This window comes from Typopeltis vanoorti, chromosome 12 (genome assembly GCF_054136105.1).
Source record: "Typopeltis vanoorti isolate ZY-2024b chromosome 12, IOZ_Tvanoo_1.0, whole genome shotgun sequence".
In the NCBI taxonomy this organism is placed as follows: Eukaryota; Metazoa; Arthropoda; class Arachnida; order Uropygi; family Thelyphonidae; genus Typopeltis; species Typopeltis vanoorti.
The window spans coordinates 108,794,207-109,082,564 of record NC_143560.1 but is presented as its reverse complement, the minus strand read 5'-3'; the positions used below and the strand labels follow the sequence as shown (position 1 = coordinate 109,082,564).

Genomic DNA, 288,358 nt, shown 5'->3' with positions numbered 1-288,358 from the left:
CCTTCTTGATATATATTTTCTATATTCTTGCCAAAGTCCTCCCATGACTTTTGTTTAGCTAGTTTTACACACTGTTTAGCTTTCTTACATTTGTCTCTGTATTCTGTAAGAGTAAAAGCTGACTTATTTGCCAGGGACTTTTGATATGCTTTCTTCTTTTCCTTCACTGCCTCTTTAACCTCCTGTGTCCAACAGGGAGTTCTGATTTTTTTATCCTTGCACACAACCTCACCACATGCCTCTCTGGCAGAATTAATCAATGTTTTCTTCAGAGTTTCCCACTGAATTTCCAAGGTTTGATTCCTGTTCTCAAACTCTTTCATTTTCTTTTCAATAATCTTTCTGTATTTTAGTCTACAGTTCACATCTGAGAGCTGCTCAACTTTTATTCGCTTTAAAACTTTCTTATATGTTATTCTTTTCAATATGAAATTCAATTTTATCCTGCTCAAGACTAAATAGTGATCACTTCCAATTTCAAATCCTCTGTACACTCTGGTGTCCTGCACCAGGGAGAAAACATCACTATCAACAATAACATAGTCAATGAGACTTTTCTTATTCCTTGCCTCTTCTCTCCATGTGAATTTGTGCACATTTTTATGTTGGAACATGGTGTTAGTAATAACCAGTCCATGTCCTGAGCAGAAATCCAACAGATATTTGCCATTATTATTAGCTTTGCTCTTTTCTCCAAATTTTCCCAAAATATTTTTATGTCTCACAATCATTTCCTACTCTGCGATTTAGATCCCCAACAAGGACCAACTTTTCCTTTTTCATTGTGTCAGTTGCTTTTTCTAAAGCATCAAAAAATTCCTACACTTCCACCTTAATAGAACCTACTGTGAGACCATAGGCACAAATAAGTCTCATTGTCCAGTTCCCCATTCTCATATTTGCGTACATTACTCTACTTGAGACTGATTGCCATTCAAGAAGATTAGCCTCATATTTTGTGTTGAATAGTATGGCTACTCCTTCTTTTCCTTGATTGTCATTGCCTGAATATAACATTTTGTATTTACTGCTCAGAAAGATCTCACCAGTTTTGGTCTTTTTTGTTTCAGTCATCCCTATTATGTCGATCTGGTACTTATCTAATTCCTCAGCTAGCTCCATTTCTTTGCCATTCAGGCTTCTTACGTTGATAGTACCGATCTTTAACTCTGGTGATGTTGAGTTGGGGTTTGTTTTCAGATTTGTTTCAGTAGCTGACTTTTCACTGTTCGGCCTGGTTCCCTGGCGAAAACAACGGGGGCCTTGTTTAACCGGGCGACGCCCCAGCCGGCATGAAAATTTGTCATGTTATGCCATCATTTTTTATTTTGGTTTAACCAATAAGAATACAATTTGGTCGGCTAAATCCCAAATTGCCAGCCCATCCTCGTTCGTTCAGTATCAAAGTAGATACCCAACAGGGTGTGCCATGAGAAGGTGAGGATTGGACATTTCGTCAGTAGCCCTGGTCGGTTCTCCGCATTCCTTTAAAGGCTATGTGGAGGTCTCCTCTTAGTTAAGCAGTTTTATCAGTGGCCAGTGGAAAGTCCGCGGTTAGCCTAGTGGCTTTGCGCTTCGCAACCATATGCCTGGGGAAGGAGTGTCCCAGGTTCGATTCCCGTCGAAGACGTGAGGAACTTGAGGATCATCCTCAGGCATAGCCAAGTTAGCCGGTCTTGGGCAGGGGCAGTAGGACTTTTTCCGCCAGTTTATCTGGCGTTTTTTATCCCGCAAACCGGCCCAGTGAACATACGCTTCTACAGCTAGAAAAAATATCCACCCCCCCCAGCGGCAGACTAGGCGACAGATTGGCTGGGAGTGGTACTAACAAGTAGTCGTCTAAGTAACACGCGGACCCTTCATAGGAAGCGAGAATAACGCGTAGTGAAAGAAGAAGAATCAGTGACCAGTGAAAAATGCAATGTGTCTTTCATATTCCACTGCCCTTCGAGTTTTGCGGTGGAATCACTTGTAGTGCTTGTTCATAACTTCTTAAGGAGAGAAGTGGTGATATCAAGCCTTAAAGGGTTCCAAGAACCATACATTTCTGGAGAAAACAATAAAAATTTTGGAAAGAAGTATGTGTATTCCAAAATCCCCAAGAAGAAAATCTCCAAAAAAGAAAGATCCCCATCACTGATGCAGGATTAAGGGGCAGGCTCACTGGGGATCTGCTCAGTCGCCAAAACTAACGCCGACACTAGGGCCTTAGAGCCTACGATCCTTCCAAAAATAATTACCTGGCAATGGAAGCATTGCTATACTTTCTTCCGCTCCGAGCGGATGCAAATACTGAAAGAACATAAAATAATTCATTATCTTCTATTGATAGAAATATCTACTTAGCAAGTGCGAAACAGGATTTGAAAATCCTTTGATTCAAGCTGAAGAATAAGCAAAACTTTTAGGAATGGAACCAATATATGCAGAAAAAAAAATAGTTCTATTTAAAAAAAAATCAACTAACGCCTTTTATTCCCTAATAGTAGGCGAGGCCTTTATACCCTATCTAGCTTTTGGAGACTGAGTGGGCAGTTCAATCTCCACCGGTAGGCCAATCAGAGATAGTTGACCCATGTCTATCACTAATTATAGCTGCCGCTGATGAAGAGGCTGGCAAACAAGTGCTGCCATCTCTTAGTACCTAACCCTAACAAGATATGTCACTGTCTGAAATAATGTGGGTACTATGGTCGATTTTCTTGAGTTTACGGGACGAACAACCCGAGTTTTCGGGAGGAAAAACCCGCTTGCCTGTGCCAGAGATCGACTAACTCGGGAACCGGTCGAAGATAGGCTTAGAAAAAGTTCCTCCAGTCGCCGACTAGACTAGAACCTAGGTCTAACTTCAAGCGGCCAAGCGCAGAGGACGCAAGCGCCACTTCCACTGAGCTACACAGGCCAAGTTCTTTTTAAATTATTAATAATTAAGAAATTGTTAATAATTAAAAAAGACCGCCCAATCATCGCTCGTTTTACCTGCAGAAGTCTGAGAGACCGCATTCTTGCAGAAAGCAAGAAAATAAGGCCGACAACATCGACCCTAACTGACAAAAAACTCCCAACACCAATCTATATATCTAAACACTGGACTTCATGCTTTAAAAATATTTTAGACCAAGCGAGGAAAACACAGAGAAAAAAAAAAAAAAAGTTCCTGTGGACTAAGGATTTATAGATATTTATGAGATAGAATGAAAACACCCGAGTTTATATAATTGCAAAAGAATCCGACCTACACAGCCTACCCAGTGAAAAACATTAACACTCCACATTCTTAAGAGTAGGATTTAAAATCACCTTAAAAACTATATCATGGAGATCTCAAATCTAGGTGAACATATCCCGTCAGACAATATAGACTTCAAGGTCTCTGACTCTTTGAAGAAATGGACAGACAACATTTCCACCAATACCGACTTCACTATCATTCACACAAACATAAGAAGTATAAAGAAACGCTGATTTATTTTGATAACACTGCTCACTACTGCACCTTGACAAACACGGGTGCACTAATACTGACCGAAGTTGCAATAAAAGACACAGAAATTTACGCATACAAAATTCATAATTACCAAACCTACAACTCTTGTCGATCAAACAAAAGAGGAAGTGGCATTTATCAAAGAAAAATATAGTGTGGCCGAAAAACAAGCTAATTTCGAACATGCGGACACACTAATTTTTGAAATCACAAATAGCGGCAAACATAGCATCGAATACACAATAAACATAATATACAAACCCCCCAGATAATAATCCACTCAGCTTTCTGAATGAATTAGAATCATCGCTAAATGGCATTGAACCCCGTATATAGGCTCATCCTAATAGGAGACATTAACATAAATACTCTTGACCTCACTACTTCAACCACTATCACATACTTTGATATATTAAGTCAGCACAACATAAACTCTACCATAAACTCCCTAACAAGAGCAGAAATAATAAACAATTCACTAACACAATCATGCATTGACCAAATCAACGTACCGGCTCCCATCCATACATATACATCATCAGTAATTAACGTCAAAATTGCCGATCACTACTTTGTCTCAACTTCGTTTCATTACGTTACCTTCCCCCCCCCCCTCCACCACCACCACAAAAGTCGACAAAACTCGATCATATTAAAGGGTACAGTCTACAACCTTGTAAAAAATACAGACTGGAATTGTCTACTTAAAATAAATGACCCTGTAACTTTATATGAGAACTTCCAACTAATGTTCACAGAAATATGCAAAAAAAGCAACAAAGTGTACACAAACGAGGCGACAAACAGACAATAATCCATGGATAAATGGTAACATTCTAAATAGTACTACTGTAAAGGAAAATCTATGAAAAAGGCTAAAAACGTCACCCACTAACACTCAACTACAAAGATTATATAAAAACACGAGAAATCAACTAACAACAAAAATTCGTAGGGCAAATCGACACTACACTTCCAAAAATTTATGAAATATAATGACAATATGAAGCACACAATGGGCTATAACGAATTACTAACTCGAAAAAAGAAAACTTCAGCACAAGATTTTATTGCAAAAAGCTTCGGTCAGGATATAAACCAAGAGGAATTAGCAGACTCATTCAACCATGCCTTCACAAACAATATCACAGAACTCATAAAATATAATCTACCAACGATCAACAAAAAATTACCACATACAAAGTCAACAGCAAACTATGTATTTTCCACCTGTAACAAAACAGGAACTGAAGGAAGCACTCTCACAGCTAAAACCAAAGATGACTCCGGGAATAAACAAAATAAGACTCACAGACCTTTTAACACGCTTTGAACAAATAAATCCAATACTTTTTGAGACTCATGAAAACATAATATTCGACACTGGCATTATTCCAGCAACTAAAAACAGCGATAATTACGCAATTTATAAACATGGTAAAAGAAATAATAAATTTAGTTTAATCCTTTATCCAATTGTGTGCAAACAAAGTTTGTGTCTGAAAATATCTTCAGGACTGGGGTAAGGTAGTACAACACCGGGAAACTCGTAGCAAAGGTGGACCAAGCTAACATCACTCCTATCTCAGTATCTCCCATAATGCAAACCACATCTCCTTGCAGATATGTATAATGTTATGCAATAAGGGAAGGGTCACTATCCAGACCGGTTTCGACCTTCATCGAGGTCTCGTCAGTGGGAGCCAGGCCCAGAAGTGAAGATACCAAGAAATAACCAGCGAATAACATTTCTGGCTAGATGGATGAAGCAAAATTGCTTTTCGTATTCCCCTTTATCTGAAATTAAAAACTCTGAATGGAGTGTTTATGAGCCACATGCTCACCCAGTGAGGGCAGTGAAATTAACTGTTCAGCTGTACTTGATATATTTTGGCCTTTTATATTTGTAACTTTCTGCTTCATTATATTCCGAAGCTTCCTTGATCAACGGGTTTGGGTGGTTGCTAGTCTTGGTAAAGAACTTCACTGCTAGATCTAGAAGAAGGGAAGAGATGTGAGGAATGTTGACTTCTCTATGGATCTGGGTGTTTCTGATATTGTGTATCCACAGATTTTAGGGTTATTGGCTGATCTTAGGTGTGTTTCACTCTATGGATCTAGGTGTTTCTGATAAACCAAGGGGCACCCAGAATCATTCTCAGGCACTTATTCTGCAATCTGCGGTGTGGCTCCATGCGGGGGACGCATAACTGATGACCGGCTGGATCACCATCTTGTAAATGTTAATTTTGTTTGTGTATCAAATTTGCTTTGTCTGTTGATTACACGGTAGAGTTGGGCTATGACCTTGGATGTCTTTGAAGTAATGTGTCTTATATGATTGCTGAATAGAAGTTTTCCATACAGGATCACTCCGAGATATTTGACTTCGCTCTGTCACGGAATCTTAACTCCCAAAAGGCGAATGTCCTCCATATTGTGAATTTTCTTCCTTGTAAACAGTATGGCTGAACTCTTCTGAGGATTAATGGGATCCTCCAGTCCACCAGCCATCTCTCTAATATATGTATACTGGTTTGCAATCTTCTAGTTGCCAGTTTTAGGCTCAGAGATCTTGCCATTAATGCAGTATCATCTGCATATAATGCAGTAAATGTTGTTCTCGGGTTCATAGGGATATCTGCTACGGAGATTGAGAACAGGAGAGGGGGAAGACGAGAGAGCCCTGGGGTACTCCTGCGAAGACCCTGCGTCTGGATGAAATCGATTCTGCGACCCTGACCTGCATATATCTGTCTTTCAGGTATGAGTGGAGTATTCTTATCAACTTGATTGGAAAGCCGAACTTTATGAGTTTGTAGAGAAGGCCTTGACGCCACACTTTCAAACGCCTTCTCTGCACCGATGAAGATGGCAGCAGTACTGATTTTTCAACTGAAACCTTTCGTAATGATTTCTACTAGCCTGTGGATTTGTTAAGCTGTACTATGGGCCTTGCGAAAGCCAAACTGCTTGTCAGGCAAAACTCCTAACCTATCCGTTTCTGCTTGGAGTCTTGTGAGAATCACTTTCTCTGTTACCTTTCAGAGGCTGGACAACAGGCTGATTGGTCTATAGCTCTCGGGAAGGTGAGGGTTTTTTTCCTGGCTTCTTCAGTGGCACGATGGTGTCTGTTTTCCACGCAGTGGGAAAATGCTGGAATCTGAAAATTGCATTGGTATTATTGACGAGATGAACTATGACCTTTCTTGGGAGTAGTTTTACTATTCGGTTAGTTATGCCATCAGGTCTAGGAGCCTTTTTATTATTTAGGTGTGTGACGATATTTATTACTTCAACGGGAGTAGTCGGGGTGATGTATTCAGAATTAACAGTGTGCTGCCATAAGGTTGATCTAACATGCCGGTGAATTTTGTACATGAGGTTAATATTAAGGTTTGCATAAGATGGATTGCATTAAGATTCAAGGTTATCTATCAGTGCTTCAGCTTTCTCTTCATCTTTGTGAACTGTCCCTTTCTTTGTTTGTATAGAGGGTATGAGTTGCTTTTTGGTGGGGATGGCTCTTAGGAATTTCCAGACAGAGTGATCTTCAGTGTTGATGTTAGCCAATTTGGATTCCCATTGGTGGTTTCTGTGTTTTTGGAGAGCTTCCCGGACCAGTCCGTTTAGGTTGTTCAATACTGTTTTGTCTTGTGGGGGCTCTGGTATTGTGGCATCTCTTTCTGGCTCTATTTTTTGCTTTGATTAGCTCCATGATATCTTCTGGGATAAGGTTGGTTGGGTGGAAGACAGTGGATTGTCTGACTGATTCTATTGCTTTTTGAATTTGTATGGTTAAGTTATTTATTGCTGTGTCAATCTCTTCCTTTTTACTGATATTGGGCACTGGACCAATATAATCTGGAAGAATCTTGGCTAACCTATCCCAAGGTATGAATGTGTGTGTGGAGGAGAGAATTAATCTGATCAACGTAGATTAAGCACTATGGGACTGTAGTCAGAAGATAATTCGTTAACTGTTTCCAATTTATATGGGTATCTTATATTTTTGAAAATGACGATGTGTAGCACATCTGAGCTACCTGATGGGCTCAAGTGAGTGGGCTCGGTGGGACCTGTCACCATTGCAGAGTTCAGCATTGCATAGTTGAATAGTGTGTAGCCTTTGGAGTTAATTGAAGAGCTGTGCTAAGCTGTGTTTTGAATTGAGGTCTCCTGCTATTATTATGGAATCATTTTGTCCAAGTATGGAGTCCAGATCAGTTGTTAACAGAGGAATGCTCGGGGGGGGGGCATATAAGCAGCATAAATCTTGAGACTGCCAGCATTGCTGGTATGTACCTCCACCCCAGTCACCTCGAGGTTTACGATTTGAGGGTTGGTTATTGTATTATGATTCAGGTAACTCTTAATATATATGGCAGTGCATCCCCCTCTCGCATCAGTTCTGTCATTTCTGTACATTGTGTATCCACGGATTTTAGGGTTATTGGCTGATCTCAGGTGTGTTTCACCAATCAGGATGAATATCAGCACTGAGACGAATCGCAAATTCTTGACGTTCCAAGAACTTGTTCATTAATCCATTCGCATTCCATGCCACTATCATGAGAGACTTGGGTTTAAATTTTTTACTCATGACAGATGGCTGTTATAATGGTTTGAGTGCCTTGGAGGAATCTCTTTCTGGAAGATGGTGAAGGGCTTGTCTTGCTGAATTCCTGCAGTATGGTGGCAAGCGAGGCAGTTAGAACTGATGTTAGGTTGGAACCCTCTAGTTCTAGCGATGTGAGTAACTTAGTACTTGCAGCCTCAGCATATGTTTTGATCGTAGTTGTGGGTAGTGTTCCTTTCTGTGTGGTTGAAGGTAAGGCGTTTCGAACTGGGGGATGGCCTACTAGGTTGCTTATAGTGTCATTACTAGAAGGAGCAAGATTGGCTTTTGCTGACCCTCGATTTTTTGGATTGAAAAGGCATCGCTTGTAGTTGGCGGAGTAAGGTCCTCTGCAGTTTGCGCAGCAGGCAGGAGTAGTGCGTGGCTTGGAACAGGTGCTGGTCTGGTGTCCCTCGCTGCACTTAAAGCACCTGTAGGCTGTCTTACATAGTTTTGGGGTGTGTCCAAACCTTTGGCACCTATGGCACTGTCCAGCTGATGCCCTCTTTCTAAGTGGCTCAGTTATTTTGAGTCTGCATACTCAGTTCGATCATAGATTTGTTTCTGTGTGTTGCTTATTTCCACCAGCACCAAAGCCATTGGTCTTTTATCTTCTCTGGGCATCCTGCTCACTTTTACTGTGGACAGGCCCTGTCTAGAGAGAGATCGGTGCACACATTTTCCGGAGTGATACTTTCAGCTATCCCACGTAGAACCACCTTCAGGTTCTTTTCGCTAAGTAAAGTGAAGGTGTGGTATGGGACATTAGTATTGTCCATAAATCTGGTCTTGGATTACTTTCTGTAATCTATGACAGTAGTGGGTTGTATTTTAACTCCCTCATCTGAGTTTCTGGCCCATGAGAATGAGATGTTTTGTTCTCTGAGGGCTGACGAGAAAGGGATCCATTTTTCCTTATCCCTTAATATGACTGGTGGTATATTTTCTTTAGGAACATTGAGTGCTTCTATCCCTGTTGTTTTGGATTCTTCAACATTGGTGGAGATTTTCCAATTCGTTTTGACCGTTTGGAATTCTGTATGTGTTTCCAAGGTCTGATAACTGCTGTCTTGGGATGTAGCATCTTCCATACTTGGGGAGTGTGCAAAATCTGATTGCGTCAGTTATGGGATCTTCACTTATGTCATCCATATTGCCCACTGTGACTGCTGAGAAGAGGGGGTAATGTGTCAAAGACCTTGACTTTTCCCGGCCAATAATCACTCAGCAGCTTTCCTAGTCTGAGGAATTCCTTGTATACTTCCTCGAATTTGGCCTCATTCATGTTTTGCCATGACAGCAATAATTTAGAAATGTGTAAAGACACAGATGGAGAAAGAGTAGAGATTCCTCAGATGTCCCGAACAGGTTATAGGTAATCCTGTGGACTTTGAGGATCCACTAGCAAATCCCGTAGACACTCTGAGGTGTCTACCAGAAATAAAATACAACTAGCTGTCCTATAGTGGGGAAAAGGAGTGTCACAAATTCACTTGGCCACAGACTGAAATCTACCTCCCTAAATGAAACCATAAATCCACTACTGGTCCTTATTGCGGGTGGGGTCTGCCGGCCATTAGACCTCTTGCATATATCATGCAGAGGGGGAGACAGTGCAATGCGCGTTTCGTGAAAAACCTTGAAAACAAACTAATCAGGCTCAGTCTAAAATAATACGTCCGTTCACATCAAAAGACAAAAGCAGTCAATCAGATACCAAGGCAGAAGCAATGGAGAGGTTATCATTAACTATAGGAGTTGCCAAAAGGTGTGCCACCTTATTATTAAATTACTTGGATTTAGAGAAAGATGTTGAAAGATTATTTTTCACTTGGTTAGACTATAATAAATTTACTTTAATCTTTATCCAAGTGTGAGCCAACAAAGTTTGCGCCTGAAATTATCTTCAGGACTGATGTAAGGTAGTACAACACCGGGAAACTCGTAGCAAAGGTGGACCAAGCTAACATCGCTCCTATCCCAGTATCTCCCATAATGCAAAACACATCTCCTTGCAGATATGTATAATGTTATGCATTAAGGGAAGGGCCACTACCCAGACCAGTTTCGACCTTTAATGAGATCTCGTCAGTGGGAGTCAACGGTAAAAGTAATGATACACAGAACTACAGACCAATAGCTAACCTACCTGTCATATGAAAAATTCTAGAAAAAAATAACACACACCAGATTACAGAACTATTTACAGAAGTACAACATTATCTCACAAAACCAATACGGTTTTCAGAAAACAAAAATCACCAGCACTTTATTAGAAGATATCGCCGACGCCATAAATAAAGCCCTCGATAAAAACAAGTACGTTGTCCTTATACTGCTTGACTTAACCAAAGCTTTTAATATACACTTGAACATGACACTTTAGTGACTAAACTGTACTCAATCGGGATAAGAGGAACACTGCATACCTGGTTCGGGGACTATCTCTCAAACAGAACACAAGTAACAAAAATAGGCTCATGTTACAGCCGAAGTATACAATTAAAACACGGTGTCCACAGGGCGCTATATTATCACCTATTCTATTCAACATATATATTCCCGACATTCATAACCTGGCCATACGAAGTCAAATATTTCAATGTAGATGAAATATTTCTACTAATTATTTCTATATACTAATATTTCTATAACTGCTAGTAGATGACACCGCACTACTAGCAGTTCACACAGACAACAACACAGCTCTCCACAAAGCACAACAAGATCTAACGAAATCACAACATATTTTGACCACGCTTCTTCAACCACTTTCAACTACCAAAACTCAATTGTAATCAATGGTATACCAAGACATAGATGTTAATAATACATAATCCGAGAATCAAGCGCCCTGCATCACTATCACTATACTGTCACACATAGCACTGCATTATCAACAAAAATACCTGCCAATGTCCAGAAATCAAATCCGTAACACACGTAAAATACCTTGGCCTTTACATAGATTGCCACCTTAAATGGACAAAACAAATAGATTACCTACATGCTAAACTCAGCATCATCGCAGCAAAACTCTTCCAAGTAAAAGACACGATTCCATCTAACATAAAAAAAACTCCTATATCACGCTACTTTTGAATCTCAGGTAAGGTATAACAGTCTACACAAACACATCAAACAGCCACCTAATAAAATTAGAAATATTACATAGGAAAATGGTGTCAAAAGTGATTTGGAGACCTTATACACAACAGGCAATATCCGAACCGTTATGGTGATACACAGAATCCTGAACATTAAAAATCTGAAACACTACATAATGTTACTAAAGAATTACTTCAACATCACCTGTCGTAACAACGGAGATACATATCGCATAACGGCCCACAATAACTCTTTACATCCCTAGATCCTTCAACTCATAAGGTTCTTTTGTGAGATCACATCTGATACCCATACACAACATTAAAACAACTCCGGAAACTATACCAACACAGTTAATATAGCATTAACACTTATATATACACACACATATGACAAATCACCAGCATCCCAGTACCAAACAACATAAATAGTGAAGGCTAATCCTACTCTCTTAACAAAAGCTAACCCTAGCTTCGAAGTAGGTGGGATTATCCCGCCTCATTCAACTAATCCTCATAATCATAGACTGCAAACTACTGTAATGTATATGTCAATACCGTGTATAATTATAAATAATGATACTCATATGCGAAAAAAAATTATGTATATTTATATTTAAAGAAAAATATCTTAAAAAGAAATAAGGTACTTTAAACTGTGTACAGAATTTTGTAAAGAACAGAAAATGTAATGTCTTAATTGTACAGATGTAAATACTCTGTATGATGATAACAGAAAAAAAATTATTATTATTATTAAAAAATTATTATATAGAGAAATTGTATCTATTGTTATTGTACATATAGAGCGTAAAAAAAAAAAAAAAAAAAAAAAAAAAAAATATATATATATATATATATATTATCGACTTAGGAAATTTTTCTAAGCCTTTTTTCGACCGGATTCGAAAAAAGTTAGTCAATCTCTGGCATAGGCAAGCGGGGTTTTTCCCCGGGAAACTCGTGTTCTTCGTCCCGTAAGCTCAAGAAAATCGGTCGTAAAACCCACACTATTTCAGACATTAAATATATTGTGTGATAGTTGGGGACCACCAGATGGCGGCACTTGTTGAGCTGCCTCTTCACTGCGTGCCGCTTAATTAGTGATAGCTTTGGAATAGCTATCTCTGATTGGCTACCAGTGAAGATTGAACTGCTCATTCAAAGTTAGATAGAGCTAAAGCAGCCTGCCCTACTCCATATACGGGAATAAAAGGCGTTAGCTGATTTTATTGTTATTATTATTATCATCATCACCAGGAAGAAACTGGATTTTAATCATGCAACTCAGAAATACTGATCATGAAACACACGCATCTTGACACAATAAAATAATTAATGAGGATAATACACTATTAAAAATTAGGAGCACAAGATGGCGGAAGTTGTGTGCCACATTATGGTGTCCATAGGTGCATTCTGTTACTCTGCATGTGACATCCATAGGTGCATTTTATATTTTTGTCTATCTAAGATGGCTAGCATTCGCAGCAATCCTGTAGCGCTACTAACAATAGCCTCTATATAAAAGTAGCGGTTAGAGACATTTGGCTTAAAAAAGAATATGATTTCTTGTCAAGTGCAAGTGGCTATAGTGCTGGATAGGGATTACTGCTGTTTAATTTGTTTGTTATAGTGAGAGGTTTGCAAATGGATATTCAGCAGAGCAGGACAAAATTAGGAATGATAAAGATGTACTGGTGCTTCGGGGAGATTTAAATACATTGGCTATGTGGACAGATAAGTAGGGTGTTATTAATTCAGCACCAGTAAATATAAAATGTTGAACTTTGGCAAATAAAGTAATGTCGGTATCAATGTAGAAGCGTTGTCTTACAATAGACATAAGAAGGAAGATTGGGGAATAGAAAATTCACGTTCAAAGGACATATTGCAAAAGTGATAAAAGCAGCACAAAGAATAGCCAGTATACTAAGAACGACATTTACAAGTAGAGATGAGGATGTAGAGCCTTTGTAGCTCAGTGAAAGTGCCGTTATCCATTCACAGCGCTATGCCGCCTGAAGAAAGTTCTAAGTTCAATTCTAGTTGCCGACACTAGAGAAACTTTTTAAAGCCTTTCTTCGATCGGTTTTCGAGTTAGTAGATCACAGGAATGGGCAAGTGAAATTCTTCTCTGGGTAAGTAGAATTTTTGGTCCGGTAAACTCAACAAAAATGACCGATAAATTTCAGAGAAAAATATATTGAGTTATTGAGTTAGGGTTAGACCAGGAGATGGCGGGACTTGTCTACCTTCCTTCACCAGATGCCATTTATAATCACTGATAGTGTTTGGCCAAGTTTCTCTGACTGGGGACCAGCGGAGATTGAACTTCCCCTTAGTTTTTAAAGTTAGATAGTACTAAAATGGTCTCGTCTACTTCCTATAGGGGAATAGAGATGCTAGTGGTTTTTTCAGTTATTTTTAGGATGTTGTCATTCCACTACACAATGCCTTGATGAAGCCATTTTTCTGCTACTGCGCACCGATTTGGTCATCTACGTTTCGGTGTGCGAACTAAGCTCTGGAAAACTTCATAGTCGGATAACAAAAACAATACTGGGTTTGTAGAATATTGACCATGAAGACAATTTGAGCAAATGTAAATTGCAGTCGAGTAAATAAGCGGGAGAGGAGTGATATGATTGAAATATATAAATTGTTAAGAGGAGCTTATCAGATAGATACACAGGATATTTTTCAGAGTTCAAGGAAGGAAGGAAGGGGATAGAGATCATTTTTGGAAACTGTACAAGTATAAAGGCATGACATATAAGAGAGTGAGACATGAATTTTTTTGCATAGAGATTGGAATGTTTTTCCGAATGAGGTAGTGAGTCTACAAATATTGAACCAACTTAAGATGAGTTTTAATAGACATTATCTCTGTTGGAATCCATCTTGATGAGTCTTGATGTGAGAACAGAGCTAGATGAATTGGAAGTTCTTAGCATATTGCAGAACTTCAATACAAATAGATGTGGGATCAGATGGGATATCAGCTCGAGTTTTACGAGAATGTGCAAGGAAACTGACTATGCCTTTGACTAGGCTGTTTCATTTAAGTCAGCTCTTGCAAAGTCCCAAAAGAGTGGAAAGAGGACAAACTACTTCCTTTGCATCAAGAAGGACCAAGTTTCTGGTAGCAAATTATAGACCAATCAGTATCTCAGATGGAGGGAGTTAAAATATTAAAAAAGTTGGTGAAAAAGAGAAGTCAGGAATGGGTGGATATGAATATGATATATGAGAGGCAGCGTAGCTTTCGGGAGGGTTGAGCACTTATTAACAATATATTAACTGAGTTCGATACTGCTTCAGTACACCATGATACCATGCTTAATTTTCGATTTTATAAAGGCATTTGACAGGAACTCTGTTATGCAAACTACAACAAATGCGGATGGATATGAAATTGGTGATATGGATAAAAGGGTGACTGATGGAAAAATACCAAACAGGAGTATATGAAGGAGCAGATTCCAGAAGCTCTCTGCTGTCAAATCTATGTGTCCAATCCATTTCCATCTTTATTTGCATATTCCTATAATTATAATAAATTAGAATTATTAGCGCCTCCCTGACCCATGATGATAACTGATACTTAATGGTATCTGGTAACGACAATGAAGCATACAATTACGGCCATCTCGTTGTCCACAACGAAGTATATCATTATCTGAAATACTCGGAATTTTATGGTCGAATTTAGGGATTAAAATCTTCAGTGTTTTGTTCCGAATTAGCTGAATAATAATCGTATCGTCTTTCAAGCCAAAAGGTTGCTGTTTCGAGAATCCCTGCTTTGGCGTATATGTTTCAGCGCCCTTAGAAAATGAATTTCATCGTCGAAACCACACCCTGCTTACTAGAGATTTCTAGTGGCTTGAAAAGGTTCCACATTCTGTCTCTACACCAAAGATTCTGGATTATTTAAAAATGCACACATATATATAATAAATCAGCTAATGCCTTTTATTCCCTTATAGGGAGTAAGCGAGGACTTTAAATCCTATATAGCTTTTGAGTTCAATATCCACCAGTAGCCAGTCAGAGATAGGTGACCGATTTGCATCTATCAATACTTATAGGCGGCACCGATTAAGAGACGGGCAGACAAGTGCTGCCATTTCTTGGTATCTAATCCTAACAGGTTCTATGGTCGATTTATTTCAGTTTACGGGACGATAAAGCCAACTTTCCAGGAGAAACCACTAACTTGCCAGTGCCAGATAGTTGGCTGATGTCTATTAATAATTATAGGCAGCACCGTTTAAGAGATGGGCGGGCAAACACTGCCATCTCTTGGTACCTAATCCTAACAGGATATGTAACTATTCAACATATATATATATATATATATATATATTAATATGTCTATTAATAATTATAGGCAGCACCGTTTAAGAGATGGGCGGGCAAACACTGCCATCTCTTGGTACCTAATCCTAACAGGATATGTAACTATTCAACATATATATATATATATATATAATTTTTTTTTCTTACAAAATATGGTCGGAATAGTGATTTAACTTCATCAACTGTGAAAAGATTAATTAAAAAATTCAAGGAAATTGAATCAATTAGTGATCTTATACACTCTGGCCGTCCTTCAACAAGTCGTTCAACAGAAAGCATCGAAGCAGTTCATGAGAGTGTTGCTGAGAGTCCAGGAACATCAATTCGGCACCGTGGTCTTGAATTGGGCATTTTGAGAAGTTCTCTACAGCGTATTCTCACGAAAGATTTGCATCTTTATGCTTACAAAGTTCAATCGACTCAAGAATTGAAGCCTACTGACCACACACAGCGAAGAGAGTTCGTTGAATGGATTATGGAACAACAAGTGGATGCTTATTTTTCGAACAAAATCATCTTCAGCCATGAGGCTCATTTTCATCTTGATGGCTTCGTAAATCGACAAAATTGTTGCATTTGGGGTTCAGAAAATCCACGAGTGATTGTTGAGAAACAAATGCATCCATAACGTGTCACTATTTGGTGCGGGTTTTGGGCTGGAGGCATCATCGGTCCATTCTTCTTTGAAAATGCGGCTGGTAAGGCAATAACAGTTAATGGTGTTCGCTATCGCGACATGATAATCCAGTTTTTTGTGCCTAAATTGCAAGATATGGATGTGGACGACATTTGGTTTCAACAAGACGGTGCCACATGCCATACAGCCCGAGAAACAATTCAATTACTGCATGAATCATTTCCTGGTCGTGTAATTTCCCGTTTTGGTGATCAGAATTGGCCGCCCAGACCATGTGACTTAACGCCGTTGGACTTTTTTCTTTTGGGTTTTTTGAAGTCTACGGTTTAGGCCAACAAGCCCACGACCACCCACGCTTTGAAGGAGGAAATTGAGCGCTGTATCAACGAAATTCAGCCACATTTATGCAAAACGGTCATGGAAAATTTCAACAAAAGAGTGCGGATATACCAGCAAAACCGTGGAGGCCATTTACGCGATATGCTGTTCCATGCATAACCCTATACTGTATACTTTATGAATCAATAAGAAATTACAATTTTTAATTAAAAAGCTGTGTTTTCTATCAAAATTACTTCTGGCGTGAATTTTGGAACACCCTGTAGAAACCCTTCAGTAATTGAATCTCTTAATCATATCACCCCTTTTCCGCCTATCAACCAATTTCTGCAACCCACAAATCTTCAACCTATTCTCAAAAGTTTCATTCCATAGACCTGCTATCATCTTGGTCACTCGCCTCTGGATCCTCTCCACCTCCTCTCCATAAAGAAGAAACCCTGGTGCCCATATCAGGGCATAGTAGTCAAGATGGGGTATATTTAAGCCTCGATACAGAGGAACAATAACTTGCTTGTCTCTGCTTGTCAAAGTATTCTTCAGTAACCAAGTGATTTGATGAGCTGATTTAGCCACTTTTGCAATGTGCCCCTAAACGTCCACTCCCTATCCATCAACACTCCTAAATCCCTGGCCTCGTTAATCTCCTGGAGTACAGTTCCACCAATGTGGTATACTGCTGTTAATCTTTTCAGCGCAAAATGCATAACCTTCCACTTTGCCACATTAAACTGACATCCATTCTCCTTAGCCCAGTCTTCCAATCTATCCAAATCATCGTGCAAAATTTTGACATCATGTGCATTCACTACTGATCTACCCAACTTTGCATCATCAGCAAACAAATGAACAGTTCCCCTCAGATCCTTTCCTATATCGTTAATGAACAAATTAAATATTAGTGATCAAAGAACAGAACCCTGTGGCACACCACTAGTCACAGGTCATCTTTTGGACTCTACCCCTGAATAAACTATTCTCTGATATCTCTCCATCAACCACCCTCCTATCCATCTCACCAACCCTATGTCCATCCCCATATGCTGCAGTTTACTGATTAGAATTCCATGTGGTATCCTGTCAAAGGCCTTAGCAAGGTCCAGCAGTATCACTGTATACCCATTACCTTTATCCAGTTCAGCCGTCACTGTGTTATAAAACGTAAGCAAGTTAGTGAGGCATGATCTACCCTTCACAAAACCATGCTGTCCCCAATATAGTATCCCATTTTCATCTATCAATTCGTGTATTTTTCCCTTGACTACTTTCTCCAAGACCTTGACAACGACTCCTGATATGCTGATCGGGCAGTAATTTGCAACAGCAGTCTTGGAAACCTCCTTTATGCAGTGGAACTATTTTCCCCTCTTTCCACCTCCTCGGGACTAATCCAGACCCGAGACTCAAATTAAACAAAATGGTCAAGGGCATTGACAATTCTTTAGCCGCTTCACGTAAGACCCGCGCTGGTATACCATCCAATCCCACAGATGTATTCACATCAAGGTTTTGTAATATACTATTCACCTCCATTTCGTTTACCTCAATTCCCGTATAAGCTATTGGTTCCTTCATTCCTGCAATATCACCACCTGGATGATATACATTTGCAAAGTGCTCGCTCAGTAATTCCACTATATCAACTGATTCAGTTACCTCCCTACCATCAGCATTCCTTAAAATCATTCTGCTGTATACATTTTTTCTTTTACTTGCAACATATCGAAAAAACTGTTTGGGATTCTCTTTAGCTTGCATGGCTAATTTCCTCTGATTATCCGCTTTTGCTTTTTTTTACCACACTCGTTACCTTTCTGGCCTGTGCTTTATACTGTTCATGGGCCTGCAGGTCACCTTTCTGCTTAAATTCCCTCCACAGTTGTTTCTTTCTTTTTTTTTTGCAGATCAAGCTTATTGGTGTTATTCATCCATTTAACCCCTACTTGTTTTACTATTCGGACTCTAGGTATACAATCAGCCATAACCTCCTGTAAATGCTCCTTGCACTTCCAATGCTCTATCGACATCCACCCCTTGCAGTTGTGCATGCCATGGCACTGATCCAAGCAATCTCCTAAGCTTGTCATACTTGCCAGCACGGTAATTCCACATATACCCTGTCTTAATCTAAATTCCACACCTTTAGCCACCTCCCAGGTCATGACATTATGATCACTCTCACCAATTGGTGGCAACATGGTCATATTCATTACAACCAAATTCTCAGATGCAATTGCCAGGTCAAGCACTCTTGAACCCCTAGTGTATTCCATCAAATGCTTTCTCAGGTAGTTATCATTTAATAACCGCATAAAATCCAATTTCTTCCTCCCATGTGTCCTCTCCTCCTTCCAATCAATGTTACCATAGTTAAAATCCCCCATAATAATTACCCTCCTTCCACTCATTGCGTCTATTTGTCTATGCATACTATCTCCACCATATATTCCATCACCTGGTCTATAGCAGCACCCAACTGTATATTTTATTCCACTAGTCTCAATCGCACAACAAATAGTCTCAAATGAGCTCTTTTCACTATCCTGCAGTTCAACTTCAATTCTCCTTGGCTGTAGTTCATCAGCTATCATCAATAACACTCCTCCCCCCCATTCTTTTTGCTCTGTCCTTCCTAAACACACTATACCTTTCACATTATATCCCTCTAGCTATATCATCCTCTGTTAGCCATATCTCACTAATGCCAATAACCTGTGGCCAGGAAGAGCCAACCAAAGCCAAAAATTCTTCCTTCTTGTTCCTAATACTCCTGGCATTAGTATACATGAAGTGCAGAAGCCTGTTAATCCCACCCCTATCTTGATGTCTTATACTAACTATCCCATTCTGATTTGTTGTCCTTCGTACCAGCTCAGGCATATTATTCTTTTAAAATTTTTCATATATTCCCCATACATCCCTACACTTTTTACAGGTTCTTTCCCCAGGTCTGTATATTTGGTGCTTCACTTTATTAAAATTTAAAAATTTATTACAATTTACTAACTTTTATTTCCATATAGGAAGTAGGCAAGGCTGTTTTAGCCATATCTAACTTTTGAAATTGAGAGGGACAGTTCGATCACCCCCAGTAGCCAATTAGAGATAGCTTGTCTCAGAGAGGCATTTGAGAAGTGCCGCCATCTCGTGGTCCCTAATCCTAACACTATGTTTTACTGTCTGAAAATAGGGTGGATTCTATGGTCGATTTTTTTTTTTTTGAGTTTCCGGGTCGAAAAACCCGAGTTTCTGGGAGTAAAAAAAAGACGCTTGCCTGTGCCAGAAATTGACTAACTCGGAACCGATCGAAAAAAGACAGTTCCTCTAGCTGGCGATTAGAGAAACTTTTATATACGAACTCGTATGTATAATTTCAGAAATAAGAGAACGATTAGACAAAAAACATCATACAAGAAATAAAAGAATGCCAACAAAATTGGCTACAATACATAGAAAGAATGAATAACAATAGGATTCCTAAATTAGCACTAAAATATAAACCTATAGGAAGAAGAGACCGTGGACGCCAAGATTAAGATGGAAAATCAACCTGGTCATCTAAGATGGTCATCTTCAGAGCAGGAACAGAACATAAAAGCCTATTCCTAAATTGTTCAGACGACGACGATGTACATATATATAATAAGCTAACACTTTTTATTCCCTTAAGGGGAGTAGCCGAAGTCTTTTAACCCTCTCTAACTTTTGGAGACTGAATGGCAGTTCAATCTCCATCGGTAGCCAATCAGAAATAGCTGGTCCATGAATATAACTAATTATAGGCATCAAACCGATGAAAAGACGGACAAACAAGTGCTGCCATCTCTCGTTATCTAACCCTAACAGGATGTGTTACTGTTTGAAATAATGTGGATTTTGCGATCGATTTTCGTGAGTTTACGTGACGTAAGACCCAAGTTTCAGGGAGAAAAAAACCCTCTTGTCCGAATATATATGCAGGCCTAAAGTTGCAAATATGCTACGAAACATCGGAACACAAATTTCTCGCTAATCCTTAATTTCATTAAGAAAATGGTAGCAATAAACACAGGATGGAGAGCCCATCAATGAGAGGTTGGTCAACCTGTAGACGTCAGTACCGTGGATGGGTGAAAAGGAACTTATTTACATTTGAGAATTCAAAAGCTCTGGGTTGCATTTCTTGGGAAACATGTAGTGCAAGACAGTTCCAGAGGGAAGCAGTGGAAGGCTAAACAAAGAAGAGAAATTTATTCTGTGAGTTCAGAGTTGAACTGTTAGCGCTGCACACGTTTGGACGGCTTTGCAAGAGGGTGAGGATTTATGATACCAATGACGATAAGGAGGAGTATAATGTGCTGTCATCAGAAAAATTGTGTGCTGGATTGGCAGTCAGCTGGAGTAGATCGTTTATGTATAAAAGGAAGAGGGCCAGAGAGCAGCTATGGAAGAATTGGAGGAGAAGTAGAAAGCCAGGAGATAGTCTTTTTATACTGGTGATGATGATGCAATGTACCATCTGGGTGTAATAGTGGTGGGAGTACTGTTGGGCAGAAGATACGGCCGATAGAATTGGTTAGAGCGCAGAAGGAATGGCTGCACTTGGAGAGGATGCAAGTTTTCTGCTTTTAGCTCTCTCAAAATCAGTTTTCTATGTGGTGATAATTTTTTTGCAACTATTCTGGGCTTTGGTAGAGACTGTCTAGGAAGATTGAGTTTTGGATGCAAGCCAGTGGTATGCATGACTTGTTTTTGTACAGCCTTGGCACACCTTGGAAGAACCAAGGCTCAGATACTCATAATATGGAGGGAAAAAAATTGTACAAAAGAGATAAGGAAGATTGCCTTGATAAACTAAAGTTCGTCGATAAGAGATAAACCACCAATTATCAGAATGGCCTTCTGGATAGAATGAAGGATTTTTAGAGTGATTTCTAGTACTCCAACTCAAATGTTGGAACAGTGCTTTCAGGTAGCGCTGATCTAATATTTTTACAATAGCAGCAGTTGATGGTGAAAGAAGTAGTCAAGATGAAAGATAATGCTCAGGTTATTAAAAGCTCGAGAAGCTAGAGATATCAGGTATTCAAGTCAGAAAAGATATGGATGTAAAAGCGATTCCAAGAAGAGATGTCTGTTTATCTGAGAGTTTCGTTATTATCAGACAAAAAAAGGGAGGAGAGCCTGTGTAGCTCAGTGTATGTGGCGTTTGCACACCACGACGGTTAGCCACACGAAGGAAGACTTGATTTCGAGTCTAGTCCGCGACTAAAGGAAAATTTTCTAAGTCTTTATTCGACCGGTTCCCAGTTAGTCGATCTCTGGCACGGGCAAGAGGGTTTTTCCTCCGGAAACTCGGGTTTTTCGTCCCGTAAACTCAAGAAAATCGACTGTGGAACCCACACTATTTCAGACATTAAATATTTTGTGTTAGGGACCACGAGATGGCGCCACTTGTTAAGCCATTCTCTTCACTGCATGTCGCTTAATTAGTGATAGCCTTGGGCCAGTTATCTCTGATTGGGTACCAGTGGAGATTGAACTGCCCACTTATTATTATTATTATATAGAGGAGGCAGGATACATGGGAGGACTATTTTATTTGCACAGAAATCGAATGAGTTATCCTCTCCAAAATGATCACACGTGGTGACTGCATTTAAGGCACCAATTTAAATTATCTTCAAGATTTGGTTGTTTGAACAGTGCATTTTTGGAAAATGAAAAGGAGTGGAGTATTTTGTTCTCAAACCTAACGAACAGGACTTGACGTCAGTAATAGAAGGTTAATAATTTATATATATAAATATGGTGACAGGACAGAAAATAGTCCTGGGAACCAGTCGCGCATTAATAGGGAGATCAAAAAATTCATCCACCATGACACGTAATGAGCTGGCACAACGGAAGCAAACTTGCCACATAATTAGCAAAAGGCAGAAAGGAGACATAAGCTCCTTTTTTGCCGAAACAGGTTGAATATCCTACAAATGTCGAGAATTATTATTATTATACAGGTATCTCCATGGAATCAGAAGATTTATCGTGGGAGATCCATTTATTCACACACTAGCCATCATTCACACAATATCTACCACACTTCTCCTTAAACTCATTCACTGATGAAGTACCCACAACCACCCTTGGCAAACCCATTCCACCCATTCATACCCACCAAACAAAACAAAAAAAAAACCTAGTCCTAACACCCTTTGCTAACCACACTCTTACACAACTTCTCCTAGTGACTCCTTGTTCTCTTCCTTCTTGCAAATGTTACTTCATATTACCTTTAAGTTTTCCTAATACTTCCCAACCTCTCTCCTTTTCCCTTAGCATGTCTAGAGATGGGTGACACTGGCGAATAGAATAAATGTCCGTATTTAGATATTGATACCGATGGTTTCTCATTATTTCTGAAAAGTGAGGTCATTGCTTACTAGCAGTCAATCAAGTTTTTCTTTTTTGGAGGGGGATGACATATGTTAGGGGGAAGCGATTGAGAAACTGGGGTAAATCAATTGAGAAATAGTTTAACATGTTTTTGATTTATTAATATAAATTGCTTCGATTTTTCATTAGATAATATCTCAGATTTTTAGTTTATATTAAAGAAGGCATGCAGAGTGATTCATTTTTGTTATTTAAGTGAAAAATCACCATGTTATTTTGCTCTAATTTCAGGCGGAAAGGGCCAGTCGATCACGTACAGTCTTCACGACCATACTTAATAGCAAAGATGAGACAGTTATTATGCTATCGGAACTGCATTCAAAAATGAGGCCAGCGTCAGTGCATAAATTTGTTTGCCTGTAAACATGGATTCTTTGCCGATCTTGACTAAAATATAAAATTATGAGGACTCAATCAGGAATGTAAAGTTCCGAAACAGCTCGTATTCGGACAAAAAAAGAACAATTTATATTAAAAAAAAAAAAAAGTTTTAGCGAATATGCATTACGAAGACCAATTGGAAAAAAAAAGTTTCTTACATATATTCTTGAATGAAAAATTCAAAAGAATTTGAAATCAACTTTTGAATTGACAGTAACGTCTCAGTAAAAGTACTATATCTGAAAACATTACGTGCAGCTTAGATTAATTTTCAAGTAAAGAATTGCTAAATCCGAAAAAAAAAAAAAAAAAAAAAAAAAAAAAAAAAAAAAAACATATTTAACTTCCAGGACTTTCTTCTTCTTCTTCTTTTTTTTTTAAGCACGCGCACCAAGAAAAGAGAAACTTACTCGTATTTCCTTTTGAGGAAATACAACAGAAAGCAAATGCAAAAGGCTTCTAAAAACGGAAATGGAAATACAAAGGGCATTTGGAAATAAGGATCTGAATCCGTCTTTCAGTCGTTTCCTAAAACATATTTCGAAGATGCTTCATTCCTTTTAAATTCTGATTCGATAATGATTAAATACAGATTGTAACCAAAAATCGAAAATGCCTATATTAGAGCATACTAACTCCAATTGCGAGGTACGTCAAATACAGTACTGTATATATATCATATCACTATATACATTGCAAGTAACAATGCTAAGGAAGAAACAAGAACGCTATTGTGATAACGCACGACAAAGACACTGTTTTCCAACCTGTGAATTGTAAACAAATATTTCGCAGATACTTCAGATGATCTATTGCTGGCATGGAGGGTAGTAAAATTTTCTCCAAGTACTATTAACAAGAATAAAAATATATGATTGTTGGAGACTGTTGTATGGCAGTTTCCATCTTGTAATTACCACAAGAAGCTGTGATACTGTTAAATGTAATTACTGAGATTAAAAGAATAGTCAAGTAATAGACGTTGTGCTCTACTGATCAACCTCTCTTTCGGGTGATTAGTTTCAATTAAAGAAAGCGAAACCTGAACTGGCCATTCAACACTTTGAACCGTGTCAGATGTAAACAACTAACAGGTTAAATTTTATTTTATTTTTTACCCCCTTTTCTAACTTTTAACGTTTTACTGCTGACTTTTAAATTTACATGATCATATCTGGCAGTTACCAGATAGCTTAAATCTTGGATATCACAGTAGATTTAAGGACCTTTCGGAAGCATGGCTTTTCCCTGGAATAGCAACTGCTGCTTAGTACGACCAAATAGAAGACTGCGCCCCGGTCGAAGTTGCTACGTGCAACATCCGTTGTAAGGTTAGCAGAGGTGATTGACCTACAATACTGCCTTGCAGTGAGACTAAATGCATGGCATTACGTCATTGGAGACACTGACCTTGAATTGAACACCAAAGCAACGCGGTCGACGCATCAAGTCTAGTGCCACTTCCTGTCTCGGCGCTCAACAAACTTCCTGCACTGCAGGTAATCGCAGAATAAGTTTGATAGCTTTCCGACGGACAAAAAACATTCCGTTGAAATGAATATAATGATAAACTATTTTCAAACTATTAAGAATAAATTAAATATAGTATAATGCAGTTACTGCAATGTAGCTATAAGCTCAATAATGATTCACGATCAGAATTTACTCAGTGAAATGTGTCTTACGGTAAGGTATTAATCCCCCCCACCCTCCTTCACCACACCATCCATATTAGAAAATAAATGAACTCGGCGTTCGTAAATTCCAGTGACAGAAAAATAATAAATCAGCAAATCAACGCTATATTCAAAAACACATTTTCATATTCTTTCTTAATCATTACTGAATAATTATAGCGAATGTTAATTATATTAACTAAAGCATAAATTAGAAAAAAAATGGCACTTTACGCAGTCTGTGATTTACTAGATAAACTTGAAGGCAAATTTTAGTTGATATTTCTGCGTTCGACAATTAACGTGTGTGTGCGCGCGCGCGCGCGCATGTGTGTGTGTGTGCGTGTGATTTTTTTTATAATAAATTTTAAAAGTAATTATTTCAGCCAATTAATAATACTAGGTCGAATCATCCCCGGTTGTGAAAAATTTAGTTCATTGGCAATTTCATTGGTAAGTTTTTTTGGAATCTTCGGACTAGTTCTTTCGAAATATTTAGTCAGTTAATCCTTTCTCACATCCTTAAAAAATATATGAGAAATGTAAACAAAACAGAATTAAAGCATGAAATATTTGATTGTAACTTAAATTTAATTTAAGTTACAATCAAATTAAATTTAATTGTAATTTAAAATAAAATTTTAAAGTCAGTCAGTACAGGCAAAGTAGAGAAATTAATAAGATTTGTATTTTATTAATACAAAAAAAAACTGAAAAAGGCTTCAGAACCAAAAATGCTGATAAGCTCTGTCCCTCGCTAAACAGCATATTTCTCTATCCAGTTCATATGCTCCTAAAATGCACGGCAAAAGTTTAGACACTTTCATCGACCTTTCCCGGATCCAGTTCAGTCGGTATCGACAACGCCCTCTGATTGCAAAGACCTGGGTTCGAAATTGTCTGGAACGCGAAGAACTTCTACAAGAGTTTTTCAAGTGATGATATGAGTTAGTCTCGTGAACAGAAGGGGCGGGGTTTTTTACTCCCGGAAACTCGACACACAACTCGACCAGAAAAAACACATGCAATTAACAGGCATAATACACGTGATCATTGTTCTTCATTCCCTTTGGCCGTAATTCACAACAAATAATCCCCCCCCCCTTTAAAAAAAAGATAAGAAATTAATATTTTAAAATCACTTTCTGTCTTATTGCCATTACTCCTCCTCCCCCTCGTCCACTTCCTTTCCTAAACAATTTGTTGACCTAAATGGTCGAAAGAATAGCATCTCTGCTTTCCAACCAATAGGCAGTGGGTTAGAAATCGACTATGGATACAGATGTTTGTGAATATCCTTAACGAGATGAATTTCATCACACGATGTGAGACCGGTCTGCTTATGGAAGACCTAAAGTGACCGAGAAAGTTCCATGTATGTCTTCAAGAACAAGATTTCCGGATTATGTAAAAATGAATAAAAACATGCAAAAAAATAAATTTAACAATATAAAAATTATTATTATTATTATTCCTGAAACCTCCAAAGAGTCCGAAGACTCATCGCGGGGGGACACCTACAACTGTCTCAACCACTACACCGAACCTCTACTACGATCTTCTCCATCAACGCCATCTACCGCCCACCTCCACAACTAGTATTTTTTGTCTGTAAATTGCGTGTGTTCTGAAGGGCCGATTTGTCTGGATGCGGGATGAAAAACCCGAGTTTCCGGGAGGAAAAAACCGTGCTACCTCCGTATGAGATCGGCTAACTCACCTTCGATTGAAAATCGTCCAGATAAAGATTCCTCCCGTCGCGACGAGAATCGAACTTAGGCCTATTCCAATCGAAGGGCTCAATGTACCGTCGTTCTTCCAATTATGCTGCGGAGGCGCTATTAATAAAAAACAAAATACCTTAGCTCACCTACAGCATTAATGTATACTATAAGTTTACAACCTTTCGTGGATGGGAGTCACATTAAAATAAAAATTAAATTAAAATATTACTAAAACGCTGTGTAGCCTCCATATCTAAATATGGCGATTTCGTTGTTGAAGGAATAGGGTGAAGACAGCATACAAATATATGTCCATATGAGGAACGAGAGGAATTGTTCAGCTGTTTGCAGATGATGCAAAATCGGGAAGAGCAATAGTTAATACAGATTATGTTACATTTTTGCAGGATGATTTGGATAGACTGGCAGTCTGGGCAAAGGAGAATGGATGTAAGTTCAATATGGCAAAATATAAGATTATGCATTTGGGGTGATCAGATTACCAGCTGTGTACCACATTGATGGAACTATATTCCAGGAATTGATTACACAGAGAAATCTGTGGAGAATTCATGACTAAAATTAGCACACGTGAACCACAGTAGTAGATTTTTTTATTACGTAGTAATAAAAAAATACGTAATAAAAAACCTAATATTGTGGTTCACGTGTGTTAATTTTAGTTATATTCCAGGAAATTGACGAAGCCAGAGATTTGGGAGTGTTAGTGAATAGGGAATTAAAGTTTAAGATGGCACATAGCAAAAGTGGGTAAAGCAGCTCATCGGATTACTTGGTTACTGAAAAATAATTTGATGATCAGAGACAAACAGGTTATTATTCCTCTTTATCAAGCTTTGATAAGACCCCATCTTGATGCGCGCGGATCTGGTAATCTGAGGTTTCTTGGCGATGAAGAAGAGATGGAGAGGATTCGGAGACAAGTGACCAACATAGCAGCAGGTCTATGGAATGAACCTTATGAGAACAGGTCGAAGATTTGTGAGTTACAGAAATTGGTTTACAGGCAAAAAAAAGATGATATGATTCAGACATACAAATTACTGAAGGGCTTTTACAAGATTAATTCAGAGGAAAATTTTCATTATAGGTCTGGTAGTTGGAAAATTATGGCCATCCTTGAAAACTGAGCAAGAGCAATTAGCAACGTAGTTAGAACTAGATTTTTCACTTGGAGAGTGGTGAATGAGAGGAATAGATTGCCAAAGTGTGTTGTGGGTGTCATGACCGTGAATGAGTTCAAAGCAAAGTATGATAGATACTGCGCAAGTATTGGATAGTACTTGGCATGATGTTTATGGCTTCCCTCGATGAGTCTAAGGTCTCCATGAAGTAGCCCGTAATAATAATAATAATTTTTTTTATTTTTTTGATAACAAACCGTGATAACATTTTATTTATCATCTTACAGAGTATTTTCCTATATACAATAAAGTATACCATTACATTTCCTGTTCAATACAAATGTAGATTACAGTGATTTTTTTTTAATTTAAATGTACATAATTTTTTCCTCCAACAATGTCATACTTCACTTATTATTATACAGCCTATTTATATATATACAATTTTTTTTTAAATACCAGTATCTTCATTACTGCTATATACTTTACTGACTGTTTTATTACATAATCTGCATTTTTTGATTATAAGGATTACATCTACATGTAATCCTTATAATTGGCGAGTTCATCCCACCTACTTCGAAGCTTGGGTTAGCTTTTATGAAGAGAGTGGGATTTAGCCTTCACTATTTATGTTGTTGTTACTGTTTATGTATGGGATGTAGGCATTGGATGCTGGTGATTTGCGATGTGTATATTAGTGTTAATGGTATATTAACTTTGTTGGTATATTTTCCATAGTTTTCGTGTGTTAACGTTCTGTAGTTATCTACGTGTTTTAAATTTCTTGGTAGGTTGTTGAGTTGCGTCGGTATCTGATGTGATCTCACAAAAGAACCGTATGAGTTGTTGAAGGGTGTAGGGATGTAGAGAGTTGTTGTAGATAGTGTTATACGATATGTGTCTCTGTTGATTCGATAGGTGATGTTGAAATAGTTCTTTGTTAATGTTATGTAGCGTTTCAGGTTTTTAATGCTCAGGATTCTGTGCTGGTCGGATATTGGTTGTTGCCTGTCAGGTGTCTAAATCACTGTTGACACAATTTTCCTATGTAATGTTTCTAATTTTGTTATGTGGCTATTTGATGTTTTTGCATAGACTGTTATACCGTATCTGAGTAGGGATTCGCAGAAACCTTGATATAGGAGTTTTTTTATGTTGCTAGTCTTGCTACGATGATCCGGAGTTTGGTATGTAGGTATTCTATATGTTTTGTCCATTTAAGGTGGCAATCTATATAGAGACCAAGCTATTTTGCATGTGATACAGGTTTGATTTCAGGACATTGGCAGGTATTTTTGTTGTTAATGCAGCGGTATGTGTGACAGAGTATCGATAGTGGTGCGGGGCGCATGCTTCTTGGGTTGTGTATTATCAACATCTGTGTTTTGTTGCCGTTGATTAGAATTGCGTTTTGGTGGAAGTATGTTGTGAATTCATTTAGGTCTTGTTCTGCTTTGCAGAGAGCCGTGTTGAAGTCTGTGTGGATTGCTAGTAGTGCAGTATCATCTGCGTACTGAAATATTTGACTTCTTATGGCCATGTTATGAACATCGTTAATGTATATGTTGAATAGAGTGGGTGATAATATGGCATCTTGAGGAACACTGTGTTTTTTTTTTTTTTATACCCCGGCTGTGACCTATTTTTGTTACTTGTGTTCTGTTTGAGAGGTAGTTCCTGAACCATGTTTGCAGTGTTCCTCTTATACCTATTGAGTATAGTTTGGTGAGTAGTATGTCATGTTCAAGAGTATGAAATGCTTTGGTTAAGTCAAGTAGTATAAGGACGGCGTACTTGTTTTTGTCGAGAGCTTTGTTTATTGTGTCGGCGATGTCTTCTAATAAAGTGATGGTGCTTTTTGTTTTCTGAGAGCCGTGTTGGTTTTGTGAGATGATGTTGTACTTCTGTAAATAGTTCTGTAGTCTGGTGTGTGTTATTTTTTCTAGAATTTTTGAAATGACTCGTAGGGTAACTATTGGTCTGTAGTTCTGAGTATCGTTTCTTTTACCTTGTTTGTAAATTGGCGTAATTATTGCTGTTTTTAGTTGTTGTGGAATAATGCCAGTGTCGAATATTATGTTCACGAGTCTCAAAAGCATTGGATTTATTTATTCAAAGTGTGTTATAAGGTCTGTGAGTCTTATTTTGTCTATTCCTGAAGTGGTCTTTGGTTTTAGTTGTAAGAGTGCTTCTTTCAGTTCCTGTTTTATTACGGGTGAAAAATACATAGTTTGTTGTTGACTTTGTGTCGATAGTTTTTTTGTTGATTGTTGGTAGTTTGTCTTTTTTGAGTTGTGTGATATTGTTCGTGAAGGCATGGTTGAATGAGTTTGCAAGTTCCTCTTGGTTTGTGTCCTGACCGAAACTTTTTGCAATAAAATCTTGTGCCGAAGTTTTCTTTTTTCGAGTTACTAGTTCGGTGAGTGTAGCCCATGTTTGCTTCATGTTGTCGTTATATTCCATGAATTTTTAGAAGTAGTAGTAGTGTCTTTGTGCCCTACGAATTTTTGTTGTTAGTTGATTTCTTGTGTTTTTGTATAAGGTTTGTAAATGGTGCTACTGGGTGACTTTTTGAGTTTTTTCCATGGATTTCTTTCACAGTAATACTATTTAGTACGTCATTTATCCATAGATTGTTGTCTGTTTGTCGCCTCGTTCGTGTACGCTTTGTTGCTTTTTTGTATATATCTGTGAAGTAGGCAATTCCAGTCTGTATTTTTTACATGGTTATCGACAATGCTCTTCAATATGATCGAGTTTTGTCGACTTTTGTGGTGGTGCGAGGGGGGGGGGGGGTAGGTAACGTAATAAAACGAAGTTGAGACAAAGTAGTGATCGGCAATTTTGACTTTAATTACTGATGATGTATATGTATGCATGGGAGCCCGTATGTTGATATGATTGATTCAATGCATGATTGTGTTAGTGAGTTATTGAGTATTTCTTCTCTTGTTGGGGAGATAATGGTAGGGTTTATGTTGTACTAACTTAGTATGCCAAGGTATGTGTTAGTGGTTGAAGAAGCGTAGTCAAGAGTATTTATGTTAATGTCTCCTATTAGGATGAGCCTGTGTGTTGTACGGGATTCGATGCTGCTTAGCCATGCTTCTAACTCATGAAGAAAGCTGAGTGGATTATTATCTGGGGGCTTGTATATTATGTTTATTGTGTATTTGATACTATGTTTGTGGCTATTTGTGATTTCCAAAATTAGTGTTTCCGCATGTTCGAAATGAGTTTGTTTTTCAGTCACATTGTATTTTTGTTTGATAAATGCCACGATGCCACCTCCTCTTTTGTTTGGTCTACATAAGTTGTAGGTTTGGTAATTATTAATGTTGTATGCGTAAATTTCTGTGTTTTATTGCAACTTCGGTCAGTATTAGCGCATCTATGTTTGTCATGGCGTACTTGAGCAGTATTATCAATGTAAACCGGTGTTTTTTTTATACTTCTTATGTTTGTGTGTACGATAGTGAAGTTGGCATTGGGGGAAATGTTGCCTGACCATTTCTTCAAAGAGTCCAAGACCCTGGAGTTTATATTGTCTGATGCGATATGTGCGCCTATGTTTGAGATCTCCATTATATAGTTTTTAAGTGATTTCTAGTCTTGTTTTTAAGGATGTGAAGAGTTAGTGTTTTATATTGATAGGTTGTGTAGGTCGGATTCACTTGTAATTATATAAATAAACTCGAGTGTTTTCATTTTTTCTCATAAATATCTGTGAATCCTTAGTCCACAGGAACTTTTAGTTTTTCTCTGTTTTTGTCTTCCTTGCTTGGTATAAAAGATTTTTGAAGTATGGAGTCCAGTGTTCAATTATATAGATTGATGTTGGGAGTTTCTTGTCAGTTAGGATCGTTGTTGTCGGCCTTGTTTTCTTGCTTGCTGCAAGAATGGAGTCTCTCAGACTTCTGCTGGTAAAACGAGCGATTAAAAACAAAGAGAGACCGGTGGCGGTCTCTCTTTGTTTTTTTGTGGCCTCGGCTAATAGAGAAGATGTCTGTGGTTGCGACTTGAATTGCTACTTGTAATTGTTGCCGATCAGGTGCATTATGTTACTTAAGTCTTCTGTAATTTCTTTTGTTATTCCCTCGATTTGAAGTTCTTTTTTCCTTTCTTTTTGAAGCATGTGTTCCATTTGACATTTGAGTGTGTTTACCTCTTTCCGCAGTTCTTCATTTTCGCGCTTGAGTGTTTCTTTTGTTTCTATTGCTACCGTTAATTTTGTCTTTATTTCTCGCACGGTTCCTAACATTACTTCAGAGGTCATGTTATTGAACTGTGTAACGTTCATACTCCTCAAATTTTTTGTTGATTTGTTCCATGTGTGTATTTAGCAAGTCTTTCACCATGAATGAGTTTAAATGAATCAAAGTTATCTGTAATTTTAGGAAGCGGCTTGCCTTGATGTGCGTCGTTACTTTTCTTTGGTGTCTGCTCGTTGTTCTTCATTTTCTCACGGCATTGTAGACAGAGCCATTCGGTCCGCTTCGCGGCTCCTTTTGCTTTCCACGTGCTTTCTGTGATCCCTGAACAGTGGAAGTATTGTCTTTTGTCACATCTAGAACAATGCGGCCGTCCCCTTCGTCGCTTAATGGCTTATTGCACTTGTTACAGCTCGTTGTGCTTGACTTCGCTGTTTCGGTGACCTTTAGACTTTCTTCCCGTTAGCGACTGTAGTGCGACTTTTAAAATGGCGACGTCCTTTGTTCTTCGTTGGTTGATGACAGCAGTTCGCTCTATGACTTTCAAAACTGAAAATTTGAATATTAGCTGATTTTGGTAATTTAAACGTCCCTGTCCTCAGCGTGACTGGTAGAATTAAATAGCAGCACTTTCAAATTAAAAACATGAGTTAAAAACCAACGGGAAATTAAATTGAAATTGAAAAAGCAGCGATAACAGCATGCGTGCATCCGTCTTCCTACAATTAAATAATGAATTTAGATGAATTTAACTTTTGACTGCTAAATTGATTGAAATCATTGAATACACGAAAGTTTTCGTTTGTTTTTTCTTCTTTATTCATAATAGATGGTAGCTAATATTTAACATTGCAAAGAAATTCTTTCAGCAGATACCAACTATGATACTGGTAATGTACGATGTTAGTTTATTTATTTATTTATTATATTATTATTTATTTAAGTGAATCCAACACACTGATTTTCATCTTCAGATTGCAAATTGGCCTAAAAAATCGTTCGTGAAACGCGTCTCTTGACTAATTTGCATAGACATGTACACATGCACGCATTGGAATTATCTGAAGATAAATATGTGACATGACTGTACATTCTTACGCCTCATAAACGATTGGAAACAATCGATGCGACGTTTATTCCCAAATTAATCTACATGACAGTGACCCAAGAAAAATTTCATATAGATATAGATATAATAATAGGTATTGCTATGCACGTCTGACATAAATGAAAAGTAGGCTGTTCACAATCCCATCTTAACCTACTTAAGTGGGCTACAATCGGATTGTGTAGGAAGGAGGGGTACACGTGCTCAAAATATATGGATGAAAGATTAATTCTCTTGTTACTTTAGTATTCTTATTGTGTATGTATGACGGATCTTACCGCTCAGTGAACTTCGGCATTGATGGATTAGTAATACTTTCTTGTGCATGATTTATAAATAACTTTTAGTTATAAAAATAACAACGTAAGAACAATAACAAACATATCACTTTTTTTTTTTTTTTTAATCTATAGTCGGAGTCTTGCAAAAGGATGGGAAGTGAACTAGAAATCAAGAGTATTTAGGACAAAGAATGACACAAAGAAGAGCGCTTACTTACGTAGCAGCTATCTATTTATTGACAATTCATTTACAAAAGAGTACACATATAGCGTATTTACTCGCAGTATCTAGTAGACTGAGAACTAGATAATCCTAGAATCAGTTCTTGAAACCAAGCAATCCTAGAATCAGTTCTTGAAACCTAAAAAAGGCATTTCAGGCCTGGAGATCTGTATCACACTCGGTGATAAGAATAGCTTCCCACTAAACAGTCAAAACAACAACGCTAAACAGGCTAACAGAGTATAGAATTCCTGAAGGCCCCCAAGGTGGTAGAGCTACAATTGTTTCTCACACTCTCCTTATCATAAGCTTTCTCTGAGTATATAAGCGCTTTCACTGGAAAGTAACATCAAATTTCATCTCGGATCTCCTTTTTGGGGTTGCAGCGGAACAGTTTTATTTGTTTCTAGTAATATGAAAAAGGAATAGACTCCCAACGAGATTTCTCTCTTTTTATTATATATAATAAATGTAAAAAAAATGATATAGATATACCTTTATATCATTATAATGGCAAAAAATAGGGTCGAATTTTTTAAGACTCGTTTAGACACTAAATTCGAGCGCTTCTATCGATATTAAGAATCTCGGATAAGTTAATTTTATGTATTTGAACAGGACTAAAGAATTTTTTTAATTCTCGAAAAAAAAATGCTCTAGGAGTTATATTATTTTTAAATATTTCTCATGTAACTCCTCTAATTACAAATCAATATAACATAGTATGCAGATTTCGCTAGAAGTGCCTCGTGTTTTGAATGTGCTGGCTTTCTTCTGTGATTTAATGAGCAAAATTATTATGGCATAGATAAAACATTTGGAACATACTTTGTCTCAAGGCTTTGTCTTAAAATGTTTTATCTATGTCATAATATTATTACTCATTATATCACAGGTGAAGGCCAGCGTGTTCAAAACCAAAAGGGTGCTCCTTAGCGAAATAAGCATACTTATGTGATTTTGAAAGTCATGCCCATTTTTATTCCCCTGAAATTCATATTTAAACATATTCATATGAAATTCATATTTAGCAATACAAAAAAGTTTGATTCAATGCTAAATTAATTTAAACCTGCTAAAATATTCTTTCCTTTGTAATTTACTTTAATACGAGCATGGATTTGTTTTCGCTTTGAACTTTGATACCTTTAGCTTATAGTTCAACTGGATTTTTTTTTTCATTCCACCTCTGATTTTTTTTATTCTATAAGAACCTTTTTTTATTCTTGTGTTCAGGGAGAAAAAAAAACTGCATTAAGGTAATTTACACGACAAACCGTGAATACTTTTTCTTTACATAACTTTTCATTTTTTAACAACATAATTCGTTTGAACTTATGTGTGTTCTTTCGTAACATTTGTAAGTCCGCCATTTCTGATATCTCTGAGAAAAACAGTAGCCATGAAATATTTTTTTTTAAATTTGATAATCCAATAAGAATAGTAGATGATTAAAGTAATGATCCATAATTTACTTAAGTCTATTGTTTTGCCTATAGCAAAAAGAATTACTGCCCAAGAAAGGATTTACTCTTATAAGGTATATTCAAGCGAAAACATTGCACAGATAATTATATTTCGACATGCTTGAAAGAAGATGCATTCTTAGAAAGTTGTGTGAACATTAATGCATGGCATCTTCACACTGTTCTTTTTTATATCTGAAATTCCATTTAGTGCATCCTACAAAAATAGCAAGTAATTATTGAAGATCATAAAATGATGTATTTCGTAAATCGTAGTCACGAACAGGAATATCTTTCATTCTCAACCATTGAACAGAGTCGCATACGTACTGTAGACAAATTTGTTTTGCATAATTTGTCTACTGTTTTTGTTCCTATTTTGATGAAAAATACTGCATTGCAGAGCAAGCGCTTGACCAAATAAACACTAGGATTCAGTTTCAATCTCAATTATTTACATACAATACAGTTTGAAGTTGTCTAGAACTGAATTTTCGATTATTGATATTTTGTTCTTTTCGGGAAAATTATCACGGTATCTGTGACAAATTAAGTTATTCAAATAACTTTGACCAGCGGTGGTGCTTTCGTAAAATCGAAATTTCCTAAGCTTAGGGTTTTTAAGAGAGGTCGAGCCGTTTTAGTCATAATTTTGTCAATATAAATGGTTCGATTAAAATTATAATTGAAATTACAACCAGTACTAAAATATAGCGCAGGAAGTCTTCAGTTTAGCATAAATAAGATATCAGAAAAGGAGGCTATTATAAATCTATCTTTATTTTATAGCCAAATTAGAAACTTTTAAGTTTCATTTTATATTTAGCAATAAAATATGGATGAATCCATAATATCCTTCATTTTAAATATTTTATGATTCAGCCAATATAATAAATATCAGATTTTATTAAATACCATCGATCCAGTAAAAAATATTATTGAATCATTTTGCCAATAAAATTAAAGTAAACCGACACGAGATGTGGTGATTAATACCCTTGGAGGGTAATGGATGGCAATGCTGTAGCCAATGAAGTTTAACTGAGGCGGCTGTTGCTGTTACCCCCCCCCCCATGGGGCGCAGAGATTTGAGTGTTTGAGTTCGCTCTCTTAAGGTTTTTGCCTTAAGGGAGCAATTTGAGTCTCCGGGGAAAGTGTTCTCCGGCACGGCCCGCTGAGGGGCTTTGTCGGTGAATGCTTTTCTTCGGAATATGAGCGGTTCTGCTCGGTAGTGGTGTGTGGATGGAAGGCCATCACTGAGTGGAGCCAACGCTGAGATGGACGGTATTTCGCCCACGATTGAATGGCCTAGGGATCGTCCGAATTTTTAGAGACGGCTTTACCTTAACATATGGCAATGCTGTAGCCAATGAAGTTCTAACTGAGGCTTGGATATTGCTGTTACCCTCTTGCCATGATCAGAGCTTTAATAGCTCAATAACACCTTATCCCTACACTGTCCTCTACAGATAACGGGGAAGATGAAAAGCATTCTTGCTTCGCCCCTTTAAGCCAGTCCTTATAAGGACTAGGGATAAGGCAAACCGATATTCTTGTGTGCATTCTAAATATAACATATTTATTAAATTCCGTCTAACTAGAGCGAAGTTATTGCAACGCATAATTTTCAACGTTTTGCTTCTTTGTAAAAGGTACGCTTGACTGACAGAAAAAAAAAAAATGCAGTGGTCAACAAATTTCGTTAATTGTAGAGCCACTCTGAGTTAGGTGCTTGTGTTAAAATAGATAAGCACCTAAGCAAGTTAGGTGCTTATCTATTTTGTAAAAAAGAAGAAAAAATAAAATAGAAGCACTTAAAAACTTTTCGAAGTTCCATAAATGCATTTAACATTTTTCATTAGAAACACGCCAATTGATAGCGTCTTGAAATATCGCAAATTTCTCGGATAATAGTATTGGTATTACAAAAACGATGGAAATCGCTAATTAAAATCACTAGAATCGCTAATTAAAAACTGAACAAAATCGAATTGTATTCTATACAAATAAATAAAATAAAATAAATAAAGTAAAATGAAATGAAATAAGAGCCTGTCGGCGCGTTGTGTATTCATATACGCTCACTTCTGTAATATTTAGATCCAACAGTTGGAGAACGCACACAATGAACAGACTAATATAGCTTCACAGGCTCAGTTGTTCGGCCATAATACCAAGCAAGTTCTACCCTTCCTTATTCAGTCTTAGATTCCAATTTTGTTGAACATTTTTTCTTCCCAGTCTCAGCTTTAAGAATGGTTGGTTAATGAACGGTATTCTCTCGCTCGGCTATAATCATATCCTTTTAATGCAATAATTAGGCAGTACAAAATTATATCCTGAGTATAACTGTTGCAGTAATAAATTATGTCATTATACAAGATTTTATTTATTTATTTATTTATTTATTTATTTTATTATTTTTTTTTTTTGAGACATAGCTGAAGTGATCTTGAGGTAATTCAGGATCTTGATAAAAATGGAGTCCTTCTAGAGAAGTAACCCATGTATGTGTATATAAAGGGCACTTATATATACACATGGAGGTCGTAGCTAGTTTCCTAGTGGTAGTAACACATTTTGATAAATTTATCTTTTGAAGCAAAGGTCAAAAAAGTTCAAGGTTTGCAGAGACTGAGATTAATAGTTGTAATCTGATATTGCAACGATCCAGTCTTAAATGTCAGAGTTCTAAGTAGTTTATATGTGACATTTAAGAAAAAATGTGTTAGGTTATGCAGAAATTAAGAAAAATAACAAGAATGTTTTCAGAGAATCAACGATTCAAGAAATATTAAAAATGTCCAACATATAATCAACGTAAAATTACATGAATCAATTTCCTTTATTTTAACAGTTCGCGTCATTTATTGTCAATCTGTCCGCGCGGTTAGCCTAGTGGCTATGCGCTTTGCAATCATATGCCTGGGGAAGGAGTGTCCTGGGTTCGATTCCCGTAGCCGACGTGAGGAGTTTAAGGATCTTCCTCAGCCATAGCCAAGTTAGCCGGGCGTGGACAGCAAGGTTTTTTCCTCCAGTTCATCTGGGTTTTTCATCGCACAAGCACGCAAACTGGCCCCGTGAACACACACACGGATCTACAGTCATAAATATTTAACCCTCCATGAGGGGGGGGGCTCAACTCGCCCCAGTAGGGACGGGGGGGAAATAGAGGGGGAAACTCCATACGAATAAATAAATAAAATTGTCAATCTTAATCGCCAGTCGATCTGAAGATAGCGACGGAACTAGGAGTAGAGGCGATTATCTCTTGGATCCATCTAATCGTCCTAATCATGTTAAATCTCTTGGATCCATCTAATCGTCCTAATCATGTTAAAAAAAAAAGAAAAAAAAAAGCATATTATATTAAATGAATGGCCTCGTGACCTAAATATACTCGTATACTAAGAAAGGCTTCGTATCATGAAAACATACTTGTAAAACCTCTTTTGTGATTTTTTTTTTTTTTTCATATCCCACAAACAACATACTTAATTGAGAACAAACAAACAAGCGTTGTCTGCCTATTAACACAATTAAACGATCTGATTCAGAAATGCAACTAAGCGAGTGATTTGCACACGGTAATGTAATTAGTGATCCACAACAAAAGCGAAACAAACTAAGGTATAATTAAAATCAACTACCTTCTGTTTTGGAACATATATTAACCCATTAATGCTGCCATGCGTTCGTTCTTCGGACAGAAAGTCCGAAGAACGAACTAAATCCTGAAATATTAGACCTAAAATTTAGATCCTGAAATACTAGACTAAATGTCTAGTATTTCAGGATCTAAATCGTGCAATATTACACTGTGCGACAACCCACGCTGTGAGTTGAAAAGCCAGGAAGTTCTGTTATGCGCCATGGTAGACAAGTGGGAGACGATATATATAGATGATAGGGAAATGTTTGCAGGGAGCTCACATTAAGAACCTTATCATTCGCAAAAGACGAAACTGCAAGATCTGGCAGAACGTAATTTTCCTTGTGACTCTACACTACTTCGCAGTGCAGTCGCAAGGACGTTCGTGATATTTTCTCCTTGGGTGGAAAAACATGAGTTCAAATCCCACCAAGGATGTCAGGAATACTGGAAAAGTGTACTCGACATGGTTTGAGGAAATAGGAGTGAAGATAGCTGACTGGGTAGCACATGGTCCCAATCTGAAACCTACACGACATTTGGGAAGAGTTAAAAAGTCAGCTTGGGGTCAGATCAAATATGTTCAACTTCACTACGAAACTAGCTGCTATTCTGGTGGAGGAATGAAACGCAATACTTCACTTTTTATCAAAGTAATTTAATGGAAAAAGAGTATCTTGGAAATTAGCATCTGAAATCGCGAACAAAAAGTGGGGTGGGCTGACGGCATATTTAGGTTTATAAGATAATCAAAGGCCTATTTATTTATTTTAATATGAATCATGCAGACAAAATGTTTCGTATGAGAAACCAAATATGCTCATTTTTTAACCCACTTCGGGCTTCCGGTAAGGAGGGCAGGGTCTCACCACGAGCGTTCGCAGGCATCCACGACCATACTGAGATTCAAACTTCACAACCTCTTGGTTAGAAAACGTATATGCTAACCATTCGGGGAACCAGGACGGTGTAATAACCAATCCGTTATTCTATGCAATTAGAAAAAAAGGTGCATTGAAAAATAAAAACACTTTCACTATTCACTGTTCTTTTCACTATTCCTGTCATGACAGAAATGCTTGGTGAATGAGTTTTAATTTGGTGTACAGTTTTGTTACAATGTTTGGTGACTTCTTATATTCCTATGTTAAAAGGTCTTGGGTATGCTACGAATCTTTAATAAAAAAATAAAACTTAAGTGGGAAGAAATTTCTTCCCATTTAAGTTTCATGATGGTACCGATGAATATTAATCAACAGGATATACACCGCTTTGATGGAAAGATTACAAAAACAAATGGAATTCAAATACCGCATGTTACTTTGTATCCATCAGCCACTGCTGGATACAAAGATTGCCGCCATCTCAGTAGACTCAAAAAACAAGACAAAAAAAAAAAAAGATGAGAAGAGATGTTTGGTCTATTTAAACAATATGTTAATAATTTTTATTCATTTTCATGAGTAAAAAGCAAGGCACTATCAATTACATTTAAAATACTATTGGAACGAGAGGGGGAAGTAGAACTCGTCCTCCTTTTGGCTGGCATCTAGTAACTTTAGGTAAAGATAATTTTGATACAACATATGAATAAATTATTGACTGTTTGCACTTTAAACCTTCATTTCATCCTTTGAAATAATAAAATCTAAAAATTGCCTATTGCCTGCACACGAGCATTCATAGTAATGTCAGACTATTGTCTATCTGCTTACAGCAGTTAAAAACACGCTCATTTTGACCTTTCGCCTATAACGGAACACACACACACAGGTCATAATCATCTGGTCTGCAAGGTTCAGAAAATGAGGCCAAAAGTTCTTCAGTTAATGGTTTCACCATAATAGCCGATGTTGCAACTCGTGAATGGGAACTAAATAGAGACCAGTTTCTTTGAAACTAGTCATAATTACTAATACGACTGAAAATTAATAATTACAGCCAGTAGTGCACCCAGAATTTAATGTTGGAGGGGGCCGAGCACTCAAGATTTAATATTGGGGGGGGGGGGGAGTTGAATAGCGCGATTTGAGAATGCACACTACATTGCATACGACCTAACTGAGCACTGCAGTGATTACCAATACATGATACCCGTGATCTCCCCTGGCCCAGCTCGGGCAAACGAAGTAGCGCTCGGTCCGCAAGAGCACTACTTCGTCCGCCTTGCATTCGCAGCGGACGGGATTCCCGAGAGCTATAGGGTATTCCCACCTTATGTGGACGCTAATTCATAAGTAGTATAGAAACAGAAGACACAACATAAATTTAAAAAATTAATTTTAATTAGGAAAAGATTTTTGGAAAATTTTCTAGTGTTTTGTTCGTTTTTTGGGGGCCAGGTCCCCTTGTCCTCCTCCCTGGGTGCGCCACTGATTACAGGGATCGCAGAGCTCTCTCTCTGCGATCCCTGTAATCAGTGGCGCACTGGAGCCAAAATAGTTAGCCTTATTTCTTTGGTGGAAGTTAGAACTTCAATTCGCGATTGAGGTGCAAAAAAAATAAAAATAAATAAAATAAAAAGAATTCTTTGTCTTAAATAAAAGTTCACGTTATAACACGTGTATATATATACACTGAGTGGCCAGTTTATTAAATATTCACGTCTTGGACTACTGCCGTGAGGCTTCAGAACAGGCTCCATATAGCGAAAAAAAAAAAAAAACTTTACGAGGTTCTAGAATGACTATAGGTATCATATCCTATCCATGTCGAGAGGATGAATTCCTGTAGTTCCAGATTTAGTGGGTCGCTCTCAGGAACTCAGGAACATCTCTTGACACCACATTCCAAAGAAGCTCGATGGAACTGAAATCAGGTGATTGAGGGGGGGGGGGATTACTTAAGTTAGTTACTACTTCTGTATAAGTATCCTGTAACATGGCATTATCCTGTGGAATAAATGCCGCCAACCTGAACGCATCCTTTATGTTCAGGTAGCCCTCACTGCTCAGCTTCTACTCAAGACACCTTAGGAGTGCTAGAAAATCACTCCTAAATCTCTTAGGAGTGGTTTTCTAGCACACAGTGTTTTTCTGTGTTCCAGATTATCTACAGTGCCACTGCCTTGCATCGCCATGGCCAAGCATGATGGGTACATAGCGTCGTGTTATCGTAAAATCCTTATTCATCCATTCATATAAAATAATAGGAACCTGAATTCCATCACGAGACCTTTCTTCCTCTGATATCTGATGCTTATGTTATTTAGCCCATCTTAGCAACTAGCACTTGTTTTTTACTGGACAGGTGTGACACCCTTCGGTCGTTTAGTGTTGTATCCCATTTGGGAAACGCACAGTGCATTCAAATATATTTCCTCACAGTACTTAGGATGCGAATCGCAGTCATTTTAATAACTGTGGCATACTATATACTTTAATAACTAACACGTCCACTGAACAGGCTACATGCCTGATACTGACTTCGCTTTTTCTGCTCTACACCATTCTCATTACAGCTAAATCAATGTTGCAAGTAGCCATATCCTAGCAGTGCAACAACTTTCAAGATAATCGTACCAGCCCTCTGCTCACACCAATCTCTTCCCCTTTCCCCCCACACACTTGAACGCGAATATATGAGAGGAGCAACCATCGCCTATTTATAGCTATGCTTGCCTTGTGTATGTTAATAAATGACCTGAGTGATGGTCGATTTAGAGTGAATGCATGATAAGTAGTGATTTTTTCATGATTATTTTAACGGTAGCTATTGCAGAAAGCAACTTGTGAATTCAAAAAAACTTTAGCAGGTGTTCGTTCAGCGAAAGGTAAGGTTTCGCTATTAATTTTCAGTCTTAGTAATTGACCCCCCCCCCCCTATCAAAACCTACTAGACGTAATTATGACCGAAATAGACACCGAAGCCCTGATAGAAACACTAGACAAAGGACTGGCGCTAAGCCTACTCAAAAAATTACTAAAAAAATTTGAAGTGGAATGGCCAGGCTACTTGAACTGTACTCCACAACGAGGGATGATGAGAAAAGCGAAGATACTGCTAATACAGAGGAAAAAATGGATTTGGTGGTCTCCAATATCCCCCGCCCCAGGAACAAGGAGAGACCCACCCGCGGAAAAAACGCAAAACACAGATGACAGAACCACCCACAGATGAAGGCATGGAGGAAGACGGACACAACTATGACCCCCCTGCCTCCACTAAAAAGAAATTGCCCCAATTATCTTAAGAGAAAAGAACAGGTGGACGGAACTAAGGGCCACTATGACTTATCTACAGATAGCATATACAACAGCAAAGAATTTAGACGATGGCATCAAAATTCAACCTGCCACTATAATGGACTACCGCAGACTCACAAAAGAGCTAGACAATAAAGGTGTACAATACCACACCTTCACCCTCGACTCCGAGAGGAACCTGAAGGTGGTTCTCCGTGGAGTATCAGAGCACATACACACAGAAGACATAGCCGCTAATCTCTGCTACCAAGACCTACCACCCATAGATCAGCAGAATGACCAGAGCAGACAAAAGTCTGATGCCACTCGTCTTAGTAGAGATCCACCAGGCATACAAAAACATATATGACCTAACATCAATTTGCGAGCTATAAATCAGCCTAGAACCACTAAAAAAAGGACCTCATCAGGACAGTGCCACAGGTGCCAAAAGTATGGTCATGCCCAGAGATTATGTAAAGCTGAATACAAGTGCTTAAAATGCGGTGAGAGCCACCCAACAAACACCTGTACCAAGCCAAAATCCACCCCGACTAAATGTGCAAACTGCGGGGCCCCGCATCCAGCAAACTACAAAGGATGTATACAACACCCAAAAAACAGACGATCTGCTCCCTCTACTAATCTACAAAAACCAGTAGCAGTAGCCCCAGCTTCTCAACCCACCAGAGGTCGACAAAACACGATACAGAACCAACTGCCGCAACCAGAAGCCCCGATCGAAGCAAACCACAAACGGAAGACGAAGACCTACGCAGATGTTGTCCGCTCAACAAAGGCCACTCAGGAACAATACCACCCAAATTTAGCAGCTGTCATCATAAACTCCCTCGCAAATATGTTGCAAGACTTCAGTAAATCTAACCCCACATCGGACTCCAGAAAAAGATTTCTACAAAAAACCCAATCCATCCTAGCAGCTCTCATAAATGCATAAAAACAAAAGCACTCCAGTTTCCTACAGATCATCGCGTGGAACGCGAACGGACTTAGAAACAAGATTCTGGAACTCCGAGAATTCGCAGTGAGATACAACCCAGACATCATCCTAATAAATGAATCTCACTTAAGATCAGCAGACAATCCCAAAGTTAGAGGATACCTTCTCCACAGAAACGATAGAATAAACTACGGAGGAGGTGGCACCGCCATTTTCATAAAAAGCCACATCGATCACCACTCTGTAACCAGCCCCTCAACCAGAAATCTAGAGTCCACAGGAAAAGTAGTAGTACCCACTATCTCAGCTGGGAAACTAACACTTTATGCAGCTTACAATACTCCATTAAAGAAATTACTACATTCAGATCTGGATGCCGTCCTGGGCAATAAAGAGCAAGTAATCATTGCCGGTGATCTGAATACGAAACACCCTGCATGGAACAGCAAAACCGCCAACGGGAACGGCTACACCCTCTTCAGCTACTCCAGTTCAAACTATGCAGTGGTTGCAGGCCCAGCAGAACCAACACATCACAGTACGTATGGTACAGCCGACATACTTGACATTGCTATCCTACAAAATATTAAGCTACAGTAGCCTAGACTCTTTAAAGGAGCTGACATCCGATCACAATCAAATCTTGCTCCAGCTGGGAAAGCAAATACAACTGCTGCCTCCCCCCCCCCCCCCCACTCCTTCATCTCATGAAAAAAACTACCAGAAGTACTATCGGAACACATTGGACCTGTCCCTCACATCAGATCCATAAAAGAAATTGAAAATACTGTCAAAAGCCTCAGCAAATCAACACAGCCATAAAGGTTGTCACCTCTACCAAAACCACTCTTAAGTCAAACAGACTACCCGAAGACATCATGGATTTAATTAGGGACAAAAAAACAAAGCAAGGAAAAGGTACCACAACACCCGTGCACCTCATGACAAAAAGATCCTCAACAAACTGAACAATGAAGTTAGAAAAGCACTTAAAGCTCACAAGAATGAAACATGGGAAGCCAAACTAGCCTCTATATCATCACGAACACTCCATCTGGAACATATTAAGAAGCCTCAGAAACAAAAACAAATATTTTCCCCACTCAAGTCAGACAGGGGCCTAGTACACACGGACGCAGAAAAAGCTGAAGAGATAGCAAAGAACCTAGAAAAACAGTGCAGCCCTACATAAGACAACTTGGACATCAAGCATGGCTATAAAATCCACCTCCATGTCAGACATGCACTAAAACTCACCGACACCTGCAACAACAAACCTGCAAACACCTCACCAGCGGAAATCTATGAAGTTCTAAAGAAGCTAAAGAATAAAAAAGCCCCTGGCCCAGATGGCATAACAAATAGAATAATTAAATTGCTGCCTCGAAGAGCTGTAGTGCATCTCACTACCATAATCAACGCCATGTTCCGATTTAACTATTTCCCCAGCTATTGGAAAGTCGCAGATGTGGTCCCAGTGCATAAAACAGGTAAAGAACCCCATCTGCCTGAAAGCTATCGACCCATCAGCCTAATCTGAAACTTAGGCCAAATTGCCGAAAAAATCATCATATCCACACTCCAAGCCTCAGTAAACGAGTTAAATATCCTTCCAAAGGAACAATTTGGCTTTTGACAACATCACAGTACTACTCAACAGATTCATAGGATAATTGAGCACATCACCACCGGCTACAATTGGCACCAGCACACTGGGGCAGTTTTCCTCGACATAGCAAAAGTTTTTGATAAGATATGGCCCTTCGGATTACTACACAAACTCATCTCAACAGGCATACCATCAAGAATCGTCCACCTAATTAAATCTTACCTCCAGGACAGACACATACAAGTCAAAATAAACGGAACAGATTCAAGTCTCTGCGGGAGTTCCCCAAGGTTCCCTGCTGGCACCGATCTTATTCTTGATATATATATGGCAGACATCCCACACAACCCAATGTCATCCATCTTAGCACTCTATGCGGATGACACAGCAGTACTTGCCAGTTCTCTACAACTACATCTCGTCACTAAAAACCTGCAAGAAAACCTACTAATGGTTCTCCAAATGGAGATTACAAGCGAATCCCCAAAAGAGTATAGCGATACTCTTCACCAGAAGATTGGCAACTCCCAAGGAGGACCTTTATCTATTCAACACCAAAATCCCCTGGCAAACAGAAACAAAGTATCTTGGGGTAATCCTAGACAAATGATTAACGTTCAACCCACACATCAAAGCCTTATGCACGAAAGCATCTAAAACCATCGCACAACTTTACCCTCTAATAAATAGAAAAATCAAGCTAAATACTAGAATCAAAGTACTCCTCTACCTGCTGACGATTCGCCCCATAGTGACATATGCATCTCCAGCCTGGAGCCACACATTCAACAGCAACATCCTCAGGCTGCAGAGAGTGCAGAATAAGTGTTTGCGCATGATCATGGATGCACCGTGGTTTGTGAAAAACGTCCAACTGCATAGAGATACAAACATCCCTACAAAGATCTCTACACACCCCCAATGATCTAGTTAAACAGGCAGCAAACTATGATGAAACTGACCTCTTCAAATACAAGAGGCCAAAAGCCACCCTAAATACTAGCAAAAACGATTAATCTCCGTGCCCACCCCCCAAGGGCGAGCTTACAGCTCATAAATCTTTCCTTCAATTCGTCCTCCCAATCAGACAACGGGGAATAAAAAGCATTTTGCTTCACCCTTCTGGCCAGTGATGTTATGTTATGTATGTTAATGGTGGAATCCATGTAGCATTGGAGATGTCGGATGTTTAATATTTAGCTCATTGTTTACATAAAACGATGGCATTACCAAGTGAAAAGCAAAGCCCAAATGCTATGCATCAATATTTAACGTATCTGAATCGCACAGACACAAAAATAGAAATGTTTTCGTCTATCAAGTGCTGACTAGTTAACATACGAATTTGTTCATGTAAATTTGTACAAACGCAATGGATGATGTCACTGCAGTTTCGCCTCAAATGTTAAGCCATGATTTTATGTAAGTCTCAGTTTTTGTGTCCCGTTTTCGACATTTAGAAATATTGCAACTCTTTCGTTAGTCCAAATCAGTTTCTGAATAATTGGTGCTGTTTTGTAATCTCTTCTCGGCAATCTGTTTTGAATCTTCATTATCAAGTCTGGCGCTTTTGTAAAAGTAGTATGCCCAGTTTTATTTGTTATGTTTTATTGTAACTGAAGACACAGAGACCAGATATGTTTCAAGAATTAAATATGTTTATAACTTTTTTAACCGTAAAAAATTTCTAAGTCATTTATATTAACAATATTTTCAAAAAATATCCGAATTCTATAAATTATTAAAAACATTCACATTATATCTGTTGCTATGATTTTAGCCTAATTCATTCCCAAACCTGAACATCATTTCTAGTCAAAAACGATTTAAGAATTATTTATTGCATTGAAAAATGAAAAAAGTGGTCCTTGTTGGTGATCTAAACAACAGAGTTGGAAATGAATCTACCAGGAATAAGAACGTTTGGGAAAAATTGGAGAAAAGGGAAAAGTTAATAATAACATTAAGTATTTGGAGAGAGTTTCTGCTCAGGACATGGAGTGGTCATTACGAACACATGTTCCAACATAAAGATGTGAACAAGAATTTGAAATTGGAAGTAACCATTACTTAGTGCCAAGTAGGATCAAAATAGATATTACTTTGAAAAGAACAGTAAGAAAGTTTTAAAAAGAATTAAAGTTGAGAAGTTTTTACAGGTAAACCGTAGACTTGACTATACGAACATTATCGAAGAAAATGTGAATTTGTTTGAAAACAAGAACCAAACCTTGAAGTCTCGGTGGCAAACTCTGAAGAAGACAGTGACTGATTCAGCTGGAGATATATGTGGTGAAGTTGTCTGTAAGGATTAAAAAATAATAACACCATGGTGGACACAAAAAATTAAAGAAGCAATTCCGAAAAAGAAGACAGTATACCAACAGTTCCTAGCAATAAGTCGGGATGCCTTAAAAGAATATAGAATAAAATGTAAGAGAGCTAAGCTATGTGTAAAAATAGCTAAATAAAAGTCATTGGAAGACATTGGTAAAATAAATATCAGGAGGGTAGCAAAATGTTCTAGAGGCTATTGAAAAATCTTAGAAATGGAGGAAAGAGCGGCTACACTGCATAATTCAGAAGGCCTGGTCAGGAGGTCGAATTCCAGATCTTTGGAATACAGCATACATACTTCCTATCTATAAAAAAGGGAATAAAGTTGAACGTGAAAATTACAGAGTAACTTCTCTACTAAGTGTTCCAGGTAAGATTTATGTAAGCATTGAGAAAGACTGTGGAAGAAAAACTTGGAGAAGAACAAGCAAGATTCAGGCCAAATAGAGTTATTAAGATCAGATTTTCACTTTAGTACAAACAGTTGAGAAATCACGAGAATATGACAAGGGTCTTACTTAAGTTTTGTAGATCTGGAAAAGAGATATGACGAAATGCCCAGAAAAAAGCTTTTCAAAACACTGCAATTATATGGGGTAAATGAAACATTATACAGAGAAATACGTAGTCTATATTTAAGTTGTAAATCAATTCATTGTAAGTCCTCCAATGAATTGACGGAAATACAGGAAGATGGTCTGATGTAAAATCAGGGATAATGTGCATCCTTGTTTTTACAAGGATGCACATTATCTCCACTCTTATTCATCATCTATATGGATCACATTATGAAAGAAAGGCATTACGTTTGTTATTAGAATTGGAAATGTCAAACTTAGTTCTTTGCTTTATGCAGAGGATGTTGTACTCCTAAACACATCTAGTGCAAGTCTCCAGGATTCTCTAACTAAATTAAATAACAGATGTAAGTAATTTGGCATTAAAATCAGCAATAAAAAAGACCGAAACTATGAAAATAGGCAGAAGCATAGAAAACTTCACTGCTTCCCGAATGGCGATCCTATAGAACAAGTAAAATAGTTCAGCTATTTAGGCACAGTTTTAGTAAAAATGACAAGTTGAATCTGGAAACAGACAACAGAATAAGCAAAGCTGGCATAGTGTGTACTCAGTTGAATCAATTTATATACAATAAGAGAGAAATTAGCCAAAACACCAAATTAGCAGTATACAAGACAGTGTTCAAACCAGTTTTATGTTATGGATCTGAGAATTGGGTTAGAAATAAAGCACTTGAGCAGAGACCACAGATATGAGGGTTCTGAAACAATTAAGGAAATGAAAAGATGCCATCAATGATGCCATCAATGGTAGAATCATACTTAAAATGACGATATTAGAAAGGAACTTGACATTGTTAGCATTCAAGAATGTGTAAGCAGGGCTAATCTAAGGCGGCATAGCCACTTAAATAGAAGTGGTGAGGGTGAGGAAGGATTAGTAAAATTGGTGTTTGGTACTAAGATGGTAGGAAAAGACGCAGAGGAAGATCAAGGTCTAGGCGGTTGATTCAGTGAGAAGTGTCTTTGATGCACAAAATGTTGACAATATTGGAGTGCTAACAAGTAGTAGACTAATTGGGAGGAAAATTGCGGATTGGAGATTAATAATAATATAAACTTAATATAAAATAAAATAAAAACTGCTCCGCAGGTTGGATTAAGTTGGACTATGATCGAAACAACTAAGGCTACGAAGTCAGTGGATTATGTCTGTTAACTGCAAGTGCTCTTTTACCGGGTTTGCCTATTCTGCAGGATGATAAGAACTTGAGGGTTTTGGGAGGAGCAAAACTGTTGCCTTCAAATGAGATGGGGTAACTCATTCAGATGCATTAATTATCTAGCTCACTTTACAGATCTGCTAGACAGTGAGAATGAGTGAGCCTTGAAGAAGCGCCCAGTAATGTTTATCTTAGACAGCTATTAGAATACTCACTTTTAGAGAATCCGTCAGTAAAAGAAGTCTGAAAGCGTAAATACACGGTTTTGCTGCCCTTGTCAGAAATCCTAATCAATATTTGAGAAGTACTATGTGTACTCTTGACTAGACACCATCTAGGCAGCGCTTATTAATAAGTGACAAAGAGTTGCTTTGAAATAAATTCAAAATTTGCGTGTGTGGGAAATATTTGTAAGATGAGTATAGTGGAAATTGGTGTTGACTGATCCACTTTTCAAGATGCATACATGCCAATACCTCTCTTCAACAATGTAAATACGCTATTACATAAAACATTGCTTCCCTTAGAATAACATCTATATAAAATAATAAATAAATAAATCTGCTAATGCTTTTTTATTCTCTAAAAGAGTAGACGTCATTCTTTTAGTCTTAACGTTTTAGAAAGAGTTTGCAATAATTGTGCAGACTTGGTTGGCCGATAGGTTAGCGTATCCGCTCTCCAACCAACAGGTTTCGAGTTCGAATCCTGCGGTGGGCATAGACGTTCGCGATCGTTTTTAGATGGGAGATGAATTCATTGCTAGAAGTCAGACGACCGTCCTGCTTATTAAAGGCCTGAAGTGACTTGAAAAAGTTCCATGTTTGGTATCTAGAGTAGGGTTTCCGGATTATGTAAAAAGTAATAAAAATACAAAAAAATTCTAAAAATAGGAAAACTCCGTAGGCCACACCACGGTATAAATGTATTATAGGTTTACAAATAAATATTTAGCGGGTGGAGAAACACAGAAAAATATGTATATATATATATATATATATATATAGATAGATAGATATTTGTGTTTTGATTACAAAGTTTAGATTTTTCTAAGCCTCGAACTGCTCTTAAATTAGTGAGTATTTTTTACAGCAAAATAGCATGAATTCTGAAAGAATATTGATGACGAGAATTGTTATTCTCTGGATTCACCACTCGATTTAAGTAAAGAAAAAGTGGATAATTTTTACCAAAAAATATAAAAAAGCCACCGCGTAGTGATGTGAACCTATTGAGTGAAAGGACTTTAATTTTAAAGAAATGTGTAAGAGTTTTTCCTAGATTTTTACTGTTAGAGGGGAAAAAATATTTCCAAGGATCAGTCAATCATTGGAAGCATTGTGTTTTTTAATCGAAAATCTCTTCAAAAACTTGATACGGATTTCAAACTTTTTGTTAATTTGTGTCAAAAACTTGACACAAATTATGATCTAAATTCCACTTAGGGCTAATCTAACAATGAATAACAAACAATGAAAAACAAAAACAATAATCACTAAAGCTAAGGAAAATGCGAAAATTAAAAATAATAATAATAATAATCTCCCCGAAATGGGGAACTAATTTCGCAATGACACTTATTTTCTCAAATTAATTCAGAGCTATCACGGATATATTTTCTTCAGCAATGACTATGTAAAAATTCAAAGCATCTAGTAAAACATTTTTTCGTATAAAAGGTGAGAGCATAAACTACCCAAGTATAACAGTATCCTTACAATATGTTTCTGATGTGTTCAAATTATAGAAAGAGGAGTTACAGAAAGAGGAAAAGAATTTCTAGGTTTCACTAGTGCAGTTATTTTTACAACCTGCTAAAGACATAAAACTGTCCGCAAAAGGAAACTCCCAAGTTAAAACAAATACAAAATAAGAAATATCTGACAACTTACAGTTAAAAAAAAAAATTCTCTCGGGCAATGAATTACAAGAATGAGTTACAATGAAACTCAGATATTTACTCTTTTATTGCTGATATAAATCACCCCGGTTCTTGAACTGTGCTATGTATGACTATCAGCACATCCTTTTTGCATAACCATATGGATTCATGATTGATATAGGGGAATGTGCAGTTGAACCCAAACTTCACAAGAGTTATTTAAGTTTAAAGAATAATGTGTATTCAATATAAATTTATATGTAATATCTTTATACGGAAAATGAATCATGCATAGCAGGCTAATAATAAATGAGTACGTAATGATTGTTAATAGTATATATTAGTTTGTATATAAAAATATGGTGTTGTATTATAAATGACAAGAAATTATATTCTTGCTTTAATCCTTTACCCAAGCGTATGCAAATCAAAGTTTATGTGTGATGTATCTTCACGAATAGTCTATGTAGAGGGTGTAGCCTTCACATCAATCGCTATACCCCACAATGCAAAGAACTTCTTTTCGGAAGTGTATATTGCTATGCGACAAATACGCTCGCCCACTCGCGAGGAGATTTTTCCAGCTGGCGAGTAGCTGCAGGCTGGACAAAATAAAATATTTTTTTGTTTAAAAAAAATAACTTCCTAAATCTTTTTTTTTTTACTTTAATGAAAACACAGAAGCATATGATTAACATAAAGGACCATTCTAATAATAAAATAATGAATTATATTTTCAAAAAAATTCGATTTTTTTGAATTTTTTGGAAATTCAAAACACTGAACAGCCAAACTGAAAAAAATTCAGTTTGGCTGTTCAGTGGGATGAAAAGCTTACCACCGCCGTTATAAGACCAGTAATCATATCCTTTTGGAGGTCACTGAGGTCAGACATTTTGCACACTAGCTGCACAACAGCTAATTCAACATCGACTATGGCACTGCTGTATGATAGTTGATATCATACTGCACAAAATTATATACCTCACATCGCGGATGACGTCTCTGTGATTGTTGTTGATGTTATATTATTATATTATATATTAAATCAAATCAAAAAGAGAAAAATCAAATATCCGCGATATTTAACAAATCGTGTAACCCATTTCGTGACACAAAATCAAATCGGGTAAAGGACTGTGAAAACAACTGTCCTTGCTTCAAGATAAGTTGAGCATTAAAGAAATATATTTCCTAATACATCGAAAAATAGAACACTAAAAATGACCATGCAATATTAAATAAGTATGGAAATGATCGGAAACCATCGCAAAAAAAGCGCATTTTGTAGTCTGTTGCATTATATATCATCAATTAAACCTAGAACCATATTTTGGCTTATTTACAGACTAACTGTAGCCTTTGTAACCAAATTTCGTATCCTCTTCGAACAGTTTCACGGCTACAAATCTCGATTTCCACCACAACTGAGATGAAAAGGCAACATTTTTGTAAAAATCCTTCACAAGAAATTTTATCTGGATCTATCAATCCAGAACGAAATCACCATATGCGTACGGACAGACAGAACGAATAAAATAAATGCATAGACTGGAAGGCTTCCTTTGCTTTGAAAGTTAACATTCTATAATACAAGAAATTAACAGAATTCCACAACAAACTGCGGTGGAATTCTGTTTTCATTCAAAATGCAAGAATTTCAGTATTTATTTTGGTTTATTCATATTTCGCTAGAATGGACTATTATGCTCTCCTCGCTTTTCTTTTAACTGTTGTGTGTCACATGCTAGCGATCTGTTTCTTATTATTGTGACGGACAGTATTGCAAAAGAGCAAAATAATAATAAGCACGCTGATTTATTATACAGCATCTCACACACATCACTTCTGAATCTATTCACTGAGGGTAAGCAACGGAATCAACTAAGCAGTCTTGTCCAAGTAAGCTACTTGTTTAAATAAAATCAACCAACTCTTTTACTACTGTTTCACAATCATCCATTTAAGCAGTGTACTACACCAATCATTTCGTCAGATAAGTCATTCATTCATTCATCAATGATACGATATTTGCTGATTGTATGAAATAAAATAAAGAGTTTCAGGCTATGGGTAAAGTATTTCGCTTAAAGTTCAATTAATTTGCGCAGGAAAAAAAAAAGTGTTATCTCATTTCAGAGACGCATAGTCCTATATAGTTTTCATCATTAGCGGTCACGCGGAACTTGGGATGAATATCTCCTTGGTCAATAGAAAAAGATTTACAGCTTTGGAAGAGAATATGTTAAAGTGCGGCACAACTTTGCTTTGATAAATTTGTTTCTATATTTGGGGGGGGGGGGGGTGTTCTTATCTTCATTTCACGAAAGAAAAAAACAGAGGACTAATAAGACATGTATCGGCTGCCTCGTGCTTTCTCCGTGAAAAAAAAAAAAAAACCTTCAGTTCTCCAAATCTGGAATCTAAACTAACCCATTGTCCTCCCTACTGAGCTTAAAGTTCAGAAATAAAATAATCCATTTTAAATATGGCTGGTTTATTAAAAGCAAATATTTTTACTTAAATACAATTCGAAAACCATAATAACATGTATTATTCATGCATACCCTCATTATGTGTATTAAGCATAACACAGTAGTTACCAAATTGTAGAGCACGCTTCCCTAGACGTAATATCCAAGTAACGGCTTATCAAAAAAGTCCTGAATGTACAATATATATAATTACTGTTAGTTAATATAAATATATTAAGTAAGGATAACTTATTTAGATAAACAATACTTATTACAATAGTTATCCATGAAAGCCATTTAGTAAAAGAAAGCAATGAAGACGTTCCTAATACAGGAAAAGAGGCAATAAAAAGAAAAAGAAAGTTTCTAATATAGGAAAGCGTTGCCAATAAACTTTGGAAATTACTGGTACAGTATAATATTTAATGCCTTTTCAAACGTAAATAAAAAATCTCAATTGAATTAATTAATAATATAAAAACGCATTTATATTCTCCAACCATATGTCTATATCTAGAAAGGATCCGACATATTACTTCACGATTCAGCTATGCTGGAGTTTCGATTTAACGCTGTTCAATATTATGTGCCTGGTATGCTTGAATATGTTCTATTTATTCCGTGTAGTTTATTCTCATTTTTGCACCTTGGAATATCACAAGATGAATTTACATGCACTGGCGTCATAAATTGCCATTTTTGCATCCTCTTCTCAACAAGATTTCACCAGACTCCTTGAGTTTTCATTGGAATTTCATCTCCTCACACTGAGAGTTTTGCAGTATGGTGTGTATTTCTTTCTCTGAGAAAGAAATACAGAAATTAGATCACTATTCTTGGAGAAACTAAGTATACATAAAAGTCGGAATTGCTGGCGAGCTAAGAAATGCAATGCTGATTACTGTTGATCTAGATACTGTATGCTCACAAAAATCCGTTGCTCCAAATATTTTTTTACTTAAATCTAGACGTTATGCTTTAATAAAAATATAATGGTTAACTTCAACAACTCAAAACATAATCCGCTTATAGTGAATTGAGACATAAACTGCGAAATCCTCTGAGAACTTTTCATTCCCTCAAAGAGAGGATAGCATACATTTTCCCCTAACTGTTTAGCAATAATATAATCAGTTGGTCTGCACCTCTCACAATCGCCGAGGTTGAGTAAATTTCCATTGCCTGTTAGATGATAGATGATGTTTCCTAACCAGTATTGGATATACTTGTGTATGTTCTGTAGTCAATTTTGCTGCAATGCGGAGGGAAACCAATTGCTTGTGCTAAAGGTCGACTAACTCTGGAATCGACTTGGGGGGGGGGAAGAAACTTATAATTGACAAGAAAGATCATTAATCTTATAATGATTTTTTCTGCAGATACAGCGCTACGGAATTACCAGAAAGTTGTGTAGGTCTCGTGGACAAAATTTATTTTATATTATAATAAACAAAAATATTTTTTTATTTTCAATAAAAAATAAATGTTTCTTCACAGTCTCTTGAATTTATTATCAATATTTTTACATTGAAACAAATTCCTGTTGAAATGCAATTAAAAATTTTATTTAACAATACGTTAATCATGTTTTTCGGCTATAAATGAGCACCGATTCGTAATTATTACAATTATTACAAGATTATTAGTTATTTGCATTGCAAGTTTGTACACGTAAAGACAGGTCATATAATTCAAGATCATTTTACATGTTTCACCATTCAAGTTCGAACGCACTGCTGTGTGGATGGGTCTTTTGACCCTGGAGATTTATAAAACTGTGACCAAGTAGAATGACAACTTCCCTCCCGTGGAAAATGGCACTGACTGCGTGAATGGAAATGTCAAGTACATGACTGTTTTCCTGCTCTTGAAGAACATGAAATTCTCAGTCTCCTGCAGTGTCGGGATTGAAATGTATTTCAGAACTACTGGGAAAACAAATTTAGATATGCAAGATTATTCTCTAGCATTGTTCACTATGCGACTTGCAGTTTACTGTAAGTATTATACAATAGTTCGAAACTTTTCAGCAACAACAGAACAATAAATAATAATACTAATAAAAAAATTAAAAAAAAAACTTTGTAGGTCAGAATAATGGTGGAACTTGAATGCGACCTGTAACCCATTTCTGTGGTCAATTTGAACGAGGCTAAGAGAACAGGAGAATGTGCGCTCATGAAGTACCTTAAATTCACGCGAACAGTGACGAACGAAGCGTAACCGCTTCCCTTAAAGCATTCTTAAAATGATTATCGCCAGCTGGTTCTCTCAGGAGATAAATATAGATGCGACATCTGGAATCTAAAGGATTTTAATTATTGCAATGGTTATATAAAAACATACGTATTCGATCAACTACTCCGAAATTTTCTTTGTTGCTGCTAGAAAAATACATTCTGTAGAATATTTTCTATCTTTGCTTTGCTAAATATAGCCAGATATATCGGTAGAGAGAGCAAATATGATTTTCTGTGTTATCTCCAACATGCATCCACTGTTTGCAAGGACATGAACTATGATGTGGACACTAAGCCGCTCCCCCTACCCAAGAAATCAACCACTAAATACTTGTCAGTCATCACTAAGGGGTAATGCGCGCCCTCTGTCAAATTACAAACTGCATCTTGGCAAACATATCTATCATCGTAAACAGCATTCTTCAGTCCACTGCTGGACGAATGCGTCTTCACAATTCTTCCATTTTTACCGATCTTGTTCTTCTCCCTATCATAAACATCTATAATATCTTTTTATCTTATCATTCCATCTTAACATTGGTCTACCTGGTTTCCGATAACCAGTTCTTGATGTCCCTTCTGCTGTTCTTTTTGTCCATCTGTTGTCAGGCAACACAATCACATGTCCTGCCCAGCGCCACTTATTGTCGTTTATTACTAATGCAATGTCCATTACTTTTGCTTGCTTCCTTATCCAAGTATTATTGTTTTTTTATCTAACCGTGTTATTCCCAAAATGACTCTTTTGTTTCGTTGTGTCCTTTTTAGTTTCTTTAGCTTTTTTTTAGTCAGGCTAGGTTTCGCTACCATTGTTGGGAGCACACACTGGTTGTAGATCTTCCTTTTTAAGCATTTAGTCAACTGCTTTTAAATATACTATATCTCTATAATAGTTAAAAACTTTCCATGATGTTGTCATTCTAGCTGAAATTTCATTTTGAAGTTTGCAGCCGTTTGTAACAATTTGCCCTAGATATTTGTATAAACTCCCTATTTTAATCTGCCTTTGATTTATTTTTATTTGTTTTCGTTCTGGAGTATTTTCAATATACATTATTTTTGATTTGTACATATTTATTTGCAGGTCTATCTCCGAACTTACTCCATTCGATCCAATAATCGTGTTCTAATTCTTCTGGTGATGTTACTACTATCTTGAACAGATTATAGTTACAAAAATTATGTGATTTAGGAACAGGCGTGAAATGAAGAGAAAGCCGGTGAATAAATTACGAGAATTTCATAAGATATTAATGTATTAATGGTATTAATAATACCATTTAAAGCTTGCCCATTAATACCTTATTTCATAAGGTATTAATGGGCAAGCTTTAAAAGATGTGAAGAACACTTTACAGGTCATTTCAAAATAGGCTAACAGGTATATTCTTTCCCCCCCCTCTCCGGTAAACTACTTCTGTTTTTCCACAAAACAAACAAACTGGTTAGAGAATAAAGCAAATGATAGACTCGTTTCCTAACGTTAATTTTAACTGCACCAAGTTTGAGATAAGCAGTGGACAATGTTTTCTGGTAAGCAAAGGAAGAAGAAGTATCAGCTTTCAGATTTATCTTTCGGTTCATGTAGAGAAAGTATACATAAATTTTATCTATTCTTGAAAGTTTCAAGAATAGATAAAGAAAATTACAGCCCACCTTATGCTTTGCAAGTACATTACACGTAGAGCAGTGAATGGTTCATTAGTATTGTTGGTAATTCATTTTTATTGTCAAGATTTTATTAAACGCACCACTGTTAAATTAGAGTTTTTTAATTATTTCAGTTTTATATAATTTTATTCATTCCACACTTTTTTTTAAAAAAAAATTAATGTGTGCTGTTTATGGAGCACGCACTTTCCTATTTACTCAGTGATGCATTTAGCTGAAAACTAAAGAGAAGACAAGAACTGGTTTGTCTTCCCGTCGTTCTTCTTTCACTGTCATATGAATAATTAAGAAATTTCGTTTCTGATTTGCAGTTATTATAATTGTTTGTATATTATCTCACCAAAGTATCATACGGCCAATTGCTTTATTGTATCTTCTTTTACAGCTGAAGAGGCTAATTTAAAGACGAAATCAGGACACTGGAAATCATCGTGCTTCCTTGTCGATCGTACCGCATTAGCATTTCACTGATCGTTAAATTTGGTATATGAGAAAGCACGGAGAAAAATGACCATTAATTATCCTGAACGTCTAACACTTTAAAAGAATTAGCATATGAAAAAACAGTGATGGGGCTGATTCAACAGTGCTAAGATAATCTAACGAAAGTCTGGTCATATTGCTAGTCTTATTACGGTTATATCATATAATGATTAACATAACAAAAGAGAAGTGGAAAATTGCATAGACATAAATAATAGGCTTACCTGTTGCCCTGGTTTCATAAGCATGAAATCCATAGTTTCAGGAACAAACAAACATGTTGGAGGTTAGGAGAGCAACATTTACACACGTGCACACAATCAGATGGTTGAAAGAACATGTGAAGGAGGAGATAAAAAAACCTTTGGAAGAGAGAGAGAGAGGCGGGGGGGGAGACCGAGTAAAATACTCACTCTAATAAAATTATAAAGTGGAATGACACCTCAAATAAAATAAAGACATGGTGATTCTGGCATAGCAAAATAAAAGCAAAATCACTCAGATATGGAATTCTTATGGAAATTGATTTCTTTGTTCACACCTCTATTTCTTCGTACTACAAAACAGGAAAAAAAAATGTGAAGAATGACGAATTTTGTGTTTTGCATATGGTCAAGTGCCATGCTTGTTAGGAAGGTAACATGCAATTGTAATAAGAAAGGAAAACATCATCAGCTGGATACAGTGCAACCGAGGAACGAACGCATTTTTGTATGCTTGGGATAATTACGGTAACGTTGAGTGTTAATATTATTTATATATAGTTTTTTTTCCATTCACAAATTAGGTTAAGTAATTTGACTAACATAAATCAGGTTTGTTGCTAGAAGTCGCTGTTCGTATCCTCATAGCACTCCATATTGTGTCAAAAAAAAAAAAAAGGTATTGCAGAAATAGTTCTGTAATAAATTTATTTCAATTACTATATCTTCCTATTTCATATCTTCGCATTCGGAAAACAGATCCAAGTTACATTGTAATATAATTATTTCATCATAGTTACCACCATGCCCACGGCTAGCTAATTACTATCCTTATATTTCCTAACATTAATTTCTTAGGATGAGGTTTTATGCATATTGAATATATCTGTCTGCAAATTGCATGTATTCTCATGGCTGGTTTGTCTGTTTGTGAGATGGAAAACCCTACCACCGCCTATTAGATTGCTAATTTGCCTTCATTTGAAACATTCTTCGCATCAGGTTTCCAACTTAAGTTTTTTCCAACCAAAGGGTAGCATCGATTATTTGGTATTCTTAAATTGCAAACCCAACCACTACAGCAAAAGAATAGCCAATTAATTACTTCAGGAAATCGTTAATGACAGCAGGCTACGAACAAATTCAAAAAACCCTAGCTCATTATTTGGAGACCATTAATTTAGCGCAACCGACTGCATTAGTTTGAAATTTTGGCCGAAACAACAACTAAGACATCCACCTTCTTCACATTCTGAAACTATCTGATACATAGCAATGTTATAATAGATATTCTTCCACAGCAAACATTTCACCAAAATTACTTCTTAATCTTCCTTTCCATCTGATCGATCTCTTCTGCCAATTTGAGCATTTTCAGATCTGAATTCATGAATAAGTTCACTTTCACTTAATGCTTTTATCTGGAAATAAATGTTAAGAACCTCGTTGGACAATAGTGATATTCTACTATTGTGCAAGCGCACACATTTTCTTCGGCATTATTGAGAATTACTTCACAAATATTCGAAAACAAACACTCGTTCCTCGTTCCAGAGTATCCAAACAAAAAGAGGTAATTAAATCGCTTACCGTGTAATTAAAAGAGAAATACATTTCCAACACTGAGTGTGCCGAAATAATAGGACAATAAGGATTCTCACTCCATTGCGTTTGACAGTAGAGTGAGAACTCGATGTGTGGACTAAGGATTTTTTTTGTCTTTTTTTTTTTTTTTTTTTCTTTTTGTAATTTTCGAAAATCCTGCTCTAGAGACCAAACATGGAACTTTTTCAAGCCACTTCAGACCTCCAATACCAGCGATGAAGTTTATCTCCCACCTAAAGACAATTACAAATATCCATGCCTGCAGCAGGATTCGAACCCGCGAGCTAGCTCGATATAATAAAAATACTAATGTCTTGGGAGAAGATGATTCTGAGTTATATCTTACTTCAACAACTTGCACAAGGAGTCCATATTAAATACTGTAGAGCCCATCATTCACTTAGCATGCAAAACTATAACTTTAATCAAGGTCTATTGGGTAAGTCACATGACATCAGCTATCATACCTTGGATATATACATAAGAGCAGTTGGCAGTGGGACTGAGATACTTATTTTATTAAAAAAAATTGCATTTCCTTACTTTCCCACATGCAGTTTCTAATATGCGTTTCCGACTTCTTTTTTTTTAAATATTTTTAAGCAACACATCATTGCATAAAGTACTTAAAGAAAATTGTGGAAAATCACCGTAGGGACGAGCAGTAAGATATACAATGGCAGAATATTAAGAGTAGAAAAGAAAATATTATTTATAAGAATGCTAACGCTGTTAAGGTTAATCAAAGCTGTCCTTTATTTCAATTTCATTAGATGATTGGTATATTCATCCTTGACTGCATTTCACAGTAGCGTTACCTTATATGCTAAATCATCTGGAGTACATGTAAGAATATTTAATTCCATTGTCCTTTATTACATGAATTCGAGTTTGTTTTGAAATACTTGTTACCCTTGACAACTTTGCTTACAACTACCTTGGCTTTGTTAATTGAACACCGTTTTTCCTTGTTATATACCGTATTGATAATTTTTTTTTCAAATTTTCGTGATGGGCAAATAACAAATGAGTAGGAACTTTCCTTGTTCCTTGCAAGTGAGTTTTTTTTTTTTTTTTGGGGGGGGGGGGATAGAGCATACCAAGTCAAGGCAACTATCATATGCTTTTAACCAAATAAGAACCGTAAATGACGATTACAAATTTGTCTTACCCAAATTACCACTTAATATATAGTCAAATATCCACCATGATATATTATGGTGGATATTTGACAAAATAGTTTAAACGTGATTTATAGCATTCATAAAACTCATAGTTTTCCTTTTCTAGGAACGAAACAGATCCATGGTTCACAACTCTATCAATCTGGTACCTTCCAGCATCCCAAGGATTATACTTTCATTGTTTTTTTCAGGGCTTCCTATATCTCTTTTTCCTCAGTTTTATTTAATTGCTGGCCTGATAGACAGAGTGGTTAGCGTATTCGTTCTCCACCCAGCAGGCGGTTCGAATCCTACCATGGATATGGATGTTTTGTAATTGTCATCAGTTGGGAGATGAATTGCGTTGCCCGGTGCGAGACTACCACCGGCTCATTAAGTGCCTTGAAAAAAGTTCCATGTTTGATCGCTAGAGCAGGTTTCCAGATTATGAAAAAAGAAATAAAAAATACAATAAATAAATGAACTTACAATAGAAAAAAAAATCCCTTATCTCATCCACGGTACTAATGTACTATAGATTTACCATTCATGGAGGTCACATAATTTTTTTCCCCTCTTTTAGTAGTCTTCATTTATTTTATTTTATCATTTATTAGTCGTCCTCCATTCCTTGTAAGTGCAATAAATGATAAAATAGAATTTCTTATTTTGTAATTTCCTATTGTATACATTCTCGTACATCTTTCAACTGCTCCAAGAAATTTAACTTCAGCCATTTGTAGTCTACTTGCATCCTTCTTTTCTCTCTCTGTACAATTTTCAGAACCATACAATAGCATTGGCATTGAACCGTATAAAATTTTAATTATGTTTAATTTCTGGTTTTGTATTTTATTATTCGTCTTATAGCATCAGAGCTGGCTTGGAAATGGTTTAATTTATTGTCTACCTCATTCTCAATATCCAAGGATAAGCATTGAAAGTTTCTTTTTCTAGAATTTGTTTTCAATTATTATTTTAGTTCCTGTGGAATACTTATTCCAGAAGTTGCAAAAAGTACTGTGTTTGCTGTTGTATGCTGATTGACATTTATTCCTGGATTTACTACAGATTTCCATTTCCTCATCAGATTGGTTGATTGATTTGAGGTTTTATAGCGCAAAGAGAGCAAAGGTCATACTGCGCCATGACGCGGGTTACAGCAGTACACAGGGTGTCGATAGGTAAATAAATAGTTACAAGGAGATAAAATAGTGAATAGTATAAAATATATGTACAAAGTTATTGTAACATAAATGAGTAAGTAACGGGCGTACAAAGTTTAGTATTTACAATGCGGTATCTACGTATATATAAATCCATAATCAAACGTCTTTGAATAAATTAACGTTTTTTAAAAATCTAAAACGTCGTGCAATCTGTCTGAGCCTGATAACATCTGGCTGAGTGTATAGGACTCGGCCAGATAAGTAAAAATGTAATTTCTCTCTTGTGCGAAGCGCTCGCACTCCACCAGAATACAACTAATGGTAAGACGAGTGTTGCATTTCCCACACACGAGTGGATCATCAGCCCTCAGTAAATAAGAATGTGTGAGATGACTGTGACCTATGTGGATCCTAGCAAGAACAACTTCCTCTCTTCTGTTCCTACGTTGACTAGACTGCCAGTGCTTAATGTCAAGCTTAATCTCATGTAATTTGTTCGTCAGTGCTTCCTGCCATGAGTATTGTCATTAACTTTGGTTTTATAACCTGTGTGTAGTCAGTATAAGGGACCGTCAAACAGTAGGTCGAGAAAGTATGAGCTGATCTAGCAGCTGCATCTGTGATGTCATATCCCTTAATTTCAATGTGGCTGGGAATCCAACACAACCGAGCATAGAAATATTTATTTTGTGCAAGAGTTGAAACACTTCATCAAGCTGGATGTGGATAGACTTTGGATAGAGTGGAAATCGGAATGATGTTTTTAGAATTATTGCATGGACAATATAGTCTGTTACATGCTTCACTGCTTCATTAATAAGTGCTTGGCTGACTGCTTCAGTATTAAATTTCGCAAGATGGGAAATTGTATTCCAGTCAGCCTGGTCCATTTTCGACATGCATCCGGGTAGGAGATGGTTCCTCTGACCGCATAGTACTGATAAGAGAGACATTATCGCTTCCATATATGTTTTCATCAACATCCCATGTGAGCAGTGGAAAAACGGCATAGGAGCATATTGTAAGATCGGTTGCAGAATAAGAACGGGTAGGCATGTGGAAGAAGGCATTGCTCTGGTATTAATAAGGGAGAGGTTATGGTTATCGAGCATTCGCTCAATGATACGACCTCGTCTATTCGTGTTGGCGATGGCCCACAGATGGCGCCAACACGTACTCCACCCATTGGGAGTACGGGCCGAGGCAGTTGCATTACGAGATTATCGAGTTCCGTCTCATTTAGTTCAGAACTTGGTGGTAAATATACTGAGTATACTGTAATTAGATACCCCATAGATAGGTGAATCGTTACCGCTTCCAGAGCACTATTAAGCTGAACATGATGGAATGAGGGGTATGACTGCCCACAAGAATGGCTACTCCACCATATCAAACCACCTCCATGGTTGGGGTGACGCATGTCATATAACGTACGTTTCATATGACATGCTTGGGCCAAACCGTGTCATATGAAAAGTCAGAGTCAAAAACAATCTTGGATCCAATTTGCACAATAGTGATATTCCTGATGGTAGGATCCTCACTGGTTTTAAATGTTTTCTGCAGCAGGTGCTTGATATCGATATTCTGGTGAAACCCACGACAGTTCCATTGTAAAAATTTTTCTATTGTTCAAGCTTTGGAGATTTGTCTAGTTTCCAGAAGGTAAGAACTTGCCCTTATTAGGTTTATATTTCCATTAAATTTTGGGAAATGTGGACGACCAGTGTCTCTCTCTCTTCCTCTGGAAAATATGCAATACATCATCGGATGTGTCAGGATCTTCGAATAAGTTCTAGTAGCTTTCAGTGGATACTGAAGTAGCCATTTTTTTCTGTGGAAGAGTCGGATGGTTTATCTTTGATAACCTTGCCATAATTTTTGTCATAAGGTTCTCATCGAATGGAATCATTTTCGGAGGAAGGCCGTACATCGTGCGATTAATGCACTCAACAGTACACATTGTCACGATCGTTTGTCATCTTTCCACTTCTGGCATGCATGTCAGAGGTGGAAAATGACAAACGGGCGGTATGCTGGGTGATCTCGCTGACAGTTTACACATTTAGCTTTCTTGCCAGAGCAATATTGGGCACATTGGGCAGAGGTGGCAGAGCCACAACATGCAATGTGGGCATGTCCGTATTTCTGACATTTGAAGCATCTTAGTGGATTAGGGGTGTACAGTCGAACAGGACAATTGAGGCATCATGCTTTAACAGATGTCGGAGGCTTGGGAGTATCAAATTTAAGGATGATGCTTCTGGTTGGAACCAGTGACCATCACTACGGATCATGTTGAGCATCATACCTATCACCTCTGATCTCTCAGCTCTGAACATATCTCCTCATGAGGGACATCTAGGAGATCCCACTCTGAGATCACCATACAGGAACTAAGTGTTTTATGGAGTGTAACTGTCATTGGTAAAGCCCATTAATGATGCTCTGAGTAGTTTTTCAGAATGTTGTTTACACGATGTTTCTACGAGGACATCGCCAGAACGTAGTTTCTTTACTGTTTTAAGAGAACCTGCCAGCCTTTCTATACCCTTTTAAATGAAGAAGGGTGACATTTTCCCTATTGGCTTTTCATCTGTAGCATTGATGATTATAAAAACTGGTGCATTTATACTGGAATCACATGTATTTTGTTTCTCGTTTCTGTTGTCGAAAGGTGTATCAATAGTATCAATACTTGGTTACGGCTTTGTTAAGGCTCCTGAAACGATTGAGAATGAAGGATTTAGTTGACTTAGTTTTGGTTCAGCGCCAGAACACCCCAACCACCATGGAGTCACACATGAATGCCTAATCTCCAGCAAGCAATGACATTTCGGAAGTGGAACGCCAGGGTTTCCACGGACACTATATGAGCACCATAGCAAGCATTGGGTTCTATCCTTGGACATGAGGAAGGAGACTTACTGCAACACCACTGACTCTTGCAGGCAAGCCCATTAGCCGATTGATCATGGCCGGGCCATCCAGGACCGCCCATCTTGCCGAAGCAGAAGCCAGAGTAGTGCAAGACTACTAGGATCTACCTTTCCGAATGTCCGCGGATCGCACCACACAGCAAATACGGCAACAAGGCGTTCGATCCCAGTGTCTGGAAGGTAGGACAGTAAAAAAGACTCAAGAGAAGTACAGCGAAGAATACGTAAAGCAAAGAGAAAGAGGCCGAGAGGTCCCCTTCACCATGAACAGGCGCCTCACATTGAGATGTGTGTGTGTGCATGTGAGTATGTACATATATAATTTAATAGAGCCTCCGTAGCTCAGCCAATATAGACGAAGTCCTTTGGTCGGAAAGACTTGGTTCGATTCCCGTCAGGAACCTTTATCTGGTCTCTTTCGACCAAGGGTGAGTTAGCTGGTTTCATACGGAGGTTGAGTTTTTATTTTCTCCAGGAAGCATGGGTTTTTCGTCTCCCAGAACAGGCAAACCAGCCCCGTGAATACACGCATCTCCAGACATAGGACACTCCTGGAATAGGATTGACCGACCTATTCAGTGGGATTTCTAGTTTCGAATCGTAATAGGCCACGAATATATATATAAAATAACGGTGGAGAAGGCTACATCCTAATCGAACGCTTTGATTCGTTCCTATTTCTTCTATTGCATTCATTAATATGATTATTGTTGTACTGTTATTTAAGCTCTCGATATTGCATTTAATAACTGTTTTGGATAGTCTCAGCTTTCTGTCTGCAATAGTTTCAAACCTTTTATGTAAAATTTTAATGCATAAATTATACCTGTATTTAAGAAACTGATATATAATTTTTAAGTAATAAGCTTTCGTTTCCGTACTTGAAAACTAATATTATTTTAACTTTTTTTTTTTTTTTTTCAGATACAACAGCTAATCTAACGCATATTTAACAGACTCGGGAATCTAACTTTAAAAGGGATATCAATCGTCATTCAATCATCACTGGTGCCTTACCGATCCGTTCATTTCATTTCCTCCGTGACCATAATTTTACTAGAATGAGGTGTTTAGTCATATTTCTAACTTCTTCTTCTTTTTTTTTTTTTTAATGTAAAACTGGATGTGTGTGTGTGTTTTCTGCTAGCAGCTTTGTCTGACTTCTGGATGAAAAATCCGATTTCCAGGAGGGAAAACAAACTTTCCATCACCGTATGAGACTGTCTAACTCACCTGCGGTTCAAAAGTCCATATAAAGATTTTTCGCGTGTTTTTTGCAGGATGTGAGCCCAGTCTTTCCAACCAAAGAGCATTTGTCGATACTATATATTGGATTTCAAGTGTATATTCTAAATGATCACCGTCCATAATGTATTAATCCGTCTACTCTTCTGTCACAGCCAGCTCTGTCCCATGCAACCGAACCCGAACATTGTTAATCTGCCTGCACAATAGCTCTGTTATAGAAACCGAGGGAAAAAATCTTCTGGCTCAACTTTTACAACTTTAGACGCCTTAAACTTCTAGAAGAGAGCCCATTTAATTCTCTCAACCAGGAATGCATAATCTTTTGCACTCTTTAATCAATCCTTTTGTCAGTACCATAGTCTGATTTAATGTTTCCTGAATTTCTTTTCACTATCAAGTTTCCATCTCTTAAGGTCACCTGCACAACTGATCTCAAAGTCTCTCAATGTGCTGCAATTGCATGAAACGTCCGATGACTAATAAGGCGGCTTATGATAGCACTTCACTTCAATGAAAGTCGGTTCACACTAAAACGTTTTCCATTTCCTGCCTTGTCAACTAAAATTATTTAGTGCGTACCTCTTATTTTTTAGCCTTGGTGTGCTACATTGGAAAAATGTCTGCATTATTTTGCAATACAGTGTATAATACATTTCAGTTTTCAGGGTACTGTTCGACTGGTCTGGCCAGTTTGTAGTCTACTGTTGAATGCTTGTAAAGAAGCTAGTTTTATCATTTTCAAATTGTCAATATCTGAGAATTATTGTACATATTTAAAAATAATCTCGGGAGGAGAACATTTTTTTTCATTTCCTTAAGTGCCAACTTCGATTTTTGTGAGTGATGTCTGAGCGCAAGGAATAGGAATCAGTGCTTTCGATGCCATTTGTCAATTTAAATACTGAAATGCTAAATCCTTATTAATTTTTTTTGTTTGTTTTAAAATTCCAGTGGTATTCACATACATACCATATGCAGTGGAAAGAAGAAAAAAAAAAAAACGTTTTACTCAAACTATTTCTATTTAAAATTAACATATATTCAAATATTAAAGTTTTATTTTTTTTAACTTTCATATTATAGCTAATATAAGCTACTACTAAATTCCCTTTTTGATATCATTCGCGATTATTTCTAATCACTTGAGCAATTGGGCACACTTGAACATACCTTCATGCTTCAAAAGCTTGAAAAGTTGTGCAATGGCGCATTAACCATTACACAACTTCTATTTAGTTGCCTCAGGGATGCGCATCCGATATGCTCATTTGACTGTAGGTGAAACAAACCTTTGTTGCCTCTTAGCCGTCCTCCTTGAGGGAATACAAGGTGAACGGAATTCAGCGTCGGCCAAGGCCAATGTAACTGGTGGTGTCGGGAGTACATACACGTCTGAACCGACACAGGTGCTACAAGTTTCAAAGAACCGGTTGCTCACTTGTATATCGTACTCTGTGAATACACGTGTGTGCATCACTCATTGTGGAAAGTTTCATACGGATGCATCAAAAAACACGGTAAGTGAATATTAAATGCGTTACAATCATTTGTGAAAATGCTACTTTTAAGTCATGTGTGTGAAATGTTACGAAACATTTATATAGTAGATACCTGGCAGCAGTAAATACCTTAAATCTCATAAAGCTATCAAGATCGAGATAGTAACCATGACATTGACTTAAGAAAGAATTTCCGACTTCTAATGAAACAAAATTAGGATAATATAACATTTATTTTATTTTGAAGGGCGTTTTACAATATTCCTGTGGATTTTAAAAGTTAGTATGCATCATGCTAGATTGAATTTTGTCTATTAAAAAAAAAGGGAAAAAAAGACTTTAGGTAAGAAGAATTTATAATTCTATTTATATATATATTTTTTCATTTATTTTGGCGTATGGAGATTGTAGCCTATAATTCTGAGCTGTAAGATGTGGCATATATTGTTGGCAATCATTATATGCTTCGACTGAAAAATGCTAAACCTTTTTCGTGACCATCTTCGAGAAACGTCAAGAGAGAAAAATAGCACGAAATTGGTTCAGGGTAAAAGTTTACGTCGGCAAGTAAAACAACGAAGTACATTTCATTGAAAATGGAGTCTTCGTATGAAGAGTAGACGTGCTCTGGTTCAAATATGATATGCTATTTAAAGCGCAGATAGAGTGTTTGAGTAATTATAAGTATTTATTAGCAATAGACTGAAACATCTGCGGAAGTGAGCACAGAACTAAAAAATGGTTATCAGCTACCAGAAATACAAGTTCTCCAGAAAGAAATGTTAAATGTGCTCTGTTATTCGTAAAATATTTACTACTGAAAATTTTGCAATATCAACAAATATTTCAAGACACTAACCTTCTGTAATTCGCTTCCCTTTTGTTCATCGTTGGTTCTTTCTATTTTCACTATTTGGAACTTTTATGTACTGCAAATTACAACTATCTAAGGTAAGCACTAATAAATTTGTTCTTCTTAGCAATTTAATCACTTCATTATACACTACTTAATGTAATCAATATCGGTTATACATTAAGTTGACAACTTCTAAATACCGGTAATTGACTAGCGATCGTTGCGCCTTCGCACAGGAAAATGACTATTTTATATATATATATATATATATATATATATTAAAAACATAGATTTAATGACTAAAAACCGTGATAACTTATAAAAATTTTAATAAGAATAATACGACTAGTTTCGGCTTATAACAGCCTTCCTCAGGTATTCTTAAAGGAAAAGAATAGTAATAAACATTGAAGTATCTAAACAAACTGGAAATTACAGGTAAAAATTGCCACACACATAATTGATACATAAAAAACGTTGTATTTTTTCAAGTTGTTCTAACAGGCGTGCCATTGTTTATTGCAACTGTGCGTGCTGGGTCACGTGAACGCCAATATTGAATAACTGCAGCATGGCTATCCGGGATGTTATAACTCAAAATTTGTTTAAGTGGACAGGGTTCAGCAGGATTTCCCTTGATTCTACAATTTTCCTCTCAAACTCATCATCACAGCGAAAGACATTTTCTGATCTATCCCAGCAAACGGAGTGGCTTTGTTGATCATCATTAGGATTATTTGAAAAAAGAACATGACTGGATAACGCAGTTGCATGAGATCGTTTGTAAGAGATGTCTTTCTTATGCTCTTCTATACGTTGTTCAATAGATTTGTTAGTTTGTCCAAAATAAGGGATATTGCAATCGCATCATAATTTATATACACCTGGATATTTTAGGTTGTGACGAGTAGGCTTTGAATGGCTGATTAGAGAACGGATTTTAGGAAGTGTAGTGAAGAACGTCCTGATATTATATTTTTTAAGGACTTTAGCTAATGTTTTAGCTAAAGGCCTTAAAATTCCAGGTGTATATAAATTATGGTGCGATTGCAATATCAATATGTGTAATGAACTACGAGATTTTTTTATTGTTGTTTCAATCCTTTAGTAAAAAAAAAAAGTTAAGGGTTGAAGGAACTCCGCCTACTCTCTTTGAGTAATTAGAGAGACGTTAGAGGATTATTTTTTATTAATTTTCTACATACCTCAAAAATTTATTTATAGGAGACTGAAACGCAGCACCTGCTTTTTCTTCAACTAACAATCTACTGCTGGCGTTAAATGTGTATTTCCTACCAAAAAGCACCAATCTTTGTGGTTGAATTCAAATAAATGTGAGATACTAATCTCTCTCACAGGCTCCAATTCCAACAGGAATGAAAGGCCCATCTGCAACCTATATAACATCTAGGAATAGGACAACAGAAGAATGGGGCCTAAAAAAAAAAAAAAAAAAAAAAAAAAGAAATAACAGACCCTAGAGAATTAAACCCTAACCAGAACCAATTTCGCTTATTTACGTATTCAAGTATTATTGTGATTATTTAATTTTTTCTTCGTGAGAAGTCAGGCTAGAGTTCACTGTTTACTACAGGAGTAATGCTGTAGGCCAGCGTTCTTCAACCTTTTTACACCTGCGGACCGGGGAGAATAGGAGTAAAATTTCGAGGACCGGCTGACGTCTAAGACAGAAACATAAACCAATGTAGATAGTATTTTATTTATTAAATCCAATGCTATAAAATTACAATTTTTAGTTAGTGCGACATCTGCTGCTGCTTAGAGTTTAGAAATTTTGATATACGTGGCTGAAGCGTTGCTTATGAGAGACGAAGAAATTTTTGGCGGACCGCCAGGAAATTACCACAGGTTGAAGAACAAGGATGTAGGCCACTATAGTGTATCTTGATGTACGGTAGCTTATATCCCAATATGTGTGTGTTATATGTTTTCTGCTTGTTACAGGTGATCAGCATTCGACGTGTAAAGTAAGTGCATTAGCACGGTAGCTTGTCTGTATGTATAATTTTACACATTGAATTCTGATCACCTGTAACAATGAAAGATTTGTGGTTGGCATGAATCAATATAGATTCAGTTGATTTAATGAGACAGTATTAAAAATTAAATAATATTTTATATACTTTTATTTTAAAAAAAAGGAGGAGAGAAACTAATTATAGTTTGCTTTTCATTCAACAAATTCTTCCAAAGTTTTATTTCAATTTTCTTGCTTCAGGGGTTCGATTAGAACAATCGGCTTAAGGTCATTCCTGTTGATATGCTGGAGGAAGTGCGGAAGAAAGAGAGAGAGAGAGAGAGACAGAGAGAGAGAGAGAGAGAGAGAGAGAGAGAGTAACCACATTGATATCATGAATAATTAGCTGTTATCATAAAAAAAGGCTGATTTCGTCAGTCTTTAACCTTACAGACAGGAGCCTCCGTAACTTAGTCGATTTCGACGATGCTCTTTGGAAAGATTTGTGGTTGGCATGAATCAGTATAGATTCAGTTGATTTAATGAGACAGTATTAAAAATTAAATAATATTTTATATACTTTTATAAAAATCTGGATAAGAATTCCGTCTAGGATGCGAATAACCTTTATTATTATTATTATTATTACGGGAGACTCCAGGGAGTCCTTAGACTCATCGAGGGAGGCCCTAAATATCATGTCCACACAACTATATGACATTCTCACAGTATCTATCATACCTTGCCTTAAACTCACTCACCGTCATAGCACCCACAACAGACTCTGGCAGCTTATTCTACTCATTTACCACTCTAAAAGTAAAGAACCCAGCTCTAACATCCCTGCTAACCACACTCTTTCCCAGCTTCCATAGGTGTCCCCTAGTTCTCCCACCACCAGTCCTGATCTCAAAAATATCCTCTTAATTAATCCTATAGAAACCCTTTAGCAATTTGAATGTCTCAATCATATCTCCCCTTTTCCGCATATCAACTAATTTCTGCAACCCACAAATCTTCAACCTGTTCTCATATGGTTCATTCTATAGACCCGCTATCAATTTAGTCACTCGCCTCTGGATCCTCTCCACCTCCCCATCAAGAAGGAACCTAGGTGACCAAATCTGGGCACAGTAGTCGAGATGAGGTCTTATCAAGGCTCGGTACAGAGGTACAATAACCTGCTTGTCTCTGCTCATCAAGGTATTTTTCAACAACCAAGTGACTTGATGAGCTGATTTAGCTACTTTTGCAATGTGCCCCCTAAACTTCATCTCCCTATCCACCAACAGTCCCAAGGGCCTGGCCTCATCAATCTCCTGGAGTACAGTTCCACCAATGTGGTATACTGCTGCTAATCTTTTCACCCCAAATGCATAACCTTACATTTTGACACATTAAATTGACATCCATTCTCCTTAGCCCAGAACTCCAATCTATCTATCTAAGTCATCCTGCAAGATTTTGACATCTTCTGCATTCACTATCGCCCTACCCAACTTTGCATCATCAGCGAACAAATGAACTGTTCCTCTTAGATCCTTCCCTATATCGTTAATGAACAAATTAAACAGCAGTGGTCCAAGAACAGATCCCTGCAGCACACCACCTAGTCACAGGCCATCTTTTGGACTCTACTCCTGAATAAACTACTCTTTGATATCTCTCCATCAACCACCCTCCTATCCATCTCACCAACCCTATATCCATTCCCATATGTTGTAGTTTACATATTAGAATTCCATGTGGTATCCTGTCAAATGCCTTAGCAAGGTCCAGCAGTATCATTGTAAACCGATTACCCTTATCCAGTTCAGCTGTCACTGTGTTATAAAACCTGAGCAAGTTACTGAGGCATGACCTACCCTTCACAAAGCCATGCTGTCCCCTGTACAGTATCTCATTTTCATCAATCCATTCCTGTATTTTTCCCTTGACTACTTTCTCCAAGACCTTGACAACGACTCCTGATATGCTGATTGGTCGGTAATTTGCAACCGTAGTCTTGGATCCTCCTTTATGCAGTGAAACTATTTTCCCCTCTTTCCACACCTTTGGGACTAAATCAAACTCGAGACTCAGATTAAACAACGTGGTCATGGGCACTGATAATTCCTTAGCCACTTCACGCAAGACCCGTGCCGGTATATCATCCAATCCCACAGATGTATTCATATTAAGGTTCTGTAATAGACTAGTCACCTCCACTTTATTCATCACAATTCCGGTATAAACTAATGGTTCGTTCATTTTTTCAATGTCACCACCTGGATGATATATTTTGCAAAGTGCTCGCTCAGTAACTCCACTATATCGACTGATTCGGTGACCCCCTTACCATCGCATTCCTTAAAATCATTTTGCCGTGTACAGTTTTTGTCTTGCTTGCAGCATATTGCAAGAACTGTTTGGGATTCTCTTTAGCTTGCATAGCTAGTTTCCTTTCATACTCCGCTTTTGCTTTTTTTTTACCACACTTTTTTTTTACACTTCTGGCCTGCACTTTATAACGTTCATGTGCCTGCAGGTCACCCCTTTCTTTAAATTCCCTCCAGAGTTGTTTCTTTTTTTGCAGCTCAAGCTTAATGGTGTTATTCATCCATTTAACCCCTACTTGTTTTACTATTCGGACCCTAGGTATACAATCAGCCATAACCTCCTGTAAATGCTCCTTGACCACTTCCCATGCTCTATCGACATCCAGCCCTTGCAGTTGTACATGCCATGGCACTGATCCAAGCAATCTCCTAAGCTTGTCATACTTGCCAGCACGGTAAATCCACATATACCCTGTCTTAATCGAAAATTCCATACCTTTAGCCACTCCTAGGTCAAGACTTTATGATCACACTCACCAATAGGTGGCAACATGGTCATATTCATTACAGTCAAATTCTGAGATGATATTACCTGGTCAAGCACTCTCACACCCCTAGTATTTTCAATTACATGCTGTCTCAGATAGTTATTCCTTAATAATTGAATAAAATCCATTTCCTTCCTCACATGTGTCCTCTCCTTCCAATCAATGTTACCATAGTTGAAAATCCCCCATAATAATTACTCTCCTTCCACTCATTTCATCAATTTGTTTATGCATACTATCTCCACCATCTATTCCATCATCTGGTCTATAGCAGCACCCAACTGTATATTTTATTCTGCCAGTCTCAATCTCACACCAAATAGCCTCAAATGAGCTCTTTTCACTATCCTGCGATAACTTCAATTCTCCTTGGCTGCAGTTCATCAGCTATCATCAATAACACCCCTCCCCCCATTTTATTCCCTTTGTCCCTACTAAACACACTATAACCTACAAATTCTATCCCACTAACTATAGCATCTTCCATCAGCCATGTTTCACTAATGTCAATAACCTAAGGCCAGGAAGAGCCAATCAAGGCCAAAAATTCTTCCTTCTTGTTCCTAATACTCCTGCCATTAGTATACATGAAATGTGCAGTGATCACTTTGTCCCACCCCTATCTTGATGTGTTATTCTAAATATCCCATTCCCATTTTTTGTCCTTAGTACTGGCTCGGGTACATTTTATACATTCTTACACTCAACTGTCTCAGTGATGTCCGCATATCCACTCCCCCCCCTCCTTGGTAGTTCTAGTTTCCCTGGTTCTGCACATCCATTTTCACTTCATTAAGCAACACTTTTTCCAGTCTCCGCGCACCAAATCCATTCAAATGCAGGCCACCCATCTTGCATAAATCTTTTGTCCATCAAACTCATTCCACATGTCCACGAATTCGACACCACACCGTCTGCATAACCTCCACATAATGTAATTTGAGATTATGGCCCTCCTTCTATACTCCTCTCTGTCATACCGCGGAAACAGACTCACCATTCTAACTCTATCACTCTTTTCTTTCGCTACCTTTAACAATACTTTCAAGACCTCTCTCATAAAAAATGTATCTCCTTTCAATTCATTCGTACCCGCCACAACTATCAATTCTTTCACCCACTGTTTTTGCGCTCTAATACTCTCACTTACATCCTTAAATTTCGCACCCGGTAAGTACGATTTAGTTAAACTCCCATCTATCACTCCTCTTAATAACGGGTCACCATACAACACTTTTTCCTTCATTTCAGAAACTCTCCCACTCTTACACTTATTTTTCCTTTCAAACACTTGTTTATTTACGTTAGCCGAATCACTCTGGAAAGAGTTTTGCAGGTACTCTAATTGCCGCTGTGCATTTTGTATCACTGCGCGCAACCTAGCGATCTCACTTCCTACAAATAATTCCTCATTTTTTTATCATTAAAACCATTTTCTCTCTCCGTATAGTTGCTTTCACTCTTTCTTTGATCACCACTCTCATTGCTATCTTGCACATCGCAATTCCCTATCAAGCCACTATTTTCACTCACATTCTGGCTTTCTTCAACCATAACTGTCTCACAACCTGACACATACTTCAACTCTTCACTTTGCTTACACTTTCTGCACATTCTCCCACCACTATCACTTTCAATCCAAACTCCAGCCTCATTCAGGAATGCATACTTCCCACACACATCACATTGGACAAACTCTCTCACATTACAGTTTTTTTTATCCGAACTTTTGAACAGAAGATGAGTTACCTGGTGGCTTATGGGTGGCATCAGGCAAACCAGCGGGCAGAAGAGTTTACACACAGTAAAAAGAGAGAGAGAGAGAGAGATCTGACCACCTTAATCTAAAATTAAGATTTCAAAAGCCAAGAATACTTGGCAGGTTCATACTGCGGATTATTATTATTATTAAATTAAAGACCAAATCAGTGCTTTTCTACGGGGGGAGGGTACTTGACGGTACGGCGTACCAGCCACTTTAATAACATGGTCATGTCACATACGGATGCGGTCCAATTAGAAACTTGTAATATTCAGTAATTTTTTACGCGCTTGCCTAGTATTCAAATAAGCTGTTTTTTTTTTTTTTTTATGAAATTTGCATTTTTCACTACGTCTGTTGTTAAGATATTGCTATATCAAACTTTATTTTCCATTTGCTATATACATTTTTTTATTAAAATTCTTATCTTCCGTAAAGACGTTTTGAGTTCGACGTGGATAAGAGCTTTCTATCGTTTCCTGTCCAAAGTATGCTCTTTTATAAAACTTTGAAATAACATTTCACTTTCAAATAACTTTGAAAGTGAAATTCTAAGAACTTTATGCAATGTTAATCTTGGATTTTGTACAAAACCCATGGAGGGTAAAAAACCATGGGTTTTGTACCCTCCATGGTGTCCTCAAATACCAGGCGAGGAAGTCTGCACGGTTCCATTCACACAATGCGACTAAACCAAGGGAGTTTATGCTTTATAACTGTGTTAGGAATTGTTAAGTTAGGGATATTTAAATCTTACCGCATTTCTGCATTAGTCTTATGTTCTGTTCAACGAGTTCTGTTGATTTTCCTGAAGCATTTAATTTCAAATGCCAACAGTTTCCTCTGTGCTTGCTTTTTCAGGTCCAAGTTTCTACTCCGTAGAGAGCTGTTGGTAGTATCATATTTTCTTATAATTTTATTTTTAGAGGTTTAGGAATTTTGTTGTTTTTCCAAATTTTGTTAAGTTTATTCATCAATGACCACGCTAGGAGAGTCTGTGTTTTATTGTTGCTATTCATTTTAATTTGAAGTGAAATATGCTCCTAAGTAATTAAAACTATTAATGTTCAATGGTTTTCCTGATTGTCATCTATATATCTTTTGGGTGTCTTCCAATTTTCATTCTTTGTTTTAATTGAATTTATAATCATATTATAATTTTTGCACGTTTCTTGTAATTTTGCAAGCTAGTATTGGAGATTTCATTTGTTATAATTACTGCATCATCCGTCTAGATGATACGTGTGATTAGTCTTCCATTGAATTTCACTCCTTTGGTTGAGAACAATGCTTCTTTAATGAGTTCTTGGATGAATATGTTCAAAAACCATGGGAAAAGTGGTCCTTGCATAACTCCTCGTCAGACTTCAAGTTTTTACTTATATTGACTTACTGTACTTGTATTCTGATAGTAGTTTGAAACAAATCTTAGTATTTCAAAGTATCTGCTTTTCTTTGTTCATATTTGACTAAGTTTTCCTCTGTTTTTATATATATATATATATAATATATATATATATATATTATATATATATATATTATATATATATATATATATTATATATATATATATATATATATATATATATATATATATATATATATATATATATATATATATATAGAGAGAGAGAGAGAGAGAGAGAGAGAGAGTCATCCTTCGACTTAGGCAGAGGTTCTGTTTCATAAGGCAGGACGTAAGTAGACACATTAAGTCAACAGTTATAGGGGTTAGGTTAAGGACTTAACAGTAATAAGTATACTGTCATTTTAATTTTTAAACCTTATTATAAAACCGTACTGTGGGTTACTGCCTCTATAAAATAGGAGAATAATCACCCAAATCTTCCTCCTCAATCACATCTTCATCACCTTCCCTATGTGAAGGACTAGGTGGCCGTGGCTTTTCTTGTGTAACCTTTTTTTTTATGAAACGCCCAATGTGTTTTGCTTGTTCCTCTTCTTTTTCATCATAAATTTGTTTATAGCAAGCCATTTTGAGAACATCGTTAACTGTAGAGAACATTTCTGCAAGATCCTTCACTCTGAATTGTTTAACTACCTCTCCTTGTTTCTTCCTTTTCTCGTTCTTCCTCTTCTGCAACACGTTGTTCCTCCAGTTCGACCAATTCTTCGTTGGTCAACTCTTCAGGGGCACTTCCTATGAGTTGAACTATGTCGTCATCGTTCACTTCGAGATTCAGGTTGTTTGCTAGGCCCACTATTTCTTCACTCAATTTATAAAGGCCTTTATTTTTTTTTTTTTATCAAAACTTCTAAAATCGTGCGCAAACCTTTTTAATGTCTTTTTCCATATGCCACGCATACATTGAGAGATCACTTCATCTCAAACTACAGCAATATTTTTAACAGCATGATAAATATTAAATGCTTTCTAGAATTGTAGAAATTGTCGTTTCATTAGCAGAAATGGCTTGTGAAAAAGTTCTCCGTAGATAATAAACCTTAGACACTACTCGAACTCCCTCATCCATCGGTTGGATCAATGTAGTGTTTGGAGGGAGAAACATGACCTTGAATTTGGTGAATTTAACCGATATAAGACGGATGACCTGGAACATTATCTAGAATTAATAAAATTTTAAATTCTACATTTTCTTTCACACAATAGCTTTCCATTTCACTCGCATAACAGGGATTAATACATCCTCTCATCCACGACTCATATCAGAGACATATCTCTGCTAATGAACTGGAAGAATATGCTTTCTAATGTTTTTAGAAGGTTCATGGATTCTCACTGCCATATCATAAATGGTTTCAGTTTATATCCAGCCACATTACCTCCTAACAGAATCGTAACACGGTCTTTAAAGAGCTTTGAAACCGGGCATAGATTTTTAGCTTTTTGTGGATGAATTGTCCGCTCAGGCATTTTTTTCCGAAACAAGTCTCATCCATATTAAATATTTGCTGTGGCAAATAATTTTCCTCCTTAATAATTTCATCCAATTTCTCCACAAACTCCTTAGCAGCCTTCTCATCAGAACTTGCAATTCTGCATATCTTTTCACATTACGCAGTGCAAAACGCTGCTTGAATCTCATGAACCAACCGAAAGAAGCGTAGAATTTAGTCGTAATCAGGTCCTGCTTTCTCCTTCAACATGTTGAAGAGACTTGGTGCCTTAGCAGTTATGGTCATAGTGCTAAGAGATATGAGCTTTTGGTTTAGGTCCTCTATGCATGATGGAAGTAGCTTTTCAAAGCACTGATAGGAACTTATCGTAGCTTCGTCACTATCGTTGAACTGTTCGCAACTTCGTTTCAAGATCAATTACTCGCCTCTTTTTCTGTGATTCTTCACTAGGTTTTTTAATTGGGTGTGTAGGGGCCCTGTTGCACAAAGTATCCCGAAATATATAACGATAAATACACAAATAACATATTTTTCAAACACGAAATCAACAGAGGAACTGTTGAAGCCCAGTGCTGACTGCCGAGGGAGGTTGCCACTGAATGAGTTGTTGCCACTGCATTGTTGCTAAATAAAAACCTTTTAGTTTACTTAAATATAAAGAGCTAATAAGCTTCATTTCGGCGATAAATATAGAGATCTTAAATATAAAGAGCTTATTAGCTCTTTATATTTAAGTAACTTAATGGTTGCACCTGTTTGGAAACTCGTATAGCAGAGTATATAAGTTCTTTTCGCTATACACTTTGGTATTAATTTGGTCTAGCTGCTCACTGATGAAGCCTCAAAAAAAGGCTGAAACCGGTCTGGGTAGTGACATCCCACCATAATGTAATAACAGCATACATTTCCTAGGAAATGTGTTTTTACATTATGGAAAATACCTAAGAATAGCGATCAGAACCACCTTTGCTGCGAGTTGTCCGGTATTGTACTACGTACTAGGGTCACTTGCATTAGCTCACGCTAGTGATTGCCGATACTCTATAGTTTACTATATTCGGCATGAAACTCTCTGATTCCAATCTTTGAGTTTCTTATTCGGTTTTAAAACAATGTGGGATTTAATATTCCCTTAATTTTAATAACTTTTAGTTTACGCTCGCTTGCATCTTGTTCGAAAGTATATTTATATTCGAAAATGTTATTTATTCCATTAGGATCACGGACGTATCTTCGAAAGGATGTAAGGCGGGGTATGACTGCATGTATATATAAGCAATTAAGTAATTAGATTTAATCTGCAATTTTTCCTGCTAGCAACGAATGAGTATAGGCCCCTATTGGCTTACAAAATAATAAAAATAATAAAGCACTTAGCAAGAATAAGAGAGGATTTGGCTTAAGTTCATAATTGGTTCTTTTATTTACTGAGGTATAATACTTTTATTGAGAATACCTTTCTGAGACTTCAAGGAGATTTTGCTTTAGAGGATTCTATTTGTATGCTGTAGTTAAAGCTGTATAAGTTTTGATTTCTCTAAATCGGATTTAATGCTATCTTTCGAGGAAGTTACGTGATATAACATGTCCTCTGCAAAGTACATCAGAGTTTACTTTCCATTAGTTTTAATCAACTGATGTAACTGTATAATTAACGTTTTTTTTTTTTTTTTCGGTTGAAATCTTTCCTACCAGTGAAGGTTTCCTTTAATTTTTTGTGCATCCTTGAGAATCTGTTGTACGCTCCTCCCAACCCAAGCTAGCAAGAATCTATTGACCTTAATCAATAAAGATTTCCACGTAGTTACTGATGATGGCTCAAGAAGACTCATTACCATTCTACTTAGCGAGGTCTATATGATTAAAAAAGTACGGGTTCTCTTCGGGATCGCGTCTTTACTTTACAGTGTATCACAGATATGCACCTCTCTTTCTCTCTCTCAGAGACATTTCTGCCGTATGTTAATTTTTATAAGTATTTACTTGCACGTTGCTCAACCGACCAGGCTAGCGTTATTCTTTCCCTCTCCTTTAAGCATGTAAAAATACTCACTTTCAAAATTTTTATATTTGTATATATAAACATTCACTTTCAAAATTATCGAACCAACTTTTTATCTTCCTTTTTTTCATTCATGTCTCTCTCTCTCTCTCTCTCTCTGCTTTGGAATAGCCATCATGTGTGTATTTGCAGATCATAATAAATTAATGTGTTCGTTACTATAACAATAAAAAAAAAAAAGATAGAAAACGTGAAAAAGCCCCCCGAGACATATAACGATCAACAAGAGCAAACGTAAAGGAAAGTGAGGTTAATCTAATCTTTCTCATTGGCCATGCAGTAATTAAAGTTCTTTCAAGCGAAATATGAACCCAAGTAAATATTGTAATTCTCGCATTTGGAATGAAAGTACAGGCCTACCACAGTTTGCTTAATTTCTTATAGGGCAGAACATTCATTTCCTAAGGAAACGAAGAAAACAAACTCTTCCAGTCTGTGCATTGGGTAAATTTTCTAACCAATTCTCTATATCGGCACTCATGTGTTATACATTTTGTGGCCAATAAAATATATCAAAACACATGATCGGTAAGAAGATCCCTAAGACACGGTAGCTAGCTAATCCAGGAAAACTTGGGTTTCGAAAAATCATTTGTTGGTCGGTATCATTTAGTATAAAGCAATAAGCACTTAATATTAAACATTAATCCTGTAATTATCAAAGATTGGAAGACAGGCATTTAAAACCGATATAGACAACTATGGAAGCTCAAAACTTAGAATCACACGTGTACCACAGTAAATATTATGTGATTCTATAGTTATGGATCTCATTATGAAAAAAAAAAAAAAAAAAAAACGGAAGCTCAAAATATTTGTGAATACGATAAAGCCGTAATTTTTTACATTGAAAATATAATTTTTTTTTTTTTTTTTTGAGTAGTGGGGAAGGGAACACGGTTTTGAACAGTATTAAAACTTAACTCATACCACTGAAATCTGTACTATGCAGTATGAATTCACAAAATATTATTCATTTATTTACTTTTTTTTGTTTATATTTGAAAACACGTCTCGTCTCAGAATCAGGTCATGTCCGTGATTACTGTCAACAAGGCCGCGAACGCTGAATTAGTTGATAAAACTAGATTTTGTACGAGTACGTAGCTACATTAAGCATTTAAAGTTTTCCGCATACTGCTGGTTTCGTCTACTTTATGTCCTCATATGGAAAATAACATGGCATCCTTTTTTTTTTTTTAGGCGGTCTTCAAAGACCTTTTTGTGGATAGAGGTCATATCTGACTGTCCGTCTGTGACCTAGTCTTAGGACATTACTGCTGAAAGGAATCTTCAATAATCTGTCCTGACATATAGCATGTTTACCAAAATTTATTATGAAAACTAGTTTTTAATTGCACAGTTTGCTGTATCTATATCTGTAAGCCATGTGTCTTTTTTGTGACTTAGAAAAAAGTCACCACAATGCATTTTTTAGGTATGAATTTCCTTCCTTCTTCCCAAAAGACTGTGAAGATATAGTTCTCAGTACCATGAGAACTATATGTTTGCAGATTATCTAATGGATAAGCATTAGATAATCCGCAAATTCGAATTCTAGAGACCAGACATTGATTTTTTCCAAGACACTTTAGGATTCCAATGTTTGTCTCACAATGGGCAATGAAATTCATTTGCGACCTAAAGATACTAACATCCGTGTCTTTAGCATCTTGGTTAAGGAACGGATACGTTATCCAACAGGTACCTTCGCCCACATGGATATCCATATGATAACGAACAGGTCTACATAAGTTATATCCATTTGTTTGTCCACTAGTCGATAATTTAGTATCAGAGTATAAGCCATATTGCCAGATTTTGGTTTTAGATAAATTTAGTGTGAACGATATTTACTAAATTTCAACAAGTTTTCACTGGCCCTTAAGAGCCGAAGATGAACTCTTTAAGCTGATAAGCTCTCTCTCTCTCTCATTCTGTGGAAAATAATCTTAAGAAACACATATTGACTTATTTAGTCAGTCGATGAGAACGGATCCTGATATCCTGAACCAAAAATCAGAATATATATCATAATCGCAGGGATGTGAAATGAATAAATAAAGCATAAGCTAAAATGATACTTCTATCGCGTGAAACGTGAAGAGCATTACGAAGAAGGTAGAATCAGACTATGAAAAGAAGTTAACAGGTTAAAGAAAATCCGAGAGTTCATTCGTTGAATGACAAGTAAAAGGAAGAGCACTCATGGTATGATAATCAATAAATACTGACGGCAGGAAAGTATTTATTGATTATCATACCATACCATACCGGCAGGAATAGAAGGAAGAAGTATCATGATATGATGACCTTAGTAATAAAGACGAGGGGAACATGGCGAACGCGCTGGAAATAGCTCAGTTATTAAGTAATCACTGTGGTGAGGTATACATTCTTGACAGAAATATCCTGAAGCTTCAAATTCAGCTCTAAATGAAAAGATACTGATGGAAGAGATGTTAAAAACATTGCAAGAGCTCAATGCAAACGCAGCATTGAATTTGGAAAAGTCTAGTTGTTAATGAATCTGACGTTAGCTGAAAGGCGAACTGGGTAGACGCTACGTTTCAAATTCACATCTAAGATATCAGCATTTTATCTTTGAAATAACTTCAGAACATAACTTCATTTATAAATGTATTAAGATTAAACCATCAATTAATTATCATAGTTCACCGTATACTTGATTTGAATCCACCGAAAACGGCATTTTAATTAGGAATATATTAATAAGCATTAATTTCCTATAAGAAATTTTTAGTGGCACAGTCAACAATTCATTCAGTAGATGATGATAATGAAAAAAATAATGTGATATTGATTAACAACTATTTGTCCAGTTATGATTTGCCGACATAGTGAAACTTGACGGATATTTTGATTTTTTTCGGCTTCTCCAGCAGCTGGAAAAAATCGTTCAAATTAGGATTGTATGGTCAGCGGAAGTGAGCCAAGTATGGAAGCGGGAGAGGGGGGGAAAAAAACCCTACTGTATTGACATTATTTTAAATACTTAGTGGTAATAGCTGCTGCTACTGTTATGATATTTCTCTGATTTCAGAGGGGAATTAACATTTTCATTAATTTAAAAAATAATATTAATAAAAGTGGAAATTTAATAAATTATAATAAAATATTAAAGTCAGCTTCATGCTTTCTCAGTATTTGGCTTACTATTTTACATATCAGATGATTTTGTATGATGTCCACTTATTTTTATTTATTTATTTATATTTTTTTAAGAAGAAGCAGATAAAACAGTCAAGGAACAATTTGTCGCAATCGGTCAACTAAGTTTCACCTTATCCAACTGCGATTCTGACATAAATTGACAGAAGATCTTAACCAACATAAAAAACAAGCACATTCCAAATTTGATTGAGGATGAACAATGCGATCGTATACAAAAGTTTGAAGAGGAAGCTACTCTTTTGAAAAGTTTCGTTCGAGTAAGCTGAATTTCTCCAGAGACCTTTGGCATCGTAAGCTATATACAGTGCAAATCTTGATCAAAATCGGTTCAGAGATGGAACCAGTCGAGATGTCTGCAAAGGAAGAAGCATCTCCTCCCTTACAATCTCCTTTCAGTTCGATCCGGTTAGGTTAATATTTTCCAGGAAGCATAAACGATGCAGGAAATATCAGTAACACAAATTTGGAAGAAATCAGTTGAACAAGCTAGGGATCTTGAGAGTCTTCAGGGAAAATAGTAAAATTAAGCTTTACTTCTGTTCTCAGTTACCTAAGAGTGAAAGATTCATAAAAGATAAACCTAAGTGTGAAAAGATTCATTTGTTCATAGCTCGCTAATTACTTTGATGACAAAACTGAATATACAGGATTGTAATATACTTCTGTAATATTGTTACAAAGCATTGTTTATGTATAATTTCTGCTTTAACCTAATGATTCTGCATTTTTAGAAAGGCAGAAACTATACTTTTCGGTATATGATTTCATCGGTTATTTTTCATTCATTAATGAAGAATAAAGTAAAACGTGAAACACGAAGGGAAGAAAATAGTTATGGAAAGTCATTTCCATAAATATATATTTCCATTTGGATAAATATAAATCTTATCAGATTTATATTTATCCAAAGATAAAAAAGGCAACACCAATAACATCGTAGTCATGGGTGTTGCCTATATTCTTTATTCTGGTATGCATCAAAATTCCAAACCCATCTTATGGGACATGGATAATAAATGTTCTTGAACTATTTGCTAAGAATGTTGCAACATTTTTCAAGGCAGAAGTCTGGAAATTTTTGGCAGCTCTCCAGTCATACAGATCTAAAACTTGGACTGGAGGATTATAGCAGAAGGATAAGTTATTTTATTTTTATATTCCATGCTTCACATGTGAACCTTCCTTTTCTTAAAGTATTGCCGTCTTGAACAAGAAAATAAAACTCCCCGAGTAGGAAAGACATGCTACATAATCTGAATGAAAGTGATTATTCAGGACGGTTAGTTTTCTCTTCTAATACAATTAGTTGTTTAGTGGGAAAATGTACCCCATCCACGCACACTGATGAATTTTCTTATAATGGTGTTAATACAATTCTACAATGCGAGCGCCCGTTGGAATAATCAAATTTTTGGAATATTTTTTAATCCCGTCCATTTAATAGTTATTTAACAGGTTTCAATAAATCTTTTTTACACTGTTATGTGACGTGATTAGAGAAGGATCAGTGAGGAAAGGAGATAGGCAAGATTTTCTCTTTTCTGCTTCCTCGAAGAATTTAAACTCTGAATATTCATAAAAAATATTCTGCGTAAAATACCGAACTAATTACTTTAATAAAGATACGGTTAAAAGGCTAATAAATATGTTCCCCCTTCCTAAATAAAATAAAATAAACAAATAAAATCTGGATCCGCCTTGGGACACGATGGTTAGAATGTTCAACAAATACATAGGCAATACATCTTAGTTGAAGATAGCGCTGTATGACAGTCAATAGTAACATGAGTAAACTGACTTTTGTGTCTTGCAGAATAGTAAGCTGAAGAAGAATACGCCCATAATTCATAGGCAATCATGTTGTCCTTAGGTTTTGCCTGGGAAGCACCATTCTTCCTTTTTACGCTTTTCATTCCGTTTGTAGGCCCGATGTAATGTTCCATTTAATTTAGCAATGTAATGAAAAGATGCATCACATTTTCTGTGATACCGTCCAGATTTTGTGTGTATATTAGAGAAGATAACAGCTGCTCTACTTTCACCTGTCACATTCACAATATGACACGTAAGCTGCATACCACTGCTATTATATATATATCACATGCAAAGTATCATATTGTCAGACTCGGTGTTGCCATTACTTGTTCTTCACCATCATATATTTTTATAGACGGAACAATATACTACGGCATGAAATTAAAATCATTTTATGGTTATGTACTTCCCCAAGAAGGTTTGTTTGTTTAGTTATTATTTATATATTTATTTATTTTTGAAGTGAAGAAAATACTACGGCATGAAATTAAAATCATTTTATGGTGAAGTACTTCCCAAAGAAGGTTTGTTTGTTTGTTTAGTTATTATTTATATATTTATTTATTTTTGAAGTGGAGGTTGGCGCCTACAAATAGACAACCACTGCCATGATAATGATATAAATAGGTTTCATTCATGCAATTAAGGGGAAGAGGTCAGTCACTTCCCCGGATGTTGATAGCAATTTATTTATTTATTTCTTCCGAGAGTACTGAGGTGAGGAGCAATGGGACAATAGTTTGATGGCTCACTTTTACTTCCCTTTTTAGGTGCAAGCTAGATAATGGCTTGTTTCCATGCAGTTGGGAGTTAATTTTGCGGCACACCTTTTGAGCACAACTGGAAGAATATCATCTAGACCAGGAGACTTATTAGCAAGGCTCGAGAAATAAACTTGCGCACTCGCCCGTGACAAGTAGCTGTAAACTGGACAAAATATATTTTTATTTAATAAAAAAATAACTTTCTAAACATTTTTAATAAAAAAAAACAGAAGAATATGCACAATAAAAGTGCCATTTTAGCCAAATATTAATGTAACAAATTATATTTTCCAAAACAAAACAAAACAAAAAATAAATAATGTTATTTTTACTGTTCTTCCTATTATTATTATTATTGACTTAGAATAATACTTACATAATGAAATATTCATCCAGCACAGCTAATCACTTTATGGAACTCTTATTGGGACATATTATTAAAAAAGTGGGTGGGGAAGAACTTGGGGGAGTATTTTTTTTTTTTCGTGGAGAGAAGGATTTTACATAATTTGTCGATCCCTGTTTAATAATATCAAGACTAATGAGAATTTTTCTGATGTCCTTCTTGATCTTACGGAACCATTGAGTCATTTCCGCCTGAACGTAATTTCTGAGAATTATTCATTGCGTAAGTATATATATTGAGCCACACCTTCTATGCTAAATTGGCAAGACTCTTACAATTGATTAGTACTTTTCTTTGGTCTGCAGATCTGTTAAAAATATTGTTTCCCAGAAATTTTAATGTGTTTCACCACGAAAGGTGGAACTCCTTTAGCACATTTTTGAGTACTAAGAGTATGGTAAAGGATACCTAATCCTGGTACCCTGCCCTAGAAACCAAACAACACGAAACTTTTTTCAAGTTACTTCAAGCCTTCAATAAGCAGAACTGTGGTTTCACATTAGCTGATAAAAATAATTTACCTTGGAGAAAGTACCGTATTAGAAGTTATTGTCGATATCATGAATTCACCATGATGTTTAACTGTGACCTTCAGGATAGTAGTCTGCTGCCTGATAGAAGAAGAAATGTGAGGATATAGAAAGCCACACCTCTGTTCTTAGATCATGTAAGGTTTTTATTACTGCAATTGTGCACCGCCTCTTGTATGGACTAAACATTTAAGTTTGCGGAAGAGTGACAGTTCAATAACTTTCCTTTTTCGATGAGTTCTTGATTTTGGAAACAGGTGTATAATCCTCTCTGTTATTAAGTTAAACAGTTTATATGTTAACTTTACAAAATAAGACAACTATCCTGCAGATAACTCTGCATGAAACATCCTCTTAAAGAATTGTTCCCTTCTTTGAAGATCTCGGGTATGAAATTGTAATAATTCACTATGCTTACTAGTTCACAGTAATAAAAAAAATGATGAGTCATCGACATACTTGAGATCAAGCACGTTGCTATATCTAGCAATATATTTGTTTAGATCTGCTACAAACTTTTGAAAAATTGCATAGCATATAAAATGTTTATATGCTGTTTATAAACAAGGCTCGTCTTGCTAAGCTCGTGTAGTAGAATAAGCAAGAGTTGGAGCATTCAAGGCACGGTATGATGACCTCCCACAGTAACACACAATAATAATAATAATCTATTATACATGCAACACGCACCTTTGGTGTAGATAAGGGGGGAGGGTTTTAAAATCGACAGAAAACATACGATACTACGTGCATAATATACCAGTCAAGATTGAAGATGACCATAGTCTATTCACGTACTATATTCTTCTGGCGATGATAAATATGGAAAGGATAGCTGCCAATCGATTTTTGCAAAAAAGGAGGCTGTTTTCCCTTTGTGTAATAAAGAGGTGAAGGAAAAGATGTTAAATTTTAGTGGACTAAAAATTAACAGCTTTATGAAATTCGGCAATATCATATTGCCGAATTTCATTAAATTCCATGTAAAAAAAATCGATTTCTTTAAATACCAAATTTAAAGAAACATTTGAAAAGAACAAAATTCACAGATGATGAAATCATATCTGCAGCTGAGGATTGGTTTGTACAGCAAGGGAAAGATTTTTTTCTCAGCGAATTGCAAATGATGCAACTGTGTTGTAACAAGTGTATAACACTTCGTGGGGAATATGTAGAATAATGTGTAAGTTACATGGTTCTACCTCAATTCCCTCATGGTGATTATCACAACGCTGTTGCATCATTTGCAATCCTCTGAGGAAAAAAATCTTTCCCTTGCTGCACAAACCAGTCCTCAGCTGCAGATATGATTTCATCATCTGTGGTAAATTTTGTTCCTTTCAAATGTTTCTTTAAATTTGGGAATAGGAAATAGTCAGGTGGGGCGAATAGGCTGGGTGAAGCAGACATGAAAAGCCCAAGTGTGCATTGTCTGTTAGGTTTCGTGATCAGTGTGAGTAGGTGCGTTGTCCTGCAAAAGTAACACGGCGCTGCTCAGTTTCCCGCGGCGTTTTTCTTTCAGAGCTATTGAATAAACTGCTGTAGTAAACAGTTTCACCCTTTTGAGATTACACCATCCATATCCCAAAAGACGATGGCAAGAACCTTCCCTGCTAACTTTTGGGTTCGGAACTTCTTTGGCCGTGGAGAACATTTGTGTCTCCACTCCACTGACGCGGTTGTCTGGTCTCTGGGTCACAGTGTTTCATCAAAAATTACAATACGAGCCAAAAATATGTGTACCTGATTTCTCAAAATGACCTAAAATCTCTTTGGTGACAGCACACGTTCTCTCCTTTGGTCGGTATTCTAAACATTTGGGGGACCCACTTCGCTAAGAGCTTTTGCATGTCCAGATGTTGGTGGATAATGACCCCAACTCGTTCCCTGGATATCCCTAGTCTTTACAATGTTTTTGGCTGGTATTCGTCTATCATCAAGGATCATGGCATGCACTGCATCAATGTTTTCAGTGTGATCGCTGTGGAAGGTCTTCCTGACCTGGGGGCATCTGTTGTCTCAGGATGCCCAGTTTTAAACTTGGGAGTCAACTGAGTCCCAATCTCAGTTGCAGACTTTTCTTGAAGCACGAAAAACTTGATGACGGCCGGCACCTCTATGTGATCGAATTTCTTCAAAACCTTTGACGTCTTCTTATATAGCCTAAAAGAAAAAGAACAAATTAACCCACGTTTGATGAAACATGTTGGTTAATTATTTTTAATTATTTAATTTTTAATAAGTTTGAAATAATTATATTGTAATCATTCTAAACAAAAATTAAATAAAAAAGGATCTGTTCTAATGTTTTTATATTTTCAAAAGGCTCCATCTTCAAACTTTTGAAGAGCAATAAAGTTATCTTTTAGTAAGTTAAAGGCAACGGTATTTAACGAAAGACAGCTACATACCCCATCTCGTATTCCTAATATGTGTACTGCGCGATCGATTTTTCAGAGTTTGAAGAAGGGTTAGGAAAAGCTTCTGTAGCTGGTAATTGGAATCGAACTCATAAAATCTTTCTCAGAGCAGCCTAGGGCTATAGTTGCATACAGACTTACACAGACCTTATATTTATACGAGTTTCAGAGGTTTAATAAGGAGACATAAATGTTATTTTAATATTAAAAAATGTACAGTTTTCATATAATGCTTGAGCATCATTTAGATGAACATTAGGTTATGTAACGTAAAATAATACATTTTATTATTAGTATTAGTATACTTTTTAGGGCTCCATGAGTCAAAAACACTCACCTCGACCAGCTGAATTTTCAACAGACCACAAAATGTATCACATATTTTGAATTCATTAAGCATCGGTGCATTCACTACCGCTGCTGTAACGCATTCCACATACAGCTGTTTTACGCTCCTAAGGGAAAATTTTCTTACTACTTCTGTAATATTTTAATGAATAACATGTCCAAGTAACGCATAATTACTATTATTGCACATATTTTAGATTATCAGAATAGTCAGTATATATGTAAAAAATAAAAAAATAATAATAAAAACATAATTTGGCCTTACTGGTCTCATTGATTGGGATTTAGGGGTTCTATGAAGCATTATTATTATTACGGGCAACTCCAAGGAGTACTTAGACTCATCGAGAGAGGCCCTAACATCATGTCAAGAACAACTATTCAACATTCACACAGTATCTATCATACTTTGCCTTGAACTCATTCAGAGTCATGGCACCCACAACAGGCTCTGGCAGCTTATTCCACTCATTCACCACTCTCAAAGTAAAAAACCTAGCTCTAACACCCTTACTAACTACTCTCTTGCCCAATTTCCATGGATGGCCCCCTAGTCCTCACACCACCAGTCCTGTTCTCAAAATATCTTCTGAATTAATCTTATTGAAACTCATCAGTAATTTGAATGTCGCAATCATATCACCTCTCTTCCACCTAAACCAATTTCTGCAACCCACAAATCTTCAAACTGTTCTCATAAGGTTCATTCCATAGACCTGCTATCATCTTGGTCACTCGTCTCTGTATCCTCTCCATCAAGAAGAAACCATGGTGCCCAAATCTGAGTACAACAGTCTAGATGGGGTCTTATCAAGGCACAATACAGAGGAACAATAACTTGCTTTTCTCTGCTCGTCAAAGTATTCTTCAGTAATCAAGTGATTTGATGGGCTGATTTAGCCACTTTTGCCATGTGTCCCCTAAACTTCAACTCCCTATCCACCAACACTCCCAAATCCCTGGCCTCGTCAATCTCCTGGAGTACAGTTCCACCAATGTGGTATACTGCTGCTAATCTTTTCACCCCAAAATGCATAACCTTACATTTTGCCACATTAAATTGACATCCATTCTCTTTAGCCCAGTCCTCCAAACTGTCCAAATCATCCTGCAAAATTTTGACATCCTGTGCATTCACTATTGCTCTACCCAACTTTGCATCATCATCAGCAAACAAATGAACACTTCCTCTCAGATCCTTTCCTATATCGTTAATGAACAAATTGAAAAGTAGTGGTCCAAGAACAGAACCCTGCGACACACCACTAGTCACAGGCCGTCTTTTGGACTCTACTCCTGAATAAACTACTCTGATATCTTTCCATCAACCACCCTCCTATCCATCTCACCAACCCTATATCCATCCCCATATGCTGCAGTTTACTGATTAGAATTCCATGTGGTATCCTGTCAAAGGCCTTAGCAAGGTCCAGCAGAATCACTGTAAACCCATTACCCTTATCCAGTTCAGCCGTCACTGTGTTATAAAACGTGAGCAAGTTACTGAGGCATGATCTACCCTTCACAAAACCATGCTGTCCCCATACAGTATCCCATTTTCATCTATCCATTCCTGCATTTTCCTCTTGACTACTTTCTCCAAGACCTTGACAACGACTCCTGATCGGTCGGTAATTTACAACAGCAGTCTTGGAACCTCCTTTATGCAGTGGAATTATTTTCCCATCTTTCCACCCCCCCCCCTCGGGACTAACCCAGACCTGAGACAAACAAAATGGTCAAGGGCACTGACAATTCTCTAGCCGCTTCACGTACGACTCGAGCTGGTATACCATCCAATCCCACAGATGTATTCATATTGTGGTTTTGTAATAGACTATTCACCTCCACTTCATTAACCACAATTCCCGTACTGTTGGTTCCTTCATTCCTGCAATATCACCACCTGGATGATATACTGTTGCAAAGTGCTCACTCAGTAATTCCACTATATCAAGTGATTCGGTTACCTCCCTACCATTGGCATTCTTTAAAATCATTCTGCCGTATACATTTTTCTTTTACTTGCAACATATCGAAAAAACTGTTTGGGATTCTCTTTAGCCGGCATGGCTAATTTTAATTAAGCATTGTGAAGAACGAAACTTGCTTTATCTAGATCAAGGTTTCTCCCAAGTCAAGTTGAATAAAATGAATTATGGTATGCATCTCATAGTTATTTTCAAAGAAACAGTATTAATACTGTTATTAATAGAAACGTTATACCGTCTGTATATTACTGGGGGAGGGGGAAATAAAAGAAAAATTCAAAGTAACTATAGCCTTAATTTCTTAATATCCATTTATAAGAATATTAACGTCTTATTTACGTTTATCCACTGTTCAATTTTTATTACAACTTAAAAGAAATTAATCCATGATATTGTTCTGTTAATTACAATATTACCGATTTTTATTTTTTATTTTTAAATAATTTTAACAATGACATTCAAATTGCAGATCTACAGCTTTTAAACGAGTTCAGAACGGTTTGCTTTGGTTTCGGATTTTTTTTTAGTCATATATATATATATATATAGAATTCTCTGTTTATTTACCTCTACTGATATGTATTATAGAAGTTAGCTGGACGACATACTTTTCATAAAATACATTTTCTTGTATTTTTGACATTTGAAAAGAATCAGTTTTCTGAATTAAACTAGTAGTTGCATGAACGATACACTACATGTTAGTTTTCCACACAGCTATGAATAAAAAACACTCTTTCACTTTCTATCATACTTTTAGTACGTGTGTACAGTGCAGTAAGAAAACTACATACCTTTTGGTTGGTTCAAATCCCATCTAGGGCGAAGTATAAACATGAACGAACAAACTGAAGATGAGCTGGTAAGTCTTATGCTGAGTTGTCAGTTTTCCTCTCCGTAAAGCAGATAGACTGGTCCGAAAATACACGTGATCGTCAAACAAAACACTCGTAACTCCGCCTCCATAGAGGCGGAGCCAAGTGTGCGCGATTTCACAAGGAGTGAAGAAAACATTAATAGTTGTTGATAACGCGCGCGCGCGGAATTGTAACGGTGTAAAGTTTGAAAAATCACTTTCAAACTTAAGAATTTCCCTTTCGGCTTGGTCCTATTTTTTTTTTAAATACTTTTAATAAATTTTTAAATTCCTTCGAAATCAGTGAGAAATGAGGATCTACTGATTAGTCTTATCGTATCATCAGCACCGTGGCGTGGTAAATCAGCGTCTGGGGCGGAGATAAGAACTAGCTCCACCCACGTTATCTGGTGCTGCGTATCACTAATAGATGCCATAAAATTTTACAAAATTGGAAGGTCCGATTTTTCTGATTCGAATTGGAATATTTTCGAAAAACTACAACGGCATTTATTTATAGTATTACTTCCAAGCCTCCATAGAGACTCATCGCAGGGGATGGGGGTTTGAACACTTGCCTTGAAAATGAAAATATTGATTTATGATTTATTTGTATTTCAAGATGCATAATGGCAAATTCATGTTCCATAATTTGCACCATTTTCCAAAATTTCAATATATATATATTTTGTGTGTGTGTGTGTGGGGGGGGGGGGGGATAAACTGGTTACATACTAAATTTTTTATGCGGGTGTGTACAAATTTCAGCTTTATAGCCCAGTAGCATACAGTGTGTGTGTGTGTGTGTGTGTGTGTGTGTGTGTAGAGAGAGAGAGAGAGAGCAGCTCTTATCTATTATTCTTTCTCGATTTTTCAGTGTCTTTTATTTTATTGCTAATGTAAAATTATGGTAATGAAGTATAAGAATTGGAATCCAAATGTTATTTTAAAGGGCATTTCTTTCCACCCTATATGTCTTTTCAATCATATCAGTTTGAAATAAATGACAGTAACATGATCAGATTCTACAGAACAAGTTTAACATATTTTCTCATATTCAAACCATTTACAGATTTCAAAAATTAATCTTGTAAAAGTAATCATCCTTTCCAATTTCAAAATACTAAGTTTGCTTAACACACACACAACCCTTCTTGGGGTTGTGTGTGTGTTAATACTGAAGCAAAAAAACAACTTTACTGGAGGAATGTTTATTCATTCAATAGATGATACTTGAGTCAACTAGAGCTGTCAATGAAAAAGGACATTAATATGATTGCATCAATCTCAAAGCTTCTACATAACAGGCTGTACACACTTCTAAAAGTGAACAGGAAAATTTTCAAGCCACTGAAATTATAACCATAAGACAAGAACCATTACACTAAGCACTAAATTTTTATTTAATTTTTTTATTTTTATTTTTTAGTTTACATTCTTGGAAACTTGGGTTTTTCATCCCATAAAGAGACAAACTGCCATGCAATTTAGAGACACAACTGGCTTCGTGGCTGTAGTTGCTTTGGTCTTAAGTAGAGATAAGATTTGAGAAAATATAATAGTGCAAGATGCAACATCACAAAGTCAAAGCACATGCTTAGAAAATTTTCTTTCTTTCAAGGCATGGGCTATAAGTTTTTTTTTGGCATCTAAAGGACTATACTTTCATTGTCCTAGGTCTTCATTTATCTCTTTTCCCCTTCAGATTTATATTTAATTGCTTAGTGTTGCTATGATGTCATATAATTTTAAATGCATTCCTTTCTTGTTTTGTCTTTGTTTGTCTTATAGTAAATGTTCATAATTTTTTTTGAAAATGGTGCCATTAGAAACATAGATATATTTTCAGAATTTTATAAACTGATTATAACATTCAAAAAACCGATGAATGCAAACAAATTATATGTATTATTCTTTTTATCTTATGATTTCAAAATATGGTAACTTGAGTATTATTGTATATATGATTGCCTCCATAGCGCAATTGGAAGAACAGCAGAACATTGTGCCCTTCGATTGGAAAAGACCTCGTTCGATTCTCGTCATGACGAGGGGAATCCTTATATGGGCTTTTTCATTTGAAGGTGAGTTAGCCGATCTCATACAGAGGTAGCAGGGTTTTTCTCCTGGACACTTGGGTTTTTCATCCCTTGCACAGACAAATCAGCCTTCAGAACATGCAATTTACAGACAAAAAATATTGTTCTTGGTGATGATGGATGGTAGATGGCATTGATGATAGTATTGGAGAGGGTATTTGACGAGGTAAAGTAGAGTACAGTAGAGTATCCTCCCGTGATGAGTCCTTGGACTCCATGGAGGTATCACGTAATAGTAGTAATAATTTTTATAATATGTAATCACTAAAGTTACAAAAACAATAAATTCCTATGGAAGTTTCAGACAAAATTGTGTTTTTATATTTTAATTTTGTAACAGGTGGTGGTGGTGTGTGTGTGTGTGTGTGTGCGGGGCGGGGGAGGAAGTCTGAACTCTGAAACAATTTGTAGCCAAGGAGAAAAAAAGTCAAGAAAAAAAAATAAGGCATCATTTAAGGATAATCTCTGTGGATGGTGATTAAAAATTAAAACAAAATTTCATATTTTAATTTTGCTTTCTTCTATTCTATCTTCCTTTTCCACCAACAAAATGGATTCAACTCCTTTTCAACTACCCATCTCTTTACTATCACAAATAGTGGTGACTGCACCATTCACAGTGAAAAATGCTTAGGGGATTTGGCAGAAATTTTGGAGGGTCTAATAAAAGAAACAGTAAAATTAATCAAAACTTGATGTATATTTGGATTGTTTTGGTAGGAAATAACTAAAGCAGTATTATGACAATGGAAATTGCTATTGAAAGAGATGATATGATACGTTGATCAGGAGATCTCATTGAATTAATAGAGTAGAGCAGAAAGGAAAAACAAAAAGCCATTCCTGGAAGATGTATAATGGAGTGAGTGGAATGTACAAGAGCAATGAGTGAGTGGAATACATTGCCAGAAAGTGTTGTGAATGCGAAGAGTGTGAATAAGTTTCAGATTATATATTATTTTTACTTTCCTGACTCCATAAGTTGCTGTTTGAGTGAGATCTAGTCTGTTAACCCCATGAGTGTTTGTTAATACATTAACAATAAAAAAAAATATTATTTCAGCTCACATATCATATTAATATGATCCATAGGTTTCCAAGTTTTTTTTTCCTTCAAGAGTTACTACTATTAAAAAAAATTTAAGGTAAGTTTTTTCAACTGTATTTAGTGTTGTTGTATTCACTATCTTCTCTAAAACTGCATTTTCATCATGTGCCATGCAAAACCTCTTCTTCCTTATTAAAAACAACCTCATCCATTTTATTATTATTATTAACAGCAGACATCCATGGAGTCAAAAGCCTCATCGCAGGATGCAAACACTATTACACACAAAGCCCATCAAATCGTGCTTAAAATTCATTTAATGAATTTGCATTCACCACAGTGTCACACACCGCATTCCACTGGCCAGCCACTTTCCATACAAAGAACCTTCTCCTTATACCCCTGCTCACACTTTTCTTAAACAACTTCCAGGCATTCTCTGTTTTATCCCCTTCCCTCATTTTCTAGGGATGATCTTGCTCTTTTCCCTCTAATTCTTCCTGCTGTCCTATGAATAATCTCCTTTATATCTATTCTGGCAACTCTCTTACAATTCATTACTTCCAATCTTATCTCCTCTTTTCTTAAGTCAGTCTCTTCTCTCTCTCCTCACATTTTCTTAATTTATGAGGATATACACTAGTATTTACTAGACAATGGATCTATTTTTATTTAAAAAAAAAATCTAATCTGCTTCTTATTTCATTATCAGCATCATTCACTCCTCTAGATGTGATGGTACCATGAAAAAAATCCCCCCTTTCCCCTTTATATTTCTGAGAAGTTTCTGTCATCAACTTTGATGCTTCAATCATGTTAAATACGTTCTTTGTGTTTCGCAAATTCTATAACATTTTCCCAATCCATCCTTGTAGGTAGTATCCCATTTTCACTATGATGCTAACCAATCAGTTCATATCATCTCTTGGCATTTTCCTGTGTGTGTGTGTGTGTGTGTGTTTGTTGCATTTTTTATCTATTTTTTGTTAGATGTCCTCTAAATTTCAGTCCTACCCTCTAGATCCCTTCACGTCTCCCACATGTTCTGTAATATCCTTTTGAAGGGACATTCGTGTCATCTGAAACAACATTTCCCTTCAACCTATCCATATACATATAGATACTTAAATATAAAGAGCTAATAAGCTTCATTTCGGCAATGAAAACATTACTTAAATTAAGGGGATATTAAATCCCACATAGTTTTAAAACCGAATAAGAAACTCAAAGATTGGAATCAGAGAGTTTCTTGCCGAATATAGTAAACTATAAAGTATCGGCGACACTAGCGTTAGCAAATGCAAGTGATCCTAGTACGTAGTACAATATCGGGCAACTCGTTGCAAAGGTGGGGGAGTTCAGATCGCTATTCTTAGGTATTTTCCATAATGTAAAAACACATTTCCTAGGAAATGTATGCTGTTATTACATTATGGAGGGAGGTCACTACCCAGACCGGTTTCAGCCTTTTTTGAGGCTTCATCAGTGAGTAGCTAGACCTAATACCAAAGTGTATAGCGAAAAGAACTTATATACTCTGCGAACGAGTTATCCAAACAGGTGCAACCATTAAGTTACTTAAATATAAAGAGCTAATAAGCTTCATTTCGGCAATGAAAACATTACTTAAATTAAGGGGATATTAAATCCCACATAGTTTTAAAACCAAATAAGAAACTCAAAGATTGGAATCAGAGAGTTTCTTGCTGAATATAGTAAACTATAAAGTATCGGCGACACTAGCGTTAGCAAATGCAAGTGATCCTAGTACGAGTTGCCCGATATTGTACTATGTACTAGAGGCACTTCCTATGAGTTGAACTATGTCGTCATCGTTCACTTCGAGATTCAGGTTGTTTGTTAGGCCCACTATTTCTTCACTCAATTTATAAAGGCCTTCATTTTTTTTTTTTTTTTCAAAACTTCAAAATCGTGCGCAAACCTTTTTAATGTCTTTTTTCATATGCCACGCATACATTGAGAGATCACTTCATCTCAAACTACAGCAATATTTTTAACAGCATGATAAATATTGAATGCTTTCTAGAATTGTAGAAATTGTTGTTTCATTAGCAGAAATGGCTTGTGAAAAAGTTCTCCGTAGATAATAAACCTTAGACACTACTCGAACTCCCTCATCCATCGGTTGGATCAATGTAGTGTTTGGAGGGAGAAACATGACCTTGAATTTGGTGAATTTAACCGATATAAGACGGATGACCTGGAGCATTATCTAGAATTAATAAAATTTTAAATTCTACATTTTCTTTCACACAATAGCTTTCCATTTCACTCGCATAACAGGGATTAATGCATCCTCTCATCCACGACTCATATCAGAGACATATCTCTGCTAATGAACTGGAAGAATATGCTTTCTAATGTTTTTAGAAGGTTCATGGATTCTCACTGCCATATCATAAATGGTTTCAGTTTATATCCAGCCACATTACCTCCTAACAGAATCGTAACACGGTCTTTAAAGAGCTTTGAAACCGGGCATAGATTTTTAGCTTTTTGTGGATGAATTGTCCGCTCAGGCATTTTTTTGCGAAACAAGTCTCATCCATATTAAATATTTGCTGTGGCAAATAATTTTCCTCCTTAATAATTTCATCCAATTTCTCCACAAACTCCTTGGCAGCCTTCTCATCAGAACTTGCAATTCTGCATATCTTTTCACATTACGCAGTGCAAAACGCTGCTTGAATCTCATGAACCAACCGAAAGAAGCGTAGAATTTAGTCGTAATCAGGTCCTGCTTTCTCCTTCAACATGTTGAAGAGACTTGGTGCCTTAGCAGTTATGGTCATAGTGCTAAGAGATATGAGCTTTTGGTTTAGGTCCTCTATGCATGATGGAAGTAGCTTTTCAAAGCACTGATAGGAACTTATCGTAGCTTCGTCACTATCGTTGAACTGTTCGCAACTTCGTTTCAAGATCAATTACTCGCCTCTTTTTCTGTGATTCTTCACTAGGTTTTTTAATTGGGTGTGTAGGGGCCCTGTTGCACAAAGTATCCCGAAATATATAACGATAAATACACAAATAACATATTTTTCAAACACGAAATCAACAGAGGAACTGTTGAAGCCCAGTGCTGACTGCCGAGGGAGGTTGCCACTGAATGAGTTGTTGCCACTGCATTGTTGCTAAATAAAAACCTTTTAGTTTACTTAAATATAAAGAGCTAATAAGCTTCATTTCGGCGATAAATATAGAGATCTTAAATATAAAGAGCTTATTAGCTCTTTATATTTAAGTAACTTAATGGTTGCACCTGTTTGGAGCAGAGTATATAAGTTCTTTTCGCTATACACTTTGGTATTAATTTGGTCTAGCTGCTCACTGATGAAGCCTCAAAAAAGGCTGAAACCGGTCTGGGTAGTGACATCCCACCATAATGTAATAACAGCATACATTTCCTAGGAAATGTGTTTTTACATTATGGAAAATACCTAAGAATAGCGATCTGAACTCCTCCACCTTTGCAACGAGTTGCCCGATATTGTACTACGTACTAGGATCACTTGCATTTGCTAACGCTAGTATCGCCGATACTTTATAGTTTACATATAGATATTTAGAGGACATATTGTTAAAGTAGCCAGGGTAGCTCTCAGGATTACCTGGTCATTGAAGAACACACTAACAAGCAAAAGATAAGGGAGTTACCATACCTCTTTATAAAGTCTTCATATGACCCCATCTGGATCAAGCTCAGATCTGGTCAACTGGATTTCTTGGGGATGAGGAAGTGACCAAGATGGTGAGTGGTTCTGTGGAATGCTCTCTATGAGGATAGATTGAGGATTTATGGATTGCAAAAGTTGATTTATAGGCAAAAAAAAAAGAGGTATAATAGAAACATTTAAGCTACTTAAAGGCTTTTATAAGATTGATGCAGGGGAAATGTTTCAGTATTTGGCTAGAAGGGGCAGAACAAAAGGTTATCCCTGGAAGATGGGTAAGAGTATGTTAAGCAAGGCCATGAGGACTAGATTGTTTTCTTGGAGAGTGCTGTATGAATGAATGGGTTGCCTGAGTCAGCTGTGAGTGCTTTGTCTATTAATGGTTTCAAGGAGAAGTATGATAGATATTGTGTTGATAGTTTGGGTTTCCCACAATGAGTCTTAGGACTCATGGAGGTGTCTGTGCAACAACAACAACACAACAATTATATATATATATATATATATATATATAAGTTAAATAGTGGTCTCTTTACTTGTGTTTGTGAATATCCTGTTCATTGTTGTCATAATTCATTGTATTATCCTCACAGTTCTTGCAATATGGTGCCTAAATTGCAGGTCTTTGTCTATCATAATCACCTCAGGTCCTTTATCTCTTGTATTTATCTTCTGTTTTCTTAGTCAAATCTCTGCCTTGTACAAATAATAATTTGATAAATGACAAACAGCCTGCCACTTGTTCTAGTTATCAATTTCCCAATGATTCCCCCCCCCCCCAACACATACCTAACCATGGGGATCAATATTAGATTGGCATAACATGATTAACTTGTTATATTGGATTCTGTTATCAACAGACTTCCATGAAGTCAAAAGTCTCATCTAATTTCCTTTCCATCCAATTCTTCATTAAATGATACAGACGGAAGCTGTCTCCTGAGTTTGACATGATCACCAGCATTTTAGTTTCACATATATCCCTTTCTCACCTCATATGGCTGGCAACTGTCCAGGGGTTGATCACTTCATGGTCATTCTTACCAACTGGAAGAAGATTTGACACCCCATTTATAATAACATTTCCTCTTATGAGGTGATCAAATCCAAGACCCTTGTCCCTGTGTATCCTCTGTTATTTGAATTTGAAATGGTGTTTCAAATTCCAGATATCATACATAAGTAGTATCTTAGTTACTCATTTCTAGATTCTGTATAGTATTTTTTTTTCCATCTGAAATCCAGGCAACCAAATCAAGGCATAGGTATTCTAGATCCAGCACGTCTAGTCTAGATGGTATGCTCCATACTATTTACATGGAATGAATTATCCAGCTAACACCATTCCTAACCACTTGACTGCTCATAATAAAATTTTGGCATCACAGTAAATTTAACTGATTAAAGGTAAAATCAGTAGGTGTATCTGCTCTCTGATTATGTACTGTAGTTTTGAAAAAACAGTCTTGTACAAAGCATGACTGTCACTTTATTGTAAAATACTATACAACTAAATTACAAAAACAAGTTCTGTCATGCTGATCTCTATAAGCAATTACTTTTCTCATCAACCCAATCTTATAATTCTATTATACTTAAATATTTTTCCTTATATTTCAACCCGGTCTAATATTATATTGCCGGCCTGGTTGGTCAGGTGGTTAATGTATCTACTCCCCAGCCAAGAGGCTGCAAGTTCGAATCTTGCCGTGGGCATGGATTGTGATTGTCTGTGAACAAACTAGTGGTGGTAGTGGGCAGTAGATGCTGTTGATGTAGATGATGTGGTTCGCTTCAGTTGATGGTTTGAGTGGTGGAGAAAGAGAGTTGTAGAGTAGGTGCTGCTCTTGATGAGTCTTTGGACTCCTCGGAGGTGTCACATCATAATAATAATAACAATATTCTAACACTAAATCCAGCTGAACTTAAGTCATTTAGTGTTCTTCACATAAGCATATCAGATTTTTTATTTTTTCTCTTTAATTTTTGTTGCTTTATGATAATGAAACTTTTCCAAACAGAAATTACACTCAATGGACAAAACATTAGAGATAGGAGTGATGGGAAGTTGACACTGGTATCTCCTTGCAGAGCAAAACCTAACCAAACTGAGGGCAGACAGTAACCAAACAGTAAATTGGGAAGCCTCAGTGTTTACTTTAATTGACGAACATAAGTAAACGTGACGATTTTAGTGACTTTTGATCGTGGACGTATTATCGGTGCAAGACAGATGGGTCATTCTATCGCCCAAGTGGTAAGAACCCTAGGATTCTCAAGGGAGAGGCCAACCGAAGAGCAACGGTGGCACAAATCACATCCAGTTTCAATTTTGGAGGTCAAAGAAGAGTCAGCGAGCAAATGGTATGTGTACTCTGCATACCATGGGCTATGGGAGTTGATGCCCTAATCGTGTACAGCCCTAATGAGGCGCAATGCTTAATGACGTTGCAGCTCGTCATTAAGCATTGCACCTCATCCAGTGTCAGAACCATCAAAACTGGACCTCTACAGAGTGAACCAGAATCATATGGTCATGTGGTCTGATGAATTCTGTTATCAGTTGTACTGAGCTGATAGGGTGCAGGTGTCGCGTCAACAGCATGAAGCCATGACCCCGTTGTGCCAGGTCGGCTCTGTTCAAGGCTCCAAAAATCAGCACTGGTTCTGTGATGGTTTGGAGAGCCTTCTTCTCATGTGACACATTAGGTCAGTGGTCACCAAAGTGGTCGATATCGATCCCCAGGGGTCGATATAACATTGTTAGGGGTTGATTCGGGCTCAGGGGTCGATAGAAAAATATAAGACATCACTGTATGGGTAATATTTAATTCGGTTAACTTGGATCATCTCCATCTTGAATGATAACGCAATTAAGAGTGAATCGTGGGAATAGTGACATGAATAGGACCTGTAAGATGGAGCAAGGTCATGAAAATAGTTACTGAGGCCAATCAAGTAGGCCAAAATGACGTATTTACCGATAAACGGATGTTATGGTTCCTGCCCGGCGGGAGCGAGAGTGCAACACATGCGCGGTTCTTATTTACTTATACTTACACGTATTCGATCCCAGTCTCATTTTTGCGCATCGACATACAAGTGAGCGTTCATGTTCTAAAATTCATCAACATACATATAATTCAATTGTTATTCAGTCACGAACTAAACTTCTCTATTTTTAAGAGTTGAGAGGGCTGGTAGAAATACCAGTAGTTTATTAATATCACTAGTAATACCAGTGATATTGCTAGTGATAGTAATAGTAATATAATAATATATACTATATTATACATACAATAAACATTGTAACTATAAAATAAACAATCTAAAAACTCACATAAGTGTCTTTTTTGCTTGTCCTATTATAATTACGTAATAGTAAAATAGAGGGGTCGATAAAAAGTCAAGAAACTCTTGAAGGGGTCGACGGTCAAAGAAGTTTGGCCGTCGACTTAGGTCCTTAGTGTGTCTGGAGAGATTCTTAAACACTTCAAGCTACAAGACTGTGCTGGCTGATCACCTACACACTTTCATGGCTTGTTTCAGCAGAACAATGTGGCACCCCACTGGGATGCAACCACCCAGGCATGGCTCAAGAAACACTCATCTGAGTTTAGGACAATCCAGTGGCCCACAAGGTCCCTGGATTTAAATGCAATCAAATCTCTCTGGGGTGCCATAAAGCAAGACATCAGATCCACGTGTCTGGGACTGATGTCTAAGGTGAAGTTGTGGATAAAGTTGCAACAGACATGGATGGAATTACCTCTGACAACATTCAGGCATCTGGTGGAGTCAATACCTGAGATAGTACAGGTATTATTTGCACTCGAGGAGGACCGACAAGCTATTAGGGTAAGTATCTCTAATGTTTTGTCCATTGAGTGTATTCTACATTAACTTTTGCTTAATAATAAAACACTCCTGATATGCTGTACCCTTTACACCCAATACCAGTCAGTATGTCTGATTCTGATAGCCAGGTTAATGCCTACAATCTGAGTTCCCAACATATTCACCAAGGCAACAAACTCTACACCTTTGTTTTTGATACTCCTAGCATTCATGTACAGACATAATAAGAACTGAATGTTCTTTTGTATACTCTTGTCTGTAGTCTGTGTGACACAGTTGGACAACTTGCAGACCTCTGTTCTTCTTTAATGCCTTATATATGCAAACATTTTTGCTCATGTTTGATGGGTCCAAACCAAAAAACACAAAGTCTAAAGTGTTCTCTCCTTGTAATCATTTCCATGATAATGCCCATTTCCATCATTAACACAGTTACATAACAATGTCACTCTTAAATACTTATTCTCACCATTCCTCGCATTATAATTTAGTTTTCCTGACTCTCTGTGTTAGGTGTCATACCAGTTATTAGTTTTTCAAGACCCCTGATACCAAACACATTCAAGTGTAGGCAGTCCCTCTTATACAAATCCAGTCTTCCCTCAAATTAACTCTACAGTTGTAATACTAGTAACAGTTTTTCATGTGGCAATGAGTTTGAAGCTATCTAGTGTGAGGTGGAATCTAACAAAAACAAATACACAGTGGGGTGTTGTTACAGACTTAAGGGATTGGTTGCTAGTGATGAAGAAATGCATCACAAAATAAAGACAATGGGTGCAAAAAGAATAATCATAAGGGAGCACTTTAATTATCCAAACATTGATTGGGGAGCAGCAAAATCTCATGAGAAGAATGAATTTATCGAGTTTTTGAGAGACAACTTTCTTAAGCAGCATGTGACAGAAGGAACTTGAGGTCAAAGAGTGTTAGATTTGATTATAGTGTTAGAGTATGTTTCAGTTACTACATGCAGTACTCACTTGGGAAGCGACTAAGTTTATGAATGTTCTATTCAGAAAAGGTTACATGCTAAACTACAAAGCGGGAAATTATGACTGACTGATGAGTATACCAAGTTCGGCAGAATGGTATCAGTTGCTGGATGGAAAGAATACTGACAGTGCATGGGAAACATTTAAATACTTAAATGATGCAATATCAGAATGTGTCCAGAGAGTTCAAAGAATAAATAGACTAGGAGTCAAATGGATGTGTAATCTTATCAAGCAAGAGATTCGTAATAAAAGGATGATGTGATAGGAATACCATGGGATGTTGAGCGTTATATAAGCAGTAGGCCAGAAGAGTCACAACTGTTGTATGGAAAGCTAAGTCTGAGTATGAAAAGAAACTGGCTCTGCAAGCTAAATCCCAAAGAATTTTATCGATATGCTGCAAGCAAAAAAAAGAATGAATATGAAAGAATAACTCTACTGAATGTAACTGGTGTGAGGACAACAAATACAGAAGAGATTATTCAACAAACAAGTATCCATTTTGCTAAAAGCTATCAACCTGATGTATGCAACATTGAGTTCACTGCTACCTCTTCACTGGATGAAGCAACTCAGGTGTATGCAGAGGAGGTATCAGAGATGTTGTACAAACTGAATAAGAATTCTCACTAGGGACTGATGAGATATCGGCATGAGTGCTAAAAGAATGTTCAGCTGAACTGGCTATTTCTTTAATCAGGCTATATAATTTGAGTCTCAGAACAGGGAAGATTCCACAGGAATGGAAAGAATGTATGGTAATCCCATTGCACAAGGATGGTGCAAAGACTGATGTATCCAACTATCAACCAATCAATATCTCAGGAGTGGTGGTGAAGATTTGGGAAAAATTGGTTAGGGCTTATTCAGAAATGGACAGACAGAGATTCTCTACTTTGTAATGAACAGCATGGATTTACTAAGGAAAGGTTATGTTTTAAGCAATTTTCTCTGTTCTATAATACTGTTACCATTGAGCTAGATAAGGGGGAATGGATACACCATGATACTTTTGGATGGAAGACTGTTGCATAAATTGGACAATGTAGGACTGGCTTATAAAATATTAGCACGGATAAGAGGATGGCTGATTTACAGATATCAAAAAGTGGTATATGGGGGGATGAAGTGAGTTTGCAAGATTTAAGATAACCAATGGTATACCACAGGAATCTGTCCTTAGTCCACTGTTATTCAATCTGTACATTAATGACATTGGGAAGGATTTGACAGGTGATATACAGCTATTTGCTGATGACCTAAAGATAGGTAGGATAATCAGGAATGCATAGGTAATCAGGCTGATATGCAATACTTGCAGAATGATTTGAATAAGTTGGAATTGTGGGCATGGAAAAAAGGATGTCAGTTCAATGTCAGTAAATGTAAAGTCATGCACTTTGGCATGATTAGATATCCAATGTTGTATTATATTGGTGGGATTATGCTAGAAGAAACTGATCAGGCTAGGGATCTAGACAGCAAGTTGAAGTTCAGGACCATGTAGCAAAGATTGCAAATTCAACTCAAAAGATAATTGCAATGCTGAAACAAACTTTGACATGTAAAGATAAAGATGTCATTTTGCCTCTTTACAAGGGCTTGATAAGACCTCACTTGGACTATTGTGTGCAGGTCTAGTCTCTTGGTTTCTGTTTTGATTCTGATACAGTGAAGAGAGAGAGAGTGCATAGGAGAGTGTTAAAAATGATATCAGGATTATGGAATACTGATTATGAAGACAGATTGAGAATTTGTAGACTGCAGACATTAGCAAACAGGAGAAAGAGGGGTGATATGATTGAGACTTACAAACTTCTGAAAGTGTGATACAGGATTTCAGTTGATGGAATTTTTCATTTTATGAAGGATGGAGAAAGGATAAGAGGGAATCCCTGGAAGCTGAGAATGAATGCCATCAAGAAAGAGGGGAGATCTAGATTTTTCTCTCATAGAGTGGTGCATGATTGGAATGGATTACCATTGGATGTTGTGTGTACAAGCAGTGTGAATGAATTCAAGAAAAAGTATGAAACATGGTGCATGTAGTATGTGGCCTCCCTGGAGGTCTCTCTTAATAATATTATAAAAATAATAATTTAGATTTTACTTGTTTTTAATCTTGCAGGTTACCATTAACAAATCAGACCATCATACTGATTTAATGAGGTAGTGTCATCTAGCTTTTGAATATAAATGAATCCATTGCTACTCATTGTTAATAGAATGGACAATGCAACTTATCACATGTGGCAAATTGATATTTTGGAATGGTATATTGACCATCAGTTTTATGTGTGGAGTGTATCACTACTCACACCAATTGTGGTAAGTATGTACTTTTATTATTTTGATTTAATTTAATTTATTTTTTTATGTGACTCCCAACCACAAATAAACCTACAGAACATTAGTACTGTTGATGCACAAAGGAGTTACTATTTTTTTTTTATTAATTTTATATATATTTTTGTATTTTATTATTATAATTTTTTCTTACATAATCTTACAAAACCCTACTCTAGAGACCAAATAATAAGCAGCATAGTGATCTTGCACTGGGCAATTTAATTCATCTCCCATCTAAAGATAATCATGAACATCCATGCTCAAGACGGGATTCAAGCCCACAGCCTGTTGTTTGGAGAGTGGAAATGCGAACCACTTGGTCAACTAAGCCTATGAGAAAAGTTATCAGTATATATATATACATATATATATATATACACACAAATATATATATATATAGTTTACACACACACACACAAATATACAGAGACCAAACATACCGGTCTGGTGGTAAGGTGAAGCAAACAAAACAGCTGAATTACTGAGTAATCATATTACAAAAGCGTATAATCCAGGTGGAGATATTCAATAACAGATTGTTGTGTCCCAATTTATGATTATTATTCTATCTAGTGAAATTCTGCTTATCTATGTTCAACTATTATCTATGCACGAGATATCACCCCAAAATACACATATTTAAGCTATTTCTCCCCTTAGTGTCCCTAATATTTATATTATACTGCGCCTTTTGGGACATTTAGTTTGAGATATAAAATACAAAAACAAGGAGCAATTACTAAAATATGTCTGAATGTGAAACAATATTGCAGTCGTGACACTTTATCTCGTTTTTTAACACATTAATTTCCCACACGATTAGGTTTGTATGTTTTTCAAGTGGTGCATTGGGCAGCAATTTCAGACAACTGTTTTATCAATGAACAAAGGTTTATTAAACTCATTAGTATGGTACAATTCAATTTCTAATATAATTCAATTCAATACTAAGAAAACATTTACAAAATAACATCAGCTAATCACAAGTATTTGGCTAAGATCCTATATGGGTATTACGATCGTGCCACCATAACAAATTCAACACATACAAATCATATGTATAATCCCAGATCTAATTAACACCTTAGTTAACCCTATATTAGTCTGAATATACGCTATATGCTGTAGCACCTGGACATATGTGATCAACTCTATTTAACTATTTAAAACTATGTAGATTAAATTATCCTTTCACTGTGTTAACACATAACTTTGACATTTAAAACTTTCCTATACGTTACAATACACATGCATAAATCTCAGGACACATAATTACTTATATAATACTAATATAAACAAGCATACTTTCATTATAATCAGTCATGTACTAAAGTCTTAGTATAAATTTCCTTAGTCTCTTCAACAGTTCAGTAATAGAATAATGATTACAATTACAGACGATTTTCAGTTAACGAGATTTTTACAGTACCTTTTTCTCTTGAGTTTTCTATATTGGCCTCTACCTTTTTCTGATTGAACTATCCTGGTATGATCTCTCCTATAATTGGTCACTCCTAAGTTCTTTTGGCATTAAACTGTGCTTATGCAATCTTTACTTTTCATACTTGAATTAAGAACACACTTTAGAATCATCTATGCCATGGCTGTGAAACTCACCACGTGGACACTGACTTCTTTACAGATTTTCTTTTTTCGTAGTTGTCACTGGATTATGAAACACATAGATAATAACTTCTTTCCTTTAGTTAAATGGCATTCCTCGTTTCTTACCATAGGAAATACGGAATCGAAATCCCGCCACTCAGGAAAACCATATGAAACCTATACGAAAAACTCTTCGTGAAGAAACTCTCTGGGAAAAAAGCCTCTTGGGGAGGGGGGTTTCTAAACCTTTTATACCTTGACCCCTACTGGCACCTTCTTTAATTTCTTTTCTCCGCCCCTTACTGGATTCGACTTCACCGACCAATTAGGGTGGCGTTTTCTGCCAAACGTCCTGCAGTCGGCGAGCACATGACGATGTCTTAATCTGGGAATTGACCCTGAGCGATAGTCTTTTGCTAGCGTAAATTAACCCCCCCTTCCAAAAATTTTCTAAGAATTTATTTAATATTTTAATCTCCAGCTTCTCACATACAATTTCTTATGACTGATCCTTTCTGTCTTACTTAGCTAATTTTTTTTTTTTTTTATCACAACTGGAATATATTCCTTCTTTTATTATTTAGTTCAACAAACCCTTTTTGTTATATTACTTGGATGCAAGAATATTTTTCTTCTTTAAGTAATTTATGTATTAGCTCTTATACAGGGGTTTTATTTTATTTTCTCTTCATGTTACACCATGATAACTAAAAATTCCACATAGTGAAGGCATCAGGGTGTAACAAGATGTGAGAGGAGCAGATGTGGAAATAGACAGATGAACTAGAGGTGCACAGGATATTACAGAACCTTGGATATTACATATATATCTTTAGCTATATAAATATAGCTAAGGATATATATTATATATCAGCTTGCATATTACAAGAATGTGCTAAGCAATTAACAGTCTTTGACCAGGCTGTTTCTCTTTGATCCAGGAGATTAGAGAGATGGAGGAAAAAGTTTCAGATGTAAAAGTTTAAAGATGTAGATTTTTTATGATTTTTTTATTTGATTTTTTAATGCGCAAAGACATCAAAGGTCATACTGTCAGGTCACAGTACTACACATGGTAATTGGAACTAGAGAACTAGAAATACAGAACCTTGGATATTACATATATATCTTTAGCTATATAAATATAGCTAAGGATATATATTATATATCAGCTTGCATATTACAAGAATGTGCTAAGCAATTAACAGTCTTTGACCAGACTGTTTCTCTTTGATCCAGGAGATTAGAGAGATGGAGGAAAAAGTTTCAGATGTAAAAGTTTAAAGATGTAGATTTTTTATGATTTTTTTATTTGATTTTTTAATGCGCAAAGACATCAAAGGTCATACTGTCAGGTCACAGTACTACACATGGTAATTGGAACTAGAGAACTAGAAATACAGAACCTTGGATATTACATATATATCTTTAGCTATATAAATATAGCTAAGGATATATATTATATATCAGCTTGCATATTACAAGAATGTGCTAAGCAATTAACAGTCTTTGACCAGACTGTTTCTCTTTGATCCAAGAGATTAGACAGATGGGGGAAAAAGTTTCATTGCATAAAGGAGACTACAAGGCTGAGGCAACAAATTATTGACCAATGAGCATCTCAGAAGTAGTGGTCAATGTATTAGAGATGTTGGTTACAACAAAATTAAGGAAATGAGTCAGTACCATTGTCAGAGTGTATGTGCCCGTAAGCAATCATTATTTTGCCACCCTCTAAATTCAAGAAAATATGTAAAATGAACAACAGTAAATGGTGTTTTTATGATAGATATAAAATTTTTGTTTCTGCTGCTTTCCAAAATTGCCACTCTTAGGAATTGTCTTACTTGCTTATTGGATTATCAGTGTATGGTTTGTGAAAGGTAAGTAGGTCATGCCTCAGTAATTTACTTACTTTTATAATAAAGTGCAGCTGAGTTGAATAAAGGGAATACAGTGCTGACAGTATCATTGTGTAGCCATTTGACAGGATATCAGATGGAAATTGGAGCAAATAGAGATGGATATAAGCTGGAAATGCAGATAAGATGATGGCTGATGTATCAGCATCAGAAAGTATTCTACTCGGGAGTAGAGTCCAGGAGAAGGCCTGTGACTAGCAGTGTGCTACAGGACTCTGTACTTGAGCCATTGCTACTTAATTTGTACATTAATGATATAGGAAATGATCTGAAGGGAAATATTAGTTGCTTGCTGATGATACAAAATTGATAGTACAATAGTATAATAAAGATGTAGATTTTTTTAATGATTTTTTTATTTGATTTTTTAATGCGCAAAGACATCAAAGGTCATACTGTCAGGTCATAGTACTACATATGGTAATTGGTTAGTAGGATAATCACAAACATCCATGCCCTTGGCTGGATTCGAACCTGCAGCCTCTTTGCTGAAGAGTTGATATATTAACCACTCGGCCAACCAAGCGAGCAATGATGTAGATATCTTGCAGGATAATTTAAATAGACTAATAGTGTGGGCAAAGGTGTATGTTAAGGTTATGCATTTTGGGATGAAAAGATTACCAACTGTGTACTACATTGATGGATGAACTGCGGGAAACTCATAAGGCTAGGTATTTGGAGATACTGGTGGACTGTGAGATAAAGTTCAGAAGGCATATTGCAGAAGCAGCTAAAATAGTTTATAGAATTACCTGGTTATTGAGGAACATACTAACAAGCAGGGATAAGAAGGTTATTATCTTATATCTATTTCTCTTATAACTATTTGTAAAGCTTTGATACAGTCCCTTCACAACTATTGTGCACAGATCTGGTTATATGGGGGTTTCTTGGGGGATGAAAAGGAGATGGAGAGGATTTTAGAGGTGAGTGACCAAGATGGTTGCAGGCCTATGGAATGCTACTTATGAGGATAGGTTTAAGATTTTGTGGATCACAGAAAGATAGCATTGATGTAGATGATGATGGTATTAGAGGTTCAGTGTAGTAGGTGGATGGAGTGGTGGAGACAGAGTTATAGAGTAGGTGTCCTCCCTCGATGAGTCTTCAGACTCCTTGGAGGTGTCACAAAATAAAAATAAAAATAAAATAAAGGGGGAGATATGATGGAGGTAGAACCAGAGGTCATCCTTGCAAATTGATCAAGAGTGTGGTTAGTAATGAGTGAAGACTTAATTTTTTGCATTGAGAGTGGTAAATAGCTGGACTGAGTGACAGAGTTAGATGGGAGTGCTTTGTTGGTGAATGAGTTCAAACCAAAGCAGGACAGGTATTATGTAAATGTTGGTGAATGCTTGGTGAAATGTTTAAGGCCTCCCTCAACGGGTCTGTGGATTTCATGGAGAGGTCTATCTAATCAAAATAATATCAACATTTATTATTATACAGCATATTTATATAAGCTGCTTAGAAAGAAGTCAATGGACACCCACAAGGGCAAGATGTATAATGCCATGTAACAAGTCACATGTTTGCAGTCAGTATAAATTGGAGGAACATGATGCTGCCAAGTCAGTGCAAATGTATCTGGGTGAAATGGCTGTGAGAAGGGAACTGATGGAGTTTGAAAGAGGCATTGTGATAGGATGCCATGGTGCTGGCATATCTGTTTGGCAAACTGTTTGCCAAACAGATATGCCAACTAGCAGCAAACAAATTGGGCCATCCCAGGTCAACAATAAGTGATACTGAGATAGGAGTGCAGGGAGTTAACTGCAAGTGCTAAATGCAGTGAATGACTTGCCACACTTAGTGAATGTGATCATAGAGTGCTATGAAAAATCCAAACACTTATATTTTAAATAAAAATTTTCATTTTGCAAGAAACTAAGTACAAAAATTAAACTCGAACTTTACCAAATAATTTAAATGTGATTCTCTATTCCTAAAGTTCATTAATTTGCTTAGGCATGGACTCTACCAATGTAAAACACATTTTTCTTATTTCTGTATCTCGAAACCATACTTTTATAATGGATTGTATTAAGTTATCCTTTGTATCATGATTTAATTTTTCAAGTCTCTTTTTCACTCATTTTCACTATAGCCCACAAATTTTCTATTGGGTTAATGTCAGGAGAGTTACCTGGCCACTGAAGCAATTGCATGTTGTGATTTTTGAGGAACTCGCTTTTTTTTTTAAGTGTAGCATGGAGTGAAATCCTGTTGGAAGATGAGTTCTTTGTCTTTCTGGGCCCACTCTTTTCTCCAATATTTTTATGTATTGGCCACTTTTCATCATACTGTCAAGAGGCAGCACAGTGATCCTGGACCATCATGTGTAAAACAACTCCAGAACATCTTTTTAGTTGGGTGTGATGTTTAGGAGCTTGTTGAAGGTGAGCAGGAGAAGTCCTCTTAGCTGCTGATTTGCAAACACAGGGTACTCACTGTCCTTGGACAAAGAAATGGCTGTCACCTGAGAATATGACCTTTTTCCAATTCTCAACAATCCAATCCTTGTATACTTTTGCCCACTGTAACTTCTTTTTCTACATAACCTTCGTCAACAGTTGTTTCTTTTTTTTGGTCTGTGGGCAGTCCTCCCTGCTTCCAACAGTCTTTGATGGACTGTCATGGCAGAAACATTAATCCCACTAGCTACCAAGTTTCTGTTTAAGTCTACAGCATCTTGGATTCATGTTGCTTTTCCTAACTAGCAAACTATCTTGAGTAAGTGTAGTTTTCCTAATTTGCCCTCATTTTCCTTTTCTGTCAGAAGAAAAGGTACCTGTCTCTCTAAATCTCTTTAAAATCGCATTAACAATACTCTAGCCAACACCACACTCATTGGCAATTTGTCTTTAACTCATGGATGTGTGCTGAGAAAGAGTACATATTTTTGAACACTTTCTTGGAGATGTATTCATTTTATATCAACAAAAATTAATAAAAACACTACAAATATCAACTTGTTTACACTATTAAAAATGTACAATACTGTTAATAAACATTGTAGAGACAGTTAAAATACACAGCACTCAGCCAAAATAGTGAACTGAAACCAAAACCAAAATTATTGCAAGCTGAAACAAAAACCAAATCAAAACCAAAAACTTGAAAAAATTTCAGCTTGTTTGGATTAATTTGTTCGCTACTGTATATATATGGGTCTAGGTTACACTAAAAACTTAAATTACATAAAGACTAAATTTAAAAATAGAATTAAAAAAAATAAAAACTTCATGAAAGTAAGACTTTTTGATATATGGGAAGAACAGCATGGTAGCTAGAGGATAATTAATATTTTGATTATTTCATGGCTAAGTAAATAAGGAGGATGATTAAATGAACCTCAGAATCATATAATTAAAGCATAAGATTCTGAAACTTAAGAGTGAAGTACTCAGAAGAAGGGGAGATAAAAGTAATGGAGTAGAGAAAAGAGGGGAAAGAGACAAAAATAAAAATGGGGAACATAGAAGAGAAAGATAAAAAAGGACGATGACATGAAAAAAAAAAAGGAGTGGGTTGATCATGAAAAGAAAGATGACATAATAAAAACAAATGAAAAAGGAAACTGGGTGTTCAGTCTTTTCCTAGACTTCTTGCCAAGTTTAAATGAACCAAAAGTCCATGATAACATAACTAGAACTGGTATATAATAGCTGGGTTATGTCAAGCAGGAAGATGAAGGGAATGGGACATATGGATTAAAGGACATAACAAAATTAAGGGACGAGAGCAATGAGACCACTAACCCCATCCTGCTTAATGGAGGCCTGCAGTGGCTCAAGAAAAAAAAAAGCATTATCTTTGACTTTAGAGCAAGGTTCTCAGATTATATAACTCAGCTTATCCATGGTGATAATGTACTACTATTATTTTTATTATACAATATTTAACCTAAAATGCCAGTAATATCATATTACGTTAGATTAGGTTGGAAGTTTTTCTTTCACTTGGTTAGACTATAGATTATATATTTAGTTTAACCCTTTATCCAAGTGTAAGTGTTATATATCTTTACTTCCTCTTTATTATATATATATATATATTTGTATGTTTCACTACTCACTCATACACAGTTATTTCCCTTCTAGCTACTGTAATAGTATCCAATAAATTTTGCAAATCAGCTATCACCCTCCTATCCTTAAACTAAAATTCAGGCCGCTCTTAAGTTTAGTCACGTGTAATTCTTTCATTCATAAGAGCTTTGTCTAAGTATGGGACAAGGCCTTAAAATATAACCTCTGAGACAGTCCGCCTGTTAAATATTGACGAATTTATATTTTGCTGCGCCAGCCAATACATAGGATAGATGAGACTCTTATCCAAGGTGGCTCTCTCAGAGTATTAAACAGTGATGAACTTTCTAACACTAATTCAACTAATCTCAATTCACTTTGTCTTTGCACGCAGTCGTGGTCTGGAAAATCAAACTATATTCATATATCCCTCCCGCTAGGTTCGATAATAATTTTATGAGTGGCTATTTGAATTCATAAGACAGGCTAGATTCAGGCGAATGCTATAAAACATATTTATTTAGGTTTAAAAGATATACACGAGAAAATTAAAGTACATGGTTAACTTAATCACTTTCCTAGTAAAATTCTGATATCATTACTAACACAAGAACACATGCATAATAACTAGATCCACAGAGTTTTTCTATAAACATACAAACTTCTGGCTTAATTTAACATTATCTTCAATCACTCTCTGATCACTACTCATATCTCACAATATATCTCAGTTATCTCACATACAGATCCCTTCTAGGGAGACATTCTTCAAAACAGGGACAGGTCACCGCCAAATTGGGAAAATCTCTAAAGTTCTCTACAGCATGTCCATACACAAATTAACCTATAGATTTAACTCAAATCTTTAATTGGAAATCAGATACTTTAACATTCTACATTACCATCCCATGGAATGACTTTCTGTTCTATCATCAGCCTTGTCTGGACATCAAGGCACCTTTCTGCGATTCTCCGGATCACTTACGATAACAGCACGGCCTGGTTCCCCAAGTTGATAAGGCAATGTACCGCTCTGGACTTTCTCTGGTACTGCAGGCACACGTCTGGATTACTGGTCACTCGATATGGCTTAGCTACTCTGTTATGAAGAGATAGCTAGCCTTGCCTCACATACATCGATAGGCCTTTCATGTCTTCTACGGCCGACCCGGAATCTTCATGTTGGCGGAGAGCGCAAGCCAACGTCCACGAGTGCAGGAAACAGGAACCAAAAAGCCCTGTGCGAGGGGAGCTTGACCCTTATATTCTTCCCCTTTTTTCTCAGAGATTCTCGTGCTTAGCTACGTTTTTTACCGCACGCCACTCATCCACGTGCACGTGGCGTTCTTCTGAGAATGCGTTCACGCTTCGCTTTCCTTATAATTTCTCTTTCCCTTAGGCTATACATTATACTGGACAGCTAAAGTGTGACCCTTGGACTTTAGCTTACACTCAACTTGCTTTCATACAATACATAGAATGGGATACTCTAATTAAATTATAATCTTATATAAATTCCTCTATTTGACTCTGTACAAACAGGTTAAGTCTCACATTTCTTATGCTAAACATTTCTTCAGTTTTGCCTTAAAGTTATAATGCACATTTTTATTTCCTTGCCAAAGCACAACATTCTCTGCCTACAATTAAAGATAGTTGTTCCTGAATAAAATAATCTTTTGTCCCAATTTTTGATTATTCAGGACACAACATAAGCAAACAAAGTTTGTGCCTGAAGTATCTTCAGGACTGGGGCAACTCGTGGCAAGGGTGGACTGAGTTCTGATCACTTTCCTTAGTATCCCATAATGCAAAGCACATCTCCTTGCAGACATGTATAATGCTATGCATTATGGGAAGGGTCACTACCCAGACCGATTTCAACCTTTGTGAAGGTCTCTTCAGTGGGAACCGGACCCAGAGGTGATACCAAGGTTGAAGCAATGCAGAAGTCATATTTCCATACGCCAGTTGCCAAAAGGTGTCACACCTTATTAATAAATTACTCTGGATTAGAGAAAGGTCGTTGGAAGTTTTTTCACTTGGTTAGGCTATAGATTATATATTTAGTTTAATCCTTTATCAAAGTGTAAGCAAACAGAGTTTGCACCTGAAGTATTTTCAGGACTGGGGAAACTCGTGGCAAAGCTGGACTGTGATCAGAACTCAGTCCACCTTTGCAACTTAGTCTGACCAAGTGGAAAAAACTTCCAACATATTTCTCTAATCCAGAGTAATTTAATAATAAGTGCAACACCTTTTGGCAACTGGCATATGGAAATATGACTTCTGCATTGCTTCAACCTTGATATCACCTCTGTGTCTGGCTCCCACTGAAGAGACCTTGACAAAGGTCGAAACCGGTCTGGGTTTCGACCTTTCATATAATGTATAGCATTATACATGTCTGCAAGGCGATGTGCTTGCATTATGGGATACTAAGGAAAGTGATCAGAACTCAGTCCACCTTTGCCACGGGTTTCCCCAGTCCTGAAGATACTTCAGGCACAAACTTTGTTTCCTTACACTTGGATAAAGGATTAAACTAAATATATAATATATATGTTAGATTACATTACATCTTTGTGAAGTCTCATGACTCATTGTGTGGGAGCCATTCTACAATTCACACAGTTGACTTCATACTACAAAGTCTGTCATAGTTGCACAATCCACCATCTAATACTCAATACATAGTTTTCTGTTTGTTGACTGCATGTGTTATGTGGCTGATTTGCCTCTTATGTAAGATGAAAAAAAGCCTGCTACCTCTATATGAGACTGGTTAATTCTCATATAGAGAATTAACCGTGGGCTTTTTCACTTTCAGTTGAAAAAGTCCATGAAGATTCCTCTTGTTATGGCAATAATTAAAACTAAGTCATTTCTAATCTGAAGGTGCATGTTCTGTTGCTCTTTCAACTGCACTAATTGACAGTCTCCAATTAAATTAATTGATAGCCACAGTCATATGACATTTGCCGGTAATACAATTCATTCACCTACCACTCTCCAAGAAAATAAAATTACTTGCTTCTAATTACTTTACTGTTATTCAGTTTCTAGGATGAATCCTTATTCACCTTTGAAAAATCCCTCTGATATTTATCTTGTGGGCTCCTTTCATTAACTTATATGTCTAGATCATATCAACTGTTCTCCTTTTGTTTACCAGGTTCTACAGTTTACAATCCCTCAGCCTAACCTACTTCCCCATAATATATTCTACAACCTTGAAATTACCTTAGTTACCTGCCTCTGCATCCCTTTCTAAGATTTATCACCACAAAACCAGGCACCCAAATCTGTGCATAATGGTCTGGGTGCATTCAGATAAAATTTGTATAGTAGTGAGCAATCACTCTTCTAGACTTGTTCCTACTTATTAACATCTTCTTGCCACAGTAGCAATTTTCTGAGTTGTTTTCACTAGCTTTGCAATAGGTCCTTGCAATTTCATTGCCCTGTTCACTATTATGGTTTGCTACATCTTGCTTTCATATGGTAGCAGATTACTGCTATTTTAAATCCAAATTTATTATTATATTGATCACTTGCTTCTGAGTTCCTTTTTTTTTTTTCCCACTTCAATCTCCCATTTTCTCAAAAGTCTATGTCTGACATATAATTTACAAGAATTTATGATTGTGCTACTTATGATATTGTTATTTCAGAAAATATTAAAATTTTTAGAGTGCCTTTTTATATTAGTTTTTCTTTGTTGCTAATATTTCTTTAGAAAGATTTTATACATATGAATTTTAACATAAATTAACTAACTATAGTTTTTAAAACAATTTACTTTTAGTTAATGTTCTTCGTGCCAGTGTTTCTGTGTATCTTGGTTCATATTTGTGCTATGTACCTCCAGATGTATCGGTACTACTTCAAAGTAAATGGAATAAACTTTACCAGAGAATCTTGGAAAGGAGCACTTTCAGTATTAGCACATTTTTGGGATACCCAGGGAAAAATCTGGTATGGTAAGTATCTTAAATAATTTTAAAGAACAAACTAAGCAACTGGACAACTTTTAGTGCAGAAACATGAAGATCATTACAGTATATGAAATCATATGACAAGATATTCTATAAAATATGTAAAAATGTATTTATATAAACTCTTTTATTGTTAACTGTTCTGTAGAATCAATTTCCTTATTGAGTAAATGCTATTTTTGCTGAATACTCCATTTTAAAGATGTGGGACTTACACCTCAGGCAAACTATATATTATTATTATCATCCCAAGACCTCATGGAATATCAGACTCATCTAGGACTATCACATCTAAACTATGTTCTAATGGGCGGGCAGATATGGCTTATGTTTAAGTGGATATTATTATTATTGAGACTTACAAACTTCTGAAACGGTCATACAGGATTTCAATTGATGGAATTTTTCAATTTATGGAGGGTGGGGAAAGGACAAGAGGGCATCCTTGGAAGTTGAGAATGAAGGCCGCTAAGAAGGTGATGAGGGCTAGATTTTTCTCTCAGAGGGGGGGGGTGCATGATTGGAATGGATTGCTATAGATGTTGTGAGTGCAAGCAGTGTGAATGAATTCAAGAATAAGTATGATAGCTGGTGTGTTTAGTATGTGGCCTCCATCGATGAGTCTCTCACTCCCTGGAGATCTGTCTAAATAATAATAATAATAATTATTATTATTAACATCTGACCTCCATGGAGTCAGACACTCATCGTGGGAGGTACACACTGTTGTACTTCCCACACTGTTGTACACCATAAACTGATTCACTATGTCTACATTCACAACACACTCAGGTAATGCATTCTACTCACCAACCACTCCCCATGCAAAAAACCTACTCCTCTGCTCACACCCTCCTTATACAGTTTCAAGCAATGACCTCTTGTTCAACCCCCCCCTCCCCTCCCATTCTATGAAAAATCTCTTTGATGTCAACCTGATAACAACCCCAGACTAGCTTATATGTCTCAGTCATACCCCCCCCCTTCCTCCTATTCACGAGGCTTTGCAACTTACATTCTCTCAATCTGTACTCATTCTTGACATTAGGCTGGCCTAGTTGGCCAAGTGGATAGCGTATCCGCTCTCCAGCCAAAAGGCTGTGGGTTCGAATCCTGCCGTGGGCATGGATGTTTGTGATTGTCTGTGGAAATACCAGTGGTGGTCGGCAGTAGATGCTGTTGGTGTAGTTGCGGTCAGTTAGTGATTGAATGGTGGAGATGGAGTTGTAGAGCAGGTGCCTTCCCTCGATGAGTCCTGGGACTCCTTGGAGGTGTCTACATTAATAATAATAATAATAAAAAAAAATAATAATTACAAAGCTGACCACCTTTGTGAATCTTCTCTGAACCCATTCCACCATGAAAACCTGGCGACCAAATCTGTGTACAATAATCCATATGAGGCCTGATCAAGGCCTAACTTTTCTATTTCTGCATGTCAGATTCCTCCACATAATTGTCATTATCCAATGTGATGCCTTCACAACTTGTGCAATGTGGACACTGCATTTCAGGTCCTTGTCTATCATCGCTCCTGGATCTCTCATCTCCTCTACTTCCTTTAAAGTTTCCTCACCAATTGTACACTCTGCATCCCATCGTTGCATACCAAATCTCAAAACCTTAAACTTTGCAACATTAAACTGACAGTTCCATTTACCTGCCCATTCATGCAATTTATTTAAGTCCTATTGTAAGGCCATAACATCTGCTTGACTCTGCACGGCTCTCCCCAGTTTTGCATCATCTGCAAACAACCACTAGTGACCTTTCTGTTTTGGAATATTGCACCCAGGTCTGGCTGGCGACGTGTGCAATATACACAGCCGCAGAAAAAAAGGCACCTAAAAGATGTCAAAAAATATGAGATAAGAGTTTAAACAAACAACGAATGGTACATATAATTATGAATGTGCATCATCTTCCGTTCGGGTCCCTTCAGATCATCCCGGAAACGAACAAATAAATTCTGAAATTGTATCCTGGACCCGATTATATCACTGTAATTTTTGATTAAAATTTACGAAAATATACCTAAAATAGTTAGTTAGTTCTTTATTTTTTGATTCATAAATCAACTTATGATTAATTGTTGAGTTCCGTGTAAGAGCCGTATCCTAATTTTAATCGGATCGGATGCATGTGGTCTGGCCCTAAAAGTCGGCTTACTACTGATAACTCATTCTTCTCGACATTCGAGCCTGTTATATTAGCAAGCTGTTAGGGCGGCGTCAGTGACACAAAATAATTGGCAAACTCTCGAGTCTAATGCGAAACATTCTTGTAAAATTCTCTTATCTATTTTCTTTGAATCTTCAAAATTAATTTATTTATTAATGCAAAATTAATGTAAAGAATATTTGAATAAATCTCTTAACTTTATATTACTATTTTATATTATTTTGAAAATTTATATAACTTGAAAAAATTTGTATAAGCAGGACTAATCTGTAGGTAATATTATACTGCAAGGCAGTTTTCATTTGTTTTTCATTTCCTGTTTGTTTTATTCTCACTTTATTCAAAAAAAAACTTTTTTGGAAAGACACCAAACATTAATTGCACACACAAGAAAAATACTATGTGCCGGTCCTGACTGCACCCATATATACAACTTTCTGATACCTGACAGTCAGTCACTGATCCAACTCAGAAATCTGTTATCCAGTCCGATCTGTTTCAATTTATTTAACAGCTTGTCATGTGGTAGTCTATCAAAAGCTTTAGCAAAATCCAAGTACACCATTGTATATGCATCTCCCCTATCCAAAGTATGACACTTTGTTATAGTACACAAGTAAGTTAGTGAAACATGATCTCCCCTTAACAAACCCATGATGATAACCACAGAGAATACTGCTGTTATCAACCCATTTCTGTGTTCTACCTCTCACCAATCTCTCCAGTACCTTCACCACAACTCCAGATATACAGACTGGCCTATAATTTGAAGCTACAGCCTTATCACCACCTTTATGCAGTGGAACAATTTTACCCTCTTTCCATTCCCTTGTATCCTGTGTTGTTGCAAAACTCTTGTTAAACAGGCATGCCAGTGCTACTCAGTGGTGTAGCTAGAGCTTTTGCCACCCTCTCAATACACATCAAAAATTCTACAAAAAGTCAAAATGACGTATAGGGAAATAAATTAAAACACTATGTTTATTTTTGAAGTAAAACTTTAATTCCAACATTCTAAAATGTTATTTTTCTTGCTTTTCTGTTAGCAAAATCGTCGATGACATTGACAAAGTCTATTTCATAGCAATTTAGGTAATTCTTAATCAATTTTATTTAGAAAAACTCCTCTCACAACTAGCAACACTTACAGCAATTGTGAGGAAAATTTGCAGTAGCATTACAATATTTGGAAATGAGTTCTCGAGACTGTATTTTAGAATTAACTACAAAAGTTCAAAAAGGTTCAAAGTGCAGCCCGGGGCGGACTGCCCCCACCCCCTCTAGCTATGCCTCTGATGCTACTGTCAGTTACATGGAACATTCTCTTAAGATGCGTGGTGATATTTCATCAAATCCTATCGCCTTATTAACATCAAGGTTATTTATTTCCTTAAATACCTCCTCTCACTCACAATTAAGCTATCCTCTCTTATGTCCTCTACACTTAAGTTCCTCATGATTCCACTCTGATCAGGATGAAATACCCTTATAAATCTATCACTGAATACCTCAATAATGTTTTCGGCAGCAGTTACCATTCTATCATTTTCATCCATTAACGTCATCTTACTATGATCATTCTCTAGAAATTATCTAAAAAACTCTAGGGTTTTTCTTCATCTGACTTGCCAATTTCTACTCATATTCTACTTTTGTTTTCCTTACTAACTGAGTCACTCTCCTGGCTTCTTCTTTATACTCTTCATGTAACTGATTATTACCATTATTCATCTAGCACTTCCTCCAAAGTATCTTCTTTTTCCAGATTTCATGCTTAAGCTCCACATTCATCCATTTTATACCTATCGTATTCATCTTTTTGGTCTTTGGAATACATTCACACATTGATGCTATTATGTATTCCTTTGTCAGTCCCTATACAGCATTCATTTCCTTACTGCATGTGGTCTGCTAAACTTGTCATAACCAGCAGCCTTATAATTTCACATATATCCTTTCCTCACAAAAGTCTGCATATGACTAACCACAACACAGGTGATCACTTCATAATCACTTTCACAAACTGGAGGAATGTGTGAAACCCCTCTCACAATTACATCCTGTAATGACAGACCAGGTCTAGAACTCTTGATCCTCACATGCCCTCATTTATGTGCTACCTGAGATAATTCTCTCTCTCTTAAGAACCCGAGAAATTCATATTCCTTATTCCCAAATGCTATCTCTTCATTCCAATATATTCGATCATGATTAAAATCACACATAATAATTACCCTTCCTTCTTCACTAAATGTCTTCTATCAACTTCCACATTACACCATACTGCCTCATAACCATTGCCACTATTTTCCTCTTTCATGTCTACCTTATGTGGACATAATTCCCCTGCTATCAGCACACTCCCCCTCCCTTCTTTTCCTTTATATCCATCCAATTCTATTCCTGTTAGAATATCATCTTCATTCCATTACGTTTCACTTATTCCAATGATTTTAGGGAGAATAAACTCAATCAGTGAAACCATTTCACCTCCCTTATTTCTGATACTTCTAGCATTTGTAAACAAACACAGTAATTCATTTTTAGGTCTATAACCAGTCCTATCAAAGCTACTTGTTGGTTGTGATTTCCCCACCACACCTACCCAATCACCACTTACCACTACTCTGTTATATCTGCTCAGTCTCCACTTCCTCACTCACATTGCAATATACTCCATCCTCATATACACATTCACTGCCACCTTCAATCCACTCTCCCTATGCTATGTCTCTCTGGCCACCCAGGCTTTGACCATTTCCCTGTTCCTCTTGCATTCCCATTCTCTCTTCATCTCTCAACACTGCTACTGTTTCCACTGCTAAGGACTTCTGTCTCTTCAATACCACTCTCCTGATTTTTCACTTCATCTCTTGCATGCACATCACACACTGTACTTCCATCCAGCAACACTTTCTCCAGTGCACTCACTCCAAAGCCATTAAAATGCAACCCATCAATGCCTGTACAATTTCACTCAAGTGAAATTGTACAGGCATTGATGGGTTGCATTTTAATGTATGGATTTTCACTTGTGTTTACATACAGACACAGTAATTATTATTAATATCATAGCAAAACACCTCTAAGGAATCCAAAGACTTATCGTGAGAGGACACTTGACTTCACACAACATACCATCTTACAACCCAATATCTCAACTGCTTAATCCTCCATTTAACTCCCATATACCAGCAGTATTTTTTATTTTGGCTGATTTGCCTGTATGCAGAATAAAAATCCAAGTTTCCAGGAGGAAAAAAAAGCTGCTGCCCCCGCATGACACTGAGTAACTTACCTTCAGCATGTAGAGGCCCATATGAAGATTCTGCTCATTACACAAGAGAACTGAGTTCTCTATCAGCTGAAGGGCGCAATCTCTTATTTTTTTTCCAATAAAGCACTCCAGAGGTGCTTTTATGTATCTATAGATCTTCACTAGTATTATATATTAATAATGAAACTCACTGAGATTCCAATTCCATAGGAATGCATCAGATTTTCAGAGTTAGTTGATACTTGTCAAAATACACAAACACATATTATTGCTGGCCATTGGATGAATGGATATTATAACCACTCTCTGACCAATAAGGTTGTTTGAATTGCAAGTTTGAATCCTGCTATGGGAATGAATGAATGAATGTGAAATTTTAGGTGGGAGACAGGATCATGGCCTAGAGACTGGAAGAAGTCAGTTTTCATACCACTACATAAGAAAGGTGATATGAAGGCATGCAAGAATTATAGAACTATTAGTTTAATATCTCATGCAAGCAAAATTTTATCGAAGATCATGCTAAATAGGATTGAGGCAAAGATGCCCAAGAAACAGATCCTTTGGCTTAGACAGATCATAGAAAAATATAAAGAATTCAGACTCCTTTTGGTAATGTGTTTCTTAGACAACTCTAAAGCTTTCGACTGTGTTGAGCATGTGAAACTGTGGGAAGTAATGAAAATAATGGGTTTTCCTCAACACACTATCAGGTTGATAGCCAACTTGTATAAGGAGCAAGAAGCCACAGTAAGAACAGGTGTTGGACTGACTGGCTGGCTCCAAGTTGGAAAAGGAGTTAGGCAAGGATGTTTACTTTCTCATCACTTGTTTAGTACATATGCGAACGACATCATGCGTGAAGCATTGGATGAGCCCAGGACAGAAATTAGGATAGGAGGTAGATTGATCAGTAATCTGAGGTATGCTGATGATACAGTACTCCTTTGTAATGACATGGAAGAACTAAGACAAATTCTTGACATAATTAACAAGATCAATAATATCAGGGGACTTCAACTAAATCCTAGCAAGACAAAGATTATGGTTCTCAAAGGAAATACAAACAGGGAAGCTCTTCAGGAACAACTTTACCTTAATGGAAAAAGAATTGAGGAAGTCAGTAAGTTTGAGTACCTGGGATCCATTATTAATGTGAAGAATTGCTGTTCAGAAGACATCAGAAGAAGGTTAGGAATGACTAAAACAACAGTCAGAGACTTGTCTAAAATCTGGAAGGATGGATCTATCTCCATGGGAACAAAGTTGAGGATTTTGGATGCAGTTTTTCCAAAAGTGACTTAAGGATGTGAGACTTGGAACCTAAAGAAGTCAGATAAGAAAAGGATATCTGCTTTTGATGTGGTGCTACAGAAGACTGTTGAGGATATATACTGAAAGGCATACAAATGAATGGGTGTTAGAAAAGATCAGTAGAACTTTAAGGCTCCTTAAGGATATTGACAGAAGAAAGTTAAAATATTTTGGACACATAGAAAGGATGGAAGGGGGACTTCTCAGAACAGTAATAGAAGGTAAAGTTCCTGGATAAAGAGGCAGGGGTAGACCATCTATTAGATGAATGGATGGTGTGTGTGGAGTGACTGATTTTAGAGAGTTGAGGCTGCCAGAAAAGTGAACAACAGGACTACATGGTGAGGCCTGGTGTGGCACATCACCGAGCATCAGAGTGACCATATGGCATCTGTAGATGCTCAGTGAACATAGAGAGAGATGTACTTTATTGCCTGTTGTGCTTGTTCCTGTAACTTATCTTATTATGGTTAAACCGGGAGATGTGCTAATATCTGCCTAGAAGAACATAAAAAATGCATCTGTCACCATAAATATGGTCAGTCAGGGCTTGCTGACCATGCCTTGGATACTTTGCACAGAATCAAATGGAAAAAAACTACAATGCTTCACCACAAAAATACAAATTTGAAAGACTTTTGTTAGAATCAGCAGCGGAATTAAAATATCGACCAAATCTTAATAAATATGGTTGCAATAAACTTCCCAAGATCTGGGAAACTAATTCTTAGGTCTCCTACCCACCACAACAACAGCAACCATAGAGGACACCCCTCATATGTCTGTAGGCTTTCAGTCTAATCTTTTCAACCTTAGTGTTTGTGCAAATTTATGTGTGTTTTTGCAATTTTAATATTGTCTTCCTGATGTCTCTCAGTAACTGAGATAAAATGTAGGAGTGATTAAATGTGTTGTGCTCTATTAAACCCCATAATGGGTAGTTAAATGTTTATTTGAAGGGATTGTGTGTGCGTGTGTGCGTGCGTGGGCATCTGTCCAGAAACTGGTATGGAACTTTTTTTAGTCTATTTCAGGACTCTTATAATTAAAGTGGTGGTCTCACACTGGGTAATGAATTCCATCTCCCATTTAAATGGGGTTGGAATGATAGAGATGCATGGCCTTGGAATCATGAGGTCTACTCTACGTAGGTGTATAATTACTAATTAATGGACTACCTATATGTAATAAACTATATTTAATAGATTCTATATATATTAATATTGTTACATTATTTTTTCATAGGGTATGAAATTGAGGGATTAGAAAATATTCCATCTAAAGGACCAGCACTTATAGTTTTCTACCATGGTGCCATGCCTGTAGATTGGTATTACCTCTTAGCAAAGGTCATCCTTCATAAGGGAAGACTTATAAGAGCTGTAGGAGACAAATTTCTTTTTCGGTTACCAGGTAAATGAGTTTTTATTATTGTTGTTATTATTATTCTTGACCTCCATAGTGTCAAAAGACTTATCATGGAAGGTTTTGACACTAAAAAGTCTATCATACAACTTCTGAAATTCATTCATTCATTCATTGAATTCACTCTCACCACCTTCTCAGGCAGTATGAATACTCCATGCTTCTATTATCCATGAAAAACTTATTTCTTACTCTCTTACTCACTATATCTGTTAGTAACTTTAAGGGATAATAGTATAAGGGATAAGTCCTTGTTCCTTCTTTTCATTCTTCTCTATGAAAAATCTCCCTGTTGTTAGTTCTGTCTGAATGATATTACCTCTTCATCTCCTTTCCTGCAGACTTTACAGCCTTACATGCCTATCCTTGAAATCGATGTTCTGCAGCCGGTTATTTTTTTGTTATCTACCTCTAAACCCTTTATACTATGAAAATATACTATACTACCACCGTTTTATCTCTACTGGTCACTCCTCAATATTGCAGCAGTACTGTGTATTGTCTTCAACATTAGCAATAAATCCTCTGAACTTAAAATTTCTATCTCTACTGGTCACTCCTCAATATTGCAGCAGTACTGTGTATTGTCTTCAACATTAGCAATAAATCCTCTGAACTTAAAATTTCTACTAGTCTCTAGTGGTAAGACTTATACGTTGGTTAGACATAACTGGTAATTAATTTATGGAATTAACAATGCATATAAAGTAAATTAATTAAAGATAACTTTAATGAATCACTTCTATATTTCGACAATGTCACATTGTCATCTTCAGGAACATAAAGATATGGTATGTGCACTACAGGAACTAACAAAGCAAATGAGGAAGAAATTAAGACACTAATTTTGTTCCTAAAGTCCTAATGGTGCCCTCTTGCGGGCTAATTTGGTAGTCTTGGCCGTTGGGCTGAAGTTCTCATAATAAAAGTCTCCCAAATTTGGGGCAGTTTCATGCACCCAAATTTGTTGAGGTTAGGAACGTTTTTTAGAGCTGCTGAAGATTCTTTGAATAATCTTTCGTATTTAAACTTGCTGCGATGGATTATTTTTGTCTTCTTCCAACGAATTTTATGGTGGGTATCTAAGGCATGGTCTGCCAGCCCAGAGCGGCTGTACTGGTGAAACCGGATGTAGTCTTGGTGTTCTGAAATCCTGATATTTGTTGTTCTGCCTGTTTGGCCAAAGTAGGACAATTTGCAGCTGCAAGGGACCTGGTATACACCAGGTAGGTCTAGGGGAAGTGGTTGGTCTTTGGTAGAGCGGATAAGGGATGCCAACTTTTTATATGGTCTGTAACAGGAAGTAAGGTCATATTTCTTGAGGATATTAGTTATTTTTTCAGAGGTGCCCTGGATGTAGGGGATAGTGATATCGCATATAAAGTAAATTAATTAAAGATAACTTTAATGAATCACTTCTATATTTCGACAATGTCACAATGACAATTATCACTATCCCCTACATCCAGGGCACCTCTGAAAAAATAACTAATATCCTCAAGAAATATGACCTTACTTCCTGTTACAGACCATATAAAAAGTTGGCATCCCTTATCCGCTCTACCAAAGACCAACCACTTCCCCTAGACCTACCTGGTGTATACCAGGTCCCTTGCAGCTGCAAATTGTCCTACTTTGGCCAAACAGGCAGAACAACAAATATCAGGATTTCAGAACACCAAGACTACATCCGGTTTCACCAGTACAGCCGCTCTGGGCTGGCAGACCATGCCTTAGATACCCACCATAAAATTCGTTGGAAGAAGACAAAAATAATCCATCGCAGCAAGTTTAAATACGAAAGATTATTCAAAGAATCTTCAGCAGCTCTAAAAAACGTTCCTAACCTCAACAAATTTGGGTGCATGAAACTGCCCCAAATTTGGGAGACTTTTATTATGAGAACTTCAGCCCAACGGCCAAGACTACCAAATTAGCCCGCAAGAGGGCACCATTAGGACTTTAGGAACAAAATTAGTGTCTTAATTTCTTCCTCATTTGCTTTGTTAGTTCCTGTAGTGCACATACCATATCTTTATGTTCCTGAAGATGACAATGTGACATTGTCGAAATATAGAAGTGATTCATTAAAGTTATCTTTAATTAATTTACTTTATATGTGTTGTTAATTCCGTAAATTAATTACCAGTTCTACTAGTCTCAACTCCAACATCCTTTGCTTCTTCCACTTCATCTAGTATAACTCTGCCAATGACTGAGTATGAAGTATCCTATCTGTGGATCTCAAATTTTAAAACCTTACATTTAGCTGCATTAAGCTGACGTCATCTCCATTTATTTGCTCACCTTTCCAGCTTATTCAAATCCCCCTGAAAAGCTATAACATCAGCACTATTAATAATAATCCTCCCATGCTTCACATCATCTTCAAAATATCTCTCTGTAATCCAGTGACAATATCATTGCCATGAAGATTGAACAGTACTGAACCAGGGTTCAGTAATGGAACCATTACCCAGATTTAAGGTTATTGAGGCTTCTAAATTATAAATTTTAAGAGATTCCCTCCCCTTCCTGAGTAAATTTTTGATTATCTATACTGAGGCAGAAGTCCTTGTAATGTGAGGCTCTAAGTTATATCTTGTCTAACTTATGTGTAAATCTGGTTCTATGCCCCCCTCCCACATCACAACTCTGTGATATCTAACAGAAAGCCAATTTCCAATCCAATCTACTAGTCCGATATCCAAACCCATATGTTGCAACTTATCACATGATATTAACTTATCAAGTGAGGCCTATCAAATACCATTGCAAAATTCAGAAAAATGACAGTGTATGCCAAGCTGACCAGATTTCAAAAACAAGAATCCCTTTAACAAACTTATGCTGGCCTTCATAAATAACATTACTCCAATTCTGTATACAAGTTCTTACCAATTTATCCAAAGTTTTAACAACCACAGAAGAAATACAAACAAGTCTGTAGTTTAATACATCCATTCTACTGCCATTATGCAATGGTACTATCTTACTTTCCTTTCACCTCCTTAGCAACATTGTCTTATCACAAGACTTTCATTAAACAGCCAGGTTAATGGCATGGTCAGTTCCTTAGCATTTCCTTAAAAGATGTGGTGAAATTTCATTTAGTACTGCTGCTCTATTGGCATCTAGAATGCTCAGTATTTAGAGTACATCCTCTTCATTCACTTCTAATCCTTTGACCCTCCCTATTCCTCTAGAAATAAAACTACCTTTATGAGTATGGCACACTTCAATAAAGTGATCATTAAATAGTTCTACTACATCAGCATCATCCAATTACTGTCTCCATCCAACAGGGTCATTCAGTCATAATTATTTTTTCCTTCTACTGGTCACATAGCGAAAGAACTCCTTGGGATTCTCTTTGGGTCACAATGCCAGTCTCCTCTCGTATTCTAATTTTTCTCTCCTTACTATACCAGTCACCTTAATATATTTTACCTGCATTTATTCTTGACCACTTTTTGTGTGTCATTCATAACCTCTTTTTTCATCTACAACTCTTGTCTGATTTATTTTCCTAGCCATCCATTTTACTCAAATTACTTTATCTTTTTACTCAAGGTATGCGGTTTACCATTGCTGCTAACAAATGTTTCTTAACTGACTCCCAAGCACTATTGATCTCTCCTCCCTCTATTGTACTCCATAAGCTGGTTTCTTAATCTATTATATTACCTGCCACATTAACATTCCTTCCTTTTTCCCAGATATTTCTACATGCCTATTCATCCTCCAAGTCAGGACAACACGGTTACTCTAATCAATTGGGAGCTAAGACATCTCAGTCATAATCAGATCCTCTGATGCCATGACTCAATCCAAAATTCTTGATCATCGGCTTCCCTCCACAACATGCTGCCTATATTCCCTCAAGAAATCCAAAATTTCATTTGCTTTATTACTGAATGCTTTTTCCTCAAACTAATTCATACTGCTATGGTTAAAGTTGTTATTTGTTTTATCTGCTTTAAATTTCAAACAAATTTAAAATTTACATCTTATATATCCCAAAATTCTAGGAAAGTTAATGGAATTAGGATTAATTGGAACTATGGCCAAGACAACTAAAGCTATTATTACTGTTGTTGTTGTCATTATTATTATCTGACCTCCAAGGAGTCAAAGGACTCATCGTGAGAGTCTATACTATCTCATGCCAAAAGATCATCAAGCTGTTCCTTGAACCCATTCACAGTTTTTGCAGTCACCACATTTTCAGATAATACATTCCACTCACTAGTCACCCTCCATGAAAAGAATCTTCTTCTCAGTCCCCTGCTCACATTCTTCTTATACAGCTTCATAGATGGCCTCTAGTTCTAGCCTTGCTGCTCTCCACTCTATGAAATATTTTCTCCACATCAATCTGGTAACAACCCCCTCACCAACTTATGTCTCAGTCACATCCCCTCTTTCTTCCTCTATTCACAAAGCTCGGTATACTGCATTCCCAAATCACCCCCGTATTTGACATTCCATAGACCTGACACTAACTTAGTAAACCCTCTCTGAACCTTTTCCGATCCATCTCATCCTCCTGAAAAGCAGACAACCAAATCTGTACACAGTAGTCCATATGTGGCTGATCAATGCCTTATGCAGGGGAACCATAACCACTTTGCCTCTGCATGTTAATGTCCTCCTCATTATTTCCATAATATGTTGAAATGTTCTTACAATTTTAGCAATGTGACTTCAAAACATCAAGTCTCTGTCCCATCACTCCCAGATCTCTCATCTCCTCCACCACCTTTGAAATTTCTCCATTAATTGTATACTCTGCATCCCAACCTTGCCTACCAAATTTCAAGACTTGCACTTTGCAACATCAAACTGATAGCACCAATCATTTGCCCACTCACATAGTCTATTCAGATCCTCCTGTAAGACCGCAACATCTGCTTTACTTCTCAGAGCTCTTCCCAACTTTGCATCATTGGTAAAAAGCTGCACATCTCTAGAAGCCAGTCCTGATGTCATTAACATACGAATTAAACAATCTTCTTCTTTCACTCTGCCTTATCCCATGTTAAACGGGGTCGCGCACCAATCTTTAACCTTCCTCTTCCAAGTTCTCCGGTCCAGGGCATCCTTCAGACTCCATCCTTTCTCCCTAAGATCCTCTGTCATCTTATCCCTCCACCTGAGCTTGGGCCTGCCTCTTTTCCTCGTTCCCTCCAACTCCATATACTCCACTTGTTTACCAACATACTCCTCACCCTTCCTCTCAACATGTCCAAACCACCTCAGCCTACTTTCTTGTATCTTCTTGCCAATTGGTCCCACCTTAACCGTCCCTCTGATGTAGTCATTCCTTATCCTGTCATTCTTTGTCACACCACTCATCCATCTCAACATCCGCATCTCCACTACCTCCATCTTCTTCTCCTGTGCCTTGGTTATAGGCCACGTCTCCGCACCATGGAGCATCGCCGGCCTCACCACCATCTTATAGAGCTTTCCTTTCCTCTTACAACTCACTCTCTTGTCGCACAGGATCCCGCTCATCTTCCTCCAATTCATCCAACCGCATGTTATTCGGTGCTGTATTTCCTCATCCAGGTCACCATTCCGCTTGACAACTGACCCAAGGTACTTGAATTTCTTCCCTGAAATTAGCCTTTCACCCTGGAGTCGTATGACGATATCCTCGTCACTCCCCGTTGACATATATTCAGTCTTAACCCGGTTAATTCTCATGCCGCTCTCCTCCAATGCCTTTCTCCACTCTTCCAGGGTATTTTCAAGCTTCTCTTGGGATGATTCGCATAGAACAATGTCATCGGCAAACAGCATGCTCCATGGTGCCTCCTTCTTGACATCCTCCACTAGTACATCCATGACCAGGTCAAAGAGGTAGGTGCTCAGAGCTGACCCTTGGTGTAGCCCTACGACAATAGGGAACCCTTCTGTCATGCCGACACTAGACCTGACCTGAGTTTCTGTTCCCTCATACATCTCCTTCACCAACCTCACGTACTTCTCCAACACCCCCTTCTTCCTCATACACCTCCATACCTCCTGCCTGGCCACTCTGTCGTATGCCTTTTCCAGATCTATAAACACCATGTGCAGATCCACTTGCATCTCTCTCTATATTTCTCCATCAATCGCCTTAGCACAAATATTGCATCCGTTAAACGAGTTAAATAATAATGGTCCCAAAACAGATCCCTGTAACACTCCACTAATGATCTTCCTCTTTTGGGATACCACTCCTCCATATACGACCTGCTAATACCTATCTGACAGCCAATCAGCTATCAACCTTACTAATCTGTTATCTACCCATATGTTTCAATTTAGCTACCTGCTTGTCATGTGGCAGTCTATCAAAGGCCTTTAAAAAAAATCCGAGTACATCATATATGCATCTCCTTTGAGTAAATTCATCCTCTTCTTGTAATACGCTAGCTGAAACATGACCTTCCCCCCCTAACAAACCCATGCTGGCCATCATAAAGAATACTGCTATTATCAACCCACTTCTGAATCCTTCTCACCAACTCTCTAATACCTTAACAACAACAACCCCAGACACACAGACTGGCTTATAATTTGTAGCCTTAGTCTGATCCCACTCCCCTTGTGAAGTGGAATAATTTTTCCCACCTTCCATTCCTTTGGAATTCTCCCTGTTACAAGATACTCATGGTAAATAGTTCAGCCAAAGGTGCCATTAATTCCATAGGGCATTCCTTCAAGACATGTGGTGATATACTGTGAAATTTACTGCCTCATTAACATCAAGTTTACTTAATTCTTCATATACTCTCTGCTCATTCAATATCAGTCCCTGCTCCTCCTGATGTTGCCTTCACAAAGGTGAAATACACTGATAAACTGATCGTTGAATCATTCAACTATATCCTCCACATTGGTACCAATCTACTAGTGTCATCAACTCTCATAGTCATTTTTCCTTCTACTTGCCACACATTGAAAGAACTCGCTATTATTTTTCTTAGCTTGATTGGCTAATTTCTTCTCATACTCTACTTTTGCTGTCCTTACCAACTGAGCCACCTTCCTGGCCTGCTCTACTCAACTCCTTTTTCTATGTTATAGTTCCTAGTTGTCTCCTAAGCTTTCCATAATCACCTTGTAGTTCCAAATGTATCCTTTCTTAATAGATGTTCTTATATGACTGGCTGCAACGTATGTGATAATGCACAGTCACTCTCTCCAATGGGGAAGATTAGACATTCCATTCACAATCACATCTTCTGATGATATAACCAGATCCAAGACTCTTAACCCTCGTGTGCCCTTCATGACATACTGCCTAAGATTGTTGTCCCTTAAGAACTCAAGAAATTCATTCTCCTTATTCTCATACTATCTCTTCATTCCTATTAATATTGCAAATAGTTGAAATAACCCATAATGATCACTCTTTGCTTGCTCACTAAGCCAAGTTGTCTACATTTTTTTGTCTCCACCTTCTACATTCCCTGGCCTATAGCAACATCCCACCAAATATTTCTTTATATCAGCCTTCAACTTCACACCATAATGCTTCAAAACCACTGCCACTTTTTTCCTTGTATCTCAACCATGCACAACAGACAATTCCTCGCTATCATCATCAGCACTCTCCCTGCCTTCTTGCTTTTCTTATCTTCACAAAAAATGCCATATCCCTCCATTTCTATTCCAGTCAAGATGCCATTCTCAACACTTATTCCTACTATTTTTGGGCATATAAACTCAATCAATGCAACAGTTTCATCTTCCTTATTTCTGAAACTCATGGCATTTGTAAATAAACAAAATCCATTTCTTGTTAATAGAAATTTCTATAGCCAGACCTACTCATGCTGTCTCCTGTCTGTGACTTCTCTTCACCTATTGTTGTTCGCTCATCTTTTGTCCCACACAGGCTCCTAGATTCAACCCCCCCCATGAATTCCTAGTCATTCCATTCCTATGCTAACCATTCACATACATGCATTCATTACCACTTCCAGAATCCACTCTCCTTACAATGTGTTTCCCTGGCCCATCCTATTTCCCTATGCAACTTGCATTCTTGTTTTCACATTCTTTTCTCCATTCACAGCCACCTCAGTCTCACCTATTCCACTCTCCTGCTTATTCACAATTTGACTTCACTAACTTCCAAATATCAACTTCCACATAATTTTTGACTTCCCCTATGAGGTTAGAGAGTAAAGTTTTTAGAGAGGGAGAAAAAGCCAGTGTCCAGGAGTGAAAACTCTGCTGCCTCAGTATGAGATCAGTGCAATGGATAGGAGATTGGCTGTCTGATGGGTATTATCAAGCTGTGTATGGGGGAGCAGTATGTGAACTGTAGGATAGAAAGACCACAAGCTATATTAACCTATATACAGCTTGTAATTGACAGACTAGACTGCAGGACACTGATGAAGCTAGGAATTTGGGAGTGATGGACAGAAAGTTGAGGCTCAGAGGATAATTATTATCATCAGCAGACCTCCATGGAGTCAAGAGACTCATCATGGGCAAAAGTATATGAAATAACTCAAAGGATTTACTTGAAATAGCTCAAAAGATTCACTTGTTGAAGAACACAATGACAGGTAGAAATGAGAAAGGTATGATAAGAAGGCATCTTACAAAAGTGGCTAAAATAGCTCATAGAATTACCTGGTTATTGAAGAACACACCAATAATCAGAGATAAGGAGGTGTTATACCACTTTACATGACCTTATGACCCAGTCCATCTGGCCCTGGATTTTTTATGAATGAGAAAGTGGCAGAGTGCATCTAGAGTACATGACTAAGATGGTTGCAGGTCTTTGGAATGTTTCTTATGACGATAGGTCAAAGATGTGGGATATAGAAATTGGTTGATAGGTGGAAAAAAGAGTGATCAGGAGAGATATGATGGAGACTTATAAGTTATATGTTGTTATGGGTTTCATACAGAAAGATTTTTCAATACATGACTGAAAGGAGGAGAACTAGGGATCATTCCTGGAAATTTAGCAAAGCATGTGTGTGTGTGTGTGGACAACATTTTTTTTTTTTTTTTTGGTTTGGAGATTTGTAATTTTAGAGAAGTGGTAATTATTTTGCTTGTATAACAGTTGGAAAATTTTATCTATAAAGCACGTGATTTTGCATGTTGGTGACCAATTCGTACATCCTTCATTTCTTTCTCCCCTTCAATGATAATGTCCAAGAGTTAATTAAATCTCATTCTGAAGAATTGAGTAATTCCAACCTGCTAAATTTAGATTCACAGCAGGAAGATCCTGAAGAATATGAAGAAAATTTAACCACTGATAGTCAGCCAAAAGAGATTTCACAGAAACAATTTGAAAATATTTTTCGTACAATCAAAGTTTTTAAGCAGCAATGCATAGAGGCTGACCCTGATGAAGAGAAAAGCAGTAAAATTTGCAGAAGAGTAATAGAGGCAAGAGGACCATATTGTTGGTTGTATGAAAAAACAACAACAAAATGTCCGCCAAACTACGTTAGCTCAATTCTTTGTTAAGAAGTAGAATAATAAAATTTATATTTATTGTCTTTCAGCTTTATGGTTTTCCTTTAACTAGGGCCTGAGACATACCTTAATTCTTTTATAAAAAAAATTAAGGGTCAAAAAAGAAATCTGAGTAACGAATTATACACTTTCCCATAGGTTATTATATTCGATTAGCGCGCCTGTTTTAAAGAACACATTAGACGCACTAATCGAGGGATTGCTATACTTGCATTTGTATGAATAAACAGTGGTTAGTGATGGAGCATTCCCCCATAAGGATAGAATGAAGATGCATAGGACTCAAAGTTTAGTTGGTCTATGCAAAAGAGGGGATATGATAGAATCATAAGTTATTAAAGGCTTTTTTTAGGATTGAAAGGAAGAGAGAGAGAGAGAAAGAATAAGGTGGTCACGTTCTGTAAATTGTGTAATTGGTTAGCAAGGGCATGAGGACTAGATTTTTGGCTCACTTCAATCCCTACAGAGCATAGGACTTCCATCACTGTTCTCCATCAAACTCTGTTCATTGCTGCTTTCTTGATCTCATTCCAAGCCTTTAGCAGCTGTTTCATCTCTGCTTCGATTTTTCTCTCCTCCAGGTGATCTTGGGGGTATCCCCTTATTCTGCTTCCCTGTGAGTTCCATTCCATTACTGTCTTGACTATATCTGGTTTTCTGCTTGTGTGGCCTATCCATTTCCATTGTCTTTTTATTACTTCTGTTTTGATGTCAGATTGATTTGCTTTGTTCCATAAAGTCTTGTTTGAAATTCTATTTGGCCAGTATATTCCCAATATTTCAAGGACAACTTAGCAAGATATTGGGACTTCTCTGCCATTCTATTAAGTATAATCTATTTATGTAAATCTATAGTTTACTTAAATTCATTTTGGTTAATCTTCAGGTTCCAGTTCCATATAGCAGAATAACCTTTACATTTGTGTTAAAGAGCCTTATTTTTTGTCTTGAGATTTATTTCTTTACTTATCCATATATTTTTCATTGTGTTGGTTTTGTTTTGGTTTATTTTTAAGTAACACTTTGAAGATTCCAGGTTTAGATTATCTATTTTTCTTTGCATATGTTGGTGCTTTTGAGATAGCAAACATATGTCATCAGCAAACTCAAAGTCATTTAATTTATTTGTCCATCCCCATTGCATATTAATACTTTTATCTATTGTATTTCTCATCACCATCTATTACTATTGAGAGGACTGTAGGGGAGAGCATGCACCCTTGCCTTACACCTCTTGTTGTTCTTTTCATTCTTTACTTAAATTCTCATTACATATTATTATGATTTTATAATTATCATAGATTGCTTTTATTGTATTAGTTATTTTCTCTGGTATTCCATAATATTTTATTAATTTCCAAATTACCCCTCTCTTTATACTATCAAATGCTTTTTCAAAGTTAATGAATCCCAAATACAGGCTGTGCAGCCATTCTATTGATTGTTCAATAATTATTCTAAGAGTTATTATTTGGTCTATGCATTATCTATTTGGTCTGATAGCTGCTTGTTCTTTCCTCACTTCACATTCTATTTCAAATTTCATTCTTTCTGATATTATTCTAGTGAAGATTTTACTAATTGTGCTTAAAAGAGATATTCCGCTCCAATTTTTGCATTCTGTTGTACCCCTTTCTTTGGCATTTTCACCAGTCATCTAGCCATTCTTCCTTCATACATATTTCATTTAGAAGAGAATACAGTATCTTTATAGACATACTGTATGTATGTCTGCATTAAGTAGTTCTGCTCGTATATTGTCTATTCCTGCAACTTGCCATTTATGAGCATATTTGTTGCCTTACTTATTTCTGCTTTTGTTATTTCTCCTGTATTTATATTTAATGTTTCCATTTCAGTATTTTCTGGGAGTATAGTTTCTTGTATTGGGGTTTTGCTGTTTAGTAGTATTTCCTGAAAGTGTTTTATCCATCTCTTTTCTATGTCTTTTTCCCTCATCAGTATGTTTTCTTGTTTATCTCTTATTGGTCTCTCTTTTCCCATATTTTTTCCAGTTATGTTCCTTGCTATTTCAAAAAAAGTTTCTTGGAATCCATTTTTCTGCAGCCTGTTCAGCCTACATACAGAGTTCTTCAATGAATTTTCTTTTATCATCTTTTACTCTTTTCTTTACTTGTCTGTTTTTCTTCTTGTATATTTTATTTATCTCCTTTTCCTCTTCTTTATTTTGATTTTGGAATAATTTTATTCTAACTTTTCTTCTTTCCTCACTTAAAAGCATTGTTTTGTCTGTCCATTGTTTCTGAACTTTCTCATGTTTTCCTAGTATTTCTTCAGTTGTTTCATTGTATAATTGTTTTATATTTTGCCATTTTTCTTCTATATCTTCATTTTTTTTCCTTCACACTGTATTATTGTTTCATATTTGCTTCTGATTGTACAAGCAAAGTTTTTGTAATATCCTTATTTTTCAGTTTATTTATATTGTACCAGTTTCTTTTACTCATTGATTTAAATATCTTTGCCACCACCAGTATATGATCTGTGTATGCATCTGCTCCTTTCCATGCTCGCACATCTTGTAAGGAGGATGTCCATGTTTTATTTCTGATTATGATCTGTTTGGTTTTAACTCTTTCCATTTCATGAGATCCAGGTTTGTTTACGTATATTTTTATGTTGAAATGTACCTCTTATGATAAAGTTGTTAAACTGGTACAAGTCCTTGAATAATATTTCATTTTCATCTCATAGTCCTTTTCCCATCACTATTTCATATTCCCTGTTGTCTTTGCACACCTTTGTATTTGCATCTCCCAGAAGTAAGGTCATATCTCTTTTGCTATTCTTGTCTAATTTTCTCTCTCTCTCTGTAGAAGGTAATAAAAGGCTTCTTCTTTCTTCATAGTCAGTGTTGTTTGGAGGGACATAGATGTTTATTATAGTAACATTTTTGTATCTGGTTTTGAACCTTGCTTTTATTATTCTTTCCAATACTGGGTTCTATTTCAATAGTGCCTTTCTTGCATCCACTATCATCATCATCAGAGTGATATACCTGCTATGTTCTTCATCCTCAGGGTTTCCAGAATATATGATATATTTGCTTGATGTTAGTCTGATCTCGCCAGTTCTATTCCATCTGGTTTCACTTAATTCTAATATTTGTATTTTGTATCTATCCATTTCCTTTGCTATTTGATGTGCTTTCCCAGATTCATACACTATCCTGATGTTCCAACATCCAGTTTTGGTTGTAGATTTGGGTGTGAAGATATCTTTTTCAAGAGCATTCCACCTGTTGGTTTCTCTAAGAGACCTTTCACCAACTTGCATCATTTCTTCTGGTGATTCTTCAGTAGAACTAGTCCATTTCTTTCAATACTTGAGGTTTCTGTAGTATAAGATTTTGGATGTACTGTGGTTGCTGGTCACAAGAACAACCTTTCTCATCTGGGCTTGGGACTGGCAATGACGGAGTTAGATTTTTGGCTCAGAGAGTAGTTAATTGAGAAAGGACTACCAAGGCACTCACAAGTGTACTGTCAGTAAATGAGTTTAAGGAAAGGTATCATAGATATTGTGTGAATGGCCAATCTTAAATGATGGGAAATGTAATTTTCTTAGGTTCATCACCCCAAACATGAGAACAGTATTCCAAGGTTGGCTGGATTTGGGATTTATATAGAGTAAGTAAGGATTTATATATGATGCTATAGAAGTGATATGATTATGCCAGGAAAGTTTTGGAGTAAGGGTTGGTTCAAGAAGAGAGATTTGGTCTTGACTGTTGAGCTGAACATTATCAAAAGCAAGTGGAGTACATTTGCAAGAAAAGAATGTATTTTGAAGATGGAATAGGTTATTTTCATCCTAATCAAGGATACTATGGAGATCAGTGCACTGCAAGGCTTGTTGTATAAGTAGGAGGAGCAGAGAGTGCTATCATCAGCAAAACTATGAATAGGGTTTGTAGTCGATGAGAACAGGTCATTTGTGTAAATCAGGAAGAAAGTGGGTGAGATGACAGATTGTCTATAGATGATGATGCAATGCTACCATTCGGGGGAGAAAGAAGAGGTAGTACAGATGAATAACACTTGTGTCCAACAACTTTGGTGATGGATCAGAAGGAGCTACTGCAGGTGGCATAAGCTGTGAGTTTTCTACATTTAGCCCTTTTAATGATAGTTTCACAAGTGTTACAGGAAATTGTGTAGTGTGAGAGGTATGCTGGTGTTTTGGTGATACCCACTTGTGATAGGTTGTTTGCTTGTCTCAGACCACCCTGGCACGTTCAAAGGAGAACCATGGTTTAGAAAGCTTCCATTCCAATATGGATTATTCCTGTAAGAAAATCACAACAAGTGATTTTCTTACAGGATTTCTTACATTTTGATCTGAAGAATGAAAACAGTAGTCTGACCATGGAAAGGAAGAGTAAAAGTCACATAAGTCCTCCCACTTGGCATGTTGTAATGCCAGAGTACAGAAGGTTGTGAATGGTTGAAGGATGGATGTTCTACTAGAGATGAAACTTGGATGAGATTGTGATCTGAATTACCAAGAGGAAGTCACCTGGAAGGATAACTAGTTAAGAACAGATCCAGAGTGCTGGGTGAGTGAAGAGGATTATTGAGAATTTTGGTAGGAAGATGAACGATCTGTTTTAGGCCATAGCTCACACCAAAAATCTCTATCTCTTCCAGCTTGGTCAGTGAAATTCAAAAAAGGGAGCCAGTTAGAACTGTGGACATTGAATCACCAAGAAAGATGATTTCATTGTTTGGAAATTTGGACTGAATGAAATTGAGCTTCGAAGATAGGAAGTCAAAGAGATTAGAATGATTTTCAGAATTGGGAGAACAGCAGAGACATCAGATGAATGAAACAAAATGTGGAAAAAGAAATCTTAAGCCACAGGAGGTAAAAAAATGTGAGAGTCTAGATTAGACATCCTTTGGCAAGAAATATCAGACTGCAACAAGGCATAAGCATCTCTCTCTTATGGTGGAAGTAATCGTATAGGGTGTAATTTGGACAGTTAAGATGGGTTGTGGTTAATGTAGAGAAATTTAGGGTTTAGTCAGAGGCAGAATATCAAGTTTGCATGTCTGAAGATGATGATGCACATCATTTAAATTATTGTTGATGCTACAGATGTTGGCAAAGGGAATATGGAAAATTTTTCTTTTTTTTTGGGGGGGGTGAGGTTTTTGGGGGGAATTTTTTGGGAGATTTATTTTTTTTAGTTTAACTACAGAGGCACACTCAGGTTACTATAATTATTTAGGCTTACTTTCATATTTAATGTTTCAAAAGGAAGAAAAAGAGAGAAGGAGAACATGCAGTGGGAGAAAAACACTCTTGAACATGTTACCCATATGGTGAGTATCCAGTCTCCACACCATAATGTGGTCTCAACAGTGTCCACTGCATACCATTACAACCTTACCCCCAGGAACAAGCTGGAAGTGCAGTTGGTAGTGAAATTATGCACCAGTTGATCGGGAAGCCTCTTAAAATGCATTACCATCGGTAATACATTTTACCGGTTTGAGGCTCCATAAATACAGTACACACCCTTGCACATGTGCACACTCTATAGTGCAAAACCTCACACTTCTCCTTATTAGCCCTTTTTATAACCATTTTTATTTAAATGTCCACTGTTTGTCTCCAACTTTCTCTGTTGAAAGCCTCTTGATGCTAACATCCTCCAATAGGGGAATTCTTCCCTCTTCTCTCTGGTCATCTAGGCATTCTTATCCTTGTATGGGTACCACTGGGTGGTCGGCTTCAACCATTGTCACATTATGTTACCCATTTCAATTTTAATATCTCTTTTCCTACTACATCCACCAGCACTTTAGTTTTATTCTTTAATTTGCCTTGCATTCTGATATTTGGCATGACTGTCAATTTTTATGCTGTTTTCTTTTTCTGTCCAGTATTTGTTTTGTTATTGAAAATAGAGCCAACTCTATTTTCAATAACAAAATTGAAAATAGAGTTGGCTCAATTCAATTCTTCCTAGTTCAATTCTTCTTTTTATTTCTTCTTATATATACTTCATTTTCCATAATGCAAAAGTTCTGTGATATACATATTCTTATACTTGCTTTATTTTATTATTGTCTATTGTTATTTGTTCTGTTACCTGGTTTTCTTCAATATTTGTGGTTATTTTAGTTCCATAGTTTACATATAATCCTACTTTATTTGATACTGTATTTAGTTCATTAATCATTTTTTTCTAGCTTTTCTTGTTTCTGTTACCATATTGGCATCAACATATGTTTTTTTTACAGTTGATATTAGTACCTCAACACTCCACTCTAGTTCACTCAGAATATTCTAATACTATATTAATAAATAATTTGGGTGAAGTTCTATCTTCTTGGTGAACCCATTTACTTGTTTTAAATGGGCTGCTTTGTTCATTTATAAATATATTAGTGGTTGCTTTTTTCATATAATCGGTGTCCAAAAAAGTACTCCATGGTTTTCAATAAAATTTATTTTATGACATTTTAAAGCAGAAATGTATGTAGCATATATTATCAAAGTACAATATCAGAGGTTTGATTACCTGTTAGTGTAACTCAACATGTGTGCCATTTACAGTCCTACTGACATCAAAACAGAATTCCATCTAAGACCACACTCAGGTAAGCATATCCATAGGAATTGCTTCTATGGTGCAGGTGGGCAAGGTACTGGATTTTTTCTTGATACACAATGCCTTTTACATAGCCCCAAAAGAAGAATTCCATTGGAGTCAAATCAGGACTGTGCAGTGGCCAAGCAATGGACCTCCTTTGAGCATAATTGCTGCATAATGTGATGGAGCTCCATCCTGTTGGGAGGATTTCCACATCTCAGTCTCTAGCATATCCAGGCTATTACAGACAAACTCCACCAGTTTGTGCAGATTTTCTGATCCCCACACCCAACAATTATGGTGATTCACAATTCCATGGACATAAAATGTTGCCTCATCAGAAAAAAAGAATGCTCTGGAGATAGTTGTCATGTTAAACAATGAGGTCTGACATGGTGGTCACAAACTAAACTCTTTGTGGCTTATCAGTAAGCGAGATATGATGAATAAGCCAAGTTATAAACGTGAAGTTTCAATCTCTTGTAAACAACATCATGCACTGTGCTTTTAGGAATGTTTAATTGATGACTTACTCTACGAACCGAATGTTTTGGGCTACACTGGAAAGACGATTGAATTGTTCCACGTTTTTTACACCTGTTGTAGGCCTACCTGGTGAGTGCCCTTTTAAAACACTTCCTGTTTCCAAGAACTGTTGATGCCACTTATGGATGCTTTTGTCATTTGGAGCATTCCTACCATACTCCTGCCTGAAATTCCTTTGGACAGTTGTCACTGCTATGTTTCCGTAAACCATAACATGCACTGTGCTTTCTCTTGTGGCGATGCCATTATTGCAGCATGAAGCACCTGTACAGCTATCTGGTCTGTCAGTACTGCTATCTGGTGGACAACATTTGAACTACAACTTAAATATGGTTGCTTCATGATTAAGCTCAAAACACTATCGTATGGTGGTAGTCCAAATAAAAGAGTTATTTTTCAGACACCCGGTATTGTATTTATTAGATGTGTACAATCTTGTACACATCTAATAAATACAATATCTCCATGAGATATTGTTTTTATTAGATGTGTTTCCATGTTTCTTTAATGTTTTTAGGATTGCTTTTTTTTCCAACCATATACTTTCTAGATTTTTCTCTTAATTGATTCAATTTTAAATTCTTTTTATAAGAAATTTATATACTTGTGACAACAAGCTGATAGGCCTGTAATTTTCTTTCTATTATCATCATGCTTATTATCCTCTTTCAACAAGCATAATAGCATTGTTCCAATTGTTTAGCATATCTTTTTCTTTTAGACATTTAATAAACAGATTTTTAAGCTATATTATGAGGGTGTGTGCTGAAAGGTTGTGATAATCACCATGAAGGAATTGAGGTAAAATCATTTAACTTGCACATTATTCTATGTATTCCTCATGAAGTGTTATATACTTGATACAACGCTTCTGCATCATTTGCAATTTTCTGAGGCAAAAGACATTCCCTTGCTGCCAAACCAGTCCTCAGTTGCAGATATGACTTCATCATCTGTGGTAAATTTTGTTCTTTTCAAGTGTTTCATTAAATTTGGGAATAGGAAATTGTCAGTGGGATCAGGTTTGGTAAATAGGGTGGGTGAGGTAGACATTGAAAGCCCAAGTTGTGTATTGTCTGTTGAGTTTCATGAGCAGTGTGAGTAGTTGCATTGTCCTGCAAAAGCAACACACCCTTTGTTCAGTTTCCCGCAGCATTTTTCCTTCAGTTCCTTTAGAGCTGTCAAATAAAATGCCTGCTGTAACAATTTCACCTTTTTTGAGGTACTTGGTAAGGATTACACCCTTCAGATCCCAAAAGACAATGGCAAGAAGCTTCATGCTGACTTTTGGGTTCGGAACTTCTTTGGCCATGGAGAACCTTTGTTTTAACTCCATTGACTGTTATTTGGTCTCTGGGTCATAGTATTTCATCAACAGTCACAATATGAGCCAAAAAATTTGCCCCATCTCTCAAAATGACCCAAAATCTCTTGAGATGACAGCACATGTTCTCTCTTTTGATTAGCATTCAAACATTTGGGGACCTATTTTGCTGAGAGCTTCTGCATATCCAGATGTTGGTGGATAATGACCCCAACTCATTCTCTGGCTGGTATTCGTCTATCAACAAAGATCATGGCATGCACACTGATGTTTTCAGGCATGATCACTGTGGAAGTTCTTCCTGACCTAGGGAAATCTGTTGTCTCAGGGTGCCCAGTTTTAAACTTAGCCACCCATCTGGCAACTGTTGGATATGCTGGGGCACAGTCCCCTAAATTATTACACAGAGTTTGGCGAATCTCAGTTGCGGACTTTTCTTGAAGCACACAAAACCTTGATGACGACCCACATCTCTGTGTCTTCGCATTTCTTCAAAACCTCTGACATGTCTTCTTATATATTCTAAAAGAAAAAGGACAATTATTACAATTTGATGAAACATGGGAATTAAAGGGATTTAAGATATGTTCTTTCTTGTGGTTATTCAGTTGCTTTAATATCATTTTTGTTCTAGGTGTTTATCAGAATTTTTCAGCCCCCTTCCCTATATTAGTTATGTGCACAGTATAAAACTCATTGTCATGAGGAGTTTCTGTTTGAACATTTTACTCTCATTTCTCATCATTTTCAATCATTTACTATCCCCACTGTGTCAAGGACAGTCTTAACATTCTGAGAAGGGGTAATGAAAATCATCCCTAAAACATACACATTTTAATGGAAGATTTTGATTACGGTGTACTATATGTTAAATTTATAAACACATAAATCGTCTTTGTTAGGTTGAAAGAGTAAGAGATGAAGGGATGCTGGTGGAAAGATAAGTATAATAAGTGGAACTAGTATTCAAATATCAGTACATTAACAAAATAATCAGTTTAAGTATTCTCCTTAAATCTATGTTTAAAGAATCTATATGGAGTCATTATTATTAAATATAGTAACAAATTAATGTTACACTTTGTTTTAGGTTGGGATGCCTTGATTGATGCTTTTCAGATATACCCTGGTACAGTAGAATGCTGCTCAGAAATTCTCAAGGAGGGTCATTTGTTAGCAATTGCTCCAGGAGGTGTTAGAGAAGCTCAGTTTGCAGATGAAAAATATCCAGTAATGTGGGGGAAAAGAACTGGTTTTGCAAAAGTAGCACAGCAAGCAAAAGTAGTGAGTATGTAATTAGTAGTATTTAGCTTATATATTCAATTTATTATTATTACTTGGGCATCTCTATGTAGTCCTAGGATTCATTACAAGAGGACCATGCTAATCCACGATTCCTCTCCTTACATGCAGTTATTGACAATAGGTAATTCGTTCCACTTGATTCCCACTCTCTAAGCCTAAAATATAGTCCTCTCATCCTTGCTAACCATTTATTTAGTCCGTTTCTGGGGATAAACCTAGATTCTTGCCTCTCCTACCTATATTATTACTAAATTTCTTATTTAATCTATAAATAAAATCTCATTAGTAACTTATATTCTATCATACCTCTTTTTTTACTATATCCTCATAATATATACTATATACATACACATACTTATATATATATATATACATACACATACTTATATATATATATATATATATATACATACTTATATACATACTTATACACTGGGGACAAAGGGTTGCCCATTGCCAGTGCTAGCTAACATCTTCCTTGAAGACTTTGAAAAGAAAGCCATATCTTCCTTCTCATTTAAACCAAAAGTTTGGAAAAGATATGTTGATGATATATTCATTATTTGGAATCACGAGCACACAGCTCTCACAGATTTTCTTCGTCATCTAAACATCCAACATCCTAATATAAAATTTACTGCTGATATAGAAAATAATAACTCTTTACCTTTTTTGGATGCTATGCTTACACGATGCTCTGAAAGATTAAAAATCTCTATGTACAGAAAACCTACACATACCAATAGATATCTGCATAATCTTTCTCATCATTTTCCACCACAAAAACTTGGAATTATATCTACCTTAGGACACAGAGCACGTTCTCTCTTAAACGAACAAGATGAACTACAAAAAGAAATGAATCACCTCACTCTTATTTTTAAACAAAATGGATACTCTGAAAAAACAATTAAGAAATTTCTTCTGAACCCTCCTAAGCAGTGCACAACGGAGACTATTAATTTTAAAGGTAGCATCTCCATTCCATACATTAGCACAGTCTCTAAGAAAATAGCTAAAGTCCTTAAAAAATATAATATCAGGACCTTCTTCATCACACTTCCAAAAATCCGCTCTCTAATCAGCCATCCAAAACCTACTCATCACAACCTTAAGTACCCTGGAGTATATAAATTGTGGTGTGATTGCAATATCCCATACTTTGGTCAAACTAACAAATCTATTGAACAACGCATAGAAGAGCATAAGAGAGACATCTCATACAAAAGATTTCATGCAACTGAGTTATCCAGCCATGTTCTTTTTTCAAATAATCCTAATGATGACCAACAAAGCCACTCTGTATGCTGGAATAGATCAGAAAATATTTTTCGCTGTGAAGATGAGTTTGAAAGGAAAATCGTAGAATCAAGGGAAATCCTACTGAACCCGGTCCACTTAAATAATAATTTAAGTTATAACATCCCAGATAGCCATGCTGCAGTTATTTAATATTGGCGTTCACGTGAACTTGCACGCACAATTGCAACAAACAATGGCACGCCAGTTGGAACAACTTGAAAAATACAATGTTTTTATGTATCGATTATGTGAGGCAATTTGTACCTGTAATTTCCAGTTTGTTTAAATAATTCAATGTTTATTAGTATTCCTTTCCTTTATAAATACCTGAAGAAGGCTGCTATATGCCAAAACTAGTAGTATTTATCATTAAAAATCTTTATATGTTATCTCGGTCTTGGAGTCATTAAATCTATTTTTTTCAAATATATATATATATATATATCACTATATATATCACTCATATAACCCTATCACTCATATACAGTTACCTTTTATCAGCACTCTTACCCCAAAACTAGCTAAGATTCTGAAAAAATTCAACATAAAGACCGACTATACTACGCTGCCAAAACTTCGTTCTTTTCTGAGTCGACCAAAACCAAAACACAACCATCTGCATTTTCCTGGTGTTTATAAAGTTTTGTGCAACTGTGGTCGACCTTATTTTGGCCAGACAGACAAATCTGTTTCACTTCGTCTTGAGGAACACAGACGTGACATCTCCTACAGTAGAGCACGAGCGAGCGCCCTTTCCAGTCATGTCCTTTTCTCCACAAACTCTAACCTTGAAGAACAGCCACATCAAGTTGATTGGGAACGCACTACTAATTTATATATTTGCAAGGATGAATTCGAAAGAAGAATTATCGAATCAAAAGAAATAGTTCTGGACCCTTCACATTTAAACAATAATCTTAGCTACAATTTGCCTGATTCCCATAGCGCAGTAATCCAGTACTGGCGCTCAAAAATTAGCTGTCGCACACATTCTACTCATGCCAATGGTAGCACGCGGTCACCTATTCAAATATGACTGTTACTATTCTGCTTTTTATTAAGCTGTAAAGTTCATTTTTTACCATGTTATTTTATATCTTATGTTTTTATTTCTCACCTGAAGAAGTTGGAGCACCGATGAAACTAGTTGTGATGTATTAAAGGTTTTTGTTATACTTTCTCAGGTTCTAGTCAGTTAAATTTATTTTTATATATATATATATATATATATATATATATATATATATATATATATATATATATATATATATATATATCCTCATAAGGATCTGTTATCATCCTTGTCACCTGCCTCTGAATTCCTTCCTACTGCTTTGTCTTCTCCACAAGTCCCAGTCTGTGTGAGTTTTTCAGTCCAAGTGATCTTTTGTGCTATTTTACCCACTTTTGCAATATGTCCTCTGAACTTCAACTCTATGACTGCCATCAACTCCATTCCCTGGCTTAATTCATTTGTAGTTAATTTCCTAGTGATATAATATACAGCTCAATCTTTTCAGCCCAAAGTGCATAACGTTCCCTGTTGCCACATTCAACTGGCAATATTATCCTTTGTCCCCAATGTTAATCTATTCAAATCATTGTTTTTATCAATTTCATCTCTCTTCATTTCACATATCTGGCAATCTCTCAGATCAAGACCACATCACCCCCCCCCCCCACCAATGGTGGCAATTTTACTTGGTTACAATTCTGCACTTGGTTACTGCTAAGTCCTCTAATGTCACCAGATCTAGCAATCTTGCACCTCTATTCCTCTCCATTACACATAATCTCAGGTAATTATCTCTTAGCAGTTTTTTTTTTATTTGGTTACAACCAATGAAAGGCTATTAGTAAACGTATAGTACATTTGTACTGTAGGTGCACCAAGGATATTTTTTTTCTATTTTTATCAATTTTATATATAGAGACCAAATATGGAACTTTTTCAAGCCACTTCAGGCCTCCAATAAGTGGGACTGTGGTTTCACACCAGGCAGTGAAATTCATCTCCCATCCAAACCTCTGTAAGTTCTATTTCCTTCCCTCCCTGTGACATTTCTCTTTCCAATCTGCATCTCCAGAGTTGAAGTCCTCCATAATAAATACTTAATTCTGCACTGATTGTGCTAATAAGCTGATTCATATTGTCTGTATTCCCCTCCTTGAATCATCTGGCCTGTAGCAGCAGCCAACCATATATTTCAACCAGATAGCATCAAATATACTTCCCTCTGCATCCCCATCTTCCTGCTGATGTACAGAACAATTACCCTTTTTGGCTTCAGTTCTCCTTTTGTCATCAGCATCCTGTACCCTCTATCCTCTCCAAAAATACTATACCCATTGTATTCTGTCCCTCTGATTACATCATCCTCTATTGACCAAGTCTCACTAATGCCTATAACTTTTGGCAAAGTTGAACTCAATGACAAAAAACTCTTCTCCTTCTCCAGATGCTGTTTGCATTAGGAAAGATAACAGATAACTTCAGTACCTGCTTTGGCCTACAACCTCACGCCGTCTGTCTGTCTCACTGAAATTTCGGAACTAAGGAGCGACATTCAGCATTATCATCTGATCAATCTTTTACTCATTTGTCTCAAGGATGCCTACACAAAATTCTCGCTAAAAACTCTAGTTTCCCCTGGCTCTGGTTTTCCAAACTCTCACTTTCTCAAGACACCTAACTCCAAATCCATTCAAATGCAAACTGTTAGCCTATAAGTCTTTTTTTTCCATCAAATGCACTCTGCATATCCACAAACTCTACACAGTTCCTCCTTCATAACCTATGCAATGAGTCATTTGCAATCATAGCCCCGCCTCTATCATACCATAGCAACAGATTCATAGTCATTGTTCTCTAACTCTTCCATTCACTTGTGCCAGCAAGTGCATTTTCTAGCACAATAATTATTTCTTTCTAATAGCATCACTAACTTCCTTGCCCTTTGCCCCACTGAAACAATTTCATCAATCTCTCATTATATGGAATCTTCATTCATGACTCTCTCTCCTTACACTCTCTGTTTTGCTCTTTCATTCTCTGTTTTTCTCCTGCCTTGCACTCACTCTTGCTATGCTTCACTGCCATGCCACTCACCAGGAGTCTCGCCAATCATTCTATCTCTCATATCAGTCTGTGTGTCAGGTGTTGTGGTTAAAGTGTTGGACTGATCTGCACCTCTGATCTTTCCTGGCACAACCATATTCCAACCATAGCTTCCACAGCTGGCAAAAAACTTGGTGTACTTTTTCACACACGACACTACTTTACTCCTTCACAGCTGTTAACTCTATACAAAGCCCAATTCTGCCCAGCCATCGAATATTGCTCCCATATTTGGAGTGGAGTGCCAATCTAAGATTGCTTGATTCAATCCAGAGGAGAGCAATCTGGCTAATTAATGATCCCTCTCTCTCACATCCCACTTCAGTTCCTCTCTCACAGATGTTCAGTTTCTGCCTTGTATCTCTTCTACAGATACTTTCATGGAAAGTGCTCTGCTGAATTGGCCACTATTATTTCCCCACTCTCCTCCAAAATCATTAAAACAAGAGCCACTGCTTACCAACACCCTTTTATAGTCCATCTTGAAACTCACCAGATCAACTTCACTGCCTCCTCCTTCATCCCAAATCTACTTCTGTCCTTTGGAACAGTCTCCCCCCCTCTCTGTCTTCCCCAAAGATTACAACCCTCAGGTGTTCAAGCAAAATGTGAACAGATTCTTCCTTTCTTCTATTCCTCTTGCCCACATATGGCATTAATGTGCTATAGGTCTTCTGGCCTTTCATGTGTAGATCAGATATTAAAAAAAAAAAAAATTACAATAAGGCAACAGTTGCATTGGACAAGGGAGATGGATACATAGCTGTAAGTTTAGATTTTGCAAAGACTCTTGATAGATTACCACACGATAAGTTAACAGTCAACCTAGAATGGATGGGGTTGGATATTAGACTAGTGCACTGAATTGGAGATTGGCTATCTGATAGGTATCAGTAAGTTGTGTATGGTGGAGCAATATCCCAGAAGTGGAAAGTCTGTTTTAGGACCATTGTTATTTAACCTGCATGTTAATGATATTTTAGCTAGGATTTGAATGGGGATATTGTTGTTTGCAGATGATGCAAAGTTAGGATGAACTATAAGAAGTAGAGCAGATGTTGTGGGCTTACAAGAATACTTGAATAGGCTGAGTGAATGGAGCATGGGAGTGGGGAGTGCCAGTCTAATGTTGCAAAATGCAGGGTTTTATAATTTGGAAAACAAAGATGGGATGTAGAATATATTGTTGGAGGTGGAGGAAATCAGAAATATTGGGGTGATAGTAAATAGGGATCCAAAATTGTGAGGTGAGGACAACACAACGAATTCTGTCAATGATGAGGAGGACACTGACTTATAGAAGTAAGGAGATTTTGGTTCCATTGTATAAGGCCTTGATTGGATCACATATGGAATACTGTGCACACATTTGGTCACCTGGTTTTCAAAAGGATGAAAATGTATTGGAAAAGGTCTAGAGGCAATTGACTAAGGTGGTTTCTGGTCTCTAGAATGCTGTGTATGAAGAAAGGTTGAAAAGATATAATTTACAGTCTAAGTGTATAGGAGGAAGAGGGATAATATGATAGCAATGTACAAGTAGGTAAGGGGTTGTTATAAGATTAATGCTGAAGAGGTTTTTCATAAAATGGTGGGAGATGGAAAGAGAACAAGAGGTAAGCAAAGGAATGAGAAGCATGTTTTTTGCATGCAGAGTTGTGAATGGTTCAAATGCACTGCTTGAGTGTGTGGTGTCTGCAGAGAATATAAATGTATTTAAGGCACAGTATGATGAGTGACCTCCAGTGATGAGGCTTTGACTCCATGGGGGGGATCTTAGGATGATGATAATAATAATAGTACGGTTTGTCCTGTGAAGGATTCCATGTAGGTGCATTATCTCTTCCAATTATCATCTCGTTATTCTCATCATCTTCTGATTTTTCCTTTATATTTTTACTCATACCTTGTTTATCATCTCTTACTTCTACCACCTTACTGTTAAGAACAGTCTTGTTGACGATTTAATTTACATTTTCTCCCCTTTTTTTTGCCATTAGACCCTTCACTGTGACACTTTTTTTTCTGGTATTCATTCTGTACATACAAGCTCAGAAGTTTCTCTATTTTCACAAATCTTTTATGTTTGATGCAAATATATATATTTTTACATGATGCAGTAAACAAAATCCCACAAATTGAATTTGGCCACCATTCTCATACATATCTTCACCATTACAAGCAATATATATATATATAATGGAATAACAGAAGTAACAGTTTTATCCCTAACAACACACGCACACATACACACAATACTTGCACACAGATTAGGGATAAAAAAAAAAACAAGAAAGCAGACAAGAAAACACTCATAAAAAAAGTAAGCTGCTAAAAATAAATATAATATCACTAATTATTTTTAAAATACCACCACTGCATACTGGTATGCCACCTTATTATGTACATTCATAAAAAGAAAAGAAAAGAATGTACTTAGCATTTTTGTACTGAATTTCTGTAGCAAACAGGTTGTTGGTGCTGAGCGATAGACAGTGTTGTTTGTAGTTGGTAGATTAAGTAAGTAGTGGAGACTGTGGGGTTGTGTGCAGTAGAGTAGAATACTCCTCCCTTGATGAGTCCTTAAACTCTTTGGAGGTGTAATGTAGTAGTAATAATAGCTTCCTTTTTTTTTTTTTTATGTTGCTACCACCCATGAAAGGTTATTTGCAAATCTAGAGTACATTTAGTGCCATGGGCAGACTAAGGATTTTTTTCCATCAGCTTTATCAATTTATATATATATACTAGGGGGGGGGGCTACGCCCCACAGTTCCAGCCTATTCAACTCATTACAGAAGTGCTATAGCAGTAGTGTCTCTGATCACCCTACTTATCTTTGCATCATTAGCAAACAATTGAACATTTCCTGACAGATCTTTCCAATATCATTAATGTATAATATAAACAAAATAGCCCAAGGATTGCATACATGACTTGGGTACTGCATATATCACTTTCTGATACCTGTCAATTTATCCACATCCTTATCCAAGTTGATAGTTTATATTTCAATTTCATATTCTCCAATTTATACAACAGCATTTCATGTGGTATTCTATCAAATGCCTTAGCAAAGTCCAACAATATCATAATGTATCCATTACCTTTATCCAACGCAGCCATAATATTATTATAAAATATGAGCAAATTGCTCTCTCTCCCTAGTAAACTCATGTTGTTCCTTAAAAATATAGCTTTCCTGTCAACCCATTTCTACATGCAAGTTCTTACCAACTTCTCTAAAATCTTCACACCACTCCAGAAATATTGATAGATTGGTAGTTAGATGCAGTTTTTTATTACCCTTGTGCAAGAGAACTATTATACATTCTTTCCACTCTGGTAATATCTTTTCTCTGCTAAGAATCAAATTATACAAATACATCAAGGATCTAACCAATTTGGCTGAACATTCCTTTGGAATAGGTGTTGATATCTCATCCATCTCTATTGCTGAATTCTTATCAAGGTTAATGAACAGCTGAGAACTTCCTTCTCATCCACTTTATCTCTTCATCTGCTGTTACTACATTGGATGAAGAGATAAAGTGGATGTAATAACATACAACTTGGTGTATGTTATTACATGCACCAGGTTGATAGATCTTAGCAAAGTGAGCACTCATTATTTGCACAATTGCATCTGCTTCTGACACAAGAGTATCATCTGTATTCAATTATTCTTCCACACTCATTCTTTCTTTTAATTGTAGCATAACAATAAAATTCTTTTAGGTTGCCTTTATTTCTTTTCATGTTCTAACTTAGCTTTTCTGGCCTGTACTTTATATATTTTATAACTCATTCCACCCATATTCTCACAATATTCCTTCCACATCATCCTCTTCTTCTGGATCTCTTGCCTAATAATGTTGCACACCATTCACTGCATCATTTTAATATATTTTCAAAGTTTCCCATGTAACACTAATATCCTTCCCATTTATGACACCATTGGATTGAACATAGTATTCTTCTTCTGAGTTTGTCATAATATTCAGTTTTGTGGTTCAGTATGTAACAGTATGTAACTAATATCATATCCATATGTTTTGCAATTGACCAGGTCAGTACGGCATGATCACTGTCACCAACTGGTGGCAAATTATATCCTTAACTGAGACCTCTTCTGATGCTCTTATCAAATGTAACACTCCAGTTTCTTCTTTCACATGCTACTTTTTTTTTCATCTACTCGATCAATGTTCAGATAATTTATGTCACCCATAAAGATTACTTGTTTAACACCCCAACCGGCCATGACGTCTAGAGACATCAACTAAATCTGGATACGATTCTGTATCACCTATTGAATAATATAGATCATCATCATCATCATCATCATCAAATTCCTGCCATGTACCCTCAAGGGGTGTACAGGATATGACAGTACTACATGAAAAAATTACATCATTACTAACTTCCTATCTACAATTTTCCTCCAAATCAGTCTGTTACTTGTCAAGACTCCAACATTATCAGATCTTATATTTCTATCGTCTAAGGCACTTTGTACCGTATCAATCCACCTATATCTTGGTCTTCCTCTGGGTCGTTTTCCTGCCAACCTGGCAGAGAACACTTGTTTTGCTAATCTTTCCTCTCCCATTCTATTTAAGTGACCATACCATCTGAGATTAGCTCTGCTAACGCATTCCTGGATGCTGACAATGTCAAGTTCTTTCCTAATATCCTCATTTTTAATATGATATTGCCATTGATGCCATCTGTTCACGCCTCTAATCTTTCTCAGGACTCTCATATCTGCGGTCTCTAGTCTTTGGTCAAGTGTTTTACTTCTGACCCAGCTCTCAGATCCATAAGTTAAAATTGGTTTGAACACAGTCTTGTATACAGCTAATTTAGTGTTACGACTAATTTCTTTCTTATTCCATATGAATTTATTCAATTGACTTCCCACGATACCAGCTTTGCTGATTCTGTTGTCTATTTCTATATTTAGTTTACCATCTTCAGTAAAAATTGTGCCTAAGTAGCTGAAATGTTTTACTTGTTCCACAGGTTCTCCATTCACAACACAGTTGACATTTTCAATGATTCTGCCTATTTTCATTGTCTTTGTCTTTTTATTGCTGACCTTCATACCATATCTATTACAACAGCTATTCAATTTAGTCAGAGAATCTTGCAGACTTGTAGCGGATTTATTTAGAAGTATAACATCATCCGCATAAAGCAAAGAGCTGACATTAACATCTCCAATTTTGATATCAGGTTTAATACCACATTCCTTCATAATGTGATCCATATAGATAATGAATAACAGAGGGGATAATGTACATCCTTGTCTCACACCAGATTTAACATTAAACCATCTTCCTGTACTTCCTTCAATTCTAACTGCTGACTCACAACTCAAATAAAGACTAAGTATTGCTTGATATAATGCCCCATTGACACCATATAACTGCAGCGTATTGAATAGCTTCTCTCTTGGCACCTTGTCATATGCCTTTTCCAAATCGACAAAACTTAAATACAGATCTTTGTTATATTCCCATGCTTTCTCGACTATTTGTCGTAAAGTGAAGATCTGATCCTGACAACCTCTATTTGTCCTGAATCCAGTTTGTTCTTCACCAAGCTTTTCTTCCACAATTCTTCTCAACCATTTCTCAAGTATACTTGCATAGATCTTGCCAGGAACACTCAGTAGGGAAATACCTCTGTAATTCTCACATTCAGTTTTATTTCCCTTTTTATATATGGGTACTATGAGAGCTCTACTCCAATCGTCGGGAATTCGTCCCTCTGTCCAGGCTTTCTGAACTATGCAGTGCAGCCACTGTAAGACTCTTATACCACCATACTTCAACATTTCTGGTCGAATATCATCTACTCCTGCTGCCTTTCCACATTTCAAGCCTTTGATGGCTTTTTCTACTTGAAGTATGGATATGTATTCCTGACTGCATGCCTGGTCAGTGTTTTTTATCACTGTGCTGTCATCACTGCTTGTTTCATTTAGCAGTTTTTCAAAGTAATTACTCCACACTTCAAGGATATCTTTTTCTCCTGTTTTCATTTCACCTTTATCATCTCTAATTCCTTTTACAGCACTCTTTCCTCCATTCCTAAGCTTCTTCAACAACCTCCAGAATATTTTGTCACCTTCTTGATATTTATTTTCTATATTCTTGCCAAAGTCCTCCCATGACTTTTGTTTAGCTAGTTTTACACACTGTTTAGCTTTCTTACATTTGTCTCTGTATTCTGTAAGAGTAAAAGCTGACTTATTTGCCAGGAACTTTTGATATGCTTTCTTCTTTTCCTTCACTGCCTCTTTAACTTCCTGTGTCCACCAGGGAGTTCTGATTTTTTTATCTTTGCACACAACCTCACCACATGCCTCTCTGGCAGAATCAATCAATGTTTCCTTCAGAGTTTGCCACTGAATCTCCAAGGTTTGATTCCTGTTCTCAAACTCTTTCATTTTCTTTTCAATAATATTTCTGTATTTTAGTCTACAGTTTACATCTGAGAGCTGCTCAACTTTTATTCGCTTTAAAACTTTCTCACATGTTATTCTTTTCAATATGAAATTCAATTTTATCCTGCTCAAGACTAAATAGTGATCACTTCCAATTTCAAATCCTCTGTACACTCTAGTGTCCTGCACCAGGGAGAAAACATCACTATCAACAATAACATAGTCAATGAGACTTTTCTTATTCCTAGCCTCTTCTCTCCATGTGAATTTGTGCACATTTTTATGTTGGAACATGGTGTTAGTAATAACCAGTCCATGTCCTGAGCAGAAATCCAACAGATATTTGCCATTATTATTAGCTTTGCTCTTTTCTCCAAATTTTCCCAAAATATTTTTGTATGTCTCACAATCATTTCCTACTCTACTATTTAGATCCCCAACAAGGACCAACTTTTCCTTTTTCATTGTGTCAGTTGCTTTTTCTAAAGCCTCAAAAAATTCCTCCACTTCTACCTTAGTAGAACCTTCTGTGGGACCATAGGCACAAATAAGTCTCATTGTCCAGTTCCCCATTCTCATATTTGCCCACATTACTCTACTTGAGACTGACTGCCATTCAAGAAGATTAGCCTCATATTTTGTGTTGAATACTATGGCTACGCCTTCTTTTCCTTGATTGTTATTGCCTGAATATAACATTTTGTATTTATTGCTCAGAAAGATCTCACCAGTTTTGGTCTTTTTTGTTTCAGTCACCCCTATTATGTCGATCTGGTACTTATCTAATTCCTCAGCTAGCTCCATTTCTTTGCCATTCAGGCTTCTTACGTTGATAGTACCGATCTTTAACTCTGGTGATGTTGAGTTGGGGTTTGTTTTCAGATTTGTTCCAGTAGCTGACTTTTCGCTGTTCGCCCTGGTTCCCTGGCGAAAACAACGGGGGCCTTGTTTAACCGGGCGACGCCCCAGCCGGCATGAAATTTTGTCATGTTGTACCATCATTTTTTATTTTGGTTTAACCAATAAGAATACAATTTGGTCGGCTAAATCCCAAATTGCCAGCCCATCCTCGTTCGTTCAGTATCAAAGTAGATACCTAACAGGGTGCACCACGAGAAGGTGAGGATTGGACATTAGGTCAGAAGCCCTGGTCGGTTCTCCGCATTCCTTTAAAGGCTATGTGGAGGTCTCCTCTCAGTTATACAGCTTTGAGCGCAATTTGGTCTCACTGTTTCATCAACATGGCCGGTAGGGAGGTTAATACTCATCAGTGTAATTATTGTAAATAGTATGTATACTGCAAATATGTATATTGTCAATAGTATATATGAATAATACATCTTGATTGAATAATCAAAATTACATGGCATCTTCATCATCAAATTCTTGACATGTACCCTCAAGGGGTTTACAGGATATGCTAGTATTCATGAAGTTATACAGCTTTGACCCTTAAGGGTCAAGGCTATATAACTGAGAGGAGACCTCCACACAGCCTTTAAAGGAATATGGAGAACCAACCAGGGCTTCTGACCTAATGTCCAATCCTCACCTTCTCTGTGCACCATGTTAGGTATCTACCTGGATACTGAATGAACAAGGATGGGCTGGCAATTTGGGATTTAGCTGACCAAATTTTATTCTTATTGGCTTAAACCACAATATAAAATGATGGTACAACATGACAGAATTTCATGCCGGCTGGGGCATCGCCCAGTTAAACAAGCCACTCCCATACCCCCCCCCCCCCCCCACTGTTTTCACCAGGAAACCAGGGCGAACTGCAAAAAGTCAGCTACTGGAACAAATCCTAAAACATGGCATCTTCATGAAGTCTAAAAATTCTTTTCCCATGTATCATTCCCACTATCATTAAGGTATAAATTAAACAACCAGGTACAGAGTCTTGTGGCATGTCACTGGACATCTGCTGTTTCCTTGACTGAAATTATATGGCATCGCCATGCCATGTAGTTTTTTAGTATATCGGTGGACCTACTGAGATCTACTCATCTCAGTAGGTCCACAGTAACCATTATTCACACAATACTTGTCATACCTCTCCTTAAACTCATTCTATAACCAATTAATAATATAGAGGGGTATAAGTTCATGATCACTCAACAAGCAAAATATCTAATTCTTGTGTCCTTGCTAAGCACATTCTTAAACAATTTCCAGAGGTGGCTCTTTTCTTTTCCTTCTTATTATATATTGAAAATTTTATTCAGCATCTATCCTGTAAAAGCTCTTTAGCAACTTACATTTCTATCACATCCCATTTTTTTCTGCTTATCAACCAAATTTTACAACCAAAATCATCATAGGGATCATTCCACAGACCTGTCACCATCTCAGTCACTCATCTCTGGATCCTCTACTGCTTCCTCATCCTCTAGGAAACCCAGATGACCAAATCTGTACATAGTAGTGCAGATGTAGTTGTATCGGTATTTTATAAAGAAGGATAACTTCCCACTTGGTTGTTAAAAATCACATTGTACTTCACAGTGTAATTTTTAACAACCAAGTGATTCTTTGAGTTATTCTTCTTGCTTTTGCATTATGTTCTCTGAACTTCAACTTCTATCCACTGCTCTTGCAACTTGCTAGCCTCATTACTTACATTCCATTAACATCAATGTAATACACTGCTTGAAATCTTTCATCCACAGTTTGTCTTACAGTTGGTCACATTGAACTAGCAACCATTATCCTTTTTCCACATTATCAGTCTGTTTAAATTATCTTGCAGGATTTCAACATTTCTTTTATTAACTCTGTTCTCCCCATTTTAGCATTATTAGCAGACAAACAACTAATATTCTTCTCCCATGTGTCATTCCCAATATCATTAATGTATAAATTAAATAGCACTGGCCAAGTACACCTTTTTATCCACTCGTGTTTCACTATTTGCTGAAGTTTATGTAATGGATTTCCATGTCGCATCTATCAAATACCTTTGCAACATTCAGCAGAATAATGCTGAAGCCGTTTCCATTATCCAACTCAACTGACACTTTGCTTTAGAAATTGAATAAATTACTAAAGCAAACTACTCTTCACAAAGCGGCACTACTTTCCCATAATAATATTCCCATCCATATAGGAATACAGCAATCCCTCGATTAATGCGCCCCCGATTAGCGAGTTTTCGATTAGTGCGTCATTTTTTTTTCTCGATACCCAAATTCGATTAGTGCGCCTCTAAAATTCTATTAGTGCATCTATATACATCTTAAAAATAAATATTACAGATTTAAAAAATGTTTGATCTATACATTTTTTATGGCTAACTATTTAAAAAATCAATCACCAGGATGAAATAATTTAGTTACCGATTTGAAACATTTTACAAAGTTATTTTTTAATGGCATAACTACACTAGGGGGGGGGGGGAGTAAGGGTTGTTTGCCAAGAAGAAGAAAAGATGAAATGTATGAAATTCATTTATTTATTATTACAAATTTACTGCCAAAATTTATGTCATCTGCTTTACATAGCATTTTGCTGATCATATCACGTGCAATTGTTTTCCTTACTTTTTTATTTTAAATTATTTTCCTAACCTTAATCATGAGTAAAAGAATTAGCGAGCAACAAATAGAAGTGTGAAAATTATTCGAAAAGTAATCCAATTGGAAGAAAAACTTGAAATAATAAAGAAAAATGAACAAGGAGAGTCCAGAGCAGAGATAGGACAAGAACACAAAAATGGGTGAATCAACTGCTGAATACAAAGAGAAAGGTAAGGCTGCTTCAAGTTCAGCTTGCATGCACTCGAAATCAAAGTATTATAATGATTGAATTAGAGAGACTTCTTTTTACATGGATCAAAGATTGTAACCAAAAATGGATCCCGCTAAACACTGGCCTTATTAAATTAAAACCATTGTCTCTTTGTAACCTGGAAAGAAAGGGCTATCAATGATGGAAAAGACGAAGAATTCCACGTTAGTGCTAGGTGATTTGAGGGTTTCAAAAAGAGAAATAGCCTACATAATGTTCTAATCACAGGCAAAGCTGCAAGTGCAGATAAGGAGATATCCAGAGATTTTGAAGAAAATTGTGTAAGATGGAGACTATTGTGATCAACAAATATTTAATGTCGATGAAACCGGCCTTTTTTTTGGAATCGAATGCCTTCCAAGACTTTTCTAGCCAAATCAGAGAAATCTCAGCCTGGTTATAAAGTCGAATGAAATTACTGCTAGCAATATGCGAGCTGTTTGGAAGCACATTCTTCCACATTGTGCAAATGATTTTAGAGGCTTTTCAAATGAATCTAAGTTAATTAAATCTCATTCTGAGAAGTTCAGTGATTCCGACTGCTAAATTTAGATACACAGCGAGAAGATCCTGAAGAATATGAAGAAAATTTAATCACTGATAAGCCCAAAGAGGTTTCACAGAAACAATTTGAAAATAGTTTTCGTACAATCGAAGTTTTTAGCAGCAATGCTTAGAAACTGATTCTGGTGATGAGAGAACTAGTAAAATTTGCAGAAGGGGCAATAGGGCCATACAGTCAGTTGTATGAAAAAAAAAGAAACAGAATGCCCACCAAACTACTTTAGCTCAATTCTTTGTTAAGAAGCAGAATAATAAATTTATATTCTGAATATATTTTATTGTTTTTCAGCTACATGGTTTTCCTTTAACTAGGCCCTGAGACATATCCTAATTCTTTTATAAAAAAAATTAAGGGTCAAAAAAGAAATCTGAGGAACGAATTGTACATTTTCCCATAGGTTATTATATTCGATTAATGCGCCTGTTTTAAAGAACGCATTAGGTGTACTAATCGAGGGATTGCAGTATATGGATTCTGTCCATTTCTGAATTAGGTCCTTAATCAACTTTTCCAAGCATCTTAACCACCACTCCTGAGATGCAGTTTATAAATTCTTGCTTCTTCTTGGAGCCAGTTTTATGTAATGGAATCATCATGTCCTTATTCCACTTCCTAAAGATTCTGTCAGTGCTAAGATTTAATTAATCAGCTTGCTTGATAATGCCAATTCTCTTGCACTTTCTTATAGCACATAATCTAATATCCTACCCAATTTCTTGGTTTTATTCAGAAGTGATATTTTATAATACTGTAATCATCTACCTCTGTTCTCCAGTTGGGCTCTGTCACATCTGTATTTCATCCAATCATACAGGAACTTGGAAATACTGTTTATGAGAAAAATGATTAAGAAAATGCAATAAGAGTGTTATAGATAAAAGGAGGAGGAGGAGGAGGAGATAATATGATGCGACTACGACATAAGTTATTGAGAAATACTTAGTGAAACAGATACTATGGAGATTTCTCAAAATACTCTCTAGGCCCAGAAATTATCTTTAGAAGTTGGACAAGTGTTAAGATGGAGTGTATTGCTTGAGAAGATGGTGGGTATACAAACAGTGAATGATTTTGAGGTGGAGTATGATAGTCTGTGGCAAACTTCTCATGATGAGTCTTGATTTCATGAAAGTTCTGTTGGCCAAGTGGTTAGGGTATCTGATCTCCAGCCAAAAGGCTGGAGTAACCAGATTCGAATAACCGTTCTTGGTTTGGATGCTTGTGATTGTCTGTGAAAATACTAGTGGTGGTGGCCAGTAAATGATGATGATGATAGTTGCAGTTGGTGGAGACTGAGTTGTAGAGTAGGTGCCCTCTCTCAATGAGTCTTTGCACTCCTTGGAGGTGTCACATAATTTATTTTATTTTATTTTTTTATTATTACAGTTTATTATTTTGTTATCTTTTCTGCATTATCCTGCATGAGAATAATAATTTTTTTTTTCAATGTAATAAATTATTTATTTATTTATCTATTTTTTTTTTCTGTTGATCTCGGATGAGATGTAATGTCATCTGAGATCGCATCCTTGAAGCTTTTTAATAAGCTTATCTGAGAATGACACCAGTTAGATATATATATATTTTTTATTGATTTGATTGCTGTGTTGGAAGTAGGCTGATGTTTGGGAGGGCAAATGAATGATCTGAAAGGTCTGATCAAAGTGAAATTGTTCATTTATACTGGTGTTATTGTACCTGTCTTGATGGTTCATGTCCTTTTTTATTGTGGTCTTCTTTTTGAACTAATTAGGAAACTTTTTTTTTTTCACTGTGGCAGCCTTTCTATGTCTTCTGAGCTTTTAATCTGTATCGGCTTTGAAGTTTGTGACTTCCTCAGGAATATCTTGGCATCTCTGATCCACAAAAATTGGTAATTTTTTTCTGTTTTTTGCTTTTCTTGCTTGGTACAACAGATTCTGGTTGAATGGTGTTAAATATTCAGATAAGAAGATTGGTGTATTGTCTTGCAATCTTGCCAGCAGACAGAAAACCCAGTTGCTTCAGGTCCTTGGCAACTGGGTTTTCTGTCTGCTGGCTTTTATGAGATTGTCTCTTGTGGACTTGCTTGTAAGACGAACTATGATTGGTGCAGGTCATGGCAAGCCTTGGTTGGTCTTTAAGGAATCCGATTTACGGTCTGAATGTCGTTAAGCTGTAGGGGGATATCAATTGCATGGCCTAATTTTAAAACTATGTCTCTGAGATTTTCTGTGGGTGCAGTTTCAGGAAGACCGTTTATGACAAGATCTTCTTTATGTTGTTGCTGATTTAAACGTTTGTATTGTAGTTTTAGAGAATCAAGTTCTTGATGGAGTTCGGATGTCCCTTTCATCAAATTGTGTTGCCTATCAGTTAGTGCGTTAATGCTGATTTTAATGTCTTTTACCGTTTGCAACACACTTCTATCACTGTTAAATTATTATGTTTGACCAAATCTTCATATTCACTAGTTTTTTTGTTATTTGTTCATTCTGTTTGTCAAAGATTTCTTGCACAAGATCTACTAAGCTGGCTTTTATAGTCACTAGGCCATTTTCTATTAGTATGTTTAAAGAGCTGAAATTATAGGACTCACCGGTATTTTTTTGTGTGTTCAGTTCATCATCTGATTTTGCCTCTGGTATAATCGGCTGCATCGTAGGTGGCTGCCTTAGGTGCATTTCTTTGTTCTTCCTGCAGAGTAGGCACTTCCATTCCTTGCATGTTGCATTGGATTTACGTTGCCAGGTTGTTTCTGAAAAGCCGGCACATGTAAAGTGTAGAATCCTACTGCATTTCCTACAGATTATATGATTTCTGTCAGACGATAAATCCTCCAGGCATATGATGCACTTCACGACTCTCTTCCCTTGAGCCACTCTACTGTGATTGTAAAGATGGCGACGTCCTTTGTTCTTCGCTCGTTGTTGACTGCGCTCCTCTCTGTTCACTTTTCAGCACTTCAAAATTTGGTTTCTTCTTAGCCGATTTCGGTAAATTTTATATCACTGTCTGCGGCATGACAAGTAGAGTTACTTGGGAACACTTTCAAATTAAAAACAGGTGTTAGAACCACTTTAAAACTATAAAAAACGGAAACAGCGATATCACCTTGCACCCGTTCGTATGCCTACACGGCACCCAATAATAATAATAATGATCAAAAGTTCAAAGTTTTCATATTATGCACTATTCCACAATCTGTTTGTAGTAGCAGAACTTCCCTCTCCTATTGTGGGAATTTAATTGTATGCCAGAACCCAAGCAATAAACGTGCTCCTTACTTCCTGCTCAACCTCCTTATCCAACTTCCAGGGATGGTCTTTTGTTCTACCCCAATTTTTTTTATAATGCCCACCTGATCCCATAATTCTTTGTTTGTTCTTACAATTCTAGCAATGTGGCACTAAATTTTAAATCCTTGTTTATTATTTTCCTGAAGTACTTTATTTTCTTTAAGTTCCTTCAATATATTCCCACCAACCAAATTTTAAATTGGTAGCCCATGCATGTACCCACATAGCTAGTGTCTTGAAATATTTCCAGAGTAACTACATTCACTTCAATTCTTATATGAGGGAGGTCTGAAATATTCTTGGCCTCAACCATAGATGGCAACATCCGTGTGAAATTGCAAGTCATTCTATCAAGTAGTTTGTTTTATACAGCTGTCTGAAGCAAAAGTGTTGTTTGTATCCCTTGAAATGGATAAGATTGAGTATCGTGCGGTTATAAAATTCTTTGTAAAAGAAGATTTAACAGCAAAAGAAATTCATTCGAAGTTCATAAAAGTTTATGGGCACTCTTCACCTTCATTTCTGACAATTAAGAAATGGGCTGGCGAGTTTAAACATGGCCGTACCAGACTTGAAGATGATCCACGTGAAGGATGTCCAAAAAGTGTAACAACACCAGAAATCATTGAGCAAGTGCACGATATGGTATTGGATGACTGGCGAGTCAAAGTGCGTGAAATTGCTGAGACTATAGGTATTTCAAAAGAACATATAGGATATATTTTGCATGAAGAATTGCAAATGAATAATCTTTGCGCAAGATGGGTGCTGCACTTCGCACAATAGATAAAAAATGCACTCGCATGAAAATCTCTGAACAGTGCTTAGAGCGTTTTAACAAGAATAAAACTGATTTTGTGCATCGATTTATTACTATGGATGAGACTTGGATTCACCATTATTATACACCAGAATCCAAACAGCAGTCAAAATGTGGACAGAAGCCAGTTGTTCAGCGACAAAGTCGGTTCCATCAGCAGGAAAGGTAATGGCATCGGTGATTTGGGATGCCAAAGACATTTTGTTTATTAATTATCTTGAAAAGGATAAAACAATAACTGGGGAATATTATTTTGATCTTTTAACCAGACTGGATGAAAAATTCCTGAGAAAACGGTTTGCAGAAGAGAAAAACATCTTTCATCAGGACAATGCACCTGCCCACAAAGGTGTTTTGGCAATGGGAAAATTAAGGGATCTGCGCTATGAATTGTTGGAATATCCACCCTATTCCCCAGCTTTGGCTCCCTCTGACTTCTATCTCTTCCCAAAACTAAAACTCTTCCTTGCTGGTCAGTGTTTTTCTTAAAATCAAAAAGATTATTGCAGCTGTAGAGGGGTATTTTGCAGATCTTACTGAGAACTATTACAGGGATGGGATAATGGTGCTGGAGCATCACTGGAATAAATGTATCAGTCTTAAGGGAGATTACGTTGAAAAATAAAAATAATTTTGAAATTATAAATTTCTCTTTTTCATTGTTAGGCCGAGAACTTTTCAGACAACCCTCGTAGCTTGCCTAATTTTGGATTCATCTACATAGAACTGCATTTATACATTTAAAACTTCTCTCATGTTTTGTTAGCACAGAAGCTGAACAATAATAGTTCTAAAACAGGAACCTGTTATGCATGACTAGTAACTGGCTTCTTCTGGGATACTGCTTCACTTCTCAACTTATTATAAGTTTGGTTTAATCCTTTATCCAAGTGTAAGCAAACAAAGTTTGCGTCTGAAGTTTTTTCAGGACTGGGGCAACTCGCGGTAAAGGTGGTATAAGTTCTTATCACTTGCCTTAGTATCTCCAATAGTGCAAAGCCCATCTCCTTGCGGACATCTATAATGATATGCATTAAGGGAAGGGCCACTAACCAGACTGGTTTTGACCTTTATTGAGGTCTCATCAGTGGGAGCCAGACCCAGAGGTGGTGATACTAAGGTGGAAGTAATGGAGAAGTCATATTATTATCATTATTATTACTATCAACACCCAACCTCCATAGAGTCAGAGACTCATCATGGGAGGTACTAATTATTGCATACAATGCTCATTCAACCATCTTAAACCGATTCAATGTGTCCACAAGCCCAATACACTCAGGCAATGCATTCCACTCACCAACCACCCTCCATGCAAAGAACCTGCTTCTCACTCCTTTGCTCACATCCTCCTTATACAGTTTCCAGCAATGGCCTCTTGTTCTGCTCCTCTCTCTCCCATTCTATGAAAAATCTCTTCCATATCTACCTGATAACAACCCCTAACCAGTTTATATGTCTCAATCATATCCCCCCCCCATCTTCCTCCTATTCACAAGGCTCTGAATCTTACATTTTTTATTTTTGTCCTCGTACTCCACATTCCAAAGACCACCTTTGTGAATCTTCTCTGTACTCTTTCCAACATATCCTCGTCACCATGAAACCCCGGTGATCAAATCTGTGCACAATAATCCATATGAGGCCTGATCAAGGTCTTATACAATGGAATCATAACCTCTCTATTTCTGCATGTCAGGGTCCTCTGCATCATTGCCATTATTCGATGTGATGTCTTCACAACTTGTGCAATGTAGTCCCTGAATTTCAGGTCCTTGTCCACTATCACTCCTAGATCTCTCATCTCCTCTACTTCTGTTTAAGTTTCCCACCAAGTGGGAAACTTAAACAGAAGTAGAGGAGAGGAGATTTTTCCCACCTTTGCATCCCATCATTGCTTACCAAATCTCAAAACCTTACACTTGGCAACACTGAACTGACAGTTCCACTTACCTGCCCATTCATGCAATCTATTCAAGTCTTCTTGTAAGGCATTAACATCAGCCTGACTGTGCATTGCTCTCCCCAGTTTTGTATCATCTGCAAACAGCTGGATATCACTAGATAAACCCAATATTAGATAAACCCAACCCAATATTATTAACATACAAATTGAACAACAATGGCCCCAAAACTGACCCCTGTGGCACACCACTGGTGACTTTTCTCTTTCGAGATACTGCACCCCCCCCCATATACAACTTTCTGATACCTATCTGACAGCCAGTCACTGATCCAACACAGAAGTCTGTTATCCAATCCCATCTGTTTCAATTTATTTAAGAGCTTGTCATGTGGCAGTCTATCAAAAGTCTTTGCAAAATCCAAGTACACCACTGTATATGCATATCTTCTGTCCAAGGTATTTGTCACCTTGTTATAGTACATAAGTTAGTAAAGCATGATCTCCCCTTAACAAACCCATGCTGATAACCACAGAGAATACTGCTGTTATCAACCCATTTCTGTATCCTGCTTCTCACCAATCTCTCCAGGACATTCACCACAACTCCAAATATACAGACCGGTCTATAATTTGAAGCTACAGCCTTATCACTGTCTTTATGCAGTGGAACAATTTTACCCTCTTTCCACTCCCTTGGAATCTGTGCTGTTGCAAAACTCTTGTTAAACAGATATGCCAATGCTACTGCCTGTTCCCTGGAACATTCTCTTAAGATGATTGGTGATATTTCATCAAATCCTATCACCTTATTAACATCAAGGTTATTTATTTCCTCAAATACCTCCTGCTCACTAACAATTAAGCTATCCTCTCCTATGTCCTCTACACTTAAGTTCCTCATGATTCCATCCTGATCAGGATGAAACGCACTTATAAATTGATCACTGAATACCTCAACAATGTCTTCTGCAGTAGTTACCATTCTTCCACTTTCATCCCTTAACTTCATCTTTCCTTGATCATTCTTCCTTCTACTTGCCACATATCTAAAAAAAACTCTATGGGTTTTCTTAGCCTGATTTGCCAATTTCTGCTCATACTCTACTTTTGTTTTCCTTACTAACTGAGTCACTCTCCTCGCTGGTTTTTTATATTCTTCATGTGACTGATTACTATTATTCATCTTGTACTTCCTCCAAAGGACTTTCCATATATATTTACCTATACCACTTGCCAAAAGGTGTCACACCTTATTATTAAAATTCTCTGGATTAGAGATAAGTTGATGAAATTTTTTCACTTGGCTATGCTACCAATTATATGTTTGGTTTAATCCTTTATTCAAGTGTAAGCAAACGTTTGCACCTAAAGTATTTTCAGGACTGGGTCTGGCTTCCACTGATGAGACCTCAATAAAGGTCGAAACCAGTCTGGGTAGTTGCCCTTCCCTTAATGCATAGCATTATACATGTCAGCAAGGAGATGTGCTTTGCATTATGGGCGATACTAACACAAGTGATGAGAACTTATACCACCTTTACCACGAGTTGCCCCAGTCCTGAAAATACTTCAGGCACAAACTTTGTTTGCTCACACTTGGATAAAGGATTAAATCAAACATATAACTGGTAGCATAGCCAAGTGAAAAAACGTCCAGCAACTTCTAAACTTGCTGAAACCATTAGACGAGTATTCTATCCAACTTACTAATCAGTAATCTAATGCCATCTGTCTCAATTGAAATATAACTTGTCATATAGTGGTCTATCAAAGGTTTTGCAAAATATAACTGTCTCAGTCTACTTATATATAAGCAGCATGCACACATTAACTATAGCTCGAGATACACAGACTGGCATGTAATTTCAAGCCTCATTCTTATCATCCCCTTTTGTGAAGTGGCTCCGTTTTACTCTCTAGCCACAAGCCTTTGGGATCTTCTCTATTATAAGGATGTTGCTAATTCCCTTAAAACATGATATGTCATTAGTTTTATTGCCTTATTAACATCAAGTTTATTTAATTCTCCTTATTATGAGATTATGCAGGAGCTTCTGAGAAAGAGGCTGTTATGGAGGTAATATAAAGAACAGGGTACCATTCAGCAACACAAGGAGAATAAGGTGTGGGCAGGAAGGTGATGAGTTTAGTAAGGAAAGAGAAATGGGCATATGAAAAGAGATTAGCTTAAGCAGGAAAGCAAAACTCCCTAGAGAACTGTATAGTTATGCTGCTGGTAAAAGAAAGGGTGATTAGGGAAGCCTGACTTGAGTTGCTAGAGATGGAACATGAGTCAGATCTGCTGAAGATATAGTGGAAATGTTCAATGAGTATTTTGTTAGTGTGTTTCATACAGGGAGGGTTAAGAGTAGGGTTGAATAGCAATAGGAAGGAGGGCAGAAGACTAACAGTTCAAGATTGGGAAATGTGTAGAATATTAAGTAACTTTGATGTTAATAAGGCTATGGGATATCACCATGTATATTATGAGAATGTGCAAAAGAGCTGATAGAATGATTGAATATGTTAGCAGAAATGTGTGAAGAGAAAGCAGTGCAGTTTGTGAAAGTCTGTGATGAGTCTTCAAGATTAATTGGATTATGTAAGAATGATGGGATGAATTGAATTTGAATGGTTTGCAGTAAGTCATCTTGAGAGGCTGCTGCTGTTGCTGGAAGGGAGGATAATGAGTGTAGGGAAATAGAGACTGAAGTGGTGCTTATGAATGGAGAAGTGGGGTAGCATGAGTGTAGAAAATGAGAGAACAAATGTGCCAGACAAACAGGGAAATAGAGAGCTCAGGATTGATAGGAGAACACATAAGAAAGGTAAGGTCGACGCCCAAAGAAGAAGTGAAAGTGTAGTAGTCAGTAAAGAAATGGAATGGCCTTGGATGTATGGAAGAACAGTTGGATTTGAAGAGGATATTGGGATGGGTGGGTAAGGAGGGAGGAATGGCTTGAGCAAGGTATGGACCTAGCTCAAGAAGTCACATCTAATAAGTGGTATCACTGATGCTTGTTATAGATCCAGAAATGAATTGTTATGTTTGTATATCAAAGCTAGAAGTATCAGAAACAAGGAGAATGAAATTGTTGCATTGACAGAGTTTAACCGAAAATTATTTGAATAACAAGACATGGTTGGACGAGGAAGACACCCCAACAGGAATAGTGATGGAAGGGTACGATATTTTTCGTGAAGACAGAAATGATAAAAAAGAAGTGGAATGTTGCTGATGATAGAAAGGGAATTATGCCCATTCATTATGCAAGGGAAAAATAGTAACAGTGGTTTTGAGGCAGTATTATTATTACTAACACCTCCAGGGAGTCCAAAGACTCATTGAGGGAGGGCACCTGCTCTACAACTCTGTCTCCACCAACCGCAACTACCTTCATCTACACCAATGCCATCTACCACCGACCACCACCACCACTAGTATTTTCACAGACAATCACAAACATCATGCCCACAGTAGGATTTGAACCCACAGCCTTTTGGCTGGAGAGCAAATACACTAACCACTCATCCAACCAGGCCGGCAGTATGGCATGAGATAGATGTGAGCAGTATGAAATACTTGTTGTCAGATGTTGCTATACACCTTGTAATGTGTAGAATAGTGACCATGAAATGTAGGCAAATTTACCAAGCAAATAGGAAAAAGTGATCAGTATGGGTGATTTTCATTATGGAGATATAGATTAAGATGATGAAATAGCATCTGGAAGTAAAGAAAATAATTTTTTGAGGGACAGCTACTTCAGGCAATATGTAACAGAGGGGATCGAGGGTCTTGGATCTGATTATCTCATCAAAAGATGTCATTATAAATGAGGTGTCAAATCTCCCTCCAGTCGGTGAGTGACCATAAAATAATTATCTGGGTGGTTGGCAGCCATGTGAGGAAAAGATATACATGGAACTACAAGGCTGGTGATTATGAAAAGCTCAGGAGACAGCTTTGCAGCTGTTGTGGAGTTGGATGGAAAGGAGATCAATGCTGGGCACTCTTCAAGAATTATCTAGTAGAAGCAATGTCTAAACGTATTTCAAGAGTCAGAAGGTTAAATAAGATAGGTGAGAAATTGTTGGCTGCAGAGATTAAGCTTGCAGTACAGAGAAAGGAAGCATTATTATGAAGATAACATAAGATGAGCACAAGAAACATGCAAGGAGGGTTACTCAGTTGGTAAGGGTGGCAAAGGTGCAGTATGAGCAATGGTTAGCTAATGAAGAAAAAAAAAACAAACTTCTAAATAGTTCTTTCGATGTGTAGCCAGCAGAAAAAAGAATTTATTTATTTATTCTTATGACAAAAGCAGCTACAGGTCAATGTCCAGGACCTCATCTGTCACCTCATGGATGTATGTCCTGGAGGCCACCACCATGAAATTGGTACTTCAGGCAGTCATTCACAATATGAGTCTGGGCCACAGTCATAATAAGGGTGTTCTGACAGTCTCCATTTATGCAGTAGATAGCCACATCTGCCCTGGTTAGTTCTGATCCTGTTGATAGATGCCCAAATCTTCTTAGAAAGGGCAAAACCAGGCTGCAGAGCAGGATCTTCAACCAGGAAACCATTTGTTGGAAGATTGTTGGACCAGTGTTCTCTCCACATGTCAGGTGTTGATGGTAAGGCAGCTGAAGAGAGTTCATCCATGGACCAGAAAGGGTTTCTTGATTTTAGGCAAAGACTAAGTGGATTTATGAGAGTCTGGTGCAGGGGCAGGTTGCTCATTACTTTATTAAATACTTTAATCGAGGCTTGTCTTCTCTGTATATTTGGTGGAGCACTGTTAGATAGGACAGGCAGCCAGGGGAGAGGGTACTTCTCAGTGTCCCACTAATTGTGTGCATGGTAGAGTTTAGCTGGGTGTCTATAATGTTAGTATGTGCACTTCTTTCCCAGACAGGGGCACAGTATTCTGCTACAGAGAATGCAAGGGCTAGTGTAGACGACCTTAAGACACAACCCCAGGTTGTTCCAGCAAGCCGTGAGATGATATTATTTCTCGCTTTAATTTTGTTGGACATGTTGGTGATGTGCTTTTTTATAGGTTAAGCTTCTGTCCAGGCTCACTCCAAGGTATTTCGGGTAAGGCTCATGTTCTACAATTTTACCATAAAAAGAGAGGTTGAGGTGTTGATTTGCCTCTGCATTGTTCAGATGGAATGCTGTGGACACAGTTTTTGTTGGATTTGGCTTCAGGTATACCACTGCTTGAAGTATACCTCCAGGATGTTCAGGTCTGTGTTCAAGGTTGTTTCCAGGTTGGCAAAGGAGATAGATTGGTGTAGGAGCACAAGATCATTGGCATATATATATATATTTGCTTGAGATGTAGATGTTAAATAGTAAAGGGGATAACATAGAGCCCTGTGAAAGATGGCTGTGGAGGAATCTGGACCTGCTCTTTTTTCCACCAATATGGACCCGGATCTTTCTGTTGGAGAGAATGGATTCAAAAAGCTGGAAAGTTGTTTTGCATCTTATGATATAGATTAGCTTTAGGAGGAGGCCCCTCCTAAGGTTGCTGTGACCAGGTCCCGGCCCCTCCTCATGGCCACGATCTGGTCACAGCCACTTCCTTCCCAGCCTGAAGCCAGCTTGTTCAATTGGGAGTGCTCATCAAAAGAGCACTCCCGATTGAACAAGTGGGAGTGCTCTTTTGATGAGTGGTGAAATTCTTTTAAGGAGAATTCATTCAAAGAGCTTAAAGGTGGAGCAAAGCAAGGAGGTAGGTCGTAGATTTTTGACATTATTCGAATCTTTTCCTGGTTTGGGTATAGCAATTATTTTGGCTTCCTGACCATGTCTGACCTCGTTGGCCGAGATGTTTTAGAAACTCAGGGAGGACACCATCCAGTTCTGCAGCCTTGCCATTCTTGGCAAGTTTTAAGGCTTCCTGTACCTCTTCAAGAGAGACTGGCTGTAGAAGTTCAGGAAACTCGGAGGCCATCTTCAGATTTTTTTTCTGATGGAAGATTGCACAGTTATTTTCCTGGTAGAACTGGGACTTATCTTGGAGGTTTTCAGTAAATGATTAGCCATTTGATCAAGAGTTATCTCTGGTGGTTTGTATGTTGTTGGTTCTACCCTGTCCCCTAATTTTCTCAGAAGTGATCAGCTTTTCCGGCTAGATTTGGTGAAGTCAAGTTCATGGATGGTTGAGATCCATCTCTTTCCTTTCTGTTTTTGTCGAGCGTTGCTACAAGCTCCTTAGCAATAGTTGGGTGTTCAGTTTTTCATATTTGGCTAAACATTCCTCGGTATTCCATACTCCAGCATGGGATGTATTGTTTTCTGTAGCCTCTAGGAATAGAGGCTTTGGCTGCAGTTTTGATTAGTTTGACAAATCTGGCAATTAGGGGTGAATGGTATTGCTGTAATGATTTGCTCAATTTGCTTCTCAAATACATTCTAGTTGGATCTGCGAAGGTTCCATCTAGTGATTGGTGTTCTGATGATTGGGATTGATGTGCCTGTCTCTATTAGTGTAGGACAGGCACATCAATCTCAAGATGGTTCTGGTTGTTGGCAGAGGATGGTCTTCAGAGTCTTTAGAGACTATGCAGAGATCAGGGTGTAGGTTCTGTTCCATCTGGCTGAGTGAAGAGTGCCTTCTTTCTTGGTGTCGTATATCAAATACAGGTTATATGTATCCATCCAGTTAACTAGATTATCACCATCTTAGTTGTTAGAGGAATAACCCCACGTGGTGTGATGAAAAGTTGAAGTCATCAACATAGATAGCAGGGTGAGGTGGCAGCCAGTCCATCTGGTCAGGCCAGGATTGTGATGATGTAGATAGTGGTATTTTGAATTTTAATGCTTATATGGAGTATTCTGCTTCAGGCACACGTTGAGTTATGTCCTTGATGTGGGAAGGCATGAAAGAGGATCTTTGGATGAGTTGTGTAAATTTCTTAATTTTTCAGTTTGAAGGCTGCCTTAATATTGTATTTATGTAGTGTTCTATCTATTTTTTCTGATATTACCAAGAATTAGATCTGGGATCTTTAGTCTATTGAGAGCTGTGTTGGGCACGTGGGTTTCCTGGAGATCCGGGACATCAATCGTTTTGTCTTTGGCTATTTTTCTAATGACTTTGGCTTTGGATTTAGATAGTCCTCCTATGTTTAAGGAACAAATCTTGAGAGCATGTTGTTTAGGAGACTGTAACTTATTTTTAGAAGCTTGCACTCCTCCCAAACAAGTAACGCAATCCTTGTTATTCTGGGAGACAATCAAGCTGGCATGGAGTTTTTTGTGTTTTATCATGGTTGCTGCAAGTGATCCAGGAGGCTTGGTACTTTTAGATGCCTAGTTTAAGACATTAGCTTCATGTTACCAGCGTTACATCTCTGGGGCTTCTTGTATCTGAAGCACCAGCAATGTACCACAAGGGTGGCACTACTGGCAGGGGGTGGGGCAGAGAACATTGATAGTGGAAGAGGAGAGACTGACTGTGAGTGAACAAGAGATATGAGGAATAGAGCAACCTTGATATAATAAGGCTGGAACTTACATATGATATATCACCATGTGTTTTGAGAGAATGTAACAGTAAGTTAACATCAGTCTTGACATACTTGTTTGAACGAGTCTTACACTGGGTCAAGTTCCAAAGGAGTGGAGAGAAAGCAAGATTGTTAAAAAACGTTTAATTTTCTTGACCAAAAAGCTCTGGAAAAACTTTTATTGGGATTATATTGATCAAGTGTATATAATAAACAACTAAGTTAGACCAACTAGTTTCACCCAACTAAGTCTGTTGGCATCTTCAGGGTACATAACTGATGTAAGGCACTAAAAAGTAAAAAACTGTTACAAACTAAAATCAACCGATTCCAATTATATTAAACAAAGAACAGAGCACGTACAATACATTCATAGAGCGTGGATGATCTCACTTGTTGTTATTTAGGAACGTTCTATAGTTGGCACTATAATTCAGTTCTGGCGAGTTGAAGGATCTGATAAGGGTCTTCCAGATCACGGGCAAGATTAGTCCTTGGTTCCTGTTAAGGTTTTGTGTAACTGTTGTGGCCTCCTTAAAGGAGGCCACAACATTATATACACTTGATCAATATAATCCCAATAAAAGTTTTTCCAAAGCAAGATTGTTCTGCTTTCTAAGGGAGGTGACAGAACTAAGGCTTCAAATTATGGGCCAATCTGGGTGTCAGATGTTCTGATTAAAGTGTTGGAAAAATAGTGACAATCAGGATCCAAAACTGTTGATAAGAGTGGTATTCTCTTTGAAGGGCAGCATGAAATTGTTAAATGAAGGTCATGTTTTAGTAATCTCTTTACTTATTACAATAAGGTGATGGGTGCACTGGACGAGGAAGATGGATACACAGTAGTATACTTGGATTTATAAATGCTTTTGATAGATTGCCAAATGATAAGTTGATAGTTAAACTAGAATGGATGGGGGTTGATATTAGATTAGTGTATTGGATTGAAAATTGGCATCAGCAATTGTATATAGGGAAGCAATATCCCAGAAGAGGAAAAGTCACTAGTGGTATGCCTCAAGAGTCTGTTTTAGGGCCATTGCTTTTAGATGATGCAAAGTTGGGAAGAACTATGAAAAATATGGTCAATAACAGATGCAGATGTTATTGCTTTATAGGAGGACTTGAATAGATTAAGTGAATGTGCACAGAAGTGGGGTTGCAAAATGTAAGAGTTTAAAATTTGGAACAGAAAGATGGGATGTAGAGTATACATTTGGTGGGGATATATTGTAGGAAGTGGAGGAAATAAGAGTTCTGAGTGTGATGGTGGATAGGAATCTAAAATTTAGAGGACACATTTCTAAAATTGTGAGGACAAAACAATGAATTTTGCAATGTTATCATCAGTGTAATTAACTGTGGAAATGGCTGGTGTGGAGTACTAGTGGAATACCAAGTTGCAAATGAGCAGCAAGATACACATAATTTATTGTATATATCCTTTCTTCATTATCACTCAAAAGTGATAATGATACCTCATTATCACTTTTGCCAGCTAGCGGAAGATTTAACACTTCATTCACAATAACATCCTCTGATGCAATGATTAATCCAAGACTATTCTCATGTTTTTCATTAAAAAAAGTATGCGAATTTCACCTATGAAAGGTTGTAAGCAAATCATAAGCAGGATGGTGATTTTCCACCAGGCAAAAGAAATTTTTAAAAAAATGGAATTCGAACCCACATCCTGCTGGATGGAGAGTGGCACATGCAGTTCACTTGGCCAACCATGCTGACATAGCATTCCTTCTGTTAATACTGCCTGAGGTAGTTCACCCTCAGAAACTCAATAAATTCATTTTTCTTGCTTCTAGATGCTATCTTTGCATTTGAATCTATATTTCAATGTTAAAACCATTCATAATGATCATCCTCTTCTTGTTCAATACTAAACCAATTTACCAATTTTCTGCCTGGTTGGCTACGTGGATAACATCTCTGCTTACCATCCAGCATGGAAAACATCCATGTCATGTGAAATTTAAACTGCGAGTTCAAATTGCACTATCGTATATATTTTGCGAATGTGTTCAGGTGGAAGATGATTTTCATAAATGAGTACGAGACACCCTACTTATTGGAGTCCTGAGGCATCTTAAAATAAAGTTCTGTGTTTAGGTGGGATTCATACCAAAAAAAAAAACCTTTCTGCATCATCCCCTCACACCATATTGCTCAAAATCACTGGTTTTTCCCTTTTATCTCACCTTATGCAATACAATTATACTCTGTATATGTCACTATTCAGTTACTATGTTGACACTGAAAGGTTAGCAAACACTGCCTCATCTCTGATATACTTACTGCTTTCAGAATGAAATGGAGTCCTGAGGCATCTTAAAATAAAGTTCTGTGTTTAGGTGGGATTCATACCAAAAAAAAAAAAAAAAACCCTTTCTGCATCATCCCCTCACACCATATTGCTCAAAATCACTGGTTTTTCCCTTTTATCTCACCTTATGCAATACAATTATACTCTGTATATGTCACTATTCAGTTACTATGTTGACACTGAAAGGTTAGCAAACACTGCCTCATCTCTGATATACTTACTGCTTTCAGAATGAAATGGAGTCCTGAGGCATCTTAAAATAAAGTTCTGTGTTTAGGTGGGATTCATACCAAAAAAAAACCCTTTCTGCATCATCCCCTCACACCATATTGCTCAAAATCACTGGTTTTTCCCTTTTATCTCACCTTATGCAATACAATTATACTCTGTATATGTCACTATTCAGTTACTATGTTGACACTGAAAGGTTAGCAAACACTGCCTCATCTCTGATATACTTACTGCTTTCAGAATCACTTAAACTTTTTGGTTCGCTGTTAATTTCTTCAGTTATACAAAAGAATGAATTTACAATCAAGCATTCTTTGGATTTCTTTATTATTCAAATCTTTCCCCATTTTCATCAAGATTTTTAAAAATTTTCCATCAATAAGTAAAGGCAGGAAAATAATCTCATAAATATTTTTATCAACTGAAAAAAAAAATCCAATTAAAATGAAATAGAGAAACATACAAACATCACATGCATGAAAATTTTCTGAGAATTGCTCATGGTCAAAAAAGGGGCACAAATTTGGTACAAGTATTTAAAAGGATCAAGAACTTGGTCACTGAAAGGTATAGATTCAGAATTTTTTTCAAAGCAAATGACACCAGAACACACAAAGTCCAGTAGAAGAAAATAGCTTTCCAGCTGACAGCTTGATATCAAGCAGATAGAGATGACATTCTTTCCTGGACTGGTGACCAAATGTAAATATACCATTTAAGGTGAGCAGACAATAAACTGTGCAGTAGCATCACACAAACTCTCATGCTGAAAAAGCAATATCTCCTCCCTCCCCCGCTTTTTTTCTTTTTTTGACTTTAATAAATTTGGCAGTTTCTGAGTAAAACATAATAAATTCAACCCCTCTTCCCCAAAAAAATCTTCTCTTGCATAACAATTCCAGCTGCACACCAGAGATTATCATAGAACAGTTTTAGACTGGATGTTCTGTCATACTGTCTGGATCTTGTCCCACTTTCTTTTTTTTTTTCTTTTTGAAGTTTAGAGATTGAATGAGGTTGTTGTTGATAGTCATAGTATATATCCAACAGAAAGAGAACCTCCCAACAAGGAATACCACCTTATTTTTATTTCCAAATAACATAAAGCTATACATATATTCTCTGTATGAGAAAATGGATGTCTGACTTCTAGCATTTAAATTTAAACTGGTACATAATGTTTGTAAATAAAATATGCAAAGATCCATGTATATATATCACCTATATGCTGTAAGCAGACTATTTTATATTTTATTAGCCCATCATTCCTGTCTTTACTAGAAATATCCGAGAAGCATTTTCCACTGTTTCATTTGGAAAAAGTAAGTAGTATGAAATTTTCAGATAATTTATTAATTAATGTTCCAGGAATTAATCTGTTGTTCTGTTTATGCTAGCATATTTGAATGCCACTTCTTAATATTAAGCAAAGGTGATGGAATCATACCAGGCGATAAAAAATATTAATTATTATTGTTATTATTAATATTATCATATCACCCTGAATGCGATTGAGTCAGCAGACTAATTCTGGAAGGTCTACTCAATCAACAATTTATCATATTCAATTTATTCAATTGATCATATTGAACCTTAAACTTCTTAACACTCCTAGCACTTAGAATGTGTTCCACTCACCTACAATTTTCCATGTAAAAAAAAATTGCTATTCACACCCTTCTTTACCACGGCTATCAGAAATAACTTCTTGTTCTTTCTATCTCATTTTCCACTGTTTTTATAATGCTCTGTGTATTAATCAGATAAAATAAGTCCCCCCCTTCAGAAACTCAAGATTTTCATCCTGCATACAGACAAATCAGTCTTCATAACACACACAATTTAGAGACAAAAAATACTAGTAGTGGTGGACAGTAGATGGCATTGGTGTAGATGATGATGGTAGTATTAGGGGTTTCTGTATTGGTGAATTAAGTGGCATAAATGGAGAGTTGTAGAGTAGGTGCCCTCCCTCAATGAGTCCTTGGGGGTGTCACGAAATAATAATAAAATCCCCTCATAAATTTAAACATCTCTATTATGTTCCTCTTTCCACCAAACATTGCAATTACATTCCTTTAACCTGCTCCAGAGTCCCATAATGACTTGGTCACTTGTTTCTGGACCTTCTCCAGTGTTTGCACATCACAAAAATTAAGTTGCGAAATCTGAGTACAGTAGTCTATGTGTGGGTCTGACTAATGCTTTTTACAGAAGCTCAACAACCCCTTATCCTTACTTGTCAATGTACTCCTTATCATAACAGCAATGTGATGTGCAGTCTTTACAACACTTGCACTGTATCCTCGAAACTTCAGCTACTATCAACCATTGCCTCCAAGTCTTCAAAAGATTTCAAAGCTAAAAAGCTGTTCAAATCATCCTGAAGGGAATAAAACATCAGCAACACTCCATATAATTCTTCACAACTTTGCATCATCAACAAAGAGAAACCCTCCAGTCAGTCCACATTCAGAGAGCCAATCTCCAATTCATCTAACCACTCTATTATTCACTCCTATTCTCTGCAGCTTCTACCCAACCTATCATGAGGTCATCTATCAAATGCCTTTGCCAAGTCGAACAGTATCAACTGTATACGAATCCCCCTTATTCCATCTTATCATAAAATAAAAGTAGATTAAAATAAAATTACCATTTACAAACCCACACTGGCTATTATAAAGAATCTTATTCTCATCATCTCAATTCTGTATTATATTCCAATCCCACTCTCATTGAGGTCATCCCAATAACATCATAATTCTATAGTCTAGTTGTTATAATACACCTTTCTTTCTGGTTTGACCATTCTTTCTCTGATCCTGACTCTAATTTCCATTCATCTCCCTCTCATCTTCATACATTCCATCACACTCACTCCTGCCATAATCATTTCTTCATCCTTGTATCCATCTTCCTCCTCTTCTTCCATAAGCTTCACAATCTCTCTCTCTCTCTAAGGATCTTAGCTACACTATATTTATCTTGGCTGTAAACTCTCAGCAAATAAGGCACATAACCCAGCCATCTTGCCATTCATTATCTCTGCTCTTCTTCTTGACCCAATTATCATATCTAGGCAACACACTAACCACTTTCTCAGATTTCTATCCATGTTCCTTTTTTTTTTCTTTTTTCCCCACTATTTAAGTTATTTATGCTCACAACTACTACTAATTCTGATTCCTGTTCCTTCCATGCAAAACATCAATTACTTGTCTCAATGTTTCATCTGGAAAATGTTTTATGCTCGCCTGTTATTCACCATACCTTCAGTGATTGAATCCTCACATAATGTTACACAATTATCCTTTGACACTTGCTTCATACTACTAACTTCCTCCTTTTCATTTGCATTAGTCAATCTCTTCTTTAGACTTTCAGTCCTTATTTTCCAGATACTTCATTTTTATCAATTCTTTTTGAAGATTTTCCACTCCATTTCCAGTGCTTTCATTACCAGCACTTTCATCCACTTTCTAACTACTCCTGGCAAATGCTATGCTTCTACCTATCATCACATTTCCATCACGCATTAATACTTTCCTTCTTTTCATTCACCCTAATAGTCTATAAACTTTTTGCATTTTTTGATATATGCATATAACAATTTTTGCAGTTTATCCCCTGAGAAAAATCTAGGGTACAACTTAATCTTCGAGGTGAAGCTTTCTGCACTGCTGACATGCACTGCATTATGAATGCCATTTTCAGAATGTCTAACACTAAAAAGAAAACAAATGGCAACAACCCACAACCTAAAAAAAATAAGATAACAAACACCAACCATTGAAGAATCTCTGTATCCAGCTAGAAAAAACAATGAAGCACTATTATAAGAAAAAAAAAAAAAAAACACACATTTACGATTTAAACCAATTTTTCTCGGCACAGTTCAAAACACTTCTGCATTCAACACTAGTGACATTATCTTCTGCTAATTTTTTTTTTTTTTATAATAAATCCTAATAAATTTCAAAGCTAGTAAGAAATTTTCAAATATCTTTACCATAGTGAGATTTGGTAGCTGACTGAGAAATGCCTTCAGTTTGCTGCCAATGGGTGACAAAGCAAAGCCATTACCCATTGAGCTACTAAAGCCAACAAAACTTGTATGCTAATAATAATGGAATAGATTTAACTGAAGATATGCAGCTATTTGCAGATGATATGAAGTTGAAGTGAAGAACTATGAGCAGAAAAGCATGTATTGTGACCTTACAGGAGGATATGAATAATCTATATGAGTTTTAGGTGAGTGGAGCTGCTGCCAGTTCAATATTGTAAAGTGCAAGGTTTGGAAATTGGATAATTCAAAATGAGATGCAAAATATACAAGTGGTGGAAAATTTTGAGAGTTGGAGTAGATGAGAAATTTGCAAGTAGTGATGGATAGGGACTTTGAAGTTTAGGAATCATGTTACTAAAACTATAAAGACATCATAACTGATTATGGCAATGATGAGGAGGACCTTGATATGTAGAAATAAAGAGGTTATAGTTTCATTGTATAAAGTTTTGAGAAGGTAACTCTATGCTGATTTTGTTACCTAGATTCATGGAGAAGAGAATATTTTGGAGAGCCCAGAAATAATTGACTAAAGTTTCCTGTTGACTTTGGTTTTCTGTCTGTGATTCATCAGAATTTCAGGTTACAAAATCTATGCAGTGTCCAGAGATAACATAAGTAATACTTAATGGTTTGATATACACTGATACAATCATACTTATCACAACTTGTCAGCATTCCTCTTATCATTGCCAATCTTTTGTGCAGTCTTCCTAATTCTTATGAGTCTCCTATCCTGTAATGTTAGTTCAACCCCTTATTCATTATCACTTAGATCTCTTCTCCTTCTTTACTTTCTGCAGTGCATTCCCACTAATATGTTCCCTCTGCTCTGATCAAACACTAAGCCTTGCACCAGTATAACCACTGTGTCATTCCATTCAAAAGCCATACAAAAAAAGTCTGATGGGATCTCCCCAAAGGAAGATCCTATCCGAACTATATCATCAATATGATATGATATTGATAAGATGTATTGAACTGTATCATCAATATATAGATTAAATATTGGTTCAAGTATGCTCTTGTTTTCCTACTTTTCAAAAACACTTTCAGCCCATATGTACACAGTCAGTAAAGTTGACAGAAATAAGCTTGCTGATGTCTGTCCGATAACCTTATCCACCTATTGTATCAAATATGACTACATCTATCTCTTGATGAGTTTTTCAAATTAATGGTATAATCCAATAATGGATTAACTGTAACAGATATGATGTTTGAAACCAAATGATGTCAAATGAATCATTGTACTTAAAATTTCCTAGACCAGACTTAATTTGTATTGTTAAATAGTTTAACATTTTCCTATATGTTATTTACATTGTTCCCAGAAGATATAAATCAACTGTGTAAAAAAAAAAAAATGTTTTTTTTAGCAGACATTTAAAAGAGTAGACATTTTTTTACATATATCTAGTTTTTAAAAAACGTGATGTGATTTATTATTGGACATACAATATTAATACACTACTTTATTAAAATGCTGCAGTGGAATAAAATATTTTAATCATGTTCTTTTGTTTTGGATGAAGTTTGCATAAGTTATTTTTGTGCATTTTTTTTCCAATTTTCTTTGATAATTATTCTTTGTTAAAGATTTTTTTTTTATGAAAACTTAATGTGATTAAATAACATTCATTGAAATGTTATACAAAAATTAGAGCCTCCATAGCTCACAGATAACAAAGATGCTGTTTGGTTGGAAAGATCTGGATTTGAATCCTATGCAAAAAACCGTTCTAGTAGATTTTCATCAGAAGATGACTTAGCTGATTTCAGGTAGAAGAATTTTTTCCTCTCAGAAACCTTGAGTTTTCGTCCTCAAGACAAACAAAGAAAGCCAGAGAATACATGCAATTCACAAAGATACAGACTTTTCATGTATGATTAAGTACTCTCGCATAGTATCAGTTTTTTTTTTTTTTTGTGGCACGTAGATAGGCTTGAATGTGAGCAATTGCATTATGCAAGCACCAACAATCATTTATTATTGGGTATAATTTTAAAATTGTAACAGGCAAACACAAAGAACTAAAGTTCAAATTCTAATTTGGTGCTATCTTTTGTGGATAAAAAAGAAGTTTACAAGTATTAAGTCAATCTAAAATGACTGTCTTCCTAGATTTTTGGTAAATTAACACGCTCATACTGAGAAATATTTCATAACTGCTGCTGATTCCAAAAACAGTCTCTCCAACTTTTAACAACTTCTGTGTAGCACTTCAGTTTTCTTCTATCAAATCTTGTGTGAACAGATGCCTAAAGCCTTGTCTACCAGTCCCAACTAGCAATTACAATGGTGGTAAATGTCTCTGAAATGGATGTCAGCAGACTTTCCTGTCCATCCACAGTAGACAAGTTTATAGGTACGGGACACTCCTGGATGTGATAAAGGATGGAGTTTGTCCTTGGGTGAACCGATGAAGGGTGCTAGCTTGATATATGATTTGAGTATGCAGCTTATATTTATTAAGCACTCTAGCTAGGGCCAGATTTAAGGTTGCTGTGTCCCTTAAGCTACAAATTTTAAGAAGCTATAACTTCACTAAGTAAATTTTATGTCTGATAGTTTTTTGGAAGCTCTTGTAATGATGTGGGGTCCTAAACTGTACCCTGTCTAACTTATGCATAGCATGACCCCAGCTATACTTTTGATGCATCGTGAATATATGTGATAACTTTGCTGTGGTTTTGTGTTGGGGGGTGAATTAAGTCATTTAGTATTTTAACTGTTTTTGTGGTTAGCCACTTGCTAAAAATATGTGGCAATATCAGGTGGGTTCAGTGGCAAGAACATCAGAATAGATAGCCCTGGCTCTGTGAGTGTTTTTAGGATACCATATTGCTGGGCTGAATGATGGTGCAATTGCTTGTATAAATATCTTTAAGTGTATTGGCTTTCTATAAATAGAAAAAAGGTAATGAACTGTTTGAAAGATGTGACTGAACTGCTATTTAAATGCACTGTGTCTAATGAGACTGGACCATGAGGCCATATAGCAAACACATCATCTACATAGTGCAGCTAGACCATTGGCTACACTGTGATGTATATTTCTGACAAGGATCTATACCTAATTTTTGTAAATATGCAAAAGCATACGACAAGGTACCAAGAAAAAAGTTTTCCAAAATGCTACAAGTCTATGGTGTAAGTGGAACATTGTATAGAGCAATACAGTCTGTATTTAAATTCTAAGTCATTATTTATAATTGAAGGTAGTAAAGGAAGAATGGTTTGATGTAAAATCAGGTGAGACAAGGGTGCATACTATCTCCACTCTTATTCATCAACTATACAGATAACATTATGAAAGAAAGTGGTATTAAACCTGATATCAGAATTAGAAGTATGCAAGTTAGCTCTTTGCTTTATGCAGATGATGTTGTACCCCTAATTAAATATAGAGCAAGTCTCCATGATTTGTTAATATTTGACTCCCCATACACCACTCCTGTCCATCAGCCATTCTCTTGTCCAAATTACCAGCTTCATATCCATCCACATTTGTTCCAATTTATGCTATAGAGTTCTATGTGGAATCCTGCTTACCTATTCAAAGTTCAGTAGAATTACAGCTTAGCCATTTCTTTTATCCAACTCAGTTGTCACTTTATTATAAAAAAAAAGTAAGCAAATTACTAAGGTAAGACCTATCCTTGACTAAACCATGTTACCCCCAATAACATATCATATTCCTGTCTACCCAATCCTGGACTGCCTTTTACCAACTTCTCAAATAATAATAATAAAAAAAAGACGTATGAAAATTTCCTCTAGAGTCACACAATAGCCTTTTCTTATGGTTGTCTAGCATTGTGGTACAGGAAATATCGTTACAAGGCTATACAGTTACTCAAATACCTTCTTGCTGATTTCAAGACTGAATTTTTAAATATTGATTTATAAACATTAATGCTCCAGAAGATTCTTTTTTAGTTTAAAAATTCATTGGGTGCTTATGACTTTTTTTTTTTTTTGTAGGATTCTCATTTCCATTAATATACAGCTAATGTTTAACTCCTGCCACATGTGTTAAATATATATATGATGCATTCACACTGATTCAGAATTTATGCTCAATGTAAACTATTCTGTTTCTCCTTCTTCGTGTATCTCCCTTCTCTTTCTCAAACCAATTATAAGTAACTTTGGGGTTGATTTCAGTTTTTATTTACTGTTTCAGTAGAAAATTCATTATATTTTACTGTTTCAAAATATAAATAATAACACTAAATTAAACTTGTCAAGAAATTATATTCTTGTTTAATCATTTATCCAAGTGTAAGCAAAGAAAGTTTGTGTGTGAAGTATATTCACATGCAAACTTTCTAGACTACTTGTATATAGAGGCTGATGACTTCAATAGCTCATAATGCATAGCAATATACATACACGTCCAAAAGGATGTGTACTTTAAATTATGGGTTACTAAGGCAATTGATGTGAAGTTATCAGCATCTGTATACAAGTAGCCTAGTCATGAAGACACTTCACATGCAAACATTTTTGCTTACACCTGGACAAAGGATTAAACAAGAATATAATTTCTTAGCAAGTTCGATTTAATTTGTAGCCAAGTGAAAAAACTTTTTACAAGTAATAATACTGTTGTCTCTGTTAAAATATGTGCCTCTAAACTGGACTATCCTTTTGTAATTTTTATTCTAGCATATTTTCTTTCTCTCCTGATATTTCACTCACTTTGGAATAAGGAACCATTGAAATTATCTTAATTTTTGAAAAATACAGTAATCCCTCAATTATCCAATCACAGTTGGGGAACAGTCTGCTATTTGGATAATTTGAAGGACTGGATTTGCTAGCATGGCTGGCAGAGTAGTTAGTGTATCTACTTTCCAGCTCACAGGCTGTTGGTTCAATTCCCAACATGATGGGCATGGATACTTATGATTAGGTGAGACCACTGCTCCACTTGTTGGAGACCTGAGTAGCTCTAAAATGTTCCATGTTTGGTTTCTAGAGCAGAATTTCTGGACTATAAAAATACAATATTACAAAATACAAAAATATATAAAAAGACAAAATATATATTAAAATATAAAATTAATAAACAATAGAAAAAATCTTTAGACTACCCACAGTACTAAGGTACTATATGTTTTCTACCTTTCATTGGTGGGAGTTATATTGTGTTTTATTCTTTATCTGTAGACTCACGCTGTGCCATGCAGGTTTTTGAAATCAGATCCGACAGAACAGAGGAGTTATCTTTATTCCCATAGTCCCCTAAGTTTGTATATTGTGTCTGTTCTTCTGGCCAGTTTGCCTGTTTTGCAAACTGGCCAGAAGTTTTTTGAAAAACTCTGCAACTTTCATAAAAGACTAACTCACCTTCAGATGAAAAGCCCTGATAAAGATTCTTCGTGTCATAGAAGATGAGATTCAAATCCAGGTCTTTTCAACTGGGGAGGAAAAAAGTTACAGTTATATAGTGCTGTACCAGAAGTCAGCTAACACATTCAAAGGTCATTAAAGTGAAGGTTCCTTCTTGTGAAGATTGAATAATTGAGAGATCAGTGTACATACTCCTGGTATGTTTTTTCAATATAAAAATTTGTTTTATATTTATGTAATTGAAAAAGTTATTGTTCTGAGTTTTGGTGAGTTTTTTCACTTTTTTCGTTTTTTCACAAAAAAGGAGTTCTTATTTGGAAAAAAAAAAAAAAAAAAAAGCTATGATGCATAAAATTGTTTTTATATATTTTTAGTTATTGCTGTGTTTGCTCAGTTATTCAACTTTCAAGCAACAAACTTTCAATTAATTTGCCCTTGAATGGATTAGTGTATCAATGAGCTTATAGTATAGTACCATGTAATTTCAGTTAAACTCTTCAATTAACTGATTTTCCACTGTTATCACATAATCGAGATATTATATTATTATATTATAATTAATATAATTATAATTATAATAAATATATAATCATAACAACTATATTATTATTAACATAACTGTTAATTTTAAGGAAAGAACAACGTATATTATTATATTAACTAAATAACTTTAATTAATACTTCCAATATTTCGGTAATGTTACATTACCATCTTCAGAGAACATAAAAATTAATGAAATGTGCATGCAGGCACTAACACTGAGCAAAAATGGCTGAAGAAAACAACTGAAGTCAGTTGAATAATGATATTATTATTATTATCATCATTATTGACCTCCATGAAATCCAAAGTCATCACAGAAAGTCTCCACTATTATTACAAAAAAAAAAATGCTTTAACCCATTCAACATTTCCACAGGCATTCATCATGCTCTCAGGCAATGCATTCTGCTATCAACCCACTCTCCATGCAAAAGCCTGCTCCTCCCCTTCCTTGTTCATATCTTCCCAATACAGCTTCCAAGAATGTCCTCTTAATGTACTCCTATATCCCTTTACTCTATGAAAATCTCTTCTGGTATAAACCCTTCCAACTTATTTGTCTCAGTCATGTCATGCTTTCCTCCTCTTTTCCCAAGGAGCAGATGCATTTCTTCAAGATGTCTTCATACTCAACATTCCTGAGATACTAATTACCCTTTTTAGAATGCTTGTAAATTGCTAAAGCAAGACACCCTACCGCTTTACAAAACTATGCTAAACTTCATATGGAATCCTATAGAGAATCAACCCAATCCTATATTCTAGTCATAACCGAGCAACTTCTTCAACAAATTAATATGTGCTGATACATCAGACTGGTGTAGCTCAGTAGAAGTGGCGTTTGCACTCTACAGCGCTTGACTGCACGATGAAAGATTTTGGTTCGAATCTAGTCGCAGACTAAAGGAACATTTTCTGTCTTTTCTCAACCGGTTCCCAAGTTAATCGATCTCTGACAAGGGCAAGCAGGGTTTTTTTCCTCCCAGAAACTCGGGTTTTTCGTCACGTAAATGCAAGAAAATTGGCCGTCGAACCCACGCTATTTTCAGACATTAAAAATATTGTGTTAGGAACCACGAGATGGCAGCACTTCTTAGCTGCCTTCTTCACTGTGTACCAATTAATTAGTGATAGTCTCAGGCCAGCTATCCCTGATTGGCTACCAGTGGAGACTGAACTGCTTACTCAAGTCTCCAAAAGTTAGATAGGGCTAAAACAGCTTCACCTACTTCCTATTCAGGAACAAAAAGGCATTAGCTGATTTTTTTTTTTTTTTTACATCAGACTAGTCTATAATTGGAAACCTGTTTGCACTAGTCCTGTGTAGTGGCACTTTTGTTTGCCTTTCTGTAGTATATTTCAGAATCTCTAAGGACATTCTGAGATACACTGATGATTTCGAATAGAAAGTGGGTACACATTCAAATTTTCGATTTTGAATGTGATCACACACAAAGTGGTCACATGGTAGCACTCAACAGGATAAAAGGCAAAAGGCTGTTGAAGGAAACTCTTTTTGTGAAAGACATAATCATCTACAGATCATTCCACATCAGAAAGAATTATTGGAAAGCTAGAAGGAGGTTGCAGAATTACTGATATTGACAAAAAGTTTACAATCAAACATAGTTTTGTATCCAGGCTCTGGGCAGCATTTCAAACCAATGGAATGTGTTCCAGATGTTTGCTAAGAGGTCATCCTCACTCTACCATCGATTATGAAAACAAATTTTTGATTATAACAGCAAAACATAATATGCACCATGGCAGGTCAGCTTTCAAGTCAGCTCCATTCAAGAACAAGTACGCAGTTATCTCAACAAACCGTTACAAGACATCTGTGACAAGTAGGCCTATATGCCTGAAGGCCTGTAGTCTGTGTCCCTTTATCCACAGTTCATTGTAGAGCACATTTTCAGTGGTGTTGTATCCATAAAAAGTGGACAAGACACCAATGGGCTAATGTAATCTTTACAGATGAGAGTCGTTTTAGCCTTTCCTCCAATTCTAGATGACACTCAATCTGGCATGAAAGTGATACTGCTTACCTTCATAAGAATATTCTTGAAAGGTCTAGATACAGCAGTGCTGAGGTCATGGCGTGCATGGGGAGGCATTATACTTAATAGATGCACTGAGCTACAACTGCTGGAAAAAAGACTATAAGTAGTGAACGATATTGCAACGAAGTTCTTCAACATCATGTTCGATTGTTCCATGGTGCTGTAGGTGAAGAATTTATTTTTATGGATGACAATGCCACACCACATCACACATGAGCAGTGGAGATACTTCTGGAGGCCAAGGATATTAATCAAATCGAGTGGTCAGCACGCTTCCTAGATCTTCATCCTCCACAGAACATGTTTGGACACAATAGGGAACTGCACTGCTGCTTGAAATTCCCCTCCAAAAAACAAACAAGGTCTTATCCTTGCTTTGAAGGAGAAGTGAGCCAGTTTGCCTCAAGAACTCCTGAATCACTTGGTGCTAAGCATGGTACAACATTGTGAGCGCTGCATCGTAGTTCAGGCTGGACATATTCCATATTGAAATATCTCTCTGCATAGTTTTCTGTAAGCACTGTACATTAATTCTTTAACTATGTCCTTAGGAAATTTGTAACTTTTGCCAAAAATGTATTGTAATTCAACTTGTACAAAATTTTTAACATATTTTTTGTGTACTATAATTTATTAGTATGCAGGCAATAAATTTATATCCACATTTGGCTATAGTCATGAAAATCATTTCATATGCAGCAAAAAATGCAGTTCATCCTTAGCTTTTGGACATCAGTGTATAAATCCTGGACAAACCACATCTGTATTAATGCTTGCATGAATTCTGGAGGGATGAGAAAATCCTGTGGATATTTCAGACAGGTTTCAGAGATGATGATAATAGGGCAGCAAAATGTCAAATGTGCGGACTGGCTGAGAGATGAAGGGCTTGGTAAATCCAATGATACCAAATAATATTGAGGAATACAAACTGTTGAGAGGAACTTATTAGATGGATCCTGCAAGATGTTTAAGAAAGAATTAATGATCATTCCTGCAAGTTGTAATGATTGTGTAAAAGGGAGCTTTTTTTATATGAGCGGTGGTAAGTGTAATGCATTGTCATCGCCAGAGAGAGTAGTGATTATGTGAATGTTGAATGAATTAAAACATTATATAATAGATATTGTATGAGGGCTGTTCAATAAGTAATAAGACTAATTTTACTGTTGCGAAACCAATCATCACAATATTAATTTCTGTGGAATAAAGAAATGCTGCTGTCTGTATTAACAAAAGAGGTTGATAGATGGTGTATACGGGCCGATGTGCCTACGAGCCGCGACCAGTCGTCGAAATGGAAGCGTCCTTGGAACAGCGTTATGCGATTAAATTTTGTGTGCGTTTTCAAAAATCAGAATCAGACACTTTTAACATGATACGCGAAGCTTTCCACGATGAAGTAATGTCGAGGGCAAGTGTTTTTCGCTGGCAAAAAACTTTTAAGGAAGGAAGGCAAAATGTGGAAGATCTTGAATGCAAGGGAAGACCTTCAACGTCCATTACAGAGACAATGATCAACACAGCAGCGATTATCATCAAGGAGGATTGTAGAATTACAGTACACCAGCTGCATGTTGTCCTGAATATTTCTGTGGGAAGTGTTCACTCAATCATGGCTGAACATTTGGGACTGAAACATGTTTGTGCCCGATGGATTCCTAAACTCTTGACACCGGAGCAAATGCATGCAGCATCGAGTGGATGTGTGCACAGAATGGAAAGAAAGACTGGAACAAGAAGGCGACAACTTCTTAAAACACATCATTACAGCAGATGAAGCTTGGTTGTATCACTATGACCCTACAATGAAAAAACAAAGCAGTGAATGGAAGCATCTGTCTTCGCCTACCCCCAAGAAAGCAAAAACTGTAAAATCGGCTGGTAAAGTTATGACCATAATGTTTTTTGACTACGATGGCAATGTTTACCAACATGCTGTAGAACCCAGGAATACTGTAAACGGCTCATACTATGTGGATGTTTTACGGACAATGGTACAGCACATCAAAAGGAAGCGTCCATTGCTGAAGAATGGCTTCTTATTGCACCACGATAATGCAAGGCCACATATTGCTGGTTATGTAGTGGACATTTTGCAGAAGAACAACATAGATATCCTACCACACCCTCCATACAGTCCTGATCTCGCACCGTGCGATTTCTGGCTCTTTCCTCAGCTCAAGAAACGACTAAGAGACAGCCATTTCGAAAGCAACAAAGCATGTGTAAAAGCTGCAGAGGCAGTTTTGAAAGAACTCTCAAAAAAGGACTTTCACGTGTGTTTAAGAAGTGGACGTAACGTTGGGACAAATGCATTGTGTCTCACGGTAGTTACTTCGAAAAAGACCATATAAATGATGATGATTAAAGGTAATCTGTTTTCTGTATAAATATAGTCTTATAACTTATTGAACAGCCTACGTAGTATTTAGTTGTAGATTTCCCACAGCAAGTCTTTTAACTCTATAGAGGCCCAGTTATAATAATCATGTAGATGATAAAAATTATAGAGCATCTGATGCTGATTTTCATAATCATTTGAATACAATGTTTATATTATATCTGAATAAAATTATTACACTTTACCTGCATGGTGGTGATGATAATAAATTGAAAAACATCCTTTCCAATGTTATTATTATCATCATCAGACCTCATCATGGAAGGTGCCACTGTCACATAACATGTCTTAAATGAATTTATTGTCTCTGCAGGTATACTGCAATCTCAGGGCATTTCAATCACCCATCAGTCTGCATGCAAAGTATCTATTCCTCACTCCCCTACCTACTTATACCTTCCTCTTATACATCTTGTTTTCTACCTATCTGTTCTCATTCCATGAAAAACCTCATCCACATTAATCTGATAATAATCCCTTACCAATTTATGTCTTAATCATATCACTCCATCCCCTCTTTCTATCCAGATTCTGCAGATTGCATTTCCTCAATCTTTTTTAATACTCAGTATTCCAGAAACTACCTTAGTCAATCATCTCTAAACTCCTTCCAATATCTCTTCATCCTTTTGAAAACCAAGTGACCAAATCTGTGTACAGTAATCCATATTCAGTTTGATCAAAATCTTGTTCAGCTGAACCATAATTTCCTTATTACTTCACATCACTGTCCTCTGCATGTAATTGCTATAATCCATTGTGTTGCCCTTACAATTTTAGTTCCTTATCCACTATCACTTCCCCGATCTCTTATCTCCTCCACCTCCTCTAAGTTAGTCCCACCAACTGTAGACCCTGCATCCCAAATTTTAAAATCTTACAAAAGATTTAACTCCTCTCCAGCAAGGAATGAAGCCTCCACTCTTCTGCATGACAAGCAGGAATACTAACTACTGTATTATTACCAAATACCAAGGAATTCTTAAATATGGACTGACTGTACAGCCAGAATCACAATCTGGAAAGAGGAGAGGAAATCAGATCCTTTTTGCCTTTTCTCTTACAGTAAGAGAATACTCAGTACTCTGGATATCAATAAAGCTGTGGGACTGGATGGTATTTCACCATGAGTTTTGAGAGAATGTGCTGGGAACTGACAGAGCCTTTGACCTGGCTTTTCAATGAAAGTCTGGCTGCAGGAAAGGTGCCGATGGAATGGAAGGAAGGCAAGATAGTGCCATTGCATAAGGGCGGTAGCAGACTGTAAGTGTCTAATTATAAGCCAGTTTATGTGTCATCAGTAGTTAGTAAGATCTTGGAGAAAGTAGTGAGGGACCATATACAGCATTGGGCAGATGAGGGTAATGTTATCTGTGAGAGTCAACATGGATTTGTGAAGGGGCGCTCTTGTTTTAGCAATATGCTAGCCTTTTATGATAACGTTACAAGAGCATTAGATGAGGGAAAGGCATATACTGCCATTTTCTTAGACTTAGCGAAGGCATTTGACAGGGTGCTGTAAAAATTCGATGTTGCCAAAATAAATTATCTAAAAACATCGACTTTTTACGGTAAGAATTCACATAAATTTTCTTGTAAAAATGTATATTTTAGTTCTCTATGTAAAGCCATCTGTATAAAGAGCAAAATAAGCCCATAGGGAATTAACTTGCTCATTGTTTAAGAAGGAATATAGAAGTATTGAAACCAAGAGCATCACCCGAAATTCGGCATGTCTTTTGAAGATTGTTTGCAAGACCCATCGCAGGTGACCTTCAAGGTCAATATTGAAAGGGCACGATGCAAATCAAAAAGAAAGGCCCGTAGGCAAGATTAAGGCAGTAAAGGGAGGAAGTAAGATTGTCGGCAAATTTTCGAGAAACATTACACAGGGTTCTCCAAACTACTAGCAAGACTCGCACGGGGACGCTAAGGGTCCCAAAAACTTAATCAAAGGTGCAGGGACTCTGGTGTATAAAAGGGTTGGTTTGAAGATGAGAAGTGCTTCCTTTTCTTCATCCTGAGTGACCCATCCACGAGAGACCGAGGTGCTGTAAATTCCGGTGGGGAAGATTGAGAGACCCGTCCACCGATGTCATTCCAGTCACAGCCGAAGATATCCAGAGGCGATAGTCAAGGAGAAATCTTACCGTAAAGGTCTTGTAGTCGAATAAGTGCGACCAGGCCTATGCAGAAATCCTTCGTTGGGCAGTTCAAGATGCCGGAATGCCTACCCTATATGCTGCTATGACTATTCATCGGTGCCCGGTGTCGCTTCGAAAGAAGGTCAGAAGTGTCTTCTGACCTTCTTTCCTTATGCTGGAAGATAGGAAGAGACCCATGTAAGTCTACATATTCATTTATTGTTTATGAATTAAGAAAGAATTCCCTATGCACTGTTAAATTGTCTAGTTTAAAGAGATAGTATTTAGAGAAAATGTGTGTAATTGCTAATGAGTGAAGCATGAGCACAGTTAATTTCCCTTGGAGAAAATATTGAGCTGTTGAAATTTCTTTAATGAATTATAGGTGTACTTACAATAGAATTACACATGCAAGATAGGAAGAGACCTATGTGAGTCTATACATTCATTTATTGTTTGCGAATTAAGAAAGAATTCCCTATCAAACTGCTAGTTTAAGGAGACAGTATTTAGAGTGTTAACATTTCTCATAAAAGTGTGAAATAGCTAATGAGTGAAACACGAGTGCAGTTAATTTCCCTGGGAGAAAATATTGAGCTATTGAAATTTCTTTGATTGATTATATGTGTACTTATGATTAAATTTTATGATAGAGTATGTTCCTGGTGTCATACCATTGGAATATTTGAAACTCAATGAGGTGAATTGTATAAATATTATTGCGTAGATTATGTTTAAGTACTTGAAAGGAATGAGATTCTGAGAGATATATTTGTATACATGTATGTTGTATTTTGATAGATACTAAATTGGGAATGTCAAGCGCACCTAACGAATTCATGTTATGTGTATAACTTCCTGATGGTTGTAATATAAAGTATGCTGTTTGAAAGTCTAACTAAGTGCGATAGAATATATTAGAAACCAAGTTGAGTGATTGAGAAAGACTAAGAATTACTTTTCATAAACGAATCTTGTGATTTCAAGTGATATGTATAATTATTTGATCAGAAATTAAACTTGTTGTTATTGTTGATAAAAAATAGTTGTCTGATTCAATCTTTTTGCAATGCACTGATCCAAAAAACACTATTTCAGACCTGATAGTGGAACCCCAATGATTAGTAGTGATCTATTAGTAAATTTTGCCATGACTGCAAACCTTGGCTAAAATAGGATATAAGTGATTAATTAATCTAGTAGGGTATAAAAACTTTCTTTTGTCTATAAGGGAATTTCAGAGGCGCAGTCTTCAATCAAATAAATATCTGGAGATCCCAGGCAAGAAAAATTATACTCATGGTAGAACAATAAAGAAGGGAAATAATAGAAAACAAATATCAAGTTAAAGAAACATAAGCTAAGATATAAGACCAATAAAGATAAACGATATCAAGATATTAATAGTATATGTAAATAAAAATAGAAATGATAAGACAAGTAACCCCCCCCCCATTTACAGTGCTACATGATAAGCTGATATTTAAGTTGCAGCACATGGGTCTGGATGTCAGAAAATAGATTCAGGATTGGCTGTCTGATAGGTATCAGAGTTGTGTATGGTGGGGCAGTTTCAAGGAAGCAGAGGGTTACAAGTGGGGTCCGACAGGGCTCAGTACTGGGACCTACATTGTTTAACCTTTATATCAATGACATTGTCAGTGGATTGCAAGGGAGATATTCAGTTGTTTGCAGATGATGCAAAGCGGGGAAGGATTATTAGTAATAGTGCAGATGCGGCAGCCCTGCAAGAGGATTTGAATAAGCTAGATAGATGGGCAAATGAATGGGGGGTTGTCAGTTTAATGCAGCAAAATGTAAGGTCTTGAGGTTTGGGAAACATCAATGGGACACTGCATACTCTATGGGAGGAGTTATACTGGAGGAAGTAGGGGAGACAAGAGATCCGGGGATTGATGATTGACAGAAATCTGAAATTTAGGGGATACATTACAAAGGTGGTGAAGGTAACACAGAGGATTGCTGCAATAATGAGAAGGACGCTGACCTGCAGAGATGAAACAGTTATCATTCCGTTGTATAAGTCTCTGATCAGACCACACTTGGACTATTGTTCTCAGATTTGGTCCCCAGGATTTCAAGGGGATAAATTAACTGTGGAAAGGGTACAAAGGTGGATAACAAAGATGGTTTCAGGACTGTACAATGATAGTTATGAGGATCGGCTGAGAGAATGTGGACTGCAGAGTTTGGTGGATAGAAGGAGGAGAGGTGATATGATTGAGACTTTTAAACTGTTGAGAGGTGGTTACAGGGTTGACACTCGGGAGTTCTTTTGCTTGGTTGAACAGCAGGAAGGAGTGATGACAAGAGGCCATCCCTGGAAGTTACGAAAGGAAACTGTGAGCAAGAGAGTGCGGAGTGGTTTCTTTGCATGGAGGGTGGTTGAACCATGGAATGCATTGCCTGATGGAGTGGTGAGAGCGAAAACGGTCAATGAGTTTAAGGGGTGGTATGATAGACTTTGTGTTTCTTAGGGGGACCTCCCCTCAATGAGTCTTGATAGACTTTGTTTCTTAGGAAGAATCTCCCACGATGAGTCTTTTGACTCCATGGAGGCCTGAATAATAATAATGGACTGGCTGTACAGCTAGAATCACAATCTGGAAAGAGGAGAGGAATTCAGATCCCTTTTGCCTTTTCTCTTACAGTAAGAGAAACTGCACAGCAAGAAGAATTTCAACTCTTATGTTTTGGTGGGAGGTATGTTTAATAAATTAACTGTATGTTTAGTGTGTGTTGGAGGAGGAGGGGGTAAAGAGGTATAATGTCTTATATTGACTGTCAAAAATTATCAAAACATAGTTTCAGAAAATTCTTGCTAGAAAGATATCCTGATTATCCCTCTTGGATCTGTCCTTAATGTTGAAAGGGAGGAGGAAGGTTAACTGACTAACATTTGTTTTCTTGATTTTTCCATGATGGAAGAATGAAGATGCAAATACAGATGCCAAATATACATGAAATTCACTTGATTATAATACAGTACCATTGCTCTTGCTGTTAAAGTATGTAAAATAAGAAAAGGATTTTTTTTAAAATATATATATATATAATTTTATATATAAAAATTATAAAATTTACATGTAATTTTCTAGAAATATCTTGGAAAATGAAAGTTAACAAATGCATATCTGTTTTTTTTAGGATGGCTACAAAAAATTTATGAAAAAACTAGGATTCCTGTTGTTCCCATATATGGTGGTCTACCTGTTAAACTCAAGTATGAATCATAATTTTATATGTATTTAATTACAAAAATTTGAATTTTCTCGTGATTATTATTATTTATTTTGATTCATAAAAGTTGATTAAGAATTAAAATAATTCTTATCAACTGTTCTGGCTTTGTTATGTGATTCAGGTTAATAACATTAACTACATAACAATTTTATATATATTTAAACAGCTGACCCCCCCCCCTCGCTTCACAGAGATGAACTTATACTGCCAATGGTTTACTTCAGGATATTTACTCTAGTATTCGGTGCTGGTGCTTTCATCGTGGTGTAGAATTGTGAGCATTATAACACTTCTTTGTAAACAACATTAAAATTTTCATCATCCTTGACAAAAATAATTAAATTCTCAGGACTGCTAACTCAAGAAAATGTTACATATAACTGCCCGTGTCCAAAACATTCACCTCTTAAATCTAAACCTGCATATCTAAGGGTCTATCCCTGGGCTTTATTAATCATCATTGCAAAGCAAACTCTTATTGGAAATTGTAACCATTCGAATGCCAATGAATAGTCTGAAGGAATGAGGTTTATTCGAAGAATGAAGACAATTTCTCCGATACCAGGACCTGTAAATATCACATCTTCTATCATATTCGGTTTCAACGATTTTATTCGAAGCCTAGTTCCATTGTAAAGACTTGGGGGAGGGTGCAGATTTCGGAGCAGCATAATAGGAACACCTATTTGCAATTTAATTTCATGACTAGGCAATCCAGGTAGATTAAGTGAATTAAAAAATTCCATGGGAAAATGAATTGCATCATCTACATTGGTGGTTCTCAACCCTATGCTCGCAGGAGCAAATGCACCTGCAGAGCTATTTGCATACATCTACTATCAGTCATTAAATAAGGAAAAAATAAAATTAAAACTGGAAAATACGTCTTCTCCTAGTAATAATATTTATTGAAATTGTAAAAAATGTTAACATTTATGTTATATTACAAACGTTTTGTAATTCTTCTGTCTTTGAGTGCGAGTATTACCAGTGCCAATTTTGTGCACATGTTTTATGTATTTAGTCTACTGGCAACCATGCATTTGAGGGATGTGTCACCACTTCACCGGTATTGTCAGCAAGCTTTGACCATACATTGTTTTCTTGTGTTTAAAAATTTTGCTTCAAAATGAGTAATCCAAATAAAAACAAACTTATAAATTCAACAACGATTCATAAGAAGATTATTGTTTTATCAGAGTAAAGCGAAATGTTTTTGCTTATTGTGCGATGTTTTAGTTGTATAAGAAATGTTAGTTGTGTATTATCCTACTTTCATAGTTAATTAATTTGTTAATTATTATCATTTGATATGATAAGCAAGTGTAAATTTTCATAGAAAAAAATATTCGTGCCCGCCACTCTCTTCCCAGTCTCAAATGTGCCTACGACCACAACCAGGTTGAGAACCCCTGATCTACATCCAAGAGTATCTACTGATTTATAAACACTAACAGATTCACTAACCCTATTAAGAACCAACTTGTTCATTACTGACATGACATCATTTCGAGGTGCGAGGATAGCTCTCTCCCTGAACCATGAAGGTGACTTCTCTGTTATATTCCCAATAGATGGGCAGACACTACACAACAGTTTGCCTGCAGTTCCAACAGTTTTCCCAATATTTAGGTGTGTTAGTTAATATAATTTTTCCGTCTCTTTGCTGTACTTCACCATTCCCAATTTTTAACATTTTTGAATATTTTCATGGAAACAACAGGGACGAAGAAGGCAATATTTGAATTGACCAATGTTTGAAGCATTTTGATCAGCGTGCAATGCAGTGCATTGCAAATGCATGTATGCGAGATGCTTGGACTCAGTTTTAGCATACGTCAATCCAGTGTTGATTGATGAGTTGACCATATCTGTGTAGGGGATTTAAATTTTCCATCCATACCATCATACGATATGCATAAAAATTCATTGCTGAAACAGTTTTTCTATTTGTAGATTATCCACTGCCTGGATTCATTTGTGGTAAATCAAATAAAAGTAGATATTGGAATGCATTATAGGCTCTATGCGTCTTGCATATCCGTTTCAGTCTATCGTCATGACCATGTAATATTATGTCTCTGCAGTTGAATTCTTGCCCAGTAATGATAACTGCTACTTCATTAGCTGTGGGCGCATTGAATCTGCCTGCATGTTATCCTGTCAGTACTCAGTTTGCATGTATGGCCAGTCTTAGTTCTTGCACATTGTTAGCATTATCCATAGGCAACTTAAAAATTTGTATATATATGTTATGCTGATGTAACATTCTTTGTAAATCAAATTCAATTTCTGAATTCAACCCTGTGATTTGTCTACAATGGAAAGCTGCTTGTTCGTGTGGATTTGAAATGAAATAAATTTGTAAAAATTTATGAACATTTGGTTTGAATGGCAACAAACTTCCAGCCAAATGGTACACTTGACCTTACACCTTGAAAGTAGGCATGAACCTCCTTTCAACTATTTGCTTCGCATCAAATGAAGTCATTTGAAATACAGAATTGTAAGCTCGAATAGTTTCAATAAACTGATGAGACTGTGGATGTTGCATTGTAATGAATGATAATAATGGTTCAGGAGGAGTTGTGATTTCATTTAATTTCACCTTTCCATTCAAACAACACATTCTGGAGTCAGAATACTCTGCCTTCCTAGAGGAAGTGGAAGCTGCTTTTGACAGGGTGGCAGACATGGAATCAGTCCTGCTAATGGGTGACTTCAATGCACATGTTGGAACAGATGACCAGACATGGAGGGGTGTGGTTGGGAGGAACGGTGCCCCTGACCTTAACGTGAATGGGTTGAAATTATTGGATTTCTGCTGTACTAACAGCTTGTCCATAATGAATACCTTCTTCCAGCACCGAGAAGTCCATAAGTATACCTGGTACAGGGATACACTAGAACAAAGGTCTCTGATTGACTTCTTTATAGTCTCAGCAGACCTATTTTCCTCAGTGTTGGAAGTTCGTGTGAGAAGAGGGGCAGAACTGTCAACTGACCATCACCTTGTTGTGTGCATTCTACGGCTTCAGAAACCAGATGCGACCATCAACGCTGGTAAGACTAAGCAGCTATACCGCGTGAAATGGGAGACATTGGAAAATGAGGTTGTGAGGAAGAATTTTGCAGATGACATTTCCTCCATGTTCAAAGAGATTCCCAAGCATACTGCAGATGTTGAGGAGGAATGGAAGCTGTTCAGAACAGCTGTCACTGCCTCTGCACTCTCATGGTGTGGCAGAAAGCAGCTCGACGTGGCAACAGGCAGTGAGAAAAGGACACCTTGGTGGAACCAAGAAGTCCGAAAAACTGTCCGGGCAAAAAAGGAGTCCTACCTAACATGGCGTAGAGTCAGGTCACCTGAGATGCATTTGCGGTATGCTGAGGCACGAAAAGCTGCTGCTAAGGCAGTAAAGACAGCAAAGCAGAAGGCTTGGGAATTCTTTGGAGAAAGATTAGACTCGTCCTATGCAAATGCAAACAAAGTATTCTGGCAGACCATCCGCCGCCTTCGAGGGAGGAAATCGTGCACAGCAAGGGCAATTAAGGCCTTTGATGGTGCACTTTTAACAACCGAGAAGGATATCCTCCACAGATGGAGGGAATACTTTGAGAGCCTTCTTAACCCAGGTGGCCCAGCAGTTGTGGACATCCAAGAGGTGCAGATCAGGGCAATGACTAGTCTCACAGCAGAAGAGGTCCATTTAGCAATAAAATTGCTAAAATCGGGCAAGGCTGCTGGCAATGGTGAAATTCGGCCCAAAATGCTAAAAGCCTTAAATCGAGACGGTGTTCTCTGGCTGACTCGAGTGTGTCAGGCTGCTTGGATATCTGGGCAAGCACCAAAGCAATGGCAGACAGGCATAATAATACCAGTCTTTAAGAAGGGAGACCAGAAGGATTGCAGTAACTATCGTGGCATCTCTCTGCTCAGCCTGCCTGGGAAAGTGTATGCTAAGTGCTTGGAAAGACGGTGCAGGAGCATAGTTGAGTCAAAGTTCCAGGAAGAACAATGTGGCTTTCGTCCTGGTAGAAGCACAACTAACCAAATCTTCACTTTAAGGCAAGTCTTTGAGAAATCTTGGGAATATGCCAAGAATGTCTACACATGTTTTGTGGACTTGGAGAAGGACATATGACCGGATTCCTCGGGATAAGCTTTGGCAAGTAGTACAGGAGTATGGAGTGGATGGTCAACTATTAGCTGCCATCAAGTCCCTGTATGAATGCCCAGAGTTTTGTGTCAGGGTAAACAGCACAAAGTCTGAACCTTTCACAGTCTCCGTCGGCCTCCGTCAAGGGTGTGTTCTGTCACCCCTCCTTTTCATAATATTTATGGACTGGATTGATAGGCACAGCCGAGGCAGTGAGTGTGTCAGAATTGAAAAATGTAGCATTGAGCTACATTTTCCAATTACAATGAGGCAGATGACCTAGTTCTGCTTAGCTCTTCCACAGATGACCTCCAGCGGACCCTGGATAGGTTTGCAGCTGTTTGTGCAGATGCCAGAATGAAGATCAGTGTAGCCAAAACTGAAACATTTGTGGTCTCAAGACAACCATCCCAGTGCACTCTAAATGTAAGTGGAGTCCCAATGAGGCAGGTGGAGAAGTTTAAATAACTTGGGTCCATATTCACGAATGATGGAAAATGGGACGTGGAGCTAGATACTCGAATTGGCTTAGCAAGCTCAATATTGCGGGAGCTTGGCCGTTCGGTAGTATTGAAGCGGGAGTTAAGCCAGAAGGCAAAGCTGGCTGTCTTCAATACAGTCTATGTCCCCATCCTCACCTATGGTCATGAGAGTTGGGTAATGACCAAAGCTGGCTGTCTTCAATACAGTCTATGTCCCCATCCTCACCTATGGTCATGAGAGTTGGGTAATGACCGAAAAAGAATGCGGACACGAATCCAAGCAGCTGAAATGAGGTTCCTTCGAGGGGTTGCGGGGCTGACAAAACTCGACAGAGTCAGAAGCTCTGCAATTCGGGAAACCCTCAATACTCAACCGCTGCTTCTCCGTGTTGAGAGATCACAGTTACGTTGGTATGGGCACCTGGTCAGAATGCCACAAGAGAGGCTTCCTCAGCAGGCCCTCTTTACCAAGCCAGAGGGTGGGAGGCCACATGGAAGGCCAAGGACTCGCTGGATAGATTATATCCAAAACCTTGGGTGGACACGTTTGGGAATCCCACCAGAACACCTCAGCTTGGTGGCAGAGAATCGTGACCATTGGAAGTTCCTCTTGCAGCTGTTGCCCCCACAACCCAATTAGGAAGAGTGGGCCTTGAAGATGTATGTATGTATGTATGTATGTTATGCTGATGTAACATTCTTTGTAAATCAAATTCAGTTTCTGAATTCAACCCTGTGATCTGTCTACAACGGAAAGCTGCTTGTTCGCGTGGATTTGAAATGAAATAAATTTGTAAAAATTTATGAACATTTGGTTTGAATGGCAACAAACTTCCAGCCAAATGGTACACTTGACCTTACACCTTGAAAGTAGGCATGAATCCCCTTTCAACTATTTGCTTCACACCAAATGAAGTCATTTGAAATGTAGAATTGTAAGCTCGAATAGTTTCAATAAACTGATGAGACTGTGGATGTTGCATTGTAATGAATGATAATAATGGTTCAGGAGGAGTTGTGATTTCATTTAATTTCACCTTTCCATTCAAACAACACATTCTTGGAGATCCATGTGTGTATTTAAGCGCTTTACAGTGCTGACATACTACAGTTATAGAACCAATCACAACTTTGGATCAGTGGAATATCTTATATTACAATTGTAAGAGAAAGCAGACCGTTCCTTATTATTCGACGAAACTTCAATAATTTCAGTCTGTCTTGTCTCGTACGCACAGGAGTCGAATGACTTATAGAACTTACTCTTCATTGTGGCATATTGGAAAAAAAATAAAATAAAATACCTACTAATAAGCATAATAATGGTAATAATGAAAGTGCTAAATATCACAATATCTAAAAATAGAATTTAACAATATCTAAAAAATCTATATCCAATCCAGAGGGGATTATAAAAAGAGAAAGTGAGAGAGGAAGAACCATAGGTCATCCCTGTTATGTAGAAGTGTGGTGAAGAGGGGTGTAAGGAGTAGATTTTTTACATGGAGAATTGTCAGTGATTGGAATGCATTACCAGAATGTGTTGTTAATACAAGGAGTGTTAAGGATTTTAAGATTCTATATGATAAATATGTTGTCAGTTGAATGAACCTCCCATAATCAGTCTACTGACTCCATGGAGGGTGTAATAATAATATTGTTAAACTGCAGTACAGGCCGTGGAGGGAGGTAAAAAGAAAATTAATCACTGCTCCATAATCTGGAAGTGTACATCAAAGAAAATATACATAAACCATCTTTGGAACATCCTCTATCTACTGGTGAAGACATAATCAAAATCAGTCGATTCATTCTCGAGTTATAAGTGAACATCGAAAACACTCTTAGCTTTATTTTTATATATATATATATATATATATATAGAGATTACAAAATTTTTTCTTTCTGACTTTTATATATATATATTCATAAAAGTTGCTGATATTAACCGTTTTATGTACAGGATATTTTGCAACACTGCAGGTGTATGTGTAATAACTGTGTTCTGACTGAACACCTTTTAATGAAATTGAAATTCAGCACCTAGTACCTAAAAACTGACTAAAGCAATCCCTCGATTAGTGCGCCTAATGTGTTCTTTAAAACAAGCGCATTAATCGAAAACTCACTAATCGAATATAATAACTATGGGAAAAAGTATAATTCGTTCCTCAAATTTCTTTTTTGAACCTTAATTTTTTTATAAAAGAATTAAGGTATGTCTCAGGGCCTACTTAAAGGAAAACCATGAAGCTGAAAGACAATAAAACATATTCAGAATATAAATTTTATTATTCTACTTCTTAACAAAGAATTGAGCTAACATAGTTTGGCAGGCATTTTGTTTCTTTTTTTCATACAACCGATAGTATGGCCCTATTGCTTCTTCTACTCTTCTGAAAATTTTACTGCTTCTCTCTTCATCAGGGTCAGCCTCTAAGCATTGCTGCTTAAAAACTTCGACTGTACGAAAAATATTTTAAAATTGTTTCTGTGAAATCTCTTTTGGCTGACTATCAGTGGTTAAATCTTCTTCATATTCTTCAGGATCTTCCCGCTGTGCATCTAAATTTAGGAGGTTGGAATCGCTCAATTCTTCAGAATGAGATTTAAGTAACTCTTGGATGTTATCATTGAAGGGGAGAAAGAAATGAAGGACGTACGAATTGGTCGCCAACACGTGAAATCACGTGCTTTAAAGATAAAATTTCATAACTGTTATACAAGCAAAACAGTTACCACTTAAAAAACTAAAATGATCATAAAAGAGAAGTTAATTTTCCGACATGTAATAATAAACAACTCATTCCCAGAAGACAGATTGATTACCCTATTATCGAAGTGGATTCTCTTTTTTGTGACATGCGCAGAAGTGTCGAAAGGTCTCGAATCTATGGGCGTACTATAGCAGATGAAATAAATTTTGGCAGTAAAAATTTGGAACATAGTATACATGGAAGTAGTGTAGTATGCCATTAAAAATAACTTTGTAAAATGTTTTAAATTGGTAACTAAATTATTTCATTCTGGTGAGTGATTTTTTTAAAATAGTTAGCCATAAAAATGTATAGATAGAAAATTTTTAAAATCTGTAACATTAATTTTTAAGATGTATATAGGCACACTAATCGTATTTGGGTATCGAAAAAAAAATGACGCAGTAATCAAAAACGCACTAATCGGGGTGCGTTAATCGAGGGATTACTGTATTTTTGTTTCAAAATTAGACAGACTGATTAAAATATTATTATTCCTGATACCTCCAAGGAGTCTGAAGACTCATCGTGGGAAATACATTTGTTACCCTGGAAGTCCTAAAAAGGACTTTTTCAGTCCCTCATGCATATTACTGCATTACCGCATAAATATGAAATCATGTTACAAATATTGCAAAATGCTAATTTTGTGCCTTGCAAGATTTTTGTTCCTAGAACAATATATTAATTACGTGTTCTCCTCCACATAAAGAATGCTTCTTAATTTTTAATTAAAGATCATTTCTTGAAAGTAATGTTAATATGTAAAATAACAAAAAAGTTGTATTTTATTTAACTAGAGAGCCAATAAAGACCTCATTCTGGCAATTCAGTTAAACATTATGAAGGATGTTATATATCCATTCTTTTTATATCAGATATGGAAATAAAGTTTCAAAATTTACCAGAGCTTATGAGAATATGACCTTCAGCATAGAAGCTGCCTTGGTTTGTGGCCTCACTCTGGCAATTCAGTTAAACATTATGAAGGATGTTATATATCCATTCTTTTTATATCAGATATGGAAATAAAGTTTCAAAATTTACCAGAGCTTATGAGAATATGACCTTCAGCATAGAAGCTGCCTTGGTTTGTGCTAGTTAAAAGACATATCTCATATCTGATATAAAAAGAATGGATATATAATATCCTTCATAATATTTATTTTAATTGCCAGATTTAAGCCTTTTTGACTTTATATTTAAATACTTTCTGTTTGCACTTACTCAGAGTTCACTTATGAATAATAGCTTTCTGGCAGTAGGATTGCTATAGTATTAAATAAAGTGTTTTTGCTTCCTTAAGGTTTCTGTCTTTCTGCATGGCTGCTGAAAAGAACAGTAGGCCTGTGCATTCTAGAGGTTTGTCTGCTGCCTCACTGAGCAAAGGCTTGGCTCGATGGCAGCACCTGCTTCTGGTTGTGTTAGGCTAGATTCACGTCATTGATCAGGCAGAGCGCAAAGGTTCATAAGAGATCCAGTTTTGAAGCTAGATGTGACCCTTTAGGTCACTGATGAGTTTTTAGAATTGGCAATTTGAACAATTGAATTGCCTAGTCTCTGATGAGAACCAACAATTTGAAAAACAGCTGTCAAGCTAATGAAACCTAAAAAGCACTAATAAAAGGCAAATATATGAACTCCTGTCTGGTGGTGCTGTTTTTAGGCCTACTCTCAGTAAACAGAATTTATTAAAACTCCAATGTGTTTCATCCAATTCTGCATGGGTATTGTCAGGGAGAGAAAATCATTTACCTACATTCAAAATATAAATCACAAAATATGAGTTGCATAGCATGTGCTTACTAGTTTGTCTTGGTCATAGCTAAGTTAACGGAATGCTCCATTAGAGAAGTTACAAAATGGATATTTTGAAAAATTATTGAAAAAATGACTTCCTGGCCAAAAGAAGTCATCAAAAAAATAAAACTGATTCGTGTTAAAACCACCCCACATTTATGGATTATCAAAAATTCACAAATCTAATATCCCCCTATGTCCTATAGTTGATAGCACAAATAGTCCCACTTATAGATTTGCCCAACAGTTAGCCATGTCTCTTGTCCCCCTTACTGGCAATTCCTCTACTTATGTAAAAAATTCAGTCCATTTCAAATCATTAGTTAAAAATCATATCCTTAAAAATTCAGACATAATGGTTAGTTTTGATGTCACCTCTTTATTTACCAATGTGCCACTAATAGACACACTTGATTTGATCAAATCTAAATTTCCCCCTGATATATTTGTATTGAATTATTCAAATTTACTATGTATGCAGGGTACTTTACATGGGGAGGAAAAATCTACCAACAGATTAATGGTATGGCTATGGGTTCTCGCCCCCTATCCCAGCAAGCCTTTACATGGAACACTTTGAAAACAAAGTACTTACCAAAGCTACACACCAGCCTCTATCATTGACATAGTGTGGTTACACTATGTTGATGATTGTGTTTGCCCTTTGGCCCCATGGACAAGAAACTTTGGATGCATTTGTCACCTACCTAATCAGCCAACATCCCAAAATCCACTTCACAGTAAAAAAAGAATCTCGTAACTGTTTACCTTTTCTTGATACATTAATCACCTGCCTTTCAGATGGATCACTATCTTTTTTCCATTTACAGAGAGCCAACACACACACAGGAAGATATCTACATAAACAATCACATCATCATCCAGTTCGACAGTATGGCATTTTAAAAACACTTACACACAAAGCCAGAGCCATTTGTTCTAATGATACAGCTCTGTCCACAGAACTCACTATCTGTGCCATACTTTCTTGGCCAACAATGACAATTCCTACAAAATAGATAAAATACTACATAGCCCATTACTTCCTCCTCTAACACAGGAACATAACAATACCATTTCTATTCCCTATGTCAGAGGTACATCAGAAAAGATAATCTTTAAAGGTACCTGTGGGATAACTATAAACAATAAATTAAATGATAAACCACAGTAATTTACATTAATGAAATGACAGTACAGATATTTCATACTCAAAATAACAGTACATCATCAGTGTGTAGAAACAAGCAAATCAAAGGAACAGGAATATAAGGTGCATACAGCAGTCAGTGTTGACCAATTAAAAACTGTTGCCACATTCTCAAAATTAATATTAATAAATAATATTATTAAAATATTATTAAAACTATTTTTGATGTTACATAAGATAAGAATCCCCCAAACTTTTGGGAAAGAGATACAATCGTTCTGATTCAGATTTGGCCAATGTAAAAGGGCTTCACAACTTTCTTTGAAAAGGCATTCATATTTAAACCTGCTTCTACAGAGAGATAAGCTTCATCCCACTGGAAACTCTGTTTAGTGTCAACATTATGTTGTGCCAGACCAGGCTTTTGAGGTTTCGTGTATTCGATATAATATTGATGTTCATTAATTCTTTTTTCCACAGAATGGCCAAAGTATGTTAGATTACATTCACAGGGTATTGCTCTTGAATGATAGTTGGGGAATTATGTCTACATAAGGTAGACATGAAAGAGGGAAATAGTGGCAATGACTATGAGGGTGTGAGGTTGAGGTTAACAGGAAGACATATTTATAACGCCTCTGTAGCGCAATTGGAAGAACGACAGTACATTGCGCCCTTCAATTGGAATAGGCCTAAGTTCGATTCTCGTCGTGATGAGAGGAATCTTTATGTGGACTTTTTCAGTCGAAGGTGAGTTAGCCAATCTCATATGGAGGTAGCAGGGTTTTTTCTCCCAGAAATTCGGGTTTTTCGTCCCACATACAGACAAATTGGCCCTTCAGAACACACGCAATTTACAGAAAAAAAAAAAAAAAACTAGTTGTGGTGGTGGGTAGTAGATGGCGTTGATGGAGATGATTGGTAGTAGAGATTCAGTGTAGCGGTGGAGACAGTTGTATAGTAGGTGTCCTCCCACGATAAGTCTTCGGACTCCTTGGAGGTGTCACGATAATGATAATAATATTTATTTGGATGTTGCTATATAGCCAGGGAATGTGGAGGACAGTGATGAAGAAAAATATAAACAACTTGGGTTAGTGAACGAAGGAAGGGTGATTATAATTATGCGAGTATAGACTGGAATGAAGAGAGAGCATTTGGGAATAGAAATGGAAAGAAAATAAATTTTAAAGTTCTTGAGAGATAACTATTTCAGGCAGCATATTAAATGAGGGCATGAGAGGATAAAGAGTTTTAGATCTGATCATTTCATCAACAAATGTAATTGTGAGTGGGATTTTGCACTTTCCTCCAGTTGGTGTGAGTGATCATGAAGTGATCACCTGGGTTGTGGCTAGCCATATGCAGACTTCTGTGAGGAAAGTATATATGTGGAAGTACAAGGCTGGTGATTATGACATGCTTAGGAGACATCTTGGAGCTATAGCATGGAATGAGGAGTTGAACAGTAAGGAAATAAATGCTGCCTGGGAACTGATAAAGTATTCCAAAGATCAAAAGGCTGAATAAGATACTGTAGGTGTAAAATGGATGAATGTGGGGGTTTAAGCATGAAATTTGGAAGAAGAAGAAGGCACTTTGGAAGCAGTACAAGATGCATAATGGCAATAATCAGTTACATGAAGAATATAAAGAACAAGCTAGGAGAGTGACTCAGTAAGGACGTCAAAAGTGAAGTGCAGTATGAGTAGAAATTAGCAAATCAGGGAAAGAAAAATCCAAGTTTTTTTAGATATATGTCAAGTAAAAGACAGAAAATGCAGTATATTATACTGCATTTTACCATATGAATATGGTAAAATATGAATGAATGAATATACTAGAATAGTAACTGCTGCAGAAGATACTGTTGAGGTATTCAGTGATCAATTTATAAGGGTTATTAAAAACAACACGTAAGTCCACAGTAATAACTTTAATTAATAAATAAGGTAGATATTTCGTACTAAAAATAATAGTACATCTTCAGTGTTACAAACAGATAGGAATAGAATACAAGTAACGAATATTCGGTGGATCACCTATTAAAATGTAATGTTGTCGCGAGCTAGGAAATGAAAGAAATTAATAAATAATTAATATTTATGATAATTAGTTTTTTAATAATTACATAAAATAAAAGTCTCCCAGATCTTTGAGAGCGAGAGAAGCAATCATTTCGATTTAAATTCAGTCGGTGTAAAAAAGCTTCACAACTTTCTTTAAAGAGGCGTTCATATTTGAACCTGCATCTATGAAGTAGAATAGCTTTATCCCACTGGATATTATGGGTAGTGGTAATACTGTGTTGTGCTAGACCAGACTTCTGAGGTTTGTTGTAATCAATATAATATTATTGTTCTTTAATTCTTTTTTCCACAGAAAGGCCAGTTTGTCCAAAATAAGAAACATTCACAAGGAATTTTGTAAACGCCAGCCAAAGACAGAGATGACAGTTTATCTTTTGTAGAAGGCAATAAGGAAGAAATTTTGTTGATAGGAATATAAGTGGGAATCAATTGGTACTTTTTTAAAATTCTACCTATAGGTTCTGAGATTCCTGGAATGTAGGGGATTGGAACGCTATGAACTGTTGAAGAAATCTTAGGTATTGGAACATAAGATTCAATTATCTGTTGGATTTGATTAAGGTGGTAATTATTCAATTCCATTAACTTTTTAATGATGGAAAGTTCTTGTTGTAAGATTTCTGGAGAAGAGCAAATTTTATGTGCCCTATTAATTAGAGATTTAAGAATGCCAAATTTTTGAGATGTATGGTGAGCAGACTTTTTATGAATGTATCTGCCAGTAAATGTGGGCTTTCGAAAGACACTTGTAGATAAGGTACCAGAAGAAGTTCGAGTAAGCAGGATGTCCAAAAAAGATGAAGTACCAGAATTTTCCTTTTCTATGGTGAATTGGATACGAGGATGAAGGCTATTTATCTGTTGGTAGAAAGGTGGAAAGCTCATCTTCAGTATGTGAACAAATGGCAAAAACATCATCGACATAACGATACCAAAGAGATGGTTGAAGGTGAATGGATGAAAACGTCTCTTCGAATTGTTTCAAAAAATAGTTAGCCAAAGGTGGAGACAAAGGACTACCCATGGCAGTACCTTCAACTTGTTTGTAGAACTTGTTTTTCCAACTAAAATAACCTGAATGGATAACAAATTCGAAAATTTTTGCGATATCTAGAGGGTAATCTTCATATAATAAATTGACTGTGTCGGCTAATGGGATATTGGTAAACAGAGATACAATGTCAAAACTGACTAACAACTCAGACGCTTTGATTTTTAAATCCTTGATTTTTTCCAGGAAATCTGTTTAATTTTTTTTATGTAGGATTTTGAATGTCCAGTGAGAGCACTTAAAGAATGAAATAATTGATTTTCCTACTTACCGAATTGCAAAAGTCTTGTCTTGTTCTTTAAGTGCTCTCACTGGACATTCAAGATCCTACATAAAAAAAATTCAACAGATTTCCTGGAAAAAATCAAGGATTTAAAAATCAAAGAGTCTGAAATTGAAAGCAATGAGTTCATTTGTTGTTCCTGGCCATATGATGAATATATCGTCTACATAGCGTAGCCATATTTTTGGATTTTTATGATAATTGTTTAAAGCATTATTTTCAAAGTTTTCCATAAATAGGTTAGCTAAAGCTGGAGAGAGAGATGAGCCCATAGCCAATCCTTCTTTTTGTTTCCAAAATTTTCTTGATACATGAATAAAGTATTATTTATACAATGTTTATAGAAATCTACGATGTCCGGAGGAAAAAGGTCTTCCAGGAGATTCACAGTTTCGTTTCTTGGAACATTTGTAAATAGGCTGATAACATTCAAACTTGCTAAGATGTCTGAAGGTCCGATATAAATATCTTTTACTTTTTCAATAAAATGTGTACTGTTCTTGATGAAAGAAGATGTTTTTCTTGTATGAGGTAAAATCATGTTGGTGAGATGTTTTGCTAAATTAGAGGTCGGAGAGTCTCTACCATCTACTATTGGTCTTAAGGGAATACCTATCTTATAAATTTTTGGTACACCATAAATTCTTGGAACTAATGGGTGTTTTGAATGTAGAGTTCTTCAGTCCAATTAGGTATCTTTTTCATTAGATCATTGGTTTTATTGTGAGCGTGCCAAGTGGGATCTCTGTCTAAAGGTTTATAGGTATTAGAATCTTCAAGAAGAGTTTTCATTTTATTATTATAATCTTCAGAGTTCAAAACTACTGTTGCATTCCCTTTATCTGCTTTGATTATAACGATATTTTTGTCTGATTTTAATTCTTTGAGGGAAGTGTATTCTGTGTAAGGAAGATTCCTTTGAAGTAATTTACTTTGCAATAGTAATGCTGTGGTTTGTATGCGGATGAGATCTGATGTATTACCAGCTAAATTTCTTATTCCTTTTTCTATTTGAGCCATTATGTCAATTTTTGGGATGAAACGTGGCATTAAGGCAAAGTTAAAACCTTTTAGGAGTACTTAAATATAAAGAGCCAACAGGCTTCATTTCGGCGATATAAACATTATTTAAATTAAGGGGATATTAATATCCCCTTAACAACGTGGGATTTAATATCCCCTTAATTTAAATAACTTTTAGGAGTAGATTGTTTTCTTCTCTTGATAGGACTCGTGAATAAAGGTTGATAACTACTTTGGCATAATCTACGTGTTTTCTTTGTTTTTGTTTTTCCTGAAAAAGTAAGTTGAATTTTCTGATTAAAGTATGGTAAAAATTTAAAAAAAAAAAAAAATTAAACATGAAAAAATATTGTTTATTATCGATAAAATTATACAGTTTGGTATAATTCAAAATTACTTTAAAATAAAATATATTCTTCTTGTTTTGTTTCATGAAAAAATATTGTTTATTACCTATAAAATTATACAGTTTAGTATAATTCAAAATTACTTAAAAATAAAATCCATTCCTTTAATTGTAATTAAAGGGATGGATTTACAATTTTTGGATATTACAATTAAATCCTTTAATTGTAATGTAACATGTTTTTTCTGAAAAAAACTGTTACATAAGGAAATTTAAAGAAGCTGCAAACATGCTTAAAATACCAACACAATGCAATAAAAATCAAGGATTAATTCTCCACCAAGTTTGGGCAGCTTTAATAAAAAATATATCTCAATCAGACCTCGGACATTATGAACGTGAACAACAGAATGTGGCATCATCCAGCATTGTTTAAACTCAGCACTGCTTTGAATCTGCATTCTGATTTTTAATTTTATGAATAGTCAGATGGCCACAACTGTATAGTATGAACTATTACTAATAATTTCTCTTTTCTTTGCGTTTTAAACTTTAAGTTAGCTTTTACCCCTGAAGATGTAAGTCAAAAGCCTTATGAAACTTCTGGGGTCTTTTATTAATTCATTGTGTTTTATATAGCTTATTAAAAAAAATGTGGTCCAATTACCGGAATATGCCATGTGAGCTAAAGTAGTTTGGTGTGCATTTTGTTTCTTTTTTTCATGCAACCGATGATATGGCCCTTTCCCTCTTCTACTCTTATGCAAATTTTACTGCTTCTCTCTTCATGAAGGTCAGCCTCTAAGCATTGCTGCTTGAAAACTTCGATTGTACAAAAAATATTTTAAAATTGTTTCTGTATAATCTCTTTTGGCTGACTATCAGTGGTTAAATTTTCTTCATATTCTTTGGGATCTTCCCGCTTTGCATCTAAATTTAGCAGGTTAGAATCACTCGATTCTTCAGAATGAGATTTAATTAACTCTTGGACGTTATCATTGAAGGGGGAGAAAGAAATGAAGGGCGTACGAATTGATCACCAACACGCGAAATCACATGCTTTAAAGATAAAATTTCCCAATTGTTATACAAGCAACCACTTTAAAAACTACAATGATCATAAAAGAGAAGTTAATTTTCCGACATGTAATAATAAACAACTCATCCCAGAAGATAGATTGATTACCCTATTATCGGAATGCATTCTCCTTTTTGTGCACAGAAATGTCGAAGGGTCTCGAATCTGTGGGCGTACTATAGCAGATGACATAAATTTTGGCAGTAAAAGTTTGGAACATAGTATACATAGCCTACATGGAAGTAGTGTAGTATGCCATTAAAAATAATTTAGTTACCGATTTAAAACATTTTACAAAGTTATTTCATCCTGGTGAGTGATTTTTTAAAATAGTTAGCCATAAAAATGTATAGATAGAAAATTTGTAAAATCTGTAACATTTATTTTTAAGATGCATATAGGCACACTAATCGAATTTGGGTATCGAAAAAAAATGATGCACTAATCGGGGTGCATTAATCAAGGGATTACTGTATATGTTGAAAGGTTTTTTTCACTTGGTTATAAATTAAATTAAAGATGCCAAGAAATGATATTGTTTTATCCTTTACCTACATGTAAGCAAACAAAGTTTGCACATACAGTACTTCACGACTAGACTATTTGTCCACAGATTAATAACCTCACATTAACTATCTTAGTATCCCATATAATGTAAAGCACACATCCTTTTGGGTGTGCATAATGCTATGCGTTATGGGAAGAGACACTACCCAGACTGGTTTAGACCTTTATTGAGGTCTCATCAGTGGGAGCCAGAAGAGATACCAAGTTTGAAGTAATGCACAAATCATATGTGGTCCTTCCCATAATGCATAGCACCATACACACCCAAAAGGATGTGTGCTTTGCATTATGGGACTAAGGCAATTAATGTGAAGTCATTAGCATCTGTATATACAAGTAGCGCAGTTGTGAAGATACTTCACATGCAAACTTTATTTGTTTACAGTTGGATAAAGGATAAAACAATATTTTTTATTTTTCTTAGCAAGTTTAATTTTATTTGCAATCCAAGTGAAAAAAAAAATTTCCTACATATACCCATGTTAAATTTTTTCATATTTATTTGACACATTTTATTAATATGTAACTAGGTGAAAAACTTTCAACAACCAACTCTAATCCAGAGTATTTCAATAATTAGGTGCTACACCTCTTCACAACTTGTAGGTGGGAAATATATCACTTTTGCATGACTTTAACCTTGGTATCTCTACTAGTTCTGGCTCCCACTGATGGCATTTAATGTTTATCTTTGAGCTTGCTGGCTTCCTGGGAAGTAGAGCAACTCTGCTCTGTGATGGATTTTTGTTTGTCAATGAGTGGAGCCAGCAATAAGAATCTGAGTTTAGTAGTGATCGATTTGAGTAGGGCTTGTGCATAGGAACTGCACCACCACCAATTTTTCTCGATATATAAATATATTTATTAATTTATTTATATTTGCTTGTAATATTTAATTTTATCATCAACAATCTTATACAATTCTCTTATTTTGTATATAAAAAAAAATCCATCTTGTAGCACTTAGGAGGGCAAAGGACGCTAGCAGCACTGTTTACCACAGTGCGCAAGCATATGTACGTCATAGTGAGATGCGAGCTGTTAGCATAATGCAGCACTGTCCATCGTGAAGTTAGTTTGCACCAGTAGTAGAGTGTTCGTAGTGCTTATCGTGTTTACTCCTTCTCTTTAAATATTTGGACATTACAATTAAAGGATTTAATTGTAATGTCCAAAAATTGTAAATCCATTCCTTTAATTACAATTAAAGGAATGGATTTTATTTTTAAGTAATTTTGAATTATACTAAACTGTATAATTTTATCGATAATAAACAATATGTTTTCATGTTTATTTTTTACCATAATTTTGATATTTTATCCAAACACATATACACTGTACTTACAGTGTGTATGTATATTTCGAAAGTTGCAGCACACCCCAATGATTTCAATCCACGAGCCACCACTGTTAGTGATCTTTTTGGGTCACTCAGTAAGATCTTGTATCTCAGAATTTTTGGCGAGGTAACCCCTGCACTTTACTTCAATTTAATAATGTTGTCTTTGGGCTTGCTTGCTACCTGGGGAGTAGAGGGGTTCTGCTTGGTGGCAGGTTTTTGCCTATCACTGAGTGGAGCCACCACTGCTGAGTTTCCTGCCATGTAATGATTTAGATCAGAAGTGGTCATTCAACGAAGTTCACTCGTAGTTTTTGGAAAGATATCCCTGCACTTTATCTTTCAATAAAGCTTGAAACTGGCCTGGGTAGTGACCCTTTCCATAGGGCATAGCATTATACATAGATGAAATGATGTGTGCTTTGCATTATGGGATACTAAGGCAATTAATGTGAAGTCATTAGCCCCTATTATGGAAGTAGCCTAGTCATGAAGATACTTTACATGCAACCTTTGTTTGCTTACACTGGATAAAGGATAAAACAGTTGGGACTGGATAGTATTTTTCACCACAGGTTTTGAGATAATGTGCTAAAGAACTGACAGCTCTGTCGATCTGGCTTTTCAATGAAAGTCTGGCTATGGGAAAGGTACCCAGGGAATGGAAAGAAGCTAAGATAGTGCCATTGCATAAGGGCAGTAGCAGACTGTAAGTGTATGCCAATTTGTGTGTCATCAGTAATTGTTAAGGTCTTGGAGAAATTAGTGAGAGACCATATACAGTGTTGGGCAGATGAGGTTAATGTTATCTGTGAGAATCAACATGGATTTGTTATGGGATGCTCTTGCTTTAGTAATATATTGCCTTTCATAATAAAGTGACAAGAGCAATTGATGAGAAAAAGGCATATACTGCCATTTTTTTGGATTTTGCAAAGGCATTTGACAAGTTATCACATGATAAGCTGATACTTAAGTTGCAGCACATGGTTTAGATGTTGGGTTAGTCAACTGGATTCAGGATTGGCTGTCTGATACGTATCAGAGAGTTGTGTATGATGGGGCAATATCAAGGAGGTAGAAGGTTACAAGTGGGGTTCCAATGGATTGCAAGGGGATATTCAGTTGTTTGCAGATGATGCGAAGCTGGGAAAGATTATTAGTAATAGTGCAGATGTGGTAGCCCTGCAAGAGGATTTAAATAAGCTAGATAGATGGATAAATGAATGGGGGTGTCAGTTTAATGCAGCAAAATGTAAGGTCTTGAGGTTTGGGAAACATCGATGGGATGCTGCATACTCTATGGGAGGAGGTGTATTGCAAAGGTAGTGAAGGTAACCCATAGAATTGCTGCAATACTGAGAAGGACGCTGACCTGCAGAGATAAAAGAGTTATCATTCCATTGTATAAGACTCTGATCAGACCAAACTTAGACTATTGTTCTCAGATTTGGTCCTCAGGATTTGAAGGGGATAAATTAACTGTGGAAAGGATACAAAGACGGATGACAAAGATGGTTTCACAACTATACAATGTTGGTTATGAGGATCAGCTGAGGGAATGTGGACTACAGAGTTTGGTGGATAGAAGAAGGAGAGGTGATATGTTTGAGACTTTTAAACTGTTGAGAGGCAGTTACAGGGTTGACACTGGGGGAGTTCTTTCACTTGGTGGAACAGTGTGGAAAGAGTGATGACAATGTGCCATCCCTAGAAGTTACAAAAGGAAGCTGTGAGCAAGAGGGTGAGGAGTGGTTTCTTTGCTTGGAGGGTGGTTGAACCGTGGAATGCATTGCCTGATAGAGTGGTGAGAGGAAGAACTGTCAATGAGTTCAAGGAGTGGTATGATAGACTTTGTGTTTCCTAAGAAGGTCCTCCGACAAAGAGACTCTTGACTCCATGGAGGCCTGAATAATAATAATAATAGATGATTTTCAAATGAATGTGCCTTCACTTAACCAACCACTGAATGGGCCAGTGTGTCCATTGACTTCTGGTACAGTGCCACATAATTATACCTTCAGTTATCCAACCTATCAATTATCCAACAAGCAAACTGCTCTCCTACTGTGGTTGGATAACTGAGGGTTTAATGTAGTTTAGTCAGATGGATAGGAGATTAGTTGACTGAATGATCACTGCAAATTGTGTAAGGGAAGGTGCAAGTTCCAGAACTTGTGGTAACCACAAAAAACTCTGTGGTTACCACAGAGTTTTGTTCCTGGGTCTCTACATTTCAACTTATTGGTTAATGATAGACTATAGCAATTTATGTGAAATGACATGAAAGTTCAATTCACATGAAATATGGATTGACTAACACAAACTGAAAGAAGTTAGAATTATAATGGTTGATGCTAAATTGTATTTGACAAAAAAGAATATTCTTGTTTTATCCATTACCCCAGTGTAAGCAAAACAAGTTTACATGTGCAGTACGTTGACAACTAGGCCGGATGAGTGAGATTGCTGTTTCAATATTAATAAGTGTACAATTTTGCACTTTGGCAGAACTGTATAACTGTACTGTATTTCATGGATTTGTACTCCAGAAGGTGGTTGAGATTTTCATGATCTGGGATTAATGGTTGATATAGACCTGAAAATCCAAAGGGCACATTGCATGACTTACAAAGACTACTCATTGCATTGTTACCATGACAAGGACACTGACAGGTATATGAACCACTGTATAAATGTCTGATTTGATCACTCCTGGACTGTCATGCAGATTTGGTTACCTGGTTTTCAATGTGATAAGAAAATGATGTGGAGGATCCAGGGACAAGTGACTGGGGCTAAAATATTAGTAATGGGGATAGGTTGAGGAAAGTTTAGTGGATAGAGGGAAAAAGAGGCGATATGTTAGAGATGTTTAATTTAACGAATGAGTTTTTACCTTATTTGCACTGAAAGCATTATACAAGGTCGCCCATAAGTGACGAAGGATATGACAGCTGTTAATGTCTCTGGCTGCAGCACCCTAATTTCTGCACGAATGTTCTCCTTCAGCTGTTGGATTGTCTGGGTCTTGTTCTCACATACCCCTTTTTCTTCAGGTAACCCCATAGGAAGAAGTTAGGAGCCATCAGATCTGGAGAACATGATGCCAATTAATTGCAGATCTTTGCAAAATTATTTGCCTGCCAAAAATTTGCCTTAGGAGTTCTACTGTGGCTCTAGCAGTGTGGGCAGTGAAAAATCTTCAGGCTCTGTATTTCATTATAAAATAAAATAAAAATATTTCATCATTATCAATTTCCTGATATGCACCCCCAAGGGATGTTCAGGTTACTATGACAGCACTACATGATTAAGTGTACATTATTATTAATCTCCTTTCCTCCAAATTAGTCTATTACCTGCCAGTAATCCAATATTGCCATATCTAACATTTCATGCTTCTAAGGCACTTCTGACTGAATCAATTCACCTAGACCTTGCTCTGTTTTGCTAACCTTTATTCACCCATTCTATTTAAGTGGCCATACCACCTTAGATTACTGGTTTAACTTAATACTGGTTTAAATGCTGTTTTGTATACTGCTAGTTTGGTGTTTTGGCTAATTTCTCTCTTGTTCCATATAAATTTATTCAGCTAGCTACCCACTACACTAGCTTTGCTTATTCTGTTGTCTATTTCCAGATTTAACTTAACATCTTCTTCCACAAATGCATATGATGAGATAAAAATAATTAATATATACAAAGTTATTAGATGTTTAAACCCCTTCGTGGCTTATGAGCTACCCTGCATAGGGGGAAGTCTGGTGAGAACATGCTTTGTCCAAGTTTGTTGTGGATGCTGTAAATGGAATGAGTTTAAGGTTTAATATAGTCCTGGTTGAGAGATAGACCTCTGACAATGAGTGTAATGCTGCCATAGAGATTTGTTAATAATAATCTAATTTATTATTATTATTATTCAGGCCTCCATGGAGTCAAAAGACTCATCGTGGGAGGTCCTTCCTAAGAACATAAAGTCTCTCAAGACTCATCGAGGGGAAGTCCCCCTAAGAAACACAAAGTCTATCATACCACTCTTTAAACTCATTGACCGTTCTCGCTCCCACCACTCCATCAGGCAATGCATTCCATGGTTAAACCACCTCCATGCAAAGAAACCACTCCTTACGCTCTTGCTCACAGTTCCCTTTCGTAACTTCCAGGGATGGCCTCTTGTCATCACTCCTTCCTGCTGTTCAACCAAGTGAAAGAACTCCCCAGTGTCAACCCTGTAACCACCTCTCAACAGTTTAAAAGTCTCAAACACATCACCTCTCCTTCTATCCACCAAACTCTGCAGTCCACATTCCCTCAGCTGATCCTCATAACTATCCTTGTACAGTCCTGAAACCATCTTTGTCATCCGTCTTTATATCCTTTCCACAGTTAATTTATCCCCTTCAAATCCTGGGGACCAAATCTGAGAACAATAGTCCACGTGTGGTCTGATCAGAGACTTATACAACGGAATGATAACCTTCTTATCTCTGCAGGTCAGTGTCCTTCTCATAATTGCCACAATCCTCTGTGTTACCTTTACCACCTTTGCAATATGTCCCCTAAACTTCAGGTTTATCAATCATCAACCCCAGATCTCTTGTCTCCCCTACTTCCTCCAGTATAACTCCTCCCATAGAGTATGCAGCATCCCATCGATGTTTCCCAAACCTCAAGACCTTACATTTTGCTGCGTTAAACTGACACCCCCATTCATTTGCTCATCTATCTAGCTTATTTAAATCCTCTTGCAGGGCTACCACATCTGCACTATTACTAATAACCCTTCTCAGCTTCGTATCATCTGCAAACAACTGAATATCCCCTTGCAATCCACTGGCAATGTCATTGATATAAAGGTTAAACAATATAGGTCCTAGTACTGAGCCCTGTGGGACCCCACTTGTAACGCTCTGCCTCCTTGAAACTGCTCCACCATACACAACTCTCTGATAGAGACAGCCAATCCCAAATCCAGATGACCAATCTGACATCCAGACCCATGTGCTGCAACTTAAATATCAGCTTATCATGTGGCACCCTGTCAAATGCCTTCGCTAAGTATAAGAAAATTGCAGTATATGCCTTTCCCTCATCTAATGTTCTTGTAACTTTATTATAAAAGGCTAGCATATTGCTAAAACAAGAGCGCCCTTTCACAAATCTATGTTGACTCTCACAGATAACATTACCCTCATCTGCCCAATGCTGTATATGGTCCCTCACTACTTTCTCCAAGATCTTAACAACTACTGATGACACACAGACTGGCCTATAATTAGACGCTTCCAGTCTGTTACCACCCTTATGCAATGGCACTATCTTACCTTCCTTCCATTCCCTGGGCACCTTTGCCAAAGCCAGACTTTCATTGAAAAGCCAAGTTAAAGGCACTGTCAGTTCCCTAGCACATTCTCTCAAAACTCAGGGTGAAATACCATCCAGTCCCACAGCTTTACTGACATCCAGAATACTCAGTATCTGAAACACACTCTCCTCCTGTATTTCTAAACCTGAAACCAGCCCTATCCCTCTAGCATTAAAACTGACTCCTCTAGGATGAAATACTCCAATAAAGTGTTCATTGAACATTTCCACTATGTCCTCTGCATCAGTCACTCTATTCCCATTTTTATCCCACAATATCATTCTTCCACAGTCATTTCTCCTCCTACTGGCCACATAGCTAAAAAATTCCCTAGGATTTTCTTTGGATCTTAGGGCCAATCTCCTCTCATATTCCAGTTTCGCTTTCCCAACCACACTAGTCACTCTTCTGGCCTGTGTCTTATATTCTTCATGCATCTTCTCTTCACCTGTCTCCTTAAATCTCTTCCATAGCCTCTTTTTTGCATGCAATTCCTGTTTAATATTGTTTGTCATCCACTTTACTCCAAATTGTGTCCTCTTCTTCAATCGTGGTATACAACTTACCATTGCTGCTAACAAATATTCTTTCACAATTTCTCACACACTAATGATATCCCGGCCTTCCAATTCCTCCCTCCATGAAACTTCCCGAAGTTGACGTCTAAGACTATTATAATCACCTGCATTATAATTCCACATAAGTTCCCATCTCTTTGATACTCCTGCATGTCTATTCATTTTCCAAGTCAAAACTATATGGTCACTCTCTCCAGCTGGTGGGAGAGATGTCAACTCAGTTATTATCAACTGTTCTGATGCTATAACCAAATCCAAAACTCTTGAACCTCTTGTTCCCTCTGTTACACGTTGCCTAAGACATTTGGCCCTCAAGAATTCTAGAAATTCCATTCCCCTATTGCTACATGCATCTTCCTCTCTCCAATTTATATTACTGTAGTTAAAATCTCCCATAACAATCAGTCTTCTTGCCAAACTTAGCTGTCTAAACATCTTCTGGTCCCCATCCTCTGTGCTCCTGGGTCTGTAGCAACACCCCACTAAATATCCTGTCTTGCCTACCTCTACCTCACACCATACGCTCTCAAAATCATTTGTCTCACTTCCTTCCAAAGCCTCCACTCTTAGAGGACATAGGTCATCACTTATCATAAGCAGTACCCCACCACCACGCTTTCCCCTCGAAATCCTGACGAAAAATGCTATACCCAGTGACTTCTATTCCTCTTGTTATATCCCCTTCTGTCAACCATGTCTCAGTGATCGCAATAATTTTTGGCCAGGCTGATGCTATCTGCGTCACCAATTCCTCTCCCTTATTCTGGATACTCCTGGCATTAGTATAAAGCATATAAATGCCATTGTTTCTATACCCAGCATTATCCCTTCTAGACTCCACTGGGCTCAGTGTTACCTGACATCGTCTCCCTTCTCACAAGTATCCATTCCCACAAGAGGTCACCCCTGCTATCATCCTCCCTGGGACACACTGACTCGTTCAGAACAGCAATCTCTCCAGATGCCTACGTCCTTCCTCATTCAAATGTAAACGGTCTCTCGCATACAATTCCTCTCTTTCCTCAAACGCACTCCAAGCATCCACATATACCAGTCCTCTCTTGTCACACATTCTTGCTATTATGTCATTCAATATCACCGCTCTTCTGCTCAGCTCATCATTATCATACCTAGGCAACACGCACACTATTATAAAATGTACACACACATTATAAAACAATAATCTAATTTATAAATATAATAACTTATAAATTAGATTATTACAATTAATTGCAATAAACATAAATAAGATTAACTATATAAAGATTAGTACATTCTATAATATGAATAAAGTAATAAGTAATTGTAAGACTAATCATTTTTGTAACAAATAGTATTCAAAAATAGTATATTAAACCTTTAGTCATATGGATGAGCTTGTTTTTCAGCTCAAGCCCATGTAATAATAATAGCCTCCATGGAGTCTGTAGAATCTTCATGGGAGAACCACTTAACTAGCAACATGTCTATCATACTCAACCTTGAAATCATTTATACTTCCTGCTTTCATAATGTACTCTGACAATGTATTTCACTTACCAACCACTCTCCATTTAAAAAATTTTCCTCACACCCTTCTTCACTACATCTTTATACAACTTCCAGGAATGGCCTCTCAATCTTCTCATCTCACCCTCCACTCTTTTTATAATCCCCTCTAATAAAATCTCTTTGCTAACTTGAAGGTCTCTATCATACCACCTCTTTCCCTCCTATCTACCAAACTCAGCAAATTGCATTCCCAAATTAGCATTATCAGCAATACTCCTGATAATACTACCTGATCAGCAAGCATTTGAAGCCCCCCAGTCAGTCCACATAAAATATCATTAACAAGTTAAAACAGCAGGGCCCCAAGAACAGAACCCTGAGGCATACCACTAGTCACCTTTATTTTATGAGACACTGCTCCATCATTATACAACTTGCTGGTATTGTTCAGAAAGCTAATCCTCAATCTATTTATCTAATACCACTTCTGCAGCTTATACACCAGTGTGTCATGTGGTAATCTATTAAATGCCTTTGCAAAATCCTAGAATATCAGTGTATATGAATCTTCTTTATCCAACACATTTATCACCTTATAATAAAATATAATGCTAAAACAAGACCTGCCCTTCCCAGACCCATGCTGACAATCATAGAAAATCCTATGTCCATCAACCAATCCTGTATTCTATTTCTTTAGTCACCATTACCAGTTTCTGTATATATACAGCTGCATATATACAGACCAGTTTATAACTGGAAACTTTTGTCATAGAACTATGCTTGTAGAGTGGTACTATTTTGCCTTCTTTCCGCTCCTTAAAATCTTTCCCATTAAAATGGATAGAGACATATATTCTCCAACCATGTCTCTATCCATCTTTTATACATAAAAAAATTATTTAAGATACTCTCTTAGACTTCCTCTCTCTCCCACTCTCTATGTTCTTTGATATATCTAATTTATGAAATTAGATATTTCAGACAGTTGAAACAGTATAATAGTTAATTTGTTTAATAAACAGTTGCTTTCAGCTTCATTCCTTATGTTACCTATTAGACCATAGATCACTGAATTTAAAAATTGTATTACAGAAAAAAAGAGTTTTATAATTTGCACAATTTGTATATTAAAAAAAAAAATACCCCTCTGATTCTGTTATTTCCTAGGACGTACATTGGAAAACCAATACTTTATGATCCATCTCTTTCTTCTGAAGAATTAGCTCAAAAGGTAAGAATATGAATTACAGTACTGGAAATTTACTTCTCAATATTTATACTCACACATCAAAAATGTTTATTTATGATAAGGTAAATGCTTATTTATAGTCACCAGATTTACATGATAATTCAAGTAAGAGGAGAGAGGGAAATACATGTGGAATTATAAGGTGGATGATTATAATAGTTTTAGATATCAACTTGGGACAGTTCCATGGAGGGTGGAATTGGAAGGCCGGGATATCATTAGTGCTTGGGAAATTGTGAAGGAATATTTGTTAGCAGCAATAGTAAGCTGTATTGCATGAGTGAAGAAGAAGACACAATTTGGTGTAAAGTGGATAACAAACAATATCAAAAAGGAACTGCAAGTGAAAAGGAGGTTATGGAAGAGATATAAGGAGAGGGGGGTGGAGAGCAGATGCATGAAGAATATGACTCAGGGCAGGAGAGTGACTAGTATGGTAAGGAAGGCAAAACTGGAATATGAAAAGAGATTGGCCAGTAGGAGAGGACATAGTGGAGTTATTCAGTGAACACTTTATTGGAGTACTTCATCCTGGAGAAGTAAGTTTTAATACTAGAGGGCCAGGGCAGGTTTGTGGTTTAGAGGAGAGGAGAGTGTGTTGCAAATACTGAGTACTCTGGATGTCAATAAAGCTGTGGGACTGGATGGAATTTTGCCACCGGTTTTGAGAGAATGTGCTAAAGAACTGACCTGGATTCTGAGCTCCCTTGACTTGGATTTTCAATGAAAGTCTTGCTGCTGAAAAGGTACCCAAGGAATGGAAGGTAGGATAGTGCCATTGCATAAGGGCGGTAACAGACTGGAAGTGTCAAATTATAGACCAGTTTGTGTTTCATCAGTAGTTGTTAAGATCTTAGTGAAATTAGCGAGGAACCATATTCAGCGTTAGGCAGATGAGGGTAATGTTATCTGTGAGAGTCAACATGGATTTGTTAAGGGACACTCTTGCTTTAGTAATATGATTGCTTTTATATTAACGTGACAAGAGCAGTTGATGAGGGAAAGGCATATTCTACCATTTTTTTGGATTTTGCAAAGGCATTTGACAGGATGGCACATGATAAGCTGATATTTAAGTTGCAGAACATAGTTTAGATGTCAGGTTAGTCAACTGGATTCAGGATTGGCTATCTGATAGGTATCAGAGAATTGTGTATGGTGGGGCAATATCAAGAAAGCAGAAGGTTACAAGTAGGGTCCCACAGGGCTCAGTATTGGGACCTGTGTTGTTTAACCTTTATATCAATGACATTGTCAATGGATTGCAGGGGGATATTCAGTTGTTTGCAGATGATGTGAAGCTAGGAAGGGTTATTAGTAATAGTGCAGATGTGGCAGCCCTGCAAGAGGATTTGAATAAACTAGACAGATGGGCAAATGAATGAGGGTATCAGTTTAATGCAGCAAAATGTCAAGTCTCCAAGTTTGGGATACATCAATGGGAAGCAGCATGCTCTGTTGGAGGAGCTGTACTGGAGGAAGTAGGGGAGACAAGAGATATGGAGGTGATAATTGATAGAAACCTGAAATTCAGGGAACATATATTGTAAAGCTGGTGAAGGTAACTATTACAGAGGATTGCTGCAATACTAAGAAGGATGCTGACCTGCAGAGATAAAAGAGTTTTCATTCCATTGTATAAAGCCCTGATCAGACAACACTTGGACTATTGTTCTCAAATTTGGTCCCCAGGATTTGAAGGGAATAAATTAACTGTGGAAAGGATACAGAGGCAGTTAACAAAGATGGTATCCGGACTGTATAATGTTAGTTATGAAGACAGGCTCAGGAAATGTGAACTACCGAGTTTGGTAGTTAGAAGGAGAGGTGATATGATTGAGACTTTTAAACTTTTGAGAGGTAGTCACAGGGTTGACACTGGGAAGTTCTTTCGCTTGGTGGGACAGGGAAGGAGCGAGGAAAAGGGGCCATCCCTGGAAGTTACGAAAGGAAGCTATGAGCAAGAGGGTGAGGAGTCGTTTCTTTGCATGGAGGGTGGTTAAACTGTGAAATACATTGCCTGATAGAGTGGTGAGAGCACGAACAGTTAATGAGTTCAATGAGTGGTATAATAGACTTTGTGTTTTCTAGGAAAGACCCCCCCCCCACGATGAATCTTTTGACACCATGGAGGCCTGAATCATAATAATAATAATAATAATAATTCAAGTTTTGATGTCTACTTACATGCTAATAATTATCTTAATGGCTGTGGCTTTTAATGTTTCAATTCATTATTATTATTATTATTAACAGACTTACATGGAGTCAAAAGACTCATCATGAGAATTCCTGACTATTATGCACAGATTTCATCAAACCGTGTGGACGATGTATTTCACTCAACCACACTCTCCACACGAAAAACTTGTTTCTCGCTTTCTTTCTTCTTGCCCCTGGAGTATAAGAATGAAACATTTATACTCCTTATAAGTGTTTCATTCTTACTATTACATGGGAACCATTATTCATACAATACTTACATCTCTCTATAAACTAATTTACTGATAAAGCACTCATAAACTACTCTAATAATTCCACTCAATTACCTCTCTCCAAGCAAAAAACCCAGTTCTCCTGCCCTTATTAACTACACTGTACACAACTTCCAGATGGTGCCTCTTTCTTCTCTCCTATCCTCTTATGCACTGAAAAATTTCTTCAGCATCTACTCTATAAAACCCCTTTAATAATCATTTATGTTTCTATCATATTCATTTTTTCCCCCCATCAACTAAATTTTGTAACCCAAAAACTTCCAGAACATCCTCATAGGGGCACTCCAAATCATCATTTTGATCATTTGTCTCAAGAAATGAGACAAAATCTATGCATAGCAGTGATGTTTGTATCAAAGTTGTAACGAGAGAGAACCTCTTTCCACCTGTCAGGGTGTGTTCTTCAACATCCAAGAGCATCTGTTGGGCTTTTTTTGCCTAGTTTTGCAATATATCCTTTAAACCAACTCCTGTTCACTATTACCCCCCAAATCCCTTGTCTTATCAATTTCATTTTGGTCTTTTTATTTCAAATAATCTTTGCTTTATCACACTGAACTTGCAGCCATTATCTTTCACCTTTACTTAAAAGTGAAAGATAATGGCTGCAAGTCATTATCTTTCACTTAAATTATTAAATAATTATTTCAATTAAATCATCCTACAGGATCTCTACATCATTTCAACCCTTATCTCCAGTTTTACATCAGCACACCACTGGATCTTCACCACACTTAAATCATTCCCTATAACATACCTCTATGCTCTTCTATGATTCTATTCTTCCATATAATATTCTCTGATGTCAGCCATCCTCTCATCTATGTTACCAGCTTCATATTCAAGTTAAGTAACAGAGTTCCATGTGGTAGTCTGTCAACTGTCTCTTTGTAAACTCCTTTCTAGAATATCATATTCCTATCTACTCACTTCTGAATTCTTCTCTTAACCAGTTTTTTTGGTATCTTAGCTACCACTCATGAGATATATACTGATCAGTTTATAATTTGCTATTTCTATCTTGGAGTTTACTTAATGTAATGGAACTATGTTGTCCTCTTTCCCTTGGAAAACTCTGTCAGAGCTGAGGTTTAAATTAAACATCTTGGTTAGAGGCACTGCCAGTTCTCTTGCACTTTTTTCATGATACATAAGCCAATATCCATTTCATTCCCAAGGCAGTATTCATATTGAATTTTGTAATATCTTAAGTCACTGCAATACTTCTACCTGGAATGATACATCCTTGAAGTGATAATTTATTTCAGTTATCCCTTCTGCTTCTGCCTCATCACTGCCATCAAGCATTCAGGTTATCTACTATAATCACTCAATCTTTTATTCTCCATGTAGCTGAAGAACTCTTAGGAATTTCCTTGACATACTCAGCTAGTTTTGTCTCCTAATCTTAATTTGCTTTTATTACTATGCTCACTCTTCTTGTCTGTGCATGATCATTCTCCAACTAAGGAGAATGAACACAACCTTGATCTGGGAAATAGCTAAACATGTGGAATTTTCAGTTAAGAAGGGTATATGTTAATAGTGTAAGGTAAATGATCAATGGGTGCTCAAGGGAACAATTCTCTTTATGTTCTCTCTCTCTCTCTCTCCTCAGCATTTTCTTCCTGCAGCTGCTACTTAATGATACTACTTATCCATTTAACTCCCACCCAATTTATTCTCCTGCTCTTGCATATGCAGTGTGACTCTATTCCCTTGAACACCCATTGATCATTTACCTTACAACTGTTAACATATACCCTTCTTAACTGAAAATTCCACATTTAGCTACTTCCCAGATCAAGATTGCATAATCATTCTCCTTAGTTGGATGTAATATTACTATCTTGGTTACAGGCAAATTCTGTAATGCTATCACCAAATCTAACATTCTCAAACCCCAAATTCCTTCCATCACATGCTTTTTTTTTCAGCTAATTATTTCTTAATACAGTGGATGTCCACTTCATGAGATATTGCTTACGATAACATCTGCATTACCATTATATTTCATATGGAATACACTGAAACAAAATAACAATTTGATTTGCTTGACAGTGATTTTCTGGAGAAACATGGGAATTTTTTATTTTATTTTATTTTCAGTTGAAATGAACAATTTCATATTGTCAATTACTATTACTGACAAGTATGTACTTTAGAGTAAAGTACTTAAACTACAATGTCATGCCGTAAAATAAATATTAAACAACAATGTGTACTTTTTTTTTTATTTACACCGACCATGTTTTGAGCCATTTTTTAAGCATTAGAGATTTGTTTTTATTTCCAATTAGCCAGAGAAAAGAACAAATCTGTTTTTCATCTGGTCTCATGCAATTTAACAAAACATATTATGCAGATAACAGCAAAGCAAAAAAAAGAGGTGTATTGAAGCATTCTAAGATCATGTTTTTGTGCATGATAATCTCGCTCAGGAAGATGAATTCAGAGCACAAATAGATGTGCAGCATGTAAACCAGGGGTGGGAAACCCCTCGCCCGCGAGTCTATTCTGATTCGCCCCTTTGTTGATGTACTCGTATGTACATGTAAATAAAATTTTATAATAATTTAAATTTATTATAATTAAATTTATTTAAATTTAAATAATTAAATATACAAAACTAAAAATAGCTATATTACATATAATATGATCGTCATACGTCTGGTAAGATATATATTGCACACTACATACACTATATATAAAAGTTAAAATTCACCAGTCGCCCACGGAAGTTTTTAAATTAGCAATTTTCGCCCTTGATACTAAAAAGGTTCCCCACCCCTGATGTAAACTATAAAAGTTTATCATTAGTAAGAGGAACTTGCAAAGTGCAGAAAGTTCCATAAAAGTAGTTAAACTACTTGAAAAGAAACAGCTGAAGTGGTTTGTTTCAGCTGTTTCTTTCAGATGTGTCAGCAGAAATTATTTGTGAGAAGATAGAAGCATTCTCTCATCACACATCACGCTCTTAGTAAAGAGACTGCACTCATAAAATACAAACAAATGTGCATGTTTTGGAATTTAGAAACATTTAAACAATTTTTTTATTCTTAAATCTGGTTGTTTTGATTCAATATGATTTTTTGAATTTCTGACCTTTACCTAGTTACAATGTCCCTACAAATAAGTTCAAGTAATGCTAGTGAATCTGTTTCAAACAAAAACAAAACTAATGCACTTTAAAAAAAAAAATAATAAGGATCTGAATAAATCCATAAAATCATTGAACTTTTGCAAAGTTTCTTTGTCAATTTTAAAATTAAAATGTAATGGATAGTTGTGTTTATATGTTAATTATATTTTAATTTTGGACAAGTTTCCAAAAAAAAAAAAAAAAAATTTTACATTATTTTTTGTTACATTTCTGACATTTTTTTAAAGTGTAATTTACAGTTATGATTATTTCTGCATGCATATCTGCAGAAATGCATGCAGATGCATTATTTCTGCAGATAATTTATATGAGGGAAAAAAAACAAAAAAAAAAAATTTCTCTTGCTAACTGAGAAATTTACTTACATAAATTCTATTCCTCCCTCGTGTCCTCTTCTCCTTCCAGTCCATATCAGTATAGCTGAAATCTCCTATAGTAAATTACTTGGCACTCATTCAGCTAATTTAGCAATGCATATTAGCCACTGCATGGAACTCCCTAGGAGCTAAAATAAAGGTTGACAAATGCAATAGAAAAAGAGAAAAGGTAGCTAAAAGAATTGGTAGTGCTTGTAATCACAAATATAGGACCTCCCAGATGAGATCTTGGGGTAATAATAATAATAAATTATTTAAGATAAATACAGTGAGAGATGATATAAAAGAATCAATGGAAGAAGCAAGAAAAAAGTGAAAATTTTTAGTTTATTACCAAGATATGATAGTAATGAGTTAAGAAGGAGGGCTATGATAGCAAATGATTCAATGCAGGCTATATAGAAGAAATGAGTGAGGTGAGTTTTTTGATTGGAGTGAGTCTGATGGTAGAAAAAGATGTGTATAAGAAAAATGGCCTGCACTTGAATGAATTTGGCATTGGATGCCTGGAGAAATTATTTACTGGTGTGAGACCTTATGTGGCAAGTCAGGGAAAGTAGATTGTCTTGGGAGGAATGCTGAGAATGTGGAAGTTCAGCTAGGGTGCCCAGATGTGATAGTGATGTGAATGCCATTGAGCATGGCTATGAATCTTGTAAAGGGATAGACTACACTTTGAGATTGGACTTTTTGAGTGTATCTGGAGATGGAAAAGAGAAAGCTGGCCAATTAAGCCAAAGAGACTGTCAATGTAAGTATATGAAAAAAAAAAAAACCAGGAGGTAATTTATCTCTATAAATGCCAAAAGCATTAGAAACAAATTGGTTGAGTGTGCTACTTTGTGAATATGTTGTGGTCTAAAATTGTTGGAATTAGTGGAACTGGGCTATCAGAATGAGATGTAGTTACCAGAATCAAGTGTAAAGGGTACAGTATTTTTAGGAATGACAGGAAAATGGGGAGGGAATACCGCAGATGATATCAGATGACTTGAGTCAGCTGATATCATTTTCCTGTCATTTATGATTGGAAATGATGAAAGCAAAAATAATAATGTTCCATGTATCAGTGAATTTGAGGCTATCTGGTGTGAAGTGGAGGCTAATAGAATGAAATATATGATGGAATGTTGCTACACATTTGTGTTCAGTTTCTGGGGATGAAGAAATGCATCACCAAATTACCCATCAGGGTAATTTGGCGATGCATTTTTACAACATAATTAGCATCTGAAGAGGATCTTAGTTGATGTGGCTGTTTTGTCACCAGTTAGTGAGAGTGATTTTGTTGTACTGTCCTGAGAAATAGTTAACTATGTGGGTGTTCCAATTAGGACAGATTACATGCTGAACTACTATAGAGTAAGACAAACTCAGAAGAATACTATGTTCATTCCTATGGTATCAGTTACTGAATGGGAAAGATATCATCAGTATGTGGGAAGCTTTGAAATGTTTAAATAAGAAGAGGATGATGTGGAAGAAATAAGGATGAGAGGAATTATGAAATATAATAAAGCAACAGAGGCCAGAAAAGCTAAAGGTATTGTATGGAGAGCTACATTGGAATATGAAAAAAAAAACATTTGGCTGCACACAGGCTAAAGGCAATCCAAAAGAATATTATCATCATTCTGCAAGTAAAAGAAAGAATGAATGTGGAAGAATAACTTTAGTGAATACAGATAGCTCATGTTAAAAGCACATGCGCTTGTTCAGATAATGAGTGCTCACTTCACTAAAATCTATCAACCTGGTGTATATAACATAGCGCACAATGCTATCACTGCATTGAATGAAGAGATAGAGGTGCACGAGAAGAAGTTTCTAGAGTGACTGCATAACCTGGATAAGAATTCAGAAATAGGAACAGATAGGATATCAGAACATATACTAAAGCTATGTTCTCCCCAGGACCTTTCGAATGGGTAAACCACCCGGCTGGTTTTACTGACCGCCCGGCTAATTAATGTTGTGAATTGACATGGCTTAATAATGAACAAGAATGGAAAAATAATTTAAGACATTTTTTTAATTAATAGTGATGAGAAATCGAGCTGGAGAGTCTCGATACTCGTGAAACCAGCTCAATTTCTTGCATTGCAAGCCAGTCTAGAGAGCTTCAGATATTCACTTTGATGCATACCAATCCGTACACGGAAGAAGACAACAATCGGGATCTCAAATACAACAGTATCGGTTGCAAAGAAGATCTTTTATGAAAGAGACATAATTTTGATGTTGACTTAACTGAAATAGAGCCAGTCTTAGAAGCCAGAAAACTATCCATCAAGGAATTGAAAGACACTCCTGGCAGTCATTTTCAAAATCTTCATCAGCATCTTTCAGGTGAACGGTCAGACCTCCACATTGAGTAATCAGATTCTAATGTTATTACATTTAAGACTACAATATATGATAAATACATAGACACAGTTATTAAACACCTAGAAGCAAGATTTCCAGATATGCCAATCATTTCCTGCTTTTCAAGATTTTTCAGTGCAGAAAGTCATGATCAACATGAGGCTTATGAGATTCTTTTTGATTATTATTCTAGAAATGGAAGTCCTGCAGTTTTAAACTGTGAAAGTTATCAACTAGAATAGGTAGTTGCATCAAAAATGATTAATGGCCAGTCATACAAAAATCTAGATCCAACACAAATACTGCTGAAATTAGCAACAACATCTGAGCTCAAAGTCTTTTCCAAATTTAGCAAAACTAGCTGCTGTTGGACTGGCCATACCTGTGAGCACAGGTGAATGTAAAAGGGGTTTCTCTGCATTAAAAAGGATAAAAACCTGTATGAGGAATTGCATCAGTCAGAACACTATAAATAATCTGATGCTGATTTCACTGGAGGGACCAGATTCAACAAATTTTAATTACGAAAAAGCTGCTGACAACTGGGCTTCTAAGAAGAAGAGAAGAATTAATGTATAGAATTGTAAGCTGTGAGCATTACAAGATTTTTCTTTACTTAATGAGAAAATAAGAAAAATCCTAGTCTTGTTTGTTATAATTACTATATAAAATATTATCCTTATTTGAAGTAATTTCTAATAAAATTACTATTTTAATTTGTTATGAAAAAGGGTCTTTCTTAACTTATTCAAAATTTTTGTACGCCTGGCTAATGCTTCATTCCACCCGGCTGGTAAAAATTTCTGGAGAGAACGCTAAAAAGGAATATTCAACCAAACTGGTTGTCCCATGACAGGTTTGTATAATTTGAGTTTCAGCTCAGGAAATATCTCCCCTACCCCCCCCAGAATGGAAAGAATGTATGATAATCCCACTGCACCATTGGTGTAAAAACTGATGTGTCTAACTGTCAGCCTATCAGTATCTCTGCAGTGGTTATAAAGATTTTAGAGAAGTTGGTAAGAACTTGCATAGAGAAATGGGTTGACAGACAAGCTATACTTTGCAAGATACACTATGATATTGGACTTTGCTAAGGCATTTGATAGGTAGTGTGAAATGGGTGGCAAGAGATCTGAGGTTATTGCTAGGAACTATGCAGTGTAAAAGTGTGAGAAGAAAGTTAGTGTTTTACCCAGATATAACAATGCATAATTGAGGAGAGGAGCAGCAATAATGAATGGCATGAATGCAAGAGGGAGCCTCCATAACTCAGTCGTCATAGATAAGCCCTTCTGTCGGAAAGACCTGGGTTCAGTTCCCGTCAGTAACGTGAGGAACCTTTATCTGATCTCTTTGATAAAGGTTCTTCGATGAAAGGTGAGTTTGCCGGTCTCATACGGAGGTAGGGGATTTTTTCAGCTGGAAACTTGGGTTTTTCATCCTGCAGAACAGGCAAACTGGCCCCGTGAACACACGCACATACAGAAATAGGACATGCTGGGAAGCACACAGCCAACCACCTTATCCTCAAGACGGTTGCGGTTATAAGAATAAAAAACCTCGACACCGTAAAAAGAGGAGGATTAAGAAAGAAAGAAATGATGACAAGAATGTGCCAAAAGGGAGGTTTGGAATATGTAGATTCATTTTGAGGATAGAAGAGAGCTGTAAATAAGAGACACTGCATTTGAACATGGAAGAGCATAAGCACCTGGAGAAATTGTTGTTCTTAGGGCAAGTGTGAGTATTAGGGCAGGAAACTAGAGATGCTGGTTAGTGGTATGTGGTAGTAGCCCCTCATACTATTCCCCTCATGGGAATAGTCACTTCAGAGATGGTATATTATATGAAGATGGTATGGTATACATACCATCATTGATGTTTCTTTATACAAATGCCAGTGACTATTCCCCTCATGGGAATAGTCACTTCAGAGATGGTATATTATATGAAGATGGTATGGTATACATACCATCATTGATGTTTCTTTATACAAATGCCAGGAGTATCAGGAATACAGAAAGTTAAATTGGTGGCACTGAAAGCCGCTTATTTAACCTCAGTCTGTCCTAAGATTATTGGAATCAATGATACATGACTGATTGAAGATGATGTCCTGAGAGGAGTAAAAGTAGAGTATAGCATAAGCAGAACAAGAAATGCAGCAAAGGGGATGGTGGAGTGTTACTTATGATAAGTGAGGAGTTGGGTCCTCTCAGAATGGAGAATATGGAAGGAAATGGTACTAATTATTATTATTATTATTCAGGCCACCATGGAGTCAAAAGCCTCATCGTGGCAGGTTCTTCCTAGGAAACGCAAAGTATCACACCCTACTTGAACTCATTGACCATTCTCGTTCTCACCACTCCATCAGGCAATAAATTCCATGGTTCAACCACCATGCAAAGAAACCACTCCTCACTCTCTTCCTCACAGCTTCCTTTCATAACTTCTAGGGATGGCCCCTTGTCATCGCTCCTTCCTGCTGTTTCACCAAGCGAAAGAACTCCCCAGTGTCAACCCTGTAACTACCTCTCAACAGTTTAAAAGTCTTAATCATATCACCTTTCCTTCTTTTATCTATCAAACTCTGCAGTCCACGTTGCCTCAGCCAATTCTCATAACTAACATTATACAGTCCTGAAACCATCTTTGTTATCCGCCTCTGTACCCTTTCCACAGTTAATTTATCTCCTTCAAATCCTGGGGACCAAATTTGAGAACAATAGTCCAAGTGTGGTCTGATCAGGGTCTTATACAATGGAACAATAACTCTTTTATATCTGCAGGTCAGTGTCCTTCTCAGTAATGCAGCAATTCTCTGGGTTACCTTCACCACCCTGAATTTCAGTTTTCTATCAATCATCATCCCCAGATCTCTTGTCTCCCCTGCTTCCTCCAGTACAGCTCTTCCATCGAGTATGCAGCCTCCCATGTATCCCAAACTTCAAGACTTTACATTTTGCTGCAGTAAACTGACACCTCCATTCATTATGATAAGTCTTGCAGGGCTGCCACATCTGCATTATTACTAATAACCCTTCCCAGCTTCACATCATCTGCATACAACTGAATATCCTCCTGCAATCCATTGACAATGTCATTGATATAATAGTTTTGAAAGTGTATGGTGTAAGATAGAAGTTGGTAGGAGAAGATATTTAGTGGGATGTTGCTATAGGCAGAGAACACAAGATGAAGAGCTGGAAATGTTTAGGCAGATCAGTTTGGTGAGTGTGAAGTGAGTGATCATTATGGGAGATTTTAACTATAGCACTATAAACTGAGCAGAGGAAGCAGTATACAGTAGTAAAGGAATAGAATTTTTGGAATTCTGGAAGGACAGCTGTCTTACGCAACATGTAGTAGAGGGAACACGAGGATTGAATTGCTTAGATTTCGTTCTTGCATTAGAGGAGCTCACGACAACCGAGATGTCAATCTTGATCCCACTGAAGTGACTGTGCAGTCTTGACTTGGAGGCTGAAACAGCCATGCAGAAGTTGCAAGGAGAAAGGAATTTATGTGGAAGTATAAGGAAGTCAACTATAATAATTTTAGAAATCAGCTTAGGGCAGTTCCATGGATGGAAAAACTGCAAGCGACAGAGAAGTCAGCAGTACATGGGGGAGATAGTGAAGAAATATCTGGAAGCATCAATGGCAAATGGCATTCCTCAAGTGAAAAAGATAAAATGATTTGATGTAAAGCGGATGACTAAAGAAAACAGAAACTGTACATCAAAAAGAAGTTGTGGAAAAAGTATAAAGAGAGAGAGGTGGAGAATAGTTTCATAAGGAATATAAGATTCAGGCCAGGATAGTAACTAATAAGGAAGATAAAAATGGAATGCAAGGAGAAATTAAATTCAAGAAAAATCCCAAGAAATTCTTTCATTATGTGGATAATAAGAGCAGAAATTATTATTTTTATGGCTATTTAGCCTATTTTTGTTTAGGAGTGCCCCTTTTATAATGTCATTGGCTTTTTACTCAAATTTTAGAACATTACTGATGTTTTATATAGATAGATATGTGAAGAATATATAGGAGGAATAATTTGGACATATCTTTGTAGGATGTTGCTGGCTGTCTTCTTATTCAGGTGCATCCCGGCGTGTGACGATATACATTTATCTGCTGTTAAAGGAAGGGGAGTTGGAAAATGTGGGAGAATTATTGGTGAGGCAAAGAGTATGTGAACTTTTTTTTGAAAAACCTGGGTTTTTTTTATATTATTAAAGGTGGGCAGAGAATACTTTGGGAGGGGATGAAAATAGAAATTTTTGGGGAAGGGGGAAGGATATGATGGAGTAAGATCAGGGGGTGGGAGTAACGCGGTGTGAGCCATTTTGACAGTGCGTCGTCTTCAGAGCTCGTGGGGGAAGTGGAGGCTATGTCATGCTAGCTTGGTGTTTCTGTCTTTGGTGTATCTGTGTTGTTTCCTATTGGTTGGAGTCATGACCTAATTTTTATGTTATGGAGCTTCCAACTCTCAGAGATTATGTAGGGCCGGTGGACGTTTATCGAGTTTTTTTTCACATTTTATGGCTATTGTTTCCAATATTTTAAGTATTGTTTGTTTCATTTTCTTGTATATCTATTATTATGGCCTTGTCGATTTACTGGGTATGTTTTTGTTCAAGGGCGTGGACTGCTATTCTTGTTTTCTGTACAGGTATCCCTCGATTAACGCGGTTAATTAATCCCTCGATGTTACTGCATTGATCAAATCTAATAATGGTAAAAATTACAATTCGTCCATGATTGATTACTGTACTAATAGTTCGTTTTATATGGTACTCTTTTAGGAAAGATAAAAAACGAATGCAAAGTAAATGTTTAATAAATACTTGTACCTGCATTATTTACTGCAATTTTTTTTATCAAACGAAGTCATTAAGAGTCGTTTGAACAGTTTTAGTTTTTTTCTTATCGGCATAAATTCTACGATAACAAGCAAAATGACTCTCCAGACCTTGGCAAACAAGCAATAAAACATAAAGAAAAAAACACTGCAAATATAACACATGATGGCACAAATTAAGTGGAATATTGAATCCAACATTATTTCTACAATAAAGAGCCAAGAGGCTATTTTTCCAGCAGCATAAATTAAGTTACAGGGATAATAACTCCCTCATTATTTAAATCCAGATACGAAACTCAGAGATCGAAATCTAAGAGTTTCATGCCAAAGAACTATTGGCAAGTCCAAGCGTAAGTCAACACATGGTAGTACAACACTAGGGCGACTCAGAGAAAAGGTGGGGCAAGCTCCATCACTATCCTTAATATTTTCTCATAATGCAAAATGCAGCTCCTAGGAGATGTATTACTGTTTTACATTATGAGGCAAGGTCACTACCCAGACTGGTTTAGACCTTTATTGAGGTCTCATCAGTGAGTAGGTAGACCTGAATAATACCAAGGTTTAAGTGAACCGATCTTAAAACAGTAATACATTTCCTAGGAGCTGCGTTTTACATTATGAGAAAATATTAAGGATAGTGATGGAGCTTGCCCCACCTTTGCTCTGAGTCGCCCTAGTGTTGTACTACCAAGTGTTGACTTACGCTTGGACTCGCCAATAGTTCTATGGCATGAAACTCTTAGATTTCGATCTCCGAGTTTTGTATCCGGCTTTAAAATAATGAGGGATTTATTATCCCCTTAACTTAATCCAACATTATTTCATAGCCGAATATAGAAACTACAAGAGTTTTGTGCCGAATATATAGAAACTAAAAGTTTCTGCGAATGCAAGCATGGGCAACTCATAGTAAAGGTGGAGCAAGCTCCAGACCACTTTCCTTAGTATTTTCCATAAATGTAAAGCACATTTCCTAGAGGACATGTATGACAAAAATAAGCCTTTGGCTCTCTATTTCAGTAATAGATGATGTCTTATTTATTTTCAGTTACAATCTAGAAATTATTGAACAAAGAATAAAATAAACAACTAAACCATACTATACTGACATCGGAAGTCGAGGTATCTCTCAGATACAATTTACTGTCAAATATCACAAATCTTTACATAACATGTGTTAAATCAAACTGACAGCAAAAAAACAGTGCAGAATATCACTCATAACATATGAGTGCACAGCTACTCATGACCTCCAAGAGTAGGCAAGGGTTTTGAGTAAAGTGCATTTAACTCTGCGGAGCTCGCAGCTGATCTGACAGATACATGCAAAATGTTTAATATAAATATTCTTACACAATTCAGTGTATAGCTTGGCGGTCATGAGTAGCTGTGCACTCATATGTTACGAGTGATGTTCCGCAGGATGAAATGTTTAATATACATATTCTTATGCTATACACTGAATTGCATAAGAATATGTATATCAAACCGCCAAGCTATACAATTCAGTGTATAGCTTGGCGGTCATGAGTAGCTGTGCACTCATATGTTACGAGTGATGTTCCGCAGGATGAAATGTTTAATATACATATTCTTATGCTATACACTGAATTGCATAAGAATATGTATATTAAACATTTCATCCTGCGGAACATCACTCGTAACATATGAGTGCACAGCTACTCATGACCGCCAGGCTATACACTGAATTGTGTAAGAATATTTATATTAAACATTTTGCATGTATCTGTCAGATCAGCTGCGAGCTCCGCAGAGTTAAACGCACGTTAATCAAAACTCTTGCCGCGTATATCAAGGGATTGCCGCAATTAATTTCGTTGCGTTAAACAAAACAGCGTTAAGCAAGGGATACCTGTATTTTGTTTTTCTTTCGGTTGTTGTGTTTTTTATTGTTCAAACGTTCTGGAATAGGAATGTTGCAGTCACAGAAGTGTAATGCTCTAAAATTTCAGTAAAAAGCCAATTACATTATAAAAGGGACACTCCTAAACAAAAATAGACTAAATATAAATATGTTACTCCTCTAAGCAAATAATATTTGCTTAGAGGAGTAACATGGAAATTTTCCCAGAAATAATATCTATAAGAGGAGAAATGATTGTGGACAAATGATCCTATTAATGGAAAAGGAGATAAAGTGACTAGTGCAGATGATATAGTGGAACTGTTTAATGATGAGTTTATTGAGGCATTTCATCCTCGAAAGGTAGATTTTATTCCAGTAGGAATGGGAAGGAGTGAAAGCTTAGAAGTGCATGAGGAGAATGTGTTTCAACTAAGTATGGGACTGGATGGGATTTTATCATGCATTTTGGGAGAATGTGCTAAGGAACTAATAGCTCCATTGACCTGGCCATTCAATGAAAGCCTAGCCACTAGGAAGTGCCCAATGGATGGGAAGAGGATAAGATAATGCCAATACACAAGGGTGGTGGTAGAATGTGGGCATCAAACAATAGACCAGTTTGTATTTCTTCTGTGGTTAAGATTTTGGTGAAAGTGGTAAGGGATGATATACAAAATTAGGCAGTGAAGGTAACATTATCTATGAAAGTCAGCATGGATTGGATTGCTTAAAGGGTGCTCTTGTTTCAGTAATTTGCTTGCCTTTTATAAAGTGACAATCATGAGAGAAAGGCATATACTGCCATTTTTGGGGGGGATTTTGTAAAGGCATTTGATAGGCAATATTTAATTTGCAACACATGGGTTTAGATATCACATTAGTGAAGTGGACTGGAAATTGGCTGTCTGATAGATATCAGGGGTTGTGAATGAGGTGTCTGTTAAGGAAGAAGAAGGATGCAATTGGAGTTCCACAGGAATCTGTACTTGGACCTTTGCTTTTTAACCTTTATGTCAATGATATTGTCATTGGATTACAGGGAAATATTCAGTTATTTGCAGATGTGAAGCTTGAGAGAGTTATTAATAGTGCTGATGTTTTGTTTCTTCAAGAGGATTTGAATAAGAGAATTTGCTGGTAAGACAAGCAAATGAATGATTGACAACCCTATCATTAATAAGTTATTGAATTTGGGATCCACAGAGGAAAGATGCATACCCTATTGGTGGATCTCTACTAGAAGTAGATGAGACAAGGAATTTTGGAGTAATTTTCAAAAATTTTAAGTTTAGGACACATATTGCAAAGGTGTTGAAGACAAACCAGAGGACTGCTGAAGTACTAAGATGGACTTCGACCAGTAGAGATAAAAGAATAGTATATGAGGAGTGCAAATCTGTCAAATTTAAGATGATTGGTGGTGTTTCCCAGGGATCAATACTTGGACCACTCTTATTTAATTTATATTTTAATGATAGGAAGGACCTTACAGGAGATATTCAGAATGGAAAGACTACTGTTATACACCATTTATAGGGTAATTTGAATAGACTGGAAGAAGTATGAGGAAATTATAATAGCTATTAATTCAATGCTAGTAAGTGTAAAATTGTGCACTTTGGCATGATGCTTGAATAAACTAACGAGGCTAGAGATCTTGGAGTTATGGTAGATAGGAAGTTGAAGTTCAAAGGTGACATAGAAAAAAAATCAAATACAACTGAGTGAGTAACTGCAATGGTGAAACAAACATTGACACAATGAAAATCATTTTGCTTCTTCACAAGGCAATATTGCAAAGGTGTTGTCCTCATCCTCATAATCACCTGGACTATTATACACAGATTATTGGATTTCCTGTGTTCCATGAGATAAAGAAACTGTGAAGGGCTTCAAAGAATAGTTAATGTGATATCTGGATTATGGAAATTTGATTATGAGGATCAGAAGATGAAATTATTCATTACATGGAAGGTAGGGAAAGGACAATAGGTCATCCATGGAAGTTGATTTTGCATGTAGAAAGCTAAATTTTTTCCTGAAACCATAAGTAAGTGGAACAGTTTTCCTGATGAAGTAGTGAGTGCATCTATTGTGAATGAGTTTAAGAGAAGATATGACCATCTTGTGTGGGTCATGTATGGCTTCCTTGACTCCCTGAAAGTCTCTGATAATGATAATAATATTCTCTTATTTTTCTTTGTACTTTTGGCCTATAACAGTAAATGCACTACCTCAAATATCCTTGCCTTTTTCGCTGACCATCTATCCTTCTTGACTACAGATATTCTACTGTCACCCTGCCACACACACACACACACACTAACACCCTGTTTTGTCTTTCTTTTTTAATCTATGCAGATGTAAATAAATTTTAAGTAAAACTAATCAATATCAAAAATTCCTCATCCTTATTCCTGATGCTTTTGGGATTAGCATATGTGAACTAGAATATCCTCTTGCATCATTTAAGAATTGTCCCATTCAGGTTCAAGACCTGAGCAAACTATAATCAATATTTTTTGTTCATTTCTAGTCTCATACTCACTTGTTTGAATGGTACCTGTACATAAACTTACCTGCATCCCCATGAACAGCTCTAGTTCTATAATTTTTCACTTTCAATTTCTCAATGAACAAGAGCTTCTCTAGACATATAACCATTCAAAGTGCAGTCCATAAGTCATACAGAAGTCTTTTTTTTCCCATCAGATTCACTCCATTTAGATCCACATATGAGGCCATTATTGAACCATTTCAATGATGGTCTCTTCTTCCACTGTCTCCCTTCTTTCTATGAAACACATTTTCTATATTCATTATGTAACAGCCACATGTATGTCTTGATAATAACACTCTCTATGCCAGGCTGAGTGTTAGCATACCTGTTCTCCAACCAACAGGTGGTGGATTCGAATCCCACTGCTTGCATGGGATTTGAATGTTTATGATCGTCTTACCTTGTGTCTACTACTATAACCTTTGATATGCCATAGTATGACCTTTAAAATTATAAATCATCATCCCTCCTCTCCATGAGGCTTTGCCAATGCCATTTCATCAGTTGATTTTTATATCCAACATTCCATATGCCTGACGGTCAATTTTCTGTAGACCATTCTCCACTTCCTTCATCTCATTAAGAATTATTTGACCAGATCCAAGCATAGTAATCCATACGCCAGCCAGGTTTGCCAAGTGAATAACATACCTGCCTCAAGGCTGTGGGTTTGAATTTCACCATGGGCATAAATGTCTAAGTGGAATATGAATTTCAACACCTCGTGCAAGATCCTTTTCCCTCTCATTGGAGGCCTAAAGTGACTAAAAAAGTTCCCTAATTGGTCTCCAGAGCAGAGGTTTCTGGATTATGTAAAAACAAAATAAAATAAAATAAAATAAATATATATATATATATAAAACCTTAAGTCAACCCTTGATAATAATGCACCATAGGTTTACAACCTATTATGAATGGGAGTCACATAAAATTTAAAGAAAAAAGAAATGGGCGTGATCAAGGACTTATATGACGGAACCTAACCTCTCTACTTTTACATGTTAATAAACCTCCTCATCATGCCATAATTCATGCATAATTTGTAGCTTCACATAAAACTTGAGCTGGTATACCATCCAATCTCACAGCTGTATTCACATTAAGGTTCTGTAATATGCTATGCACTTCCATGTCATTTACCTCAGTTCCCATATAAGCCTTTGGCTCTCGCTTTCCTGCAATATCATCACCTAGATAATATACTGCTGCAGAGTGTTCACTCAGTAATTCTACTATTTCAACTAATTCAGTTACCTACCTGGCATCGGCATTCCTTAAAATCATTCTTCCATATACATTCTTTATTTTACTTGCAGCATATCGAAAGAACTGTTTGGATTCTCTTTAGCCTGCATTGCTAACTTCCTTTCATAATCTGGTTCTGCCTTTCTTACCACACTAGTTACCTTTCTAGCCTGTGTTTTGTACTGTTCAGGTACCTGCATATCACTTTTCTCCTTAAATTCCCTCCACAATTCCTCCTCCTTTTTTTTTTTTTTTTTTTTTTTGCAGCTCCAGCTTGATGGTGTTATTCATCCATTTAAGCCCCACTTGATTTATTCTCTTGATCTCTCACAAAACACAGCTCCGTTGACCTGGCTTTTCAATCAAGGTCTGGCTATGGGAAAGGTACCAAGGAATGGAAGGTAAGATTGTATTCACAATCTTCAGCCATTGCATAAGGGTGGTAGCAGACTGGATGTGTCCAGGGCGAATGCTAGTCTTGAAATTCACGCTTGCTCTTGTTATCATTCAGGGAGTGAGAGGCGTGATTGAAGTCTGATTAGCGGAATAATGAAATACTGACCATTTAAAACTATATATTTAGAAATTTATGTACATTTAATCATACAAATACAACATATATTTTACAAATGATATTCTATCTTTTATAATTTAGCTGATCTACTTGAATACAAATTCTACCCTACAGTTCCTCTTTATGAACTGGTCAATAACATCATCATAAAAAGTTGCAACTTAATTTTCCCAACAGAGTGAGACGCCGTGAAGGGAGTGGAAATGGCTATGCGCGCACATGAAATCACAGTGCTGCAGTGAGGACCTGGAAGCTCCCACAACTGGGCAAGCCAAGGTAGCTTTGACTAGACAAGCAAGCATCGGCCTTCAATACACAACGCAAAGCTAAATTATTGTCACGCAAGCTTAAGACGTCTTCTGTCTACAAAAATAAAAGCCTAAATGGAATGCTTACAAATGCATGTATATTTATTAACAAGTAAATATTACTTCTTTCTCAAGTAATGAGCTTGTGCAGCAAGCATGGAGAATTCGCACCTGGATGTGTCTAATTATAGGCCAGTTTGTGTTTCATCAGTAGTTATTACTATTATTACGGGCAACTCCAGGGAGTCATTAGACTCATCGAGGGAGGCCCCAAATCATATTCATCACAACTATCTGACATTCATACAGTATCTATCATACCTCGCCTTAAACTCATTCACTGTCACAGCATCCACTACAGACTCAGGGAGCGCATTCCACTCATTCACTACTCTAAAAGTAAAGAACCCAACTCTAACACCTTTACTAACCACACTTTTGCCCAGTTTCCATGGATGTCCCCTAGTCCTCCCACAACCAGCCCTGTTCTCAAAAATATCTTCTGAATTAATTTTATAGAAACCCTTCAGTAATTTGAATGTCTCAATCATATCTCCCCTCCTCCGCCTATCAACCAATTTTTGCAACCCACAAATCCTCAACCTGTTCTCATACGGTTCATTCCACAGACCTGCTATCATCTTGGTCACTCGCCTCTGGATCCTCTCCACATCCTCCCCATCAAGAAGAAACCTAGGTGACCAAATCTGAGCACAGTAGTCTAGATGGGGTCTTATCAAGGCTCGATAGAGGGGAAGAATAACCTGCTTGTCTCTGCTTGTCAACGTATTCTTCAGCAACCAAGTGATTTGATGAGCTGTTTTGGTCACTTTTGCAATGTGTCCCCTAAATTTCAATTCCTTATCCACCAACACTCCTAAATCTCGTGCCTCATCAATTTCCTGGAGCACGGTTCCACCAATGCAGTAAACTGCCGCCAATCTTTTCACCCCAAAATGCATAACCTTACATTTTGCCACATTAAACTGACATCCATTCTCCTTAGCCCAGACCTCCAATCTATCCAAATCATCCTGCAAAATTTTGATGTCATCTGCATTCACTATTGCCCTACCCAACTTCGCATCATCCGCAAACAAATGAACTGTTCCTCTCAGATCATTTCCTATATCATTTATGAACAAATTAAACAGCAGTGGTCCAAGAACAGATCCTTGTGGCACACCACTAGTCACAGGCCGTCTTGTGGACTCTACTCCCGAGTAAACCACTCTCTGATATCTCTCCGTCAACCACCCTCCTATCCATCTCACCAACCCTATGTCCATTCCCATATGCTGCAATTTACTGATTAGAATTCCATGTGGAATCCTGTCAAAGGCCTTGGCAAGGTCCAGTAGAATCACCGTAAACCCATTACCCTTATCCAGTTCAGCCGTCAGCCAGTAGTTGTTAAGATCTTGGAAAATTAGTGAGGGACCATATACAGCATTGGGCAGATGAGGGTAACGTTATCAGTGAAAGTCAACATGGATTTGTTATGGGATGCTCTTGCTTTAATTCGTAGATTATAACTAACAAAGGTGGAACTGTTATGAATAAATAAAAGCCCCATAGAGAGGTTGTCGTTTGTCATGATTATGTGGCATTTTTTCTGGATATTATTTTGGCTTGTTTCCTTTTTGGTATTCAATGTTTCCTAAATTTGCAGAGGAATGATTTCTGGTCTTCAGCGTAACGGCTCATTCGTTCATAGTCTTACGCGTGGCCTCGCTTCAATCGTAATATAGTACGCCCACAGATTTAAGACCCTTCGACACATCACAAAAAGGAGAATCCATTCCGATAATAGGGTAATCAATCCGTCTTCTGGGATGAGTTGCTTATTATTACACGTCGGAAAATTAACTTCTCTTTTATGATCATTGTAGATTTTAAAGTGGTAACTATTTTGCTTGTATAACAGTTGGGAAATTTTATCTATAAAGCACGTGATTTTGCGTGTTGGCGACTAATTCGTACGTCGATCATTTCTTTCTCCCCTTCAGCATGAATCGACTATTCTTGGCACCAAGCCAAGCGCAGCCCTACAAAGTGTGGGCAAACTATACGTTTCATACGACCGGCCAAGTCACGTGATTTTGTTTACGTGGCGGTATCGAAGAACACGCTGTCGTCGTATAGTCATACCTCAATGTCACTTTTATTTATGCTCTACAAATGTTTGCATAACATATAAAATTAAGTTACTGTTCACTCATGGGGGGGGCATCAATTATTTGTTCAATAAGTATATCTTGACTGGAGAAAAAAAAACAACAACAACCACTCTTTCAATTTATTTTTCTCAGACTTGCTCTTATAAAACGCCAAAATTTGCATATTAATCAGTCTCTTACCTTTTAGTTTAAACAGTGCAACCAAAAAAATTATAGCTCATCAGTACATTTTGAATTATTCCATTTCGACTCTTTCCCTTCATATGGTCATTTCGTTAGCATTGGGGTTTACGGGAGACCGCAGCAAACGCATCGGTGCGTGATTGGCACCTTGTTTCTGTTAAAAACCGGATGTGACGTTACCGGAAGGATGATATAAACTGCATGAGCTATTCATGTTTTCTATTATTAAAAAAATACACTATTTAATATCTGAATATCCTAATTTTTTGTAGAAGTAAAATGTACTTTAAAAATTTATGTTATGTTTGTTTGCTTTTTCTTTAGACTGTACATACTATGGAGGAACTTATCACAAGATACCAACAGTGTCCTGGAAGCGTTTTTAGAGCAACTATGGAAAGACTAGTTGATAAAACAAAAACGAAGTACCCATAGCAAATAATCTACCATCATAGACTTCATATTCTGCTGTATGCCTTGACATTCTTAATTATTACTGAAAAAACACTAAATACATTTTCTGTACATCAAACCTTTTGTTGTTATTTTAGTATTTTTTACACCTTCCTCATTGAATAAAAATAACTTTTAGAAATAAACTGATTTTGCTGTGTAAAGATGTTAACAGAATTTAAAAGAGGATTAATTATGTTGGAGCATCTAAATTTTAATTATTCGTTTGTTTTATATTTCACTGCACACTATGATGGAATAAAAATGTTTATATTACTTAATGCCTACATATAAATAAATGCAATATATTATCCTCTTTGTATATTATTATTATTATTATTATTATTATTATTATTATTAGCGTCATAAGGATCTGTGTGAAGTTAAGTTGCTCATCTCATAAGATCAGCTCCAGGATCCATAATATTAGTCACACTACACCTGAAAATCATTCTTTTTTCATCTGTACGCTCACCAGGATTTCAAGCAATGCATACCACAGCCAGTCTGGTTGGATGAGTTAAGCATAGTGGGATATTCTTATCATAAAGAACCCCACTTGTCGCCACTTCATCCAGGAAACGTTTGCTCAGCTTCAGCATCTGTTGCTGTATTGTCATTTGAGTTAATGCTGGACCCTAAGTATTTGAAGTAGGTGCATTTTTTTAATCCCCAAGCTGTCTGTTTTGAGTGTGACATCGGTTTGGTCACCTTCTTGCATATATTCTGTCCTCTTGATGTTAAGTCTCATTCCAAACTCACATAAGCAGGTTTCTCCATTTCTACACAAGATATCCAGTTCATTTTGCAATGTAGTGCTAAGTATTATGTCATTAGCATACAATAGTGTCAAGGGATGTGGCTTCTGAATATCCTTGGTTACAGTGTCAATACACAGGATGAAGAGTAGGGGTGAGAGGGCAGATCCCTGGTGAACTCCTACCTTTATTGGGAAGATATCAGATTTTCTTGCTGTGCAGCCTACTGTGCTGGTGACATTTTGATATAGCATTTTTATTCATTGCACATAGGCTTCGAGTACATAATGTGTCCTCAATGCCATCCAGATGAGATCGTGTGGCATTTGGCCGAACTCCTTTTCCAGATCTAGGAAGACCATGTCTATGTTTTTCTTCTTTTCTAGATATTTCTCCATTAAGAGCCGAATGGCATGAATCGCATCTGTTTGTTAGACAATTTTTAATGAATCCACACATTAGATAAGATTTCGACTATGGCTTTTAAGGTGTGTGTCTAGTATTTGTTCGAAAATCTTCATTATATGGCAGAGTAACCAAATTGATCTGTTGTTTGAGCAGTTAACAATGTAACCCTTGCCTTTCCAGATGGGAATTGTTCTGCTGTTTAGCCAGACTTATGGCATTCAATTTTCGTTTATGATGTCGTTAAACAGCATTGTCAGCCATTGTATTCCTTTTGGTCCGAGTAGCTTCCAGATTTCAGCTGGTACATCATCTGTGCCAGTGGTCTCATTGTTTTTCGTTTGATGGACTGCAGTATGTATACTTGATTAGTGTTGATAGGGGGGGCACAGGTCCAATGGCTGTGGCTGTTTGCAATGGTGGAATGGGAACTCTTCATTACTGATCTTATCAAAGTAGTTTCGCCAACTATGTAATATATATTTTGGTGTCTGCAGTATCTTTCCGTTTTCAGTTTTGATTTTCATAATGTGCCCTAGGTCTTGTGTAGAACGTCGACGCTTCCTGACAAGGCGATATATTTGCTTCTCCTGCCATTGTGTCCAGTTGATCATATATCTATTGGTAGTGCTTAGCTTTGGATGAGGCAACCTTTACATTTGTTACAGATTTTAGGTTTCAGTATCATTCACAATCAGAGTTTCTTGTCTTTAGCCAGATCTTATAGGCTTTCATTTCTATTTCGCAGTTTGTTGCACTTCAGGGTTCCACCACCAGGTTTGCTTGATAATGAAATGTTGACGACGATTTGAGAATCCCAGTGTAGCTGCAGCCCTAGTGTTAACACTCTCGACTAATGTGTTCCAGGTGTCATTTGTTGTTTGATTGAAGTCTATAGGCAGTGGTTCTTCTAGTGAAGTCTTCAGCTGGATTTCATGTTTCATTAATTTCCAGCATTTTAGAGGATTTGTATTAATGGTTAGTCCCATACAATGCTTGTGTAGACGGATCGGTGTATCTAGTACTAGTAAACGGTTGAGTGGTTACATTATCTCAGATGAGATTACTTTTACCGTAAAAGTAAAATGACGTAACCGTTTTACGTCATTTATCCATTTTAGATCACGCCGACGAACCAACCAACAATCAATTTGTATTCTCGACCTCAACTGCTATTGGTAATTAGGTGCAAAATTCTCTTTTCTTCAAAACAGTATTTGCGACTTCAAAGTCATGGGTTCCAGCACATTCTAGAATATTAGAACCTTCCTCATTTCGTACACCGTATTCTAGTCTACCATGCACATGTTCAAACACATCTCTTCGTGCAGCCAATGAATATCTGTTCACTATCGTTATTAGTTTGAATATGTCCTTCAAGGTCATTCCAGAATTCATTCTTCGTCTGCTGTAGGCATCCAGTCTGTATTACATAGAAAGAGAAATAGCTCGTAAACTCTAGGTTCCCATATTGACATTAACAGAGATTATTCGGTCAGCGATTCTAGCTTTCTGTGATGGAATAACGTAGCGTCTGGCTTACACTTACTGCAATACTATTTTGCTCAGACTTTTGTTCAAAGTAGATTAGATTATATCCTTCACCAATATCTCTAGATTTTGCAACGGACCATCTTGTCTATTGTATTCAGGTGATGTCAATCCTTTTGTTTTAAAACAGTCAGCGAGGTCGGTGCAGCGGCCAGTTAGTGTTCCAATGTTGATGGTTGCTAATCGAATATTCTGGTTTTGAGTTTGGACTTGCCTTACCCACTGGAGGTAGCCCTTGTATTCTGTTCGTATCATTCGGGCGATGATGGTACGCGTCGCTTAACGGGAACGCCCCAGCACGTTGTGCAAAATAAATTGTCATCAATACATACTGATCCGAAATGAATTTTTCTCCAGTCGGCTTGTCGCAAGAGCCTAACCCTGGAGGAACGGTGGGATTTTTACGAGGCCAGGTCTTCAGTTTGGCACTCATCTCTCATCCAGGTTTAGGACCAGCAATGACGGAGTTATTCGATCTTTATGAATTTGGATAAGATCACTATGTAGCAGTTTGAAACACTCAAATTTCAGTTAATATTTTGCAGAAATAGAGAGCAAAAACTGCTTCTGGCTTTTTATAAAATATCATATATATTTATAAATTTATGTTTTCTGACTACACGAAAAGGATGAAAAATATGAATTTAGTGTAATTTTTTCTTTTGACCTCTTTTGTATTCCCACATCGACAATTATATCCGTTGATTTTATCTCAGTGAATAATTCGTAAACGCCTATATATTGTTCTGCTCTTTCCTCCTGATTAACACAAATTATAGTGGCCATGATTAAACTTTCCCTACTCAGAGCCTTATGTAGCCCGATATAACAATGTAGAAGTCACTATAAAGCAAACGAAAATCTTCTTAAACGTATTCTTATTGATAATCGTATTCAGCATGCGCCACACTTTATGTTATCGCGTTTTCCATTTAAAGTTATTTGACCTTAACAAGAGAAATGCATCAGCAGATCTTTATGAGGTTAGATCTGGCCAGAACTTGCATAAAGGTCATTTGTCAGCTAACACAGAACAATGATTAGAAAGTTTGAAGAAACAGGAACTTTGGAAGTTCAACCTGGCAGAGGACGGAAACTACTACCAGAACCTGTAATCGAAGAAGTTGCAACCCCGATTATTGACAGATCCCAAGAAAATGTTGCAAGTAGTACCAACACGAGTGGAGTAGCGCAACAATTGGACATGCCATATTACGTGTTATGGAAACTCTTGTGCGGAATTATTACATTTAATCCATGCAAGGTCAACTGCGTACAACATACATCTGATACACAATGATTATGATGAGCGATTTACATTTGCTCTGACGTTTCTATTCAGATTGGAAGTCCACAATGCTTGGCCTTGTAATATTCTGAACAGGACAGTAAAAAACTCAGAATTATTGAGTTTAAGCTTCCAAATATGTTCGTGCGGTCCAGGAACTCATAATATACATCATCTGTCAAAAAAGAAACCGAACGTTTCGAAAATAGAAGAAACTAGTGGCGCCACCTGTTGTATCTTTATGTTGTCGAAAGCGGTAACCTTCATTAGTGTTGTATCAACTATTTATGACATTTGTTTCATTAGAAGCCGAGTTATAGTGCCAAGAATTACAGTGTATTGACGAACAGTCGGTCATCACGATATTCATGCCGTTTGCGACGAATTCTCGCTATCAATCGCTTCAAAACTTCGAGATAAAATTCACCATTGACCGTTTGGCCAGGCGGAAAGAATTCTTTGTGGATAATGCTCTTGGAATCGTAGAAACAAATAGGCATTATCTTTACTTTTAACCTCTCGAAGCGACTTTTTTTTCGGATGCCCGTCTTCTGGTGGTCTTCACTCAGCACTCTGGTGGTTTGTTTTGCGATCATGCTCAAAACATCACGTTTCGTCACCAGTAACGATCGTTTCAAGGAAGTTTGACTCCTTACGAACGGTTTTAATGAGGTCCTTGCAGTGTTCAATTCGATACATTTTTTGATCGTCGGTCAACTTGTTGTGAACAAATTCCGAATTCAATTTACGTGCACAACATTTTGACCCAAACTCTGGGTCAAAATGTTGTGCAGAGTTGATTTTGGAATCCCAATTCATATTTAATCAATCTCACGGACGATTTCGGGTTTTCTTTGAAGAAATCACGCACTTTTTTGGATGTTAACTTCGCTCAGTCCAGTTTTTGGTCGGTCCGGAGTTTCGTCGTCCTCAAGCGTCTCACGTCCACGTTGAAATCGTTTAAACCACACGTAAACTTGAGTACAGGATAAACATTCAAGTCCGTATGCTTTTTGAAGCATTTAATGCGTTTCGGTAACTTTTACCAAGTTTAACATAAAACCGCAACTCTCTGTTTGAAACTCATTTTCTTACCGTTCGCCAAAAATCACTGTCACGTTTGGCACTATAACTCAGCTTCTAATGTCATAAACAGTTCACACAACACTAATGAAAGTTGCCGCTTTCGACAACAAAAATATACAACAGGTGGAGCCACTAGTTTCTTCTATTTTAGAAAAGTTCGGTTTCTTTTTGGACAGAGGGTGTATTCACAGAAATTGCTGTTTGATGCGGCTTCACAGATGATCTTATAACAGGGCCATTCGTTTTTGATGATATCATGCCAACAGGATCAGTAATTTGTTCCGTTACTGTACGGAAACATATCGATATGATGAACAGTTTCGTCATTCTGCAACTTCAGCAAAGACGATATCTAGACCAGACCATGTTTATGCAAGATGGAGCATCTCTCTTTAGATTTCACAACCGGTACAGTAACTTCTACGGCATCACTTCATCGAGGAAAGAGTGATTAGTCGCTTCTTTCCAGTTTCATGGCCATCTCACTCCCCTGATATTAGTCTATGCGATTTGTTGTTGTGGGGGGGGGGGTTAACTGATGGCTAACGTCTATTGTTGAAGTGTCTCGAAATTGGCAGCCTTAAACAGGCTGGATTAACCATTAAGCAAAATAAGCACGTGCTTAGGGCATCATGGAAGGGGGGGGCACAGAATTTCGGCTTTAGTTAGATGGCGAATTTAATTTAATTAACTTTTAATTAGTTTTTCGTTGTTTTTATCTTTTCTTACTGTTACCTAAAAGTGACGTGTAGATGACCTAATAAAACTCTAACTACGTGCATGACGGTTCGTTTGCACCGTATTATCGCTCACTCACGACGCTTTCTGGCACTACCATTGCATCAAAGGAGGTAATTTTTTATAATTAACGTACCCATTTTATTTTCCTGTCTGTGTTAGGTCTTGTTTTAATAAATTATGCCTTATAAAAGGCTCCAGAAGCAAATATAAAACAAATCACGTGGTTGTCTCAGAAACGCGCCTGCGGTAAAAGGCCTAGCTGTCGCAGAAGTGCGACTCCGGTAAAATAAGAGTTAATTAAAGCACGAAAGCACAAGATTCAGCTGTAAGCCGAAAATTAAATTATTCGTATGATTTTGCTTGGGATATGTGTAACTGTGTTGATTGCCACCTAATATTCAACAAAATAATCTTTTTATTTCTCTATTTCACAGATCCCAAGAACCAAGCTGAAACGTATTCAGTTAAGTGGTGCACAAAAGCAAAAACTATCAAAAAAGAAACGAGAGGAGACTTTGGAATTAGATTCCAAGGCTGCAAAGTTGACTGATTTCTTCACACAAGTTCACAACATTATGTACCAAATCCTAATCAGAGCCAATCTCCGTCATCAGACGTGGACACAAATACCACTTGATCACTTCAAAATCAAAATATGATGATGTTGGAATCATCAAGGTGTCACAAGCAGGTTCATCTAGCACATGTCTCACTACTGACCTCACATTGTCTGTAAATTCTCTCGATATCTCTACTGCAAATGTTGATGCAAGTTGCTTTACAAAACATTCTGAGGTTGAAATAATTGCTGAAAATTAAAGTTTAGCGGGCCATGGTGATGGTGGTGAAATGATTCAGTCTGCAAAAGATGAAGTAAATATAGCAAAAGATCCAGGGTTGTGGCTTGATTTCTCTGCTGATGACGTGGCTTATTGGACTGCTTGAGGACCAGGTGACTGTCAACACCACAATGGGCCATTTGACAAGTCTTACCGACATTTCAGTAGTGGCAAACCAGTAAGATACTGTTCGCAGAAACATTTTGTTGGGACAAAAGCCAATGGTGAGGAATACAAGAGAGAGTGGTTATTGTATTCACCATCAACTGGATCCGTTTATTGTTTCGTTTGTAAACTGTTTGCACGTAAAAATTTCTCACATTTTGTTACAAGAGAAGGGTTCAGTGACTGGCGAAATACTATTGTAATTGATCAACATGAAAAAAGCACTACTCACTGAGACTCTATGCTAACATACTTAACTCGCAGACAAGGTGTAGGGTTGGGAAAACAGTTGAAAAAACAAATTCAGGAAGAGTGTCATTACTGGGAACATGTCCTGAGGCGTTTCGTAGCTGTTATTCGTACGTGAGCTGAACGTGGCTTTGCTTTTCGAGGAACAGAAGAAAGATTTGGATCATTGCAAAATGGGAACTTTTTAGGGCTGCTTGAGCTCATAAGTCAGTTTGATCCATTTTTATCAGGTCACATTGCGAAATATGGAAATTGTGGCAAAGGAAATCCTTCTTATCTGTCCAAATCACCTGTGAGGAACTCATTCAACAGATGGCTCAAAAGGTCCACGTGCTTATTGTTGATGAAGTAAAATCTTCTGGTTATTTTAGTTTGTCAGTTGATTCAACACCAGATCTGTCACATATCGACCAGTTAAGCGTTGTACTTAGGTACTTAAAAGATGGACAGCCTATTGAACACTTTTTAACCTTTCTTAAAATGAAAGGCCATACCGGCGAGGAAATGGAAAATCAGGTGTTGCAGTACTTACGTAAAGTTTTTTAGCTAAACTTTTCAAGATGTAGAGGTCAGTCTTATGACAACACTGCTAACATGTTTGGGCGTTATAAGGGGATGCAGCAAAAAATTTTAGAAACAAACAAGTTTGCTATATATGTGCCCTGTGCAGCTACAATGTGGTTGAACTATACCTTTTTTTCAGCCTCAACCAGCCGGTGGACAATTCTTAAAGGTTGTATTGGAAATGAAAATGTCTTAAAATCCCTCTCTGATACCAGATGAGAGGCACATGCTATGGCAACAGCAGCAATTTTGAAATCTTTCCTTCAAATTTTAGAAGTGTTAGACTGTATAGCCGAAGACCAGTCACAAAAGGGAGACACTAGAAGAGAAGCAGATAATATTGCAAATAAGATGTAAGAACTAGAATTCGTTTTTATGTTAAATTTTGGGATGAAATTTTGCAAAATGTCCATAGAGTAAGCCAAGTTCTACAGAATGAGGATGTCAGCTTAAAAACATATGCAGATCTGTATGGATCATTAGCTGACAATTGTGCATTCACGAAATGAATTTGAAAGATATGAAGCAGCTACAAAGGAAGTGTTACCAGATGTGGATTACAAGGCAGCTCAAACTCGCAAACGTATCAGAAAGAAGGTACCCAATGATGGAGATGCTCCAGAAGTATATCTGAATGCCAGAGACAAATTTCGTATCACCACCTTTTACACAATTGTTGACAAACTTGAAACTGAGATGAGAAAAAGAGGAGAGATATACAAAAAATATCGGAGAGATTTTCTTTTTTCTAAATGATGTGCCACATAATGCTACTTCAGTGACTTCATCATCTACTGAAATTGAAGGGTATTCTCAGTGTTGGCAAAAGCTGATTGATGCAAAAAATATAAAAACAAGATTCAGCATGCTGAACTTGATAAAATAATTGTAGAAGACAATATTGTGTGTACCTTTCCAAATGTAGACATTGCCTTTCGTATATTTTTAACATTAATGGTCACAAATTGCTCAGCTGAGCGTTCGTTTTCTCAGTTGAAGTATATTAAAAATCCCATCAGATCAACTATGCAACAAGGCAGGTTGAATGCCTTATCTCTACTAAGTATAGAAGCAGATGTGTTACATAAGATTAATGTTGAGGATCTGATCAAAGACTTTGCAATTAAAAAAAGGAGGAGCAAACTTTTCAAATCTAAATTAAGTTGAAGTGTAAAAAAATATTATTATTTTCCATCTTACTATAAGTTTGTTTCATTTTGAAAAATAAAAATTTATTTCTTGGTTTATTATTGTTTATATTTTGAATTACATATATATGGGGCACGAAAATCTTTTAGGTGCTTAGGGCTTCTATGGGTCTTAATCCGGCCCTGGCCTTAAGTACATACCACAGACTGTGACAAACATTCCTGCAGACATGTTACGTTTTCCTATTGAGAATGCTGTTTACCGAATGCAATTTCGATCCAGTGGCTGCATTGGATGAGGTCCTCTTTGGCATAGGTGAACTAAATGTGCTCGAGCTGTGCAACCGATCTGTTACAAAACGTACGCTCCAGTAACTTAAATACAGTAATTATTGTGCTAAATTAAGTTGATATGAAATGTTTTATAACTGAGTTATCATAAGTGCAACGTATATAGATAATCTTTCATTTCACTTTGGTCTTCGCTGAAACGTTTTTTTTTTACATGCGCCTCCCCCCCTCCCTATCGGCGACTTATCGGATTTTTTTTTCTCGCAATCCTTGAACCCATGTCTCGTGAAGTCTCCCAACCAAATTTGGTGACATTCCGTTTCTTAGAACGAGTTACATAAGGATATGAATAGGATAGGTTAATTATGGTCAGCGTGTATATAAAGCAAGAATCGTGTAAATACAAGTTCCTAAACTGCCCCTTTAGCGTAATTATTAAAAAAAAGCATGATAGTACGTTCTTCTATTGGAAAAAGCTTGAATATGATTCTCGTCATTGAGAGGAATCTTTATATAGGGATTTTTGACAAATGAGTTAGTCGATCTCATACGGCTGTATGAGTTATTATTATTATTATTACTTAATTCATATAATTGTTATACAGTCAAACAGGGGCGAATGCTGGTCTTGAAATTCACGCTTGCTCTTTTTATCATTCAGGAAGTGAGAGGGTTGATTGAAGGCGGAATAATGAATTACTGACCATTTAAAACTATATATTTAGAAATTTATGTACATTTAATCATACAAATACAATATTTATTTTACAAATGATATTCTATATTTTTGAATTTAGCTACTTGAATACAAATTCGACCCTACGGTTCTTCTTTGTGAACTGGTCAATAACATCTTCATAAAAAGTTGGTTGAGACGACGTCAAATGGCTATGCGCGCTTACGAAATCACAGTGCTGCTGCAAGGTTCTGGAAGCTCCTACAACCGAGCAAGCCAAGGTAGCTTTGACTAGACGAGCAAGCATCGGCTTCGCTACACGATGCAAAGCTCAATTATTCCCGCACAAGCTTAAGACGTCTTCTCTACAAAAACAAAAGCCTAAATGGAATACTTATAAATGCATGCATTTATTAACAAATAAATATTAATTCTTTCTCAATTAATGAGCTTGCGCAGCAAGCATGGAGAATCCGCCACTGCAGTCAAACCAAGATATTATTCGAACAACAATTTGAAGGATGATACAGGGTAATTCAGATTCTATCGAAGAATATGCGAGTAGTCTGTAAGGTAACGTCTTAAAATATGGACTGTTCCAATTAATGCCGTTTTTTGTAGATCTCATGTGTTCACTTCGTTGATGTTCAATTCTTGTAAATAGTTGGATAGCTTTTTGTAATTGCACCAAGTTCACCGATTATTATTATTATTATTATTATTATTATTATTATTATTATTATTATTATTATCCAGGAAACTCGTGTTTATCGTCCCGTAAACTAAAGAAAATAAACTGTATAACCCACACTATATTCAGATATTAAAAACCTTGTGTTAGGGTTAGGTACCATGAGATGGCGGCACTTGTTAGCCGTCTCTTCATTGCTTGCCTAGTCAATTAGTTCAATAGCTTTGAGCCAGCTATCTCTCATTGGATATCGGTGGAAGTTAAACTACCCACTCAGTCTCCAAAAATTATAATAATAATAATAAGACTTACAAAAAGTTCTTACACTCGTCGAGTAGACTGGAACTATAAGTCTATTTTTGGGCACAGTATGTAAGTGTCATTTCCAGTGAGCTACACAGGTCTAATTATTATTTTTTTTTTTTATTTATTTTTTTTTTTTAAAACTAGTCGTCAACTAGAAGAACATTTTCTAAGCTCTTTTTTTTCGACCGGTTCCCGAGTTAGTCGTTCTCTGCCACGAACAAGCGGGTTTTTTCTCACAGAAAATCGTATTTTTCGTCAACTCAAGAATATCGACTGTAGAACCCACATCATGATCAGACATTAAAAACAAATATTGTGTTAGGGCTATGGATCATGAGATGGTGGGACTTGTGAATCGTCTCTTCACTGCGTGCCGCTTAATTTCGCGATAGCCTTGGACCAGGAAATTGAAATTTACTGTAGTGTAGCATCTTGGTACGGTTCCGATAAACTGTGTTTAGTTTAAACTTACAGACAGGACTAAAGGAGCTCTGTTTTCTCTCTTACGAATATATAGACATTAAAAGATATTTTGTAGTTCTGTTATACATTTTTTTTTACCAGTGCATAATTAATGTTGAATAAACGCTGCTAATTGTGTAATTAGGCTCATGACAGTCCATTGGATGGAAACAGCTTATTGATGCTCGAGGTCAGAGAAGAACGGCAAGGAATGCAAAACGGCTTAGTACCACAGTAGTGGTAAAATTGTCATTTTCGACGGCAAGTAATTCGCACGCTGTGTCTGATGGTGTAGAGGAGCATATGATTATCCTGAGTTCCAATGCTGTCAGCTAAGAACAGGAAAAACCTGATTTAATGTTCACGTGTTATCAACACTGGACTGCTGACGACTATAAAGTGTTGCTTGATGCGACGAGTTCTTGTTTGTGCTGTATCATGTTGATGCAGATCCAGAATACTGCAGCACCAACATTAGGCTATGGATCATTCCTGCAAAGTAGAAAAAGCTCAGGCTCGGAACAAGGATGTAACAGTAAGGAGAATGTTTCTTGCCACACATTAGGTACCCTGATACCATTTCAACATTATCTGAATTACACAAGCCTATGTTAACATTGTCGCTGATCATCTTTACCCTTTCATTGGCTGCAGTTATCCATTGTCGAATAGGTACTTCAATATCAAGACAATATACCACGCCACAAAACATGTAATTTGAAGGAACTTAAGAGCGAGTTGTTTTTACATCATTGGCCAACTGATTTTCCTGACTCAATAGAGTATCTATTATATGAGCAGGGACAAACAGTTTGCAGCAGCAATGTGCCATCATCCAATCTGAAAAAATAGATTGATCCCGTTGTCCTGGAATAAGGAACTTTTGACACACACACACACACACACACACACACACACACACACACACACACACACACACACACACACACACACACACACACACACACACACACACACACACACACACACACACTGAAGTAATGTAGAAGTCATACAGATCTCATATACAAATAGTCAAAAGGTGCTCATGAGACCTCAATAAAGGTCGAAAACAGTCTGTGTTTCGATCCATCCCATTATGCATAGCATTTTGCACGTCCCAAAGGAAGTATGCATTGCATTATGGGATACATACTAAGGCAAGTGATTTGAAGTTATTAGCCTCTATATACAAGTATCACAGACATGAATATATTTCGCACACAAAACATTGTTTTGTTTCCTTGGGTAAAGGAATTAAAACCATATATATATAATTTCTTGGTATCTTTAATGTATAGCAGAACCAAGACAAAAAAAAAAACTTTCAACATATATATATATATATATATATATATATATATATATATATATATATATATATATATATATATATATATATATATATATATATATATATATATATATATATATATATATATATATATATATATATATATATGTTGAATAGTTACATATCCTGTTAGGATTAGGTACCAAGAGATGGCAGCACTTGTTTGCCGGCCCATCTCTTAAACGGTGCTGCCTATAATGATTAATAGACATCGGCCAACTATCTGGCACTGGCAAGTGAGTGGTTTCTCCTGGAAAGTTGGCTTTATCGTCCCGTAAGCTCAAATAAATCGACCGTAGAACCTGTTAGGATTAGATACCAAGAGATGGCAGCACTTGTCTGCCCGTCTCTTAATCGGTGCCGCCTATAAGTATTGATAGATATCGATCACCTATCACTGACTGGCTACCGGTGGACATTGAACTAAAAAGCTATAAAGGGTTTAAAGTCCTCCTTACTCCCTATAAGGGAATAAAAGGCATTAGCTGATATATATATATATATATATATATATATATATATATATGATGACTACTACTATTAACTCGGGGTTGGGATATGTTCATTTTTAATATAAACTGACTAAAAACCCGAGAATTATAACAAATTGAGATTTATTTGAAAACGCAACATGTTTCATCGAGATTGACTTCATCAGGCGTTAAGAACACAGAAAGATATTAAAAGACATTGAAATAAACATTGAGACACTCTAAAGCTATACAGTTATAAAATTATGATATTCGACTGTAAATTACAGTTATTATGAACTTGAGCTATAGTCCGTGTTAAAGTTCTATTGTTGTACACTTGTGCGTGTGTGGAACCACGCGATCTCCAGTATTTGATAGTAGAGCTGAAAGAGTCAGGCAAATTATAGCTGAGATTATTGTTCATATGAAGAGGGTCCAAGGTGATTTCTTTTGACTCTACAATGCATATATATATATATATATATATATATATATATATATATATATATATATATACATTTTTAAATAATCCAGAAACCCGTGTAGAGACAGAATGTTGAACCTTTTCAAGCCACGAGAAATCTCTAGTAAGCAGGGTGTGGTTTCGACAATGAAATTCATTTTCTAAGGACTCTGAAACGTATACGCCAACGCAGGGATTCTCGAAACAGCAACCTTTTGGCTTGAAAGGCGATACGATTATTATTCAGCTAATTCGGAACAAAACACTCAAGATTTTAATCCCTAAATTCGACCATAAAATTCCGAGTATTTCAGATAATTATATACTTCGTTGTGGACAACGAGATGGCCATTATTGTATGCTTCATTGTCGTTACCAGATACCATTAAGTATCAGTTATCATCATGGGTCAGGGAGTCACAAATAATTCTAATTTATTATAATTATAGGAATATGCAAATAAAGATGGAAATGGATTGAACACATAGATTTGACTGCAGAGAGAGAGAGAGAGAGAGAAAGAGAGAGAGAGAGAGAGAGATTTTTTAATTTATTTTTATTTAACTTGTTAAAATATACATTAGACGATATGTAACAAGGACTATTTACATATTATAAGTATATAAGTATGTATATTACAGAGAAAGAAACAATTTCCTTTCGGGTATACAATAGAGAATGCAATAAATGAATTCAAAATTTACAGTTCAATTTCAGTCTGAGTTACCTTTCAGATGAAGTGTATTGTCGTCATTAATCCAGAAGAGGGTACCAGTTGGATTCCTCTCCTCTATGAATTTCGCGACAGTTCTTATTTCTTAGAGGTACTCAAGTTCTAATAAAAGCCTGCTTTTTAGTTTCTGATGGAGGGTATACATGAGGGTTTGTGCAGTTTCAGTGATGGATGGGTGCTAGTTATTTCTTGTCTGTTTTAGGTAGAAGCTGCAGATGAAGAGGAAATTGCATGTCCTGTGTCTGTTTTCTTCTGTGTGGATTAAATCCCAGTAGTCTTCTTGGCTGTGTGCGTAGTTACAGTTGCTTGAGCAATATTCAGGGCATAGGTGATTATCACTTTGTTTGCGGGACAGGTTAGATATGTGTGTTCCAAGGTACCTGAAACATCACAAAACAGACATAGATCCGTTTTTCTTAGCTGAAATTTGTAGAGCTTAGAAGGTGTTGGCAAGATGTTATGCCATAGTCTCCACTGTATGTCGGAATCTGAACTGGCACATTTCGATTTATATGGCAGATCCCACTGAAAACTGAGTGGCATATGCAGCCTTGTAGATGAGAGGGTTAAGGATGAATACAACGGCGAGAATGGAGTCACTGACATGAGGAAGTTGTATATTTTCTTGTAGTTGGAGGAAAGAATTGGAAGTGAAGCTTCAGATTGTACAAGATGAAATATTGGCCCCGAGCAGTTTCTAGAAGGAATACGGATTTCCTGAGGTGTAGCGATATCTGGATAGGCTTTTTTAATGGAGGCTTGCAGCTGTTGATATTATTTTCATTTTTTGGGTTCTTCATTGGTAGGCTTGTGAATGCATTCCACTTTAGGGTGTGGGTTAGGAGGTCCCCTATGACTCTTATTCCTGTCCAGTTCCATGTAGGGAAAAGAAAGGGCTGGCCAGTTGTGAGACTTGTTATGTTTCTGTTCGGAAATAGTGGTTCTGTAAATACAGCTGACTCTGTTGATCCTATAAGTGTGTGATGAAGTCCTGTGTTTTTTCGCCGCTGTAGTGCATCTTTGTAAAAATGAGGTAGTTTAGCAGGAGATGGTGCAGGACTGGTTATTCGGAGGATTGTGGAAAGTATAAGTCCTCTGGTGAATGATTTCGTGATGTAATCGAAGGTGGTTGCATTGGAGTGTCTTTAGAAGGAGGACTATCCTGAAGGATCTAATCTTGTTTTCAATGGAAATCAGGCCTTGACCTCCCTTTCTGAGTGGCTTGCAGAGTTGAGAGTATGTTGTCCAGTGAGTTTTGTTCCAGAGGAAACGTTTGATTTCCTTTTGAATGTGGTAGAGAAATTCTTCAGGAGGTGTGAGTACTTTGATGGTATACCATAAGACACTCGCAGCCATCTGGTTAACTATTGGTACTCTTCCTCTAAGTGAAGACATGGAACGAACGTGTTCCATTTACCTGGTACCTATTTAAAACAGTTGTGCAGCTGTGTCCAGTTTAGTGTGTTATATATTTTGGTGTTGCAAAGGTGCACACCTAAGTATCTTTGTCCCTCGCTTGACCAGGTACATTCGATCGAAGAATTATTACTAGACTTCCATCTGCCTGACCACAAGCCCTTGGTTTTTGCAGAATTTAATTTGGCACCTAAGGCTTGTGCATATAGTCTTGTGCTTCCTCGGTTACTGTCATTTCGTCTTCATTTTGGACTATTACAGTGACGTTATTGGCATATGCTGATAGGGTAATTTTTTGATGTGGCTCTATTATGCTGGTTCGTTTGGAGATGATGATGTCATGTACTCTTTTTAAGAAGGGTTCTATGGCCAGTGTGTATAATTGATCCGAGAGGGGACATCCTTGCTTGATCCCTCGAGAGTATCACAAAGTGCGAGTGAGCCTATTGTTGATTTTTAAACAGAAGTGTGCATCATTGTAAAGCAATTGCACTGTTTCAATGATGAGAGGACCATAGCCAAATGCCTTTAGAACTTCATAAATGTACTCGTACTCTACCCTGTCGAATGCCTTCTCCTGATCAAGGCTGACGAGTGCTGGGTTTTCATGTTGGCTGTTTGCGATGTGGATGTGATCTCTTATTAAATGGAGGTTATCATGTATTGATCTTCTTGGGACAGAGTACGTTTGATGTTGGCCAATAACTTCAGGCAGTGTTGACTTTATTTGGTTTGTTATAACTTTGGAAATGATTTTGCAATCTGTATTAATTAAGAAGATTGGACGCCAATTTCGGATATCCATGTTGTTTCCCTTCTTTGGTATCAATCGTGCTATGGGAGGCTATTGATGTAGTCTTCTTGCAGTGTTTTGAGGAGACGTGGTCCGAGTTGATTCCAGAAGACTTGGAAAAACTCTGACGTGAAACCATCAAGGCCAGGAGATTTGTTCTTTGGCAAAGATGTGCATGCGGTTTTCAGTTCATCTAGCGTGATTTTGTTTTCTAAGTGGTTCCCATCTGTTGCAGAGATTTTTTTTGTCTCTTTCAGTATTTCGTGAATAGCATGATGGGATATTCCTGCAGTGCTGTATGCATTCTTGTAGTATTGTAGGATTTCAGGGGTGATTTTACTTGGATCTTCTGTGATGCTGTCATCTTGAAGTCTGATAGCAGAGATGGAGTTTGCTGCCTGGCATTTTTTTTTCCAAAGAGAAAAAATATTTGTGTGGGGGGGTCTGAAAGATTTATTTGTGTATGCCACAATCTAAGTAGAGCACCTTTTGCAGATAATTCTGCCTGTCTTTGGATGGCTCGGAAGGCAGAATGATGTTCAGGGCTTTCTTCTGGGAGATACTTGAGCTGTTCTTCAAGTTGTCGGATTCTAATGTTCCTCTGTTCATTTTTCTGGTGAGTGTAGATCTGCGTAAAGGATTTTATTCGTGATTTTAAGTGGGGCCACCATGTTTTCATTGGTTCTGTATCCACTTTCGAGTGAGTGAAGTTGGTTATTAAAGACTGAGTGTCTATTATATAGGCTGGATCTTTCAGGAGAGTATTGTTGAAGATCCAATAGGCACTTCCTGATTTGGATGCTTCAAGATAATGAAAGTTGCAGCTTGACGAAGCAATGATCTGAAATGTAGGAAGGGATGTGTGAGATGTTTCTAACTGGAGGCAAGGTGTGTTTGGAAATGTAGTATCTGTCCAGTCGTGCTTGGTAGAGTGGCCTATTTGTCGCTGTGATTGCTGACCTCCATGTGTAAGATTTCTTATCAGGATGTTGATGCCGAAAGACGTCGACGAGTTTATTATCATTTACCAGTGTTTGAAGTTTGTTTATTAATTGGCTACGATGTTCAGCACACTGAAGTCTGTATTTTTCTTGGTCAAGAGTGCCATTAAAGTCTCCAGCTATTAAGATATGTTCTTGGTGTATACTAGAAAGATGGGTTTGAACGAAATCCAGGATTTGTGATACCAGAGCATCCTGCTGTGGTGTATAGATGTTGAACACATAGATAGATAGATAATGAGATCGAGATCTTATATTCAGGATTAACCGGTTTTTGGTTCTCTGCAGTCAGACAGAGAGGTTACATGCTCATACTCTTGTTGAGGTATGTTACATCGAAGTCACTTATAAGGCTAATTACATTTTTTTTTTTTAAATAAATTAAAGCCATTAAGAGTTATTTTAACATGATACATAAGATCTTATTTTAACATAAGAACATAAATGTGGAAGAATATAGAAGTTACTATTGCACAATATTATCTATTAACATGAGAGTGCTAGCTGATTAACTTTCGCACTGTTAAGCACAACAATCCTTCTTTCTTCCCCCTTTCTTTTTTTGGGGGGGGGTAAAGGTGTCACTTCTATGCTGGAAAGTGGATTATAATGCAGTCGCCCTGCTCAGCCAGGAGTTGATTCCATGGATTCCAGTCTTGGTGGAAAAGATCTAAGGTGTTGTTTTGCCTATGGTGGTGATGTTCGTGTAGGATCCGACATCTCACCTTTTGTTGGAAGGCTGCAGTGAGTTGGTCAGTTGCCTCTCTCTGTGAAGTTGCTGTGCTGTCTGGTCTTGTATGTCTGAGGTAGAAGTTGTATATTACCGCTTTTGCGGTGATGAAAATGTAATTGCAGATTGAATGGTTATTTGACTCCACATGGACGAGATTGAAATATTCCTCTTCTGTATGAAGATTACCACAGGTAAGAGCTGCCGTTTCCCGAGTCAAACTGATTAATTTAGTGTTGACTGGGCATTCCAAGTAGATATGCCGGACCGTTCCTAATTGGTAGCAGAAGAGGCAGTTATCTGAGACGTTTGAGTTAAATTTTCGTAATATAGTAGGAGTGGGTAATATATTATTACACATTCTCCACTGAATATCTGCGTCAGGTTTGATGGCTCTTGTGCGATATGGTAGATCCCATTGAAATAGTGTTTGATCAGATGATGCAGGATTTTCCAACAAAGTGCTTTGGTTCGACTGTTGTGTTAGTGTGCTGTAGATCTTGTTGGTGTTGCTGGGTGTAAGTTTCTCCCATGAGTTATTGGTTTTTATCAGAAAGATAGGCGCCAAAACTTCTGAGTTTGGAGGGCTAAGACCCACTTCTGTTATGCTATCAGGCATAGCGGCTTGAAACGCGGCCTTTACGGTGTCTATCTGCTCAGACTCATTCCCATATTCTAGGTTTTCGAGCGAATTTGGAAAGCGCCAGGTGAGGCTTGGAGAAAGAATGCACCCAAGATCCTCGCCAGCTCCATGGAGGAAAGAAAAATTCTTTCTGAGTGATCGGGCTTCTTACCATCGTGTTGTGAAAGATGGGTTCCATGAGGATTTCAGGTAGGGATGCTGTCTTCACTGTATGCTGGAGGTTTAGCTTCTTCCATCGTCGAAGGGCGTCTTTGTAGAAGTTTGTTAAATTTACAGGCACTTGAGCTGTTGTCATTCTTAAGGTGGTGGAGAGAGAGAGACCTCTAGTGGCAGAAGTGAAAATATACTCAGTGGTGCATTTGTGTGATATTTCCTGTTGTAGGGCATTTATGAGAAATCGAGCGCGGAACGTTGTTATCCTGTTGTCAATGGAGACCAACTTTTGTCCTCCATCTTTGAGAGAAGTACATAGCTGGGAGTAGGAAAGCCAGTTTGTTTTATTCCATATGAATCGATATATGGTTGACTTTATTTGTTTGATGAATTGCACTGGTGGCGTAAGAATCTTTAGTGTATGCCAAAGGACACTGGTGGCTATTTGGTTAACGATTATTGTTCTCCCTCTTGTGGAGGCAGAGGCTCGTATTGCTGCCTACTTTCCTAGAACCTGCTTGAAACGCTTGTTTAGTGTTTCCCAGTTCTTATCCACATAAGAGGGTGTGTTTCCTAGGTAAATCCCCAGGTATTTGTTTCCCTCTGTGGACCAGGTACCAGACATTGGGGAATCGGTTCGGTTTTTCCATTTGCCACACCACAGTCCTATGGTTTTATGTGTGTTTAGTTTGGCTCCTGAGGCTGCCTGATATTGTTGGTATGCCATTTGTATGTTATGAAAGTCCTCTTCTTTGCGGGCTATGATTGTAACATCATCAGCATATGCTGTCAGGGTTATGGTTTGGTAGGGAAGTTTAGGGCGGCATGCTTTGAGCAGCATGCTGAGTCTACACAAAAAGGGTTCGATGGCAATTGTGTAAAGAGGACCGGAGAGTGGACAGCCTTGTTTAATACCTCTGCTGTATGGTGCAGTTATGGTAAGCCTGTTGTTTATTTTCATGCAAAACTGTGCCTTGGCATACAACATTTTGATAGAGTGAATGATGCCTGAGCCAAAGCCAAATGCTTTCAAGCAGTTGAAGAGGTAAAGGTGTTCAACGCGGTCGAAAGCTTTTTCTTGGTCTAGTGTTACAAGACCCATTGTTTCACTGTTGTTGTTCGCTATGCTTATGAGATCCCTTATGAGGTGTAAGTTTTCGTGGATAGATCTTCCAGGGATGGAATAGCTCTGATGCCTATTTATTATTTCTCTCAGAGCGGGTTTAAGTTTGTTGGCAATGGCTTTGGATATAATTTTGCAGTCGGTGTTTGTGATAGAGATGGGTCTCCAGTTTCCTAGATTCGTCGCATCTCCTTTCTTTGGAATGAGTTTAATAACTGATGTTGTCATATTGAGTGGAAAGCCATTGGTATTCGCTTCGACAAACACTCTTTAGAGGATAGGTCCAAGCTGTTCCCAGAAGGACTGATAAAATTCAGTGGTGAGCCCGTCTATGCCAGGAGATTTATCTTTAGGTAAGGAGGTGCAGGCAGTTTTCAGATCGTGTAACGTGATAGGGAGTGTTCTGTGTTACTCCTTGTTGTTGGTGAGAGTCTTTTCACATCGGAGAGAATTATATTCGTGGCCCCCATAGATGTTGGGTTGGCTTGGTACAAATTTTTGTAGTACTGCAAGGTATATAAGAGGATTTCGTCATTATTTTCTATGATGTTTCCATTATCTGTTTTAATAGCAGATATAGTGGTGCACTCTTGTTGGCGTTTTTCTAGTGAAAAGAAATACTTTGTAGGGGCATCTGCGAAGTTAATATGTTTGCGTCGTGCTCTTATTAGTGCTCCTCTTGCAGAGTGCTCTAGGTGTGAGCGTATGGTGGCTTCTAGGGACTGGTATTCCTCAGATTCTGGATGATGCAATTGCTGTTGTTGTTGCAAATTTTTAAGGGCTAGAGAGAGAGAGAGAGAGAGAGAGACCTGTAATGGCTTTAGGAATGAAACGAAGACTAGCTGGCTTGAAGAGTTGGACCGAAGCCAAACCCATGGATCAGAAAGAGGTATCTGGAAGAAACGGATCTCTGCCTTATGTGCCATGAGACATGAAGGGGATAAGTATGTTAGATAGGGTAAAATGACCTCACTTAATCCGTTTCTCGAATAAAAGGTGCTAGCGGATTTATTTATTTTTTGTTTGCTAACCAGTTCTAAATCGGAAATTTTCGCCGCCAGTGAGATACTGCCGAAATTATGTAGTACATTATTTAGTTAATATGATGCAAGATCTCCAACAGTTCCAAAGACTCAGTGTGGGAGGTTTACTCCACTCTACGAAACCTACCATGTCCACTACTTAATCCTCCGCCTACACACAGTGTAGGTAAAGGAAACTATTTATCCCGAGAAATAGCACTTCTTGTCTGCAAATTGTGCGAATTCTGTGGCCGATTTGCCTACATGCGGAAAAAAAAAATCCTGGTAGTTTTTCATTCGATCCGTTTAAGTTATGTTTATAAGAATATGCAGATTAAGAGATATCGATATCACCATACTCAAGCTACTTCAGCAATAAATGATTATTTGTTGCTTTTCTGTTCATTAAAATTTGCAGATAAACTCGACTTTAATTATGACATTAGTTCGAACTCACTTTCATCCTTGAACATCGATTTTAATAACTTGTGATTTTTGATTATTCAAATGTGAGGGCGCTCTTTGGTTTTTCACGTATGGTGAAGTGACTGGTATGTTATGTGTTGTGCAACATGTATTATTTCTTCTATATCTATGCTGTATTTTTGAACCTTTGGAGAGTAGAAAATTAATGATTTAAAATTTTATCCAGTTAGGTATATGTTAGTCAGGCATCGAAAACGACGTTAAACTTGTCATAGCATAAATAAGCTATGCAACCATGCATGCGGAACATTTTAATTGCACTTTCCGTGTCTAATTAAGTTTTACTACTTTATTATTTTTTTTTTAATACCGTGGAAAAAATGTTTGCGAACTTAGCACACTTGTCGATTACTTTAAATCAAGGACATTACGGTGTTTTCCTTGAAATAATGTATTTGTATAACTGGTCTTTCTAGTTCGCAGCAATGCGAATGGAAATTTCATTTCAATTTCACGTGCTTAATTTGCTTAAAGCCCCTGCCTGGTTTCATATGGTAAGATTAATTCATTAACTTTTCTTAATAATATAAAGTATACGAAGTAAACATCTTGTGCGCATTGTTGATAATATATCAGCTAAGAGTTGTATGTATTAATTGGCATTTTTTATAGTGTATAACAGGGCTATACACTGAAGGCTAACTTAATCGCGTGTAATTAGTCACGAGACTGCGAAGAATTGGCCGTTATGTTTTTAACTTCGTACTACTTCAGGCTAGTGCCGATCAACATTTAAACTTTTATGCAGAATTCTTAGTGGGGAGAGGTGGGTACAAGATAAAATTCGATACTCTTTTCAGCGCACACATATACTTTGGTACATTAATTAATGCAGTTAATTGTAGCATACATAGTAGCGCCAATTTCATCACTTAAGAAACTTATTTCAATTTGGTAACGCATAAAAAAAACCAGAACTTCCTCGGTTGTTAAAATATTATTGTAGGATTTTCGCCCAAGTACCATCCTTTGTACAAGATCACAGAATCGCAAGAAAACAATAACGCCAATTCTAAAAAGCGCCACCGGAGTAGCTAACATGAGACTACTAAATAAGGTCGATAATTTCCTAACTTATATATATATATATATATATATATACACACACACACACATATATATATACTCACATACATAGACAAAATGAAGCTAATATTTTTTTAAATCTGCTACCTTTCCTATCTCCCACAAAGGGGTTAGATGTTGACCATTGGATTTGTTTAAGTTAGGAAAATGAAGTAAAGTTTCACATGTTTCTATATGAAGATATTCTGTGAGGAAATAGCTCTTATGAAGAGCTATTTTCTAAACACAGAGTTCCAGTGAACTCTGTGTTTAGTGTCGATAGCATGCTCTGCAAGTCCAGACTGTTCAGGCTCATATTGTTTAATATAAGACGTGTTCTTCTAGACAAATAAAAGCAGATATTCCTATTTATCCAAAATAAGATAACTCACAGAGCAAGGAATCTTGTAGATGCCTGGATAACTAATAGGTGGAAGCTTGTCCTTAGAAGAAGAAGAGAGAAAGGTGGAAATTTTTCTGATGGGGGAAAAAAAAGTCAAAAAACATATTCATTGGTTTAAAACTTTCACCATGTGTTCAGTAATGTCATGCACATAAGGGATAGGAATGAGAGTTATTTCTTCTGTATTGGAAGAGGTAGCGATATTGTAACTGTTAAAAGTTTTTTTGATGAAAGAATCCTTAAGACCATTAGATGAAAAGCCTCATTTACTTGATGCTTAAACTGCAATAACTTCTACTTAAAAAAAAAAAAAAAAAAAAAAGCACTTCGGATTTTAAAAATAAAATGTATCCATATTTGGATGCTTTAGATATTATTAGTGTATATATTGTATCCTTGTTTACTAATATTCCTTTATCTGACACCATTGAATTACTTAAACAAGAATTTCCTTCAATATTGTTAAACTATTTGATTTTGTAGTACATTCTGGTTATTTCTCCTTTAAAAACAAATTATATCAACAAATCAAAGGAACAACCATGGGCATTCTTATTTCTCATATTGCCAACTTCATGAAACATTTGAACAACATATTTTTGATAGCATTTCACTTAGACCCACACACTGGTACAGATATGAATTTAAAAATATATGGATAATATTTTTTAAAATTTGCAATGGCTCTTCCTCTGAGTTACAGCAGCAGCGTTCTAAATTAAATGTTAATTCCAGGATCCAATTCACCATAGAAGAGGTAAATAAACAGTTAGCCTTTTTAGATCTAATTCTTCATCAACCAGATGGTTGCTACATTTTTTTTTTTTGATAAAAGACTCATACAGGACATTATGTCCATGCTAAATCTCATCCCCATCCTAGTCGAAAGCCTTGAATGATTCAGACTTTAGTACATCGTACCACCTTCTTTATATTCTTTACACAAACTTTTACAGAAAGAATTATGAATTACATTAATTCCACCTTTTTATCTAATGGTTTTAAGGATTCTGTCATCAAAGTTTTAACAGTTATGGTATCGCTACTTTTTTCAATATAAGAAATAACTCTCATTCCTATCCCTTATGTGCTTTGCATTACTGAATGCATAATGAAAGTTTTTTAAAATCGCTGAATATTTTTGATGCTTTTTGTTCCTTCAGAAAAATTTCCACCTATCTTACTTCTCCTTAGGACAAGCTTTCACCTCTCATTTATCCAGATGTCTACCAGATTCCTTGCTGTTTTGGATTATCTTAATGTGGACAAACAGGAAGATCTGCTTTTATTTTACTTTAGGCAAAAGCTGGTGAGTAGTGTGCTGCAAGGTTCAGGGATGGGACCACTGCTGTTTAATTTGTACATAAATTATATAGGAAGTAACCTGAAAGCATATATTTAGTTGTTTGCTGATCATTCAAAATTAGGTAGATAAATTGTGAATGAAGGTGATGTGGAGAGTTGCAGGATGATTTAAATTGACTGTCAGTATGAGCAAAAGATAATGGGTATCAATTTAATGTGGAGAAAAGTAAAGTTATGCATTTGGGGATAAATAGATTACAAGCTGTAATCTATTTTGGGGTGTTGATTACAGAAATTGGTTGATAGGCAAAAAAAAAGGGGGGGGGGGAATATGACAGAAACATTTAAGTTACTTAAAGGGTTTTATTATTATTATTACCCAAGACCTCATGGAGTCAAAGACTCATCTGGGGGGTTCTTTTATCACACACACACAGTTTTTTGGGATTGATGTAGGGGAAATGTTCATTATCATCATCAAATTCCTGCCATGTACCCTCAAGGGGTGTACAGGATATGACATTATTACATGAAAAAATTACATCATTACTAACTTCCTATCTACAATTTTCCTCCAAATCAGTCTGTTACTTGTCAAGACTCTAACATTATCAGATCTTATATTTCTATCGTCTAAGGCACTTTGTACCATATCAATCCACCTATATCTTGGTCTTCCTCCGGGTCGTTTTCCTGTCAACCTGGCAGAGAACACTTGTTTTGCTAATCTTTCCTCTCCCATTCTATTTAAGTGACCATACCATCTGAGATTAGCTCTGCTAACGCATTCCTGGATGCTGACAATGTCAAGTTCTTTCCTAATATCCTCATTTTTAATATGATATTGCCATTGATGCCATCTGTTCACGCCTCTAATCTTTCTTAGGACTCTCATATCTGCGGTCTCTAGTCTTTGGTCAAGTGTTTTACTTCTGACCCAGCTCTCAGATCCATAAGTTAAAATTGGTTTGAACACAGTCTTGTATACAGCTAATTTAGTGTTCTGACTAATTTCTTTCTTATTCCATATGAATTTATTCAATTGACTTCCCACAATACCAGCTTTGCTGATTCTGTTGTCTATTTCTATATTTAGTTTACCATTTTCAGTAAAAATTGTGCCTAAGTAGCTGAAATGTTTTACTTGTTCCACAGGTTCTCCATTCACAACACAGTTGACATTTTCAATGATTCTGCCTATTTTCATTGTCTTTGTCTTTTTATTGCTGACCTTCATACCATATCCATTACAACAGTTATTCAATTTAGTCAGAGAATCTTGCAGACTTGTAGCGGATTTATTTAGAAGTATAACATCATCCGCATAAAGCAAAGAGCTGACATTATCATCTCCAATTTTGATATCAGGTTTAATACCACATTCCTTCATAATGTGATCCATATAGATAATGAATAACAGAGGGGATAATGTACATCCTTGTCTGACACCAAATTTAACATTAGCCCACCTTCCTGTACTTCCTTCAATTCTAACTGCTGACTCACAACTCAAATAAAGACTAAGTATTGCTTGATATAATGCCCCATTGACACCATATAACTGCAGCGTATTGAATAGCTTCTCTCTTGGCACCTTGTCATATGCCTTTTCCAAATCGACAAAACTTAAATACAGATCTTTGTTATATTCCCATGCTTTCTCGACTATTTGTCGTAAAGTGAAGATCTGATCCTGACAGCCTCTATTTCGCCTGAATCCAGCTTGTTCTTCACCAAGCTTTTCTTCCACAATTCTTCTCAAACGTTTCTCAAGTACACTTGCATAGATCTTGCCAGGAACACTCAGTAGGGAAATACCTCTGTAATTCTCACATTCGGTTTTATTTCCCTTTTTATATATGGGTACTATGAGAGCTCTACTCCAATCATCGGGAATTCGTCCCTCTGTCCAGGCTTTCTGAACTATGCAGTGCAGCCACTGTAAGACTCTTATACCACCATACTTCAGCATTTCTGGTCGAATATCATCTACTCCTGCTGCCTTTCCACATTTCAAGCCTTTGATGGCTTTTTCTACTTCAAGTATGGATATGTATTCCTGACTGCATGCCTGGTCAGTGTTTTTTATCACTGTGCTGTCATCACTGCTTGTTTCATTTAGCAGTTTTTCAAAGTAATTACTCCATACTTCAAGGATATCTTTTCCTCCTGTTTTCATTTCACCTTTATCATCTCTAATTCCTTTTACAGCACTCTTTCCTCCATTCCTAAGCTTCTTCAACAACCTCCAGAATATTTTGCCACCTTCTTGATATTTATTTTCTATATTCTTGCCAAAGTCCTCCCATGACTTTTGTTTAGCTAGTTTTACACACTGTTTAGCTTTCTTACATTTGTCTCTGTATTCTGTAAGAGTAAAAGCTGACTTATTTGCCAGGAACTTTTGATATGCTTTCTTCTTTTCCTTCACTGCCTCTTTAACTTCCTGTGTCCACCAGGGAGTTCTGATTTTTTTATCTTTGCAGACAACCTCACCACATGCCTCTCTGGCAGAATCAATCAATGTTTCCTTCAGAGTTTGCCACTGAATCTCCAAGGTTTGATTCCTGTTCTCAAACTCTTTCATTTTCTTTTCAATAATATTTCTGTATATTAGTCTACAGTTCACATCTGAGAGCTGCTCAACTTTTATTCTCTTTAAAACTTTCTTACATGTTATTCTTTTCAATATGAAATTCAATTTTATCCTGCTCAAGACTAAATAGTGATCACTTCCAATTTCAAATCCTCTGTACACTCTGGTGTCCTGCACCAGGGAGAAAACATCACTATCAACAATAACATAGTCAATGAGACTTTTCTTATTCCTAGCCTCTTCTCTCCATGTGAATTTGTGCACATTTTTATGTTGGAACATGGTGTTAGTAATAACCAGTCCATGTCCTGAGCAGAATCCAACAGATATTTGCCATTATTATTAGCTTTGCTCTTTTCTCCAAATTTTCCCAAAATATTTTTGTATGTCTCAGAATCATTTCCTACTCTGCTATTTAGATCCCCAACAAGGACCAACTTTTCCTTTTTCATTGTGTCAGTTGCTTTTTCTAAAGCCTCAAAAAATTCCTCCACTTCTACCTTAGTAGAACCTTCTGTGGGACTATAGGCACAAATAAGTCTCATTGTCCAGTTCCCCATTCTGATATTTGCCCACATTACTCTACTTGAGACTGACTGCCATTCAAGAAGATTAGCCTCGTATTTTGTGTTGAATACTATGGCTACTCCTTCTTTTCCTTGATTGTCATTGCTTGAATATAACATTTTGTATTTATTGCTCAGAAAGATCTCACCAGTTTTGGTCTTTTTTGTTTCAGTCACCCCTATTATGTCGATCTGGTACTTATCTAATTCCTCAGCTAGCTCCATTTCTTTGCCATTCAGGCTTCTTACGTTGATAGTACCGATCTTTAACTCTGGTGATGTTGAGTTGGGGTTTGATTTCAGATTTGTTCCAGTAGCTGACTTTTCGCTGTTCGCCCTGGTTCCCTGGCGAAAACAACGGGGGCCTTGTTTAACCGGGCGACGCCCCAGCCGGCATGAAATTTTGTCATGTTGCACCATCATTTTTTATTTTGGTTTAACCAATAAGAATACAGTTTGGTCGGCTAAATCCCAAATTGCCAGCCCATCCTCGTTCGTTCAGTATCAAAGTAGATACCCAACAGGGTGCACCACAAGAAGGTGAGGATTGGACATTAGGTCGGAAGCCCTGGTCGGTTCTCCGCATTCCTTTAAAGGCTATGTGGAGGTCTCCTTTCAGTTATACAGCTTTGACCCTTAAGCACCCCAGGGGAAATGTTTCGGCATATAACTAGAGGGGTGAGAACAAGAGCCCTGGAAGTTGAGTAAAAGTGCAGTTAGTAGGGGTGTGTGGATAAATGGGTTGCCATAGTCAGTTGTTAGTGCTTTTTCTGTTAATGGGTTCAAGGAGAGGTATGATAATTGTGTGGATTAGGTCTCCCACAGTGAGTCTTTGGATTCCATGGAGGTGCCTGTACAACAATAATAATAAAATACCATGAGTCTGGACTTGCAGAGCATGCTATCAACACTAAACAAGAGTTCATTTGAACAAGACAGGGGTCCTTCATAAGTCATTTCCTCATAGATCTTTCTATGAGGAAATGATCTTTTTATAAAGATCATAAAGAAATGTGTGAAACTTTACATTGCATTTAAACAGGTCCAGTGGTCTATGTCTCTCCCCTTTGTGGGAGATTGTACTTTTTAAATCTGCTAATCTTTCCCAACTTTATTTTGTCTATGTATATATTTATATAATATGTTTATTTTTAAATAAGTTAGGAAATTATTGACATTTTTAGTTATCTTACATTATCTACTCAGGTGGTACTTTTTTAGAATTGGCTGTTATTGTTTGATTGCCATACTGTGGTCATGTGCTGACAGTGCCCACGATACTTAGGTGAAAATTCTGTTAAGTTTTCCGTTTATAATTCTTTTAATTATGCCTACTCACGGCATTTCATTATTGAAACAAATTCGTAAGTTCTTGATAGATGGCTTAGTAGTCTTTTTTTTGTTCTCCATATGTTCATGTGTTGTGACGCATTGTGAACCTCCATGAATATTGAGACAGAAACATATTTAAAGGATTTCGCTTTGAAACATATAACGTATACATATGGGAAAAAAAATTAGCTCTACATATGATTACTACATGAACAACATCATTGGTGAGACTATTTGAAGTTATGGCTGCAGCATCTAAGGCCATGAAGCCAGTGTTCTCCACCTGTAGATTGTGTATATGATTTGCCTGTTTTGTGAGATGATATACCAAAGTTTCCAGGAAGACAAACCCCCACCACCTCTATGTGAGAATGGCTGACACACTTTTGAAAGGTCTTAAGAAAAGTTTTTTGCATCCTAAATGGAATTCAACCCATTAGTGAGGTAGAGAGGCAACCACCTCATAGTACCACTTATAAAAACTTACCAGTCTTTTGGAAGATCAGTGCCTTTATATTTTATTTCATCACGTGATGCATGAATCACATTAGGAGACAAAATTACTAGCTCTGATTCATTTTATGTAATTTCTCTGATTATAAAATTTTGTTGACGAATTCTTAGATATTATGATAATAAAAATTAAAAAAAAAAAAGCAGAAATAAAAAAATCATTGTTTCCTTGAAAGTTATTAGTGGTGATGCTGTTGCTTTCATATAGGCTTTCAAATTTCATATGAAAAGTACTAAGGGAGTGCTTGGCATTCCTTTCTACGTTTTGTGTTCCTTTTAAGTGCAGCATTAGCTACCATCTTCTGGTAGTCAGTAAAAAAAAAAAAAAAAAAAAAAAAAATCAGTATTCCTCTGCACACAACATTTATTATGTTTTTCTTCACAAGAAAAAAGTATGAGTTAGCTAATCTAATGGAACATTGCTGAAACCAGTGAGAAAATTGTATTGTGCACTGTTTTCTGTAGAATGACTAAAAACAAAATGCATTGGTAGAAATTATACTGATATTTTTTTAAAGTTTATTGGATAGTGGGTATTATATTATTATTAACATCTGACCTCTGTGGAGTTATTGCAGGAGGTGTATACTCTGTCATGCAAAAAGATCTTTGCACTGCGCATTAAATTAATTCACAGTTTCTGTACTCACCATACTTTTTGGCAGTGCATTCCACTCACCAATCGCTCTCCATGCGAAGAACCTTTCATTCTCCTGCTCACATCCTTCTTATACAGCCTCTAGAGATGGCCTCTAGTTCTACCTTTGCCTCTTACTATTCTGTGAAAAATCTCCTCCACGTTAATTTGGTAACAACACCTCATCAACTTATGTGTCTCAATCGTATCCCTTCCTCTATTCACAAGGCTCCATAACTTGCATTCCCTCAATCTCTCCTTGTATCTGATATTCTGTAGACCTGACACTGACATAGTAAACCTTCTCTGGACCCTTTGCAGTACATTCCCCTGAAAACATGTGACCAATTCTGTGCACAGTAGTACATATATGGCTTAATCAAAGCCTTATACAAGGGAACCATAACTTCTTTGCTTCTGCATGTTAATGTCCTCCTCATTATTGCCATAATATGTTGTGATGTTCTTACAGTTTTAACACTGTGACCTTTAAACTTCAAGTCTCTGTCCACCATCACTTCCAGATCACTCATCTCTTCAACCGTCTTTCAAAATTTCTCCATTAATTGTATACTCTGCATCCCAACCTTGCCTGCCAAATTTCAAGGCCTTGCACTTTGCAACCTTAAACTGATAGATGCATTCATAGTCTGTTCAGATCCTCCTACAAGGCTACAACATCTGCTCTACTTTTCAGTTTTTTTCCGAACTTTGGATTATCAGCAGACAACTGCACGTCTCCAGTTAAGCTGGTCCTAATGTCATTAACGTACAAGTTAAACAATAATGGTCCCAAAACAGATCCCTGTAGCACTCTCTACTAGTAACTTTCCCCTTTTGGTATTCAACTCATCCATGCACAGCCTGTTGATGTCTGTCAGTCAGTCAGTCAGTCAGCTATCCAGCTTACTAGTCTGTTATTTAATCCCATCTGTTTAACTACTAGCATGTCATTTTGTGGCTATCAAAGGCCTATGAAAAATCCAAGTATATAACCATATATACATCTGCTGTATCAAGTGAATTTGTCAACGTGTTGTAATATGTAAGCAGATTGCTAAAGCATGACCCCCCCCCTCCCAACAAACCCATGCTGATCATCATTGAGTATACTGCTATATCAATTCACTTCTGAATCGTAGCCTTCACTAACTTCTCTAACACTTTAACAAACCCAGATACACAGATTGGCTTATAATTTGTAGCCTCAGTTTTATTCCCTTTCCCTTTGTGAAGTGGATCAATTTTTTTCAACTTCCATTCCTTTGGAACAAGCCCTGTTGGAAGATTCATGTTAAAGAGGTTTGCTAAAGGTGCTGCAAATGCTCCTTCAAGACACAGCAGTATATTGTCAAGTCCTACTACCTTATTAACATCAAGTTTATCCTGCTTATTCACCTTCAGTCCTGCCATAACTTCTACACTTCAGCTTCTCATGATGTTGCCTTCATAAGGAAGAAATACACCGATAATTGCGCATTAAAGACTTCAAATATATCTTCTGCTGATCTTTAAATGAATGGATAAGAGTAGTAAGTTTCCACTGAAACTTAAAAGCTCTGCAAACAATTTTTTTTTAAAAAGCTGGCTATTTTATTTATTTATTTTTATTTTTTAGATGTATCCCAGAAATAGGGGATGGTGATGGCAGAAATAGACAGGCCTTTAAAAAAAAAAATAACCTTTGCACAACTTTTAAGTACCACCAGAAACTTGCTACCCTTATCTGTTCCACTAAAGATCAGTTGCCCTCCTCTCTCAGTACCTGGAGTATATAAAGTGCCCTGTTTCTGCAAGTTTTGCATACTTCGGACAGACAGGTATATCTGCCACAATCTGCATAGATGAACACAAGATATCTGTAATCATGACTGTGTCAGTCTGGTCTTGCAGACCATGTATTGGATTATTGGATACCACTCACATGATCTTCTGGAATAAAACCACCAAGCTCTTATCACAGTAAATTTTTTTTAAAAAAGATTGTTTTTGGAATTTGCAGCTGCACTCAGAAATCAACTGAATTTAATAAATACAGATGCAGGAAACTTACCAAAATACAGGAAACATTACTCCTCAGAGATCCCAAGTTACAGCCTAATCCTCCTACAAATGCCCATAGAGGGCACCCCACTAAGATAGAACTTTCAGGTCAAATCCAAATTTAATTTATTATTGTGTGTGTGTGTGTGCTACAAGTGTTTGTTTGTACTCCCTGAAGATGTCTCAATGACTGAGACAATATTGGAAGCATTAAAGTAGTTTTTAATCCTTTCTTAGTGCTGTTTATACTCCAGTAAACCTCCAGCACGAAAACCTTTCAGCATAAAATCTTTTTTTGAATGGAACATCCATAAACTTCACATGTCAGTACAGCATGAGCACTGTCACATCCTTAACTAAAACCTTCAGACTATAATCAGATGTAATACTCTGACTTTGAGTTCCTCCTGTCACATGCTGATTGAGGAGGTTGTCTCACAACAGCTCAGTGAATTGGTTTTATACTTCTCTTGAGATTTCATTGCTACTCATTCAGTGTTTGGATATTTAAAGTCGCCTGTGATGAATATCTTTGCCAGTCTAGTTCGCCGAGTGGTTAGCATATACGCTCTTCAGCCTGAATGGCCATGTGTTTGAATCCCATGGTGGGCATGGATGTTTTTGATTGTCTGTGAAAATACTAGTAGTGGTAGGTGGTAGATGGCGCTGGTGTAGTTGCAGTTCATTGAGTGAGGGAGACAAAGAATTGTAGATGTCACGTAATAATAATTGAACGTTAAATTATTAATAAATATTTATTGCCGGCCTGGTTGGCAGTGGTTAGTGCATCCCTCTCCAGCCAAAAGGCTGTGGGCATGGATGTTTGTGGTTGTCTGTGGAAATAGTAGTAGTGGTGATCTGCAGTAGATGGCATTAGTGGAGATGATGAAGGTAGTTGCAGTTGGTGGAGATGGAGAGTTGTAGAGTAGGTGCCTTCCCTCGATTAGTCTTTGGGCTCCCTGGAGGTGGTATGTAATAATAATTATATACAGCCCTTTTATACATTCATTTTGCACTCGTGTTTATGTAATGCACTTCATTGTCACTAGCAACCAATCCACTATGTCTGTAACGACACCTCACTGTGTATTTGATTTTGCTTGACTTCACCTTGACTAGATTCAAATTCCCTGCCACGTGGAAAATTGTTACTTGCATTGCAATCATAGCTTTCTACCAAACGGGACTCAAATCATCCAGTATCATTACCAGCACATTCTTTTCTCATATCCATTCTATCCTTCTTAGAAATACTCTACCTTTCATAATCAATACCAGTTAGTATATCTGCTTCTGCTAGACAGGTCACACTAATGTCTATAATCCATGGACCAGCATATTCACCAAGGCAACACACTCTACTCCTTTGTTTCTGTTACCCCTGGCATTCGTATACAGACATTTGCTTGCTTTTATATATTCACTTCTGTTAGTGAATCCAACTGGACAACCTGCAAATTTCTGTTCTTAACTAATAAGAATACTTATGAAGACATACTTGAACTGTACAAACAGAAGTTTCTTTCCTCATAATTCCTCCCTCGATGAGTCTGGGACTCCCTGCAGGTGTCAAGTAATCATAATAATCATTTCCATGATAATGCACATTCCTCCCATCATATTCTAGTTTCTCCTGACTTTCTGTGTTAGGTCTCACACCAGTTAATTATTTCTCATGACTCCTGATACTAAGCACATTAAAGTGCATGCCAGCCCTTTTATACTAATCCATTTTTCCCTGAAACTCATTCCAATCATTCATTCCTTCTACGTAGCCTGTGCATTGAATTGGTTGACATCATAGTCCTTAATTAATTTCTATCATATTATTATCCCAAGACTCCATGGAGCCAAAGACTCATCTAGGAGTTCCATTTTGTCATACGCACAGCTCATCATACCGTGCTTAAACACATTCAGATTCTCAGCAGACATCACACTCTCATGTGTATGATTTGAATGCATCGCATTCAAATCATTCACAACTCTCTATACTAAAAACCTGTTTCTTACTCCCTTGCTTATACCCTTATACAGCTTTCAGGGATGACCTCTTGTCCTTCCCCATCTCTCACCATTTTAGCAAAAATCTCTAATGTTAATCCTATAACAACCCTATCTTCCTATTCACTAGCCTGTGTAAATTGCATCTTCTCAACCTTAATTCATTTTCAACATTTCAGAAACTACCTTAGACAATCATCTCTGGACCCCTTTCAACAGCTCTTCATCTTTTTGAACACCAGGTGACTAAATATGTGCAGTAGTCCATATGTGGTCTAATCAAAACCATATACAGTGGAACCAGAATCTCTCTACTTCTGCAATTCAGTGTCCTCTGCATCATTGCCAGAATTCATTGTGTTATCCTCTCAATTTTGGCAGTTTGTCCACTGAATTTTAGATCCTTATCTACCATCATTTCAAGATACCTTATTTCCTCCGACAACATACCCCCAATTACAATTTACAAAGAATTTTCTACATCCCATCTTTGTTTTCTAAATTGTAAAACTTTTGACATTGAACTTTATTCCCACTCCTGTGCCAATTCATTCTGTCTGTTCAAGTCTTCTTGTAAGGCCTCTGCTCCTCATAGTTCTTCCCAACTTTGCATAATCTGCAAACAACTGAATATCTCCATTAAAATCCTCACCAATATCATTAACATGCATGTTAAAAAACATTGGCCCTAAAACAGACTCCTGAGGCATACACCACTAGCAACTTTTCCTCTTCTGGAATATTGCTTCCCCATACACAACTTGATACCTATCAGACAGCCAGTCTCCAACAATTATTAACAATCCACTCCACTAGTCTAAGCCCATCTGCTTAGACTAGTGGAGTGGAGCTGATTTCCATGCATGTGGTAATCTCTCTTTGCCTTTGCAAAGTCTAAGTATAGTACTGTGAATCTGTCACCCACATTTAATGCAGCTGTTACCTTATTGTAATAAGTAAGTAGGTTACTAAAACATGACCTCTCTTTAACAAATCTGTGCTTTTCCATCAAAGATAATTATTATTATTATGTGACACCTCAGGGAGTCCAAAGACTAATCGAGGGAGAGTGTGCCAACTTCTAACTCAAACTTGCTTAACTTTTTGCATGAGCCATTAGTAGCAGAGGCTCTACCAATCGACCAACTTTTGCTGGCAAAACATACCACTTTTATTTTCACATATTATTATTACATGACACTTCCAGTGAGTCCAAAGACTCATCGAGGAAGGACACATGCTCTACAACTTTGTTTCCACCACTCATCCACCAACTGAGCACAACTATACCAATGCCATCTACCGCCACCACTAGTATTTCCACAGACAATCGCAAACATCCATGCCCACGGTGGGATTCGAACCTGCAGCCAATTCTGTATCCTGATTCTCACCAGCCCCTCCTACACTTTAAACACAACACCTTACTCACAGATTGGCCTATAATTTGATGCCTGAGTTCTGTCACCTCCTTTATGAAGCAGTCCAATCTTGCCTTCCTTCCACTCCTTTGGAACTTGACTCAATGCAAGACTCATATTAAACAAATATGTCAAGGCATTGGCAGATGTCAGCTCTCTGGCACATCCCTTCAAAATATGAAATGGTATATAATCAAGTCCCACAGCCTTATTTACATCAAGGTTGCTGTATATAAGTAATATACTGACCATTTTTAATTTTTCACTCTTTTCTCTTGCTTCCAACAGGCCATTTCATATCCTTTCTGTTACTGAACTTATTGCTAGTTAAATCATATGTACTACATGGTATATTGTTTAAGGATTTTGACATGTATTTGTTAATAAATAAAATTATTTATTATCCTACATTTCGCCAAAGTCAAATTGACATTGTGAGGGATTAATACACTTGTATTAGACATGGGCATGCAGGCACAGTTAAATAACTAAAAAGAAGAACCAGTGAGATGCAGGAAGACCTAATGTCCTACAATTACGCCACCTGTTGTTTTTGGTGGCGTAATTGTAGGACATTAGGTCCTCATCCACATATGAGAAACCCTCATCCACAGATGAGGGTTTCTCATGTGAGTGGGAGTCTGATACAATGATATTTGTTTAGGTTGGGATAGTTGGTGAGAATTGGAGCTTATTCGAGAAAAAACCTCTTGAACTCGAATTTGCTCTGTAAGGTGGCTTTTTTCCCCATGGATCCTGTGCTGGATATCCAGGGCATGGTTTGCCAATCTTGAGCAGCCATAGTGGTGGAATTGGGTGAAATCTTGGTGTTCTGATATACATTGGCTGTCCTACCTGTTTGTCCATAATAGGAAGGGTTGCAGCTGCAGGGTACTTGGTAAACTCCAGAGTAAATTCCAGGTAAATCCAGAGGTTACAGCTGGTCTTGGGGTGGGGAGCAGATAAGGGCTGCTACCTTTTTTGTGTGATTTATAGGTGGTCACAAGATTGTGCTTTTTTAATATCTTGGCCACCTTTTCTGAGATGCCTCAGGTATAGAGGATATTTGCTGTAATCTATGTTGGGGAGGGATGGTGTGGATTTAATATCTTGGCTACCTTTTCTGAGATGTCCCAGGTATAGAGGATGGCGATAGATTTGCTATAATCTATATTTGGGAGGGGAGGGGAAGGGATGGTGTGGATATGTGGTATTAAAATTCTTTGTATTAGGTGGGAGGTGTAGCCATTGGTCAAAAAAGTGTTTTTTATGTGGGTGAGTTCTGTGTTGAGTACGTTGTTATCTGAGCAGATTGATTTTGCCTGGTGTACTAAGGTTTTTTATAGTCCCAAATTTTTGTGAAAGGGGGATTGATGCAACTGCTGATGGATGTATCTCCCCCCCCACCTCCAAACATAGATTACAGCAGATCTATCACCATCTTCTATATCTGGGTCATCTCAGAAAAGGTGGTCAAGATATTAAAAAAAAGCACAAAATGCTAGTAGTCCTTATCCGCTCCTTCCAAGACCAGCTACAACCTCTTGATTTACCTAGAATTTACCAGGTACCCTGCAGCTGCAATCTTGCCTATTATGGACAAACAGGTAGGACAGTCAACATCCATATAGCAGCGTACCAAGTTTACATCTATTTCCACCAGTACAGCTGCTCAGGATTGGCAGACCATGACTTGGATACTTGGCACAGGATCCGTTGGAAAAAGCCATCTTACTCCAAGAAAATTCAAGTTCAAGAGGCTTTTCCTTGAATCAGCTGCAGTTCTCACCAACTATCCCAACCTAAACAAATATGGTTACATCAGACTTCCCCTCATATGGAAAACCCTCATCCGCAGACAGATCAGCCCAATGATCAAGAACACCTAACTGAAGCCAATAGGTGCCATAATTGTAGTACTTTAGGTCTTTCTGCATCTCTCCGGTTTTTCTTCTTTATTACTGAAGTTTGCCTGAGTGCATGTTGTGTTAGACATGTGCACTCAGCACTAATAGGGTAATAAATAAATAATTTTATTTATTAACAAATATGTTGTTAATTTCCTTAAACAATATACGATGCTGGAGAATCAATATATAAGCTTAAACACGAGGATTACCATCATATGTACATACTAGAATTATCATCTTTTTCTTTTCTTTTCTGTTTTTCAGTTGCATTTCTTATATTTTTGATTTTTTGCTCTGAGGTTAACTCAAACAAATAATCCAGTCATCATTGAATGTTTTATGATTTAATTGGTATACCAAATGATATCCTTCATTTTACTTACCTGATTATTGTTATGCACTGTCTCACCTGATTCATTGCTTTGTTGTGTCTCATTTTGTTGATTAATTTTCTTGACCTGTTTTGTTCCTTTAAATGGCCTTTTTTGTCTGATAATCTGTTTTAATTTTGCAATTTTAGAAGTTAATTCATTTTCAGTTTCCTTAAGTTTCTCTTCAGCACATCAAGCCTTCTTATTCTCAACTTTGTTATTCTTAGCATTCTATTTTTTTGCTGCTCGATTCTTGTTCATTTTGGTGCTATTATAAAACACAAAAATCAGCACTAATATACAACAAAAGTTGTAGAGTAGGTGCCCTCCCTCGATGAGTCTTTGGACTCCTGAGAGGTCATGTAATAATAATAATAAAACTAATTTTTTAAGAAAAAATACAATAAAACATGAAAAAAATCACTTGTTTTACACAAGTGCTAAATAAACCAACACACTCAATATGCTGCCTTGAACTGTATTGATACAAATTTATATCGTGCACATAAAAATTTAATGCTGGAAAATACCTTCATTTTATACTCTGCTGTACTGTTTTGAATCAGTTGAAAATAAACTTTGGATGACCGTAGAGACTTAATGACAGTAATGAACATTAGAAATAGCACATTTAGATCCCTGAAAATTGATCTGTTGCTACTGATTCCAGTTTGTATTTTGCCTCTGGAACAGTTCTTAACAATGATCAGTAATAGTCTGCCAATATAATAGCACCACTAATCCTTGTATTCCTATTCCATCATGAATGTTATTTGATAATGCTGGCCTGGTTGGCCGGGTGGTTAACGTATCCGCTCTCCAGCCAAAAGGTTGCAGGTTCGAATTCCACCATGGGCATGGATGTTTGTAATCGTCGGTGAAATACTAGTGGTTATGGTGGTAGATGGCGTTGGTGTAGTTGCGGTTCATTAGTTGGTGGATTGATTGGCAGAGATAAAGTTGTAGAGTAGGTGCCCTCTCTCTCGATGAGTCTTTGGACTCCCTGGAGGTGTCACATAATAATACAAATAGACAGTTGTATACAAATGTAGTTGATAATACAAATAATGCAAATCAGATTAAATTGCAATGAGGATATCTGTCTGTCATTGCAGTATATATACCAGTGGAAGGTGAAGAAGAAAGTAATGAAAGCTTTTACTTCCTCATGTAAGGAATAACAAAGTAAATAAGTATCTAGGGATGATTGAATACTTAAATGCCAGAATTACGTTGCACCTGATTGGAAAAGGCCTAAGTTTGATTCTCATCATGACAAGAGGAATCTTTATATGCATTTTTTCAATTGAAGGTGAGTAAGCCAATCTCATACAGAGGTAGCAGGGTTTTTTCTCCCGGAAACTCTGGTTTTTCATCCCAATACAGACAAACTGGCCCTTCCAAATGCATAATTTACAGAGAAAAAATACTGGTGGTGGTGGTGGTGGTGGACAATAAATGGTGTTGGTGTAGATGGATGGTAGTAGGGGTTCGTGTAGTGGTGGAGATGGAGAGCTGTAGAGTTGGTGTCCTCCCTCGATGACTCTTCGGACTCTTTGGAGGTGTCACAAAATAATAATTCAATCATTGGTATGCATGGTGAGCCAACAGTTATTAGAAATGGGAGAAAGCTAACTGATTATATAGTTTATAATAATTTTAAAGTTACATACACAATTTTCTCACAAAGATAATAGTAGTAATAAATTAGTAAAATTTATTCTTGACACAAGGGTTTTTAGAAGCTTTGAATTGGCACTTACTATTAGTCTTCACCAATTTGATTTCCTTTCTGATGGTTGAGAATAATGAGAGCAAAAACTAAAGAAGGGGGAATGCCTCATATTCAGTCTCTTAAAAGACTCCAGTATTAAAATGACTTTTTCAACATAGAGTTAAAAAAAAATACGATTTAAAAAAAAATCAATATATCAGTAGAAAAAGAATGGTTAAACATTTGTGGTATATTAAAACAGGCAGCATATGAAAGCTTAGGTAAAAAGAAGAGATGGTATTGTAAAAGAGGTTTTAATGGGATAAGAATATTCCTAGGGAAAAGCTTTCAAGGTGTTTATCAACCAGTCAGTTGAAGATAAGACAAGATAATAGAAAGTATGTCAAAGCCAAAAGAGAAGTAGGAAAAGACATAGAAAGCTGAAATAATTTTGTATCTAATTTAGAGAGAGAGAGAGAGAACAAAATTCAGTCCATTAGCACATATATAATTTTAACTAATCTGAATCTAGAAATGAGGAAAAGTAAGAATCAGTGTGATTGATAACACTACATGCAATATTTTCAGGATTTATACTGCAATCTGAAAATAATCTAGTAGAATCCAAAAATGTCATCTTCCTCATCTACCTAAGGCAGGTTGAGGGTACCATGAACAATAGCTTTCCAGTCCAGACTTATTCAAATTTCTGTAAGAATAAAACCACTTATGCACATGATATTTTCAACCTGTTCCCTTCTAGGTCTTCACAGCTGTATCTTTCTTTCTACTCTTCTGTTTTGGAGAATTTGAGAAATCCTTTTAGTAGGAATTCTGTATAGATCCATACCACTGTAACTGTTTTTCTCTGATTCTTGTTATTCTTGAAATGTAATGTAATTCTTCTCTGATCTCCTAATTAGTTTTCATTTTAGTCCATGATGTTTTATTTATTTTCCTCCAATATTTTGTTTTCAAAGCTTATCAATCTTTGTTCTTCCTTTTGTTTGATAATCCAAGTCTGCACCATAAAGAACTGTGGGAAGTACCATTGAACTGTATGCTTTGATTTTAAGCTCTTTGGAGAAACGTGTATTTTTCCATATATTTGTGAGTTTGGCTGTAGTATACTACCCTAGATTTATATTTTGTTTAATAGTTTCTTCATAATTTAGCCTGTCTGTGATCAATGTGCTTATGTAATTGAATTTTTTTTTAGCATGTTCCAATTTATTTCCTTCCACTCCCAAGTTAAGTTCTTCTCCATTTCTGCCTATTCTTGTTGTTTTGGTTTTACTAAAATTTATTCTGAATTGCATATTCTGTACTGTTTTTATGTAGGGTTTCAATTATATTCTTGGTTTTCCTCTTCTCTATAAATAATACTATATCATCTGTATATTTTATATGATGCAAAATTTAATCATTCACGGTTATTCCCATGTTTTCTGGAATAGACTCTTTTACGACTTCTTCTAGGCACAGGTTAAACAAATATAATGAAAGCAGACATCCCTCCGTGGCACCTCTCTCAGCTGGTGCCTCAGAAGTTTCAACTGCTCCAAATTTTATCGAAGCAGTTCAAAATGTGGGATAATAGTAGCAATTCACAATCTTCACATATATATATATTTTAGAGAATAAATTTTAAATGACTTTAAACTGAGATAAAATATTAAATTTTAATGATACAACTAGTTTCAGCCTTCTTCAGGTATCCACTAAAGGTAGTACACAGTAATAAAAAATTGAAGTTACAAAAAACTGAGAATTACAGGCAAAAAATGCAATACATAATTGACACAAAAACATTGTATTTTTCAAGTCGTTCTATCTAACGTGCTATTGTTTGTTGTATGCGTGCGTGCAGGTTCTCGTGAGCGCCAGTATTGAACAACTGCAGTATGGCTATCAGGGATGTTATAACTCAAATTGCTGTTCAAATGTTCAGGATTAAGGAGGATTTCTCTGGACTCCACAATTTTTCTTTCAAACTCGTCACTACACAGAAAAATATTTTCGGATTTATCCCAGCAAACTGAGTGACTCTGTAGATCGTTATGAGGGTTATTAGAGAAAAGAACATGACTGGATAGCGCAAAT

The 288,358-nt window shown here is 36.8% G+C and overlaps 1 protein-coding gene and 1 long non-coding RNA gene across 15 annotated transcripts; one reads left to right on the top strand and one right to left on the bottom strand.

The window, feature by feature from the left end:
• The first annotated feature begins 68,051 nt into the window (after positions 1 to 68,051).
• Positions 68,052 to 246,911, top strand: LOC150101128 (DGAT1/2-independent enzyme synthesizing storage lipids-like). 3 transcript variants are annotated; one of them, XM_090401210.1, is made up of 10 exons: positions 68,052 to 68,284; positions 68,514 to 68,609; positions 106,819 to 107,018; positions 118,409 to 118,583; positions 126,616 to 126,783; positions 145,891 to 146,084; positions 178,701 to 178,764; positions 197,200 to 197,275; positions 224,031 to 224,094; positions 246,637 to 246,911. In XM_090401210.1, exons 3-10 carry the CDS (start codon positions 106,887 to 106,889, stop codon positions 246,745 to 246,747), a joined length of 984 nt encoding a protein of 327 aa, XP_090257336.1. In that variant the 5' UTR covers positions 68,052 to 68,284; positions 68,514 to 68,609; positions 106,819 to 106,886; the 3' UTR covers positions 246,748 to 246,911. The 3 variants fall into 3 exon arrangements, with proteins under 3 accessions (XP_090257336.1, XP_090257335.1, XP_090257337.1); XM_090401209.1 differs by lacking the exon at positions 68,514 to 68,609; XM_090401211.1 differs by lacking the exons at positions 68,052 to 68,284; positions 68,514 to 68,609 and adding an exon at positions 86,054 to 86,098.
• Positions 86,265 to 246,448, bottom strand: LOC150101129 (uncharacterized). Of its 12 annotated transcripts, none has more exons than XR_016549140.1 (4): positions 246,310 to 246,448; positions 230,139 to 230,278; positions 186,874 to 186,944; positions 86,265 to 86,607 (listed from the first exon to the last, which is right to left on the bottom strand). It is a non-coding gene; the product is annotated as an uncharacterized LOC150101129 (long non-coding RNA). The 12 variants fall into 12 exon arrangements; XR_016549139.1 differs by lacking the exon at positions 230,139 to 230,278 and adding an exon at positions 90,138 to 90,255; XR_016549136.1 differs by lacking the exon at positions 86,265 to 86,607 and adding an exon at positions 86,629 to 89,543.
• Positions 246,912 to 288,358: the final 41,447 nt, after the last annotated feature.

What these genes read in the sequence shown, in the direction of transcription:
- LOC150101128 (XM_090401209.1), top strand. Translation starts at nt 106,887, where the DNA reads ATGAATCCATTGCTACTCATTGTTAATAGAATGGACAATGCAACTTAT. An exon ending in CCAGGGAAAAATCTGGTATG is followed by an intron (nt 118,584 to 126,615) that starts GTAAGTATCTTA and finishes ATTTTTTCATAG; the next exon opens with GGTATGAAATTGAGGGATTA. An exon ending in TAGCACAGCAAGCAAAAGTA is followed by an intron (nt 146,085 to 178,700) that starts GTGAGTATGTAA and finishes ATATTTTATTAG; the next exon opens with CCCATCATTCCTGTCTTTAC.